Here is a 288,358-nt window from a genome sequence, read left to right on the forward strand (position 1 = left end):
ATTTTATATGTGTTACTGCTTTATATAATGAAATTGATTTATGTTCATAAGATATTAATGTGTCAAAAAAGTATAAAATGACAATCGATATGACCAACAACACAAAATGAAATCATGTGCTACAAAGTGCACAAGAAGTGTACAGACTTACTTTAAACAAAAGTGTACAGAAAGCGTTGAAGAAGTGCACACAACTTTGAATGTGTCCCCAAAGTGTGCAACAAGTGTACAAAATTTCGTCATTTCGGGTCGCACACATCTAGAACACTTTAAGTACACTTTTGCAACACCTTCAGTACACATCTTGTGCATATTATATGCAAGAAAGTGTACCAAAAGTGTACAAGAAGTGTATTTTTTTTTACAGTGTATTTTTTATGCCATGAAATTCTTTGACTGCATACACGAAATTTGGTCCGGGCTCAACTAAATCATCACTCGAAACCTTGATTTTCAGTTGATCTGTGAAGCTTATTTCTTTTTTAATAATCCTCTCCAATACTCGGTACTGCTGAAATATTTTCCTTTAGAGAGAGAGAGAGAGAGTGAGAGACATTCGATCTCTTCGGTTCTCGACCAGATAGCACTACACTGAGGCTCCGGAAGTTCCGCTGTCGTTAATGTCTTCAGCTTTGGACCCGAACTGGAACTAGTAGTAGACTTCGTTACTTTACGGTATTTAGTCCTTTTCATTTTCGAATCACTAGATCTTATAAAGCAAACCAATGGACACTGACTGATCACTAATCGACTGTATGAACTGTCACACTTACCTCTGAAATCTCACTATCCGATTCTGTTGGACAGATTAACCGGGAAATTATATCCTGATTATATTCTAGAACATTCCGCAGAGAAAATGATTCGTTAATATTGGCAGTAGTTCCTTCTCTTATTCAAGAACGTTCCCTCTGTCGCTTTCTAGATTAAAAATTAACAACTAATCGCCCTATTTGTGGTGCTACCTATGTTGTGCAGCTTCTAAATGCTGACAAGTCTTTACATAAATCTCAAATTCGCTGCGACAACACCGAAAGCACAACAAAAGTTTACGTGCAATATTATCAACAACAGGGTTATGGAACATTCTCCGTCTTGTCTCGATAATTAATTCTCTCAAATTATCATCACATTATTCAAGAAGCCAAAAACCTAATTTTATCTTGCGTAAACAGAAAAAAATCTTTGGGGGCAGGGGGCTCGAGCACCCTGGTCCCCAACTTTGTTACGTGCTATTAACAAGAACAGGGTTATAGAACATTCTCCGTCTTGACTCTATAATTATTTCTCTTCCTAAATTATCGTCACATTATTTTATTTCACACCACATGCACTAAATACCTCATTTTATCTAGCGTAAACAGAAAGGTTTCGGTGGGGGCTCGAGCCCCCTAAGCCCCCTCCCCCCCTTGGATACGTGCCTGCCTGTAACAGTTCAAAATATTACCTCTCACTGCTGCATTCGGAAAGGAACAGAAGGGACAGGAAACTTGAGTAGAGAAGAGCCGGCCCCCGTGGCGGAGTGGTTAGCACATCGCGCTACGACGCCAGGTATCTCGAGTTCGAATCCCGGCCTGGGTATGGATGTTTGTGAGTGTCGATTCATCAATTTCATCATATCATCACTCATCCCCATCTTTGCAAATTAGCCAAAAGTGGCACAAGAAGCGAAGTAAAATAATGCAAATCAATCAATCAATCAAGTACGACAGGGGATGGAGAGTTGGGAGGTCATTGGAGAGATTGTCCGTAGCCAGCGCTGTAAACCATTAGGAGACTGGACAGGAGGAGGGGGGGATAGTTTTGATTTCTGTCGTTCTACCGTCACTTTATCAAAACAACTAATTGGAATGTTATAAAATATATGTAGATCAGAATACAAGCTTTTAAAATTTATAGTACATATTATGCTTGTTTTAATGCATCTTTTGGCCTTATTTAGTGCTTATAAATCCACACCCTAACAACAATATAATGAAATTGATTGATTGAATGATTTGGTTTATTTTTCTTCGTTTCTCGGTCATTTTTGGCTAATCGCGAAGATGAGGATGCGTGAGGACGACACAATGAAATTGATGGAAGGACACAGGGCCTCCTCGATGGCGCAGTGGTAGCGTTGTCGCCTTGTAATCCAAGGGTCCCGGGTTCGATACCCGGTGGAAACACATGGTGGTTTGGATCCCACTTTAAACTGTAGGTCCAGTCCCGATTAGCCTTACTGTGCATAAACGGACTTGAAATATCAACTCAATCAAATGATGAGAGGACAATCACAAAAACAACCATTCGAAATAGAGACGCCAATCGTTAAAGCGCACTGTTCTAACTTGCTCTGCCACAGAGGCAGGGACGGCGCTATAGGGGGACCAGGGTGGGCTGAAGCCCCCGAAAACAGGTCGTATCTCCCCCCCCCCCCTAGATTTTTGTAGTATGGTAGACGCATTTCTACCAAATGACCATGCGAGAGACCGGGGACTTTTTAAACCTGTTGAAGCCCACCCACCATCGTATAAAGTGGGTACCTGGAGGAAACTCTGGGGGGTAAAGGCGGTCAGGGGCATGATGCTGATCACATCGCCCCCACTCACGACCGGATCAAGAAAGTGTGGGGCGTTACCCCCACACCCCCTATACGCCTTCATGGCGTGGTGCTATGCACAGGGGAGCACTTTACATTTTACTTTACATAGAAATAGTGTTACGTGTAGTATTTATGCGTATATACAGCAAGTTGATAATGAGTGTAGTTTTTGTGGTGTATTTTATACTGTTCATATGAATAGTAAGTCTGGGATATTATTCCACTCAATAATGGCTTGGAAAAAAAAACAATATAATTACATTTTATTTGACATAAAAGATTTGTGCAAGTTCTTTTGTATAATGATGAAACAAAATACATCATGTCACGTGCCAGTTTCGATGAGACAATGAAAGTTGCAAGGAGGAATGGTTTCTCGGAATCGACGAGAGATGGCAGCACGCTATATAAAGAGGAGAAAAGGAAATTATAAAAAACTTAGAGCGGAGAAGAGGGATTATATATATTATAGTAAATTCAGAAATATATAAAAGAAGAGTTCAAATACTATAAAAGAAATAAATAGAATGTTGTATATAGCAAATTAAGATAATTAAGAACATGCTCATATATGAAACAATTAGGAAAGGTATTAAGTGAGCAAATGAAATCAGAAATGTATCTCTCTGATTCTCTGACGAGGAGAACGTCGCCATGTTTTGGTTGCTTGTCCCCGGTGGCGCTGTTGTCAAATTAGACGCCCCGAAGCACCTTACGGTTGCGCTCTTTATTAGTCGCACTGGGCCATCGGCAGCGCTTGTTATTAGCGATCCTGGTTATTTCCCTTGGTTGTTGTTTTAGGAGGAGGCGCTATTGTCAGATTAGACGCCCCTAAAAATCCTCTATAGGTTTGGTTCAATTCTCTACAAGGAATGCAGCATAATGATTTGTCTATATTATTGAGAAGAGATATGGTAAAGAGAAATATTTGCGATAAATGAGAGAAATAAGATTTTTTCCAGTGGCAAAGAAGAATAGAAGAAATAAGAATTTGCTGTGGAAAGAATAAATAGAAGAATTTATCGAGAATATAAGAATATCTCGTCGGAATATAGAAGATAATAAGAATTGCTGCTGAAAGAAGAAATAAGAATTGATATGAATAGAGGAAATAAGAAACAGCGATGCATAAAAGGAGATGACTTTTTTTTGTAAATAGAAGAAAGAGATAGTCATAAAAGGTAGAAGAAAGAAAAAATAAGATTATCCTTTTACCAAAGAAAAGAAGTGGAAATTGAAGAAAGAAGAAGCCATTCATATATTTTGTCATAGAAGAAATTGACGAAAGAAGAAGAAGCCTTTATTTCCTTTAGAAGAAATTGATGAAAGAAGAACGAGCCTTTCCATATTTTATCATAGAAGAAATTGATGAAAAAAGAAGAAGCCTTCCTATTACCATAGCCTTTTACCAAAAATAGAAGGAAGAAAAGAAGAAGAAGCCTTTTCCAAAATTAGAAGGAAGAATAGAAGAAGAAGCCTTTTCCCCAAAATTGTGAGAAGAAAAGAAGAAGATTTCCTTTCGATTATACATATATTTATTATATATTTCAATGTATATACAAGCTTCGCTATATATTTTCTCTGTATTGTGTATAGTTTTCAGAATATAGATCCCCATTTAACTATATCCTCTTGGCTATAAAACGCTTTCTTATTTGGATTTCTCAAATAAAGAACCTATCCCCTGAGATTAAGATATCTGTAGCCGTGGTAAATAACATTTAAGTACGTACCCCCAGGGGCGTAGCATTAGTGACGCCCATAACGTGGAGCCTTACCTTAACTTCCCCACGAATGCGAGGGACGTACCAATCATCTCAGTGATTATTTTTTGGCGTTTGACTGTCACTGGTAAAATTATACCGTAATAATACAAATACCTTTTGGCCGGTATTAGTTTGCCCCCAGAGAATTTGACTCCGAAATCTGTAGCCCCCCCCACTTATTTCAGGCTGGCGCCGTCACTGCACAGACGTCGGCATTTGAATTATTAATTTTAAAGTGTCACGATGATCACGTCCATTAGCAAATAGGAACATCTTAACTTTTATGAAATTATTTGGACAAAGAAATATTCACGATAATAATGGATTTCTTAGAATATTTTGTTTAGATTCTTTTCTGAAATGGGCATATCAACAATGTGGTGTGTATCACCCAGTTTAGTCTTGATAGCGTCCAGCATGCCTGAGAGAAGTGAATGGTCCAAATTTTTGAAAAGTTTTTCTCAAGTGTTTCCTTTCTACTGAAAAAAAAACTTACCCTTCCCCCAAACGGAAAAAAAGTATGTTTTGCTTAGCTTCCCTCCCCCCTCCTCAATATCAGAAGAAATCGGCGCCTTTGCTTGTATTATAACTCCCCCGCCCTTCCAAAAAATTCAATAACCTTAAATATTACGTATTTTCTTGTGGTGTGTGCCGATTTAATTTTATTGTGATAAATTTTTAAAATAGCAATGTGAATACCAGAATACATTTTACAATGAAGATCGTTGACAGCCATCTACTAGTTGTAAACCACTTACATCAAAAAGTATGGTGGCACCACTTGACACTGAATAAAGGCAACGACGATATGTTGAAGAACGCCGAACATTTCGGCAACGCAGGGGCATAAGGCGGCATATATAACCCTACTCATTAGCGTTTACATTCTCCTACAATACGTATGCTTTCTACTGTAGTTTCGTTTATATTATATTTATGTAATTTTGCCATTACTCCCATGAGCCTATTACGGTCAAATACCTCTGATTTTACGTCATCACACACAGATCCCAAAACGTTGTCAATGACACATAATTTTAATTTTTACCGGAATGACACATTAACATGCATCAACTGAAAACGATTCACTTTCTGGCGTGTCAAAATACGCACAGAAATGCATAAAAGAGCACTTTTATCAGCTGGTGTTCCGTGTTATGCACTAAAAATGCATCAATAGGGAAGATCAGACAAGATCATTTTGAAGATAACAAAATTACACATTTAGCTGTGTCAATTGATGCATTAAAGTGTCCTTTTATGCATTTCTGTATGTATATATTCTCATATTTGGACAAACACAAAAAGGTACATCATTTGTAGTTTATGCACGTTAATGTGTTATTGAAGTCAAAATATATGTCAATAGACACGTTTTGGGTTCTGCGTGTGAGGTTGCCAACTACGTGTTTCGACAGCGTTTTCTTTCATGAACCTGGGATTGCCTAAAACAACATTTAATGAGCATAACGAGCTTGCTTGGAAATACTGAAGCATCCCACTCTAATTACATCTTTGATTGAAGTTTAACAACAAGTTTTGAAATTGTCAATATTTTTATTGTTCTCAGGTAATATAATTTCAAGGAAAAGATATTCATTTCCCTTCCCGATAAGTGTTATTGGTCAGTATTGAGATCATCACAAAATGCTGTTAACAGTTTAAAAATCACTTTACCTTCCCTCTACTTTCACGGTGTGCAAAATAACTCAGTCTTAAAATGTACACATCACGTTTGTTTTGTCCGTGTTTAAGAAAGGGGGGTGATTTTGAATCACTAAGGTTCAGTACATGTTTCATAGCAGCACAGCACCACTGATAAGGGATAGGAACTTGCACCAACGCACCATACTTTAGTTTTGTTCATCTTACTTGTTCGTTTCGAATTGTCTTGCAGAAATTCATACACAGCATCGTTTGCTTTTAGAAGAAAATTATTTGCCACACGTACACTCGCTGATATTAACCTAAATTCAAGGCTAAATACGCATAAGTGGGTCAATCTGATAGGAAACTTGGTGAACTTTAGGTTCCAATACTTTCCCTCTTCCCTTTCTTATTTTATATCTCTTTTCTTTACTTCCCTTTCTCTCCCTCCCCGTCTTTCTCTCTGTAGTTTCCTGTTATCCGTTTCTATCTCCTATATCGGTTACGTGGACTGTGCGTACATGGAATATGCTTACAAGCAAAATTCGTGGACATTGACTACAGAGAAAGTGAGGAGGAGTGGGAGCAAGTATAGTCGACGCGCTAGATACGTTAACGACCGGCTGGCTTTGAAGTCGACGGAGCGCGCCCACCAGCTCCAACAATGTTACTGAGACTCCACGTGGAGTGGACGAGCACAATGACAGCTGCGCCCATTGGCTTAAGGACTCCACGTGGAGTGGACGAGCACAATGACAGCTGCGCCCAATGGCTGTAGGTTGAGTGTCATTGGACGAAAACTTCTGGCCCACGTTTGTGGCGGCCGTTTTCTTTGTTCTTCGACGTTAACGAAGTAAACGCCTGCTACGCTGTAAGGGGCAGGTGTGGAATTTGCGTACATAGTAAACACTAACTGAAGGTAGAGCAGAAAATGGCGAAGCATGTGATCTGGGTAACTGTGTACCGCTAGCTTTGTGTGAGATGACTCAGCCCGCTTTAGCACTGTCTCGTGGACAGGGGAGTCCCGGTAGCTCAGGGCAGGAGCATGAGTCAAGCCTGCTTGTGTATACTTGCGTTCCTTCTGTGCTTCCTTAGTTGTTCACAAGCCAAGTCAGTCATGTTAGAATGGCATTAGAAGGTCGAAACCTCTTCCTTGATACACGAAGCTTACCGTTACAGGATTTATAGAAGAAATTAAAATTTTACCTGAGTTTCAAATTCTATTCTTCTAACTCTGTCTCCGGTATCTCTGAAGCAAGGCCGCGGGGGTAATCTGGCTAGAGCGAAGCAGTACACGCTGATGTGAAGCCTGGTAACTGCAGTCGCTTCCCCTCCACGTAATCCAGTTTTCTCTCACGTGTTCATTGGTAGAGCCGTCTCGCGTCACTACTTGCGCAGAGACTTGTTTTTGTTCCAGAGATACCCGAGACAGCCTTGACTTAGCTTGTTAACAAGTAAGAAACATAACTGATGACTCATGCCCTGACAGCTACCAGGACCCTCGGGTGCTTCGAGTTTCTGAGCAAGAAAGATTTTCGCTCGTTGAGCAGGCAGATAATTTGCTTGACGCTGTGTGCTCATTGATCAAAATATCAGTGTCTTTGAGTAATCTATGTGGCTGCGTCGAGTGGACAAGATTTCACTGATTTTGAAAAGCTGTTAATTATGGAAATGATTGATGTGGGCAAAAATGTCGAAATTTTCTTTTTTCACACACTTGCGCAACTTTCTAAAACCACGGTGTATATTTAGAATAAACGACACATTCATTTTAAAAGTGGAAAATTACATTACCTTTTGTTACTTAACTTCCTCAGTAATTACACTGTATTGCAAACCGTTAATCACAAGTACTTCTTCATTAGCCGCCATCTTCACACGGTTTTCCTCCTTATCGAAACAAAAAAACGATATATTCTGTGGCTTAAGCCTGTGGCGAGCAAGTGAGCAGAGCTCGTCGAGCAAAGCATATTTCGCCATGAAGTAGTTGAGTGATCACGTTGCTCGCTGAGCGCTCAGATACTTGACGTGCCCTGCAGTCCATGAGTCATCTCACAAAAAGCTGGTGGTACACAGTTACCCGGATCACATGTTTCGACATTTTATTCTCTACCTTGAGTTAGTATCTACTCTATACGGAAATTCCATGTACGCACAGTCTCCTCCACCTCTATATTTGAACATGAATGGCGAGAATTATACTCCTCCCTGTTTTGGCATAGATTTCATTAAGAAGTAGCGTTAGACGCATGGAAAGATTATACTGTGACCACTAAAATAAAGAGCAGTAGACCCACCATCTCTTCCCACATTCGTAGGCACGCCACTGTCTTAACAAATAATAATTTCGCACCTAACACTTCATTTCGGTGTCCGTTCATTCCACCTTTTCCTCACAAGACCCTCTCTACTGCGGTTGTTTTCGTAATAATCGAAAAAATAACTTGCTCCTGTTTGACGTCATTCCACGTCAACCAATGTCCGTTCACAATCAGTGATTGGCCCACTTCTGTATATATGCCATTATCAAAATACAGTGCGAGTCAAAAGTTATCAATCCCCAAATATCTGTAACACACGTAAAGTATATTTTCATTGTTTTAAGTAACTTTTTTGTCATTTTTTTTGGAACAATCTACGAATCGGCCACCGAAACAACAACCCGCAAAAGTGAAAATGTTCATAGCCATAAGGTCAATGGTTTCTTGCACGATATTACCGTGCTTTTGCCCCATATTAAATTCAACTTGAAAATCTTAAATGGAAAAGTGGTCTTGTAACAACTCAGATTTATGTGAAGATTCGCGGAAAATGTCTAATAGTGAACTCCATTTCTTGCAATTGAGCTGAATAATTTCAGAGTAAAAAAATATGCACGGAAACCAATTTGCTATGGTTTGTTAAATTTTACTTATATTTGAGCTGTGAGACACAACCTACCTGCTTCTTAAAATTTCAAACTAGAATTAAATTGGCATGAATCGTGTTTTTGTTTTTACTTTAAGCATTTTAGAAATATTTGGGCGTTTACAGACAGCTTGTGTGGGTAATTTGAATTACAATAATTGTAAATGATTAAACATTATGAAAAAAACTATTTGACCGTTCCATTTTCTCCAACTTTTCACATAAATCGAGTTGTCGGATGACCACATTTCCAGGTAAGATTTTAAAGTTAAATTCAAAATGCCGACTTTCAAGATAGCGATGTTTGGTAACAAGTGCCGTGAGGGGAGTCATTGCTAGCGTAGAATTCAGACCGAAGCGACAGGTGACACATGTCATTTGGGAACGAGTCAAACAGCAGCAACGTTTCACATTATAGCAGCATGGCAGGCATCACAAGCCTGCGTTCGAATGGTGTGCTTCGGCGTGAATTCTACTTATCACTTAGTCGTCTTTAATACATCTGGGCGGTTACTAACTTTTGACTCACCCTGTAGGAGATTATAACTTTCCTCTTTGTGCCGTACAGAGAGTTAAAACGAGTCATTCACAGGAGAAGTATCGACGCACTAGAAGCCTCGTTACCAGCGAGATTTCCAGAACTGACCCAGGAGCTTTGACGTTTCGCTGAGTCTAGAGTTTTATGTCTATGTCTTCGTCGTCATCGTCAGATTCAGGTCGCTTCACAAGTTCGAAAGCAGAGTTTACATCAATGAAGTAGGTGAACTGTAGTTTGTCCTTGCCTTTGACTTTGACAAGACCTCGTGGAGTGCAAGATATTCCGTTTTCTCGTAGCTGCAATCCAGTGTTTTCTGTAACCTGCCATAAAAAAAAGAATGGAAACGAACATTAGAAGTGACACTAAGTTTCTGTCATTTTCAACATTGCGAAATATGACGAGTAGTTGTTCTACTCGTCATGTACACAATAATATCACAATATCTTAGTTATACTGCTTATATTAATGTGAAATAATGCCGAAACAGCATGGAATGAATATCTGTATTTAGAAATAATAGGGTAAAACCAAAGCTAAGGACAGTAATACCATTGGTATTTGCAAATGAAATGTTGCAAAGGTTTCAAGCTGTAGTAACTAAAGAGGTGCATTGCTTTGACTGTGCAGCTATTTGTTTGTGTGTGTGTGTGTGTGTGCTTGCAGTGGCGAACGCTACGTTTCCGAGAGCAGTAACCCCATGTTCATGTTAGATTTGCCACTCTTCTCGGCAATATACAAATCGATGCCGAGTGCGTTTGGCGCTCGACAGACCAGCTCACCACTCACCTCCTAAACATGGATAATACTCTCTCTACTGTGTGCATGATTTCTATACAAACTGAGGACGCCTTTGGAATTTTCATGGTAATAATTAGGGCTCGGAAGTTGAGGAAACATCCTTTTTTTTCCTAGTGTCCGAAGACGAGGCCCAACATAATATATGTTCATTTTGGGCCATTGTAGGATAGAAAAAGTTGGATTTTATTTGTCCTTTTTTGCCTTTTTCGGCGTTTTTTGGCTTATTGGTCCTTTTTTTAGCCTTTTTTTAGGTCTTAACGGCTTTTTCTTGCAACTTCACCTTCTTTCGACTACGTTGTTAGTGCCCATTCTCAATTCGAATCATCATCAGTTCAACACCTCTTAAACAACCTTTCTGTAGTAAGGAAATAATAATAAAAAAAATAGATATACAGAGTGTTCCGTTCAAATCTCCCTAATTTCAATAAATTACTGTGAACGAAGTACGATGAATTGTGAAATAACTGTAACACCAAATGAAAGGCCAGATCTTCAAGTTTTGTTTTCATGACTTGAAGTTGTCCGTTTGCTCACTACGCAGCGCCACGGTCGCATAAATAGAAATGGCGACTGTTGAACAACGCGCGCAGGCAGTGGTGTGGTATGCTGAGACAAAATCTGTGATTGCAACGCAACGAAATTTCAGACGAGTGTACGGAGGAGTTGCACCTGATGCTAAATCAATTAGGCTGCGGTTTAGTAAGTTTCTAACAACCGGCAGTGGGCTAAAACAATCTGGTGGAGCTCGCCGTCGTGTGTCAGAGGAAAAGGTGGAAGAAATTCGAGCGGGGTTTCCATACCAAATTCTTTGCGACGCGGCTTATCATCTGACTTCAATTGTTGCACAATCTGCACTTTATACGGATACAACCGAAGCCGCTTGTGCAGAACTCCATGCATTGTTGTTGGAGGCACATTGAATTGCCTAGATGCCTGGAGGTTGGGTTTCTCTAAAACCCCGCTCGAATTTCTTTAACCGTAACTTGTCTGGAAGGTCGCGCTGTAAGTGGCAACTTTCTCTTGCTTTGAAGCTTTCAGCACGGTGTATACGACCAGACAGCACGCGCCTGCAAAGATCTCAAGTCAGATAAGAAGGTGCCGCGCATATTCATTAAATATGTAATTAAAACTGAAGTTATTAATTAATTTGGATCACATTTATACGTCCTTTTTTCAGGTCCTTTTTTTTGACATTTTTAGGTCTTTTTATAGGTCTTTCTTTGGCAATTTATAGGTCTTCAGCTTCCGAGCCCTAGTTGTAATTTTTCTTATTTGTGAGGCGTATATAGCTGTTCGCACATCCTGATACAGTTCTCTCTCTCCTTCTCTGTTTCTTTCTTTCGCTCTCTCTCTCTCTCTCTCTTTCCTTATCCTCTTCTCTTTCTTTATCCTTTTTCTCTCTCTCTTTATCCTATTTTCACTCTCTCTCTCTTCATCCTATTTTCACTCTCTCTATCTTTATCCTTTTTTTAAAAAACTATTTTCTCTCTCTCTCTCTTTCGCTGTAACTTTCTTCACTCTGTAACTTGCTGAGTTCTTCTCCCTCCCTCTCTCTTCCTCCTTCAGTCCAAGCTTCTCTTTCCCATTAACATTCTCTCTGTCTGTCTCTCTCTCTCTCCACAGCGCGCTATGACGCAGGAGGTCCAGGGTTCGAATCCCGGGCTGGGCATGAGTGTTCTTTGTGAGTGCCCCTTCATCAATTTCATCACTCATCCTCATCTTTGATATTATCCAAAAGTGGCAGAAAATCGAATTAAAATCAACCAAATCAATATATTTCTCTTTCTCTTTCTCTCTCTCTCTCTCTCTCTCTCCGAAACTCCCCAAAGGAGCAGTAGTAATGCACAATGATTTCCATCCCACTTAAATTGTCCAAACATTTTACTTCTTTCTCTTCGTGATTCTTTCCACAGTAACTTTCTTCTTTCTATTTCCTTCTTGTTGCGTTATTTCTGTATCTTTCTTTTACTTGACATCTTTCTTTCTTCCCATCCTCCTCCCTCCCTCTCGCCAAAAGAATTTCTGTTGTAAATATCCAAACATTAAGATTTTCATTACCTTGAATTTAAACATATGACTTTTTTTGTTTTTTAAGCAAAACTCGGGGAAGTCTCAGAATTACTAGAAATTAGAAATAATGCAACTTCTACATAACAGTCTTACCTGAATGAAACCTGACACTCCCGTGGAATCCATCCTGGACGCCATGTTGACTGTGTCCCCCCAGATATCGTAGAACGGCTTCTGAGCTCCTACGACGCCCGCCATGACAGATCCATGGGAGATGCCTGTGGATAAAAGAAGACAAATCACTTTTTATTATTATAACGTCTCAGTCGTTGAAAAATTTCACTTCCTTCAACTTTCTGCACATCAGAGTGACCAGATTTTGTGGAATTCAAAATGGAACCAGTAACAGAGAAATAAATCTCTTAAATTTCATAATGTAGCTAATATTTATATATTTGAAATCCGGTGCACAATCTGAATTTGATAAAAAGAAATTGCCAAGAGCTGAAAGTCCGTTCTTATGTTTTCAGCTGTAATATTTCTTTTGAAAAAAGAAAATAGATTAAAAGTCTTAGCGCTCGGAAGCCGTTCCAGAATATTAACGTGGTCGATAACCCGAGAGAATTTATAAATCACTTTTCGTTTTATCTAGACAATATTAACCGATCTCCGTGGCAGAGTGTTGCAGAGCGCGATAACCCGGCTAGGGTGTTCTTTTGGCCGACACTGTATTCGAATTTTCCTCTCTTCTCGAAAAACCGCTATGATACTCCAAAATCTGAAAAATCACATATACTTAGAATTTCTTCTAGAGCATTCACATGAATCTTCATGTGAGCTTGCTTTCGCTGTTGTCTGAATATTCTCAATTGCTTGATAGACTTTCGTAGCCACTCACCCACTCTCAGCTTGAACTCTTGGAGGGAAGGCAACAGGGTTTCCAACTCATCCACTCTCAGCTTGAACTCTTGGAGGGAAGGCAACAGGGTTTCCAACTCACCCACTCTCAGCTTGAACCCTTGGAGGGAAGGCAACAGGGTTTCCAACTCACCCACTCTCAGCTTGAACTCTTGGAGGAAAGGCAACAGAGTTTCCAACTCACCCACTCTTAGCTTGAACTCTTGGAGGGAAAGCAACAGGGTTTCCAATTCACCCACTCTCAGCTTGAATTCTTGGAGGGAAGGCAACAGAGTTTCCAACTCACCCACTCTCAGCTTGAACTCTTGGAGGGAAGGCAACAGTGTTTCCAACTCACCAACTCTCAGCTTGAACCCTTGGAGGGAAGGCAACAGGGTTTCCAACTCCCCCACTCTCAGCTTGAACTCTTGGAGGAAAGGCAACAGAGTTTCCAACTCACCAACTCTCAGCTTGAACACTTGGAGGGAAGGCAACAGGGTTTCCAACTCACCCACTCTCAGCTTGAACTCTTGGAGGGAAGGCAACAGGGTTTCCAACTCACCTACTCCCAGCTTGAACTCTTGAGGAGGGAAAGCAACAGAGTTGCCAACTCACCCACTCCCAGCTTGAACTCTTGGAGGGAAGGCAACAGAGTTTCCAACTCACCCACTCTCAGCTTGAACTCTTGGAGGGAAAGCAACAGGGTTTCCAACTCACCCACTCTTAGCTTGAACTCTTGGAAGGCGTCGATGTTGATCTCCTGCAGGACATTCATCATGCTGGCGGCAAATCTGGCGAGGATCATGATATTCTCTGAGGAGTGGCTCCTGGAGGAGTCGAAAGAGGAGTCGCTGGAGCCCCTGCGCCCAGGGTCCAGGCCGCACGCCGCCATGTACGTCCACCCGGCCACTTTGATCTTCTCCACGCGGCTGAACGCAGGCTGGAACAGCAGCTGCAGGTCGGAGAAAACACATCAGAAACATGGCGTCACCAGAACTTTTTGTAGGAGGGTCAGGCCATTTATAAAATTTGAATTGTTATGGTAATAATTATCATTGTACAATAATAGTATTACAAAATTATATTCCAAATTTATTATTATTTTTATTGTATTCTCGGGGAGACTCTTCTACTTGATCCACCAGATGGGTGAATATCTATCACAGCTGTCTTATCTTATCTTTTTACATTTCAAAATTGTTCGTGTACTGAAATGCATAGAACCCGGTGGAGGCACATGTTAACAGCGGTTCGGATCCCACTTTAAACTGTAGGTCTAGTCCCGATTAGCCTTTCTGTGTATAAAGTGGACTTAAACAACAATTCAGTCCATCAATGAAATGCATTCTATTTTGTTGTTAACTTTTACACGCCTTCTTCAATAAATAGCTCTAAAAGTGGGGAGAAGATTTTAGTCATAAAGTTTGTCACATAAAACTCGGAATTTGGAAAACTGTGGAACAATTTAAGTAGTATAATTGATGCTACAACCAGGACCACTTACAGGTGTAAGTAGACCTAGTGGCCCGGTACTGAATCATCATTTGGAGCTCGAACCATCATTTGGAGCTCGGTGGGGCAGAGCACAGTTTGGTTGCACATATTCACTTTCCCGGCACACAAGTACGACAGTGTCTTTGAAAATGTTGTAGTACAAGTGGCCCGGTACTGAATTTTCATTTGGGGCTCGTGGGGCTCGTCGTAGCCTTTTATGATGTATATTTTGAGGGGCACAGAGTTGGCGACACTGTGGGTTTTTACTGTAGCCTTTTATGAGGGGGGGTTTATTGCTTTTTGTTTACATCTGGTAACACTGCCGTAGTTTGACAGTGTTGTTAACCTACTGGGTTTTTTCACTGAGGCTCGAATCATCATGTGGGGCTCATCGTAGCTTTTTATGATGTATATTTTGAGGGGCACAGAGTTGACGACACTGTGGGTTTTTACTGTAGCTTTTTATGAGGGGGGGTTTATTGCCCTCTGTTTACATCTGGCAACTCTATTGGATGTTCTTTTTTTGAGGCTCGAAATTATTATTTGAGGCTTGAAATTATTATTTGAGGCTCGTTGGCGTTACCAACCCACTCTACAAAAATTCTACTATATGATCTTTCACTGGCTAAGCTAACCTACAAATAGGAGTTGGCAGCACTGACTTATAAACCCATTGGGTCTTCTTGGCATGTTTTTTCATGATGTGTTGCTAGACTATTGAGCATCTTGGCGTATACAATGTATATATTTTGAGAGGGGGGTTATAGCTTTTTTATGCTGTACGAATACTGGAAGCTTGACAGTGACAACCAACAGAGTAGGTAAACCTACATCCAGGAACTGGCAACACTAGTTTCTGACAGTGAATTTGAAATAAAATATTAAACAAAATACATGAGTAAGCACTGTGATTACAAATAGTACCAGTGTTATGCCCCCCAACTCCAACTGGACAACTGGGGAAAATAATTGTACAACAATTTGTACCTAATTGTACAATACTTGTACCTAATTGTACAACATATACACAGACATAAAAGAGAGAGCCTTCCCGTACCTTACTTCATGTACAATTTATATGTTTTTACAACTGTGAAAAGAAAGCATATGTGTTCTGTATGCATACATTTATTCTTATTTTTCGAAGTTGAATGAAAGCACGTGTTTTTACGCTCTCGTAATACTGACCTTGCCCCAGTGATTTTAAATTGCTTCCATCCGCTTTTTTTTTCTGTGTTATTTCCGCATGCACGCAACATTCGCTTTCAATAGACAGAAGGAGTGTTAGTATAGCAGGCTCCGAGTTTACAATTTATTAAATTAACAAATAATTTATGTAAGAATATACTTGTACTTACCGAACACAAAATAATAAAAAGCACATGTGAATATTTGCGTGTGTTCATGTTATATGACGACTGAGTAAAAAAATAATGTTGACTCCCCGAAAGATAAAAGTTCCTGGTTCGACATCAGATGCATGCAAATTTTATGTTTTGCTCTCCAAAATCTTGATTTTTATGTTTGTGCTATTTGTCATACAGCAGAGGAGAAGAGGGGAGAGGGGAGGGGAGGGGGTACTATTAGCGCCATCTATTAGCAAACAATAGAAATAAAAAGTAGGGTCAAACTTTTTCAACACCCAAACATTTTAAACGTCCTCGCGTAGTAATACGATCTAGCTGAAGATGTTTGAAGGAGTACTCTTAGTCGACGAAGCTAATTGCTAGGGCCCATATATTGCTAAAATGTTCTTTGATTTGCATATTTCTCATACCGCCATATGTTGTTCTAGTTGACTTCTTCCAAAAAAAATGCTAATTAGCGAGAGTTAATTAAGCAAGGCAAGTAAAAGAAGCAAATAGAACAACATATGTGCCGGCGTGAGAATATGTAAAAATTCGATTCAGAGGTGGATCGAATTAAAATTGGGGGATATTTTGCATTTTTTCCCTATAATGTACAAAACATTTACCGTACATAATCTTTTCCATTTACAACAGTATAAAATAAGAGGAATGTGTGACAATATCCATATTAATTAGGAAGGTATGTCGTATGCTAGGTTAGCTAATTGTGTCTTCTACAGCTTCACTGTTTAGAGGAAAGATGGAAAAAGAGAGCTCTACAAAAACTAACGCTCTTAACAATATTGTACGCCCCGTGAAAATTATATATAAATAAGGCATAAGCGTATTATCTGCTTTCACGTCAGATTTTCCCAACCTGTGAGCTGTAGTGTTTAGGTGACAAACGACCTGCTCAAATATAATACCGTTGACAATATTGTACGCCCCGTGAAAATTATATATAAATAAGGCATAAGCGTATTATCTATTTTCATGTCAGATTTTCCCAACCTGTGAGCTGTAGTGTTTAGGCGACAAACGACCTGTTAAAATATAATACTGTTGACAATATTGTATACCCGTGAAAATTATATATAAATAAGGCATAAGCGTATTATCTGCTTTCATGTCAGATTTTCCCAACCTGTGAGCTGTAGTGTTTAGGCGACAAACGACCTGTTCAAATATAATACTGTTGACAATATTGAACGCCCCGTGAAAATTATATATAAATAAGGCATAAGCGTATTATCTGCTTTCATGTCAGATTTTCCCAACCTGCGAGCTGTAGTGTTTAGGTGACAAGCGACCTGCTCAAATATAATACCGTTGACAATATTGAACGCCCCGTGAAAATTATATATAAATAAGGCATAAGCGTATTATCTGCTTTCACGTCAGATTTCCCAACCTGTGAGCTGTAGTGTTTAGGCGACAAGCGACCTGCTCAAATATAATACCGTTGACAATATTAAACGCCCCGTGAAAATTATATATAAATAAGGCATAAGCGTATTATCTGCTTTCACGTCAGATTTTCCCAACCTGTGAGCTGTAGTGTTTAGGTGACAAGCGACCTGCTCAAATATAATACCGTTGACAATATTGAACGCCCCGTGAAAATTATATATAAATAAGGCATAAGCGTATTATCTGCTTTCACGTCAGATTTTCCCAACCTGTGAGCTGTAGTGTTTAGGTGACAAGCGACCTGCTCAAAAATAATACCGTTGACAATATTGAACGCCCCGTGAAAATTATATATAAATAAGGCATAAGCGTATTATCTGCTTTCACGTCAGATTTTCCCAACCTGTGAGCTGTAGTGTTTAGGTGACAAACGACCTGCTCAAATATAATACCGTTGACAATATTGAACGCCCCGTGAAAATTATATATAAATAAGGCATAAGCGTATTATCTGCTTTCACGTCAGATTTTCCCAACCTGTGAGCTGTAGTGTTTAGGTGACAAGCGACCTGCTCAAATATAATACCGTTGACAATATTGTACGCCCCGTGAAAATTATATATAAATAAGGCATAAGCGTATTATCTGCTTTCACGTCAGATTTTCCCAACCTGCGAGCTGTAGTGTTTAGGTGACAAACGACCTGCTCAAATATAATACCGTTGACAATATTGTACGTATATTGTATTGTATAGGAGACTAGAAGCATATAATTTGGCGAAAAAAAAAAAAACCGGGTAAGGTCATAGAAAATAGTTAAAAAAAAAGTGAGCAATTATATTTTGCATTGCACAGCATTAGGTATTAAATAACATACCCCCAAAAAATCTCTGCATTATGCGTTCTGTAAAAAATTGCCCTACGTGCCAAATTGGTGTGTCAAGTCAACATTTTCAAAGGCACTGTCGTACTTGTGTGCCGGGAAAGCGAATATGTGCAACCAAACTGTGCTCTAAGTGTGGAAAAAATATTTCTATTGACAACTTCAAGCGACACCAGCCTACTTGCAAGAGCACTGGAACATCTCTACCGCAACCTTCCAAGCGAAAGGTAGAAGTAACCTCCCTCGATGCATCGCCACCTGCCAAACGCGTCAAGCTGGCGAAGAAAGCAGACCGAATTGCGTTTGAGCATTTATTAGAAGACTTTAACATAACATCAGACAGCTCATGCGATGTGCGTAGTTTTCTGGAGAGCGAGCGAGCTAAGATAATATCCATCCTCAACGATGCATTGGCTACATACTCCACTAAATTCTATGCTGTGCTATGCTGCAAGTATAAGAAACCGTCTGATGAAATATATAAATTCTTCCATGCCACAAAAGCAAAAACACTGCATCAGGCAGATATCACTGACCTCGACAGCATCTACAACAAGTTTGTCGAGGAGTTTGTGGCAAAGCACGAGGAGCATCAGGCTAAAGGCTCGGGCGGTTCGCTGTGTGGCGACCCCCACGAACTTTGTCTGACACTTAGCAAGTTCCTACCACTGGCAGGGTCTAGCTATATTGCCCTGCCACCCGAGGTTGAAGCAAGGAAAGCTGTTCTCAATATTCAGAACAAAGACACCAAATGCTTCCTCTGGTCGGTGCTGGCAGCATTGCACCCTTTACCTAGGGAAAACAATCCACGCCGTGTTAACCACTACACGCAGTATGAGTCGGAACTGGAGGTTGCAATGGCCGGGATTGCCTACCCTGTAGAAGTCTCGCATATTCGCAAGTTTGAGGTTAGTGCTCGTGACTTGTTGGGCCTGCAATTAGCCATCAATGTTTACGGTCTCACCGAGAACGAAAATGAGGTCCACCCCATCCGGGTGAGCAACGTGAGCAACAACAACGAGGTACGAGAAATCAACCTCCTGCTCATCAAGGACGAAACCCATCACCATTACACCCTTATCCGTTCCCTCTCTCGGCTTGTTTCGAGCCAACGGAGCAGTGATAGTCGCCACGTCGAGGTGTGTCGCAGGTGCTTGGCTATATTTCATAATCGAGAACAGCAAAATTACCGGCGCATCAGAGGACCCAACATTGCTGCTGAGAAGCTAGCTCGCCACATGTTCTATTGTAGTACCAACAAGCCTGCACGAATTATCCTGCCCGAACCTGGTGCAGTAGAGTGCTTTCGCATGCACAGTGCTATGGTGAAGCATCCTGCCTATATTGTAGCAGACTTCGAGGCCTTTCTTCAACCTCTGTCTAACTGCGAGCCCAACCCCGAAACATCCTCTACCATTCCTTTCCAAATCCACGAGGCCTCGAGTTACTCCTATGTTGTGGTGTGGCGAGACCAACATATTGCCTCCGAGCCCTATGTGTATCGCGGTCCCGACCCGGCCAAACACTTCCTGGAGAGAATGCAACAGGAAGCCATCAAGATAGGGAAGGTGCTGTTGGCCCCCAAGCCCATGCTGCCTCTGTCTCCCAAAAACAAGCATCAGCACGAAATGGCTCTAAATTGTCCTGTTTGCAAGTCGGTCTTCACTGACGATAACAAAAAGGTCCACCACCATGACCATTATGGGACCGGAAGCTACATTGGCCCGTGGTGCAACAGATGTAACTTGAGAGCCAGGGACCCGCGCTTCATACCGGTCTTTTTTCACAATGGCTCGGGATATGATTTCCATCACTTGGTCACACATCTAGGGTACGACAGTGCGAGAATCAATGTCCTGGCACAGAACGAGGAGCGTTATATTAGCATCAGCAAGTGGGTGCCGATCCCCAACTCAAGCAGCAGCATCGAGCTTCGGTTCCTCGACTCTCTGAGGTTCCTCCAGGCAAGCCTCGATGCTTTTGCTGGGAAGCTCAGAGACGACCAACTAGCCATTACCACATCAAGTTTCCCGAACTTAGATGTCGCACTCATCAGACGTAAAGGGGTCTACCCCTACGAATACGTCACAGACCCTTCCAAGTTCGAAGAAGAGTTGCTGCCTCCCCAGGATAAGTTCTACAGCCAGCTGAGAGGTTCTGGTATTACCGACGAGGAGTACAAGCATGCTCAGTCTATGTGGGTCGAGTTGGGTTGCCGAACTTTCGGTGATTACCACGATGCATACCTGAAGCTTGATGTGACGCTTCTTGCCGATGTGTTCCAGGCGTTTCGGGCGACTGCGATAAACATTTACAACCTGGACCCTGTATATTTTTACAGCCTTCCTGGACTGGCATGGTCGGCCATGCTCCTGCTGACTAAAGTTAAACTTTCACTTATCTCCGATAATGATATGATGCTTTTCATCGAGAGAGCTATCCGGGGCGGCATGGTCCAAGTGTCGCAACGCTTCGCACACGCCAACAATCACCACATGGCCACTGGTTACGACCCCTCCCAACCATCAAGCTACATCATGTACACTGATGTGAATAATCTTTACGGGCACTCCATGATGCAGCCACTCCCAACAGAGCCACTCCCAACAGGACAGTTTGAGTGGGCTGATCCTTTATACCATGACATCGAAAAAGAGTGCGACGAGTTTGGGTTTTTTGCCGAGGTGGACCTTGACTTCCCCGAGAAGCTGCAGGATATATTCTGTGACCTTTCGCCTGCTCCGGAATTCAAGTGTCCACCTGGCTCGGATCAACCGAAGCTCGTCATGGACTTGGAGCCCAAAAAGCGTTATGTGCTACACTACCGGAACCTCCAGTGGTTAATGCAGCAAGGGGTCTCGGTCAAAGCAGTTTACGACGTGCTCTTGTTCAGGCAGTCTCCATGGTTGAAGCCGTACATCGAACTGAACACCAAACATCGCACTGATGCCACTTCGGAACTTGATCGCGATTTTTTCAAATTAATGAACAATGCGGTATTTGGGAAGACCATGGAGAATGTGCGAAATCGCGTTGATGTGAGGTTGGTGACGAAGAAAACACAGTGTCGTCGACTTGTTGCAAGCCCGCTGTTTAGGTCTCGAACAATTTACAACGAACAGATGTCTCTGATTCACATGAACCGGGGCAAGGTGTTACTCAACAAGCCCATCTATGTGGGAGCTGCAGTTTTGGATCTGAGCAAGTTGTGCATGTTCGAGACATATTACGGCATACTACGTGCACACTACAACCACAATATCTCGCTCCTCTACACAGACACAGACAGCTTGGTGTACCATGTTCGCACGGCCGATGCGTATGGTGATATAGCCAAAGTTCCAGCTCTTGTCAAGCTCTTCGACACATCGGGCTATCCCCAGCTAAACCGGTATGGAATTCTGCCCCGGAACAAAAAAATACCCGGCAAACTCAAGGACGAGAAAGACGGGGATGTGATTGTGGAGTTTGCTGGACTTCGTGCCAAAGCCTATGCGATCCGGGCTGAGGGTTCTGTAACAAAAAAGGCAAAGGGTGTAAGCAGGCAAGTGGTTCGGGAGCACCTCAAGTTTGAGGATTACCTCGAGTGCCTCAGAACAAAATCACCCATTCTACAAAAAGAGCATCGTATCCAAAGCGTCGATCATGTGCTTACAACTAATATTGTCAGGAAAGTTGCTCTGGATGCACACGACGACAAGAGGTGTATTCTTGAATGTGGGGTCCATACACTTCCGTGGGGCCACTATCGCCTCCAAACTAGTAAGACCTGCCCAGAGTGTAACAAAAAGTAATAGGCAATGCGAAAAAAAAAAAAACAATTTTAATTTACTTCCACTTCCTCGATTACATGCATGCATGGCACAGCAAAATTAAACTTCTGGAAACTGCTAATTGCAATTTGTACTTATATATATAAAATTCCGCATTTCTTATTGTGTGCTATTTTTTTTTTATTTATTTAAAACTGTTCAGTCACTCTTTCATTCTTGACGTCATACACAAATGTTTTCTCTGCAATAAGAATGACACTGCACAGAGTATCTGCAGGCAAGGCATCGTGGAACTCGCATACAATCTTGATGTTGGTACGATCGTTGACCACCACTTGCTTCCTCTTAGATGTGTTGATGACGGTCATGGGTCTCCGTGCTTTGAACTCGCTGGGCGTGTAGTACATGTCCACGCTTCCCTCGGTCACGCGTTTGTAAGCCGAAAACGCTTCGTAAAGTTTGAGATAATCGTCTTTGGTCATGTCGAGGTTGTAATTCTCGCGCGGGAACACTTCGTTGCGTCCGTTTTTGAGATAAACGTTCTTGATCTTGCAGTCGTCGAACTTGCTGGAATCTTTTTCCTGATTGTTATTGCGCCCGGTCTGAAAAAGCACTACGACGAAATCTGGCATGTCGAACTGTATGTTGTTGAACTGCGTCGTCACGTCGAATTCCATGTGACTTCCCGACGCTATTTTCTGCACGCACTGGTAACCGTGAAAGTGAATCGGCACCTGCGGACTTTTCAAGATCTCCGCTTTGTACTTGAGGGCGTAGTTCGTTTCGTATTCCACCACCGGCATTCTCAATTCCATGCTCCGGACGACGCATTTCGCCGCTTCGGGTAGAGTGTTGGCTATCGGCGTGGTGCCGTCCGGACCCAAAGTAGCGTATCGCATCAGTGCGTCGTTGTCGTTGGCCGCTCTTCGAAACGTGATCCTCAGTCCTCCCTTCCACATGATCTCCTTGTAGTCCGAGAAGAAACCCGGCAGCAGACGCATGGGAAAGAGCACCGTGTGACTTTTCGTCGATATTTTGGCCCCGGCTTCGAATCCCCCGGCCTGGTAGTACGCTGCGTCCGTTTTGGATAATTTCAACGTTCCCACCGCCGTCGACGTGATGCCTGGATAATCTATTCTGTCGATGACGGTGTTGTGTTTCCTCACCTCCACCTGCGAGAACAGGTGAGGCACGAAGTTGTCCACGAGTATCAAGTTTGCTGCTGCGGGAAACGCGTCTCCGCTTTCCTTCTTCACCACGTCGAATTGAAGGTACAGGTCCGCTCTGTGAGGATGAATGAACCCGTCGCCTACGTCCACGTCGTATTCGATCTCCCTGTTCGCTTCGTTCAGATTGGCGAACGTGCGACGGTTGGGAGGGAAAGATTGTAATTCGTAACTTTCGATTTGCTCCATTTTACATGTATGGTTATTTATTATACGTTGATCTCCACGATGGCCGTCGTAGTGGCACCTGCAAAATCCACCACGTCTCCTTTCTCGTTCGTCACCACCAACTCTATGTCGTCTATGCGGTTGCGACATACTGGAAAATAGATCGGCGAAGAGGGTGTGTAGATGATCGGTTCCATGAACTCGGAACTTGGTTTGAAAGTGGCTATGATTCCCGTCTGCTTGTGACTTCCTAACAATCCGTCCGAAGATTTCGTGATCATACCTTCCGCCACGTTGCAGTGTACGTTCAGAGTCTCTATAGCCAAGAATTTAGGAATGTTGGTTGCTACGTGCTTGATGCCAGCTTCGAGTTTGGTGTCGTTCTCGAAACCTAAAAGTTCTCCCATGGTGCCCAGGTCCACGGTCTCCGTCGCGGATAGGATTTCCACTCTGTGCGTGACCGAATTTTGAGAAAGGTACGTGCCTTTGGGTAACTGAGCTTGCAAAGTGGAAAGATTGTATTGTCCTGGCGTGACGACGATGTGTTCGCTTCCGACGCTAATTTTGTTGTTGTGCTGCGTAACATTAGGTATGAGGTACTGTTGGAGAATTATCTCTAGAAACTAACCACGATATATCTTTTTATATATTTTTGTATTCGCAAATAACAGAACTTTTCTCTTGCTCATTTTGCTAATGCATTTGTTTTTATATAACCAATTGCTTATTTTATGTATATCCAGTGCTTTAAGAAACCTGCACTCCCATTGGCCAGTTCATATCGGGTGCGGTGCCTAGTTGCCGCCATCTTTGCGCGGAAGCTTACTTCCGCCAGTGTTCGTGCAGAAGTCACTCCGGCAACAGCCGAGTCACCGCGTTGCGGATATTCATCAAATACGTAAGCCTAACGTGGCTACGTTTCATTCAGCATATCAGTGAAGTGCAGTGATATGTAGTTCAGTTTCACAGGAACATTACAGTGCTGATATCATTCAGTGAAGAACTAGTGACGTGTTATTGTAACACCGGCTTCCAATTTCATATAAACAGTTTACTGAGGCAGGAGTGCAGGACAGTGTAATTACGTGTTATGTGTACATATTTATTATTAATATAACGTTATTAGTTTTAGTAAGTGCCTTCATTTTCTTTACACCTTAAGAAGATCGCGGTGAACTCAGCTCTATGGTGATACCATCCATTCCAGAGAGACAATCAGGGTCCTACCGGGCAGCAAACGCAATCATATTGGTCCTCCGGGCCGGATCTCCTTTGTATTGAACATGAGGTACGTTATCATCAGTGATTTTAGTGACATTGTGTTGTGCAAACTTTATTTTCAAGTACAGTAACTACAAGTTATTGAAAGCATTACGTCATTCGTTGTAGCGCGCGAGATATTTTCCACGTGGCTGAAGGACACGCCCGGTACTTCCCCGAACGAGAACGCTCTCGCTGTTCACTTGTCAGTGACGTTTCACACTCCGCTCCCTTCTCCCCTCCTGCTGTGTGAGGAACAGTCGGCGACCAGTGGCATGACGTCATACACCCGTGGTGTGTCCCTGAGTTATTTTTAGACTGCAGTTTTCAGTTCCTTCACGGGACTGGCTTTTCGTTCGTTTCGTGCGGGAAACTCGTAGCGAGGAAAAACGTATCGCGGAGAGGTGCATAGCAGCCCACGCGTGCAGACGTGACATCACTATAGCAACCGTGCATCAGCTGTTCCAGTACTCGTCAGTGTCAACGACTACCTGCAGTGTTGCAGCCTAACCAGGATTTCAGATGCCCAGATGGTCCAGTGAATGCCAGATCGGTGAGTACAACAGTGTTTGGTTCAATATTTCCTCATTTTTTCCTTTCATTTCAATACGCATTGCTTGTCCCTCCCACCTTGAGGCATGGCAGACTTAGCACATCTTCTAAAGCAACGTGCCGCCTACAGGGGGCAAATAACGAGATTGCAGTCGTACATTAGCAGTGTTGATCCAGAGGCGCCGAACGTTCAACAGATCAAGGTTCGGCTGGAGCAACTGAACACATTATGGCCCAAGATAGAAGAAATTCAGGATTGCATTGAATTTGAAGCCACAGACGATGAACACACGGCAGTTCGAGAGACAATCGAACTTTCATATTTCGATCTCAAGTCGCAGATGCTAACATTAATTGAGGGAAATCATTCAAATACAGACGGCGCGGAAAATGAACACAGGGCTTCGTGCAAGTCTCAAGTCAAGTTGCCATTAATAGAGCTTCCGCATTTCAGTGGAAATTACACTCAGTGGGTATCGTTCAAAGACACATTTTCTTCGCTCATACATGATAATTCGGATATTTCAGATATTCAGAAATTCCAGTATTTACGTGTCGCACTGAAGGGTGAGGCATTGCAAATCATTGAAAGCATACCAATTACAGCATCCAACTACGGTGTAGCGTGGAAACAACTCCAAGAGCGTTTTGACAACAAGCGTCTCATAGCTGCTTCACACGTCAATGATATTTTGCATATAAAACCAGTGTCGAGAGAAAACGCAGAAGAGTTGCGATCGTTCACAAACACGGCAATCAGTTCCATCTCAGCGTTAAAATTATTAGCAAGAGATAGTTCACTATCAGATATAGTGTTAGTTCAACATCTTACCTCTCAGCTTGATGCCACCACACGAAAAGCTTTTGAATTAGAAGTGAATGACTCTGAATTCACCACTCTTGACAGTTTGTTTCAATTTCTAGAGCACAGAACCAAGGCTTTAGAGAAATTCAAACCAATTTCCAATGAAAGATCAACATTCAAATCACAGTTTAGTGGCAACACCAAGCAACAAAGTCACAAACCTGCGCATCCTTCTCCTTCAAGATCGTATGTTTCTACCGTATCTCCTTCATGCCTGTATTGCAAGGATACTATGAAGAATAATAAGCATCCGCTGTTTGCGTGCAGTTCTTTCAAAGCAGCTACGATAGCTCAGAAGTACAAATTTCTTCGAGAAAACCATATCTGTTTCAATTGTCTTGGACAGTCAGATCACCAGGGATTTAGGTCAGGATGCAAGGCAGGATCTTGCAAATATTGCGGCGAGAAACATAATTCCCTTCTTCATGAAGATAAGAACAGCAGAGAACGTCAAACACAGAAGCAGCCCAGTAAATCCAGAAGTAAATCGGCAGTAGGCGATGATACTCGTTTTCAGGATAATGATGTCCAGACTAAAGCAACATATTGTTCTGTCAAGAACAGAGAAACTTCGCAAGTTCTCCTAGCCACAGCAGTCATAAAAATCAAGAACGCATACGGCGAGTGGCTCCCATGTCGTGCACTTTTGGATGGAGCCTCGCAGAGTAATATTATGACAGAGCACCTTGCTCAGCAGCTACGCATCAAGAAACAAAAACGCCGAATACCTATCCAAGGGATAAATGAAGCTACAGTGCAAGCCTTTCACACCATGGAGACGCAGATTAAATCCAGCATAAGTGGATTCACCATGGATATATCTTGTTCCATCTTGCCAAACATCACAGGTTCGATGCCAGCGCAGAGGCTCGAAACTTCCACATGGGGAATTCCGAGTGACATACATTTAGCAGATCCTAGCTTCCATACACCTGGCAACATTGACCTACTTCTGTCTGCAGATGTGTTCTACACGATTCTCAAGCCAGAAAAACTTTCAAGAACAGGAAACTATCCAGCGTTGCAAAACACTGAATTTGGGTGGATTGTAGCAGGAAGGATTCCCAATGCACCATCTACGAACGGACCTTCGAAGTCATTCTTTGTTCGCACAGAAGATACAGTCAATTTCCATTTACAGAGATTTTGGGATTTGGAGGAATTCCATGATAAGTTGCCTTCGCCAGAAGAAATCGCCTGTGAAAAGCATTTCCAGGAAACTGCATCTCGTGATCGAGAAGGTCGATACACAGTCAAACTACCCTTGAAGAAGGACAGATCCGTTCTTGGGGATTCTCTGCAAACAGCAATTTCACGATTTAACCAATTAGAAAGAAGACTTGATCGGAACATGGAATTGAAAAGAGAGTACACAGAATTCATGGTCGAGTACCAACAACTCAAACACATGCAACCAATTGGGACATTGGAAGATGTATCCAGAGACAAGGAGACAAGGTACTACATTCCACATCACTGTGTGATCAAGGAATCAAGCAAAACTACACGTTTAAGAGTGGTTTTTGATGGAAGCTCGGCCACAACTACGGGGGAATCGTTGAACAGTATACAGATGATTGGTCCCACGATACAAGAAGAATTGTTTTCAATCCTGCTCAGATTTCGTAGTCACAAAATCGCACTGACTGCAGACACGGCTAAAATGTATAGGCAAATTAACATGCATTCAGAAGACAGACCACTTCAATGCATCTTATGGAGAGCATCACGTGACGAACCAATTCATGTTTACAGTTTGAACACAGTCACTTATGGATTAACTTCAAGTTCATTCTTGGCCACAAGATGCCTCAAGCAGTTGGCAGAAGATGAATCATCAAATTTCACAGTAGCCACTCATGTCTTGACACATGACTTCTACGTTGACGATTTTCTGGGAGGAAATCATTGCATTGAAGGTGCAATAAAGCTGCGTGAAAGTCTCACAGAATTACTCCAGAAGGGAGGATTCAATCTACGTAAATGGTGCTCCAATAGCAAGGCAGTGTTGCAATCTATTCCAGAAGAATTGAAGGCAGTACAGGACCTAGTGCAATTCGACACAGAAGGCACAAAAACATTGGGAATTTCATGGCGCCCATCCACGGACGAATTTCTTATGGACAGCAAGGTCGCCACAACAGTGGATGGAGGCTCGTTGAAGATCTTCTCAAAGCGCCAAGTTGCCAGCATAATTGCACAAGTGTTCGATCCAATCGGACTAATATCGCCAGTGGTGATAACATACAAGTCATTCCTGCAGCAGTTATGGCTCCACAATGTAGGATGGGATGATCCGCTTCCTATAGATTTGCAGAAAACATGGCATCGTCTTCATTCGCAGCTCACATGTATTAACGAAGTAAAAGTACCACGCTTCGTTTTGGCTCCAGGAGACATCCATAAAGTTCAAATTCACGGTTTCTCTGATGCATCAGAGAGAAACTATGGCAGTGTTCTCTTCGTAAGATCAATTGATTCAGAGGGTCACATAAGTGTGAACTTATTGTGTTCAAAGTCCAAGGTGGCTCCGGTGAAGAGAACCACTCTTCCACGTTTGGAATTATGTGCGGCAGTTCTACTAGCCAAACTGGTACACAAAGCATTGCCCATACTGCGTCTATGTATACACACCATTCACCTATGGATCGACTCAAAAATCGTCCTAGCTTGGCTGGCGTCACCAGCCAGTAAATGGAAACCTTTTGTTGCCAACCGAGTTGCTATGGTACAGGAACTCACACAGGTCAGTGATTGGAAGCACGTTCCGTCAAAAGACAATCCTGCAGATCTGATCTCACGAGGAGTCGATGAAAAAACTATCAGATCACTTCAGCTTTGGTGGCACGGACCCACCTGGCTCCAAGAAGAGGAGACACAGTGGCCATCATCCAGTTTAGCATTCCGTCCAGACGACAACACTATTCCAGAGCAGCGTAAGGTAGCAGCTACCACATTGGTCACTCATGTAACAACTGAAGAAGAAATCATATCTAGATATTCAAGTTTATCCAAGCTGCTGAGAGTAGTGTCACTCTGCAAAAGGTTCGTCAGCAATTGCAGAAACTCAAGAGAGAAAAGGAGTGAAGACCTTACCACCTTTGAAATTCAAGGCGCCACACATGCCTGCATCAAGATAACACAACGTGCATTCTTCTCTCAGGAAATCAAGGATTTGTCTGACAAGCAGCAAGTACACAACAAAAGCATTTTGAGGAACCTTCATCCATTTCTCGACAATGAAAAAGTAATTCGTGTCGGAGGAAGATTGGAAAACAGTGAATTGGAGTTTCAAAGCAAGCATCAAATTATTCTTCATCCGAAGAGTCATTTCGCGAAAATTCTGATAGCATCAGAACACAAAAGACTTATGCATGCTGGTCCACAGCTTCTCATATCATCACTTCGTGAGAAATACTGGATACCTCGCATACGACAGGTGGTCAAACAGATCATTCACCAGTGCAACATATGCTATCGTTTGAAGGCTTCAGCCGCCCAGCAGCTGATGGGGCAGTTACCCTCCAGTAGAGTGAGACCCAGCAAGCCATTCCATCACGTAGGCGTTGATTACGCAGGGCCATACCACATCAAGACCGGAGCCGCAAGAAGCAGATCCACAAGAAAATGCTACATTGCAGTTTTCACTTGTCTTGCCACAAGGGCAATTCATCTAGAGATTGTCTCAGACTTGACATCACAAGCCTTCATCGCAGCTCTACTACGCTTCACCGCGAGAAGAGGAAAGTGTGCAAGTATTTTTAGCGACAATGCTATGACGTTCCATGGTGCTAAAAATGAATTGCAGGAATTACGTAAACTCTTTCAATCACAAGAGTTCAACAAGGACATCAACAGATTTGCAGCAGAAGAGAATTTCCAATGGAAGTATTCTCCACCACGCAGTCCATCATTTGGCGGGATTTTTGAAAGTGCAGTGAAGTCTATGAAATACCATCTCCGCAGAGTAGCAGGAAACGCCGTGCTAACATACGAAGAACTAGTAACTCTGCTATGCCAAATAGAGGCCTGCCTCAACTCCCGTCCTCTTTCCACACTCCCTGATTCTCATGATGAATTCAGCTACATTACCCCTGGTCATTTTCTTATTGGAGGTCCTCTAACCTCATTTCCTGAACCAAACATTACAGATCTGGCTGCCAACAGATTATCCAGATGGCAGCGCATACAGCAGTTCCAGCAGCGAGTGTGGAGGAAGTGGTCTCAGGACTATCTGCATAGTCTGCAGCAGCGACAGAAATGGACAGCCGTTCAGTCGAATTTGAAGCCTGGCACACCAGTGCTATTGAAGGAGGACAATCTTCCACCACTCTCGTGGAGAGTCGGCGTCATCCAAGAAGTGTTTCCGGGAAGGGATAACCTAGTGCGCGTAGTCACCGTTCGTACTAGAGACGGAGTCTACAAGAGAGCATTAAGCAAAATTGTGCCTTTACCACATTGGGAAGAACACGCTCCATGAAGCTAAAGCATTGACAATATATCCCCTAGTGTTAGGTTGGATGTGAACATTCCAACGGGGGGGAGTATGTTGGAGAATTATCTCTAGAAACTAACCACGATATATCTTTTTATATATTTTTGTATTCGCAAATAACAGAACTTTTCTCTTGCTCATTTTGCTAATGCATTTGTTTTTATATAACCAATTGCTTATTTTATGTATATCCAGTGCTTTAAGAAACCTGCACTCCCATTGGCCAGTTCATATCGGGTGCGGTGCCTAGTTGCCGCCATCTTTGCGCGGAAGCTTACTTCCGCCAGTGTTCGTGCAGAAGTCACTCCGGCAACAGCCGAGTCACCGCGTTGCGGATATTCATCAAATACGTAAGCCTAACGTGGCTACGTTTCATTCAGCATATCAGTGAAGTGCAGTGATATGTAGTTCAGTTTCACAGGAACATTACAGTGCTGATATCATTCAGTGAAGAACTAGTGACGTGTTATTGTAACACCGGCTTCCAATTTCATATAAACAGTTTACTGAGGCAGGAGTGCAGGACAGTGTAATTACGTGTTATGTGTACATATTTATTATTAATATAACGTTATTAGTTTTAGTAAGTGCCTTCATTTTCTTTACACCTTAAGAAGATCGCGGTGAACTCAGCTCTATGGTGATACCATCCATTCCAGAGAGACAATCAGGGTCCTACCGGGCAGCAAACGCAATCAGGTACATGCTGTAGAATGCACGCAGAGCCACGGATTTAGGATAGACGATGTCGTCGTGCAGCGTGAGTTTCAAGATTGAAGATTCGCTCGTGAGATGGAACACGCCCATCCTAGTGATGCTGTTTGAGGTTCCACAGTGCTTTCTGGAAATCCTCGATCGTAGGGTTATTTATTTTAGAGAGAAACGCGAGCACGGAGAGGCAGAGATGACCGCAGTTCACGTCTCCGAAATTTTGAATGCGTTCGTCGTTGTAGTATATAGAGGTTTTGCTCGTTTTCAGATAATGAATTAAATTTGTAGGTGGAACACCTCCGAAAGAATCGAAAACGAATGCTTTATCATTGTCGTTTTTGTGGTAACATATCCAATGCGTGCCTGGATTTTCTTGACCGTCCAAGTTGACTACTCCGCATTCTCTTCTTTTAACGCTTGAAGGTAACGAGTCGGACATGAAAACTCCTCTGAAGTGCTTGATTTGTAACGGTTCGATCAGAGATTCAATGTCTCGGTTGGTGAGTGCTTCTGTTTCTTTTTTTTAAACTTTCTCATCACACCCTTTCCTCCTTTCTTCTCCATGGCCAGGTTGTGACGTTTCTGTTCTTCCAACTCGGCCTTGTTCTTCTTCGAGTCGATGACGGTTTTCGCGATGGCGGCACTTCCACCGGCCAAACTTCCAACGGCCCCCAATGCTGCCAGGATGGCCGGGATGCTGAATATGAAACCTCCGACCTTTTGCTGTTTCCGCGAACGCTGCAATCTTTTCAATTGAGGTGTGCTGAGAAGTAATTTCATTCCGTGTCCTTTCGACAAGCAAGAACGTTTCTTCTCGCGTTGTTTCTTGGTGAGTAACCCATCGAGGGTACCTAGATTTTTAAGATTGGAGTATGGTATCTGGTACACGACACCCTTGGGCTTCATGTTGATGCTCTATGTGTTATTTTCACGGTATGTTATTTATATATATATTCTGAGATTTTTTCTTGTGTAGTTTTTTTACGGTATGTTATTTATATATAAATGTTCTGAGATTTTTTTTCACGGCCTCGCAGTCGTTACACAAATTCTATTACGTGCTTCGTTTTCTTGCCAAGAAGTTCCTTTGTCCCCTTGTACACGATTCGAGTTTTGTTCTCGATTAAAATAGATAGCTTCTCGTCGGATAACATGTTAGCGTATCGATCTGGTAAAAATAGACTGTATTGTGCGTTGAGCAACAGGCGTACCTTGGGACCATACTGGGTAGAAACGATTGAACCGGAAGTTATCGTGTAAGGTTTGTCGACTTCCAATTCCTGAATTTTTACATACTCGACTGACAAATTTAGCATTTGTTTTAATGCTTGGAGATCGCTCATTTTTTCAGTTGTCAGAGTGTTAGAGAGAAATTTAATTGCTTTTTTTTTTCACGATGTGTGTTATTTATATATACCGAAGATTATTTTTTTTACGATGTGTGTTATTTATATATCAAGTTTTTTTTTACGATATGTTATTTATATACCCCACCCCAATTTTTGTTTCGTGTTCATGGCGATGGTGGTACCCAGTGCGGCGACCCGTTCACCCAGCGATGCGTCTCTGCTCACGAACCTTTCGAAAGCTGCATGTTCCAATTTTTTGTCTGCTTCGTGACGTGCGTCCAGATCCGTCTGCGTGGTGTTGTAGGCGATGTCGTGATCTTTGCATGCCGCGTCCAACGGATTCACACCCTTGTCTCCTCTCTCCAATCTTTTCTCGAGTTTGGTACCCGGTCCGCAGTACTGGTAGCCAGGTAGATGCATCTCGAAAGGTAACTTGTTGATGATGTCGTTCACGAGTCCCTTTCCTTCGGCCACGTTCCAGAATTTCGGAGGCAGCGTGTTGATGATTTTGATCAGGTAACCTATGCCCTTGTCGTCGTTCACGATGAAGTTGGAAAGTTTCGTGCTGATCATGTCCACGATGCCAACCTTCTCGTTGTAGAAATTACGATTGCCTGCATTCTCTTCGCCGGCTATCACCAACAATCGGTCCACGAGTTTCCTAACGTCGTCCACCCAAACGAATTCTTTGGGTAACATGTTGTAGCGTTTGACGCCGCTGCCTGTTTTGACCTGGTTCCAAATCGGTTTGATGAGATTCCTGTACTTCTCGCCGCTGCTCGATTTCACCCTATTCTGCGAGGCGTCGTTGTTCTGGTACAAGGCATCCGTCATGATCAGAATTTCCTTGTAACTTTGGTAATCTTCGTCGGTGTAATCTTTCGGCTGCTTTTTGGCGACGAGTTCCCACAGTCCCACCGTACCCGGATACCTGTTCCAACTATCCTTGTCGCCTAAATTGACTTTAATGTCGTTGCCTTCGAAGGTCACCTTCGATTTCCCAATCTTCCACACCACACCGCCGCCTTCGCTGGTTTCCATGCTGGGATACAATCCGAACACTTCATCCTTGTCGAATTTCCCCGTGCTCAGGTAGTCTCGTGCCAAAGGTCCCAACTCGATTTTATCCGAAGACGTGCTGCCTATGGCACGACGTCGTGCCGGTGCATCCTTCAGTTCGAACGGCGTCGAAGGAATGCTCGAAATGGGTGTGGGTACGGCGTAACTTTTAGCTGCGAGCGGTACGAGTTCATTGATCAAATTTTTATTTTGTTCCGTGACACTTTTAATTTCTTTACCTAGACTGCTGATGGCATCGATCACAGGTTGATCCTGACGTTTCTTCTCTTCGTAGAATCCGCGATTCTCGGATTTCCAACCTTTGAAGCGTTTCGCGAGGTAATCGCGAAGCTTGAGATTTTCGTCTTCGATTTTTCGTTTCGTCATGACGTTATTTATACACGTCGTTTCTCACAACGTTGCAACGTTTAGAAAGTCGTTGATTTTGTTTCTGTATTTTCCGTCGTTGGGTTTCCTCGTCATGTCGATCGTCGCGAATCCGAAATCGTCACCGTTCCAGCAAGTAGAGCAGCAGCGTTCCGAAAATTGATTGTAGTTCATGTCTCCGCCTACGTAGTCATCGTACGCGTGCTTGAGGTTGGTGTGATCTTGACGAAACAAACATATGAAATTAGCGTTGTCGCGCACTAACTGTTTTGGAATTTTGGAAAACGTTTGAGCTAGGTAAAAACAATCCATTCCTTTGTGACGACCTTGCGTGAAAAAATTGCGAATTTCATTTTGATTTTCCAGGATGGCGTCGTCGAACACAACAACTGAATTTTCACGACAATCGTCGAGTGGTTTTATTTCCGAGGCGAACGTTGCAATGTCCAGACCATCGTACAGTTTCATCAGTTGCTGGTATTTGGATTGCTCCAAACTTTTCGAGAACACGTACAGGTGCCTGTTCTTCCAATTTAACCAATTCGGTGCAAGGAGAAAATTGTCCACGAGCAGTGTCGTTTTCCCACACCCCGAAGGACCTACGATCAGACAGCGGATGCTGTCGGGAAGCAACTCGCCGTTCTTTTTCTTCGTTTGACTTTCCGGATCCGGTAGACGCTTCACCACGTTCCACGTACTCACAAGATCACTTCGTTCGCGTCGATCCAACTCTTTTCTGGAAGTCCCAGCCATTTGACAAACAGTTTGTCACCTTTCCTACGCAATACTTTCTCGATGAGGTACGTGTTGGGGTGTTTTGTTTTAGAGAGTTCCTCTTCGTAAAATCTTCCTTTCAAAATCTCGCCGCTACTATCTTTTATTATATACGTGTGTCGGTTTCCGGGTAGAACTCGAACCACCGTAAAGAGTTCCGTGCTCCAATTTTTTGTGAATCCCTTCTCGAAGGTGCGTTTGAATTTGCTGATCCTCACCTGGTCTCCAATTTTGTATTTAGCTTTTTTTGTCGTGGGAGTGTACTTTGGGCAGTAAACGGTAGAAATTAAACGTTGCTCGTCAGATTTGGTAACGTCAACTGGCTTCATGCCTATCGTTCTGTGTGCCGTATCATTATAGGTGTCGACGAGTTCCGGCAGGATGTCGACCCATTTGTAATTTCCCCGAAGCGTGAATCGTTTCCACATGTGTGTTTTCAAGGTTCGATTGAATCTTTCCACGATGCTGGCTTTGATGTGACTGAAGCTCGAATAATGTCGAATCTTGTGTTTTTGAATAAACTTTTGGAATACGGCGTTGTAAAATTCTTTACCGTTGTCTGTTTGCAGAAACCGTGGTCGTCTGCCACCACTTTCGCGAAAAATTGTCTTGAATGCTTCCGTGACGCACGTTCCCGTTTTGGCTTTCAAAGGTAGAGCCCATGCGAATTTCGAAAACGTGTCTATGACGGTGAGGAGGTACTTGTTGCCCTTGTTCCATTTATGTATGTTTTTCAAATTGCCGCTACTCATCTCCACGAGGTCACTTTGCCAGAGGTCGTCGATGCCCTTGGTTACCACAGCCAAACGTTCGTAGTTGCGGCGTGCAGGTTTATGCAATTCTTCGACGATGGCTTGCCTAGACATTTTTTTTTAGAGATTACGTTTCAAGAGAAGCACAAGCGTGATGGGATTCAAAGAGGGTGGCACTTCGCTCGTGTTTTGAATGATCAGCTTATCGCCGGCACTCACGTCGAAAACGGTAAGATCTTCGTCTTCGTGTATTTCATATATGTTGCGCGTTTCGTTCCAACGTGCCAGAGGAATGTTTCCTGCTTTCTGGACACCACGATTCGATATCAAAGTCATGGTGGGAACGCTAGCTTTTCTGCCGTGAGACCAGTACGAAAATTCGTTTATCTGAATCGTGCCATCGAGGAGAAACTTGTAGTACGGATGATAAGGATGCAACATGTACAGTTTGTTACCTTCGACGAACGTGGAGATTCTCTGTTGATTGGGTACGCTGTTGATTTCGATGGCTTGCAGAGAATGCAGTTTGGCGAATTTAGTGTCGACGCCGAGCAGATTACTGTGAACTTGTCCGAGTTTATTTTCGATGGGCAGCAAATGCTCGACTATGGTATCCGTTACGGCAGAAAACGACGGTTTGATTTTCACTTCCACGTTTAACTGCTTGTAGTTTTCGTTGAGTTCTTGCAACTTGGCACCGAAAGAAGCCAGCGTCGATTCCTGCGTGGATTCCAGCACTCCAACTTGATCTCTGACGTTGACGACGATGTTCTGAAGGTTCTCGACTTGATTTAATTTCGAGCTCTTCTCGGTAAGATCGTTCACGATGCTTCGCATCTCTGTAAACTGCGTGTGAAGGTCGGCGACGCTCTGCGAAGTGGGTAGCGTCGACACCAGCGAACTAATTTCGTCTCGAATCTCTTCCACGTTCGCCGTTTCCGTTTCCAGTCGTTTCAGCATTCGAGATATGTTTCTTTTTAAAGCGTGTAATTCTTTGGAGGTGGGGAGATTGGCCACTTTACTCTCGAGATCGTTTAACGAACTTTTGATGTCGCTCGAATCGGATAGTGCCGTCACCGCCGTTTTCAATTTTTCCAAATCTTCGCTCGAAGGCACGCTCGTCCGTAACGATTCCAAGTCACCCTGTATGTTGTCGAGTACGTGATGAAAATGAGCGAGATTCGTTTCGACGTTCAAATTTTCTAAATATTCGATCTTCTGCTGAACCGTGCTCAACGTGTCTTGAATGCTCGTCAACGCTCTCGCTTCAGCGTGAATATTTTTAATTTCTTCGTTGATCAATTCCAGAGACGCCTGAAGCGTAGCGATGGTGGTTTGAATGTGTTCGAAATCTTGATAGGCCTCCAATTGAATTTTTATGTTCGCGACGCTTTTACCGATGACCTGTAGTTCGTTCGACGATGGTAGGTTCGTCATTGTATCTTCCAAAGTCTGCAACTTGGATTTAATTTCTTCCAACGTGCTGGTGAATTCTTCTTGTAATTTGGAAACGACGACATGCAAGCGTTCTGCGTCTATATCGCTCACAACGGTTTGAAGTTCGGAGAAATTCTTTTCTATTGCGGAAGTTCGTTCTTCGATTTCGAGTTTCAATTTTTCCAAATCTTCATTTTTCGATTGAAATTGCTGTAATTTGGCCAAATCATTTTGAAGCGAATCCACGCTCAATTGTATATTTTGAACGCTGTCGTAAGAAGGTACGTCGACATAATTTTTTATCAGCGTCTTCAGTTCGGAATCGATTTTCAGAATGGGGTCGAGACATTGCGTTTGGAGCGTAGCAATTTCCGACTCTAAACTTTTGTTTAAGGTTTCCTGCAAAGCGATCAAATCGGTCCTCAACTTCTTAACTCGAATGTCCAACATGAGAATCTCTTCTGCGTGGTCTACACGCTTGGTGTTGCCGAAAATGTCGTTAGGCATTTTTGGTTAACGGTTATTTATAATAGGATAAACAATTCGTAATTCTACAAAGAGAGGAATGAGTTTGTCGTAATCTCCGAGGAGTTCTATGTAAAAATAATCTCCTGCAGACACATCGTACGTAATGTTAGAAAGCATCTTGTCGTGCTTGATTCGAAAAATATTCTTGCCGGTAGAAATTTTGATTTCGCCTGCGTTTTCCGGATTCACGGTGATTTGAAGTTTCCCGTCGATCGGAATTTCGTAGAAATGTAAATTGTTATTAAAAACATAAAACATCTTGCCCACATCGTCATTCAGTTTCGTCCAAATGCTGTTGAGATGAACAATCAGTAAACCATTGAGTTTAGATAATACGGAAGGTAAGAGGTTATTGGAATTTGGTGGTGCAGTCTCCATGTTGATCTGTTTGCGGAAGCCAAAAAGATTCATTGTCTTTGTTAGTTATTTAAGAATACGGTCAAAGTTTTTTTTGTAATGACAGGCAAAGTTTTTTTTTGTTTGCTTGCGTCACAATACAGGCACGCGCGCGCACGTGTGTGTGTGCGACACATTGTTCCCGAAAGAGGTTTACAAAAATCACGATATATAAACATTTGGTCCCACAGTTGGAAAATTACGATAAGTTGCATTCAAAAGTTTCAAAATATCATATAGTAGAATTTTTGTAGAGTGGGTAGGCAACACCGACGAGCCTCAAATAATAATTCAAGACTCGTCGGTGTTACCAATTCCTATTTGTAGGTTAGCTTAGCCAGTGAAAGATCATATAGTGGAATTTTCTTCGGATGGGTTGGCAAAACCCAAGCCTCAAAAAAGGAACATCCAATAGAGTTGCCAAATATAAAAAAAAGGCAATAGACCCCCCTCATAAAAAGCTACAGTAAAAACCCACAGTGTCGCCAACACTAGGCCCCTCAAAATATACATCATAAAAAGCTACGATGAGCCCCACATGATGATTCGAGCCTCAGTGAAAAAACCCAGTAGGTTAACAACACTGTCAAACTACGGCAGTGTTACCAGATGTAAACAAAAAGCAATAAACCCCCCCTCATAAAAGGCTACAGTAAAAACCCACAGTGTCGCCAACTCTGAGCCCCTCAAAATATACATCATAAAAGGCTACGACGAGCCCCACGAGCCCCAAATGAAAATTCAGTACCGGGCCACTTGTACTACAACATTTTCAAAGACACTGTCGTACTTGTGTGCCGGGAAAGTGAATATGTGCAACCAAACTGTGCTCTGCCCCACCGAGCTCCAAATGATGGTTCGAGCTCCAAATGATGATTCAGTACCGGGCCACTAGGTCTACTGGTGTACAAATGATGAGCTCATATAATTAAACAGCCCGATTTGCCCACACTTAAAATTATGCCAAGATGCCCTTATTCCCCAATTCTTCAAGTGTGATATGCTCTTAATTCTAAGAATTTTGAATCCTAGTGTACAAATGATGACCCCCCTCAGATTGATTTGACCACACTTAAAATTATGTCAAGTACCCATATGATTTTATTGTTTATAGTGTGTTATTCTGTCAAAATCCCAAGAATCTTGAATTCTAGTGTACAAATGATGAGCCCCCTCAGATTGATTTGCCCATACTTACAAAAGTTGCATCAGCCAGATTTTTGTCCATAAGCTTGTTAAAAATATGCACCTTCTTGATATTGTTTTGGCTACACTTAAAAACTAAGGCAAAATGCCACTCTCACCCACCCACACACACACACATATTTACTTCTGGTTTATTTCCATTGCATCAGGCTGTGCAACAAATTATGATGCAAGAGCTATTACATCATGCTGTGCAACAAATTATTATCCAATATTAAGCAATAAATTATTAGGCATGTATTGTTTTCTAATTGGTTAATTATGACACAATGTGATGATGTGTTATATTCTGATTGCTTCATTGTTTCAGATGTTTTAATCCGTGCTTAGGGTATATAAAGAGATTTTGCATTACTCATCAGCCAGTATTGTGAGAGTGGCTGAGGAGAACAGATGTGTTGTTACAGTGCTTCTCATACTTACAGGCCTGTTTGGTTTAATATATAATTCATATTAAATATATTTCTGGTATATTGAACAAAAAAGGGCTTATATTTTGTATAAAAAATCTGATATTTGTTGCATCCAGCTTGTTTGTTGTAATCCACTCTTATTTAGAGTCAGACTTATATCTGTCCCAGCCTGTTATACAAAAATCAATACATAACACTCAGCGCTAGGTCATTGCCATTCTAGGACATGCATGTCTGTGCAGGCATTTGCGGAAGGTCAGTGTAGATCAATATTTATTCTCTTTTTCCACTTGTAGGCTATTAGCTTTACAACCTGTCATAATAAGCATAGAGTTTTGATTTAAAACCCAAAAAAATTTATATAATAAACTGAGAATAAAAATTAATAATATTAACATATTAAATATACACAAGAAATAAACAAAGCACACAGCTGAACAAAATATATATATATATATTAAGTACAAAATTTTGAATTGAACCCCAGGAAATCTTATATAATAAACCAACAACAAAAATGCCAAATCAAAAATATTGCAATCAGTGTAATAAAAATATATCCAGCCCCAATTGGGCCAGACACCAAAAGAATTGTGGCCCAGGCAAATATAGAACTCCCACTAAAATATGTCCTAAATGCCACAAAATATTTAGCAAGGCATATTTCAATAGACATGTGGGCTCTTGTTCTGCACAGTTATCAACATTGCCCCCTCAACCATCTACATCTGGTCTGAAAAGGAAGCATGAAACACCTGTTAATGCTGGACCAGCAAAGCAGCCACGCTATGAACCCATCCATAGCAGTTTTGCTGGCCAATTAAGGGATTACCGGTTTGTATCAGAGCCAAGATGTGACATTAAGAATTTTTTGAACAGTATAAATCCAGATGTGCAGGCAATTCTAAATGCACAAAATGGCTCTTATAAGCTGTCCCTCAAATTGTTTACACAATATAAGAAGCCAAATGGCACAAAATTTACACAGCCCCACATAACAGAAACTGTACCTGTATATTCAAATGCAAATTCAGACAAAATAATAAGCAGTTTGATAGATCAATTGAATATTAAACACTCTGAATTTGCAGCAAAAGAGTCTGGATGGAGCCTATGCGGATCTTCACACAAGTTATATGTTAATATTTCTGAATTCAACCCATTACAAGGTTCCACTTATGTGCATTTACCTGCCAATATCAAAAACAAAACAGCCGTGGTTAATATAAAAAATAATGACCAGAAATGCTTTTTGTGGTGTATTTTAGCTGCTTTGTATCCAGTTTCAAGGCATCCTGAGAGAATAACTTATTATAAACAACATGAAAATGATTTTGATGAGGCAATGGAGGGTTTAGAATATCCAATGCTTGTTCAGAATATTGATAAATTTGAAAAAAAGGCCAGGCACATCAATGGCAAACAATTATCTATTAATGTATTTACTTGTTCTACTGGCCGTGACAATTGCTTGATAGATCCTCTCAGAATCAGTACACTTGATGATGAATCTGCTATTCCGATTGATCTGCTCTTAATTGAAAAGGATGGCACAAATCATTACACTCTGATACATAATCTTGAAGCTTTAGTCAGAACACAACTAGACAAAACTCATAGAATATTCAAGTTGTGCAGAAGATGTTTGACTGTATTTGATGGTCAAAAAATGGTGAATGGGGTTCGGGGAAAAAATGCAGAAATTGCTAAAAACAAGTTAATTGAGCATCTGAAATACTGTGGCAATCATAAACCTGTTCATATGGTGATGCCAATGCCAAGTGAAAATGCAAAATTCAAAAAGTTTGAGCCCTTGTTGGAACACCCAGCATATATATTCTGTGATTTTGAATCAAATCTCAAACCCCTTGCATTCTGCAGCCCAGACCCTGAGGAATCTTCAATTACATCATATCAATTACATGAACCTTCCAGCTTTTATTATGTGGTTGTACAGGATGGTGTTGTTAGTAAAGAATATTTATACATGGGACCAGATGCCATCAAAGAATTTGCACATAGAATAGAAAATGAGTGCCATAACATAGCATCTAATATCTTATTAAAATCAAAACCCATGTTGCCTTTAACAGAGAAACAGATTGAAGATTTCAACAATGCAGAAAAATGCCCGGTATGTGATTTTGAATTTTCAGATGCAAATATCAAGGTGAAACTTCTCATACAGATGGTAAATTCTTAATGGCCCTGTGTAATAGCTGTAATATTAAGATCCAGAGACCAAAATTTGTCCCTATATTTTGCCATGGTGCATCCAATTATGATTTTCATCATTTGATCAGGTACGAGGGGTTTGACAAGCAGAATTTAAATATTTTAGCAGAAAATGATGAGAAATATATTGCCATTAGCAAAATAATTAAAGTTAATGGTGTTTCTATTCACTTAAGATTTCTTGATTCTTACAGAATTTTATCGGCTAGCCTGGCTACACTGGCCACTCAATTATCTGATGATCAATTTAAAATCACATGTGCTTTGTTTCCAAATCAGGACCTGAAATTAATTAGGCGGAAGGGTGTATATCCATATGATTATGTTACAGATTTTTCTAAATTTGATGAGTGTTCTCTGCCACCACAACAAGAGTTTTACAGCAAAATCAGAGGATCTGGAATCACTGATGAAGATTATCACCATGCCCAGTTGATGTGGAACAATTTAAAATGCCAGACATTTGGTGATTATCACAAGGCTTATTTAAAACTTGATGTGACCGACCCTCTTAGCTGATATACTGCAGGCATTCAGAAAATCTTCCATGCAAAATTATAAGCTGGATCCAATGTATTTTTACAGTGCTCCGGGCCTAGCATGGTCTGCAATGTTTTTGAACACTAAAATGCAATTGGATCTGATCCAGGATCAAGATATGTATCTGTTTATGGAACAATGTATAAGAGGAGGCATGGTGCAATGTTCTCAGAGATATGCCAGAGCAAATAACAAATATATTCCTGATTATGATCCAGCACTGCCATCAAATTATATACTGTATGTAGATGCAAACAGCCTCTATGGTTATGCTATGATGGATAAACTGCCATATGCAGGGCTTGAATGGGTTGAAGATTTCAATATTGAAGATCTTATGGATTTTGATGACAGTAATTATGGCCTCTTCTTAGAGGTTGATCTGACAATTCCAGATAATTTACACAATAACTTTTCTGATCTGCCCCCAATTCCCGAGGTTAAGTGTTCACCTGGCTCTAAACAGAAGAAATTGATGATGACTCTAGAGCCGAAACAGGATTATGTTATATATTACAAAAACCTCCAGTTCCTGATGAATCATGGTGTTCAAGTGACCAAAGTTGGAAAAGTTTTTAGGTTCAGGCACTCAAGATGGTTGAAACCATATATTGATACAAACACAGAGCTTCGAACATCTGCAATGAGCCAATTTGATAAGACCTTGTTTAAATTGATGGTCAATTCAGTGTATGGCAAAACAATTGAAAATGTCAGAAAACATATTGATGTTAAAATAATTACTGACCCCAGCCGGAGCAAAAAATTGATTGCAAAGCCCAACTTCAATTACAGAAGAATTTATGATGAGAATATGGCACTTTTCAACATGAAAAAAACAAAGATTAAGTTTGATAAGCCTATTTATGTAGGGGCTGTGATATTGGAATTGGCCAAATTACACATGTTAAAATTGTTTTATGATGTGTTGAAACCTTTTCATGGTGATTGTGTAAAACTGATGTACATGGATACAGATAGTTTTGTTCTTGATATTCAAACAGAAGATGTTTATAAAGATATAGCACAGCCTGCATTGCTTGAATATTTTGATACCAGTGAACATACAGAGATTCAACACCACAACAAAAAGGTGCCTGGCAAGTTAAAAGATGAGACACTTGGTGATGTTATTGTGGCATTTGCTGGGTTAAGGGCCAAGATGTACAGTTTTGAAACATGTAGTGGTGTTGTTGCCAAAAAAGGCCAAGGGCATTGGCAGAGTGACTGTAGACAAAGAGCTTGAATTTGAGGATTACAAAAATTGTCTCAAATCATGTAGCACAATCAGAACATCAGAAAATAGAATTCAGAGCGTGGATCACTTATTGACTAGCAATATTGTAAGAAAAGTGGCTCTGGACACACATGATGATAAGAGATGCATTTTATCATGTGGCATACATACTCTACCATGGGGGCATTGTGATTTGAAAAGTGGCAATCAATGCCCAATTACAGAGCATGATTTGAAATAAATAAACATGCCTATGAACTTATTTGGGTTCAAAAAACAGGCTACTATGGACCTGCCAACAGCACAACCCTCTTCTGATATAATATCTAAACTAAGTGGTTTCTTAATTATTCATCTGAACAGCATACTTACAGATGTTGATGATGAAACAGGTAAAATATTGTACATATTTAACAATAATTTAAATCATTACCAATTACCTGTAGGTGGTCAATTGCAATTTATTACAACCCCTGAGGGTAATGTCAAGATTTCAGTAGGGAGAAATATTTATAGAATTAAGCACTCAAACATGATTTCTGGCACTGTATATACTGTTTCTGCTGGTGACTGCTTATATATTGAGGTCCCTGGGTCATATGACAAGCTTATACCTTTTTTTATAGAATTAAGAATCAGATATTCAATAATAAATAACCACTAAAACAAAAATGCCTAATGATATATTTGGCCATACAAGGCATGAAGATCACAGTGATGAGATTTTGATGCTTGATGTCAGAGTCAAGAAATTAAGAAGTGATTTACAAGCTTTACAAACCACACTCAATGCCAGTCTTCAATTAGAAATTACAAATTTACAATCACAATGCATGGACCCTCTTCTTAAAATTGACTCAGAACTCAAAGTGCTGCTTCAGAAATATACTGATTTGGCAACATTGGATAATTTTCAAAGTTTAGAAGAAGCTGTAGCAGCTCTTCAAGCCAAATTTAAGACCCAGGCCACCAACTCTGAGCAATTGAAACAACAATTGGAAGAGCAGATAAATAATGTCCAGACACAGCTCCAAACAATTGTCAAAAGCATAAAATCACAAGAAGATTTTGATCTAGTGATTTCCACTCTAAAAGAACAGATTCAATCACTCCAAATACCTAATCTGGACCCCTTGAACAATGCCATAGCCGAGGTTAAAGAAAAAATTGAGACACTTGAAAATTTTATGAACAACTTGCCATCTTCTGATGCTTTGAGTGCAATAACTCGGAGTGTTGCCAATATTAAGCTGCAACTTGAAACATATGAAGATTTTGGAAAAATTCAAAGTACCATAACCCGTCTTGAGGGTACAATAGCAGCAGTGCAAAGTGATTTGACAAATATACAAGAATCTCTAGAATCCCACCTGCCCGGTATTGTAGATACCCTTGTTAGTGTCCAGCAACAGATCACAAAGCTTGAAAACCTCAACACTGAATCTGAGCTATCTCATTTTCATCACTTGATCGATGATATCCAAACAAAACTTGAAATTTTACAACAATCAACACCCACTCAGGCTGATATAGCCCTGCTCCAAGATGCTATGCAAAATGTGGCTGATGCTTCTGAATTAAATAATGTGAAATTGGCACTTGAATCTTTGCAAAATACTGTAACAAATCTGCCTACATCACAGGAACTTAAAAATATTAAGAGAGCTGTGAATCGCATCTTGAAATCAGAAGATATCAAGAATATCCAGACAGAGATCAAACAACTTACTCAAACAGTTGCCACTCTACCAACCAATCAACATATTAATGAACTGCATGCCCTGTTTGAGGATATCAGAAGACAGGTCCATGATCTTACTGCTCAAAATTCAAAATTGGCAGTTATTGAAAATTTGCAACAAATTGTAGCTAATATCAAGTAACAGCTAGGGACCATGGAATCCAATCAAGCAAATGCTCTGTCTGTTTTTGCCACCCAGCTTCAAGAGATTGTGCAACAATACAAGAAACTTATTGTGGACATAAAAATCAAGCCAGGCCATGATGATGTTGTTAGGACTATTAATGAGCACCTTGAATCTGTAACAAGCAGATTGCTTACAGCAGAAAAAGAAATAACAGGCATAATCGAGAATCCAAAACATACAGTAATTCTTGAATTGTACAGCATCCCCAACAAAGAATATGATTCACCATTTACACCAGGTGGCAAAATATATATGCTGTCCCCTGCACAATTTTATTACCAGTTTTTTGTTGGGGGCACACTGAGACCAATCAAGATCAAATATTGGCTTCAACCACAGGCACACCACTACCCCACCTTATCAATAACAAGTATCTACTTACTGTAATAGACACATTTTCAAAATTTGCCTGGGCTGTGCCACTCAAATCCAAGACTGGAAAATGTGTTACAGAAGCTTTCAGGACAATCATCAATCAGAGTGGAAGATCACCGGGCTATTTGCAAACAGATAATGGCAAAGAATTTTATAATTCTGTGTTCCAACAATTTATTAAAAGCCAGTCAATACAACATTATTCGAGTTACAGTGATCTCAAGGCCTCAATTGTAGAGAGATTCAACAAAACTCTAAAAAATCTTATGTATAAACAATTTACACTTCAAGGTAATTATAAATGGCTTAATATTCTTCCAGAACTTCTACATAAATATAACAACTCGGTCCATTCCACAATCAACATGAAACCCTCTGAAGTAACTCCATCTGATGAGCAAAAATTGATCAGGACTGTTTATTATCCTAGATACCAGCCAACAACAAGAAAGGCCAAATACAAGGTGGGTGATCAAGTAAGAATCAGCAAATATAAGCACTTATTCAAAAGAGGCTTTACAAGAAACTGGAGCACTGAATTATTTACAGTGGTTCAAATTAAACCTGGGACCCTTAACACATATATAATAAAAGACCACCGAGGAGAAATTCTCAAAGGCAGATTCTATGAAGAAGAACTCAGCAAAACTAAACAGCCTGACACATATCTCATAGAAAAAATCATCCGCAGAAAAGGCAGCAAGTTATTTGTCAAATGGCTAGGACTTCCAGAACACAGCTGGATCGATGCAGACAAAGTGATAATATGAGCACCTGGGATGTTATAAAAAGGCTGCCAGAACCTGAACAGCAGATTAAGAGAAATGGCAAGTTGCTGCCTGAAAATATTAGATGTATTATTGTTGGGCCATCGGCTTGTGGTAAAACTACACTAATGGTTGATAATTTTTTATTGGCACCCAACTGGTTAGACTGGAAAAACAGGCACTTGTATGTTTTCTCTAAGAGCTTGGAACAATTAAAATATCAGCAGCTGATGAAGCTATATGATGGATTGGATATAGCCACTTTTGAACCAGATGTTAAGCCACTTCATGAATGTCTCGATAATTCTGTTGTTGTGTTTGATGACATTATACTGGATAATCAAAACAAAGTTAGAAATTTCTTTACACAGGGCCGACACAAAAACATAGATTGTTTCTACCTGGCACAGACTTTTTCAAAAATACCGAAGCAGCTGATCCGAGACAACAGCAATTTTATATGTGTGTTTCATCAAGATCATACCAACCTCAAACACATACATGATGAATATGTAGGTGGGGACTTGAGCTACAATGATTTTTCCAAGTTTTGAAGTAGGTGCTGGAATCAAGACAGTTATGGGTTTGTCACAATTGATATGACAAGAAAACCCAATAGTGGCAAATACAGAAATAAAATCAACAATTTTCTAGACATTGAAACATATATAAATAACCATGAAAAGGCCAATCATTGATGATCTTAAATTAAGAGATTATCTTGTAAAAAGATTTAAGGGATGGAAATCACAGAACCGAGGAATTTATGAACAACACAAACAAACAGAACAGCCTATCATTGATGCTATTAGTGAATTAGGTAAAAATATCAAAACTGTTACAGATCAAAATCAAAATTTGATCACAGAGCTTGTACCTGTAGCTGCAAGGAACATATTAGATTATCCAATCACCCCACTTTCTAGTATTCATACACCTAGTCCTGTTGCTCCTCGAAGAATTGAAGCTACTCAGGATCCTATTGAATTGGGTCTTCTTGCTCAAAAATATTTAAGCACACCTAAAGACAACAAAGATGAGGTCTTTGGCTTATATGCTGACACAGAGCGTGATGGTAGCATCATACATAGAATTGGCAATTTCAGAGTAACATTTATGGGAGATGATCTAATTGTATATTCAGAATCTCATCTTGCACAAAGAGGTGGTTTTGTTAAATATCCCGGCACACCTGGGTTGTGGGAACTGATGACTAGGAAAAGGCCTGGCACCTATACAGATCAAGATTATGAGCATTACAAGGAAATATTAATAAAATCAGATGCTCTATACCAGAACAATGATCCCACACAAAAAAGAGTCAAGTCTAGCAGTGGAGCAAAATATAACAACTTAATCAAGCCCATATGGTCACAAATTAAGACTGGCAGTGGAATCAAACAATACAACACCCTGCCTAAAGAATTTGTGTGGGTTGATGATGTCAGGAAACTTGTAGATAGGTTATTGGTGATAGCTGGGGAGGAAAATGCTGGCAACCACAATTTTTACAATGAAAAGGTTGGAATTATGGACATGATGTGCACCAAATTGTCTAATTTTATAGTGAATGACACTAAGGGCATTGGATATCTTATAAAAATTATTATTACTCTACCACCTAAATTTTGGAATATTTCTGAGGGTCGGGGGTTGGTTAATGATATTATAAACAAGCTGCCATTTGAACTACACATTCCAGGCTATCAGTATTGTGGTCCAGGCACAAAATTGGACCATAGATTAAACAGAGGTGATTCTGGTGTTAATCCCCTAGATGCTGCTTGTAGAGACCATGACATAGCATACAACACACATTCTGATCTTGACAAGAGACATGTTGCAGACAAGAAATTAGAAAAGGCTGCATTTGGTAGATTTGTAAGCAAAGATGCTTCTTTAAGTGAAAAAATAGCAGCATTGGGGACCACCATAGCTATGAACACCAAACAAAAACTGGGGTGGGGGCTGTGAATATGTATATAATAAACCTACAATGAAGGCCAAGGGTGTTATGTATCAAATACCTTATGCAGGTCTTAAATCTCTTAAAACTATTGATAGTCTTTTAACAAAAAAGCAGCGCAAGAAAAAAAGCTCTTGTCTTGCAAAGGGCCATGGTATGAAATTGTTGCTTAGTACCCCCCAATTAAAGAAATTACAACAATCCAGAAAAAAATCACATGTGGAGGGTTTCATATTTACTATCCCGGCCATCTTAGCAGCACTTGGGGCTGTGGGGAGCTTGGCTGGGGGATCAGCTGCCATAGCAAAAACAGTAATAGATGCCAAGAAAAATAAGGCAGAATTAGATGAATTGAAGCGCCATAACCTGGCCATGGAGAAACAAGGCAAAGGTGTTAAGAGAGCCATGAATAAGTTTAAAAAAAACAAGAGCCGCTTACAAACCAAGATATTGAAGCTTTAATCAAGCCACTGGGCATCAAAAATTTTAGAGGTGTGTACATGTCTGATTCTTTACCAGAACAACCACTCAACAAAGAGTGTGGCATTGTTAATTTGGATAAGTACAAAAATCAGGGCACTTACTGGATCTGTTATCTTAAATATTTAAACAATGAGGCATTTGTGTTTGATTCATTTGGAGGTGTTCCACCTGAAAATTTAGTAAAATATCTAAAATCAACTAATCTTTATTACAATAATGCCCGTGTTCAAAACTTCAAAGTTGTTAATTGTGGACATTTGTGTTTATCTGTTCTTAGATATATGTCTCAAATAAATAAACCATCAATTGAAAATTTTCAAAAAGCCTTGTGGTATTTGAAACATCATGGGGGTATTCCATCTCACCAGCCAAAATTCAATATTGAAACTCAAATTACATGATGATATAGTGTATCCCAAAACAATAGCTCTCAGAGCATTTTATGGCATGTACTTGATACCTAATATTACACACCACAACAATACAATTGCAGTAGGGGATCAAAAAATTGTCATCACTCCAGGGCAATATAATCTGTCCACTCTAAATGCTCAATTACCCAGAGGTATAGTATTAACTCAAAATTCTGTCACTCACAGAGTAGAGATTGTATCTGCTACAGAAACAGTGGATCTGGGTACTATAGGAGAGCTGTTAGGCTTTGAGAACAACACAAAACTTGAACCAGCTATCAAACACACTGCTATTAATATACCTAAATTCTTAGCCATAGAGACTCTGAATATTCACTGTAATGTGGCTGAGGGTATGATCACCAAATCAAATGGCATAGGCACTCACAAACAAACTGGCATCATTGCAACATTCAAACCTAATTCTGAATTTATGGAGCCCATCATCTACACTCCATCCCCAACATTATATTTTCCTGTGTGCCATAATAGAATAGATAATATTGAATTGATGGTCACTAATGAAAAAGAAGAATTAGTTGATTTTGCTGGAGCCACAACAACTGCAATCATAGAGATTAATATTTAAATAAAAATACATACAAAAAAAAATGGAAAATATTGAGAGTTATGAGCTACAATCATTCCCTCCAAACAGGAGGACATTTGCAAATTTAAATCAACCCAACACAGAAATTGAGGTTGATCTTGATGTAGAGGATGGCTTTATACACCCCCACAGAGCAGATCTATACATCAAATTTGATGTTGTAAAGCTCGATGGAACAGATTATCCGGCAAATTCAAACATAAGATTGGTGGACAATTTTGTGCCGCATCTGTTCTCTGAAATTGAGATCAGAAAGCATGGTGTTGTTATAAACAGAGTGGATTATCCCGGCATTACCTCCACAGCTTTGGCCACACTAAAATTATCCAAAACCGAGGCTTCTTACTACAAAATAGGTGGATTTGAGGCTGGTGATAAAATATTATCCAAGAGCCACACAGTGCTGTTCCCTATGCGCCTGTTGCCAGGATTCTTCTCAGATTACAAAGATATTATGTGGAAGGGTGGTTTAAGAATCACATTTAGAAGAGCTGCCAATGATAATAATGCTTTGATGAGGTACAGCACATTAAACTCTACAGGGGAAGCTTTGCCTAATACCCTACCTGATGAGGGCAAGTGCCTTATTCAGACTATGGAGCTAAGAATCCCTGTTGTTGAATATGAAGCCAGTTATGCTCTTAAATACAAAGCAGATATAATAAAAAATCCACAGATTCCTTTACAATTTTATACATATCAATGTGTACAGAAGCCTGCCGCTGGTACTTATTATGAGTTTGATGCCACAAATTCATTCTCCAGTATACAATATGACATGCCGGATTTTGTGGTGGTACTGTTTCAGACTGGAAGACACAATAATCAGGAAAAAAATTCAAGTAGATTTGATAACTGCAACATCAAGAACATATATCTTAAAAATGGCAGAAATGAGGTATTTCCTAGAGAAAATTATAATTTAGACATATCCAAAGATGATTTTCTTAAATTATATGAAGCATTTACAGCATACAAAAGGGTCACTACTGGCAATACTGACATGTATTACACACCAGATGAATTCAAAGCACAGAGGCCCATGTTTGTCATCAACACTTCAAAAAGGAAACAAGTTGTGGTTAATGACAGGACAAACATTAAAATTATCTGTGAATTCCACAATACACTCCCCGATGACACTATATGTAGTGTTATTCTCATAGGTGAAAAATCATATATTTATGATGTAAGAAATGAGAGAGTCACAGAGCAATTCTAGAAGAATTACATTGTTTTAGTACTAGATATACAAGTTGAGCCTGGTGCCCAATTGAACTTAAACCGGAAGTAAATATGTATATGTGTGTGTGTGTGTGTGTGTGTGTGTGTGTGTGTGTGTGTGGGTGTGGGTGTGGGTGTATGTGGGTGGGTGTGGGTGGGTGTGGGTGTGTGTTAATACGTTTGGCCTAGTTTTAGGTGTGGGCAAAAAAAAATATCAAAAGGGGCATATTTTTAACAAATTTATGGACAACAATCTCACAGAAGTGCCTTTTATAAGTGTGGGCAAATCAATCTGAGGGGGGTCATCATTTGTACACTAGGATTCAAAATTCTTAGAATTAAGAGCATATCACACTTGAAGAATTGGGGAATAAGGGCATCTTGGCATAATTTTAAGTGTGGGCAAATCGGGCTGTTTAATTATATGAGCTCATCATTTGTACACCTGTAAGTGGTCCTGGTTGTAGCATCAATTATACTACTAATTTATTCTTCGGATTGAGTGCTAGAATATGAAAAAAATACGCATTTTTTCGATCCAAGGTAGTTTTCGCTTCGGTTATTTTCTTCGAACTAACTGAACTTTATAATTCTCACTAACGGTAAAAGAACAAGCTTTTATAACTTGGGACATGACTTTAAGTGTGCAGAACCTGAACCTCACGTCCAGGTTAACAAAACTATCCTTAAATTGAAATACATCTGGAGAGAAATAAGGGGCAGCGACCCCTTGCCCCTCCAAAGGCATGGGTGTGATTTGTCAGTGTCCCTTCGTTAATTTCAACTAATAATCACTCATGTCATCAACGTCACGATTAGCCAAAAGTTGAAGAAAAGCGACACTAAATAACAACAACAAAAAAATACAATTAAATAGAGGCTGCCTATTGAATTCAGGCCTATCAAACGTTTTGTGGCTTCCAATGTGGAATTTTGGAAATTTCCATTGGGTGTGATTTAAAGTTCTTCCGAAGTACACACAGAACCCAAAACGTGTCAATTGACATATATATTTTGATTTCAATAACATGTTATCGTGCATAAACTGCAAATGATGCACTAGAATGCATCAATTTGGAAGATCAGACAAGATCATTTCGAAGATAACAAACTTTCACTTTCAATGCATTAATTGACAGAGATAGATGTGTTATTTTGTTACCTTCGAAATAATTTTGTCTGATCTTCCAAATTGATGCAATCTGGCGCATCACATGGAACTTCATCTGACAAAAATATCCTCTTATACATTTCTATGTATATTTTGACACACTAAAAGGTGCATCATTTGCAGTTTATGCACGTTAACGTGTTATTGAAATCAAAATATATATGTCAATTGACACGTTTTGGGTTCTGTGTGTATCTGGCAAACATGACCTCGGAAATTTAAATATTCGCCACCAGAGGAGTGATTCTTCCATATCCTTCCTACAAATATCGCCCTGCCGATCGCTGTCAAATTTCCACTGCAATTAAGGCCTTTTAAAGTTACATTTTAAATGTAACTCATTTAATTACAGTTGCTTTACTCATTTCGAAATATAACTCAGCGACAGTTTACTTTTAAGTAGCGTACAGGTTTCTTACGTCATTTTAGACAAGTTACAACTCTTAGAACTTCCTGTGCATATGACTGCATGCAATTAAGTTATCTGCCTGTATTTAAAATCCACAATAATTTCCATTAAACTATAATAAACCCCATGTTTCAATGTGAAAGTATAAAGATAAGAAAATTCAAGCTAAACATTTATACTTGAATACATTACGTTATGCGAAACGTTTGCTGGTGAGAATCTTTTTCATTAATATTTAAATTTTATGAATCATAATTTTGTTCATTATTATTGAAACGTACATACAAAAAGTGACTGTAAAAGTAACTTAATTTCGTTACTCTTTTACCTGAAAAAGTACGAATTTGCTATTATGGTTACTTACTCAAATAGTACTTGTAACTCGTTACTTCCAAACGTAAAAGAAGAAAAATGTTAGGAATAATAATTAAATTAAAATTAAGAAATATTTTTTGAAAAAGCTTTGGATAGCGCCTCTAGGCATAAAGTCTTGGTCTCGTCTCTATTTTGAAATAGTCATCTCGGTACAATCTCTAGCTCTTTCGAAATCTGATACCCTCATCATATTCACTACCTCATATCCACCAACCATCGCCGACATCCGTGGCGGAGTGGTAAGGACACCACGCTACGATATGAGGGGTGCCGGATTAGAATCCCGACATGGGAATTGGTGTTCGTTGTGAGTATCCCTTCAATTTTATCACATCATCACTTATCCTCATCTTCACGATTAGCCAAAATTCGCAGAAAAGCGAAGTAAAATAAACCAAATTAGTAAAAAAAACCATCACCAACCTTGTCAAATTCGCAGATGACCTCGTTGAGTATTTTCATCATCCCGATCCCGTCGTCCTCCAACCCGCTGTCGTTGTAGAACTGGATGTCCTGCAGCGAAGCGAACATCACGGCCACAGACTCGTACTCCTCGTGGTACAATAGGTCGTGAGGGGCGTTTCTGCTCAGGTAGACCTCGGCTGAAGGAAAACAGGAGACGGAATTCAGAAAATCAATCGAGAAAGAACGAAATTTGAGGGAATCCATGGAGGAAAGGCCCCAAGATATTAAGAATTACAGTCTGATTACTTTCGGAACATCTCGCAGTTGAGCTAGCGAGCCTACAACGGCGTAAGGGGTGAGCAAGAGGGTCAGCGGTAGTTGCCGCGTCGAGATGACGTCAGCGGCTCGCTTGTTGATTGGTGGCCTTGGGAGTTATGACTCGCTCCCAAGCTGCAACAGCCAGATATGTCACGGAACTAATCTATTAAGTATAGAACACACATTGAAGAAAATAGCAGAATTCATAGAAAGAGCTCAACAGAAGCACAGTACATAAACTGCTGTAAACTTTCACTGAACATTTTTAACCAAAAGTTCGCATGATAAATTGATTGATTGAATTTTGGTTAATCATGAAGATAGAGATGAATAGTGATAACATGAAGAAATGATGAAAAGGCAATCACAAACACAGCACAGAGAATTGTACAGGCTTTGAGTCCAAAATGCATTCCAGGATGTACTGCGTAGAGGAGATGTTGACATTTGGGTGCCTTCACTAAGGGTCATCCCTTATAATCAAGATGATAAATTAAGAAAGTACTAAATAGAAGTACAGAGTATGTATTCAAAGACTGTTGGAAGAAAAACAGAGTTAAATAAGAGCAGAGAATATAAAAAATATACAAAAGATAAATTGTACAGAAGATAAATGGAGGGAAGAGTGGAAAGGAGTACATGGAATAGAGTTATTAATAGATGACTTGCATAACGCTTATTAAATATATTGAATTAAGATGTACACGGAAAGAAGTGAAAAGAAATAAAGAGAATAAGTTTAGAACGTGGCCAGAGAATAAACACTGAGGAAATTGAGAGAAGCATAGAAGATATCAATCAATATGGAAAAGATGGAATGAGGAAATGACTGCAAGCTAGGGCAGAGGTAAAGCATATGAGGATGTGAGAATGGTGGAGAAAGTGCAGAAAATCATCCAAGAAAGAGTAGAATAATTGCATAGAATGAATTGTAGGCATAGCTATAGTAAAGTACAAGATCAACAATATACGTAGCTAAGTGGAGGGTCAGAGGGAACAGGCAGTAAATATATGAGAAATATTAATTTAGAAAAGAACATGCAGACATTGGCGTGATAGTGACGGTTAGTTAATATACAAATATAGTGAGATGTTAACACAGACAAAGTGTACACCTACCAACGTGAACTGGCAAGATGTTCTGCAATAGAAGCTTGTTCACCATCCTTGTGGTTGAGGCATCCTCCATCTCATCCGCTAGCTGTCGCTTCCAGATGAAATCCAGCCTGTTCATGTACTCAGCCTAGTCAGAAGAAACAACAGAGTTGCAGAAGCAATTGAAACTGAGCATCAAGCAGTTTCGGAATGTTTTAAAGTTCTTTTGATAAATTTTTTTGTGAATTATTTCTGGTTATCGAGAGTCGCGTTTATACCCCTTGGGTTAATCGCGACAATGATGAATAATGGGGCAAACATATAGGCCTCTGGCCAGGATTGGAACCTGGAACCTCTGTTTTTTTGTGACTTTCCACTGACCAACACGCGCTTCTTATTATTGAGATACCCTATAGACCAAAAGGTATGATCTGATACACATTTTTGACCTGATTTTTTTTTAATTCAAGGGGTCGGAATTATTTAAGAATGTCCATCACCCTCATTTCTACACAAAAAGTGTTTTTTTTTGCTAGCTTCTAAATTTCTTAGACTAACTATACATTTATAATAGCCTGAAAAGTTATTGTGCAACGTTCAACTGGAAGTGTAATGGAGATTCTCTTTCTCTTTGTTAATGTAACTTTTAGAACACCCTACACGAGGAAAAACTAATATCAGACATTTGTTTTTTTTTTTCGGATATAAGAATTACGATATTAATATATCCTTCTTCAAATATTGTGAGGAGTGAAAAATATATGTACTTTTACAATTTCATTTATATTGTTATTTTGACTTTCTAATCACCCTGCACAAGGGAAACTGCCCATGCAGATACAACGAACTTTATGCACTGAATTTTCACTTGCGGTTGTGTATTAAGCACAGCATTTTATTTGAAAACTATATTTCCATGTACAAGAAAAGTTACAATAAATATCGTATATATGTCAATGTTATTTTTGGGATACCCTGTAGACAAAGAAATAGTCTGACGTCGTGCTTTTTTTTTACCAAACTTTTGGATTCAGCGGGTCGGAATTATTTAAGAATACCCATTAACCAAAAGTGTGTTGGCTAGTGGTAAGGTTCACTCCCTGGTAGGATAGGTTAAACGGTAATTTTTAAAGTGGGATCCCAACCACTGTGTAATGCACCTCCACCGGGATCGAACCCGGGGCCCTCTTCATTACAAGGGAGAGAAAAGTTTCATCTTTTATCATATTCATACACACGTCGACATTCTCTAATGTGCGTAACTTCAGCTATGAAGTTTGTCTTCTACCAAATTTTCAACTGAAATTCAATTCCAACTAGTGATGGCGCGAGAAACCTTGGAGGGCGTGGGTAGGTAGGTCTTTCTCTCTCTCTCTCTCTCTCTCTCTCTCTCTCTCTCTCTGTGTGTGTGTGTGTTTCTCTCAAGTTTTCCCTTTCTCAATCTCTCTTTACTTCTATTTTACCCGTTGTTCCTTCCTTTCTCGCTTTTTCTCTTCAACTCTTTCTCTCATTCTTCCTTTCGCTTTTCCTCTCTGTTCTTCTCTTCTCTCTTTCTCTTTCTATCGCTCATTTACCCTCTCTTTCTTCTGTTTTTCCATCTCTCTTTTTTTCTGCATTCCTTCGTCACTCTCTGGTGCGAAAATCATGGAAGTGAGCTGAAGGACCTTTTCAGGCCAAGCGAGGCAATTGTAACCTCTTCATTCCATTGAGCTAGACCTCGCGTGATACGACATATCAAAAATACCTAAATTCCTGCCACATCACAATATAAGGTACATAATATGGAGGCTTACCTGTCGGTCCATGATGTGTAAAGTGAATGTCAGGTACGATACATATAAGATGTGGGCGACACATGCAGGCATGCCAATATTTGTCGTCTCTCCTTTCTGAAAGAAGAAATAATCCTGAGTAACGTGCTGGTTAGACAACAGAAATTACACTTAACCAGATTCTCAGAATATGTAGTCAGTGTTATCATAACCAGAAAGCAAATTTTCCCTTTCTATTATATAAATTTCTCCTTCATCCAGAAAATTTTAATCTCTAACTCAAAGCTTTTTCAAGTAATATTATTAATATTTATTTTGTTGTTATTATTAATTTTACTGTCAATAGTGGTAGAAGAATAATAGGGCTATTGACTATTAGGAAATGTTAATTCACAGAAATATTAGCATTCACATTTCGAGAAAAATATACGAAATATGGAATTTCATAAACATTTGGTTTATACTAGTCGTGTCATTACAATAAATGTTATTAATGGGGGAATAAATAACATAATGAAAGGAAGGGAAATATAATTTACACTCCAAAGAACTTGCATTCATTGAGTGACCCGGATATCTTCAAATTCCCTGTAATTTATATTCGATATTTTTCGCAAAATTCCTCTTTACAAATAAAATTCTACCAGAATTTCCTTGCAAGCGAAATATTTCCTTCATATGGCAACACTGTATGTGCCTCCAGTCCAAGTTCTTAAGTGGGTGATTCGCTACACATTATTTGGGATAAAATACAAAAGGTGTGCACTATAACGAAGTTACATTTAACGTGTTAGAGTCGTAACGAACTCTGATGTTCGTGGGATCTTACCAAGAACGTTAACCAATTAATCAATGGGTGATGTAACTATTCATTCATCATCAATGATGAGAGCACACGTCATTGACATGACAAGTCAAAATGCTTGGCAGTGCGAAAGGCACAACTAAAACTAAACAGCTTAACAATTAGAAAAGACAATGGTCACTCATTGGGTTTTATGAACCTTCGAACCTGAATCATGGCTGGGTTAGGATAATTACCTGCCTATCTGAAGAGTGATGATAAATTCGAAGAATAAAATAAACTAAGTCCTCTCTAGGCTTCGTTGCTTGTTGACCAGGACTCGCCTCACTTTCCCTCAACTCCTTTCTCTAAGCTCCTCTCTCTCTTCAATCCAAATCAAAAGTCAGTCCCTTCTCAGCCTGTCTCACCTCTATATTACCCAGGCCATGGAGACCTTCCTCCATGCCGAATCGTGATTTTTCAGTGACGTGCACTGAGGAGTAGCTAGTCTAGCAGAGATAGATCAATCAATCTCACATCTCGAATTATATTCAAATCACAATATTTATTGTCTTGTTAAAGCCACCACAGCTCATATGCAACACCTTCTTTTCCACGCACTTCTCGTCCATCGGTGTTCTCCGCGGGCAAAGCAGGCTGGATACCCTAGCTCGCTCTTCTTCAGCCAGGCCAGTTTCCAGGTAGAAACGGCCGGCCCAAGGAAAAGGAAGATTTCTACCTCTACTTCCCTTGCCCCCACGCCCCCCGCTGCAATGGTTGAAAGCCCAGGCTTTCAGGTCCCCCAGTCTATCTCCTATAGGACAGATAGGGGGATTGGTTTCTCATAATTTTTTTATAAATCCTCTAAAGAACACAGGGTAAAATTTTCTGCAGTACTTATGTTCTCTGTATTTACACAACCTTTTACACGTTGTACAATATGTGTGTATGTATAATATGGGATGTAGTTTTATTATTTATAAAATGGGAACGTGTTATGTGCAGACAATAATGTTATGCTTTCTTTCTTTTTTCTTTTCAAATATGGAATATATAATGATTAAATTACAAATATGTGCTCAGGCTCTCTCTGACTCTCGTTTTAGTAGTGTTTTATTTAAATATACTACTCGTTGTCTCTAACAGTCATAAATACGGATGTATTTATTTGAGCAAGAGAACGCGTGTTCATATTGTTGTTTGTTTGGTTTATTTTACTTCGCTTTTCTGCCACATTTGGTTATCGCGAAAATGAGGATTGAGTGATGATATGATAAAATTGGTGAAGGGACCTCATATGAACAATCCAGGCCAGGATTCGAACCCGTGATGAGTGCGCATTCTTGTCCTATGTGTTGCAGTGAATAATGAAATAATTTGGAATGAAAAATGTATCTCAGAACTCAAAAAGTCAAATGAATATCATTGAAGAAACTACAAAAAAGTGTGTTGTGTTTTGTTTCCTGTCACCAAATCAACCAAGCGCGGGGGAGTGGTTATCACAACGCGCTACGACACCAGGCGTTCCGGGTTCGAACCCCGACCCGGGCATGGGCGTTCCCTGTGCTCGTCCCTTCATCAGTTTCATCGTATCATCTTCACAATTAACCAAATGTGACAAAAAAGCGACGCTAAGTAACAAAAATGAAATCAAATCATTGATTGATTGCTCAAATTGGTTTATTTTACTTCGCTTTTCCGCCACCCTTGGTACAACAAAATAGATGAAGGAACACACACAAAGAACACAAATGGCCAATGCGAGATTCGAACCCAAGATCTCTGGCTTAAAGTCAAATCAAATAGTTTTTTATTTTCGAATGTGGGTGGGGGTTACGTGTACTTTTTTCTAGTACTCATTCATAATTTTTGCAATCTTTTCCTGTTATTGAAATTCTTGTTTTTTGTAGGAATACTGGCCCTAAAGGGAGGAGCGGTGTGACCCACACCAACCCCCCCCTTGAGTATGCCACTGACTGCTACTCCAAGTGTCGACGTCACCGCACGTCACTGTGATTTTTACTACCTCTATTGCAAACAGCTGACTCCATAAGCTGATGGAACTTTCTATATCCTGAATGCATCAGGAAGTTTGCATAGCACAACACTGTGCATTATTTACATACCATAGAGTAAACTGAAGTAAACAAGTAAATGCCCTGGTCAACATGAAGCATCATAGAGGCTTTAAATAAAATATAATCTTATGGATTAATACGGAGTGTAGTGAGAGACTAAATCTAGGTTTGGAGATAGTATTCCTTCAGGAAGCTACTAAGTTCCTTGGCACTAACTCAAAGTTGAAAATATATGAAGATCAGCAATAGGTCTGTGCTAAAATGCAGCAAACTTTTGCAACCCTACATACAGATATCTACTAGACAAGAAGAAACAAAAACAAAATTAGGTTTCTATTTGACTCTCCCTTGTACTTACCACAAAGAAACCGGTTGTGTAGTAGATTCCCACGCTGTAGATGACGGTGATGGTGGTGCTGATGACTAGCTTCAGGATGTAGTGGAATCTAAGAAAGAGGTAGCTGACTGTAATTGCCAACGTGACTGTCTCCGTCAATTGCTGTAAAAATAACAACAAGACCTCATTCACCATCTACATAAGTATTCACCTCTATCTTTACTTTGAAGTGTGGTTCACCACCTACTTGTTGGTTCACCTTGAATGAACGAATGATTTATTTTATTTCCCATTTCTGCCACTCTTGGGCTTGGCTAATTGCGGAGATTAGGATGAATGTGATAAAATGCAGCGTTTGGAAGTAACTAGTTACAAGTAACTCAGTTACAAGTAACTCAGTTACAAGTAACAGTTACTTATTTGAAGAAATGTAACTGTAACAGAGTTACTTTTTTCCAATAGAAGTAACGATTCAACAGTTACTTTTTACAGTTACATTTAGAGTTACTTCATCACTTAAGTTGCTATATAAGTGTTGTAAATTACTGGTGATTTAGGACTTAAAGTGAACCAGAACCATCGATAAACTACTAGTTTCTGCTGCGGTACAAATGTCCATCCTTTGTTACATTAATTCCTGCAAACAATAGAAAAGGAAAGGAGAAAGTTGTTGAACTAAATGTGTCTCCTGTCCGTGGCCAGTCGGTAGGCTGTGAGTTCCAGGCATTTCAGGATGAGAGGTTTATCGCATGTTTCATCTTTTGTTTGGTAGTCCTCAATTCTAAAGCGATATGCATACCTCGGAAGAGGGGTGGATTTCGCTGAAGCAGGAAGATGAGATTAGAAGGAGGATTCTATCCTATTGCTGTCAGTTTGCCATTGTCAGTTGTGTGCTGTGAAGTGTGTCTGTAGTTTGTTCATCTGTGTCCTCATAATTGTCCCCCTTGTGTAAGCAGCATCCGATAGTTTTTATCTTTTTTATTAGAATTAGTAATCGTGTAATTTGTTTGCAAGAAAATTTCCAGTGAAAAATAACTGTAACTGAGTTACTTTTTAAAATGAGTAACTGTAACTGTAACTATGTTATTTTTTAAGCAAGTAACTGTAAATGTAACTAGTTACCTTTTAAAAAGTAACTTTCCGAACGCTGATAAAATGAAATAGATGAAGGGGCAATCACAGACATGGACAGCACAACACCTAACGCAAGCCCCACAGAGAATTATACTGGCTTGAAATGCCCTTAAAAACATCCCGACGAATTGTTTGCCTCTATAAAATCTTGTCTTTTATACAAATAGATAAATAAACTTTTTCTTATGTAAGCTGTACATCAGTGGCGTATACTGGGTTCAAGATCTGGGCTAACTCACTATGTCACGTGGTCCTAGGCTATGAATAGAAATACATTTACCAACTCATAAGAAATCAGGTTGCCAACTCATAAGAAATCAGGTTGCCAACTCATAGGAAATCAGGTTGCCAACTCATAGGAAATCAGGTTGCCAACTCATAGGAAATCAGGTTGCCAACTCATAAGAAATCAGGTTGCCAACTCATAGGAAATCAGGTTGCCAACTCATAAGAAATCAGGTTGCCAACTGATAGAAAATCAGGTTGCCAACTCATAGGACATCAGGTTACCAACTCATAGGACATCAGGTTACCAACTCATAGGAAATCAGGTTACCAACTCCAGAATCCGCATCATCATCTCACTGGTATGAATAATAATATTTACAATTTCTGATCGATTTTTCTCCTGAATTTTATTCTCTAGGCTTAAGGCTTCGCAGATAGCCTAGCTAGCCTAGAATATACGCTCCTCCTGTACATGTATGTACACACGCTCGTGTGCGTGCCTGTATGTGTTTATATAAGGACTGAGGGAGTACGTATTCCCACGTGAGCAGGTTCTTAGCCTTTTCATTCACATCAAATTGAATGCTCACAAAATCTGAAAAATGAGTACATACCCACTTTTGTTCATTCGACCCATCAATTTGCGCAGTTTACAAATACCCTCAGACCCTCAATAGGAAGCGCCTTTCTAGCAGAGCTAAGGAGGAGAGGGGTGGGCCAAAGCCGAAACAGGGTACCGAACGAGCAAAAAGAGGGAAAGGTGGAAAATAATAAACATTGCATCCTCCTGTGAAACTGTTAGTACCTTTTAATTTAATAGTATTGTTAGTTTGCAAAGGAATACTCGTAGATCTCAAAATTTGCGGCTTCTATGGATCAGTTGGCTCCCGGACAGTGATGCCAACCCTAACACAATGGTACTAAACCTAGCACCCTGTGTTAGACATAATGGTAAAATCTATCATCATCTAGTCCCTGGGGAACTGAGAAATTTAATACAAAGGAATTCATTTTCAGGAAATAATTATTTTTTAAAAGAAAGTATAGCGACCCAAGTACAAGCTTCAACAATCTCACCCCGGTTCATCCTCTCTTTATCCTTCCCGATTTAACTCGCGAGGAACATTTTGTGGCAGGAAATTGTAGTTGGGAAGTTGCGGTCTTCGAATTTTCTAAAACCTTTTGAAGTACTACAATAAACCCGTTTTATTTGGTCCAACCATTGTAATTAATATAATAGAGGAATTTCCCAATATTGCTAAATTATAGTAAATAATCAATAACGCATGTTCGCAACTCCAGAACGGATGCATAAATTGAACTTAAAACTGCAGTCATCGGAGGATAATACGCGAGATCCTAGCAGAATTTAAGAGTTTAAACCAGACGTTCCCAAACTTTTTCGTTTCACGGCGCCCTTAGTGTTTCAAGATTTTTCCGTGGCGCCCTAGTCAGAATGTAGGCCTATCTAACACTTGCAACCATCAGTTATTGTGGTATAGTTGCTTGTCTTTAGTTACAAAAACAAACAAACACATATTTCAAATTCAGAAACATTTTACATGTAAAAAGTACTAAATAAGCACATATTTGGAATATGTGTCATTTCAGTTTTTGAGAAGTTTGCAACGCTGCTCCCGGATATCAACTGGCAAACATACAGTGTAAACCGGCCTCCCATTCCCAGCCAGAAGCCTATAGCAACCATCCCAGAAGGAAGGAGGGAGACGAAAGAAGAGCAGTCCAGCTGCTACCTATCTACCTGGTCCATCGCTTCGGCTGATAGTTATTCAGGTTCTACCTGCCCGGCTTACCTGGAAAGAGCCGTCCCTACACAGTTGGCACCGATTGGCTTCCCTCCGACAGGTGGGCGTTAGATCAGGGAATAAAGGATACCGCGACACACCCCGAGCCTTACCTGGGAATTGGCAAGTCAATCAGAAATAAATGTTTAGAATACCTTGCAGCATAAACAGATCCTACTGACATAGTCTACAATCTACACTATTGCAGTACATGCAGAGTCACGATGTGCAATCACAGCGCAGGACGGAGCAGCGGTTGGTCTAATTGGCTGTTTGACCGCGAGTTCCTTCGTAGGTAAACGCGGCAACAGAGGATAACTGTAGAAGTTACCGTACAATTTACAATATTGCACCGTTAATATTCAACAGTCTGCCTGTTAATTTACAAAAATGGACAACAGTTTTTTTATAGGCCTGTTTGATAATTATTGTTATCTATCTTTATGCATGATAAAATACATAGAGATAGATAAGATTATAAACTGCAGTGACTATTTTTAAAACTGAGCCACTTATGTTACATTAATTAGGTTAACTGGTCGTTAATAAAAAACGGTCATGGTCATTATTTTTACGGGGATGGCAGCGAAAACTGACGGTCTTAAACCGTCATTTCTCCAGTTACATGAATGTTCGTTATAAAATGCAACTTAGAAGTTATTGTCGATTGTTATCACATTTTAAAGTATCATAGAAATGTGACGTTTAGAACTCCATAACCAAATTCAACGTGTTTACTCTTTTCAACTTTAATTTTCAACTCTGAACAAAAATGCATGATGATCTGTTTGAGATGTCACAAGAAGAAAGGAAAAACGTTGCCGAAATGAATGCACTTCATTACCAGTTACTGGTATGTGCATACGTAAGAGGTACAGCACCTTCATGTTAAAATCATTAACACATTCACACCTTGCCATTAACACTCGACAAGCGGTGCAGCGACTACCGTGAACTACATGGTTTGCGAATCGAATTCTCCTCCCTGTTCCTGCCATGCACTCTTCCGCCTGCGTGAACCGTAGTCGGACCATTTTCCAGGAACATGTTTTAAGTTCACTTTACATACAGATAGGCTACTTGGGGACTGGACCTACAGTTTAAAAATGGAATTCAAACCAATCATGCCTCCACCGCGGGAATCGAACTCGGGACCCTTGGATTACAATGAACAGCGTTATCATCATGCTATCGGGTAAACCCACAATGAAAATTTTACCTCAACCAAATTTACCAAGCAGAGTTATTCTTGCAAGTTATTTCCAGAGAGATAATATATATACAGTGCTCAAAAAAAGTTTTGCATATTATGATTGCATGCGGTTTGAGTCGCGATATCCCCAAAAGGTATACAATGTTCATTATGTGAGCAATGCCCGAGACAGAAACCGACATAATGCCCCAAGTGAGTTCGATATTCAGCAGATAGAGGGCAGTATTTGCCACATGATCCCTGAGTAGATTTGAAAGCAGCCCGATGGGAGGCATTATCCGTGTCTTATCCGCACTTGTGAGTTGGAAACTGCACAGAGAGCGGGTGGAAAACAAAGGGCAACATGCCTCGAGCAACCATTTCTGCTACGGATCGTATTCGAATTGTAACGCTGCTGCAAGAAGGATATCGCCAAGTGGACGTCGCTGCCCATGCTGGAGTGAGCCAAGTGATGTCTCTCGATTGTGGAAAAAGATCAGGGAGACACAATCAGTTGCCAATCGACCAAAGACAGGGCGGCCACGCAATAAAACACGCAAGGAAGATCGGTACGTGGTGATTTCGGGACGTCGTAGACCCACTGCAACTGCTGCCAGTTTGTGCCAGGATCTGCGGAGGGCCTCAGGAGCGAATGTTTCCAATCAGACAGTGCGGAATCAACTTCATGAGGAAGGAAGGATTGACGTCAAGAAGACCCATACCCAAGGTTCCTCTGAAACCACACCATAAGAGACACTGTGTAAGGTGGGAAACAATGCACAGCGAATGAGTCAGGAACAGTGGGAGCACATGCTCTTTACAGACGAGGTCACCATCAGTTTGCACCCGTTAAGCAAAAGCATAAGTGTTTGGAGACGATCAGATGAGAGATTGAACGAGACCTTCATCCAGGAACGTCACCAGCAGCAGGGGGCTCCATCATGTTTTGGGGTGGAATCATGTTTGGTCGACGTACGCCCCTAATTTCTCTCCAGGGTCACATGACTGGTCTGATCTACAGAAACGCTATTCTCGAACCCGTGGTAGCAGGTTTCTCTACAACTGTGGGACATGGCTTCACGCTGGTGGATAATAACGCTAGACCACTTCGAGCCAGAGTGATTCAAGAGTTCCTTGATGTGCATGGCATTCGACGCATGGTGTGGCCGGCGTATTCTCCAGACGTGAACTGTGTGGGACATGCATGGGGACACCTGAAGCGAGCAATTGTCAGCCGCGAAAATCCTCCTGTGAACAAGGTGCAATTGCAGGAGGCTGCCATACAAGAGTGGGACAATCTTCCTCAGGAGAAGTTGATTGCTCTTATCCTTAGCATGCCCTGTCGTGTTCAAGCATGCCTTCGGACTCGAGGTGGCTATAGACGGTACTGAACTCCCATCTGTTGATCCCAAGCATGCCTTCGAGCCGTAGGTACACGGTATTGCCCTGCCTTTCTTTTGTGTTACGCATCCCACATTTTCAATCTTGTGCTTCTGGTGTGATTTTTTTTCTTCTGCATGGTTGCACTGTTTCCTTTCTGTTTGTATGTCTCCTCTGTACTCTTGAATATGATTCCATGTATCTAGTACAATAAAATGATCAAAAACCGTGAATATGCAAAACTTTTTTTGAGCACTGTATTTTAAAATTAAGTCTTGAAGCTTTCCTGACGACGAATAATGAAAAGATTCTATCGGGCTATCGATCAGGTGATTTGTGGGAAGGATTTCAAGCTTTCACTCTCATCTTCAGAGAAGTCACTTCTACGCTGAAGAGATGAGAGTAATGTTAGCTCTCGAAATATTGGAATCCCATAACTAGCCTGGTTGATAGCCCGATAGAATATTTTCATCATATATTTTGTTTATTGTAATTGCAAATTAGTAGTAGCCTTGAACCTGTGTATACAACTTTTCCGGAATGTCTGGAGTAGCGACGCGCAGAGGCGAAAGCTTGTGGGCGGGGCCAAACTCTCCTGAATGCAGAATTCCCCTAGCAGGCTTGCGAGCTGTCATGTTTACTACAGAACTACTGGATCGCGAATGACCAGTCGAGTCGCTCCCTCCCGCACGACCCCTCCCCTCCGCGCGTTCATTCGACGAGGCACACGCAACGTGCGCGCAGGACGCGTTCGCGTTCTCTTACTCCAGACATTCCGGAAAAGGTGTATAGTGTGCTTTCATACATTGTGTTTTTAGGGTTCGTAGCGTCGTAGCAAAGCGTTATCAGATAATAAGACCCCTTTACGCTGTAAACTTTGTGCAGCGAGATGCTATATGTATTTCGACGCGAGATGGAGACTTACCCTTCGAGGTTGAAAGGCTACTTTGTTTAAAAACTCGTGACGAGAGAGAGTCATGAGCTTTTGCACCAACATTGCACAAACTCGCGAGTTTGAAAATCAACGGGTCGGTGTCCAGGGTAACTGGTAGCATTAGAGTTAGGATCAATTTTCATTGCCAATCTGAAAGGTATTCCAGCCCGTGCGAGTAGTGAAACCCCGGCTTTACTCTAGGATAGCAGCTAGCCCTAAATCAAGTTCCAAAACGCCATACAGATGGAAGCATGTGATTGGTCACCTGTTTCGAGAAGGCGTGGTTCCACTCGTGGTGTGGCTGTATGACAGAAAAAAAGAGAAAGGACGAAGGTAACGGGACTTTAATATCTCCGTAAACAGTGACAAGGGACTGCCACAAGAGAAATTCAAGCACATGATAAGAAGGGGAAAAATATTTACGTAAATAAATGTTGATATTTTATTGCAGCTTGCGATCATAGTAAGTAGTTTATAGTGATGTTTGCAGTAGATTTCGATGTATACATGTACTTTCACGTAGTGGCTAGAACTATTCCACTTTCCTCTGCTACTGGGTGTACGTTTATGTTTATATTGTACGTTCAATTTTACAAACCCAGTACTGCAGAATGTGCACAGTAAACATCTGCCAAAGTATATATTTAATAACATACTACACGTTTCTCGCTTTTTATATACGCAGTTTTGAGTCTCTTACTTCCCATTTTACATTTATTTAGTTTTGAAATTCTGAAGTGATACATTCAGTGGCGACTCATGCCTTTTTCAGAGTGTAGGAAGAAGTTATGGTAAACCGAGGAAGGTTTAAAAAATGCGTTCAATTACATTCACACGTATTGCTTGTACTATCCATTGCATTTAGAATGTTATCTGCAGACCCATGCTGAAGGTATGGCAAGGGGACCTTGCTCCTCACTTTGAACTATGAATTTTTTAAATGTGAGTCTATAAAAACCGACGGAAATAACATTGACAGTATTTCACATTTTGCAAGAATTTTGATTTTTTCCCCTTCCCTGTTATCGTGTGGATTGACGATAATAAAAAGTACTGCTTAATCTTCAAAATTATGCTAAATGCTTCTAAATTGTGCTAGGATTTATTATTAATTATTTATTTTCTTCGGATAATTGAATTCTGCATCTACTTTTCTAGAGTATTGAACTTGCGTTATTTATTTTTAACAGTAATGCAATAGTGTAAATTTCCCTCCAAAATTGTTTAAACTGGTGCAACAAACGACATGGGTTCAACATAGAACTTTAAAATGTTTGGGAAAATTGTTTACCTCCAACTTTCTACCGATTTCCTACCATAATATCTCCTGACGAAACTAAATCGGATAGGATGAAGAAAAGATAGAGGATGGATCGTAGCATGGTCGTAAAAAAGCTTGCCGCTGCGTCCGCATAGTCCCTTTCGTTTGAAATATGTCCGCTGGTGAAGTAGAAATAAGATTTGGACATACTTTTATTTTTATTTCCTGAAAACATATTCCTTTGAATTCGATTTCCCTCTCCCAGCGACTGCGTTTGTACATTATGCTAGATTTGACCGTTATACCAAAAGCAGGGTGCTAAGTGCGAACAAAGATCAAACTGTGCTTGGTTCAGTACCAGCGGCGTATACTCTGGGTCACCTAGGTAATCGGAGATGACCCGACTATAATTTTTAAAAAAAGTTGTTTTTTATTTCTTCGCAATATTCTTCCGAACCAATCTTTGATTCGCATATTTCTTTACTTCCAGCGCGCGAATGTTTTTCAAACGTTTGCCGCTGAATGTCCGAGAGGCTTTCAGCCACTTTCTCCTGCTGGTGGAATCTGGTGACGTCAGGGTGAGATTCCGCCGGCTCCCATTAAATCCCTTGACGGGAGGGGAAGGAAACACTGCTTCTCAGGCGCGGTTATTCCCTGGCAAGGGTAAGCTCCTTCTGGAGAGAGTCCATCGGTTGCACTCTCCACCCCAGAGCCTTTGCCGTTCCCTCGCCTGGCACCCTCTTCTGCCATTCTTCCCCGGTGGCCTTTGTATCGTAGGAGCTGTGTTGTTTACGACAGGGAAATTTCTCAGGAAACAGAATTCTGGGTTCGCAAATTACGTACTGAAAAGGAAAGTAGAGAAAATACATCTGAAAGTGCGCGAGAAACAGGGAAATGTGAACAACATTTGCGAACCAATTCTATGTTAATTCTCATTTTACATTTGCTTCTGTCTTCCTGATATCTGCTATTTCAACAGATATTGTCATAGGAAAAAAAAAGCTTTAATATTGAAGATGACGGTAATTAAATAAATTAAAATTTTAACTAGAAATTCAAGAAATTACACCGACCTCTGTGGCGGAGTGGTTGCCACAGCTCCCTACGACGTCAGAGCTCCAGGGTTCGAATACCGGCCCGGGCATGGGCGTTCTTTGTAAATGTCCCTTCATCAATTTCATATCATCACTCGTAGTGATTAGCCAAAAGTGGCAGAAAAGCGACGTCAAATAACAATTTAATAAATCGATTAATGAAGTAATTAAACTATTTATATGCTTACTTTTATTCATTTTTGTATTTTAAAATGCGTGATTACTTTCTTTGTAGCCTTCAAAACCAGTGAGAGTATTTCTTTCACAGAAATGAATAATTTTTAAAAGGGAAAGCTATCAGAAATAAATTATATATATACGTACACTTATATTAGGTAATTTAAGTTGCTTCTCCCCCTCTCTAGATTAATAATGATCATAATGATAAAAGATGTTTGAATGTAAAATATATAAGCAAAAAACGCAATGATTCCAACTTATAGAACCTCGCGCATCGCAGGGAATATGGAGTCTGTGTCAAGCAGTAAGGAACCACAATAGAAGATTGGCGCAGGGAATTGAATGCGTGTTGTAGCGATTCGAGAATTTAATATTTGTTTAGCTGTTAGTGGTTTAGTATTCGTGCTAGTGCTGTGTTTAAAGTTAAAGGCAATGGATATAATATAATATTTTCGTGTGAAAATATTTGGAACGGGATCTTTTCCGGAGAAATTGCAAATAGTTAATGTAGGTAGGCCAGTAGAATCTCTTGTACCACAGGTCTTGAACTCAAACTTCCGTGTATAAAAACAAAAATCAGGAATGCACGAGTAACTGGGTACTGGGGTAACTTGAATTTTACACTTCAATTAATATTAAGGGTTTTTATTTCACTACCGAATTCCTTTCATATTCTTTGTTACAGGTTTTTTCTTATAGATTTATTATATTATCTTGTTTTATTGTTTGAAATTCTAAACGTAGATTAACTTCAAGTGCAATCACAACAATTATTCGACAGTGGTCGCAACAATAAGGTAATATTTTTCACACATATATTCGTAAATCCTGTATGAATGTTGAGGTACATTTGCAGGGAGACTTCAGGAGTGGGTGGATGAATCAAGTGTCTGAGATTACCCACTAGTTAAAACCAGCATACGCCACTGTTCAGTACCATTTTGTTGTGGTTGGCATCGCTGATTGAGGAAACTCTTTTTGGTTCCTAACCCCTCGCCGATCTTCGCAACCTCCCCCCTTCCCTTCACTGCCCCTTTCACTCTATCTGTAGGATGACCGACGATGTTCTTCAGAGAGCGTCAATGTGTGACCATCGCAGGGACGTCGTTAGGGGGGGGCATGCGGGGGCACTGGCCCCGGCAAACGTCCACGTGGTCCCGGGAAACTATTCTGTATTTGCTGGAAATTTTACTTTGATGACAAATATTGCAAAATAATTCTTCAGTAAATTTTGCTTGCAGTTTGAAACACTTCTTCAATTTTCAGTAGCACGAACCCAAGCAAGGCATTTCTTTCCTATTTCCCTGTTTCTTGCTTGTTGAACACAAACAGATGTATTGGGAGGGAATGCAGTTAATGGTTTTGTGGTCCGCCCCGGTCAGGGAAGTCTGAGACCTATTGAAAATGCACTTTTCCTCCTTGCTGCACACCAGATCCAGGATCCCCCCAAAACCCGCACTTTCTCTTCACCTGGCCCTGCACTGGCACCATGGGCGCCGAAAAGACGACACAAACAGGAAGATTTAGCTACGGGTGGCTAGAACTTTCTGGGTTAATTATTTTATGGTTCAGAAAAGATATCCCCATCCGTTTCAAATTCCAAGAACAGAATTCTATTGCTTGTCCCTTTTTAGGCGCGGGAATGAATGACATAGCGGTTCTTCTCACATGCACCAACCCTCCTGCTAATGACCTGCCCTGCAAGGAGGGAAAGGCCACTTTCTGAAAATTCGGAGAATCGAAGCGGTCGGTTCATCTGTTGATTTGATGGACAGTTGGTATCTGTCAATTTGAAGTAGGATTTGTTGTCTGAGGCTGGTAAACTTCTGTAAACGCGAGAAGATAGCATCACGAAGTGTTTGTGATCTCGTTTTCCTACATCGCGAGTAAAATGTTGAATGAGAAGCTGCCAGATTGTCTTCCTCTGGAAACAATGGACAAGGATCGACTGATCGACCAAATATCCAACATATTGGCATTCTAAAAGAGAGTCTGACTACCACACAAGATCCTGGGTTCGACTCCCAGGGTGGTTGATCTCATGTATAATGAAGAATAAACCACGTTTCACTTAAGGAAGGAAACTAGGTATGTAGCAATTGTTTTAACAGCCGTCTGCATGCTCTATAAGTATTATGTTACAAAATTTGTATATATTTCTGACTTTCTGTGAATTTTCTTCATTTAGCCTCCACCTGCAAATGCGGAAGCTGCTGCTGCTTAATTGGGAAGGTTGGCTAGACATACAAATATAATTAATCCCTAGTCATGCACCGAATAATACTTATAATATAATAATGAGTTATGGAGAAGCAAATAACTTATCAAGCATTTTCTGTTTTTATTTGTTGTGCAGTGGTTAACAAGGTGCATTACGATGCCAGGTGTCCTGGTTCGAATCCCGGACTGGGCGTGTGTGTTCTTTATGATGGTCCTCTCATCAATTTCAATCACTCATTGTCATCTTCATCTTCATGATTAGCCAAAAAGTGTCAGAAAAGCAAAGTAAAATAAACCAAATCAATCATTTATATATTTCTATATTATGCCGCTTTTCTACCTCTTGGGTTAAATGCGACGATGAGGATGAATGATGAGCCGAAGGAATGGCGATGCGACAGACATGATACAACCATACCTGTCCAATGTCCGAACCTTGGACCTCTGGTTTCGTTGCGTGTTATACTCAGTGGAATTCTTAGGAAGAAAAACTGTAAAAGTAGGGTGAAAAGAAGCAAAGTTGTAGGATGCATAAAAAGCCATGTTTAGTTCTTCTAAAACCTTCCAATTATCGAGTTCGTGTTTTAAGTCCACTGTATGCACAGTGAGGCTAATCGGGGACCCGAACCACTATGTGCCTCCACCTGGTTTCGAACCCGGGACCCCTTGAATTACAAGGCGGCGACGCTACCACTGCGTCATCGAGGAGACCGAGAAAAACTTACAATTAGTCAGTAAAATTAATATCGAGGGACAAGGCCTGTGAAGAGTCCTTTCATTCGGTTGTGCGTGGTCATCACATCGAGTCTCATAGTTTCGAGAGCAGAATTTGCTTCCATATCGCTTTCAAGTACTTCCCAAATTGTCCTCACGATGTTGGAACAAAACAGAAATTTTGGAACTAATACCAGCAGGCACATACCCAGGGATGGGGTTCGGGGGCTGCAGCCCTTTCCCGAAATCCTACAAATATCTGATTTTAATAATGTCTAGTAGTAATTAAATTTACTTCATTAACAGGATTAAACATCTTGTATATGGTAAGTTGCAATATACCAAGAAATTCATCTTCAGCGCATTTACTCCTCTCCCCAACCTTTTCGTGTTTAGATGGCGGCTGCCGATAAGGGATAAGCCCCTTCCGAAATCAAATTCTGGCTACCGGCCTGACCACCAGCGATCGAACCTTGAACCTTTCGATTGATTGATTAATTGAACTGGTGTTTTAAGTCCACTTTATGCACAGTAAGGCTAATCGGGAGTGGACCTACAGTTTAAAGTGAGATCCGAACAACTATGTGCCTCCATCGGGAATCGAACCCGGGCAGGTTGTTGAACCTGCCGAACCAAAGACGAGAGCGTAATCATTTGAGCGTGTGGGAACTTTGTTTTATCCAGTGCCATCATATATTCAGTTTTCCACACACAAATAAGATTAATTTTAAGAAATTAGACGTGTGCATATAATTTCTTATCGTCATCATTTCCCAAGTGAACAATCAGATGCCATAGAAGACTTGGCCAGCCCTTTAGAATAGTGCTTAACGCGGTCGCCTTGAACTAAGAGATACCGGATTCGATTCCGGTATGAACTGTATACATGAGATGCCTAGCTTGAACTAATTACGCACACATTTCATATTTGCACTGTTGCCAATACTTGTAAACCTGGTTCCAGCACTTTATACCTAAAACCACGGTTTTATCTACTTCTCAATTTCCTTCCAGCAAATTTACAAATCTAAAGACTAATAACATTGTTCTTGGTGTATCAGCCATTAAGCTAATGAGTTCATTCTGCATTTAGTTTCTCGTATAATGGCTGTGTATTTCGCGAGAGTATATCCGTAGACTGTTGGGGGCTACAGAAGAAAATGATGTTCCTTTCCAATTTATTGATTGATTGAGTTGGTGTTTAAGTCCACTTTATACACAGTAAGGTTAATCGGGACTGGTTCTACAGTGTAAAGTGGGATCCGAACCACTATGAGCATCCACCGCTTATCGAACCCGAAACCCCTTGATTACAAGGCGACGATGCTACCATGCGCCACCGAGGAGGCCCTTGCTCCTTTTCTTTCCAAGACTATATATACACACACACATATATACACACGCATACATACATATATAATGTATGTATACAGTATAGGCCTATATGGTGTATAAATAGTTTGTTAATTTATAATAGTTTGATAGAAAAAATCTTACGTTTGGGCCCCCCCAAACTGATCAACCTAGCTACGTCCCTGGACCATCGTCTTTGGGCTATTGCTTGAGCGAGCAAGAGTAGTCAACTCTTGACAGTACATTGCGCTCATAATTTTATAAAACACATTAAACTCCTAAAAAGTAGAGAACTGGAAATAAGTACAAATGAACTGTAGAAAGTTTCTCACTTCCTACATGGAGGAATCGCTCCTGGATATTTTACCGATTGCGGATGGCAGCCATTACTCCGCTGCACGCGGGTTAACTTCGCTGTTACTCGCCGACTTCAGAGGATAAAGCTGACCCTCCCAGTTCACCCGGCGTTTCTGTTGGTGCAACAGATAACCTGCCGATTTGTCGGTTACTACTGTTCGCGAGTAAATCGACGTTGGTGCAAACGGAAATCAGTCCTCTTCACTCTGCCCCAGGAGTGTGGGGAACAACGTCGTGCATAACGTTAGAGAAAGGGAGAAAGCAAGTGGGCCGAGCAAAGCAGCGCGCAGCTGCTGTAAATGGCTGGTATCTGCAGTTGCGTTTTCCCTTCCATGCACTCACTCACCCTCTCTTGCGCCCATTGGTATAGCCCTCTCGAGTCACTACTTGCGCAGAAAACTTGCTTTCGTTGACTTGCTTCAGAAATTCCTTGTACAGAGTATAGGCGCCATGCCATGATTTGATTCGATTTAATTTTTATTATTTGGCGTCGCTTTTCTTCAACTTTCGGATAATTGTGACGACGAGGATGAGAAGAACACCCATGGCCAGACCGGGATTCGAACCCAGACCCCTGGCGATGAAGCGCGCTGTGTTAACCACGAAGGTCGGTGGCGAGGTTCTGCCAAGTATTATCTCGTCATCATCCCTAGAGTCGACGAGCTGTATCTTTGCGTACTTCACCTTCTCGACATTTAAGGATCGACGGGTCTTATAAAGCAATGCCCGAGTCGCTCGATGCTAGATACAGCTCGTCAACCCTAGTTCCATGTGTGTCACATCTACAACCTCCAGGGTCAAAAACGTTTGAGAGATAGCCTCAGATCGATTATCAAGAGTTAATGAATAAGTCAACGAAAGTAGAAAAATCAGAAATGGCCGGTAAAGGTGCCACTTGGGAACCATGCCTGTTACACACTCACCCACGGCGCACTGCAGTGGCACATCGTCTGCACTTTCTGCACAAGAAACGCCTTCGTCAGGAGTGTGTTCTTCGGGATGCTAAAATCACATTCGATCTGCAACGAAAAAGAAAAAAAGAGCAATTACTTTGTTTTCTTCTTCCAAACGCTGGAAACAGCAAAAAAGACAAATAACTGTTCTTCAACAAAGTGATAGATATTTATGGAAAGGAAGCAAAGCGAATCCAGTTCCTACATCTAAACCTAAATTGTTGGCTGGAGGCTGAACTTGTATACAACAGCAAAGTACACATGTGATAAGTATCGATCTGAAGGTAGGGAACACGAACAAACAAAACACATAATTACAGGGTGTGGATCTGTGCAACATGGTTGCATACATACAGGATAGATTATTTATTTATTTATATTTTGATATACCGTAGCTTCGAAACAAGGCTTTAACCTAGGCATCTTTAATAACCATCATTGTTTCCTGATAGTCTAGGACATTCTCAGAAAAGAAAAGGTTTTTCATTGATAAATTTTCTCTTGGTAGGTCAAAATATGTTAGTGTCCCCATTGGACGACTCTCCCCTATTTTGTTTACTTTGGTTTCATTCTTACAGCGAACAAAGAGTAGCCAGATTTCTCCAGCATTGTAGAAAATCTATAAAATAAGCGGTTAAAGTGATAATACTTACGAGATCGACCATACTGCAGGTCGACAGGGCGGCGGTAATGATTATGTACAACAACGTGCGACAGGTGAGGCTGCCAACTATGTACTGAGAGATGTTGTAGAAGAAGAGGACGGTGGTGTTCCGAGGCTCCGGAATGATCTCCTGCTCCTCGTGAGGGTCCCTCACCCTGTTCCAGACGTAGTTGGACCACGTGATCGGGATCAGGACCATCAGAAGGCACAAGGCGATGCCGAAAGAAATCCAGATCGGCCGGTGGGAGCTGTTGGCAAGAGGAACCAAGCGTTAGTCTGTGGTATTTCGAAGGGCGTGCCGGGAGGGGGTTGTGGGGGTTCAGCCCCCTCCAAAATACCTTGGGAATAATACGAAATTTATCTTGTCATAAATAATGTACAATACTAACTAACTCTTTATAGCATTCTTAAATTCGAAGATGTTGGCTGCATCAACACAATACTTCGATCTGTCCCTATTCTGGGCAAGAACAATCGAATCTATTACACCCCTATCGATTTCCTTTACATCCATCTGAACGTTATCCCTCCATCTTCGTATTGGCCTTCCTACAGGTCTCTTACTACCAGGTTTCCCAACAAGAACCTTATACTGTAAACTGTTATTTCCTCTCCCATTTGTGCCACATGGCCTGCCCATATAAGTCTTCTTGATTTAATTATTATAATAATATCTGGACAGGAATACAAATTATGCACTTCTAAGTTACGTAACCTTCTCCACTCACCTGTCTCCTCATCCCTTTTAGGTACAAAGGATTTTATTTTCAAATATTCTTAATTTATGTTCTTGTTTTAATGTAAGGGAAAATAATGTACAGTGTTTATAATCATATCCCTTGACCGTAATACATAGGAAAAGTGTCTGGTTGATTTGGACGCCAATAATTAATATAATTAGAATAAGTTTCTGATACACAACAATTAATATGCAAAAAGACATAAGTTATTAAGTGCATATCTGACTGCCATGCAGGAACCTTTACACTTACACAGTAATCTAATTTAAATTATTCAGCTTTTAAAAATATATTTATAGTACACGCAAGTGAAATTTACAATCATTATTTTTAAAATATTCAGAGTTAAATAAAATACGGTTGCGTTTTCGTAAATAACAGCCAAGTTGTTAAATTTTGACAAATTTAGAATATCGTAAAATTTACGGTAATTTCCAACACTACAATCTGAGTTCCGAAGTTGGAGTTCAAGTTTTGTGTTTCACGTAATCGTAATAGTGGTGGTAGATCAGCAACAACTGAACCTCGCCTAGCAATAAAGTCAATTCTATACAGTTCAATTTAGTGCAATATACTTACTTTTTTAAAAAAAAAATGAAGCAGAAAAGTGATTTGAAATATTCAAAAACACAGTTCAATTTTTATGATAATCTTGATTGTAAGGCTCTTACCTCGGAAGCACCAGGCACTGGATGAGCAGCATGCAGAGGAGGACGACCAGCGCTGTGGCCACGTAGAACTTGAAGAGCGGGTCCTTCTCCCGGAGGAAGGGGATTTCCCAGGACTTGTCCTTGAACGACAGGAACAGCGGGTTGATCTGCTCGGCCCGAAACCATTGGCTGAAATCGAGAAATGCATTTGTATAACAGAGAAGTGGCGGTTTAACGATTTTCTATCTTTAGGGGCGGATTAACTTATGATTAGAGACCGGATGTTTAGGCACTAAAAACATATAAAATAGGCAGGCAAATAAGCACTTATAATTTTCAAAATAGGCAGTAAAATAGGCATTAAAATACAAATAGGCAATAAAAAGGCAATGAAATTTAACTCAAAATAATGAAGATAGACATACAAAAAGAAATAGGTGTTTAAAAAATATAGAAACATACTTGTACATTCTTTAAAATTGCTTAAAATAAACCAGGAGCTCATCTTTAGAGACAGCAGTCCAATATTGTACTTAATAAATCACTGCAAACAGGAGTCACGTCAGCCCAAAATGTTCCGTTGTATAATGGCTACACACAATAGTCTGTCCAAAGAAATTGTTGGCTACTTCCAACCAGTACGCAAATTATTTAAATATACACTTCATCACTGCACACAGGTTTATTTCAGTTTAAAAATTTACAATATATATTCCACACAGCAGTTCGAATTAAGAAACTATTTAAATACATTTCAAGTTTGTACTGTACGGTTTGGCAGTCTCTGAATAAGAAGCACTAATTGTGGTTGCACATCACAACAAGGTATTTCTTCAGGTGATCAACTGACAAGTTATGTCTGCGATCGGACAACACATTTTTTTAGAATTGAAAAAGATCTTTCAACCTCCACAGATGTTACCGGAGCATACTTAAAGCACGCCAGAACATGTGGATCTAACTCAGTTCGTATATTTTCACCTTTCGGAACTTGTTGAATTGCCCTTAATTTGTCCAAGTCCTTATTAGCTGTAATAACACGCTTACTGTTATTTTCAAATTTCTTGGAAGCATCGGAAACTACTCTTGGGAACAGGAAATTGTATGCACAGAGTTCAGTCATGTCCCAATATTAAAGAAAATGCCTAAAATAGGCAATATCTGGCATTTATGAAATAATATAGGCAATATCGTATGAAATAGGCAAAATAGGCAAAATTAAATTGCCTTTAAACAAAGCTAATCCCTTCCCCCTGGCCTTCGCAACATTAGTTTTCATCATATCTCTAACAGGAAAGAATAGGCATTTTGCCTAACATCCGGTCTCTACTTACGATTGACGCCTTGGGCGTACAAGTTAAACGAGTTATGGCAATTGACCGTTCCTTAAGTCCTCTCGTGAAGCTTGTAAAGTTCGTTACGGCGTTCTTAAAAGTCGATTTTCGTGCGATGCGTGAAGTTCGTTCTCGCAAGGACCGAGAGGCTGGTTTGTTCCGTGAAAATCGTCTGCTACTTACAGACACTACTTCAGCAAATAGATTATGATTTGAGCACAGAGCAGTGTGAAGCAACATGCACAAGAGGGGTGTACCTTAACTATCCTTAAAAGGTAACTAAAATACCCTTACCCAGACATGGGATAAAGGGTATTTTTTTCTGTCTTGTGACAGAGAGATTGTGTACATGTGTACAATGCCAGGATTGATTTTCATATTTACATATGAATGTATATTTCTAAGCCATCCGAAAATTATAAATATTACATATTCTTTAATGAAATTGACTAATTATTAATATTTTTTTTTATTTCAAACCTCTCTTGCAGATGGTTGGTTGTTGCACCTAACCCCAAGGAACGTAAACAGGTTCCAATACTTGTTTTGCAACATTACCAATATCAGCTTTTAAGATTTCATTATTTGGAAGAGAAGTACTTGGGACAGTGTTTGAAGGGCTGTATGTACATTTTTATTTTTCTGCCTGTAATATAGATGATAGATGAGGTGATTGTTAACAAGAAAAACCTGAAATTTGAAAAAGAAACACTTGTAAGCAGAAATATTTTTTTTAAAATATAGTCTTCTTATTGATGAATACCAGGAGGTCTAAGAAGAATTTGAATCAAAGTGTATACTCCTCTTATATCTTTCCCTAATCCCTGTCAACGCGAACGACCCTTTCGAAGCGTAATGGTTACACGAAGCGTATCCCGGGGTGTTGTTCGAAAGTGCCCCAAGTCGGATGAAACGACTGCATATAATTTTCCATATGTCTTAAAAACGTCGCTCGAATCGCTAATTTCTGATCACTTCACCGGTTTAAACCAATATTTACATGTATTTTCGTCATTATATCTTTCATCCAGGACAACGGGCGTGCAGAGTGGACACTTCAATGAACACACTAAGTTTCCCATCTATAAGGGATGGCGCCACAAGCAAAAATTATCCCTACAGGGTACCACAAAAGTTGTGTGACATTTTGAGTTACACCTCAACTTGGAAATTTTCATTCAAATTAGGACCATTTAGGACATCCGATTGCAAGCTACACAGCATGAAACACACTTAGACGCCTTACTCGTATTTTCCCAAGGGCATCTTGTCGATGGCCTTCCCCATCTCTATGTCAGCCATATTCAGCATCTTCCTGTACGTCGTGAGGCTGTCATCCATAGGCACCGTGCGTCGTCGGGTTGTACCGTTCTCGCCAACGGTGATGGTGGGCCTTCTGCTCTGGAAAGGGAATGTCAAAACAGTTACTTCCGAATTCTCAATGGCTGTGCACATATTTTTTTACGGCTACTTCATAATCAAATAATTGTGATCAAAGAAAAGTTCAAAATATTTTTTTTTGCCATCTCCCTGCTTGTGGGCTAAAACAGTAAATATGTGAGTTCCAAATTCTGCAATCATTTATGCATGCACCAAAATATGATGGTTCGAGGTCTCATGAACCCGTTACCCATGTCATAGGCCAGTAAAATATATTAAAAAAGATTGAGATAAAATTAAATTAACACTTTAGATCCAGAAGATAAGTTACGTAAAAATCCAAAAATACGAATTGTGTTTCCACACATCCACCACACACAAACAATCTCCTAATATAAAATAATGGATGTATGTGTGTGTGTGTGTGTGTGTTTGTCCCGGCATAACTCTCGAACGCCTGGAGCGATTTCAACCAAAGTTGGTACGCGTATCACTTGCAACCTGGAAATAAATACTGTGAGGGTAAGACACCCCTGGCACCCCTAGGGGTGGGTGGGAGGGGTGACATGTAAAAATAATCGAAAAAGACCGATGTTAGTGTTCTATCCATAGTTTTCGGGGTCGCTAAGATCAATAATGACACTCCCATTGCCGCTCAACTCCTAGTTCATCACTTGTCGGGTTGGGCACTGAGAGGGGGTGAAAATTAAAATGTCAAAAATGACCAAGATTAGTGTCGAATCCATAGTTTTCGCAGTTGCTAAGCTAATTGGTGACATTCACGATGACCAAACTTGGTACACATATGACGTACAATATGGAAAGAAATATTGTGGGGGTAAGACACCCGTGGCACCCCTAGGGGTGGGGGTGGAAAGGGGTGACATGTAAAAATAATCGAAATCGACCGATATTAGTGTGGAATTCATAGTTTTCGGGGTTGCTAAGATGAATAGTGACACTCATAATGCCGCTCAACTCCAAGTTCATCGCCTATCGGGATGGTGGGTGAGAGGGGTTGAAAAAAAATAATTAGATTAGTGTGAATCCATAGTTTTCGGAGTCGCTAAGCTAATTGGTGACATTCACGATGACCAAACTTGGTACACATTTGACTTACATTTTGAAAAGAAATACCGTGGGGGGTAAGACAGCCCTGGCACCCTTAGCGGTGGGGTGGGAAGGGGTGACATGTAAAAATAATCGAAATCGACCAATATTACTGTAGAGTCAATAGTTGTTGGGGCCGCTAAGATGAATAGTAACACTCCCAATGCCGCTCAACTCCAAGTTCCTCACCTATCGTGATAGGGGCTGAGAGGGGGTGACATTTTAATGTCATAAATAGAATTTAGAAAAATGACCTACATTAGTGTTGAGTCCATACTTTTCGGAGTCGCTAAGCTAATTGGTGACATTCACGATGACATTTACCTGTAAATACAATTATAGTGGAACCACGAGCAAAACAACCTGCGTAGACCAGCTACTCCTGTGGGCGGTACTCCCGCGAGTAGAGGAGGGGGAGAGTGGACCATGTTTCCTTATGGCCCGAAGTGGAGGGAAGAAGGGAAAGCTGCGCAGGGACATTTCGTCCCAAGGTTTTTTCCCTTGTGGTCGATCTATAGTTACATTGGCATCCCTAGGGTTGGGGATGGGAAGGGGGTGGACCGATATTAGTGTGGAATCCATAGTTTTCGGGGTGTCTAAGATGAATAGGAACACTCCCAATCACCTATCGGAATGGGGGGTGAGAAGGGGTGTAAAATAAAATGTCAAAGATGACCTCGAATAGTGTCGAATCCATAGTTTTCGGAGTCTCTAAGCTAATTGTTGACATCACGATGACCAAACTTGTTAAACATACGACTTACAATCTGGAAAGAAATACTGCGGGGGTATGACACTTCTGGTACCCCTAGGGGTGGGAGTTGGAAGGGGGTGAAATGCAAAAATAATCGAAAACGACCGACATTAGTATGGAATCCATAGTTTTCGGGGTCGCTAAGATGAATAGTGACACTCCCAATGCAGTTCAACTCCAAGTTAATTTTACACTATTGTTAGAATTCATTATATTCCTGTCATTACGCTCCCACCCCAAAGTACCAATTTCTTAGAAGCTGGGTGAATCCCAGACCCGTTCCATGCAGAGACATCGTTGAAAATTTCCCCCTGAAATCACCCACTCGGTAATCGCACCTGAGTCTCCCGCGTGGCAGTCGGACGTCCAACCGACTGGTCATGGAGCCTCCCCGGTTGAGCAATGGTTGCGTCGTCGACTTGTAATCAAGGGGTCCCGGGTTCGATACTCAGTGGAGGCACATAGAGGTTTGTAGCCCACTTTAAACTGTAGTTCCAGTCCCGATTAGACTCACTGTGTATAAAGTGAACCTAAAACACATGTAGGTATTAATTGAATGGATGCAGTGTTGTTCAAGGTCCAGGAAACCCATAAATTTTAATGGGTTCTATTGGGTTTTGCAACAGGACCGGAACCTTCTTTTTTTTTTTTGCACAATTTAAATTCGGTCCAAGTTGCGTATTGTTTCATTGAAACAAGGTTCCTGGACCGTATTTAAATTCCTTTGGAAAAAAATGTTCCTGGACCGTATTAAAATTGATATGGAAAAAAGTTCCTGGACCGAATTGAACTATTTTAAACTTAAAACCCATTTACGCTTACTGATTTTCTCTCCTGGACCGGAATTGAATTTATTTAAAATTCCTGAACCTTTAACAACCATGAATGGATTTCAAAATGTATTTGTTTACATTAACTTTGTTCTTACCGTGAAACACTTATTTTTCAAATTTCTTTCCCACCCTTCGTGCTTCACGTGCTCACTCAACACCACAGCACACGGGGTAAGATTCTAATGTCTCCCCCTTTCTCAGGAATATCTTACCTGCTTCCCCCTCACCGGGTGGTTGCTAACAGCAATGCTGGCCCTCTTATTGTATAACGACCGCGCTAGGGTAGTTGATGTGTCCTCAATCTGAAAAATAATAGACTTCATGTAAATCGTTGTAAGAAAGCATCAACATTTTTTAGAATCGACGAGCTGTACCTTTGCGGGTGAACACTGAATAAGTCCGCTGCGCAGTAGCAAGGGGAGGTGCAACAGACTGCCATAGTCCTTAGCATTTTTCGTAACATTTATGCCATGGTCAAAATTCTACCGTGTAAAGTGAGAAATGGTATGGCATTTCAGATGCCATGGCATATTTCATGGCATTTCTCAAGGATAGGCTCGGTCAGTAGCATTTTTCGTAGCGTAACCAATCAGAAGCGACCTTTAGGTCACGAGTGTAATGGCGGCCGCGTGAGATGTAAACAACGTATCACTTCACATTTTTAAAAGCCGATAACTATTCAACCGAGAGGAATAACGTTTTGTATAAAACGGTATTAGGTACAAAACAATGGCGCTGCATAAATACATACCCAGGTGGTTATAATTAAAGTGACGGTGTTCAGAGTGGTACAGCACGGACTGTAATGAGAGTAGCAGTCTGAAACTTCGTAGATATGCTAATGAAGCAATGCGCTCGCGAATTATGAAAAAAAAATAGTTCCAATTCTCGCCACCAGGGTAAAAAACGGCGCTGTAAGCAGTCAAAACGTGGAATTTTCCATAACTCTGACGTCAAAGTCGGTGAAATTGCCTAACCATTGTGTGAGCTCCCTGGTTGTTGTTGGTGACGCTTGTTGCTTTTTCCTTTAGTAATGTTCATGTAATTCGAATAGTGAAATTGTAGCGATATTTTATTACAAGGAGTATTGTTTTCTGCGATTTATAGTGTTTTTCCTGTAACTATACCAAGTTTTGACTGCTTACAGCGCCATTTTTTACCCTGGTGGCGAGAATTGGAACTATTTTTTTTTCATAATTCGCGAGCGCATTGCTTCATTATCATATCTACGAAGTTTCAGACTGCTACTCTCATTACAGCCCGTCCTGTACCACTCTGAACACCGTCACTTTAATTATAACCACCTGATACTTTATTGCACACGTATGGAAGAATATTTTAGTTGTTTCAATTGTAAACACCGTGCAGTCAGCATAGATGGTGTAGATGTTATATTATACATTGTAATCGGCTTTAGTTTGCAAGAACTGTGTATCAATTAAACTGCGAGTAGGTGCGAGTGGGAGTAGCAAAGATCATGCAAAGATACAGCTCGTCAACTCCAAATAAATCAAAAGAAAGATCTTGGGACATTAAAATCTGTTACAAGTGGAATTCACTTTGACTTAATAGATTAATACTCCGAAAGATGTCAGTAGCGTCTCATGTTTTGGAACATGCAAAAATTTCGATTGATCTTGCGATTTTCAATGCACTGAAAATACAGTTAGTTCATGGTTCATTCACACTCATAGCCGGGTAAAGCTCAAAATTATTACAATTTGTTTTTCCATTTCTAGTTTATTCTTTGTCCTTTTTAAATATGGGGCTCATCTTTGCTTTAACCCCAGTATAAATAAAACTTATTTTGCCAAATTTAACGGAAGGGTTGCCAGTTGCACCGTACCTTTCGGGCAACCCCCAACTTGTATAAGTGAAACGAATGCTTACAATTCCCTGCGTCGGAGGGATAATGAGATAAGTTGATATATGGTTGTCCCGGAGATAAGGGTCTTTTCTATCTCCGTCGCTTCTCTCCACCTGATATTGTCCAGAAAGAAGTTTTAGAGTCTGGTTTGTGACGTGGACTCGCCTGAAAGAAAGAAAAATGAAAAACGTGAGTGACATCTCGGGTGGACGTTCAAGGTTTGGGCTCAGTGGCGTACCCATGAGAGAGTTAGTATAGGGGTCATGTTTTTCTAAAGCAAAAGTTTTGAAAATATGGTAATATGTAGAAATGACTACTAAAAAGCCATACAGCTTGAAATGGGCATGCGCCCCTTTATGAAAAGCCTGGGTACGCCACTGTGCGTTCTGTCAGAAAAATAAACAAACTCAAACAAGTCCTGGTCGTAAACATATCGCCTACCGTAGAGGTGCCTAAAGTTTTTTTATAAGCAGGGCCAGTAAGTACTTTAGTAACGTGGTCCATATAATATTGAAGACAATGGTATTCAAAATTCAGTTTTACCTACCTATTGAAATATGTTACTGTTGTAAACAAAAGCTTGGTTTGATTACTTTATTTAAGGTAGCATTTCTGCCACTTTTGACTAATTGTGACGATTATAAACATAGTAAAGTGGTAGAATATAATTATGTAGGGATGGTTGTTGCAAAGTTTTTGGAAAAGTACGTATGTTTCAAGCCTATTTTAAGCACACAAATAGACGCATCGGGACTGGACCTGCTGTTTCCTGTAGGACAAGAAGCACTGAACAAATGTTCAGGTTGGGATTTGGACCTGACGTCGTAGCGCTGTGCTAACCACTCCGCCACGAAAGTGTGCCCTAGTCGAGACCTATTCATGGCCTAGGTTCTAGCTGTTCTAGATCTATTGCAAGAAAATAGAGTAAGTACTCCTATAGTTTATGTTCATAGCATTTGATCAAAAATTAGCCATACTGTGCATAAAGTGGACTTAAAACACCAAATCAATTAATGAATCAATCATTTGATCAGAAATATTTCACGTGTGAACAACTGCTTGATTCAGCTGATATTGTAGAAACGCACAAGGATATGTGTATATAGAGAATGACGTAATCGTACCCTGGTCTACCCGTTTGCTCCATCCTATTGGCGATGTCAACGTCACGTGACCAAATGTCGAACTGCCATTTGCAGACTCCAAGTAGGCCGCTCAGGATCTTGCCGGAATGGACTCCAATTCTCATGTCTATGTTGACGTTTTTGGCGCTCCTGTAAGTGGAATAAGTCCATTAGTTTGGTTGCAGAACGTGAAATCATGACTAACCTGGAAGTGAGGTACACGCAAGGTTTAAATTCTCATTTTGTATCCAAAGGTTGCACTATGTAAATTCCAAGACCCGAGGACATTATAATACAGAAGTCGTCAACATGGCTTCGGCTTGAAACTGTCGTTATGACTTGAAGTTACGACAAAGAGATGAATGTGGTTTTCTTTTAAAGAGAAATAATGCAGAACATTTTTTCCCCCACAAAAATAAAATGTATTATAATAAAAATGTTTAACACAAGGGCGTTGGTAGTAGACTCGAGACTTTATACGTATTTTGAAAAGTGGAAATAAAGAGAACTGTCATTTCTCGTAGAAACTTAAGCATGGTTAGGCCTATTAGTATTGCCTATTACGTATTGTTTATAAACACACACACACACACACACACACACCATCCACACACACACACCATCACACACATCGTACTTTCACAGCACGTATGTCGAACATTTTTTCCCGAAAAGCCCTCGAAACTTGCATCTTCTATCCCGCATGTATGCAGCCACGTAGTACAGACGGTTGCCACTGTCAATTATTTTTTTCTGTCCGAAAAGTATTAAAATCGATAGTGCAGTATGTAAACGTTGTAATCCAACGTGCCATTTCTGTAGTCGTTAGTATCTCTTCGCTCTAGTAACCCCCAGAAATACACCATGTTAACGAAAATTCCCATTTCGAGCACTTGGGAGAAGAAAATAGAAAGGAGAAATACTCAATGAATTAGAGGGAAGAAAGAGAAATAGCATGATTAATAAAGAGAGAAAAACAAAAGAAGTACGTGGGACGAAAGAATATCCAACGCTTACCTTAATGCCTGATAAGCAAATAGAATTGAATCGCTTACCTCACTTGTCTGATGATGTTTATCATGTCAAGTCCAAGCTCTACGCAGTTTTTGGCATGGAAAGGATTCGGCTGAGGCACACCACAAACGCAGTAGTAGCAGTCGCCGAGAAATTTGATCCGCAAGACTCCATGAACCTGAAAGAAAATATTCGAGTCTTTCTAAACGTTTTATTTGTCCAAATGTGTGTCCTCAGTTTATCAGCTCCGCGATTGCATTGCATTTGAACCTAAGGCTCTACTATACTGAAAGAATGACTTTAAAAGTCACCCCTCCTCTTTTGGGTGCGCCCAGGTAGGATCAAGGGTGTGACTTGCACCTGTCTTCAAAAAAGGAAAATTGCCTACTTATTCTTCGCTTTTCCATTTTATTTGTATCTGTTGTGTTTCTTCTTTGCCACGTTTTATTTTACTAGTCCATATTTTCCCTTCCCGTCAATCTATCTCACCTTACTGTATATTCTCTCTCTCTCACCCCACTCTTTATGGATCACCTGATATTTCTCTTCCTTCTCTCTTTGTTTTTCTTCAATATTCCTTTCCCCCTTCCCCTCTGTGTCTTTGTGTGTTGAGAACCTCCCCGATGGCGCAGTTGTAGCGTCGTCGTCTTGTAATCAAGATGTCCCGGGTTCGATACCCGGTGGAGGCACATAGCGGTTCGGATCCCACTTTAAACTGTAGGTACAGTCCCGATTAGCCTTACTGTGCATAAAGTGGACTTAAAACATCAAATCAATCAACAATCTTTGTGTGTCGTGCATGGACGTCAGCAGAATTTTTTCCAGGTAGGGGCAAGGAAGGTATTTTTTTCCAGGGGGGGCAAACAAGGTTAATTTTCTCTAAAAATAGTGTTTGTTCCCTAAAAAAACTTTGCTTAAATTTGAATTTATGATTTCATGCAATAATTAACACATATTATTGTGGCTAAAATGAAATTATATGTGTGAAATACATGATTTTTGGTTGAATTCCATTTTCCAGGGGGGGCCACGGCCTCCCCTTGCCCCCTTGCCCCCCTTCCGGACGCCCATGGTGTCGTGCCTTTTCCTCTTTCTTTTTCTTTCTTTCCACAGACTTTTCTCTCTCTCTCTCTCTCTCTACTACGTAGTATTACGCTATTCTCTTTCTTCTCTCGGACTGATTTAATATTTTTCTTTCATTCATTTTCTCTCCTATTCTCTCTTTCTCTCTGTTATTTCTACATTTCCTTTCGTTTTCTATTTTCTCTCCTATTATTTTTCAATTCTCTATCTTTCCTTTATCTTTTACTTCTTCCATTTCTCTTCCTTTGCTCAATTTTATGACATTTTTTCATGTTTCTCTCTCTCTCTTAAAACATTTATTTCCTCTGATGACAATCAAACATGACCTCTATTCCACTATAAGACAAAACTTTGACGACCCTTGTAAAATTTTCAGTGGATGCACTGAATATATATTTCAATTCACACACTGAAAAAAACAGTAAGGAATCTTATAAACACATTTCAGGAATTAACAAAGTTACGAACAGAAAACTGATCTCTGTATGGTATGCGACTGAAGGTCGTTTTCTCATTATAAAGTAAGTAAAATATTACCTCTGAAGCTTCGTCGAATCTTCCAAAGAGTTCGTTGAGGGTTTCGACCAGTTTGTTCACAGGAAGGCTCACAGTTAGCTTCGAGAAGTTGACTACGTCCGCGTATAGGATGCTCACGATGTTGTGTTTCTCCACGTAGAGTTCACTGTAAAAGTAATGGGAGACTGTAATAGTAACATATGATGGGTATTGAGATTATGGATGTTTTTAACTCTTAAGGCAAGGAACTAGAATCGGTCGGCAAGGCACAGGATAGTCTTCAGTTGCAATGGATAGAGCTCATTAGGTTTCACAGGCCGTTCAAGGAAAGTAGCTGATCGTTGCGACGAACGTCAACAATCTGTTTTCATTCTCGGGGAGGCATTCCAGCCGTTCCGCTCATATGTCTATCTGAACCGAAGTTTATCGAACCAAACCGAACCGGGTGCTCGTAGGATACTTCAAATTTGATTTCTTCCATTCAACTGGGCAATACCGGTATATACTGTGTCGAAACCGTGCCTTGCCGACCGTTCGTAATTCGTAAATTTCCTTCTTTAGGCTCCGATGGGCGAAAGGGAGAAAAACATACTCTTTCCCCAAATTCATGATTGATTGATTTGGCGTATTTTACTTCTCTTTTCTGCCACTTTGGGCTAATCGCGAAGATGAGGATGAGTGATGATATGATGGAATTGATGAACGAACACACACAAACACCCATGTCGAGATTCGAACCCTGGCGTCGTTTCGCGCTGTGCTTACTACTCCGACACGGTGGCCCGCTGTCTCCCAATTCAAGAAAGAGGCAGAGTGTATCTCTGCCCTCCATAATGAACTCTTCTCAGATAACTAAAAATACTGTAAATTTTCGTCTCAGGTGACGTTCCTTTTCTTCCCACTCTCTCCAGATATATCAAAGTGAACAAAACAGACGGTTTCACGGGAGCTCTAACAGAGGTCACTTGTACTCTTACCTATGGTTTTTTGGTAACTGTTGGAACTATGATGCCCGATTCGTTTACGGGACTGGTTCTCGCAGACACTTCCTCGTGCTGACGCTTCATCCGCAGTTGTGGCCTACGGATGAACGAAAGCAAGTCTTCCGCGCAAGAAGCGACTCGAGAGACTTGCTTTCTCTCCTTCTGTACCGTTAAGTGCTCCCCAGACTGTAGGGCTAGAAGGTTTTCTGGTACATTTCCCACCACTATATAGCCTGTGGTCTGCTGGAGAACCTTGGTAGCTATCACGTGATACCTTCCACCCACTGACGGTGCTTCGTTGTCTGCCAGCCAGAGCTCGCCGTTCCCTTTGCGAGGGGAATTTGAACATTTTGTTGTCGCATTCATAGGGGAAGGGAAGACAACACACACACGGTGAGCAGGTATTTCAGATGATTGGAAAACGAATTTGCTCTCCAAGGTCTTGAATAGCTCCTTCATATAATTTGCTTACCCTTTCGCTTAACTCGTGATGTGTTCTCCAAACATACGTTTGCCAACAACAGACCAAAGACTACCGACCACTCGGTGGCAGCAAATGTTCAAGAACAATCCTCTTGGCCTACAAATCAAATGTCGTTTAGCACAAGAAAAGTCTCATTGACATTGGTGAGATTTACCTGAAAGGTTTTTTTCTTGGCGGTCTCCCACCTTGCAGTTTGAGGTCCTGGAAGATCTTCCTGATGCCTGCCTTCACCTGCGTGGCAATGTGCTTCGGTAGGATGCTCAACATCAACCTCTCCTGCAAAATGAAAAGGTCAAATAGAAATGTATTCTTCATGTTTTTCAAAGGGTGATTCAGGCAATGTCGTTCTGAAAGAAGGGTTCTGGGGGTTCAACCCATCCAGAAATATCCTTGAAGTACTAGTGTAGTACTAAAATAAAAAAAGAAGAAATAACTTTTTCCCCTTTGTTTCGTAATATTTAAACTATAAATGTCTTCATTTGTTGCCTATAGATGGAGCAGAATTCTTATTGAAACACCAAAGTTCACACCCATTAAAAAAAAGATCATAACTTTAAGAGCTATCATGCAAAGAAAGTAAGAAGAAATGACTTTTCCTCGCATATTATGGAGAAAATGTCTTCGCATGCTTTTAAAGTTATTGCAAATTACTACATGAAGCGGCCCCGGCGCCCACCCAGCGTCGAATAACATGGGTACCTGGGGGAAACCCTGGGGGGTAAAGGCGGTCAGGGGCGTGATGCTGATCACATCACCCCCACTCACGACCGGATCAAGAAAGTGTGGGGCGTTACCCCCACACCCCCTATACGCCTTCATGGCGTGGTGCTAAGCACAGGGGAGCACTTTACTTTTTTACTACATGAATTTGGAATTGCAAACTAGAGACGGATATGCTGTATATTTAGTATCTTGATTTTCAGTGAAATGTAGTAAGAGCCTCATGACCACGATAAGCACTAAAACGTAGGCTTGCCGACTGTACATAATATTTTTTTTCTCTTCAGATTTAAAAACAATATTCATCATCTCAATACCCATAATATGCTATCAGTACAGTCTGTCGTTACTCTTCCAGTGTACTCTATCTAACTCGTCCTTCATTTTCCCCAACTTCCATTTCTTCTATTATCCAATGTTTCTCTGTCTTATTCTTCATTTTCCATCTTTCCTTCCCACTCTATCTTCCTATGCTTCTTTAATTCTTTCTTCACTTGCCACTTTTCCTTACACCTCTTTCTTCCTATATTGCTCTCTCTCTTCCTTTATTTTCCATCTTTCCTTCTCTCTCTTTCTATATGTCTCTAGCTTTTCTTATTTCTCCATGTTTCCTTCCCTATCTTTCCTTCATTCTTTGTTTATATGCATCTCAAGCCATTCCTTCCCTTTTCGTTTTTCCTTCCCATCACTCCCCTTCTTCTTTTCCCTGCCATAAATTATTCTGAACAGTTCTCGTGTAGACCATTTCTCCGTGGACTTAACCCACTTTCACCCATCCGATGGCGACGCCTTTTACATCCTTCTATGTCTATTTCCATTTGCATTACCTCTTGGTCCTTTTCATAGTTGAGCGTGAGCGTGGATTCCAAGCAGGCCCTTCTGTCCAGGAACGTCCTCCGGATGACGATTTCGTTGATGAACTGTAGGTAGAGGCCCAGGGCGTTGATGCAGGCCAGGTAAATGCCGTCTGCGATCAGCTGGAACACAGCAAAACAAGAAATCAGATGATGCACAGCATCAAGTAAAGATAAGAAACGCACTAGACTTCATTGTAGGCAATCTAAACAAAGCTCTAAGCATTTCCGGTAGGCATTTGAGAATCCCCTTGAGAGCCAACGGCTGATTCTGGTCACTATCAACTCCCACGGCCTCTGTTTTGTCTTCCTCAACCGGAACCCGCTACTTTGAAAGTACCTAAAAGGGGCTATTACAAGCAGTGACACGTCCTTATTTATTTATTTATTTTTTTACTTCTTCTTTTGGATGGCGAAGTTAAGGCACAAGCCTTTTCTTACACTTAACCATCTCTACTTCACATTTTACAAATTTAGTTGAAATATCTAACAGTTTGCGAAATATAAAACATCAAAATACAAAAAAACAAAAACACAAAAGGATAAAAAACACAAAAAGAAAGAAGAAAAAAACACAAAAAATAAAAAAGACAAGACACCAAAATACACATGCTGTAAGAAACGTAAAAAATGCATGTACAGCATGAACACACACATAACAAAAATATTTAAAATACAGAAAAATTGGTCTGTGTTTGTCCTACAAATTTAGATCAAGAAAGGTTTCATTTTATTATCTTTCCTTGTTTTCAGTACTGGTAAGTTGCCTCCAGAAGATGCTTTCTTAATTTTGATTTGAAATTGCCGAGAGAAGAAGAGTTTCTTATGCCATTGGGGAGGTCGTTCCACGCTCTGGTGGCAGTGACCGTGAAGGAATTTGCGTAAAACGCTGTCTTGTGGGAGGGGATGGTGAGCAGGGAGTTGTTTCGTGAACGGGTAGCAAAGGTGTGTGCTGCGCTTAGGGGTTGAAATCGTGAAAATAGATAGGGGGGGTTCTCTTGAATGCACTATTTTGTAGAGCGCTGTAAGAGCGTGGAAGCGACGGCGTGTTGAAAGTTCGAACCAGCCTAGGTCTTTGAAACCCGGGGTAAGGTGGTCAAAATATTTGATGTTATAAATAAAACGTACACATGCATTTTGTATTCGCTGTAGACGTCTTGCTAGTTCACCGTTGAGGTCAACATACGTCAAGTCGCAGTAGTCTATTTGCGACAAAACTAGCGATTCCACAAGTGTTTTCTTTACCTCTTGTGGTAAGATGTTTTTTAGGCGGTACAGTGAGTCTTTACGTTCCACTTGATTTGATTTTGTTGATTAGCATCGCTCATCTGCCACATTTGGCTAATCGCGACGATGATGATATGATGAAATTGATGAAGGAACACTCACAAAGAACATCCGTGCCGGGATTCGAACTCGGGACCCCTGGCATCGTAGCGTGCTGTCCTAACCACTCCGTCGGTTAGCGAGCGCGCCTCTACTTCAAGACAATGCAGACCATGTAACTGTAAACAACGTGGCAACAAGCGTAAGATTAAGAACGGACCATTGGTGGTTCAAGACTGGATGGCTTCAAAGATTTGAGTGGGCCACAACTTCAAAGAAAATGTATTTTGATGTTCACATTACCCTTACGTAATCCAAGCAAGGAATACAAAATTTAAATATTGAAAAGTAAAAAAAAAAAAAAATACAAATTCAAATGTTACATTGAAGATGTGTTACTTTTTAGGTTCAGACCTCTATGGTCAAGAGACTAGTAAAGTGGGCTTCGAGACCAGAGATCCAGGATTCGTATCTTTTGGATTCACTTTCATTTTATTTCTTTGATGATTTTTTCTAATTACATTTCGACAATGGGCTGTGTCCGTTTTACGGTGAGCTCATGGCATACTCTGCCACCCCCTCCTCCCCCCTTGGCACCGCCCCTCTAATGGATGATGAAGGATTAGAATAGAATCATGCTGCGTTTGTTGAAGAAGTGTGAGAAGAACCTTGCACTCCTCTTTACAATAACTGACAATATTCTATGAAGTGTCGAACAGAATATATTAAATATTCTCCTGATTAACCGAAAAATGTACTACTTTTGTCTCAAGATTGCGACGAGTTGATAGTCGACAGTTTCTCCTTTTCCCAACAGATGGTGCTTCGAAGAAAATGCAATATTTTTTTGTTGTAAATAGTGAAATAGATGCACAATAAATGTTCAGAATTATTTACAGCAGAACAAGAGACGAAGAACTGAAAGAAATAAAAAGAGATAGTGATAAGTAGACAGAAAACCCAAAAAAGGGCATAGCATCAGAGGAAGAACGAAAGTAATGGTTAACCAGAAACAGAAAGATTAAATAATAGCATGAGATAGATACATATAGACACACAGAATGGAAGAAAGGGAAAGAATATCCCAGTAGCCATTATCACCGAAACAAAATACATCTGTAAATATTCCTTCCACGTTTAGAAACCGCCCTATAAAAAATAGAAAGTCATCTGTCCTAAGTCTAATCCAGGACGTTTTACTGTTTGTTCGTCTATTTCATCCTCATCGTCGCGATTAACCCGGAGAGAGGTAGATTTTGTTCGTGGATTTTTGTTATTTTACGTCACATCTATTCCACTTTTCACTAGTTCCGACGATGATTGGACGATACTGATGAAGAGTCGCTCTCTATGCTGAGGCTAGGTCTCGAACCAAGCACCTTCTATAGGGTGGTCATAATTTAATGTGCTTGAGAAGCGATTTAAGCTATGGAAAATAACACAGGATGTTATTATTTGAATCCATAGTCTCAGTTTCTAAATCTAATATTGAGGAAACAAGAAGCTGTTCGGTAGGGTCTGAAGGAAAATTTCCGAACATTGTACTTCATACTCACCCTGTCGCGTCTGTCGTTTATCTTTTTCTTCCTGTAAGTGATAAACCCGAGGATGACCATCTCGCACAAGCTGGTGGTGACCCCTAGGATGACCGCCTGGTACTTCTTGGGGAAGGGGAGGAACATGTAACACGCCAGCACGATGTAGACGATGTAGAAGGGCCTCAGGGGGTGGCCCCCCTCGCTGTCCCTGGCGTAGTAGTAGAGGGGGATCCCGACGTCCACGCAGATGAGTCCCAGGACCACGAGGCAGGAGAGGAGGACCAGGACGCTGGGGTAGTCCCTCAGGAGCTTCTCGTTGCAGGCCAGAACCAGCAGAGGCCACGAGACGATTACCATCAGCGAGTAGGCGAAGACGTCGGGAACCACCACGTTCATGTCTTTCTGGAAGCACAAGGAGGCAGTCAGGCATCAGAAGGAATGATGGAATACTGATCAGTGGCGTAGCGTTATAGTACGCCCGTACGCCCGGTGTTCCCAGATTTAAAATTTCAAAAATGCTTAAATGCTGTGATTATAAAGTAAAACGTGACTAATTTCATATATGTTTGACAGTCATGGCATTATAATAACTATTTTTCGGGATCTGCTTGCAACGCTCCACTCTCAACACTCGTTCTAGCACCTCTTTTCAATGCCTTTCCCGGCCGGACGCCTAGCAGGTTCGGCGTACAGGACTCTATATTCCTTGCTGCCTTTATGGAGGGAAAGCTTCCATTTCTACAGCAAGCACGTAAATGCTCTCTCTTACGCCAGCGTACGGAGAAGAGAGGTCTACCGTGATTGGTTCATGTGACCCTTTATGCCTTCTGAAGCAGACGACAGCGGTAGAATTCCTACCCGGTTCTTCGCTCTTCGCGCTCATGCAACTCGTGCTGTGTGATGCTACAATACGCAATATTGACTGACGTAACTTTACCAATCTCAAATATACTGCTTCTTAATGGCCACTGCATTGTATAATTTATCGCACGAACAGCGATGTGCATTAGAAACTAAAAGATCAACACAGTTTTTGTCAAATAAGTTGGTGAAGTCCTCGTGGTAGAAATTCAGCCTGTGGCTGCTCTACCAATTAACCCGCAAAACTATTAATTTTTTATTGTATTTTTTCGTTATTATCAAACTACTTAATATTGTGTCAATGGAAATGTTTAGCATTCATTTGAAAACTCTTAACATCGAATGGTCTCTGGAGAAAATTATTTTAAAATGTTTATCAGCATTCTCAAGATGTAATAAACAGTGGTCTGAATTACTAATCGGCACTGTTACGTCAGTAGAGTGTACGATATTTGGATCATCCACTCTGCTTTTCACAGTGCGCCAAGACGACAGAGGTCCCTGGTTCGAATCCCGGCGTGAGCACGGGTGTTCTTTGTCAGTGTCCCTTCATCAATATCATCACTCATATTCATATTCGCAATTAACCAAAAGTGGTAGAAAAGCGAAGTAAAATAAACCAAATCAATCAGTAGTTGGATCGCCCACAACAATGACGTCTACTGTTGTGCAGAGGCGCTTGTGATTCAGGTAGGTTTTTAATGACTTGCGTCATGCAGAAAGATATAAAAAAGGTATAGAACACCAGAGTTCAAAACATCTGTGGCATAGTGAGGCATCTAATTTTCTAGCTAAAACATGCAATGATGATGTTTTATTGAAAACCCAGCTTACTTCAGGCAAATAATACCTGTGGCGACTAATACCATAAGTAAATTATTAAGCAAGAAAGGGCCGACCCTTTCTTCGGACTTGGCGTTCCCACCCGAAATGTCCATGCTACGCCACTGATACTGATACAAATACAATTAACTTAATGAGAAATTGATATACAGGCCGACCATAATTGAGGAATGGAAATTTGATATACAGGATGACCACAATTAACTTAATGGGAAATTGATATACAGGGCGACCATAATTAAGGAATGGAAATTTGATATACAGGGTGACCACAATTAACTTAATGGGAAATTTATATACAGGGCGACCATAATTGAAGGTCTACGGGAGTAAAACATGATGACATTTTGGTCGTTATTGAGTTACAAAGTAAAAGAGCCAGCAATCCACTTTTGCGTGCAGCGGTCTGTCATGTAATTTGCATTGGACTCATTCAAGCCTTGTGAAATTGGTAAACGCAACACGATAACAATTTATCTTCATTATAGCTTCTAATAACCTTTCTGCTTAAGAAATTGAATAGTTAGCAAAATATCACTTACCATGTTTTACTCACGAGTCCTTCCTTCAATTAACTTAATGGGAAATTGATATACAGGGCGACCGTAATTAAGTTAGAAATTCTAGTATACACAGGGTGACCACGTTCAGATTTATACATTTGAACTTGCCATAATGTGGATAGATTGGTATCTTGACTTGCAGAAAACAGATGCTTGGAATGTTTCTTAGTGACTTATTGAATTTTTAACATTTCATCCACTGCTTGCTGTTACACACCTAAACAACTGTAATGTGGAACGTTCACAGAAAATAAAATGATTTGTTTAAATTAACAAAACAAGTTTGGTTAAGCTTTTTGGTAACAGTAAATAAAAAAATTGGTTAATTTTGACCAAAAGTTTTGGTAACTCTGAAATAATTTGGTTCTGGTGAAGAATCATTTGTTCGTCGCTTATTTAAAGAAATATTTTTTTTACTGGAAAATATTTTTTGGTTATTCCAAACAAACTTTTTTTATATATGTGTTTTAATATACCCCACATTCACAATCTGGGCCATTTGTAGAAGCGATGTAATAATCACGCTCCGATCCATTAAGGGGCATTCACGCTTGGAATCGAACCCGGGTCTCCCACGTGGCAGCCAGACACCCTACCGACTGGACCACCGCGACTCAAACTTTATGTTACATACTTTACATATGAATACACCGTTATTTTTCGACACGTGATTTCCCAAATTCTCCAATTTTGGAGTTTTCTGTAATAAATTCGTCCATTAAGTCAAATGTAGTTCACATGCCTAGAAATCTAAAAGAGAGATAATTAGTGATTACTATTCATTTTTCAAATAATATCTTCGATTGTGCCAGCCATATCGTTGAACAAAGCACCTTTACGTAAATAATCTTCGTCTTTCTAATCAGTTACAGACCTACTTCAAGTTAAGGATAAGTGATCGGGAATAATGGATACACAATCACCACTTAATGTGATACGACACATAAAGAGGTTACGCTCGGCTCGGTGACCCAGCGCGTTAAGCTATCGAAGATCCCGGGTTCGAATTCCGTCGTGAGCATGGGTGCGTGCGTGTCCTTCCATCAATGTCATCTCATTGTCACTCATCCTCATTGCCACGATTAGCAGAAACGACGTAAAAAGACAATAAAACCAGATAAAGTTATCATAATCGTTTTTAAAGTGTGCTTCTGGAGACTTGAATTCTTGTTTGGCTTTATAGTTGAAATTTAAAATTCGGGATGGGGAAACCATGATCAGCCGTAATATCTACAGAGCGCGCGTTTAATTGACTGCAGTGATTTAATAAAAATTAGTCAATCTCTCTCTCTCTGTCTATATATATATATACGTATAAATGTCTTATGTGTATTCTTCTTTCTACTCGCTTTCCGGGTTTCTCTAGCTCCCCCCCCACTCTCTCTCTCTCTCTCTCTCTCTCTGTCAGTTACACTTCTCTGTTCTCTCGAATTCTCCTTCATTTTCTCTTTCACCTCTCTCTCTCTCTCTCTCTCTCTCTCTCTCTCTCTCTCATTGTTTTCCTTAGTTCCTTCTGTTTTGGTTTCCTTCTCTTTCCTCCATCTTATCCCTTTGCTTTCCGTTGTTTCTCTCTCCCTCCATCATTCCTTTCTTGCTTCTGTCTCCAAGTCTCTTCCCAATATTTACCATCTTCTTCTCGCTTTTTCCTTTTTCCCTTCCCTCCTTCTTCTTTTCCAGATTAAAAAAATGAACTATCGTTCTTCCAAAAAAGAAATAAAAAGCATAATTGATGAAACAGATGCAGGACATCCCTAAACTTTCCATTGGTTCAAAAGCTTAGCTCATTCTCGCTCAATTTGGCAACACTGACGTAAGGCATGTACAAAACATGAAGATCTTAAGCAACCTGTACCTGGCTACCACCTGGCCACACGTTTACGAGCTTATTTCCTGGAAGAAAACATTAGGGAAAGTGTCTTCAATTTGTACAGCATTGTCCCTGATGACACAATATGTTTGGCCTTAACATTTCGTTCAACAATGGCAAAGCATGACATATCTGTTAGAGAAGTGCCGCTGTTGCCTTCACAAAGACTCTGATTCAATGGTCGCACGCTTGTTTGCTTTCCTTAGGTCAGAACGGCTGCAGACCGCCATGTTAGCACCTCACAATGTTTCCAACTGTACACACCATAATGCAAAACGCATCAGATTTTCTAGAAGTGGTGTGAACATATCAGTGAATTTCTTAGCGAGGTTCTATCACAACAAAGGCACGAAATTCAAACCTTGTCTAGCCTAGAAATCATATTAAATCTGTTACTACGAATATTCTACAATCGGTTTCCTATGTTATGTCAATGTGTCGGCTCGGTGGCTGGACGTGTTATTTGATCGATTTTCGATCTCATCACTCGACCTCGTGTTTTAGGTTTTTAACCTATTTTTTTCCTTTACAGGTATGTTTGGTTTGGTTTGATTTGGTGTTTTAAGTCCACTTTGTGCACAGTAAGGCTAATCGGGACTGGACGTACAGTTTAAAGTGGGATCCGAACCACTATGTGCCTCCACCGGGTATCGAACCCGCGACCCCTTGATTACAAGGCAACGACGCTACCACTGCGCCATCGGTGAGGCCCTACAGGCAAGAATAATAAGTTATGTCAGCGTTTCGTTGAAAAACGCAACAACTGATGAAGCTTTGTTGTGCCTAAAAACCTATTTTGCTTGATAGAACCTATTTTAGGTTTATGCGCTTTTTTTTTAGGTCTTTATATATTTTTTAAGGTTTTACAAGATTTTTATGTCACACAGAGGCATTTGCTTTGTTTTGTCACGAAACAATTCAATCACGAACGTATTTGAAACGTACTCTTTGTCGATTCCATCCATCAAGTCCATTGTGATTTTTCAAAGCTCTAAACAAAGCAAAATGTCTGGTGCCACTGTTACCTGTACAATCCAAAGTGCAAACTTCTGATATGTGGGATGTTTACTTTCACGTCACTTCGGTGGCATTCACGCTTTGCAAAATAACATTTCAGCATTGAAGTTTGCACCACTGACTATATTTTTGTTGAAAGATTATTTTCAGCATATACCATAAGATGATCCTCACAGATAAAATTGAGGAGTTTGACTGTGGATAACAAAATTATTGTTGTCTAACTATACGGCGAATAGTGGATTATAATAGCAAATTTCCAATGGCAAGTTCTGCCATCGCCATAGGGTTAGGCAACACACATAACGATATGCAAGATAGTGCGTATTTCAGGATATAGGTGTCCCATTTTCATTGCCAGTGGCTATACCTAATCAGTATTTTTGAGGAATTGTGAACTTTTTAAAGTTTTTTTGAACCTACTTCAGGATTTCTCCAGCCTAACTTAAGGTTTTAGAACCTATTTTAAGGTTTTTAGAACCTATTTTAGGATTTTTAGAGCCTATTTTAGGAACGTAAAAGTACACTTTTTAGAACTTAATAATCCGAGGTCTACTCATCACCAAAATTTCCGGGATCAAATCTCGGCGTGGGCATGGTTTTTCTTGTGAGTGTCTCTTCATCAATTTCATCTAATCAGCTCTCATCCTCATCGTCGCGATTAGCCAAAGGTGTAAGAAATAGGGACCCCTTAAGATACAATATACAAAAAAAATACAATGCCCATACCAGCGGGTCGCGGCTCAATACCGGTGGAGATACATTGCACAATGATTCGGACACCACTTTAAACTGTAGGTCCAGTCCCGATTAGTCCATCTAAGAAGTAAACAAACTATTACAAGCTTTTTTGAAACTGTACTGACTTTATTTCAATTCAAATATTACATAATTATCTTCTTTCATTTTCATGGTTTGTATTTTCCTCTATTTGTTGCGTCTCCCCTGTATTTTCCATTCCCTTATCTTTTTATCTTCCTTTCTGTTTTCTTTCTACACTTAAGCAACCTCTCTCCATTTCTCACCCATTTCTTCATAGTTTTTTCCTATCTCTCTTACAGTGGCGGGTTAATGACCTCTCATGCAGGCGGATAAATCTCTTTTAGCTGTCGCCCTCTAGGTTTGTTATTGTTAACTTTTTCCACATCAAATCACCCAGAGGAATTTCAGAATGACACCCACCGATTCAGATTTTAATGAACCGTGGTGCACTTGTTAATACTAGCAAGGTATGAACACATGCAAAAATTTTCTTCCGTAGACCTCACAGTTACTGAGAAATAGGACGCTAAAGTTTCTGTTCAGAATTTTGCCCGGATTGGTCATTGCTAAGGCCGTTGTTACCTTTATGGAACTTTCAGCCCGAACCGACATGCATAATTTGGAAACCTACCGTCATAAATAAATGCAACTTTTCATACCAGAGCGACATTAAAAGCTGCACGTATCGCTCAGACTAGCCCGTTTTCTCAATATCGTGCATCGTGTCGCCCCGGTCTGTTGGTTGCGCACTCTCAGTTTTCTTTTCTTTTCGCAGATTTTAAGGCCCCGTGTAGCTTAGCTTGTCGGTTGTCACTTCGGTGTGAAGGAGAATGCACGCCAAAGCGACAGGCGTCACGTGTCGCTTGAGGATTTCACCAATAGAACGCAGACTTGTGCCGCTACCGTGTGAAACGTTGCTCATTGGCTCGTTCCCAAGCGCCATGTGTCGCGTATCATGTGTCGCTTCGGTCTGAAATCTCCGGTTTTCAAATTATCCTCTATCCGTTACGGGTGCAACGGACAATCCGAATGTCAGGATAATATGGATATCTGGATATCATAATATCCGATATCAGGATATTTGATATCCGGATAGAAAATTATCCGATATCATTCCACAGGAGCGTATATTCCAGGCTATATGCGAAGCCTGAAACCTAGAAAGTAAAATACGGAAGAGAAATCTCTTAGAAACTGTGTGAATTAAGCTGATTTGAAAAAGAAGATAATGGTGATTCTGAAGTTGGCAACCTGAATTCTTAGGAGTTGGCAACCTGAATTCTTAGGAGTTGGCAACCTGAATTCTTAGGAGTTGGCAACCTTAATTCTTAGGAGTTGGCAACCTTAATTCTTAGGAGTTGGCAATCTGAATTCTTAGGAGTTGGCAACTTGAATTCTTAGAAGTTGGCAACCTGATTACCGTTGGGATGGCAACGTGGCTTCCTTGAAGACGTCAAGAATTAGTCTAGTCTTCTCCCTTCCTCCAGAGCTTAGGATTAGGTGTCATGGTGAGATAGTCCAAGTCTTAGACTCAGCATACGCCACTGTCCGGCCATCCCTATTTCTAACCCAAAACATTGTTAACTCGTATACATGACGTCACACACACATTTTTTTGCGAGTGTTCTCGACTTACTTTAAACCAAGGTGGACTGGTTTAAATCAGGTTGATTTAAATCGCAATTCAAAAAATCACTGATTTAAATTACTTTTAAAGAAATAATTTCTAGAGTAATGTAGGCCTACATAAGGATTTTGTAGATATCAGAATCACTTTTGGTGAAAGCACATTAATCTCGTAATCATTGAATGGTGTTTATTATGCTTTAAGAATGGAAAAGAAAGGAAACAATATGTGCTGATGGGGTGAATGAAGCATATATGAAAGGATATGTAATCTGTAAACACACTTAAATTTCTCATGATTGAAAATTCAATAATTTTTATAGGCAAAAATACCAAACTTTTGTGTAGAATAATACACAAAATACTAATCATGCAAAATTCAGTTACAAAGACATTAGAAATATTTTAAGTTACAATACAATTCTATAGTATATCCAAAATGTTTTATTTTCACTGGAAGAAAAGTTACTGAAATTATTATAGTTTCGTTAAGACACTCAACAAACATTTCCTTAGCAGGTTCATATGTATAGTATCAGAAACAGAAAAATGTATATTTACATGTAATTTTTTATTTGCTTTAATCAAGCTGTTCAAATATTTTACAGGGCCGTTGACCAGTAATAGCCTTTCTCTAAAAAAGCATATATCTCTACGTATGGCGCCAAAAAATCATCCAAGCAATGTTAAGAGTGTTTTTTAATCGATTAAATCCAAAAATTCTCATTTGGATTTTAAAAAAATCGTCAAAATCAAAAATTGATTTTCTTTTTTAAAAAAATATACTCGTAAATCATGATTCTTCTCCACCCTGCTCTAAACTGAAGATATTCACTTCACACTTACCCAATTGAAGCCTAGTAGAACGCCAATATGGAACAGACAGAGGCAAATCAGCAGCATAAGGAACACGGAGAAGTACGCATGATGCAGTCGCTTCTGGTATTGCGTGTAGAGGTCCTCTAACCCCTTTATCCGGAACTGGGTCTGCAAAGACAGGAAAAACAATTGACTACGCACGCATTGAAAAATTTCGTTAACGGTCACTCTTATCCAGAGGCGTGGCGTGCATGTAGCCGGTTTTACCGCAGGTAACAGCAAAATGTAAAGAATTAAAAAGTTGTTTCAACAAAATGACAACCTTGTTACATACGTTAATGAACACCGTTGCCGTCGAGTAGATATTGCCTTAGACATTTTTTCTGCAGCCGATAGAAGCGAAGAGGGAGGCCGTTCCGCTACCCTGAAGAGGCAACAAGGGAGAAGAGGGCGCCAATGCAAGGAAAGAGCGGGGAAGGGCTATGGGGTTATTCATATGTCTGTTAAGGGGCTCTGTTGCCGTTCATACCTACTGGATCAGCCAGTGTTGTCACATCGGATTGGCAGAAAAGAGCTAAATCCCACCTAAAATAGGAATACCATTTCTGTGAAGCAACTGGAGGTAGACTGCAAAACCAAGGAGATTGAACTACAACTGAGACCAGTTAGGTAATAGACGAAAATATAGTTCCTTGGTGTGATTTGTGATTTGGACAAACCTTGCTCCAAAATACTAAGTTGGCAACAACAGTAGTACGTACAGTTGGGCTTCCCTTCCACAAAGGAGCGAAGGTCTGTCGTCTGCTCAGTTCTCACCACACAAACGTCAAACTGACCCGAGAAAAGTGTGTATCTTCCTCTTCGTACCTCATTGCAAAGAAACAGAGACAGATGAAGAATTGACAAGGGTCTACCACTATTCATTGGATTTTCGTGGTAACTGTTTCATGAGTGGTAGTTCTTTCTAGGAGTGTTTGTGGCTAAATCACCGAGGGGCGGGGGTGTGATAACGTATAGCAGGCATAATTGTCGTACATGATAGCCGGCAACACTTTTGAAAAAGTCAGGCCACGCCACTGCTCTTATCAATACCGGTATTTCGGTAAAATATTGGTGAAAAACTTGAATGTTTAAATTAGCAAATACCCCATTGTATAGATAGGCTTTTCTGAACAAGGGAGAACTATTTTTACAGCAGACAGTCTTTATGTTTATTCATTCAAAAGCAAACATTACAGACATGACATACATGCTGGATCATCAATGTTTAGTATCTTTGTACATGCACAATATAAAATTATACTTATAATGCTTATAATACAGGGTGAGCCTAAATGAAATAGACACTTTCAAAGTTTTACAGAAAGAAGACTTTTAAAAACCCTTCTCTGTGTTCGGCGTAATATTACGCCCTTGGTCACTTATTAGGCCCGCGAACATCTCTGACTGAAGTAACCTGTGTTGAACGGAATAATACGTCTTTTGTTGGTGAAATATATGTTTTGCTATTGAAGAAACAACGACCTTTTATTTAGTCACGATTTTCAGAGCCTGTCAAAGAAGAAGAAGAAGAAGAAAAAGAAGAAGAAGAAGAAGAAAAAGAAGAAGAAGAAGTTCAGAGGAAAGTAAACTGTTTTTGTGTTATGCTGACAAAGTGCGGCGATTAGGGGGGCGAGAGGGGGCAGTTGCCCCCCAACTTTTTGTCACTTTTGCCCCCACACTATGCTAAATATTATCTACAAAGGGAAATATATTGTCTTTGCTCCCCCAGTTTTGGCACCTTGCCCCCCGGTTTTGGAACCCAATCGCCGCCACTGTCTAATAGTATTGTCAAACAGGATTGCAAAATATTTTTTCCCCTCATTGAAGATATTGCAATGAAACTTGGCGGACACATTACGTATAGGCCATAGTATTTTTCAAGGTAGATTATAATCGGGTACCTATATCCAGGGCCTGTCGAGAGGGCCCCAAAGTTACCAAAATGAATTTTTCGGAGGAAAATTTCCCGAATTATCCCCGATTTCCCCTTCTTCATACTTGATGTACACATGTGCGTGGTACCATTTGAAAGACTGTTCCATTCTGAAGAGATAGACGTATGAACCATGATACTCGGATGAATTGTGCTGAAGCAGTAGCTACTTAAAAATATTACTACGAAAACTCAGAAAAAAATACACAAAGCGGGAAAGCTCTGTGTCAGAAAATTTTTGTCAGAAAATTACACGGGCAAGGGGTAGAGCTAAAATACTTACATGGTTTGAAGAGTACGTCCTGAGTTTACATTGGTAAGTTTCAAGTGTTCTATGTGTGACCCTTTTATAACACTACAGATATCAATGCTATAGTCCAGTTCACCTCAAACACTACTTTTTTCTCTCGGACAGACAACAAGTCTCCTTAAATGTCTTGCTCCAATCATAGATTGACTGCCTTGTGGGTAGTTGTTTACCATAGCGTGTTCTAAAACGAAGCTTCAGGGTAGTAACAGAATTTGTTTTTGAAAATTCAATAACGCAGAAAGCCTTCTCCACCTGGCTAGCGGCCATACTGCTCGACTTACGTCAAGCATGCTCACGTGATGCTGACGTCACGAAGGCAAACGAAAATCGGAGGTCGCAAACTTGAAGACTTTCTCTATACAACAGTACTAATTGCTTTCTGATGTAACAAACAAATTTCAATTCATAAAGCGTTTAAACTGACTATTTCTTTTAGGCTAACCCTGTACCTTCTTTAATTGATTCAGTCAGACTTAAGAGAGAGCAACAGAAAATTACAGTTTGTGACTTATTTTCCTTTTCCCGAACACCCTATAGATATTACACTAATACCGTGGTATATTTATAGTTTATACATATGTACTCGGATCCTAAATTTCAGCATCCAAAACTCGAAAAAAGGTGCGCCTTGGTTTCTAAGAAATACGATATATAAACATATATGTATTGTATATTCTATACATACATGATATTTTGTGTGTATTTGAGTACATGTATGGGTTGTATTGATTGATTGAGTTTGTTTTTAAGTTCACTTTATGCACAGAAAGTCTAATCGGGACTGTACCTACATTTCAAAATTGTCGCTTCGATGTGAACTCTTCCTTAAAGGGAGATTTCTCACAAAGATCTCCCATAGGCCTTTATAACAAACTTTGAAACACTAATGAATGGAAAGGGTACACGAACTATTGTGAACTTTCTTCCCCCCTACCTCTTCACTCACTCTCGATTTCCTATCTCCCCTTTCAAGCTCGATCTTTCTTTCTACCCCTATTTTTCTGTCTCTCTCTCTCTTTCTCTCTCGCGCGCACACATACGCACATTCCATTCTTCTTGCTCGTCACATGTGGTAAAATACATGATATAAGGCAGACACGTTTGGCGTCTGAATATGACGCTAAATTTTCTGAACGGCAAACACAGCAAGAGAAATAAACTATGAGGTGGAAACTACGGGAAGCCAGACAGTATGTCAGCAGGAGTTACGAAAATAGAGCACAAAAGGTCAATGGAAAACGAGGAGATGAGGACGACGCTGCGTTCTTCGTTCCCTCTTCGAAACTTTTTCGTCACTCAGTGTCTATATTTCCTTCCTTTTCTATTCTGTCCAGTCTCAAACATGGGTCTTAGCTTTTCCTAAATTTTATTGTTTCTCTCTTGTATTCCTCTTTCTCTCTCTCTCTTCCTTTCTATCTCTCTTTGTTCCTATCTCTCCCTTTCTTCCTATTTCTCTTTTTCTCTGCTTCTTCCTATATCTCTCCTTCCCTTTCTTTCTTATCTTCTCTCTTTCCATCTCATGATTTCTCTTTCTTTCTTCCTACGTCATTCTTTTTCTTTCTTTTCTCCCATTTCTCTTTATCTCATTCTTCCTCTCTTTCTCTTATCTCTCTTATTAGTAGGAATATTATTCAGACCGAGCAGAGTTAGGGAGATGGACGGATGTATAGCCAGACGTTTTTCACGAGAGGTCAAACAAACCTCCTTTTATCTAGGCGTTCAGCCATTTTCCCCAAGGGAGCATACAACACTTTCCCAGGTAGGGCAATTCTTTACTTTAAATTATTTGAAAACGGAATAACGTGCATTTTACTTCTCACGTAAAAAAAAGTCATTGAATGAACAAAGAATGACCACTCAATGAATAGAATGAATTTTTCACCACTCATTTTCCAGGCGGGTGACTGATCTTCCTTGCCCCCCCCCCCATCCACTGGATACCCATGACTAGGGATTATAATTCCGGGTTTCCGATCTTTGATGCTGGCAAATCAATTATTCCCTCCTTACTCCTTCCTTTTAGACCATTCCACGCGGCGGCTCCAAAATAGATGTGTCCCGAAAGCGCCAATGCATAATGGATGTATAGGCGGCGGCAAAACACAATTGAAAGAAAGAAAAGAAAGCAAGTTCTGCGGAAGGTTGACAGTCGTGACACTACTCAATATGCAATAATATTCTTATCACAAATACATCATTGTACCTTCTTCTCTTTGTGATTCATAACAATCGCTATAAATACCCTGCCCATCCATTAGTCGGAAATCAGTGCTGACTATTTAAAAGCTTGAATAGCGGGCGCATTGTTGTCCTGTACTGGCAAGATTACTACCGCTGTGTTAGTGATAAGTTGCTTGTAATACGCAGTGCTGTAGTCCCGCAATTTTCACAGGCTATAACACGCTAAATTTCGTGAGGCGTTAAGTGGACACCATGTTTCCATTACGTATGAATGGAATTCAGGATGCGAAATTTCGGGGGGACAGGGAGGAATTCCTCCCACCAATGATCTTGTGCTAAAATTTCCCCCCGACAAAAAAATTTACAGGGAGGCGAGTTCTAGTTCTAACAACAAAAGATAAATAATTAGTTTTATTTATACTTTACGGGCATTATATAGAAAACACACACAAAAAACAAATAACAACCTAATCTCTAAGGACACTGAACCCAGCAATCCCCAGAACTCAGAAATTAGTCCGACTTGTTATTTCTTCTCCATTTCTCATCGCCTTTCGTCAGCTACCTCAAAGTATATAAATATATAAACGGAACACTTATTACCTTTTGGAGGTGAATTATATACAGGATACTATCATCATCTTAACATGTCTTCATTTTTGTCACCCGCTTTGTCACACAAATCATTGTTCATAGCATTAGTAGTATCGTACAAAGTCTATGATTAAGGGGATCGTAGATAGGTTAATCAAGCCTCGAGCTACTCGCTATACTAAACGCAACTCCAACTGGCGGCTGGGAAACAGCGAATCAGCAATCAGTTGAATTTTCTTCGACTAAGATCGGGCATTTTCGAGTCACAAGGTACCGAGCATTGTTCGCGGGAAGAAACAAATGAGCGCTGGGTTCACCACATGTTGCCAAACGTACTGTAAAGGGAGAAAGAGTTTTCTCGGCCAACACCAGAAATCGGGGGGGTTCAAGTGCACACGTGGTTCTGCACGTTGAAGTTTCCGGAAGGACCACCCACAGGTCGGAATGCAGGCGGACACACAGTCATATAAAGGCACTGGGTAAAACAGAAGTACGCTTGGCAACGTTGCTTCGGGAGAGCGATATGATCCCTTCAGCTTTTACTTCGCAACTGAGTTTGTTGACGCCCACCGGACCCCACACGCCCGAAAGTGATTGGGGGACAGGACGCGCCAGAAACAGCCATCAAAGTCAACCGCCAGTTGGAGTTGCGTTCAGTATAAGCGAGAAGGACGTTTGTACCAGTAAAAGGGGGCAAGCCCCTGTGAAATAAGAACACACGGACATTTAATTATAAACACTTCACTTCACTGAACAGGGAGGGTGAGGAAGAGTCTAGGAATGTTTGTTACGTGTAGCGCTGAAGGTTGACAATTTGCAATCGAAGTTGGAATGAAATTATATATATATATATATATATAATATGTGTGTGCGTGCGTGCATTATTGGCATCGGAGGCGTGGCGTGGCGTGCATGTAATGTAACCGGTGTTACCGCAGGTAACAGAAAAATGTAAAGAAATGAAAAGTTTTTTTTCTTAATAAAATAACAACATTGTTAAATAAGTTAACCGAGTTGAGTGTATGTATATTGCAGAGGACATTTTTTCTGCAGCCGACAAAAGCGAAGAGAGAGGCCGTTCAGCTACCCTCAAGAGGCAACAGGAGGAAAGGGCGCCAATCCAAGGGAACAGCGGGGAAAGTTAAGGAGGCAAGTGTGCTACGGGGTTATTCATATGCCTGTTTAGGGGCCCTGTTGCCGCTGCGGCCTACTGGATCAGCAAGTGTTGTCACATTGGATTTCCAGAAAAGAGCTAAATCCCGCCTAAAACGGGGATACCATTTCTCTGAAGCAACAAGAGCTAGACTGCAAAGCCAAAGTTGGATTTAACTACAACTGAAACCGTTTATAATAGACGAAAAGATAAATACTTGATGCGATTTGTGATTTGGACAAACCTTGCTCCAAGAAACTAAGTTGGCAACAGGACTTCCCTTCCACCGCTGGAGGAGGGGTATTCTGTCGTCTGCTCACCGCACAAACGTCAAACTGACCGGAATACGTGGTTCTTCTTCCCCTTTCCACCTTTTTTGCAAATAAACTTAGATGGTTGACAAGGCTCGACTACTATTCACTGGATTTTCGCGGTAACTCTCTCATGAGTGGTAGTTCTTTCTAGGAGTGATTGTGGGTAAATAAATCACTGAGTGGATTGAAAAAAAAGAACGAAATGAACAAAAATCCAGATCATAGGCATGTTTTTTTTTGGGGGGGGGGGGAGATGATAACGTCTGATGACCGCGACTGACTTTTGAAAAAGTCACGCCACGCCACTGATTGGCATGAAAAAAGAGCCTTAATAATTGCAGGAAAGAGATATAAGAACATTGCTCAGACGTTGGAGTAGGATTACTCGATACTTGGACATCTCTTTAAAAGGTCCTAAGGGATGACCGAACTGCTTACCCTCAGATGTGACCAGGACCAGTTTCTCTCCCCCGTGTGTCCGCCGGTGAGGGACTCCCGGATGTACATGGAAATCTGGCTGGGGTGCCGCAGGGAGTTCATGCTGTTCCTGGTCATCAGCTCCATCCCCGCCATGGAAGGGTCCATCACGGACGACGCTCGATGCAGGATGCTCATGTTTCCAGACTGGAAGACAAAAGAGAATGCGTGTAAACCCAGCTTAATGTTAAAGTATATTCGTACATGGAAATGTTTAATAATTTCAAATAAAGCACAAGATAAAACTCATGGAATATTAGATGTTTATATAATTCTAGAAGAGAGAAAAATCATGTAATTATCATTGGTAGATTCAAACAACCGAATTAACAAAATCGGATGCAAATCTTAAATGTCGACAAAATAAGTCATTAATGTTGTTTATAGATGTCAATCCAGATTGTTTGCTTTCCATAAGATAATGGCAGATTTATCTGTTAAAATCACCATCTGACGCACAACGGAGAGATAATGTTTTCTTTCTTCTAAACTATTACACTCAAACATTGTATGTATTTTAATTCGTATCTTCAATGAAAAGCAACGTTTCTCAAAGTTAAGTTAATCCTTTTTTCTCATAAAGGAGAACAGAAAACAAAACGAGGTGTAACTTTTTTTCTCACACTGCTTGGAATCTTATAAAAGCGTACTTGTAATACACGCTTTTATTACTTACCGTCGCATTTCTGCCACTTTCGGTTATCGTGACGATGAATATCACAGATGATAAGATATAACTGATGAAGGGACACTCACAAAGAACACCCATGCCTTAGCCGGGACTCGAACCGAAGAAACTCTTCGGTGTTTAGATCGAACTCTGCTGCCAAACAGGTTAAATGCTTGTGTGTGTGTGTGAGAGAGAGATAGATATGGACAGACAGACAGACACAGACTGCAGACAGACAGTGGGTATATGTGAGTGAGTGTGGTGAGGGTGTTAAACCTTTTCTTTCCTGGATACACAAATGCTGTTTAGTCAGATGACGACTTTGTGTTCATTGGAAATATCCTCATGTCTGACTACTATCTACTTTATCTGGTAATTTCTAAATTATTTATTGTTTTCCGCTAATTGTATTATCTTTCTTAATGTTCATATTCCCCCCTCTCTCTCTCTCTCTCTCTCTCTCTATTTCTATTTCTCCCTCTCCGTTTCTCTCTCACCCACTAACTCTCTATCCTTTCTTTAATTTCCATATCTGTTTCTCCCTCTACCTACTTTTATACATGTCTTTCCCTTTATAATCTGTTCCTTTACATCTCTCCCCCCTCTCTCTATGTACTCCAGGCCCGTAGCCAGGCAGGGGCCGGGGGGGGGACGAGCCCCCCTGGAACTACCATCTGCCCCCTTTGGCACTGCCGTCCGCCCCCTTGACATTAGGTAACATTATTTTGTATAATTTCTTTACAGTGAAGAGTGAAAATGTAGACAGCACATATTATTTTGCTCACAACTTTGGTGAAGTATAAATTCATATAACATGAACAGCAGGTATTACATTATTTATCTGTACCTTCGCTAGCCCCGTTGCGACCTCCCTTTTAGAGAAAAATCTGTGACTTTGATGTCATCCTGCAAATTCCATCCGCATGTGCGTCAAAGGTCAACAGATCCAAAGTTCTGGAAACAAAAGGGAGTTTCATTGCTTCGGCCAGGGGTGGAATGTACAGTAGGCACTATGATTGAATATTGTACTTTTTTGTGTGATTATAAATATCTGTATCGTCAAAAGTAGTGTGGAATATGTAGTATAAGGGATGATTTCAATAGAAGTCAATTAACACTTCAAGCGATGTTTTGTATATTTCTAAATTTTATGTAACTTAATGACCCCCCTCCCACACACACACACAGATAACCTGATAACCTGTGAACCCCCCTGGAGATCAATTCTAGCTACGGGCCTGATGTACTCTCTCCCATTTTTTCTCTTAGGATTCTCAAAAATGGGTTACACTTTTTTTAGAGTAGCAATCAGCAAAGTTGGTAAATGCACCCCGCTACTAGAAGCAATAATGTAACCTTTAGGCTTATGGCAAATCACTCGAAGGTAAAATGGGCTCCCCGATGGCGCAGTGGTAGCGTCGTCGCCCGGGTTCGATACCCGGTGGAGGCACAAGTGGTTCGGATCCCACTTTAAACTGTAGGTCCAGTCCCGATCAGTCTTACTGTGCATAAGATGGACTTAAAACACCAAATCAATCAATCAATCGAAAGTAAAATTTTCTGGAATTATAGACCTCGCAAATACTAATTTAAAAAGACAAAAATAATCTCGTTATGTTTTGTATATCTGTGAAAATCAAACATTCGCAACGACCGTCATGATGTTAGCCTATCAATAGCTACGAGCTTAGTATGTCTATTTGAAATAATTTGAGGGAATGACAAATGCTATTGAATATCCACTAGTTACATACATGTCCAGGAGAGATCGAAAGAGCCATAACCAGAATGTACCGAAAGGCGCGTTAGTCCCCCCCCCTTCCCCCTAGCATAAAGAGATGCAGGGAATTTGTTGGAATGTATGAACGGTGGTGGCCATATTTAAAATGAACCTACTCAATTTCCTTTGGAGCCCGTTCGAAGCAAAAAATTGAACTGAAACTTGGTAGAGAGGTGAATGCTGCGAAGAAAAATAAATAATTCAAATCTTCACTATATGGTCGAAATTCGTATCACATCTGCAGTGGCCGGTGTCACAGTGTAGAACGTCCGCCATGGCAAATGTTCCCCCGGAAAGAATACAATAGATTAAGTCTATTGTAAACTTTCCTCCCTCATGGTAGAATTTCCCCCTCATGAACACAAGGGGGGACGAAACACAATGGGTTATAATTATTGTAACACCATTAACACCAACATACAATATTTGATACAGAGTCTGATGAAGACCTTGCTAGAAGGTTGAAACGTTACGTTTAGTTTATGTTTTTAATAAAATAAATTACTGCCTTGGTCAGCATATTTATATTTTTTCTAATTATTGTATATCTTCCCCCCGGAAATTCTACCATAGCCGACCTATGGTATTTCGTCCCCCCTCCAAATCCATAGATACGCTTGTCTACCGGTAGGGGGAACGTTTTAAATCAGTGTACTTTATCCCACCGGAAATTCTACCATATAGAGAAGCGTATCTATGAATTTGGAGGAGGGGACGAAATACCATAGGTCGGCTATGGTAGAATTTCCGGGTGGAAGATATACAATAATTAGGACCCATTGTGTTTCGTCCCCCCTTGTGTTTAATGAGGGGGAAATTCTACCATGAGGGGGGAAGTTTACAATGGCCTTAATCTATTGTATTCTTTCCGGGGGACATTTTACTTTTTCCGGGAGAACATTTGCCATGAGGACGTTCTACACTTCTACACTATGACACCGCCCTCCGTGGCGGAGTTGTTAGCGATACGACGCCAAAGGTCCCGGGTTCGAATCCCAACCTGGGCATGGATGTTTGTGAGTGTCCATTCATCAATTTCATCACATAATCACTCATTCCCATCTTCGCAAATTAGCCGAAAGTGGCAGGCAAAATAAAGCAATCAATCAACTGCTGTGAACTCAGTGATGCAAAACATTCTTCTTCAGGTCTGAAACAAATTCAGCTAGCGTCTAGATCTTACCCATATGGCCGAAGGGGGTACATTGAACATTTATAATCTTTATTGTGAGTATAATCAAATGTAATTTGAAACTTTAGAACCTTTTCTTTCAAAAGTTATGTAGACCATTCACATACGATGTAGAGTTCAGGAAATATAGCCGTACGAAACTTTTTGAATCACGCTGTACAAGTCTTATAAAGAAATTGTCATACCTACCCTTTTTTTTTTTACTAAATATCTGAGCACGCCACTATGCGCCTCAACAATTAGGCAATCACGAATTGGATTCGAAGAATATACGTCACAAATTAATCTGACAAACAATCATATCTTGATGTCTTAAAGAAACTATTAAGTTCAACAGATAAGCGGTATCGTTTCGACCTAAAACTTTTTTCGTATCTTATCGTCACCATTTCATAAGATACTGCGTTCGTCTCACTGATACGGGCTTTGTATTGCTCTGTGTCAAGCTTATCCCCAGGTGTTGGAATGTCACGTCGTTGTCACATTTTCTGCGGGCAGGAAAGGATTGGTTTTATGCACAAATGCATTCATTATCTCTTGTGGTGTGTGCCTAGAGAGGAGGGGTGGCGTTTATTCCCACACTGCGCCATATTTTCTCTAAAAGAGTAAATGTTTGCTGTGTGGAAGATTGGAGGCAAGAAAAAATGTTACAGAGTACCGCAACTGCATACACAAAAAATAAAATGCATCAAATCTAACCAACCAGAAGGGGTTCCAGGTTCGAATCCCGACCTGGGCATGGGTGTTCGTTGTGACTGTCCCTTCATCAATTTTGTCATATCATCAGTGGCGCAGGAACGGGGGGGTACAGGGGTACATTGTACCCCCGCAAATTTTTGAAGGGGGGTACTGTACCCCCTAAATCCGTAAATCAAGTTGTACCCCCTGTAACCCCCTTTCGTAATTTGACAACAGACGGGCCTTGTAATCAAGGGGTCCCGGGTTCGATACCCGGTGGAGGCACAAGTGGTTCGGATCCCACTTTAAACTGTAGGTCCAGTCCCGATTAGCCTTACTGTGCATAAAGTGGACTTAAAACAACAACTCAAAGACAGCAGACGGAAGGTGCTACTGTTAAAATTACCTATTATGAATTCGCCCAATAAAAAATGTATTATTGTTTATAAATTTTAAGCATTATAGTCCTTACCACAGAAATTCAAAACATTTAATTGTAAACTTATTATACTACATTGTGCTTGCTACTAGTTAGTTCATTGATCTAAGTTCTTGGAAACCTCTTTAAGGAGATGAAAATTGTTTAAAATGTGTGTGGAGCGATGGAATCAGATTGACTCTCAGACAATTACGCTGCAGACAATTGCTGCTTTGTGTAAGGGTGGGGGGGGGGGTACACATTTCTAAAGCAGTGGTCGCGTCGATTCGAAGATATGATACAAATCTTCATTAGAAGAGTATATGACTGACCCCATTTTCTTTTGAATATTTATAATGGAATTTTCCGAAACGGAACACTTACACGAAAGAGACGAGACACGACAGACCAACTTGGGGGGGGGGGTACAATACATTCCTCTACCTCACCCATATTTTTCATGAATTTGTAAGAGGGTGTTGGGAAAACTATACTTAAACCTATATATTAAGATATACGTATATTTTTTAAAAAATAGAATGCCGATTAGCCTATCTGAGAATGAGGTGAATTTGGAATAAGGTTTCATAACTTCAGAGTGGAAACCGAAAGAAAAATAAGTACAAACAAGAACGAGAAGGACCTCACCACACAGGAGACGAGATGAAGCTGTGACAATTCTAGACTCATCGCATCGCGATATCATTCCTAGGTGAAATGAAATCTTTCCTAGACATTTAAACAGGGTGCAATTTGCGATTTTATCAGAGGGGGGACTACTTTTTACCTATGTATTAGGTAGCTATACTTATAATTGGACATTAATTGCTTAAAATCTAATTGTGATATCGAATGCAACACAAACACAACGCCATTTTATGCTAAACTCTAAAGTCAAATTGTAAGAAAATTACATTAGTCAGATGAATGCACGAGATAAATGAGACTCACTGTAGGTTCTATTGGTAGATTTTGGATTGGATTTACAAGGTCTCTGGGAGTAAGATGGGAATATTTGATTGATAAATTTGGTTTATTTTACTTCGCCTTTCTGCCACTTTTGGCTAATCGCGAAGATGAGGATGAGTGATGATGATATGATGAAATTGATGGACACTCAAAAATAACACCCATGGGCAGGCCAGGATTCGAACCTGGGACCTCAGGCGTCATAGCGCGCTATGCTAACCCCTCCGCCACGGAGTACGGCGAGGTGGGAATGTGTTTTGGATTTTCTTTGTAGATGCGAAAATCTTTAACTGTGACGCGCACATGCTTCTGCTTACATTAAAGTTTACATTTTCACATAAACGAGAAATTAACATGTCATCCTAAAACACACGCATGTATCTGCATTTAATACCACTACATACGAAAATAAACCTTGGCCGGCTCTTCACATTGTCCACCAAAAATTGAAAAGAAAGAATAAACTTTTGAGCGTACGGCTTTCCTTGCTACTTCTGAGAGCTGAAGGATTTCGGTTTTGTAAATGTACCGAATGATATTATTACTTTCAGTACTTGAAGAGCGTCATTAGGTACAGCTAATTATATTACAAATAAATGATTTGTGAAATTTTTCACAAATATTTCAAAGTTAGACTTCTTTCGAATTGATTGGGAACCATCTGAACTCATTTTTTTCTTTTTTAATACAACAGCCTATAGATGTCTGAGAAAATATCAAATACATGGCTTCTAAAAGGCATTGGATGTACACACCTGCCATAAATTGTTTAAAGATATTTTTATGCGTAGCTATGGGACTTTTAAAATTAGAAAGAACGGAACGGAAGTGGAACTCTATATAATGTAGTTTCTATATCCAGTGGGTGGGAGATGATTATTCCTGGTTGGGGTGGCTCAAGATCCCCCTCACTCCTGATTTTCCGTTCCGTGAAATCCAAATAAGCCCAGAATGAGGTCCAGAGCTTAGCCTTATATGTTTCAGAATTGTTATCTGATTTTAAAATCTGTTTTTTTTTCTTTAAAAAAAACTTAAATTCTAACAAAAACAATGAAAAATATGTATGCATATTTTGCATAAAATAATAGGACATTCGTGTGTGCTGTTCTAAAAGAGAATATTTCTCATGGCTTCACATTATAACTAGGTATCAAGGACGTTTTTGTGGGGGTCCAGGGGGTCCGGACCCCTTCCCCCCGAAAGACTTACCAAGTAGTGAAAGTAATTTATCAAAATATAATTGTTTAGCATTTGTTATACTCAATTTCCATCAATGCCAATACCATGCTTGAACAGCGTAACAATTAAAAGTTAGGGTGCGGCAGAAATATCTCCCGGATTTCATTTGTGAATAACAAAGCAACGATAGATGTTATGCAAAACTTTATTGCACAGTTGGAAAGAACAAGGTTTACTTTTTATTGCACATTTGCAAAGAACAAAATGTTCCAATTATTTTTTGTTAAAATTGCCACTAGTCACCATTTGTGTGCCGATCTGCACAATGTACGCATTTCTGAAGTCTCGCCCTGAAGTTCTGCATTACCCTCCTAGTCATGTCTGGTCGGTATTGCCGCTCTTTCCTGCCTGATACCATCTTTCAGATCATTGGCTGTCCTCGGCCTTCCTTGGTAAACTTTAGCCTTCAAGTACTCCCACAGAAAGAAGTCGCAGGGTGCGAGCTCGGGGGAACGAGTTGGCCATGGAAGGTGACTTCGAAGTGAGATCAGACGCCCTGGAAAAATTTCACGTATCACGTTCATCGATACGCGTGCTGTGGCACCATCCTGTTGGAACCACACAGCCAATTTGCCACGTTCGTTCGATTGCGGCTGCAGGAAGTTGCGTAACATCAGACGTTACATTAACTGCGTGCCGTCTTCCTCAAAAAACTAGGGGCGTTCATGGAGTTGTCTCGGTACATATGGGAAAGAAAATGGTAATCCTTGTTCTTTCCAACTGTGAAATAAAATTTTGCATAACATCTATCGTTGCTTTGTTATTCACGAATGAAATCCGGGAGTTATTTCTGCTGCACCCTTTATACTCGATGGTTTTCTCCGCTGAACTTATTGGAAGGCAAGGAATTTGGCTCATACGGCTTTGAAGGATTCCAAAGATTTATGCACACTACTAATGATAATATCCATAAAATATTAATCAGGAACTTTACTTTTCGTTAATTGGATCTAACTCCTTTTTTTTGTTATTCAATAAATATTCAATTCTTTTTCTATCTGACAGGGCAGTTGTTTTTGTGCAAATCTTGGCGATCTTAACTACACGTACGCTAGATAATGAATACTTGCTGTTATATTTCTATTCTTTTACTATATTTTACCTATTCATGTAATAATTACAATACAATATTAATTAATGTACATATTTAATTAATTAATATATTAATTTAATTAAATATAATTATCCTAATTATTATTATTGCGACACTTGATTGGACATATATATATGGGAGGCTGAATTTTGTACCCCCCCAAATGAAAAACGTTCCTGCGCCACTGCATATCATCGCTCATCCTCACATTCGCCATTAGCCAAAAGTGGCAGAAAAGCGAAGTAAAAGAAACCAATTCAATCAATCGAGCATCAAATTATGCATTTTAAATGTATCAGTTTATATAACTGTGAGGGTAATTGTTTGTTTCTTGGTTCGTCGTTGACCAACACTTCTGATACGATGTATTATTAATGCAACACGTAAAGATGTATTAAGAGGTACACTGGGATGCTTTCTTGAGATGAGAACGAGACAAGACTCCCGATGACGTACTTATAAACGCTGTCGCCATGTAACCAAGGTGTCTCTGGTTCGATCCCCGGTGGAAACACATCCACAGTGGTTCGGATCCCACTTTAGACTGTAGGTACAGTCGCGATTAGCCTGTCTGAGCATAAAGTGGACTTAAAACGAACTTTGACTTCGAGACGGACTTTCATAAGCCTAGACGAGACCAAAAACGAGATAGACCTGCTCACGCTCGAGACGAGTCGAGATTCTCGGTACCACCCTTTTCTAATTTATTCAGTGGCAACTAATGAGAATCTGTCCCTAGTGGTTGCATAGGGACGAGAAAAATACGCCACCTTCGAGCGCTTGTATCTTCGAGATAAGCATGAACGAGCAAATTGTTAGTGATAAAAGTTGTTCACCTTGATTGTCTGCATGTGCTTTGAAAGTTTCTCTGTGCTTCGCGGCGGTAACATAAATTGGACCAAGAAACAATTGGAGAGGGATAACAAATTATTCAGGTTTCACACTTTCATTTCATAGCATTTGCTTTAGTTATTTTAGGCGTTCCCAATGGCGTTTTGCAGCAATTATCAAACTTTTTCCTCATTGTACCATTTAGTCGTAACTAAACGTCTAATGTATCCCAACCCCATCATAGGTTTTCTCCGAAGAGTGGGTTTTAAGGAATTTTCTTGACTGCCTAATTGGTTGGGCGTTTTTGATATGTTGGATAGGATAACAGGGATTATCGGTAGGTATGAAGAACAGCCTGTATTATTTAGGCTTACCATATATTTTTGGGTCCAACCCAGGACATATTGGCGATCAACTCGTTACTGCTAAATTTCAGTTTTTTTACAAAAAATAAATTGAAATTACTTAAAAACCTTAATAGTTTATTGGAACATTAAACTATAAATTGTACAAGAAAAATATTAACATTATTTTCTAAAATCAATCAATTAATTTTTAAATGTTTAATTGAATAATACATTTTCTGATGTTTAGGAAACCTCTCTGTTCTAGGTAGCATTATCTGTTAGTTGACTCAGTTGTACTTTTCACTAGACATGACGTTTTTCAGAAATGACTTGTTTGTCTTAAATTCTGGTCGTGAATGTTCAATACCGGTAGCTATTTTCATGTTCAGATTCTCAAAACCCCGGACATTTTGCAATCCCGGACATCACTAAAAAACTAGTACTGTCCGGGCTAATACCGGACGTATGGTAAGCCTAGTATTATTTATCATGTTTATAAACTTCACCAACAATATACCCAGTCGTGCTCGTAACGTTTTTACACTTTTAACAAATGTTTGTGGGTTTTTGAGTTGAAGGATGAAATAGGTTGAGATTTCGAACGAGTACTTTATTTCATAACATATGAAACAAAGATGATAGTGTCAATGACAAAATCAGCCTTATTTTCACGTTGAATGTTAAAGCTATGAAATCTGAAACAATGAAGTCTGCTCTACACACACCTGCAGAAAAATGTTATCCTGAGAGTATTCTCGACATTTTTCTTCTGAGCTGATCGCGTGCACCCTTCAAATCATAAATGGAGTGCGCGTTCTACAGTTTGAAAACCAATGGCGTGGTTTTAACGTCGTTGCATTGTATTCAAGGGACCCCGAGTTTGATACCCGGTAGAGGCACATGGTGGTTCGGGTCCCGATTAGCCTCTCTGTGCAAAAGTTGGACTTTAAAAGGAACTCAAACATTGGGTGAGAAAAGTATGATGAACAGTGGGTATATGGCCGTAAACTGCCCCTGTAAGATGAACTTAGGATGAACATACCTTGGATGGAGATATTCCATGCACGTAACTCCAGAAACTCTGGATTGTGGTTCTCCTTTTAAATTTTCGATCTTTATGTCTGGAATTTGGAGCGTTCGCACCTGGAAACGATTTGCTCCTATCTCCTCCTTGGATTACCCGATCCATTGTTACTCAACTGTACTTTACGTGCAGCTCTGCGACTTTAGCAAGAGAATCGATTCGCGAATCGATTGATCTGGTTCTTTTGATCTGTTCTTGACTCGCTTCTGGTACTTTTCAGCGACACTGCACATTCTCTGGTACACAAAATATCGCAGCAAAATGACTCATAACGGAGAGAAATTCACGAAGATCACCATAAGTCGAGGAGTTTCATTTTCAAATGAATCACTTTAGAGACACGAATGAGTGAGGAGTGTTTACCAACAGTTCCTTCCAACATAACAGCTGTTTACCTAGCACCACACAACGTTAAGCACTTCGATTAATATACTAATCACTTCAGCGAACTGAAACAGTTTAATTAAATCTTCAATAACCGTAGATGTAAAACTAACAACTGCTCCACTGCAGTTCTCGCACTTTTAAACTTTTTCTTATGAATGACAGCGTATCAGGGAAACCACCTTTCGAGAAGCTTAGTTTCGTAACCGACTCGCATAGTAGACATAACACCGGATTATAATACAGAAAGTGAAGTAATATTGTGATTATCGATGCATTTGAAGCTTGATATTCTAAAGTCTTTACAAGTGTAATAAATGTCAAATTGACAACATGGTTGTAAATCATAAGATGGTAGATCTAACATTTCTTCCGTAAGCTTTGTGGAGGATTAGAAGATTGCAACAGTTTCTAAAAGGAAAATAACCATTGTGGTTTAATAAGCTGCCACGAGAGTGCAGCACCGCCTAGTACTTTTGTGTCAAATCTATAAAAACACTTGTCAGCTGCTTCGATGATAAATGTAGAACAGAGGAAAGAAACATTTTTGAAAAATAATTTATTTCATAAAATAGGTGATATGTACAGGGTGAGTCAAAAGTCATGAGTGGCCACCGCCGTCTCCAGACCTGACACCAATTGATTTTTTCCCCTTTTGGCGTCATTTAGAGGCGTTCGTCTACTCAGTTAAGATTCAGAACATCCAGCATCTGAAGGAACGTGTTGTGTAATGTGCAGACATGATTGTGCCGGACGTTCTGCAAAAGGTTCTGGAGAACTAGAAACGTCGCGTGCACAATGCATTAATGTTCAAGGTGCACACATTGAAGATATACTATAAATCCCTAGCTCACCCTGTATTGTTCCTTGTTTTTTAGCTTATATGTTTCCGTTTAACATCCCTTTTCTGGTTTAATCGTAACGATATGAAAGAATGAAGAATTGATGAAGGGTCAAACATAATAGATTATACATGCCCTGGGCGGGATTGGAACCTGAAACCTTCTAAGATGATATATGATAAAAGTTTGTTTTTAGTTCACTTTGTGTTTAGATTGGTAAAATGAACTGGATGTACGGTTTAAACAGACCTTCGAATCGCTGCTCCACCGGGGATCAAATCCGGCGCCTCTTTGTTACAAGGCGACAGCATTATCCACCTGAAAGTAACACCGGAGTCGAATGTCGTCGTGGGCCACCTCGATGGCGCAGTGGTAGCGTCGTTGCCTTGTAATCAAGGGGTCCCGGGTTCTATACCCAGTGGAGGCACATAGTGGTTCGGATCCCACTTTAAAGTATAGGTCCAGTCCCGATTAGCCTTACTTACTCCCGATAGGCTAATTGGGTTTGGACCTACAGTTTAAAGTGGATCCGAAAAACTCCGGCGGGAATCGAATCCGTGGGCTACTTTGACAACAGAAAAGAATAATATTTGAATAGAAGTGCATGAATATACGAAACGCCGGCCACCGTGGCGAAGTGGTTAGCACAGCGCGCTACGCTATGCAGTTGTGTCCCTCACAACTCATCCTCACCTTCGCGATTAGCCAAAAGTGGCAGAAAAACGAAGTAAAATAAACCGAATCATTGAATGAATTAATCAATGCATTCAGGAAACGGTATAAGTAATTCATTGCGCGTGGTTTTATGCGAGTTCAACTGCAATTTAGATAATCAGAAAAAGGTCATTCTTTCTTTTTAGCGATTTTAGGCGGCGTGGTAAGAGCGTGTCTGTATAGTCACGGACACAGTCACGATTCCATTGAAAGTAAATTATACCATTACAACCCATAAGTGTCCGTGACTGTACCACATCGGAAGTTCAATGTTCAATGTGTGCAGCAAATATGCCCCCCCAAAAAGAATCGGAGAATCGAAGCGGATGGAAATATTTACCGAGGGACAGTCACGCACGAGTATGGTACAAAAAGAGCATTTATTTATTTAGTTATTATACCTGTTACCTATGGCGCTTTGGCTCGTTTTCGGACCATGGCCTCCCTAACTTTCTTTCTCCAGAACGTCCTGTCTTGGGCTGCTCTTCTCCAGTTTCTGATGTGAAGTATGGAGTCTGCGTCCTTCTGGATACTATCCTCCCATCTGATCCTTGTCCTTCGTGCAGGTCTTCTTCCTCTCATATTTCCTCCTAGCATCTTCTTCGGAATCCGATGCTCATCCATTCTAGCTACATGGCTAGCCCAGTATAGTCTTTATATTCTTATGTATATGGAGGGAGGTACTTCCTTATAAAGTTTGAATTTCGGGATTATATCTAATTCTCCACACTCCTTGTGACTGAATAGGGCCAAAGATGTTTCGGAGGATTTCACTCTCAAATGAGTCAAGTTTGTTAGCAGCTTATTCCGTAAGAGTCCATGCATGCTTTACATCCATATACTAAAATACTACGAATGGGTGTCTTGCACAGCATCGCTCGAGCTCTCCAATTGACATCTCTACATCTGATTAAGGCAATATCGAGAAATATGCCTTATTTGCTGTTTGAATAGGTGCTTGTATTTCTTGTATAATTATACAAGCACAAATTTTCAAAATATTTGTATTCCAATCGCTGGAAATCGGTTGGTACTCCGTCTGCCCAAATAGCTTACATGAGAAAGTTTGATGATAACTTAAAATACAGGGAAAATCATACACAGAACAATGATGAGATGAAGAGAGACGAAAAGAAGAAAGAAGGAAATAGAAAGAAGAAAAGAAGATAGAGGAAGAAGGGAAGAAAAGAGATAGAACATCAGAGGGAGAAATAAAGAAGAAAGATATAAGAACAGAGGTAGATAGAGAAAGAGATTGAAATGCAGAGCCAGGAAGAAATAGAGAAAGAGATAAAGAACAGAGGAAGAAAAAGAAAGAGAGAAATTCAGTCAGGAATAAAGCAACAGAAATACCGAGACAGAAGGAAATGAAGAATGAGAGAGAGAGAAAAGTACAGAGGCAGAAATAAACAAAGAAAGGAATAGAGAGGCAAGAGAAATAAAGAAAGACATAGACATAGAAATACAAAGATAGGAAGAAAAAGAGAGAGAGGAAGAAGAGTAAAAAAGAGAGACAGGGAAGTAGAGAGAGAGAGAGAGGGAGAGAACTGTGATTACTTTAGAATCGGATGTGTTCCGTGTTTCATTACGGCACTTTCTTAAAAGATCATTTAGGAAGCACAATGGATGACCAAGAAGGCATTCATTAAGCGGAATTTATTGGTATAATAATATTCTAACAAGCGTTAATCATTCTTTCTCCTGTAAATTATGCTCCACAGTCCTCTCTCTTCCACTGAGTGATGCTAACAAATTTTATTATCGCTGTTTTCAGATACAATGAGTCACTTATTAGAATCACTTCCACAAGTAAAGGAAACACACAAAGTGAATACACACAAGGTGTCACCGTGCAGTAACGAATTTAGTAGTACTTTGTAATTCATACAGCGCAATTTTAATTAATTTTAACGTTTCTTAAATTAATTAGAAAAGTTTTCACTTCCACTAAGAAGAATTGAAGATTAATTGCACCAAGTCGTAGAAACTTCTACTTAAAAATAAGCGAAAATGGGTCTAACCATAGGCGTAGCTACGGGGTGTGCCGGGTGTGCCTAGGCACACCCTAATGGGAATTAAATACACATATTTCAATAAGAGCGGCAGTTTGTAAGAAGTTGAAAATGTCATTACTTGGTACAAACGTGTGCATTATCGCTGATGAAACGGGTGTCTATAGATTTTCGATTTTTTGATGTCATTGGAGAAAGAAGATATTTACTGCATTCTACTCTGTACTACAGCGCCTTTCTTCTATACCTGTCACAAGCTGCACGAGTGAGAGGGCTTTCTCCAAGCTTACCCAAGTTAAAACTAAATTAAGAGCAACTCAGAAGCAGGATAGATTGGAAGCCCTGCTCTTGTTATTTGTGGAACAGAAAAAAGCTTAGTGTATTGATGTAAATCAATTTATTGATGAGTTAAAGAACATTGTACCTTTTGACAGACGTCTCTTGTTATCGATTACGTGTATTTTGATGTATTTGTTTGTAACATTTATGAACATTTTGTGTGTGTGTAATTTCTATGCAATTTGATTTTTTCTACTACATATATTCAGAAATTTTCAACACTGTGAATTTATATTCCTTTACAAATATCAGTGCAGTTAACTTAAAGAGCCAAGTGATTGTGTTGCAAAATATGCTATTAAAAAGGTACTACAAGACCTCATTTTTTTCTTTGTGCACACCCAAATATAAAGTTCTAGCTACGCCTATGGGTCTAACTGCACCTTGAAAGACAAATATGCGAATGGTGGCGCTATAAGTGAAGCGAGTGTACAGTCATGGACAGTTCTGGGTTGTTACAGTCCCATTGACTCTTAGTGGGATCGTTACAACCCATAACTGTCCGTGACTGTACAACACCCACAACATTCACTACGTTTAGTAGACATCAAGTGAACTAATTTTCTTATTAAAATAAACGTTGATCGTAGCGTTCTATGCGTCTATCCAGCGTCCTGAGAATAATTGAGGACCTGCTCGTAAAGAAAAATTAGCGGGCTCCGGTCTCGAAAGCCAGAAAACAGCGACGATGGGAGTCAACCAAGGAAAGCAGGTCTGCTCTGCTGGCCCTTCAAAGGAATGTTGCACCATTGTGTTCGTTTACAGTATCAGAATTTTCTCCTCCACTAATATGGCTTCTGTACGGATATGGACTAAAATGTAGGCTTGAAATATAAGATGATTTTATAATGTAACAGCGCAAGGATAACAGTGATGTATTAATATAATCGATTTATGTTTGTGGTACTGGTGAACTTGAGTGACAATCTACAGACTTCTGAAGGAAAACAATAACAGAAACGCTGACCAAAGTCAACAGGATATTGTTGAAGGGTCATATAGAAGAAGAAGAAGAAGAATCGTTTACACTAGTGATGGCCACAAGATCCGAATAACGGATATCCGGATATTAAATTATATCAGTTTCAGATGCAACGGATAATTAGGATAATACGAATATCCGGATAATTCTGTTAATGCAGATTTGATTAATAAAGGTCCGTAAAAAGGATAAACGATAGAACTATCCGGATAATGCACACATTCGAATATCCAGACATCTCTGATAATCCGAATAACGGATAATTCTCATATCCTGATAATCCGTATATTAGAATATGTGATATCTGGATATTTGAAATCCGGATAAAAAATTATCCGATATCCGGGTAGAAAATTATCCGATATCCAAATAGAAAATTATCCGATATCCGGATAGAAAATTATCCGATATCCGGATCCGTAGTATTGAGAATTATACTGGAGCCGACCTCCGTGGCAGAGTGGTTATCACAGCGCGCCACAACGTCAGGGTTGCCGGGTTCAAATCCCGACCTGTGCAAGGATTTTCTTTGCGAGTGACCCTTCATCAATTTCATCACTTCATCACTCACCCTGATCTTCGCGATTAGCAAAAAGTCGCAAAAAAGTGTATTAAAATAAATCAAATCAATCAATTGTACTGAAATATTTCGAGTCGCGTGCGTGCTCTTAAGAATAAATATTTCGATACGGAATACATGCATAAGACAAACACATCTGGATTGGTATATAGTTTAGATTGAGATCAGAATCACCGGTGATGGAAAATGGGACCCCTTGATTACAAAGTGACATCGTTATCAGAGGAGATGCTGCACTGTACAAGTGAAAATGCATGCAATATTTTCCATTTGCCTGAACGCCAAAACCATGTCAGTCGTCAAATATATTTTTGCAGGAGATATCAGGTGTCACACCCAGGGATAAAATAGCAAAAAGGCCCAGATTTGGTTCTCAAGGAGCCAAGTTGGCAACAGTGGATACCTTGCCTTAATTTCTTCCTGTTGATACTCCGAATGGTTCACTGACTGAGGAGGAGGAAACTTCCTTTCCACCTCCATCTCGTTCCAGCAACTCTTTCTCAGAGTTAAAGTGGGTCTGTTTATTTTAACGATTCTCCGAACCAAGAATTTAGGAGTAGCAACTTCCGTTTGACTTTTTCCTAAATGGAATCAAAACACGATTACGAAACAAAATATAACACGTAACGGAAGCATAACTTCTCTTGTGTTTAAAAATACTATTAAATATTTTCTTCTTCTCCCTCTCGCTCACACACACAACATACATTCTCTTCTCTCAAAAGTTCATTCGTCATTCTTTGCCTGCTTCTCTTTAGATCTCTTTTAATCTCCTTCTTACTCTTCCTCTTCCTCTCTCTCTCTCTCTCTCTCTATCTCTCTTTCTCTCTATATATCTCACCTGTCTTTGTCTCTCTATTCCTCTCCTGTCTTTATCTCCATTTCTCCTCTTTATTTATCTCTCCATCTCGCTCTATATAACCTGTCTTCTTCTTCTTCCCTCTATCTTCTTCTCTTGTCTTCGCTTTCTTCCTCCCTCTCCCTATCTCACGGGTATTTCTCTCTCTTCCTCTCTGCCTTTTTATAGATTTCGCTCTCTGTCTGTCTGCCTGTATATTACTTGTAATTCTCTCTCTTCTCTCTTCTCTCTTCATCTCTCCCTCCTTTCTTCCTTACTCTCTCCGTCTCTATCTCACATGTCTTTCTGTCGCTCTTCCTATCCCGTCTTTGTCTCTTTCTCTCCTTTTATATCACCCCCTCTGTCCCTTTTCGTTCTCTCCTTGTAATCAAGGGATCCTAAGGATTTATCCTGGTGTAGTCATTTGGTGGTTCGGATCTGATTTTAAACTGTACGCCCAGTTCCGATTAGCCTTTCTGTGCTTAAAGTGGGCTTAAAAACCCTCAGACTATTTTTCTTGCACTCCTGTTTCTCCCATAATCTTTCTCTCTCACGTTTATTATCTCTCTCTCTCTCTCTCTCTCTCTCACCCCCCCCCACACACACACATACAGACACTCCTACAAATTTCATCTTTCCCTTCTATCCGCAAGGATAGTCGTTAGAACTTCAAGTGAGGGGGAGGGGGTCACGAGATTACACAGCCACAAGAGAATTTCCTACGGACTTTCTCAATAACCCGTTGTACTACAATTTGCACGATTCAAGGTTTCGTGTAAAATGTATTTCCTGTAGAAAGAATGTTACGATTACTTGGCTTGTTTGCCAGAATACAATTATAGGAATATGAGAGTGTGTTGTTAATGATTTCACAACAGCGACAAGTCCCTTTTCTTTAATGCGTATGGCAAGAACTATTTGTATCAGTCATTATGTTGATATAAATGATTAATTAGACTTATTAATGGCGTTGTCATTACTAGAAATTCGTTCAGTTAAGGTTTATTGGACCTAAGATACCCCAAAATTTCCTTACTCGTACAAATATAAAAACAAATTTACTTAATTTAATGCAGTTTATTGGTGATTTGATAAAGGAAAGACATTTAGGGTTCGTTCAGTCTTCTTGACCCATCTCAACTTTGACAACTGGTTTACTGAATGTGGAGGGAGGAATTTCAAAATGATATGTAGTTGCGTTTCTTCAATCTCGTCTCGAAATTCGAAACCAGGCTAAGACGAGAACGAGACAAGGCCTTAGAGACTTGACGACACATGACCGACAACGAGACAGGCATTTATAAGTCGAGACAAGACCAAGACTCTGTCAAGTCTCGTCTCGTCTTGATAACGCCCCTAGTCGGCTGAAGACCATGACATAAGCCCGAATGACTCTTTGGGTACAGTCACGGACACTTCGGGGTTGTAATAATCACATTGATTCTCAATGAAATCGTTACAACCCAGAAGTGCCCGTGACTGTACACATTCAGCACGGCAGCGCAACGAGCGGTTAAATCGAAAACTACTACACAGAGTTCAAGAGTGGGCCGAGTTGCTTGCAAGAGAACCATACTAACGTACTAGAATCAGACAAAAAAATTCGGACGCCCTATATGTTTGCACTGTAAACGTTAAGGTGCACAAACGTTATAGAAATGCTTCGACATTTCCGGGAAACAAAAGCAAAGACCTAGTTTTTCCACTATTTGCGTCTCATCCAAGGGTAAGCCGTGGAGAATTTCAAATGACAGGAGAAAAGTAATTATCAGTGTTATCGTAAACAACTCGTTGACACTGAGTATGGTAAGAGACTAGAAAAACAAGTGATAAGCGTTAGGCCTACTCTCCGCTGTGGTGGCCTTCCAATGAGCAAGAACAGGCAGGCGATAATTTCCACGCACCATTTCCTTAACTGTCAACATACAGGGTGGTTCGAAAGTCGCGTAACTATAACTTTGATCGACAATAAAGTGAAATTGAAAGATATAGTATCACCACGTTTTCCCTCTATAAAGAAGCTGAGGTTGTGCAATCGGGTTAGGCGTTTGTCTATCATAAAGGGGAACCTAGGTTCGATTTACACGGTGAGTAATCTCAGGTGGAAGGTTTCCGTCGATGTCCCTGTATAATCGCCTCAGGGGTCAACCCTAAGGGATAAATTAGGTCAGAGCGTCCGCTATGGATGAGATCGAGAATGTGTGAAGCCTTACTCCTAGAGCTATATATTTTCTGCTTAGGAAAATAATATAAATTGCTAGTGCGCAGGAATGAACCATATTTTTTTTCCGGAACGTGCAAAGAAAAAAAGATATGATACATTTCGCTAGTTAGAAATTGGAGCGTACATCAATCTTCCGTTTCATTTTATTATATTTTATCTCGTTTCAATAACCAAATATATTGTATACCATTATGTTTGCTGCAGTTGGTAAGTTGTTTCTGCCATGTCGACAGTGGCGCGCCCAAGGAGGGGTTGATGGGGGTTATAACCCCCCCCTTTCGCCCAGTATTCCTAAAAAAATGAACGTCAAAGGTAGGAAAATATGACAACATGAGGGTTGACTACCAAGAAAAAGTATACATAACTCCTCCCTTTCGAAAATCCTGGGCAAGCCACTGCATATCGAGAGAGTTATTCTATGTGTTGTTGTTGCTGTGCATGTATAAACGATGAAAACAGCTATAAATAGCGCTGGTTTGCAGAATCGTAGCACTGATTGTAACTTAAGGTGATCAGATGTCCCATATTACCCATATTAGCTTGCTTTGAGTCTCTGTCCCGAATTATTGGACGTAAAATGCGACGTCCAATGAAAAGGGAAGCTGTGTTATGTCCGGAAAACACTTGGGTGGCTGACCGTCTATTCTACCGAATCAAAACATTAATTAGAAGTTTACTACATAAAACTCATGTTCGGTGTATATTAAATTAGGCCTATTGGTCGTATTGCCTGGTCCTAAGGCAATACGTGGCAATAGAAATATAAGTATACAGTGTTTCGAGACCCAAGTATCACGACAGTCGTTCGTAAAGAAAGACAAGAGACAAAATCAAGAATTGCTACCAAGACCTTTAGAAAACAGGGCAACAAAGTTGTCGAAACTTCAAAATTATTTAACATGCCATGATAAGTCTTCATCTCGATCCCTTTTTTGACAATGACTGACTAGTATAGAATTACTGCAACAATACAGCTTCTCTACTATTACCACAGACAAGGGTGTATACCCTTATCTGTGTTATTACTAATAACTAGGGCCCGGGACTTTATGTCCTATAAAACTGTAAAATATGTATTTAATTATGTCATATAAATTGGAAAATATGTCATGAAAAATTACAAATATGTCAGAAAAATGCAGAAATATTCCCAGTAAAGCCAAAAATGTGCACAACAGTACTCTCGAATTTCTCCCATACCCGATAGAGTAGGGTAGGGTCTGTAATATACCGAATGTTATTTTTACTTTTGACTCATATTTGTGAAAAGCGAAAAAGGCAAAGAAATGATAAGGGAACTTCTTTACTTACCGTGCAACAATGAGAGAGAACATTTTTCCTCAATAATATCAATTTTCGGCGGAATAAAAAAAAAGTGGGGTATTATTGTTCTGCACTAAGAAAAGATGGCACCTTTCTTCCTCCGTAATTTCCATATCCTGAAATCGGCAATATGAACTATCCGTTGTGCTAAAGCTACGAAGAAAAAATATGAAATAACCGATTATGTGCGAGAGAATTAGAAAATTATACAGAAATTGTCTTATTCTACAAGAAAATTAAAGAAATATGTTGTAAAACGCGAAATTGGTGAAATAAGTCAAAATATGATTTGTCAAATTTGTCTATTTCGGCTGATTTTCATCAGATATGTAAAGATCTCACCTCAATATTAGATCCGAAGCCAAATGAAAAATATGTTATAACTAGGGAAAGGAACTTTAGGTAATTAAATGTTTTTTCTGCGATAAGATACAGACCCTCATTTTTGCCAAAATTCTGATTATAGCCTTATATGTCAACACAGCAAATTTTATTTTACATAAAACACATATTTTCCAGTTTTCCGTATGTAAATACATATTTTGCGAATTTTCATTTTAAATACATAAAATCGCTCATTGACTTCATCCACCTCGAAATCCTCGAAGGAAAAATGTTTATAGGCTTCTCTGCACCTCTTTCATATCGAGAGTGCTAGTTTTGTTTTGTCTTTGAACACCCTCGCTGGCAGACTTCTGGCACCTCGCCTACGATCCTATTGGGAGAAAATAGCTGTAAGTAGTAGCTGGGGCTGGCTACACGTAATGATAGCAAGGCTTTTTAATGAAGCAATGCAGCTATTGTGGCCGGAAGGCATAACATTTGACAATGTTCTTCTCCTCGTGACAGATGCTGCAGCTTACATGAAAAAAGCTGCAGTAGGCCTTGCCGTTAGCTACCCCAAAATGGTGCACGTTAAATGTGTGGCCCATGCGTTGCATAGAATATGTGAAAAGATAAGAGCTCTTTATCCCAATGTCGATAAACTGGTTTCAAATGGCAAGAAAGTTTTTATCAAGTTGGCTAGAAGAATAGACAATTTTAAACAAAAATGTCCTGAGGTTCCCCTTCCCCCTACACCTGCAGTTACGCGATGGGGCACTTGGTTGGATGCAGATGTTATGCCCAGAAGTTTGAAAAAATTGTATCTGTTGTAAATGATCTCGACAAAGAAGAATTCTGCAAGAACTGTTGATGGAGCTCTCCGTAAAAGTCGAATTGGCATACATCTCAACAAACCTGTCCATTCTCTCTAATTCCATATGAAAGCTTGAATCGTCCGCGAACACTTTGGCAGCTTCCATTGTTAAAGTCCGTATAGTAGAATCGAAACTGCAAGAACTCACTGGATCTAAATGTCTAAATGTACAGAATTTTTTGGGAAAAAACAAGGTTTTCAAACTTTGTGCCAAATTGCATGTGTTTTGGAAAGTGAAGTAGAGGAAGAGGAAGCTTTGGAAAACTTAAGCGTTAGTGACATTTCGTGATTCAAATATGCAAGAATTGTTTCTTGTGACGTGGAGCGATCTTTCTCACAATATAAGATGCTTTTTAGAGATAATCGTCACAGATTTACAATGGAGAATTTGGAAAAAACTATGGTGATCCACTGCAACTCTTCCAAAAAATTGCTCGCTAAGAGGTAGCTAATCATTTAGAAACTAATTTTAGGTGTTTAAAATGCATGTTATAGTTTGTTTTTGTTACCAAATGTTTTTATTTTTGTCACATATTTTCCTGTTTTTATCACATATTTTCAACATTTATGACACATAAAAAATAAATATTTCTGTGTTTTTTAGCACATAAAGTTCCGTTCCCTAGTTATAACATAAAGTCCCGGGCCCTACTAATAACAATGGCATAGTATCGTAGGATGTACTAAATAATATTTACACATCGATGAATGACTTCCAATTCTAAAGAACTGCTTGGTTCGATTACAGTACATATCACCATATTATGTAAGTTATTTACGTAGCATTTATTTATTTAGTTAGTTTTCAAACATACGTTTTTATGACGAAACACTTTACCTTAGAATGTGTACATTTTTCCGTCCCGTTTTTCCTTCAGTAAAATATAAAAAATGTCCCGTTTTGTTGTTTTGAAAATCTGATCACCTTGTAACTGGAGGGTAATTTGAGACAGAGACATTCTTGAAGTAATTTGAAGTGAAAGGTAAAAACAAAGCGGTGTACCACACTAGAATTGGCTTAGGCCTTTGATTTGATTCAAAAGGGTTTCTTCAGTGTATTAATGTCCATGGACCACATCTAGATTACATAATGTGAACGTAACTTCAGCTTGCATAATTTTTTAAAAAAAGCAAGTAAAAGTAATGCTCCTTTGACGTTCAAACCAGCCCTTGTACGTCTTAGGCACTCATGATTCAGCAGGCATCAAAAATTGATGTATTTCGCTTGTGATGGATTATGATGGATCTTCTTCTCTATCTCTTCCAAGGAATTTCTGATGCGCAATCTTAGCACGACATCTCTTCACAAAAGAAATGGATCTTCAGTAACTATTAATTTTAATTTTAGATCTCATTATTCATTTTCAAGAAGTTCAACATCACTAAAATCACTATTTTTTTAAAGTTAATATTAAATTTATTTGTAGGACATGTAATTCTGAGTATTATAAATACGTATATAAAAATTTTCATGTAGAGATTTTTGAGATTCCGACTATTGGAGCGAGAGGGAAGAAGAGTAAGTGAAGAACATTTGAGATGTGACGTCACTGAAGAATCCTGGGATTATCTTGGATTTATACTGGATCTACACTTTCAACTGTAAGTTTAGTCCTGATTAGCCTATCTGTGCATAAACTGGACTTAATACAACAATTCAAACATATATATATATATATATATATATATATTTCTTCCACTGTAGCTCTATCTCTTGTTATCCCCTTCTCTCTTAATATTCGTGTCATTCTCTGTATCTCTCTCTCTCTCTCTCTCTCTCTCTCTCTATCTATCTATCTATCTATCTCTCTATCTATCTATCTCTAACATAGAATCTGCTTGTTTCTCTACTTTAAATGATTCCAAAAACAAAAATCATGTACTCTATTTGGGTGGGCAGAAGGGTGAGCCTTTTCTAACTCTGAATCCCTTGATTACAAGGCGATAGCATAACCAGAAAGCAATCAAGGAGCCTCGTAGGGAGGTCACTTGACGTCATACGGTTTGATGTAATGATTTTCGAATTGCTATAAGGAATACGTGAATTTTTGACCCCGCGATAACTCTCAAGTTAAATATCACAATGTTGTTTCAGGAGTGTGTAGAGTTCAATGTTCTACAATATTTAAAGTTATTATTATCTGTGATAAAGTATTGATAAATGCCTTAATTACAGATTATTTACATAATATCCACACAATATGGCATATTTTGGCAATAAAACTATGAAGTTTGTCATGAATTAGTTATGAAACACGTACATAAACTGGAATATCCTGTGAGGTGTGAACTTAAAATTTTTATGTTTGAAAAGGGGTAAGATATTGTGATTTAAATTTGCAATAAGATTAAAATAATAATGGTGCAAAATCACACTCTGGTATGTGGGATTATTTATTTTAACCAGATCTCACACCGCAGTAGCATGTTTCATGCAACGTGCTGCCTGCAAGTGTGGTTCATGCTACGCATTTGAAAACGTATGGAATCAAATTGGACGGTTCAAGCTAGAATCGTTCGCAGTGTGAACCAGTGTTCGAATTTGCCAGCGGCAAGTTGTAATATGCATTTATAGTAACTAAACATTTTCTTAACGTTTATGATATGAAATGTTTATTAATGTCACAATTGTATAATCAGCTATCTCATTTACATTTCCTTAGCAATTTGCAGTACACTTTTTGTATTGCATTTCTATCTTTACAGTTTACTATGTACCATACAATACCATACCACATCATATAGCATAGAACTTAGCAGTCTCTCGTTTTGTCCTTGAGGAGGTTTGTCTCGTTCTCGGTCTCCTCTCGAGTTCTAAATATCCCTCTCGCTCCCGGTTTGTTCTCCATTTATACACACACGTTTCAATCTCGTCCCGAAATTAGTATAAACAACAACTTTGGACCTAATTTTAGCCATGTTACATTTGCAAAATCATAAACATTACTAATTACTTTGCCCACCGGGTCCCGGGAGGTAAGCAAAAGTACCATTAACTTGTAAATTTTAATAAACCTGAAAATTTGGGTGGGAAATCAAGTGCCCCCTTGCTACTGCCAAGTTACGCCTCTGTAAACAACATACATATACGTGCCACTCCACAAAAGTTTGCAGTGTATGGAGGTCGTTAAGGAAAATCGATTTTCTTAATAATTTTTTGCTGTATATGCCTCGTCCCAACGCTTCGAACACACAACTGAATTTTGTCCTCCAAGTGTGCAATCACCCTGCACAAGTCAACAGTTACCACTAATGTGTTGACTTGATAATTATTGTAAACAATATACTGTGTGTGGCTTAACTATAAATAACCAGGTTATTATTCGCTTTGTACGTCTGAATAAGTGACATAGTAAACTGATTTTAGTTGAGGTAAATTTTCAAATATCGCACATTATACAGGATGACCCCCAAAAGTAAACCGAAATATAAGGTAGCCAAAATTATTGCTACCATACTAGGATTTTATTTGCAGACAAATTACATGTAATTGTTACCTAATTGTGTACATTTGACTTCAATTAATTCTTATTCTTTCATTCCTGTTCTTTACTGATTGTTGCGTAAGTGATTAAACAAATGCCGAAGTATGCTACACAAGAACACACCTGGGATGTTGAACATTATTTTCGCAGCAGCAACAACGAACCTTCGCTGAAAATTGTCCGCGAGAGTTTCCGGAAGGAGTTTAGAAAACCACCACCACTACCTAAGAAAACTATTCTGCAATGGGTGGAAATCTTCAGGAGAATCGGTTTAGTGCTTGACCATAACAAAGGGATGTCTGGAAGACCGACATATGGTTAATAGTATGGAAATGGTCGTAGATAATGGCGGACGAGATGTAGCACACACAGTTGAGCGATAGATAACACTCTGTTAATTAATCGATTTCGGTTACCTTTTTTTGGGTCACCCTGTAGTTTATAAAAAATTTGAACCAGGTCAAGAGTTTCTGGGAGTCAGTTTGGTCTTCATTTTACATAGGTCTGCCTCGCTCTCGTTTTGTCGCTTAAAAACCTGTCAAGGTCTTTGAACAATCTGTTAGCTTTCAGACCGAAGCGACATGTGACACGCAACAAACTTACCTTCATATATAAATGCAACCTTTCGTGCCGAAGTGGAACGGCAAGCTGCATGTGTCGCTTGTCGGTCGGACTAGGCTGTTTTTGCAATGTCGTGCATCGTGTCGCCTCGGTCAGTTGGTCGCGCATGCGCAGTAAATGCTCTCCTACAGTCTGGATAGGACCGCTTGTCACTTCGGTGTAAAATCCTCATGTCGCATGTCACTTGTCGCCACAATGAAGCTTAAAGGTTTCGTTTCTATTTTCTTTCTGAAAGTTTTAAACTTTGTAGCATGCAGCACGCAGCACGAAGCATGCTACTTCGACATGGAACCAGTCTATACCAAGAACTCAGTTTGCGTTGGTTGGATGACATTATTGTGCAATCAGCACTTTCGTCACATATTCGTGGGTTTCTATTGTAATTACTTTCGAGGTCTTTCAAAGATTTTAATATCTAATCTAAACTCTTCCCATCCATACAGAAGTAATTGATTGAGATTCTGTCACACTCTTCAGAGATTAAATGCTCTATTGATGAGCTGATTGGGCGTAATGAGTTGAAAAATTGTTTTAGATTGTAATCGGCCACGAGGATTACAAGGTCACCTTATTTTGTCCTCAGTGCAACGTCAGTCAGTAATAGCAATGATGTCACCAGAGATTTTTATTGAATGCGCGAGGTAGTGGATGAAAATATTTTCAATGTGGTCTAGGGCCCGGGACTGTAAAATATGTATGTAATTATGTCATATAAATTGGAAAATATGTAATGAAAAATTACAAATATGTCAGAAAAATGCAGAAATATTCCCAGTAAAGCCAAAAATATGCACAACAGTACTCTCGAATTTCTCCCATACCCGATAGAGTAGAGTAGGGGCTATAATGTACCGAATGTTATTTTTACTTTTGACTGATTTTTGTGAAAAGCGAAAAAGGCAAAGAAATGAGAAGGAAACTTCTTTACTTACCGTGCAACAATGAAAGAGAACATTTTTCCTCAATAATGTTTGTTTGGCTATCAATTGTCGGTGGGATAAAAAAAGTGGGGTATTATTGTTCTGTGCTAAGAAAAGACAGCACCTTTCTTCCTCCGTAATTTCCATATCCTGCCATCGACAATATGAACTATCCGTTGTGCTAAAGCTACGAAGAAAAAATTATGAAATAACCGATTATGTGCAAGAGAATTACGAAATTATACAGAAATATGTCTTATTACAACAAAATTGAAGAAATATGTTGTAAAAACGCGAAATTGGTGAAATATGTCGAAATATGCTTTGTCATGTTTGCTTATTTCGGCTGATTTTCGTCAGATATGTAAAGATCTCATCCCAATATTAGATCCAAAGCCAAATGAAAAATATGTTATAACATAAAGTCCCGGGCCCTAGTGGCCACTGTTACTAAATTTCTTACTCCTCTGTCATTTTCTTTTCCACTCCCTCTATTCATTTCTTTCATTCTTTCTTCGTTTCTCTCTTTCTCTCTCTCTCTCTCTCTCTCCCCATCCTTATTTCTACCTTTCTTCCTTCTGGGTAAGGATGTCGAATCTACTCTTCCTAATAGAAATATGTATGATACATCGTTGGAAAGGGTATGAGTCAAGGATTCCAGAAATGTAGGATTTATGGCGAGGAAACAATGGGAAGTGGAAAAAACGTAATATTTAAGTTTGAGAAATCTCCCTTATAAATGAACATAATCAGCCTAATTCCTAAATTCCTAATTTGTTATGTTGGGCGTGTTGGGTTTAGCTATCTTAGCATAAATAATACCTTTACAGTGTATTTATGCTACGAGAACCAAACCTAACGAACCTAACTTAACAACGTAGACATTCCTCGAGTGACGTCACAAAGCAAGGTTGTCCTAGCGTTGTGCGATAAGGGAGACATGTGAAGTAAAACTCGGCAAGAAACAAAATAACACCAAAAGTATAATTACCAGACACACAACAGAAGCGGCAATACGACAATAAAATAACGAAAACCCATATATTTTCCATACAAATTGAAGAAAAGCAACTCAAATGAACGAAAATAAATTGCAATATCAAAATCAATCAATATCAAAAAATAAAATGAAAATCATAAATACTGATGAAAACACGAAATAAAGAAAGTTGAATCCTAGTGGAAATTCGCAGATATATCCACGTTGAAATAAAATGTAAAATGTTCGACCTGTCAATACTGTATGTTTAACACGGATTTCGATAAAGAAAAGCAGCTATGGCAAGCAATGTAGTAAAGTTTTTATTATTTCATAGAACTGGAACTTCTAATTGAAAAATGCACAGTGCAAGTCGAAATGTGAATTACGTACTATTAGTGTAAATATATTTTTTACGGTAAAACACAAGGGTCGTTTGTGCAGTATAGTCTCCTTCTGACTTTCTATATCTTCTAGTTTATTACTATCTTTGTTTCTTTCTCCTTCCTTCTAACTTCCACTGTTTCTGTATCTTCTAGTTTCTTTCTTTGTTTCCTTCTTTCTTTCCCATTCTTTCTAACTTCCAATCTTTATGTAACTTCTCGTTTCTTTCTATCTTTGTTTCTCTTTTTCTTTCTCACTCTTCCTGATTACCTCTGTTATTGTATCTTCTACTTTATTTCTGTGGCCGCGGTGGCTCAGTCGGTAACGCGTCTGACTACCATGCTCAAGGTCCCGGGTTCGATCCCCGGCCGGTTCAAATCCGGGAACTTTTCTAACGGTGGAAGCGGCCCCGGCGCCTACCCAGCGTCGAATAACATGGGTACCTGGGGGAAACCCTGGGGGGTAAAGGCGGTCAGGGGCGTGATGCTGATTACGTCACCCCCACTCACGACCGGATCAAGAAAGTGTGGGGCGTTACCCCCACACCCCCTATACGCCTTCATGGCGTGGTGCTATGCACAGGGGAACACTTTACCTTTTTTACTTTATTTCTATCTATCTCTTTCTATCTTTGTTTCTCTTTTTCTTTTCCTTCTGACTTCTTCTGTATCTATATCTCTATGTTTCCCTCTATTTGTATCTTCTCCTTCCTTCTAACTTTAACTGTTTCTCTATTTTTTTGTCTCTTTCCATCTTTCTTTTCATATCCTCATTTCTCTCTCTTTCTCGTTCCTTCTGACCTCCTCTGTTTCTCTGCCCTAAACTTAAACCTTAATTATGGATTAACCTTATATGATACACTCTAAATCCAGTCCCTTATTAGCCTAACTTCAATCATAATGATTTGCGATTCTTTTGCAAAGATGAACGGTACATTTATTCATTACAATTATTAGCATATTCTATTAACGCCCGTGGAGAAATATAAAAGTTTTCTTACATTACAACTCCTGTTTAGTAGTTTAGTCATAATTCCTGCACCTTCAAGGTGAACTACAGTCCTGGTGATAAGTTGTCAGCGCTCAGCTGCTTGTTCCGGTAATCAATGTGTCTACGTAACGGAACAAAATTGTTCAAGTCAAAGTCCGTACCGGATGATTACGACCATTTACATATTTCATGTACGTTGAGACATAAGTAAGATCATGTTTACTGAGAATGCAACGATATAGTCTAAGGTAACCTAGCTTTACGACAAACCCTCCAATGCACGACAACGTTTCGTAAATCGACAATCTCCTTGCTTCTGAACGTACGAGGCCAAGATAGTAGTGTCCAATGGGATAGAAGATCTAGAATTGCTGAATTGGTTTCCCGTCAAAAGCAAAGTGAAGGTGAAGTTGTGCCTTACTATTGGCGGAGAAAGAACGTGCTATTGGTGGCGGGGAACCACGTGACCTCCTTACGTAGCTGCAATATTGGAAGTTTCCAATCTCACTGGTCGAAGAAGGCCGCAACAGAAATAGTAAGGCAAAACGTAGCGCTTAATTTGGCTCAACGAAAGACGATCGGTTTCAACCTATCTGCCCCTTCTAAACTCGTGTCCCGTAACTAGCGGCCACTAGCAGCTACACTAGTCTATTTGGAGTAGAAGGGGTATAACCTTTTCAGAAGCCACTCGCTTCCACGTAATACACTCTGGGCTGCACTATTGCATGCTAACGATAGTATGGTGCCTGGACGCACAGTGGGGATAATGCAGGGTGGTTAAAGGTCTAGGAATTATAATTAAATCCAATTCCCGTCCGGGAGAGAAAATCAGCAAACGTAAATTGGTTCTAGACCGTAAAGAGCCTTCTTATGTTTAAAGTATTTCAATTCGCTCCAGGAACCTTTTTTCCTGATCAATTTAAAAGTTCGGTATTGAATAGAAACAATGAGCAAAGAAAGAAGGTTCTGACCCTATTACGAAACCCAATAGAACCCATTAGAATTTATGGCTTCCTGTACCTTTGACTACACTGGTATATATATCAAATCAGGCTAGAATTTCACGAGAAATGCATTGGTGAAGTTTTTTTCAACCAATCTTTAATCAGGAAAAAAGTTATGGATTGTAACAAATGTCTCATTTCTCATTTTCCAGCATTGAGAAAACAGTGCCATAATGCTCCTAACGCGTGAGGAACGCATCAAAATCGTATTGCTGTCTGGGGAGAGACGTTCACGTGCCATGCCATGATTTTAGTCAACGACACTCCCGAAGAGATCCAATGTTGCATGTGACAGTTGCACAAATACACAAAAACTCCCGGAAGACACGATAGCTCCACGACATGCGACCATCAGGAAGTTCCAGAACTTCCACCGACGCGTTATGAGCATTCTGGCACTATTTCCTCACACCTAGAAAATGAGATATTTATTACAATCATGCAGTCATAACGTTTTCCTGATGAGAGATAGGTTTAAAAAAATATAATAACTGACCATTGCATTTCTCGTGAAATTCTAGCCTGAGTTGATATATCAGAAGAAAATTGAGTTGAATTCTATATGGCGGACGTCCGCTTGGAATAACCAATATGGTTTCCCTTATGTCTAACCTGTTTCTGATTGATTGATTGATTTTAGTTTATTTTGCCTTTGTGCCACTTTTGGATAATTGTGAAAATGGGGATGAGTGATGGTATGATGAAATTGATGAATGAAAACTTACAAACAGCGATGCCCAGGCTGGGATTCGAACCCGAGACCCCGGGCGTCGTAGCGCGATGTGTTAAACACTTCGCCACGGAGGCAGGCCCTAACCTATTTCTATCGTAACCAATTGTATCCAGCCTAACTCCTTTACATTTTATAGGGTGTGATATGCTACTTTTGAATCACCCTGTACATCCGGAGAAGGTTGTGGCGAGGTATCTCAAGATTTCACCGGTGATGCCATTGAGATGGAAACTAGTGAGGAATAGACGGGAGAGTGAAGGTATTAGCACCCTGGCCAAGGTCGGGACCATTCAAACGGCAGGCTTGTCTTCTGTTTCATTGTGATGGTAATCTCTCTCGACTGGCATTATGGTTCGTGAAGCCTCTCTTGCAGAAAGAAATAATTTAAAACAATGAGCTATTTGTAACGTCACCAACAAAACATTTTCTTTCGGGGCTTGAAGACGGTTCTAAACGTAATAGTGGACTGTTCCTCTTCAGTTTTTCATTTTAAGCAGTTCGGTTTTACTCATTTGAGTAATTTTTCATGTTTTAGCACACTACTTTCTTTTTTCTAGCGGTATGCAACGGTACTCCGTACGAAAGAAATGTGTTATGCTTGTGTCTACATGAATGCACAATCATTTATGAACATACCACAACATTTAGAGTAGTTCTTATGATGAAAATAAACTAATAAATAATAATAAACAACAAACCAACTTGAAGCCTCGTAATCAAGGGTCCCGGGTTCTATTCCCGGTGGAGGCACGTAGTGGTTCGGATCCGACTTTAAACTGTAGGTCCAGTCCGAATTAGCCTTACTGTGCATAAAGTGGACTAAGAACTCCAACTCAATCAATCGGGTAGGTCCGATTAATTCCATGACAAACAGGCTCACTATTCCTGTATTTCTTTCGGATGTTACATACCTTCATACAACGTTGTTTTGTGGCAAATAACATATTTTTAGATACCCTGGTCATTGTAACGAGACTAGGCAAAATGCGAAGGACTGGTTTCAGCACATAATTGTTATATTTGTACAGTCACGGACACTTATGGGTTGTAACGACCTCATTGACTTTCAATGTGATCATTACAACCCAGAAGTGTCCGTGACTGTACCTTGAATCACTGCCACAAAAGCTGCGAGCGCAATGCTTATCAAACGACAACGTGTTTTCAACACGCTCCGAAACGCTTGCCGGAAACATGGCAGCGCAAGGGGTTTCGCGGCGAAAAAAAAAGGGGATGGCTTGTCCACTTTCTCTTCCAGAAACCCCTAGTCCTTTGTCCTTTCCAGCGTCACCAAAACTTTCCATTCTTCTAGACAGCCAATAGGAAGTGAACATTCCTCAAAATTTCAACCGAACTGTGATTTTAGCACAGATAAAAAAAAAAAAAAATCAGTCACAGTGTGACTACAGCGCCTGTAGTGTGACTCACAGTCAGTGTCCAGAAGTTGTACTAAAACGATAGTGTCTCCACGAGCAGTGCGCGAACAGCTCACCGCGACAAAAGACAAAGGAACTTGGCCGACGTTTGTGCCGCGACCCGCAACATTAGGGAAGGCGATTGAAAAAAATATATAGTTGAGTGACGACATCACGTGTGTAGAAGATCGGACCGAACATTGCGTCGCGCGACCAACGGGTGAACGAGAAGAGCGACCCGAGTTCCCCAGCGATGTGGTCGGCATCACGGCTCCGCTTGTGAGAGTGCCAAAGGGGACAACGTTCGTCGGAGGTGTGGACCGATTTCTCAATGCTAACGGCACTTGGCTTTGGAGGGGGGGGGGGGTACCCACTCAATGGCGTATTAGTAACTTCATTTCGGGAGATAGGTCTTTGTGGGTATGCACATTTGTGTATGTTACCAGCATAGGCTTAACTTGGCGGGGCAAGGGGGACACTTGCCCCCCCCAAATTTCAGGTTACTAAATTCAAAAGTTAATCATACTTTTGTTAACCTCCTCGGACCTGAGTAGAAAAGTATTGAAATATATTTTTTATGGTTGTGCAAATGTGTATTTAGTTATGGACATTATTTTTATGGGATGCTCCTTCCCTCCGCAAAGTTAGTGCCAAGTTTGATTATGCCCCCCAAAGTTAAGTCCCAAGTTAAATTCTTCCAATCACGCCAAAAAAATAGGCCCCAAGTTACGCCCATGGTTACCAGTCAGTAAATTAAACTATTGCCTCCCAGTTCTGAGTGCCTCAAAGTATTGGTTCTAACCTAGGACATGAAATCTTATGATAACATTCACATATAATTTAGAAATAGTGTATTTACATTCTAAGAAAACCTAAACTAGTACACAAAAAGAACTATCGAACTAGTAACACCGAAAATCTGCCCAAATTTCTATCGCCAAGTTCCATGCCATGAACAATTAACTATTAAGTAGAAAACAGCCTGCTGTGTCTTGGCTCTTTCAAGTCGTTCAGTTGCAGTGTGGTGCCCTTCTTTCATCCACAAAGCCAGTGGCGTGCCCAAGGGGGAGTTGGTGGGGGTTATAACCCCGCCCTTTGGCCCAGTATTCCTAAAAAAAAGAACGTCAAAGGTGGGAAAATATGACCAAGTGAGGGTTGACTACGTAACCCCTCCCTTTCGACAATCCTGGGCACGCCACTGAACAAATCTGCATACTTTTCAACAGCTAGACCATTGGCTATTTTGTAATGGCTAGACCATTAACGAACACGAATGATTTTTTTCAGTTGTGTTTATTAGGAAATGATATATCCTATTAGATGCTTTTGCTTTCAATTACATTTTCTTTGAGGAGGATAAAATGTTTTGTGGGGGGAATCCCCCCGCCATTAATTCGCACACTGAATATATTATTGAACAGTACACTAGAGTAAGCGCAATCAAGAGCGTATGAAAATGGTGGACTTGGTGTGCTCGCAATACGAAACCATGTGTAGTAACTCCCTATTCACATAATTAGTTTTATCAAGCCAAAACGTCTTTGCATGTACGTAATTTCGCATACAATCACCCTTTTCCATCATTACAATAACACTTTTCATTTGTTTATGTGTATTGTGTAGGTACAGCAGGGCATCGACGGCTGGGTCCCCATCCCCCCATCCCATCAACCTAGCGGCCCAGGGGTGAGCTACCCTGCACAGCCACGGTAGGCAAAGGCATCATTTTCCCCTGGTTAACTGTTCTATTGGGGGCGTGTATGTGCACAAGCAGTTCTCTGTTCTATTAATATATTTGAAATAAGAAAATGAACGTTCGTCTGTACAATGTGTGTCCATTAATGTTAAAAATGACAATATCTTCATTTATAGTGCTGCACCCCTTATCATGATATTCCCAGCGGACCCTAAAAACGTAACGAAAAGCATTCCACTTCGAACAGAAACCAAAGCCTTGAAACAAGCCTGCCACTATTACAACTAGCGACACCTGAGGTAATTTTTTATAAGTTTTCATTGCAGAGAGCTTGTGCGTGGGAGTGAGGCAGACGGTGCAGTACACAATGTTTCTAAGTGATTCTGTTAAGTTGTATTTATAATGAATGGAAGGTGTAACTGTGTGACATCGTTTTGAGAGTGAAATGCAAGTTTCGTATAGCGTAATTTCAGGCTTTTGTGATGAACAAATGGCAAGCTGGTGTACTTGCATGTGACTGCGAAAATTGTTTCGAACAATCCTATCGGCTGTGTCCATTCGTCAAGTTCAAAGAAAGCATCTTCGTACGTCTGTGTGTGTGTGTAACGTACGAGGCATGAAATGTGAAAGATGGATATACCAACTCAACTACTTGGCAATATGCATGGCCCCATTCAGCATACAACTGCAAGAATAAGGTATGTTACAAGTTTATTGTCGTTGTTAATATACTACATTCTTTTTCTGATTTTTGCGCCTCATTTCTACCGCTGAAGGCTAACAACCGCTTCAGTGACGAAGCACATTGAGTGGTCGACTCGCAATCTCACCAGGTTTGGACTTGTTTCTTGCGAGCCCCCTCTATTTCATCCTCATCGATGCAATTAGCCAAACGTGGAAGAAAGAAGCGACGTAAAATAAGTACAATGACAGTGAATAGTGTTTGTATTTTTGTATTTCGTTACTTTATCTCGCTTTTCTGCCGACTTGTAATAAAAAGTTGGTGTTTGTAGGATATTTATGAAATAAGTATCTAACTCGCCAATAACCAGCCAACGATTGATAAAAAACAGGAGTGTGACCAGGATAAATATCGAAAGGGGTTTTGAATGTGTTAAAATTGTCAGCTTTGATTGACTTTTTTTCATCAATTTTACCTAATTTGAGGCTACTGGGTTATGAAGCACTCGCATTGCTTGGTCTGAAGAACCTACAGACAGCTCAGTCAATAAGGGTCACTTTCCCTGGACTCTGTGTAGCTAGAGCACGAGTACATCTGCAGTCAGTCACACACGGAAAGATTTTAATGCTTTAAAATCGGAGGTGGACAGTCAGAAAGACAAGTCACGTACTTTATTATTAGACCTCGGTTTTTAGATTTTGAACCCATCTTTTCCTTTGCAGGTAAATGAGAAATAACAAGTTACATCAGTGTTTAATTAAAAAACGCAACAACTGGTAAATTTTTATAGAGCCTAAAATAAGCTATTTTGCTTATCAGAACCTATTTTAGTATTTTAGGTTTCTGTGCCTAAATCAAACCTTTTTCTAGGTTTTTATATACATATATAAAATTATATATATTTTAAGGTTTTATATTATTTTTACATTACACAGAGGTTCTGTTTGGTAATGAAAGAATTCAATTACTAACTTGCCGATTTCCCTCCCTCTACGTCCATAATGTTTTTTGAAGCTCTAAACAAAACAAAATGTCTGGCGCCACCGTTGCCTGCACAGTCCAAAGTGCAAACTTCTGATCCGCTTATATTATTTTCATCATATAAGATGATCCTCACAGATTAAAAGGCTGGGTTTTGTCTGAGGATATTGTGAAAAATATTGTTATTTATTGTATAGGAAATTATACATAATTTATTTGAAAATTCTATTTTGTCTTTTCCGTCGAAAGCCATGGAGGGTCACACAAAGTAAGAATCGGCTTTGTCCAGTTGCCAAAGTAAGCGGAGATTCTTGTGTTTTCTGCGTTGTCTAATTTTTCGTTTCGAGTCGTTTCCGAAACGGGCGGCAGCTTCAACAAGGCCAGAGGGTTGACAACCGCCGCGTATAAATGGGTCTCAGATTCCGTACCTCTCCCTGAAATGCGAGCGAAGGCTTGTTGTTGACAAAAATTAGGCGTGAAGCAACCGGAAGCAACGCGTGCTCTATCCCCCTTGAACTGAAGGCAGAAAGTCTTGGTTTCCTCAAGCTCATTCTTTGGCCTTCGGATTTTTTTTTTTTTTTTACATACTTCTGTGTATTTTCCAGCTGAAAAAAGCGGGTAGTTGGTATAATAGGCTGCCTTTAAGGGGTGCCCGACCCGTTTCAAGGCCTCGCACTTCCGATATATTGAGTTTTAGGGCCCAAATTTCATTCCAAAAGACTAAAAAAGGACAAAAAAGATGCGTTTTCGAAAACATTTACTACACTTTAAACACTGTCCAACAATGCATGATTTGAGGTAAAAGGTTTATTTCAGGGTTTCATTCCGTCGGCTTCTCTGCTAATATGATCTCGACATTGTAGAGTAGTAGTAGTAGTAACATCTTTATTATCTGACAGAGCACCGAAATAAGGCCTCGAGTGGGGGGGGGGGGGAGAAACGTTTGCCTTGATGTTATCGACAGGGAGTCGAATTTTGTATGTGGTTCAGTGCCAAAATCCTATGTTACAGTACACCGTACCGGCACCTTTTTATACATGAGAATAAAACTAATAATATTTTATTATATCAGCAGGGGGAGAGTGGAGCATGCTTCCTTATGGACCGAGCTGAACGGAAGAAGGGAAAGCTGCGCGGATACTTTTCGCCCAAGGTTTTTTTCCTTGTGGTCGCGCTATAGGGTTAGGATCTTCATGACAGCATATTTTTTGCTTTTTAAGGGCATATTTTGGCATATTTCGTCATTTCTTCGTGATAGAACATATTTTGATGGATTTTCGGTTATATTTCAGAATATTTTCGCTTTTTAAGAAATATACAGTCGTTTTCGAAGTGGATTCGTTCTTGCTCCCATGTTCACTCGAGGGTTTTATTTTTTTTGGACTGCAGCAAAGTGTTTTCATTTTTATTTGAAAATTTACAGAAAGTAGATATTCAATGTGAATTGCAACTCAGGGCCAATAAAGTGATCTAAAATTAGTACGTATGTGAAAATATCTCAGCATTTGGATATTGATGTTTGAAACAGTCCAGTTTAAGGGCATATTTTTCAAATTACAGTGCATATTTTGTACAATTTTAGGTCATAAGAGCATATTTTATTTTGCATATTTAGGTGATTTTATAGGTCATAAAAATCCTAGCCCGTCAATCAACTTGAAGAGTACCAGGACCTTTCCTCCCAGAAAATAGATTATGATTTTGTGATAAAAGCATTGCGTCATAGATTCTGATCCCTGGTGTGCATTAATAGACTGACAGTTCCCTGGAGCTCCACAGTTTCCGGAGAACGGTGCAAAATAGGCGGTGGAAGAAGACTGAAATAATTAGCCAATGGCTGACCTATTCCTGGAACACGGCTGTTTGCATTGGGGTAAAATTTCATTACTAATTGCCTTTGGTCAAATATCTTCCGCTTCACCATTTAAACACGGTAAACTAGTTTTAACTCCCGTCCAACACGTGGACATCGTAATACGTTATGTTATAGCCGCTAAACCTTTATCAGGTTTCAGGAAGGCTTAAATGTATTTGCTTGAGAGTCAGTGGAGGGGGCGGATGGGGGGGGGGGGGTTGATGCTAACTCCGCCGTCCAAGTCCATTTTCCACAGTTTTTGTACGGCATATTTCAAACCGATTTCGTTCAAACGCAACATCAAACAAGTTCTCAAAGTTAGCGGGCTGCTATAAGATTATCTGCTAAAATAGCAGAAACGGTATTATGTGCGAAATAATACGTTACGAAGCTAAACAGAATCTTCACACAAATATAACACTCGAAATAAACAACTTCTGCTTCATCAGACTGACGCTAGTTCGCAATGGCGCAACAACGGGGGGGGGGGGTTAAAAGGTAAAAAAGATAAAGTGTTCCCCCTGTGCTTAGCACCACGCCATGAAGGCGTATAGGGGGTGCGGGGGTAACGCCCCACACTTTCTTGATCCGGTCGTGAGCACCACGCCCCTGACCGCCTTTACCCCCCAGGGTTTCCCCCAGGTACCCATGTTATTCGACGCTGGGTGGGCGGGCGCCGGGGCCGCTTCCAACGTTAGAAAAGTTCCCGGATTTGAACCGGCCGGGGATCGAACCCGGGACCTTTAGCATGTTAGTCAGACGCGTTACCGACTGAGCCACCGCGGCGGGGTGGGAGGGTGGGGGGCATTGCCCATCCTTCAACCTTGGACGGAAAAAGGATTCTAATGGGGGCAAGCATTAACGGCCAAGGGGGCACCTGCAGGGGGGCACAGAGGGGTAATTGCCCCCCCATTTTAAATTTTATGAAATAAAAATACATTTCGTAAAATTTCCTTGCTCGCTCCGCTCACAATACCTGTTTTACCTTGTTCCTATCAAATTCCGGGCGGGAGTCGGCCCTTGGCGACGAACGATCTAAATGAAAAGAGTTGTAATAGAGAGAATGACATGGCGCCCTGTGAAATTATTTGCGCCCTTTGAAATCAATATTATTTTCAGTTTGTAAAAAGTTAGATCTAAAAGTCTTCTTGCTCGCTTCACTCGCAATTTATTGTTGTTTTCTGTAATGCATTGTAAATTACCAGAGAAAGAAGTAAGACTTCTGTTAATCGATTTTGTCTTAAATGCAAGAACAATTGTTTGGAGGAAGTGGAGCGTGCACATTTGAGAGACAATTTACATAATTTTTGATGTTGCTTTATTATGAGATGGATGAATTGATTATGTAATGTGTTTAAATAATATATGTTTTGTATATATGTATTAGAGAAACTTTGAATACGTACACAATTTAATGTTAGCACGTTGCACATGTATTTTCTTATTTTACTTCTCTCCATGTTGCATATGTGTAAAACATATGTTGTCATGAAAGTTATACTTTTTATATGCAAGAAAGAATTATATTCTGAATGCATTTATCATGCATTTTCTGTCTCTTAAAAAAATACAGTTCGTGTGCTTGTTTTCCTTTGTTAATGTAACCCCGATGGCGTAGTGGTAGCGCTGTCGCCTTTTAATCAAGGGGTCCCGGGTTCGATACCCGGTGGAAGCACAGTGGTTCGGATACCACTTTAAACTGTAGGTCCAGTCCTATTTATCCTTTCTGTGCATAAAGTGGACTTAAAACACCAATTCAATCAATCAATCATTTGTTAATGTGAAATTGAACGTTCTGAAAAGAAAAATTAAAATAGCTTTTTCCAACACAAATGCTTAAGCACCGACTTCTACCCCTGTTTTACATAATTTTCAAGGATAATAACTTCTTTGATACTACTACTACTACTGCTACTACTACTAGTAATAATAATAATAATAATAATAATGGTACGTTTATGCTGGTACTTGCTCGCCCCCCAGACAAAAATTCATAGTTGCGCCTCAGCTAGTTCCAGAAGTACGAGAACAGAATTAATTTTTCATCAGTTTCATCTCAACGTCATTCATCCTCATGGCCGCGATGACTTAGAGGCAGTGACGTAGCTAGGCTGATGTGTTTGGGGTATAAATCTGTGTGGATATTTGTGTTACTTGATACGGTTTAAAAATGTCCGTGCCATACAGGCCCGTAGCCAGGCAGTGGTCAGAGGGGGGGGGGGGCTGAGCCCCCCTGAAACTACCGTCAGCCCCTTTTGACATTAGGTAAAACTATTTTGTATAATTTGGTTGTAGTGGAGAGTGCAAATGTAGACAGCAGATATGTTTTGCTCACAACTTTGGTGAAGGGTAAATTCAAACAACACAAACAGAAGCGGCAAGTATTTAGTAGATTCTCTTCTCTAGACTTTAAAGAGATCCTTCGTAGGGGAGCTTTTTTTTTCTGTACCTTCCCTGCCTGTGTTGCGACCTACCGTTTAGACTAAAATGTGTGACTTTGACATCATCATGAAAATTCCTTCCATATCTGCGTCAAAGGTAAACAACTCCCATTGCTTCATCATGGTTTGGAATAGTGCCAATTTTTTCTTGTCTGATATAAATACGTATTTGTATCATCATAAGTAGTATGGAGTGTGTAGTAAGGGACGATTTCAGTAGCATTCAATTAATATTTCAAGATATGTTTTAGAGGATATATAAGAAATATAGTATTTGTATGATATTTCTAAACTTTATATAACTTAATGACCGTCCCCCCACACACAATTTGCCTTCATTTAATACTGATAAACTTTGGAAAATTGACTTTGTTTACAAAGCCCCCACCGATAATCCGCGAGCCCCCCCTGGAGATCAATTCTAGCTACCGGCCTGGTGCCATATACAAGGGTTGGATAAAAAGTAATGGCAACACTGCTGTCCCGTGAAAGGGGCGAGTCACAGCGCCACAACCGTTTCGTGGTTGATAAAGGAATGTCAGACGAGGAAGTATAGTGAGTGGGGTGCGATTGTATGTTATTCAGTCAAACACAGCAGTGCTCTGAAGCAGAGGACGAGAATGCAAGCGCCCTAACAATATGTTTAGGCAAGAAGAACAACGTCTCTTAGGCAGACGGTCAACGCAGCCTACTACTGCACCTTCTTGCAACACCACCTTCGTCTCGCATTAAGAAGGAAGCGACGGCACGTTCTGGCACGGTGTCCCATCATCCTGCTTGACAATGCAAAGTGTCACACTGCGAACACTGTGACGGCGCTCCTGCATAACTGGTAGTGGGAGGTACTGAAACATCCGCCGTATTCACCGGTATGAGACCGTGTGATTACGACCTTTTTGCCAAAATGAAGGAACCACTGGGCGGGAAGCACTACGACACGCGCGAAGCCATCATACGTGCTATAGGGCGGTCACTGCGGGACATCGACAGAGATGGACGCGCTGACGGTGTACGACGCCTTCCATACGTGTGGCAGAAGGTCGTAGAGTTGGGAGATTGGGGGGGGGGGGGGCGATTACATTGAAGGAATGTAACACGTGCTCCTCTGTCAATACAGTCAAGTAGCAATTATACCAGTGTTGCCATTACTTTTTATCCAACCCTTGTAAGTTTCCATTAAGAAAGAAAGAGAGAGAGAGAGCGAGAGAGAATGTATGAACAACATGAAGGTATTCAAAAGGTTTTAAGAGGATATAACATTAACTGAAGTGTGGAGGCTCAAGCCAGTCTTTGTGAAATAAAACATACACGTTGACTATTTTTGCGTATATTTCGAATACTTGCAAGAGGCACATTATTACATTGATGTTATGCTTAGTCTATACCCACCACAATAACTAAACAGATAAAACCCATAGTAATCTATATTCAAAGTTTTACTTAAATAATAATATGTTGGTTTAAAAAAATTAAAGCACATTTTCGTGTAACCACGGAAAATTTGGGGGAAACGTGGAAATTTCAGAAGGGATAGTGTTCCCAGCCCCTCTCTTACACTGGCGTACCCACGATTTTAATTCGGAAGGGGCTGGAATTGTAAAGGTGAATATCACACAACTGCGTTCTGGGAAGGAAAAACATATTCACAGTTAATGGTTTTAAACTTCGTTCTAAAAGTTGCTCAAAGACAAAAATTGTAAATACTGTCATTTTTATAGGGGAGGGGCTTGCAGTTACCACTTTGGGTTTTCCCTAGTGCTTTCATTTGAGAAATGTATATATTTTCAAAATTTCGGGAGCGAATGTAGCCCCATCAGCCCCTCCTGCGCTGAGGCATAAAAGTGTTGTGAAATTAGGAAAATTCTAGGGTTAGCATCAAGGTTCGAACCTGGATTGCCAGCCCTAGAAGCGACATCACTAGCCTTTCGTGTAATCTGTGACTTTCCATTCCTATATTATTGCACCATAATTGTTATAAATAGCATTGTAAAGAAAATACAAGACTATTTACATAGTAGATCGTAAAGAACGTACCGAAAATGACTAAGTGTTTTTTTACTGAAACTTCACGTTTTCCAACTCTTTTTCCCGCAGTGGCAACTTGAAGCTATTTTTAACAAGCCAACTCAGCGTCAGAATGTCCTATGTAAACACAGTATTCAACGTTTACGCTCACAGAATGACACTTCACTTCGTCAATTTCAATCTACATTGAAAATGCCAGCGCGCGTTAAAATTACGTCACATTAGGATTTGTTATTGTTTCGGCCAGTAACAGGGTCGTGGTAGCCAAGCTATAAGGAGAAGATGGCATTTGTCTAATGTTTTTATTATATCACCAGTCTTGAATTAAGGTTGATTGATTGATTGATTTAGTTTATTTTACTTCGCGTTTTGTGCCTCTTGGCTAATTTGTGAAGATGGGGATGAGTGATGAAATTGATGAATGGATATTCACAAACAACCAAGCCCGAGCGGGATTCGAACCCGGGACCCTTGGCGTCACAGCCGATGTGCTAACCACTCGGCCTCAGGGTCCCGCTTTGAATTAAGAGAATCATACTGAACCACTACTGTAAAATTCAAGGCAACACGTGTAAATTTTCATTCGATAGGGATAAGAAATTCCAATCTCATGTATAGTAATGAATTAGTTTGTATTCAAGCTATCTTACTGGTAATATGTGTGTGTGTGTGTGTGTGTGTGTGTGTGTGTGTGTGTGTGTGTGTGTGTGTGTGTGTGTGTGTGTGTGTTGCGGCTTCGGACTGTTGTGCATTCTTACCACTGATTTTATGATACGAAACAACACTCGCGTAATGATTATACGTGGATTTATTTTATAGAAACTTAAGTGAACTGTAAATTACATATGAGAATACAGAGCGCCATGAACAACGAATTGAGGCCTCTCCGGTGGCGTAGTGGTAACATCTTCACCTTGTAATCAAGGGGTCCCGGGTTCGATACCCGGTGGAGACGCATAGTGGTTCGGATTCCACTTTAAATTGTAGGTCCAGTCCCGATTAGCCTATCTGTGTATAAAGTGGACTTTTAAAAAAATCAATGAACAACGAATTTATGTAGCTGAACGCTCGACGTCGCTCTATTGTTTATCTGATAAAACTCAACACCAAGAGATGGCACTGGTTGGCCTATTACACATTCGTTTAGCGATTGACGGAATATCTGGGTTTTCTCCCTCGCAATCTATTTTATCCCCGACAAAAGAAAGTAATTTTTATCCCTGGCAGGGATGTTTTTACTCCCCTCAAAGAAAATGGAATTGTAAGCATTTCTTAACTATATAGGCTAGCAAACAGATTTGAAAAAGCATTCGTGTTAAGGCCTCTCCGATGGCGCAGTGGTAGCGTCAATCAAGGTGTCCCGGGTTCGATACCCGGTGGAGGCACATAGTGGTTCGGATCCCACATTACAACTGTAGGTCCAGTCCCAATTATCCTTACCGTGCATAAAGTGCACTTAAAATACCAAATGAAAACAAAATCCATAGTAATCCATTAATAGTCCATTAATTGTCCAGTGATCAAAGATTTCCATGCCGAAGATTATGGATCACAGAAGACACCACTCTGCAACTGAGCAACCTCACCGTTCCAGGCTGTTTGCCACTTAAATTTTCATGGCATAGTGCTGATATTTTACATGTAAGTGTATAAAAGAAACGTATAGTTAGGTTAGATGGACATTAAGTTTGAACTTGTCAGTAGAAATTTGTTCAAGTTTTCGGTGTTAACTAGTTCGATAGCTCTTATTGAGTTTGGGTTTTCTTAGGATACTGTTTAAATTACGTGTAAATGTTATCATACTATTTAACGACCTAGGTTAAAATCCATGTACTTAGAGCTGCGACCAATAGTTTAGCTTACTGAGTGGTAACATATACAAATTTGCATACGCCACGTCACCCCCTCCCCCCCAAAAAATACCTCACGAACTGAAATCGCAAATACGCCACTGGGTGGGCATCCCCCCCTCAAAGCAAAGAGCTTAATTCGCACAGTGTATATTAGAATACAACAAACGTTCTAGTTAGGCATTTACAATGACATAATTTTGTTTTTTAAAGAACGGTTGTCGTAATTTATATATGTTTATGCTCTCCTGATAGACTAATCAGGAGAAATGAACAGAGACACACACAAACCCACAGACCACAAAGTTCCACAATAGAACATCAAGACAGGCTTTTATTTTTTGGTAACGTTCTACTCGTCGGTCCCTTTTCACGACGCTACGAACAGTAAGCAAATATACTTTGGGGGACTCATGCATGTATTACTAAACCTTACACTCTGTTTCAAATTAATGGAAAACTTGTTGTTTGAAATAGGATTTCTACTGTGGGGTGGATGAAAGTAAAGTTTGAGTTGAGTTTTAATAAATCCACTTTTATACACATATAGGCTAATCGGGGCTGGACCTACAGTTTAAAGTGGGATCCTAACCACTATGCGTCTCCACCGGGTATCAAACCCGGGAAAGTAAAGATGATAAACTGTACATTTATGTATACATCTTGAAAAGATTCTCCCAAGATTTGATTTTGACTACAGAGTCATTCCATGCGAAATCAACACAGCCTTTGACCTGACCATCTCCGATTTTCATGAAATTTGGGGAATTGAAACTATGCATGGAACTTAGTAAGTATAAAAATTTTTAGTTTCGTGCGTCTTGTAATTGTTAAATTATTCAAGGTCAAAGTTAGCATAAATTGCCCTTTTTGAGCCCGCTTAGCTATACTAAATCTGCTGTAACTCCGCCCCTATTTTGCCTAGGAAGCTCAAATAAAGCTTATTGTACAGGGAATTGAACAAGCTTTCCAGTGATATATAACAAGCTTACCTTTGGATAAAAATATAATTTTGTCACGTGACCTTGACTTTTGACCTTGAATATCTCAAAACATGTCATCACCAAAAATCGTGAAAAAAATATATTTGATCCCTCATGCCATACTCTAAAACATACCAAAAAATCATTCTGGGACTGCAATGGGATCAGAAGATACAAAATAATATGTGTAACTATGTGACTGATAAAAGCCCCATTACATGAATTATGAAGAGTCAAATGTCCCTTAACACTCCCTACAAAATGTGAAGGAGTTATCCTGGATATAATTGGTCATAAAAGAAATAGGTTAGGCACAGGGAGATCCCTAGCCATGTGTGTCAAGCGCAGATCCGGCATATTGTTGACCGCCATATTGAATTCAACGCAAAAATTTCAAAGGAAAGGGGTGATGTGATATATCAAATGAGGCTAGAATTTCACGAGAAATGAAGTGACGAAGGATTTTCCAACGTATCTTACGCCAGCAAAAAGTTATACACATATCTTTCACTTACGATATATGCACACTATAATGTTGTCAATGTTCCTGTGAGCACACTCGTTGACGTCTCTCACACTCGCATAGAACATTTGGTAATGTAGCATGTGCAACAACATCGCAAGCAGCAACTATGCCTTCTCTCAGATAGTCAATATCGGGGACTTTTAGTGCATGCACCATTCTCTTCAAATGTTTCTGAAGGTAAAAGTCCTCCTAAGATGTTAGATCTGGGGAATGTGCAGGCCTTTTAATAGATCCCCGTGTGCCCATCAATCTACCTAGAAAATTGCCATGAAGAAATTGCGAAAATGTCTACATAGTGTGGTCACACTCTGTCCTGTTTCAAAACTCTCGAAAAGTGCCATATCCCGTAAGCAAGGGTGAAAAAACCTGTTCACTAAAAAATTCCAAAAAGCCCTCATCATTTAAGGTCCCGTTGTTGAATATGGACCAACCATTTCCGTTCGCTATACATTATACCACATAATTAGCTTACCAGCAACAACCATTCGACTGAGCAAATCACAGGTATTGCATATTATTTTTATTAACTTCACCGTGAACATAAAAATTTGCCTCGTCACTGAAGAATTTTTCATTCCAAAGGAAGTGTCACGTAATTGTTTGAGATACTTTTCCCAATATTCTTCACTATTCAACTATTTGGTGAATGTAGCTGATTAAAATAATATGCAATGGTGCGTATACTTCTTTCTCTCCCAATATGTCAGCGTGATCTCGATGAGTTCCTAACACGTTAGGAGCATTCCAATGCTTTGTTTTTAACACCTCGAAAAGGAGAAAATGGTTACAAGCATGCAGTAATAAATTTGTGCTGGTTAAATATATGTTGGATAAACCTTCGCCACTTCATTTCTTGTGAAATTCTAGCCTGATTTGATATATCACATAACCCCCTTTCCTTTGAAATTTTTGCGTTGAATTCAATATGGCGGTCAACAATATGCCGGATCTGCGCTTGACACACATGGCTAGGGATCTCCCTGTGCCTAACCTATTTCTTTTATGACCAATTATATCCAGGATAACTCCTTCACATTTTGTAGGGAGTGTTAAGGGACATTTGACTCTTCATAATTCATGTAATGGGGCTTTTATCAGTCACATAGTTACACATATTATTTTGTATCTTCTGATCCCTTTGCAGTCCCAGAATGATTTTTTGGTATGTTTTAGAGTATGGCATGAGGGACCATATATATTTTTTTCACGATTTTTGGTGATGACATGTTTTGAGATATTCAAGGTCAAAAGTCAAGGTCACGTGACAAAATTATATTTTTATCCAAAGGTAGGCTTGTTATATATCACTGGAAAGCTTGTTCAATTCCCTGTACAATAAGCTTTATTTGAGCTTCCTAGGCGAAATAGGGGCGGAGTTACAGCACATTTAGTATAGCTAAACGGGCTCAAAAAAGGCAATTTCTGCAAACTTTGACCTTGAATAATTTAACAATTACAAGACGCACGAGACAAAAAATGTTCATAGTTACTAAGTTCTATGCATAGTTTCAACTCCCCAAATTTCATGAAATTCGGAGATGGTCAGGTTAAAAATTGCACATATCTGTGTTGATTTGGCATGGAATGACTCTACAGTTAGTTTTATAAATAGGTATAGACTGCAATTCCGTGGTAATAGTATTAAGCCATAAAATATATCCTTTTTAATTCACGTTCTGAATTAATTTCGGGCCTTAATAAGTTATAATAAGGGGGCGTAGATTAAAATAAGTCTAAAGATTTGTAAAATATTATAGATATTGGTATTTCTTCGTCTCTTGTTGACGTATAATGCAGTTAGAAATTCCATATATTAATATTTAATGTTTGAGAATAATTTACACCTGCATCCTTTTAGTTTATTGGGTACTTCTTATGTTCACAGATGGCCCAGTGGTAGCATCGTCGCCTTGTAATCAAGGGGTCCCGGGTTCAATGCCCGGTGGAGGCACAAGTTGTTCGGATTCCACTTTAAACTGTAGGTCCAGTCCCGATTAGTCTTACTGTGCATAAAGTGAACTTAAAACAACAAATCAATCAATCAATCGGAGAGATGTGTCGTTTCACCATATTGACCAACGTAAGCCACAGACAAGAGCCGTTGTAAAGCTGAAAACACTAGTCACGATTTACTTAAGATAAGTCCCGGGCGCACTATTCTGTTCAATTGTCTCTACTCTCTAGTTAACTTCTCTGAATCTGTGGTTTTCACAAATTAATCTTTTCTTTAACGGCATCTTTCAGTTTGTTTTTAAGTCCACTTTATGCACAGAAAGGCTAATTGGGAGTGGACATACAGTTCCGAAACAATATGCAACGCACCCTCCAACAATCTTTGAAAAATTATTTGCTATGAGCAATAAATTCGCGACTATTACGAAAATCTATATTTTCCATTCTGCCTATTTTGTCCAGTTTACATGACAGTAAGCGAAAAATAATATAAAATTCACGTTGATTTATTGTTTCTTTTAAAAGAAACTACAGTGAATTTAATTTCTAGCAATTTATAAACATATGACAGGTCAAAAATGCTTGTAAGATTTTATAGAAGTTTTCAGAGGAAGTACACTACGTAGTATAAGAAATGAGGAGATATTAGAATTTGTCAATACTGAAACTATAACAGCAAGACCAAAGAATGCTTGGAAAATATATGTAAGTTTTACATGTCAATGTATGAACACAACATAATGTTAATCACTGCAGGAAAACATTCGAACAATTGCATCATGCTTAATACTGCGCCGAGTCAATTCTAAGTAGTTTATTGGTTTCAACCTCTAAAGAAGTAATTGTACGTTTGTACTCAACGCTCTGAGTCCGTAAATTTCCATTATGTGTTTGTTGCTTTTAAGTACAATGAGATGCACAAGTATGGCTCGGTCTCGGCGAATTGTCCCTGACTACTTTTCATTAAGTTTTCTCTTGCATCGTAAGTGTTTTTAATGACTGGATTTTTTACGTGTGCCAGTGTTTGACGTTTTGTTTTAACTCTTAAATCTCTCATTGCGTAAGGAAAGAGAATTAATATGGTGATGGGCAATTTGCTTGGCAATACTTATGCATCCCAATGTACATGCAGCAACAAGTAAGTTGCAATAATACCTGGAAAAATAGAGAAACGAAATGTAGATTACCATGTCTACCATTTTTGTGAATGTATGTTAAATGGAAATAGAGCAGTATCAAGACAGTTTCAAGTCTTGTGAAAATACAAGAGACAAGCTCACTAATATTATACACTGTTGCACTAAACGTTGTTATGTAGTAATACGAATAGTAAAATCAAGCTTACCTTTTGTTTAGTAAAAGATAATCACAAAACACAATCTCTTTGGTCAATTTTGTAGATGATAACACTAACACACACGCACATACATCACAAACATAATTCTTGTCACTATCGAAATTAATGTATGAGGATTTTTCGAGTGCCTTTGCACAAATCTTCAGGGTCGGACTTAGATGCAGACATTGTAGTTGATGTTTGTAATTATATGCCACTTTCGTTTGAGACTTTCACAACTTGATAAAGAAGCGTTGTTTCTTAGTATCTTTCCAGAATGACGTTACACAAGTCGCCACTGCCGCTAGCGTCCTGATCGCACGGGTTTTATCCATGTCCTTCCGATCGGCGCGAGGACAAGAAACACTTTCACGATCAGAAGCGTCCTATCCCGCGAGTAAAATCAGGCCCAGACTGAAGTCGGAATTGGCTGCACTCGGTTACGCTTTGACGGTAGTTCCGTCTCTTTCCGACAGGGACCGTGACTGGCAAGTAAAGGTTTGTCCTTCTTGGCAAGTTATGATAATGTCCTACTAAATGTTACGTAGCCGGTTAGGAAGCTGATAAAACACCAGCCTCTTTAGATAGTTGAAGTACGTTGGGCAAGACGGTGTGGATAACGTCACAGTGACGTAAGCGTTCTAGGTTTGGATCCTCAATGAGTGAGATGTCCAAAACTAACAATAAATCTATAGATACGTTGTCAATTCAAATAAATGTAAATAGCGACCCTATTTTTTTTTTTTTTTGCCTAAAAAGGCGATTACATCTGGACAAGAGTGTTTTCTCTTCCTACTTCTCTCTTTCTCTCTCTCTCTCTCTCCCTCTCTCTTTTTCTTTCTTTATTTCTCTCTCTCGCCCGTAAACAATCATCGTGTTAAACTACTTATTTGTGATAAAAGCGTTGGCTAAGAAATGTTCACGTGAGCTTCAGTCAATATTTTTATATTGGGGTATCGATATCGTTAAAATATGAACCTCGATATCCACATTATCGACGGTACTGAAATTATTGAAGTCCCGATGGCTAGAAACCGCTAAGGATAGGCGGTGTGAGCCACGAAAAAGCAAGCAAGCAAGTATGAAATTATTGAGATCGAGAATGGCCCTAGTAAATACCTTGTGCTTGACTTAACTTGTACAGTGGGATCCTTGAGTATTACCGTGCAAATTGTCCATGACTATTTTCATTAATTTTTATCTTACATCCGATGTGTTTTTAAGCGATGGATTTTTATGTATGATGGTGCAGAAGTTGTCAACAGCTTGTTTTGAGTTTTCTTTTAATTCTTGAAGCTCCTATTGGGTCAAATAAAGTACACGAACATGGTGATGGACAATTTGCTCGGTAATACTCATGGATCCCACTGTACAGCCACGTACACTTCTGGGTTGTAACAATAACATTGAAAGTTAAAGGGATCGTTATAACCCAGAAGTGTCCGTAACTGTACATGACGACTGCAACAAAACCATTCAGTGTCACTTCTTTTTAGTTCCTCGATAAGGCGAGATGGTTGAAGCCTTATTTTTTCATTGTGAGCGTCAAGAGTAATATAGATCCACATTATAAGAAATTGTCCAGCACTTTTTCTTTTTAATCTGTAAAGAACCTATGCAAACTCTACATTTAGACTACTTTCCTTTCCACATCATGTCAAAATGATTGTCAAGTTTTAGCATGCATTTCCCTTCTTACACCCGTATCTGATAAGGGCCAGAGTATTCCATTTAGCTAACTGAGTTTAGTCGAGGTGAAGAACTAATTGCAATAAATAAGGAAATGGAAGCTGGGGAATTAGAAGGTGAGGATGAGCACTCTTTCTTGGCAATTGAATATATTTTGGTTACGATTATAATTTTTTAATGTGATTCGCTCGAGGACGCTTACGACAGAGGGTGGCCACAGCTTTATAGAGAAGAACCGTCAGGAAGACTGATCAGTCGAGCCACATAATATGATAAATGTCGGTGCTATAGCGGTGAAAAATCGGATCAAAAGCAGAATGTAAAATGATATTTTGGTTTGAGAATTGTGAATATAATCCTACATTTGATTTAAAAACTGCACATATTACACAAAATAAGCATAGCTATCCCTTCTAATGGCACATTTGTGTAGTTACCAGAGTATTAAGTTTATTCCTGTATAAAGGGGTCCACTTTTGCTTCTCAATTTAAAGCAGGATTAATCAACTTTCCGAGAATTGCATAACTCACAGGATAATTCAAACTTCAGAAAGTGTTGCGTCGGTAAGGTTCCCTAAAAATTTAAATTTACTGTGACTCGATAGGTTCAAGGTCACAGATTTTTTGGTTTTGATTTGGTTCACTTTATGCACAAAAAGGCTAATCGGGACTAGACCTACAGTGGGATCCGAACCACTATGTGCCTCCACCGGGTGTCGAACCCGAGACCTCTTGATTACAAGTTGAATCACAGATTTAAAATTAATGTATGTACGTATATTTTAATGTCGCCGCTTACAATTTTATCAAATTAATTAGAGCTATTCCAAACCCGCAAAGTTAAGTGGGTAGTAATTTGTTTTTTCCTCTCACTTCACCTTCGCTTGCGCTCGAGTAATCCCATGTTTTGGTTTGCTTTATTTTTCTTCGTTTTTTTTGTGCCGCTTTTGGCTAATTGCGAAGATGAGGATGAGTGATGACATGATGAACGGACTCACAAAAGAACACCCATGCCCAGACCGAGATTCGAACCCAGAGCACCGTGTCCGTAGCGCGCTATGTTAACTACTCTGTCAGGGAGGTCGGCTGCCCCCTGTTGTCAAGTTTATAACTTCCCTCCCTTGTTTCGATGTCAAAAACTTAAACAAACACTGAGCTTCGCTGAGATCAGTTTTCCCCTTCAAGACAATACAAACACTTGACACTGACTGAAGGTGACGATGATCTAGAGTGCGCGTCAAATCTCCTGCATATGGCGATAGCCAATAGAAGCGCACTGCAGTGGTGCCATATCGAGATGTCACACGGAAAAGAGACAGCGTGGTTGAGCGATACACATTGTCACGGAGAGCACGGAACATTAGATACGAAGGAATTTTACCCTTGACGTAACAATGCCACTTCTCTCCATCAGAAATTTACGACCGTCGTTGGTTTCCCTGTACTTGAAGCCTAATTTTTCAATATTCTCAAGGTGGAAGTTGTAGAGCCTTTGTAAAATGTTTTGTCCCGTAAATAGTACGTTATATTTTTGGCAGTAGGAAATTCGCCACGATCGTAAAATTCAAAGATGGTTCTACGAACTACGTCTTTTTGAAAGTCATCTAAGCTTGACGTTCTTTTCGGTACGTTAATGTGCTTTCTAGGTGCTTGAGGGCCTCACCATGGCGCAGTGGTAGCGTCATTGCCTTGTAATCAAGGGGTCCCGGGTTCGATACCCGGTGGAGGCACAAGTGGTTCGGATTCCACTTTAAACTGTAGGTCCAGTCCCGATTAGCCTTACTGCGCATAAAGTGGACTTAAAACACCAAATCAAACCAATCTAGGTGCTTGAAACATTGGAGCTGGCCCCGATCCACATTGTTTTGCCCCCGAACATATCCGAGAAACAGTAGCTTGATTCACACCACACGCTTGAGCTGTTAGAGCCTGGCGCTTCTTATAGTCAATTTTACTTCTCTCTTCTTCACTCGAACATTATTTTTAAAAAAATGTACACCTGAAAAATCACTTGTCGTGCCTGGCTTCGTACAACACTATATTTTTTCTCTTCTCTCGCTACCACTACCACTTGGTTTACTCAACGACATGCTCCACACAACCACTAAACACACGAAAAAAACGAACAGTGACGGTATCCTCTTCGTCAACTTCTTCTTCTAACATCACTGGGAATGAACGTGCCCTGTTCCCTTCGCTAATCGGAAAGTTTCGGAATGCAACAGGAACGAAGGGAGAGCAAAAACGATTCAATGCAAATACGTTTATAATAACATTGCTTCTACAGAGGGAACGGTATATGCTACAATCACGCTTGTTTTTCGTACATACTCGCAAATTCATTATCTTTCCATCTGTTGAACTACTGACACTTGAAATAATCTATTTATATCCGAGCGCCAGGTACACGATTTAGTAGCGAGGTGAAACAGGTTTTGAACTAGGCAACGCCGCACGTCCGTGATTCGCTGGTGCTGTTCAGGCGTTCAAGGCCATATGCAGGAGATTTGACGCACACTCTAGAGATGAATGCAACACTTTGACAACCCAAGGTAAGATTACATGAAGGCACATAGCCAGGTGGAGGGCTAAGGGAACTGAAGCCCACAGAAATCCTACAAATATCTAATATAAATAATGTATAGAGATAGTTAGTTTTACTTCCTTAGCAAGATAAACATTAGATCGAAAAAAGTTTAGTGTATAATAGAGGAAACAGGTTATATTGTTATATTCTACCATTTAATCTAAATAATAAATGGATCCACAGCTCTCAAAATGTATTATTTTCTTTGTGAGAGGTCACACAATATAAACTTTATGAGTAAAATTTACTCCTAACTTTTAAAGCCCCTTTTTTAACGCAACGTGTAAAAGTTAATAACAAAAAACAATAACTATGAATTTCAGTACATTAACTGTACAAAATATAAGAAAAACAATGGACAACACTTGTGTTGAATATTCACTCGTACGGTGCAAAGTATCTCCATTTTATATAATAATAATAACAACGATAAATTTGGATTAAAATTGGTTTACTTTTAATAACTTATAATAGTTATTATTTTAAAATGACATAACCGTGGTAATAATTGTTATTATCATTAATATTTCTACTAATCAAGTTTTATCAGTTGCCTGCACCCTCTACAAATATTTCTGTCGACACCTGCGCTGATGAGGGATGAGCCCCCCTCCCCCGAAATAAAATCCTGGATACGGGCCTGATTACAATGTGTTATTTTACATTTCGTGTTTTCGTCCAAAACTAAATATGCATGCCTCTACTGATCAGCATGAGAGCCTAAGGCCCGCTTTAGAAGAATGCATATTCTTTAGCATATGTTTACATTTATGCCATGATCAAAATGCTACCTATCGTGTAAAGTGAAAAATTGTATGGCATTTGAGATAGCATGGCATTTCTCAAGAACAGAATCCGTCCTACTTCCGTAGCATTTTTCGTTGCATAGCCAATCAGAAGCAACCTCTAGGGAGTGATGTGCGTCTATGCGTAAACAACGATAGTCTACATTCTACACGTACACTATTTTATACATGTAGATTACGTAATCTATGTAAACAACATGGCGAAAGGTGATAACTTAGCAAAGGGCGCCGTGGAATTAAAATTATACTGCGTATCAGTTGCTGATGTGTAAGGATAACCTTTCATACTCTTTCTTCCAAATTCGAACAATTTCTCACCTAGGAAGAAACCTAATATAGGAAATATTCTAGTGTTTAATGGGAAGAAGACCACTCTTGCCTCACGACTACCATCTGTTGTTGTTTTTTGCATACTATTTATCTTCTTCCATAGTTGGTAATAGAAGAGAAGAGAAATTTTGTAGTAAATATTGTTCTTTTCATTTTGTTAGAAACCAATATAGTTGAAAATGTCACTTTCCTTTCATGAAAGCCTTGAAAATTAATTTCAATGCACTTTAGATTGTCTACGTAGTCTATGTAAACTAGAACCCTATGTAATCTATGCGTAGATTACGTGTAGACAACGCATGTAGACGTAAACTTATAGTCTACGACACATCACTGCCTCTAGGTCACGAGTGCAGATGTAATGGCAGTCGCGTGAGATGTAAACAATGCATCATTTCACATTTTAAAAAGCCGATAACTATTCAACCGATAGGAATAATATTTTAGTTGTTTCAATTGTAAACAAGATGGCATGACTCGACGTCCTTTTCATGCTGTATATATTTGATATTATACATTGTAATCACAATGTTCCACGAAATGCTTCCATGTAAAGTGTTATCTCCCAGAAGATTTTTTTTTTGGAAACATTTATGATAGCAAAAATGTTAAAGGAAATCTTTCGTCTAAAGCGGACCTAGATGTTTCTGCAAATTCATCTTCTTCGAAGTTCCGAGCTGGCGATCGGTCACAGCACTCAACTAAGCAGTAATGTTGAAAGGATGGTATTTATTTAAAGCGATTTCTTCATCATCCCATTTATCCCATCCCGCAGGCCCGTAGCGACTGGAGGCTAGGGACGTTGAAGCCTATGGGACACCCTACAAGCTCTTTTTTTAAGACGACAAAGTCAGAATTTGGGGTATCGAAATTTATACTTGGCAGAGGTAAGGGGAGAAGGAAAACATATCCAAGATTTAAGAGTTTCAAGTGATGAAGTGACCCTTAGATACTTCATTGGGGGGGGGGGGGGGGAAGGGGTCAGCACGTGAAAATTAAACTCTGTACATTCAAATTACAATTCATTCTACGTAGATCATACCGCACAGTGTATTATTCATTTCAATTTTTATTGTTAACCATTTTTTCTTTATAAACCTTTTTCGAGCAGGCCTCATCTCCAACAAGGACTTCAAGAACCTTTTCCTGCTTATAAAGTCCTTGCCTTCACTCATCTCACCCAACAAGTCGGTAGGTGCCTGGAGATTTTGCTTGTGGACTTATATTCTGGTAACAAACTGCTGGATATTTCTATTTTCCAATGTAGTTGTAATATTACGTTTTTAAATATCCTTTTCAAACACTAGGACATATCTGAAATATTCTTAAATTTGCTAAACTTTCTTTTAAGCAGAAATGAAAGCAAACTAAGAATATTTTAATGTGACCTATATGGTTTTATAACGAGTTTTTCTTTCTACGCGTAGTTTCAAAATTTGTAGGATGTAAATATTTATTTATTTATTTCCCTTCAACACAGACAAGTCACCAATTACAGAAGATAGTATCAAAATATTACATTTTCATTTATAACTTGTACGTACGCACATACACACTCTCCCTCCTTCCTCCTTTACACACACACACACATTCACAAACATATACAGATAATACATAGTAATGTATATACATACATCTTGGTGACAGAACAGATTTACTGCTTAAGTGTGACAACAGAAATTTTCAGATATTTACCCATTTCATCTGAATTACACAAAACAAGTATCACAAACACTGGTACAATACATCATTACAACAAACTTCAATATGACAAATCCAATTCTCATAATAAATACATTATTAAGATAGATACCCCTTTAACATATTCACAAATTTGGTCCGTGTCATATCGAAATCCAAGTCCACCAAATGATTTGAGATCTTGTTATATTAAAGGGTCATTTTTTGTAGTGGGGAATCTATACATTTCTGTTCTTGGGATTTTGTATGAGAGTAAACGTCTATTACGTAAATGACCCTGTCTCACATTAAACCATATTCTCTCTAGTATAGAACTACTATCAATATGTCCATTTATTATTTTATACAGAAATATTTGTTGAGAAATTTCACGTCTATTTGACAGGCTTACAAAATCAAATTCATTTAACAAATCATTGTATGGTATTTTAAGGATCATTTGGCGATATTCGATATTTCTTATAATATAAAATCTAAGAATTTTTTCTGTATACGTTCAATCATATTTTTTTGGGAGTCACAGGTTCGCGCCCTTATGGAACAAGCATATTCTAATTTGCATCTAACTAAACATTTGTAGAGCATAAACAAATACACAATGAGCATCCTATCATTTAAACTTTTAGCATTTCTTATTAGAAATCCAAGATTCCTGTAGGCATTTTGGGTAATGCAAGATATATGCTCAGTAAAGGTCATGTTATGCGTAATAATTACTCCTAGGTCTTTAATGGAATTCACTCTTTTTATAAATTCACCGTTAATAACATATTTATCATTTCGCATGTTATTTCTTGCTCTGGTAAATATCATGTATGAACATTTCTTAATATTAAGCCTGAGATCATTCTCTACACTCCACCTAAGAAGCATGTTTATATCAGTCTGCAATTTCCTAGTATCCGTAATATCTCTAATTTCTCTGTATATTTTAACTTCATCTGCATACATTAAACACTTTAAAAATTTGATTGTACCTGGTAAATCATTAATATAAATTGCATAGAATAGAGGACCCGGATTTGAACCCTGTGGGACTCCAGATTTAACATGATAAACAAAAGACTTTGCTTGTTTATAAGTTACATATTGTTTTCGATTAATAATATAAGATCTGAAAAGATTTACATATTGTATTACATGTGTAAATATCACATTGCATAAGAAGAAAATCGAAGGATGCACATTAAATGTCTGTGCTTGGTGGTACAGGGCGGGGGAGGGGGGGGGCGGTTGCGCCGAAAGCTCTAGCTACGGGATACCATCCCGTTTTGCGATACTATACGGCTCTGGCCCTTCGAGGGCTGTTGCCCCACGTAGTTTAGGTTTTTTTTTATTATTTTTTTTATACGACACCTTATTGTAAGTTGGTGCACAATTAAAGTACGTAGCAAATTAATGGCGCTCCAACGTGTCGGCCAATAATGACATTATTTTTTAAATTTTTGTCTGTTTGCAATTATATAGAAGGGCACAGCAATTTCACGATACCAGGTGTCATGGGTTCGATTCCTGAGTATAAGGCATTGATATCTTTCTGCATTCACATCTAATTCACGTGAAATTTGCATCGTTGCAATGAATTCAGAAACTTGAGTGGGACGTAAAGTGAATAAAACAGAAATTTGAATAATGAACTTAATTACTTTGTTAAAAGCATGAAGTTTATTCTTCTTATTTAGCATTCCTATTGTGCCACATTTTGCTTACCTCGACGATGAGTGATGATATGAAGGAATTCATGAAGGGAAGTAGAATGACAGCACTTCGTTCCTACGCGTCAGCAAAAATTTGATGCGGCTGGTGTTATGTTACATCCGGTCGTAGCGGGCCACGAGCGGTTTTATTGTTGAGTCAGCAGAACGTGTCTGATCACGTTGAAGACATCGGAAGCGGTGGGGGGAGGGGGTCAATGGATTTGTCACGTTGTTTCTTGATGTATGCTAACCTAACACGTGCATAAGTTTGTGTGTGTGTGTGTGTGTGTGTGTGGAGGAAATGCGCGCGCAACCATTGCGTATGATGGAAAGACATGAAGAAATGATTTAAAGATGGCGCCGAAGGTGCTGTACCCCCCCGAAAGCTTAGCGGCTAAGGTTATTGCTCTGTAAAACAAGAGGCGTCGAGGGTTCGATTCCTGGTAGAGTCAATATTGATCGATTGATAGATTGAGTTCGTTTTTTTTAAGTCCGTTTTATGCACGGTAAAACTAATCAGGATTGGACCTACAGTTGAAAAGTGGTGATTCGGACCACTATGTGCCTCCACCGAGTATCGAACCTGGGACCCTTTGATTACAAGGCGACGATGTCAATATTGAATGGTCTCGATTAGTCTGTGTGTAAATAAAGGCAACAAAATGGTTGAGTTCGAAAATCGAGTTGGGTTAGTGGTTAATGTTGTCACCTGGCAATGAAGAGGTCGCGGGTTCGATTCTCTAGGTAGTTAAATTAGGCCAATTGTTTAGTCCCGCCATTATAGGTCCCCGATTAGTCCATCTGTGCATAAATAGTGTTTGAATAAAATCAATATGGTGGCCTTGGGTTAGTGGTTATTGTTGTCGCCTGGTAATGAAGAGGTCGCGGGTTCGATTTTCTAGGTAGTTAAATGAGGCCAATTGTATTGTCCCGCCATTATAGGTTCCCGATTAGTCCATCTGTCCATAAATAGTATTTCAATAAAATTAAATTAGCGGCCGCGTTTTGTGTTTAGCGGCGGCGGCGGCGGCGCGGAGCGGCGCGGGGCGGGGCGGGGCGGCGCGGCGCGGGGGTGTTTTTTATTCCGCGAGATGTTTTAACCAAGTGGTTGAGGGTTCGATTCCCAATGTTGGTGAAAATTGGATATTCAATTGTATTTGTTTAAAAGTTCCGATTAGCTTTTTGTGCACAAAAAGAAAATGAACTAATTGGAAATAGGATGTTTATGCTGTAATGAAAAGGTCCCCGGGTTCGATTCACAATGTCAAATTGGCTGATAATGATGTTGTTTTTAAAATAAAAAAAAGAAGTGTGAATAAATTAGAATCTGTTGTTTTGCCGTGTGGGGCCCCAGTAACGATTATCTTAAATGCATAAAGAGTAGGTAAAATAAGCAAGATGGCCGTCACTATTGTTTTGTGATCAAAGAGGAGTCACAGGTTCGATTCAATCAAAGGAGGCAACATTCTATGTTTCAATTCCATGTAAAAGTCTAAAGTTATGTTTCGATTAACCTCAATGCATAAAGAGAAATTAAACAAAAACAAGCAAAATGGCGACAGATGTGATAAAAGAAAAATTGAATTAGTTTTTTTTATAGTGACAAGAAAAAATAGCGAATCACTGTTAGAAATAGAATGAAAATAAAGATACTTGCCTTTGCGTGTCCAGCGCTGTGCAGAAAAGCTCTCATGCTTTATCTCCGACAAGTCCACAATACACAATTTTTTTTATTGTATAGTTAATTATTAATGTTGTTATTAACACAGATTCTTACCAGTGTGAAGAAAAGCTCTCATGCTTTATCTCCGACAAGTCCACAATACACACTTTGTCATATAGTTAAATATTAATGTTGTTATTAACACCGATTTTTACCAGTGTGAAGAAAAGCTCTCATGCTTTATCTTCGACAAGTCCACAATAAACATTTTTTCATTATATAGTTAATTATTAATGTTGTTATTAACGATTGTTACCAGTAAAAATATAAACCATGAGGATTTTTAAAGGGGTGATAAATGAAAAAAAAGCCAAGACATATATTTTATCCCTGTTTATTACCAATATTTACAAAATTCAAAAGAGCCGCACACACACACATATATATGTAAAATGTTTATATTGTGTCACCAGTTTATCAGCATGTTATTTAACAAGTTTTTATTCTTCAAGTTTGTTCACTCACCCACATAAGGAATTGTGTCACTATCATATCCATTTTCTGCTGCAACCACTGAATTAAAATGTTTCACTATTTTTTCCACAAGCATGTTCTCGCAAAAAGAAACACTTCTTTGGAAAGTCTTTTTCCGTCGATGTTTTGTATAGACAAAGGCTCAGGTTTTGTACATCCATGTAGATGGGAAAGCACAAACTTCTCCTTATTACATGCATGGACAGGGGAAATATCTGTGCAACCGAAACATTGTTCGCGAAGGTCGAGAATGCAAGATTCCACACAGTTTCCAAAATATGATTTCAGATACGGCGACACTGTTTCACACATAACTTTCGCATGCTCGATGCACACAAATATCTTCATAAAGTTCCGCCACGAACTTTCTGCGATGAACACTATCTCCAGGGAACCGTAAGCTGGTTTATTCCTTATAATGATCTGACGACGATTGTACAGTGTGGTTATCAGCAATTCATGTTGCTCACTTAGTGGGTAGGAAACACGAGGCTGCTCACCTGGAATAGCGATGTAATTGTCGATTACTGGAAACAATTCCTGAAGAGCGTGCCACTCCTGCAACTGTAGTTCAACACCTGCCGCCCCGCTTCTGTGTAGCCTGACCACAGGTTGGAAATCCAGATGAGAGGAAAGTCCGATTGAGATAACCTTTGTTTTCGAAGCATTCAAATAGTAGACGTGATCAAATAATATCGACTGGCGTATAAGACTAGTTACTTGTTTTTGTTCTTCAGGTAAATGCTGATCGCTCTCTTTCTGAAGAACCCCCTTGAAATTAGTGTACGGTTGAAATCTTTTTTTCAGCGGCATCGAAATAGAGGATTCCATGACTAAGAACTGCGAGATACTGCATGTCGCAGCGTGCAGATATACATTTGAAGAAATGCGTGGGTGTGTTTTTGAGACGCATGCGCGCGTAGCAAACCAAGCATGTGCTGGACAAAAAAGGTGGAGGGGGCGGGGCGTTACAAAGATCAATGGTGAGAGAAAAATCAGCAGAATATCATAAACGTCATATTGAGGAAATATTGGATAACAAATATTAATTAATTTAATTAAAGCATCAACCGCATTGTCGATCTGAAATTAGGTTTATAGACAGGGGGCAAAATGGAAAATATCGACGATGTTCTAGTATTGGATTGTTTCTGTATTTCCATCGGTATAATCCTCCACCACATTTGAAGCATACTGTTTTATCCTCTTTTTGAATGTAAAATAATCCTGCTTCGGACAGAGCTTCTACAAACGGGAATTCTTTTGATTGCCAGTTTCTGAAAGAGGACAATCTAGCATTGAAAGATCCCATCTCTGGATATTGCGTCATTGTTCTGTAAAGACACAAAACAAGATAAAGATTATAAGTAATCTGTTGTAAACTGTAACGCTACAAAATTATTAATATACTATTAGGACTATATGTAACTTGTATAAAATTTCAAACAGTATTTACTGTCAATATTTTCTAGTATACGTACCGAGTATTATAAATTTAATTTACGAGTCAGCAAATAAGTTGTTATAATATTGTCGTTTTTTATCGGTACTGGGAATAAAATTTGAAATTTATGCATGGGTTTACCAGAGGCTCTATGGAATAAATACAGAAAACAGTAATGCCCACAGTACACAGACCCGTAACTTTGTATCTGATGAGTGTTGTACGTATAGAATTTAGAGTTACTTTCCAAAAATCACAAATGGTTATGCACATGTGGAGGTTTTCCGTAACTATCAAAAAATTCCCCCCGGGAGTTACTGTCTATGTAAATTGCTACCCAGTGCTTCCCGGGGCTATCTTTGGGGTCTGTATTTACAATCAACGCTGCTGGTAGTTCCACATGTACAGGTAATTCATTAGCTGCGAAAACCCCAACATGATGATTGTCAAAGGCTCTATTTGATATTAACCCGTGAAGCAAATTTAAAGTCGACAGCATTGCTGGACACTAAATAGTAATATTGTGCAACTCACCTTTTTATACTTCAAAGTAGACGGTACACGTCACAGTAGATTCCAGAACCAATTTGATCTGGGCCACCAAGCTGTTTATCGTTGTTGAAAGAATGGAGAGCTATCTAACACAACGCTGATGCTCGGAATATGTAGGCGGGGTTTACAAACGCGCATGCGTACAATGCTATCTGACATTTGTTGTGCTGTTGTAAAATGAATTTTGTACTATAAGAAAATTGTCTGTATCTGTGTGTGTGTGTGTGTGTATATATATATATAAATATATATATACAGACACACACGCATATTTATTTATTGATGAAGTGTATATATATATATATATATATATATATATATAATACAATACAATATAATATATATATATGTAATTTGAAGATACAACATATCAGTAAAATCTAACAACTAGAAAAATATTCATAACATTCGACTTTTATATTATATGTAATTTAAAACATTCTTCACAGTTTGAGAAATGGAGTGCTTGTGGAAACACCCGTTCTCTGCAATATTGGCTGGTCCATCAGGATGTGGAAAGACATATTTTGTGAAGCATTTTCTCCAGTGTTTACCCCAAATGGTAAATGTAAAATTCAACAATATTTTGGTGTGCTACGGGGAATGGCAATCTGCATACAATGATTTCCCTGGTTTTGTACAATTTCGGGAAGGAATGCCTAATATTGACCAATTTGTGCCAAATTCTGGACCTCATCTTATTATTATCGATGATCAGATGAGGGAATGCGATCAAAGAGTCACAGATTTATTTACAAAGGGTGTCATCATCGTGATATTAGTCTTTTCTTTATCACTCAAAATCTATTCCATCAGGGAAAAGGGAATAGGGATATATCTTTAAATAGTCATTATATTGTATGCTTCAAAAATCCAAGAGACAGAGCCCAAATTAATTATTTATCTAGACAAGTATACCCGGAGAATCCAAATTTTATAAAAGATGCATATTACAATGCCACCGCTGAACCCCATGGATATTTGCTGTTTGATCTGAAGCAGAACACTCCGGAAGAAGTACGTTTTCGGTCGCGGATATTTCCCGACGATGATATCAATTATGTATATATTCCTACAAAAAAAGCAAGCATAATCACTAGTCGTTTATTCTGTCATCATGGCTCCAAGAGTGAAACACGCTAAAGTGCTCCAAGTTTTGTCGGATGCTAAACCAGCTCTTCGCACAGCGATATTACAAGCTGCTGATTCTTCCTTAGTTAATTCAATCTGTGAGTGTTGTTACAATGTTCTAAAAGGGAATGTTCCTCTTTCAACACCTCAGAAAACAAGATTGAGCCGGTACAAGAAGGTGATACGTAATCTCTCTGCCAAAGGACACTCTACAAAGCAGAAGAAACAGATACTAGTGCAACACGGAGGATTTCTACCTGCGTTATTAGCCCCTTTAATAGGAGGTGTGTTATCAAGTTTATTTAAGTGAAAAAAATCTGAACATGGAGCATGCCAAAAAAATGGTTATAATACCTCAAGAATTTATGGATAACATGAGACATCCTGTTATGTCTGCACCGTCTACATCCTTATCGCAATTGGATCAGGATATGCAAGTAATTTTGAATCTCAAAGGTCTTTCGGATGATGAAAAATGGAATCGTTACAGTATTGTGCTCCAAAAATTTCTGTCTATTACTCGAAAACAAAGAGAACCTGTGTCGCTACCGATTACAGAATCTACTGAGAAGTTGACTGATATGAAAGAAGAAATTCTAGCTGCTACACCCAGCATGTATCGTAGAAAAGCCGAACTGTTGTATGAACGTCTTTTACATAATAGTAATATTGATTGGGATAAATATGGGGCAGTTTTTATTAACAATAATAAAATTGAAGGCTCAAATATTGTCGATCTAGTATCGGATATAATTCGACCACGAAAAGCAAGCAATCCTGCTGGGTGGCAACTATTCAATAGAGCTCTGGCGTTATCTAATATTCCTCAAGAATATATTGGAAACCCCCGGAGACAGGAGTTTATTCAACAGATTGTTTTTGGCAACCCCGGACGCCATGTTCCGCTGTCCGGAGCTAACCAAGAAGAGGCACAAGAATTAACAGAAGAAGAAGAAGAAGAAGAAAAGGAACCAATTTCTTTTGTATCATCATTTCCAGGGCACAAACGTAAAAGTACTGTTCCAGTTTGGTCAAGATACAAACCATGAGCGAAAAAATATTAGAGAATATCTGGTACAATCCATCTCATCCAGCATCCTATTCTACAGCTTCAACACTATGGAAAGCTGTAAAAAAATCCATACCATTGTCAACAATCAAACATTGGTTGACAAAGCAAACTGCATACACTTTGCATAGACCTGTAAAGCGTCGATTTCCGAGAAACTTTTATTTTGTGCATAATATCGATGACCAATGGCAGGCTGACTTGAATGACATGCAGAGTTTGCGGAATCACAACAAAGGGTACAGATATATACTCACAGTTATCGATATTTTTAGCAGGCATGCTTGGGCTGTCCCTGTAAAAAATAAAACTGGTGTATGTATAAAAAAGGCTTTCCAGCAAATTTTCAAACAAAGCAAAAGAAAACCTTTGAAATTACAATCTGACAAAGGCCGTGAGTTTACCAACAGTATTGTGCAGGAATATCTCAAAAAACAAAATGTAATTTATTTTACAACAAAGAATCCTGATATTAAAGCTAGTATTGTTGAAAGATTCAACAGAACTTTAAAGGAACGCATGTGGAAGTATTTTACTAAGCAAAGAACCAGCTGTTATGTTAATGTACTCCCAAAGCTTTTGAAAGCTTATAATCATAAAATTCACTCGAGTATTAAAATGGCACCAGCAGATGTTACTCCTGAGAAGGTTTTGAAAGTATGGCACAATATGTATGACAAAAAACTCAAATCTGATTCATCTCCACTATTGTCATTGAAGATGCCATTCAAAATAGGAGATACAGTGAGAATAACAAAAACCAAAAAACGCTTTGACAAAGGTTACATGGAAAATTGGACAAGAGAAATATTTGTGGTGGAACGTATTTTGAAAAGAAATCCTCAAGTGTATGAATTAAAAGATCTACAAGGACATAAAATCGATGGAACATTTTATACGGAAGAGTTGCAATTGGTCCGCTTACCGGATATGCATGAAATTGATAAAATCCTTGCGACCAAAGGTAAAGGAGCCAGTAAAAAGTTGTTAGTTCATTGGAAAGGTTATTCCAGATTATTTGACAGTTGGATTAGCGCATCGTTTTTGGAGTCAAAAAAAGAGAGAGAGAGGCATAAATTTTTGTAGGTATTCTCATCAGTGGTACAAATAACCTTCATAACACATCATGAGAAAAGCAAACGCTTTCTACCTTACTTTGCCTAGTAACAGTTCCATGATTATATTTCCCAAGTAATACTCTAACTAATTACACCACAAAGCTTCAGAACCTTGTGGAGTTGGACACCAACAAATGGGAGATGGCATTGGTAGAAGTGCATTATCCTTATTCAATACTAAACATTACAAGATTTAACAACTATATTCAATATAAATCTATGGATGATGTCAAATGGAACGAACTTCGAATATCCTAAGGCTATTACGCATCTATAAACAGCATTGTTGCAGAAATCAATAAATATTCTGAAACATTAAATTTTAGTGTCCGAAATCATCCTGCGTACAAACATGTGACTGTTGATATATCTACCAAGCAGAGAAACATAAATGTACGATTGTCACCTCAACTGGCACGGATATTAGGTTTTAAACCGACCGATGATCTATCAGAAGTAAAAATTGGACGCTCGCCTCCAAATGTTGTGAGAGAAATTCCTTCCCAGATGTATATTTACACAGATATTGCGGAATCACATATGGTGGGAGATGCTGTCGCCCCTCTATTACGTATTATAAACATTAATCCTATGGAACATACTTTTGGAAGTGATGGTGTGCAAATTTTCGATTCACCACATTACATCCCAGTGCAGAAACATAATTTCGAACAAATAGAAATTGACTTAAGGGATAGCACTGGTGCACACATCCCATTCTCCTTCGGACTAGTGTGTTTGAAACTTCATTTTAGACGTTGTGGTGAAAAGCTCTGATTATGAATGACCCATATTTTCAATACTACCATCAACAAGCTGGATCTGGTGTGGGTAACATATATTACGGTGCTGCCTATCAAAAAGGACATGGCATTGGAAGTTTTCTTGGAGGACTTTTTCGGTCAGCTTTGCCTCTTATCAAAAAAGGAGCGAAAGCTGTAGGGAAAGAAATGTTAAAAACAGGGGTAAATGTGTTAGGTGATGTTGTAGACAAAACACCCCTAAAACAGTCACTACAATCCAGAATTTCGGATGCCAAATCAAATCTTAAAAGAAAAGCTGAAACAAAGCTAAAGGAAATGATTGGTTCAGGTTATCAGGGGCATAAACATTTCAAAAGGAATCACTCTGCTTCGGGACAGCGAACTGGAAGGATCGCTCAGAGAAAGAAGAGATCCAGTGCCAATACAAACACCAAGAAAACAACCAAACGCAACCGTAAGAAAATTCAAATAACATCAGATATTTTTGATTAGATATGGCGCTAATTAGGGAGAAATCATGTGAGTGTTTTAAAAGTGAATTGGATATTTTCTCGGTAAAACCTACTCAGACAAGCATCTTAGAACACCACACCATCGGATACAAACCTGTTAGTTCTCTGGCAGATAATGCCCCCACCGAGTTTGTAATACCTGGACATGGTGATGATTATATGAATTTAGCACACACAATGTTGAATATAGATGCCAGAATTGTAAAAGCGAATGGTCAGTTATTGCTACCCACAGATAAAACAATTGGACCTGTCAATGATTTTCTCAATGCAATGTTCAGCGAAGTACAAATCTACTTAAATAACAAACTCATCTCGTTTCCATCTCACATGCACCCATACAGGTCTTATTTTGAAAAAGCACTGAACTATGACATATCTGCAAAATCATCTCATCTCCAAAGTGCATTGTGGTACAAAGATACAGCAGGTGCTTTTGATAACGTTTCGGAAGACAACAAAGGCTTTACAAAACGTAACCAACTAACAAAACAGAGTAAAACATTTGATATGTTTGGTTACTTGCATTCTGATATTTTCAATCAAGAGAAATTTTTGATCAATGGAGTGGAAATGCGAATAAAACCGATTCCTTCGAAAAACACTTTCTGCTTGATGGGATTAGATGACAGTGAAGGCAAAGTGGAAATTCTGGATGCTACACTATATGTGAGAAAAGTATCGGTCAGTTCATCCATCAAACTTAGTCACAATCGCATATTGCAAAAACATACAGCAAAATACCCTCTAACAAGAGTACAACTTAAAGCTGTAACTATTCCAAAAGATATTGTTTCAAAAACAATTGAAAATGTGATACTTGGACGTCTTCAAAAACGATTAGTTGTGGGGTTTGTTACCAACGATGCATTCAACGGCACTCTGTCTACAAACCCATTCAATTTTCAACATTTCAATTACAACTTCTTTACTTTATATGTTGATGGAGTCCAAATTCCCGGCAAACCACTTCAACCAGACTTTGAAAACAACAAGTACATAACAGCATATCACACATTATTCTCTGGAACAGGGATACACTATATGGATGAAGGAAACAATATATCGCGTGAGGAATACCCCCAGGGATACGCATTACTTGTTTTCGATATAACACCAGACGCAGCTGCAAGTGTCATTTCCCACTGCAGTCTTCAACGGCAAGGGGCTGTTAGCTTGGAAGTCCACTTCAAATCGGCTTTGGAATCTACTGTGACTTGTGTTATCTACTCTGAATTTGACGCTCTCATGGAAATTAATAATCAAAGAGATATTCATCTGGATTAATTGTATAACAAGGTGAGTTGCACAATATTACTATTTAGTGTCCAGCAATGCTGTCGACTTTAAATTTGCTTCACGGGTTAATATCAAATAGAGCCTTTGACAATCATCATGTTGGGGTTTTCGCAGCTAATGAATTACCTGTACATGTGGAACTACCAGCAGCGTTGATTGTAAATACAGACCCCAAAGATAGCCCCGGGAAGCACTGGGTAGCAATTTACATAGACAGTAACTCCCGGGGGGAATTTTTTGATAGTTACGGAAAACCTCCACATGTGCATAACCATTTGCGATTTTTGGAAAGTAACTCTAAAAGTAGTGTAATTGGAGCGGTTCAAAGTCGTACTTAGTAGGTATGCATTTGTAGCCTCTTTTTTTACCAATCGAATATCAGTTTTTGACATATTTTGACAATTTTTTGTCGATGTTTTAGCGTTTAGCGATGTTTTAGTAAAATTTCCCTTTTTTCCCACTCATACTTGGTACGAATGCCACGATCTTACGTGATATATCTTAACCTATTCATTTTTTTTCGTGCTAACTACACGAGAGCCTCTACGTGCTTTGACCTACTTTAGAGTAGGACCATAAAGACAGTTCTGCAACCGAAAGTGAGGCTCGAAGTGAGGCTCGGTGAGGCTCGACTTAATAGTTTGCTCTTGTAAGGCATAAGCCTCATTTTCTCGCAGTGTTGCCAACACCTTACTCGAAATAAAATCACCAAGGTTTTTTCCTTGGTCTAACCTATGTTATTGAACTGCGTCGTCACGTCCAAACCCGCATGACTTCCGGACACTAGTGGTTCTATTCATACTTTTTCTTACGTATAGGTGTACATGATGAATCCCAAAACAGATTTTTCCTAAGTCTTGCCGTTTCCAAGATAATCCCACTTCCGGTCGCTATTTTGGATTTCCGAACATAGGTTCTATTCATGCTTTTTCTCATGTATAGGCGTACGTGATGAATCAGCAAACAGATTTTTCCTAAGTCTTACCGTTTCCAAGATAACCCCACTTCCTTTCGCCATTTTGGATTTCCGAACATAGGTTCTATTCATACTTTACTCACATATAGGCGTACATGATGAATCCTCAAACAGATTTTTCCTAAGTCTCACCGTTTCTAAGATAATCTCACTTCCGGTCGCCATTTTGGATTTCCGAACATAGGTTCTATTCATACTTTACTCACATATAGGCGTACGTGATGAATCCGCAAACAAATTTTTCCTAGGTCTTACCGTTTCCAAGATAACCCCACTTCCGGTCGCCATTTTGGATTTCCGAACATAGGTTCTATTCACACTTTTTCTCACGTATAGGCGTACATGATGAATCCGCAAACAGATTCTTGCTAAGTCTTACCGTTTCCAAGATAACCCCACTTCCGGTCGCCATTTTGGATTTCCGAACATAGGTTCTATTCACACTTTTTCTCACGTATAGGCGTACATGATGAATCCGCAAACAGATTCTTGCTAAGTCTTACCGTTTCCAAGATAACCCCACTTCCGGTCGCCATTTTGGATTTCCGAGCATAAGTAGTAGGCAACGGTAGGGGCTGGCACCTTCCTTTTGCCTTAAACTTGGCAACGCTGCAAATGCTAAATTATTGTATGGCGAAATAACCGTAGCCTTTCTTGCTTTAGTTAAACCTACAGTCTTACTGATAAATTATTGTATGACAAAATCACCGTAGCCTTTCTTGCTTTTAGTTAAACCTAAACAATTTATGAGATGCTACTACTATATCTTAAAGATGAAGATCTTAAAGATTAAGATTTTCTCGGGCTCCTAATTAAGCTTGCTGCAAGAGATCAGCATAGCATGTCTTGGGGGTTAGTTAAACCTGAACAATTTTAGGAGTTTGGGCAATACTGTTGTGCAACTTATACTATATATAAATTTATGAGGCTGGGGTTTTTTATTGGCGATGTTGCCAAGTTTACTGCATTTGTAATCTTCTCTTGCGTGAGAGAAAAAAAAATCATGGTGATGCGTCTTGAGCTGTGCAAACCTTATATATTTTTTTAAAATTAATTACAACTGAAAACTAATAATTAATATTGTGCTCTTGCATAAGCTCTTATCAGTCTGTAAGTTGTAATTTATCAGCAACAAGCAACCTGCGCTAGAGGTAGATGCTCTTGACATTGTGTGTTCATGAAAATTAAAAGCTTGAGTAAATTTAGCTAGTTTTCGAGTAACTTTTTTTTTGTGTGTTTTATGATTAGTTAAAAAATACGTAATGTGATGACTCATATCTTCTGATTGCGCGACAAGTTATTACGTAACATTGTGATGACTCATATCTAATGCCCTTCGTTGTATTAACTATAAGGGAGTAAACTATTACACAACATGTTGCAACAAGTTATGACGTAATGTGATGAGTCATATCTAACGTGGCGTCTTCTGATTGGTTAATTATTACAGGTGTTTTCAATACGGTCCGCGCTTTTATTATAAAAGACGGCATACACGGCAGATCAGTCAGTCTCGTGAGAGCAGCCGAAGAGTACGGACGTCCTGTCGCAGCGCTCCTCGTTTTTGTAAAAAAAAAATAGGTATTTAACTGTCGGTGTCCGTGTACAAAAGTGATATTTTATCATTGTAGAAGGGTTTCATCACGTCATAATGAAATTCGAACATGTAAAGTTTCGACAAGTCGAGAACCGTTGCGCCAACGTAAATTGGTTTTCTGAATTTCATCAATTTTATATGTAGATTGAAAAGTGCCAAATTCTCGTTGTAAATTTTTCTCGACTTGAATCTAGGATCGGCTATCCACTTCCGACATTTATTCTTATCGGAAATTAATTTCACGTCTACGTGCTTTCTAACATTCTCCATGGTCTTTCCGTACACCGCATTGTTCATTAATTTAAAGAAGTCCTTGTCTAAATCGGAAGTGGCAGCTGTTCTATGTTGTGTGTTAGTTTCTATGTAAGGTCTTAACCACGTGGAATGTTTAAACTTTAGTATTCTTCTAACATTTACTATCTGAACACCCTTCCCAATCAAAAACCGGAGATTCTTGTAGTGGACGACGTATCTCTGTTTAGGGTCCAATGTTAACAAAAGCTTGTCTTGAACCGAGTCGGGTGGACATTTGATTTCGGGAGTCGGAGGCAAATCCGAAAACGTGTCGTGCAGGTGGTCGGAGAATTGGAGATCTACCTCTGCGAAGAAACCACACTCGCTATCGTCGAAATGAATAATGTCTATCGAAGTGGGATGTAACCATTCGAATCCCCCGTAAGGAAGTTTTTGAACCATGGCATGTCCGTAGAGATTATTAACGTCGGCGTAGAAGATGTAATTCGATGCTCGATTTGAATCGTAATCTTCTTTCATGTGTACATTATTAGCTTTTGCATGTCTCTGTACGCATTGCACCATTCCACCTCGTATCCCTCTTTCGATGAAAAGTAACATGTCAACGTCCGATATCAGTTCCAGCTTGACCTTTGTCTGGAATAACATTGCCGACCACGCTAATCCCGGTAGGCTGTAGAAATACGCTGGATCTAATTTATAAATATTCGTTGCCGTTTTCCTGAACGCTTGAAAAACATCCGCGAGTATCGTCACGTCTAATTTTAAGTATGCGTCGTGGTAGTCTCCGAGTGTCCTACATTCTAATTTCTCCCACATTAGTTGCGCGTGTTGGTATTCTTCGTCCGTGATTCCTTTCTCTCTGAGTCTGCTGTAAAATTCTCTTGGAAGTGGGAGAGCGTCGTCGTTAAATTTAGAATTATCACTAACATATTCGTAAGGATAAATCCCTTTACGTCTAACGAGTTCTATGTCTACGTTGGGAAAACTAGCTCTAGTTATTTTAAATTGATCGTCGGTGAGTTTGTTCGCTAAAGCATCCAGACTTGCAGAGAGAAATCTATACGAATCCAGGAAGCGCATCTCGATTGTATTTTTCGTTCCCGGAATCGACACTTGCTTGCTGAGACTAATGTAGCGTTCTTCATTCTCGGCCAAGACACCTATACGTTTCGGATCGTAGCCAAGATGTCTCACCAGGTGGTGAAAATCATATCCGCTTCCGTTGTGAAAGAATATGGGGATGAATTTAGGTTTCTGGATTTTAAGATTGCACGTGTTGCAAATTCCACCTATGTAGTTTCCGCTGAAATGATCGTGGTGGAATATTTTTTTGTTCTCATCAGTGAAACTTTGATCACATACCGGACACACCTCAGTGGAATTGTAATTTTGAAGTTCATTTTCAGTTAAAGGTGCCATCGGTTTTGATGTAAGCAGTACGCTACCAATTACCTCAACCTCCTCCACCATTTTTCCAGGAAGTGTTCGATTACATTTGGCCCGCGGTATATATATGCTTCATTTATTTTATCACGTCGCACAACAACATAGCCGAAACTGTTTGGTTGATGAAGCTGGTACGGCGTTGTGGAGGAAATTTCAGGATCCGGTTCGCAGTACAAGAGTGGTTTGAGGAACGCCTCGAAATCTGCGACGATGATTGCGGGATGTTCTAACAATGCCTTGTGCATTTTGAATTCTTCGACTTCGTTCGTTTCGGGCATCAACATTCTAGCCGGTCTGTTGTCACCGCAATATATTTTATGTTCGACAAGTTTATCGATAGCAATTTGACGACTATGAAGATTTTGATGATCATGTCGGTCACGATCGTCGAACGTGGTTAGGCATCTCGGGCAAACTTCGATGTAATGTTCATACTTGGTAGTTTGACTTCTGACCAAGCGTGATAGAGAATGAATAAGACAGTAATGGTGAACACTGTCGTTTGAAATTAGAAGAAGATTAATCACACGAGCATCGTCATCGTCGATATCGCTTATCCTGACGGGATGCACGAGATATTTATCTGACGTGAAGGAATATACATTAATAGCGATACGTTTTCCTGCACGATTTTCAAACTTTGTTATATCCGACAATGTCACCGGGTATTCGATGCCAGACATTGCATTTTCCAGTTCAGGTTCATGCTGCTTGTAATTATAAACCCGTTCTGGATTATTTTTGCAATAAACAGGATGCAGTGCAGCCAATATACACCAAAGGAAACACTTGTTATCGCTGTTCTGTATATTTAACACAGCCCTCTTGTGTTGAATGTTCGGTGGAATAGGAACGTAGCTGGATGCGCGAAGAGGCGAGAATTGGTTCACGTAAACGGTTAACGTGTGAGGACTTCCACACAGAGACCATCCCGACCCTTTAGCCTCGAAATCGTCGTGTTTCTTAACCAGCTCATTGGTAACTTTATAATAGAAGTTGTCTAAATTTTCGACGTCAGCAAAATAAAGAGTCTGGTTTTTTGTACGATGATAAAAAATACTCGTTGTGCCATCAACTTTCTCGTATTCAGAAAACAGAACAACATATACTTTTATAGAGTTGTTTTCAAGTTTATCTTTTAAAATATTTAGTACAGATGTTTTCGTTTCATCCAAGAAACTAGGGATGTCACGGCCTGCTTCTGACTTAATTGAAAAATCCTGGAGTTGGTCGTTGAATGCAGATCTAATGGGTTTGCGTTCATTAGATAATTTAATTTGCTTGGAAGTGGAAGCTTCCGTTTCTGGATCATCGATTTTCCTTTTCGATGCTTGTCCGGTCGATGGTTTGCAAATTTTGAGATGTTTACTTAAATTTGTAATGCTAATCATCTTTCCGCATCGAGCACAAGGCTTAGAAGATAACGAACGATTTAAACTCGAAGCTGTTTCGCTACATCTTGCCCTGTGTACCGATAAATTGTTCCTTGAGATTAGCTTCCCACAAGTAACACATTCAGTTTTATCATTTTTACGATTGAAACTGGTGGTGGATGCCATTGCTTTTTCGAAAATCACAATTCAAAAAGTCTAGTATATAGCGATACAATTTTCAGGTATGTTATTTTATATAGAATTTCTTGGTGTGAAATAGAAAACGCACGATCACGTCAAAATTCAATCTGGTCGAAATTACTATGAAAAACCACGTGAAACACCTTTAAACTTGAAATAATAGATGGTATGTAGCTTCAAAGAAAGTTAAATACCTATTTTTTTTTTACAAAAACGAGGAGCGCTGCGACAGGACGTCCGTACTCTTCGGCTGCTCTCACGAGACTGACTGATCTGCCGTGTATGCCGTCTTTTATAATAAAAGCGCGGACCGTATTGAAAACACCTGTAATAATTAACCAATCAGAAGACGCCACGTTAGATATGACTCATCACATTACGTCATAACTTGTTGCAACATGTTGTGTAATAGTTTACTCCCTTATAGTTAATACAACGAAGGGCATTAGATATGAGTCATCACAATGTTACGTAATAACTTGTCGCGCAATCAGAAGATATGAGTCATCACATTACGTATTTTTTAACTAATCATAAAACACACAAAAAAAAGTTACTCGAAAACTAGCTAAATTTACTCAAGCTCTTAATTTTCATGAACACACAATGTCAAGAGCATCTACCTCTAGCGCAGGTTGCTTGTTGCTGATAAATTACAACTTACAGACTGATAAGAGCTTATGCAAGAGCACAATATTAATTATTAGTTTTCAGTTGTAATTAATTTTAAAAAAATATATAAGGTTTGCACAGCTCAAGACGCATCACCATGATTTTTTTTCTCTCACGCAAGAGAAGATTACAAATGCAGTAAACTTGGCAACATCGCCAATAAAAAACCCCAGCCTCATAAATTTATATATAGTATAAGTTGCACAACAGTATTGCCCAAACTCCTAAAATTGTTCAGGTTGAACTAACCCCCAAGACATGCTATGCTGATCTCTTGCAGCAAGCTTAATTAGGAGCCCGAGAAAATCTTAATCTTTAAGATCTTCATCTTTAAGATATAGTAGTAGCATCTCATAAATTGTTTAGGTTTAACTAAAAGCAAGAAAGGCTACGGTGATTTTGTCATACAATAATTTATCAGTAAGACTGTAGGTTTAACTAAAGCAAGAAAGGCTACGGTTATTTCGCCATACAATAATTTAGCATTTGCAGCGTTGCCAAGTTTAAGGCAAAAGGAAGGTGCCAGCCCCTACCGTTGCGTACTACTTATGCTCGGAAATCCAAAATGGCGACCGGAAGTGGGGTTATCTTGGAAACGGTAAGACTTAGCAAGAATCTGTTTGCGGATTCATCATGTACGCCTATACGTGAGAAAAAGTGTGAATAGAACCTATGTTCGGAAATCCAAAATGGCGACCGGAAGTGGGGTTATCTTGGAAACGGTAAGACTTAGCAAGAATCTGTTTGCGGATTCATCATGTACGCCTATACGTGAGAAAAAGTGTGAATAGAACCTATGTTCGGAAATCCAAAATGGCGACCGGAAGTGGGGTTATCTTGGAAACGGTAAGACCTAGGAAAAATTTGTTTGCGGATTCATCACGTACGCCTATATGTGAGTAAAGTATGAATAGAACCTATGTTCGGAAATCCAAAATGGCGACCGGAAGTGAGATTATCTTAGAAACGGTGAGACTTAGGAAAAATCTGTTTGAGGATTCATCATGTACGCCTATATGTGAGTAAAGTATGAATAGAACCTATGTTCGGAAATCCAAAATGGCGAAAGGAAGTGGGGTTATCTTGGAAACGGTAAGACTTAGGAAAAATCTGTTTGCTGATTCATCATGTACACCTATACGTAAGAAAAAGTATGAATAGAACCACTAGTGTCCGGAAGTCATGCGGGTTTGGACGTGACGACGCAGTTCAATAACATAGGTTAGACCAAGGAAAAAAACCTTGGTGATTTTATTTCGAGTAAGGTGTTGGCAACACTGCGAGAAAATGAGGCTTATGCCTTACAAGAGCAAACCATTAAGGCCCGTATTCATAGTCGTTTCTCAAGAAAGGAAAGCGTCTTGAGACCTCTCTTAACACGCCATGCTGTTTCATAAACGTATCTCAAGATACTAGCCAAGAGACGGTTTACTTCACCATCTTGGATAAGAACAGTCTGTGCCAAGATACACTTTTGGCGTTTCATAGTTGTCTCTCAAGATCCATCTTAAGATTCCCTGTTTCATAGACACTTCTTGGCAGCGTAAGAGCGATATTCGGTCTCTTAAGATCCTGTATTCGCCAAGAGAACGAGACAGGTCTCTTGAGATACCGAATGTTCTCTTGAGAAAATAAAAATGGACGTTGCAGTTAGAAACTATGATGAAGAGGATGGATATTTTGAAGATTTTCTCATTGCAACAGCTGTTTTGTCCAGTTTTTATGCCTCAGTTTTGCATCAGGTATGTAAATTGAACTACTCTCTACGTAATGATCTTAGTTTGAGGAAACATAAACCTTGTTAATTGGTTGTACTGCCTCTCTTTCTTCGGTTTATTGATTCATAAAGAAAAGTGTAATCCTGTATTATAATAATATTGCTTCTGCATGAACATTATTTGATTCTGAAGTAGTGCATCGATTTGTTACTCAGTTGTGTAGCAAAATAATGGAATACAATAGGATTTCGGTGACGTTAACCCAATGTACTCCCTCGAGAATTGTTTTGTTTTCTTTTTAATGGACAGATTTCGATGTTTTACGTAATATTAAATTGGTTCCAACTCGCGGAAAACACAAATAACGGATGTATTTGATTCCAAAGTATGACCGGCGTAAGTTAAAACCTTCCATCTAAGGTTACTTTCGCCGCCTTTTATTAGTAAAAAACCGTTTATGTGCACACAAAAAGAGCGAAAGAACACGTCAACTCCAAACCTAACACTCCTAACTTAACGACGAAAAATTTTAGCTCCTGTTGTGGAATGTCGTGCTGGGTGCTATATTCACTTGCACGAAGCCCTCAGGCTGTTTCACAGTAAGGTAACAGACGTACTTTATTTCACAGTGACACATCTGTGCGAGCTAAAAATAGTGAAAAACCTCAACATTTAACATAAACCATGCAAGGCATTTACTTTCTTGAGGGAGTACAGATTGTTAAAGGTACCTAGTATTTCTATTTTGGGCAACTACTGGCACAATGTGGTGAGACCAGATATATCTTTCACACATTTTCAATGTATGTATGTCAAATTACTCACACTAACTTGGGAAAATAAACAAGACAATAACAGTTAATCAAAGTACCTAACCTGTACACTGTAGAAGTTTCTGATTATTTTTAGACACACAAATGGAATACCTAACTGCCCTCCCTAACATGCAGTGCAAAAGATAGAATACAAGAAAATATTTGTGTCTTAAAAATAAATTTCCACAGTGACAAATCACGAGACCTGGTGAAACTAGCCCCAAAGCTTGGTTCATCACCTGGTGAATGAAGGTAGTCGCTGATTTTATTTTATTACTACAGTATATATGATTACACAAAAATATATGATTTAACATGAACATATTTGAACAAGCATAATTGTGAAATCATGAATATTTCTCTTCTATTTTCCATTCCAAAGGTGTACACAGAAGAGGCTGTATCCCTTCAGATAATTTTTATTTGACATAAATTAATATAGGTCCAAACTGTGCTTTTGTAATTTCGATATTCTCATAGTACACACATGCATTTACATAAATCATATTCTACATGTGCCTATAAGCAAATACTGAACAGGTTTTCTGATGAGAATAATTTTACCATCCTGCTCGTGTGCACTTATGCAAGTAGTTTAGGCAGGTATGTAGCAATTGTTTAGATTTGAATAATACTGAAAAACTTTTACAAACACAGTTATCTTCATGTTATTAGCTTCAGAAATGAGTATTTTCTGCATTTCAAAATGCACAAGATATGGACATTTTAATAATCAGGTATGTGTATTGGGTTAATTTGTGGTTAGGCATTAATTTATGTGGAATGAATTTTCTTTACAACTTTCCATGTTCTTATTTTAAATTGTGAGATGAGTCTTAAGGATATTTTGTTGTTATTTTTTCAGGTAGTGCAGGTCCAAAAAGTGAGTTCTTGACTTCGTGGCTAGATGGGCAGGAAGTATTTATGATAATTCGATATTCCAAAGGACAAGATGCAATTCTTCATGGCAAGGGATATTCAGCTCAGCTCGACCATACCTCTACAGTCCATTCCAAGACCCACCAACTGATCCTGAAAGAGGTACAACTATGCCCATGCTCAGCAGAGGAATGTTGTGGAGAGTACCTTTGGGATATGGAAGCGACATTTTCCACGTTTGTCCAGAAGACTTGGAAACAGTTCGAGACATTGTTATCGCGTGTGCAGTTTTCCACAATATGGGTATCATATACAGTGGCGATGTTGAAATTTTCAAGGAACCTCAGATATCATGTCTGTAGAAATAGAGCCTACACGTGTGCATCGTAACAATGGTGAGCTGCAAAGGAGCTTCTTGTGAATAGACTGTTCATATGAATATAACAATGTGGTCAGCTTATACTTTGTCAAAGACTATTCACTCAGTTTTCAATGTTTCTCTTTTTCTCTCGCACACAATTTTCTGCATCAGCATGTGTGTGTGACAGTGAATTATAGTGGTAGGAATCCTAGTTTTATGAGATTCGTTTGATTTTTATTGTGAATGCTGTTTTAGCATTTTCCATGACGTTAAATTCGTATTCATCCAAGTGCTGTGTGCATTGATACTAAGAATATCAAAAAGTTATCCTGCAAAACTGTATTTTCCTTAAAACCATGCATTTTATTACATGGTTTTAATGTCACCAAAAACATGTGTATTTTGTATACGTGGACAACATAATTTCATTTAACTTATGTTCTTTCCCCTTTTTTTTAGAGTCAAAGAAAATAATGAAATGTGACCTTCCTTTATGTATGACCAGTGAACAAGATTATTCTCAAAATAAATTAGTGCTTTACCTGTAAATTAGTTTTGATTTTTATTTATTTATTACACAGTTTAATGTTTCTCAGTGATGTCCATGTGTCTAGTAAAATTAACTTCTCAGTGATGTCCATGTGTCTAGGAAAATTAACTATCTTAATTCCTTTGGTTCTTTTATGAATTTGTGCCGGACCCTGTGGCTGAGTGGTTAGCACATTGCACTGCGACGCCAAGGGTCCTGGGTTCGAATCCCGCTCGGGCTCGGTTGTTTGTGAATGTCCATTCATCAATTTCATCACTCATCCCCATCTTCGCAAATTAGCCAAGAGGCACAAAATGCGAAGTAAAGTAAACTAAATCAATCAATCAATTTTATGAATTTGTATCATGTGGATATTCTTGGAAGCCATGGGAGGGAGTATGTATGCACCATGTGCACAAATGCACAGACAATCGATAAAAAAGTAACATACAAATCTGTGGTATCACACCAAAAATTATTTACAACAGGAATTATATGCTTTCAACTATTCAGTATAGCCTGGTACAGTTGAGAGTTACTGAGGTAAGTAAGTGCATCAAATTCTCTTGATATCATTCATTAATGGGAAAAGGCCTGATGATAGTGTACCATCAAGCTAATGTTACTCTAATTGACTGGGTAAAAAAACATATACTCCTTATACGATTTGAAAAATAATGAGTAACTTATGCAAGAGAAATGTTCATAGGAAGCAATTGAAGGTCTCTGTGTGTAAAACATGCTAAGTGACACCTTGGTCATTTCCGAGTTCATTATGAAAAAATATTATTAGAAGCTATACTGTAGATAAATTGTTTTTGTGTTGTGTTTACCAATTTCAGAAGGATTCACCGAGTCCAATGCAAATTGTATGACATGGCAATTTCACTCTAAAATTGAAGGATGGCACATTTTACTTTGTAACTCAAAAATACCAAAATGTCACTTACCATGTTTTCCACCCAAGCCCTTCAATTGATCATAGCTTGCTGGAACATTTTATTGTGACCATGGACTCTCACTTTGTTTCTATAGCCTATGGTACAGCGTAAATGAGCAAAGGCAGAGAGGCTGTGATTAGGGAGTGGGATAAATTAGTTTGGTAATGTTTGTGCATCTCCTCATACGTGAGAATCCCATAATCTTGTACCTTCTGTTTTATGATGGAATAAAAAACACACCCAGTGTATTGTTATACACTTTTGCATTAAACTTTGATACATCTCAGATATTCATTAAATGACAGTAGATTTATTTTGTCTTCTGTAAAAAGTTTAGCTCTTAACATATTCTGAATATTTGATGTCCTTTGCTATACACTCATTTTGTGCATAAATGCCAGGCTATAATCGCTCCGCATATCTTGTTCACGTGTATTGTAACCACCCATTTGAAATTCCAACTTCCAGATGTTACGCTTTCTTCGTTGATGAATTTTACTTGTACTTGTGTCGAATTATGTCATTGCATTTCGCTTATACTCTTGAGAATAGGAGTGAACAATTTATATGCACATTGTGGAAATTCATATGAGTATTCCGCTTGGGATTTCGAATCCATAGAAGTAGTTTTGGTACTAATCTGATATTCCCCAGACAGATTTTTCATTTTTACAGAAGAAACTACTTAACGGTAATAAGTTCCTGTAGCATTGTTTAACATCTGGAAGGTGTTTTGTGTGATGTGGGAATGTTTCATAGTGGAAATTCAACCATTGACACACAGCCCCATGAACGATTCCCGGTAAGGTTAGGTTAGGTTAGGTAGGGTCACGTTTAGGTTACAATAGTTAAAAATTGGTTTCGAAAGAAATATGCGTAGCCCCACACACCATTCTCGCATAGCCCCACGAACCATCGACACATAGCCCCACAAACCATTTGCGGAAACGTACGTTCTTCAGTTACAAAAACACTTTTATTAAAAAAAATTACAATTACTTTGATCAAAAAACGTGAATGAATTAAAGAATGTTCCGCGAAGCAGATAGGTAAATACAAATGTCAAAAATTGACAAAACGAAGAAGTTATAGGTGTCCGGGGCATAGCAGATATTTACTGAAGTTTTTAGTTTCTTTCATAATTTCTTCTATTTTATGTATGTGGAAAGAGGACATTCAGTAGATTTCAGGAAAAAAATTGTAAATATTAACAAAGTGAACAACATCTGTTCTATGGTTTTCTGAAAAGAACATGACAATGTGCAGGTAAGTTTGGACTAGATAGCCCTTTCTCATTTGTTGCAATTTGATACTTGGGTAGAAAATGGAGAAGCATCCCAGTATTAGACTGATGTAAGGAAATTATGTTCAAACAGATTGATGCTACAGTGAAAGAGTGGTAAGGTTCATAAGATTCCTCAAATGCATGCCTGCAGCTGTAAATGCCCATTTTGCTCAACTAAAACTTTTTTTTTATCTTATGCTTATGGATATATATTCACAAATGAATTGATTTTTCTAATATATAATGTATCAAATTTGTGTCCCAAAAAAGTTGAATTGAAATGGTTCTCGCACATATCAATGCAGCGATGTCCGTTGAACCATAGAAACTGCAGGCTCTTAGTGCTAACAGTGTTGGACACATTCCATGTACATATTTACTCCAGGCTGTCTACCAGTCAAGATAGTCAAGAAATCATGCTTGTGGTCAAGAATGTTTGCTATTTTTTTTTTTTTTACAGTGTAGCGAGTTAAATTGTTATATGCCTGTCCTGGGATTTAATAATATTGAATATTTGAAAATTTAAATTATATTGAGTTGTGTTTAAAATTTGTTTACTTTGGTTCTTAAGAATTACATTTTTGTATGCATAAAGTTTTGTAAAAATATTACATAACGTAATGTGGCCATTCCCCATCTAAGATGATATCTGGAGCATTAATTTTTACATGCATTAATAATTAAAGCAAGTCAAGCACAGCTTCAGTTTTCATCTTCACTGGCCTTCTGGTAAGGGTTTTTCATTGATTAAAAATATCTAAATTTGCAACTATGCCTAAGTAGTGAGCTTAAGAAAAAGGGAAGAAAGATCAAGAATTTTGGATTTGTTATTTTGGTAGACACCCTGTACTCCGTTGATTAAAAATCTGTTTTGCAACGTGAATTGACAATGATAATGGATTTGAAAAACAGATGCAAAGACCTTCAAAGCAAGACCAAAATTGTATTTGTAGGACTACAATACTATAAGAGAAGTAGTTTCGCAAAAATTGATAAGAATAGTTTTTTTTGACAAATTTTAAAAATCTGAAAATTAAGAATTGTTTAAAACCTTCCTGGTTGCACCGTAATAGAATTTCATTAGAATCGGACCACCCATTTCTTTTTTATAGAATTTCAAAGAGAGCAAAAAAAGGGGGGGACACTTTTTTCTCAAGACAAAAAAAATTACGTAGCATAGATCAACGCAGAATTGAGTACGCTGAGTTTTGATGTAACTCGTTTCTATGTAGACTAATTACTGGTTAATTTTTAATTTGAATCCAAACTCGAGTATCTATAAGTTTTAATCCGTGAGTAGATAATTATTTTGTTGTTCTTGTTTCTCTTTCATCAACGTATATGAACAACAAAACATGAAGCTACAGCACAGCACAGCGCCTGCTGCGAATTTACGTCTTGACTGCACACCGCTGCGTGATTTTCTTTTGTTTTACTACCAACATACACCCTATCGCTAACCCAAGAAAAACATACAAAGCCAGGAAAGTAATTCATCTTCTGTAACAAAATCATCACTTATCGAAATAAATGTACTTTTACGACTCTGTTCATAACTTCACGTAATTTATTAATGTATTTCAAAATGTGTTTTGTTGTCTCTTTTGACAATTTCTCTTGCAGTTCTTTTAAAGTAGTCCAGTTTAGACAGTTGAACGTCCTCTTGTGAGGAGCTGAAGTGAGGAGCAGTGTTGCCAACTCCTCACTCGAAAAAATCACCAAGGTTTTTGTTTTTGGGTATAACCTAACCTAAAGCAAGGAGCTGGCAACCTTGCTTGAGGTATTTTCTCGCAGTGTTGCCAACTCCTCACTCGAAAAAATCACCAAGGTTTTTTTTCTTGGTCTAACCTAACCTAAAGCAAGGAGCTGGCAATCTTGCTTGAGGCTTGCCTTACAGTGCATAAAGCAAGGTTGCCAACCCACTGGTATTTTTGCCATAGCCTTTTACAAAAAAAAGAGAGAGGGAAGAGTTAAACAACCGACAGCTTACCCGCAGCTTTTTTTTGCTCTAACCTAACCTAAAGCAAGGAGCTGGCAATCTTGCTTGAGGCTTGCCTTACAGTGCATAAAGCAAGGTTGCCAACCCACTGGTACTTTTGCCATAGCCTTTTACAAGAAAAAAAAGAGAGAGGGAAGAGTTAAACAACCGACAGCTTACCCGCAGCCTTTTTTGGTCTAACCTAACCTAAAGCAAGGAGCTGGCAACTTTGCTTGTGCAATCAACCCGGTTGACCGCCCTCAAGTGGAGATCAGCGTTGCCAACTCCTCACTCAAAAAAAAATCACCAAGTTTTTTTTTTGGTCTAACCTAGCCTAAAGCAAGGAGCTGGCAACTTTGCTTGAGGCTTGCCTTACAGCGCATAAAGCAATTTTTGCCAACCTACATATACTAAACAAGGAGAGCCGGCACTGCTGTAAAAGAGAGAGAGATGGGTGGATGGCAACGCAGTATGTGTGTGCGTGTGTGTGTATAATATGTAGCATTATTAACTAGAGTGTGTTGGCAATTTACTTACAACTAAAAAAAAATAGAAATGCCAACGTTGGTGTAAGATGAAGAGAGAGAGAGAAAAAACTTATAGCTGGGAACAGTAATGAGCGAATGCGCCATATCGTAATTTTCCAACTCCCGGGGGCCAATGTTTGTATATCGCGACCTTTGTAAACCTCTCTCTCTCGGGGGAACGACGTGCCGCGCACACACACACACGCACGCGCACGCGCTTATGTATTGTAACACAAACAAACAAAGAAAATAATAATTGTTGTTTTTAGAATACCTGGCCCCTAACCCCGCCAGGGTGCGTGGTGCCCAACCAAAAATGTAAAAGTTTTCTAATGGCTGCGGTTATAGATTACCGCACCTCTGTAGAGTTTCACGTGTTTTTTTTTTCCCCCAAACTTCCATGAAACCCTACAGAGGACCTCCGTAATGCATGCAACGTGTACTAACGACTCTAGTGTTATTTGATGTTGTGATATTTTTGGATATAGAGTTTTATTGTGAGATATAGATAAAAATAATTATGTTTATTATAATATTTTCTTGATGAAGATGGAGAATGTATGTGCGTGTTACAAATAAAGTTGCATGCTTATTTTTCTAGTGTGTGTGTATGTGTTTTTGATGTTTCGACAGCATCTGAAACGATAAAAAAAGAAATTTTATTGTTAATTTTCACGTGTAAAAACAACAACAAATTTTTTTGTGCAAATTTTCTGATTGTCTCTCGTGCTATAGTGCAAAAAAGATATTGTAACTGATAACTAATGAAATTGACATTTGTAACTGATCTGAACTAGTGAAATTCGTATTGTGCCATTGTAACTGATTGTGCTAGTGCAGAAAATTTCTTATTGTGCAAGAAAAGATGTTAAAAACTTGTTAAAACTGCTCTGTGACCCTCTCGTTCTTCACGTCGTAGGCGAAGGACTTCTCTGCAATCAGGATGACACTGCATAGGGTATCCTCGGGCAAGGCATCGTGGAACTCGCAGACGACCTTGATGTTGGTTCGATCGTTGACCACAACCTTCTTTCTCTTAGATGTGTTGATGACGGTCATGGGTCTCCGTGCTTTGAACTCGCTGGGCGTGTAGTACATGTCCACGCTTCCCTCGGTCACGCGTTTGTAAGCCGAGAACGCTTCGTAAAGTTTGAGGTAATCGTTTTTGGTCACGTCGAGGTTGTAATTCTCGCGCGGGAACACTTCGTTGCGTCCATTCTTCAGATAAACGTTCTTGATCTTGCAGTCGTCGAACTTGCTGGAATCTTTTTCCTGATTCTTGTCCCTCCCGGTCTGAAAAAGCACTACGACGAAATCTGGCATGTCGAACTGTATGTTGTTGAACTGCGTCGTCACGTCGAATTCCATGTGACTTCCCGACGCCATCTTCTGCACGCACTGGTAACCGTGAAAGTGAATCGGCACCTGCGGACTTTTCAAGATCTCCGCTTTGTACTTGAGGGCGTAGTTCGTTTCGTATTCCACCACCGGCATTCTCAATTCCATGCTCCGGATGACGCACTTGGCTGCTTCGGGTAAAGTGTTGGCTATCGGCGTGGTGCCGTCCGGACCCAAAGTAGCGTATCGCATCAATGCGTCGTTGTCGTTGGCCGCTCTTCGAAACGTGATCCTCAGTCCTCCCTTCCACATGATCTCCTTGTAGTCCGAGAAGAAACCCGGCAGCAGACGCATGGGAAAAAGCACCGTGTGACTTCTCGTCGATATTTTGGTCCCGGCTTCGAATCCCCCGGCCTGGTAGTACGCTGCGTCCGTTTTGGATAATTTCAATGTTCCCACTGCCGTCGACGTGATGCCTGGATAATCTATTCTGTCGATGACGGTGTTGTGTTTTCTTACCTCCACCTGCGAGAACAGGTGAGGCACAAAGTTGTCCACGAGTATCAAGTTTGCTGCTGCGGGAAACGTGTCTTCGTTTTCTTTCTTCACCACGTCGAATTGAAGGTAGAGGTCCGCTCTGTGAGGATGAACGAACCCATCCCCTACGTCCACGTCGTATTCGATCTCCCTGTTCGCTTCGTTCAGATTGGCGAACGTGCGACGGTTGGGAGGGAAAGATTGCAATTCGTAACTTTCGATTTGCTCCATTCTCACTATGTATGGTTATTTATTATACGTTGATCTCCACGATGGCCGTCGTAGTGGCACCTGCGAAATCCACCACGTCTCCTTTCTCGTTCGTCACCACCAACTCTATGTCGTCTATGCGGTTGCGACATACTGGAAAATAGATCGGTGAAGAGGGCGTGTAGATGATCGGTTCCATGAACTCGGAACTTGGTTTGAAAGTGGCTATGATTCCCGTCTGCTTGTGACTTCCTAACAATCCGTCCGAAGATTTCGTGATCATACCTTCGGCCACGTTACAGTGTACGTTCAGAGTCTCTATGGCCAAGAATTTAGGAATGTTGGTTGCCACGTGCTTGATGCCAGCTTCGAGTTTGGTGTCGTTCTCGAAACCTAAAAGTTCTCCCATGGTGCCCAGGTCCACGGTCTCCGTCGCGGATAGTATTTCCACTCTGTGCGTGACCGAATTTTGAGAAAGGTATGTACCTTTGGGTAATTGAGCTTGCAAAGTGGAAAGATTGTATTGTCCTGGCGTGACGACGATGTGTTCGCTTCCGACGCTAATTTTGTTGTTGTGATGCGTAACATTGGGTATGAGGTACATGCTGTAGAATGCACGCAGAGCCACGGATTTAGGATAGACGATGTCGTCGTGCAGCGTGAGTTTTAAGATTGAAGATTCGCTCGTGAGATGGAACACGCCCATCCTAGTGATGCTGTTTGAGGTTCCACAATGCTTTCTGGAAATCCTCGATCGTAGGGTTATTTATTTTAGAGAGAAACGCGAGCACGGAGAGGCAGAGATGACCGCAGTTCACGTCTCCGAAATTTTGAATGCGTTCGTCGTTGTAGTATATAGAGGTTTTGTTCGTTTTCAGATAATAGACTAAATTTGTAGGTGGAACACCTCCGAAAGAATCGAAAACGAATGCTTTATCATCATTTTTGTGGTAACATATCCAATGCGTGCCTGGATTTTCTTGACCGTCCAAGTTGACTACTCCGCATTCTCTTCTTTTAACGCTTGAAGGTAACGAGTCGGACATGAAAACTCCTCTGAAGTGTTTGATTCGTAACGGTCCGATCAGAGATTCAATGTCTCGGTTGGTGAGTGCTTCTGTTTCTTTTTTTTAAACTTCTTCATCACGCCCTTTCCTCCTTTCTTCTCCATGGCCAGGTTGTGACGTTTCTGTTCTTCCAATTCCGCTTTGTTCTTCTTCGAGTCGATGACGGTTTTCGCGATGGCGGCGCTACCGCCGGCCAAACTTCCAACGGCCCCCAATGCTGCCAGGATGGCCGGGATGCTGAATATGAAGCCTCCGATCTTTTGCTGTTTCCGCGAACGCTGCAATCTTTTCAATTGAGGTGTGCTGAGCAGCAATTTCATTCCATGTCCTTTCGACAAGCAAGAACGTTTCTTCTCGCGTTGTTTCTTGGTGAGTAACCCATCGAGGGCACCTAGATTTTTAAGATTGGAGTATGGTATCTGGTACACGACACCCTTGGGCTTCATGTTGATGCTCTATGTGTTATTTTCACGGTATGTTATTTATATATATATTCTGAGATTTTTTCTTGTGTAGTTTTTTACGGTATGTTATTTATATATTTTCAAGGCCTCGCAGTCGTTACACAAATTCTATAACGTGCTTCGTTTTCTTGCCAAGAAGTTCCTTTGTCCCCTTGTACACGATTCGAGTTTTGTTCTCGATTAAAATAGATAGCTTCTCGTCGCATAACATGTTAGCGTATCGATCTGGTAAAAATAGACTGTATTGTGCGTTGAGCAACAGGCGTACCTTGGGACCATACTGGGTAGAAACGATTGAACCGGAAGTTATCGTGTAAGGTTTGTCGACTTCCAATTCCTGAATTTTTACATACTCGACTGACAAATTTAGCATTTGTTTTAATGCTTGGAGATCACTTATTTTTTCAGTCGTCATATCAAAAAAATTTCAAAGTGTTAGAGAGAAATTTAATTGTTTTTCACGATGTGTGTTATTTATATATACCGAAGATTATTTTTTTTTCACGATGTGTGTTATTTATATATCAAGTTTTTTTGGCACGTATATATATTATTATTTTTTTTAACAGAGGAAGAAAGTCCGTGCTTCGGAAAACGCGATGATGTGCGTAATGATATCTTCCTTCTCCTGCATAGACTTGTACCAATCTACTGTGTACCGTCTTCTTCCCTGCATCGCCTCGTGCAGTTCGTCCGACCTCTCGTTCAATTTTTCCCCTGCAGCCGAAAGCAGAATGTTGAGATCACCGCACCTCAGGCCACTGATCTCCCGAAGATGGTCCTTGAGAACCATTTCACAAGGGATGCGAAATTCCGGCGTTGTTCTTGCTATGATTACAAGTTTATTAACATCTCCGTTAACTACCTTTTTGAATATTTTAGATAGTAGCTCGGGTGGCAAATCAGTTATGCAAGCCATGTTGTTTTTTTACTGTATGTTATTTATATACCCCACCCCAATTTTTGTTTCGTGTTCATGGCGATGGTGGTGCCTAGTGCGGCGACCCGTTCACCCAACGATGCGTCTCTGCTCACGAACCTTTCGAAAGCTGCGTGCTCTAACTTTCTGTCTGCTTCGTGACGTGCGTCCAGATCCGTCTGCGTGGTGTTGTAGGCGATGTCGTGATCTTTGCATGCCGCGTCCAACGGATTCACACCCTTGTCTCCTCTCTCCAATCTTTTCTCGAGTTTGGTACCCGGTCCGCAGTACTGGTAGCCCGGTAGATGCATCTCGAAAGGTAACTTGTTGATGATGTCGTTCACGAGTCCCTTTCCTTCGGCCACGTTCCAAAATTTCGGAGGTTGATGATTTTGATCAGGTAACCTATGCCCTTGTCATCGTTCACGATGAAGTTGGAAAGTTTCGTGCTGATCATGTCCACGATGCCAACCTTCTCGTTGTAGAAATTACGATTGCCTGCATTCTCTTCGCCGGCTATCACCAACAATCGGTCCACGAGTTTCCTAACGTCGTCCACCCAAACGAATTCTTTGGGTAACGTGTTGTAGCGTTTGACGCCGCTGCCCGTTTTGACCTGGTTCCAAATCGGTTTGATGAGATTCCTGTACTTCTCGCCGCTGCTCGATTTCACCCTATTCTGCGAGGAGTCGTTGTTCTGGTACAAGGCATCCGTCATGATCAGAATTTCCTTGTAACTCTGGTAATCTTCGTCGGTGTAATCTTTCGGCTGCTTTTTGGCAACGAGTTCCCACAGTCCCACCGTACCCGGATACCTGTTCCAACTATCCTTGTCGCCTAAATTGACTTTAATGTCGTTGCCTTCGAAGGTCACCTTCGATTTCCCAATCTTCCACACCACACCGCCGCCTTCGCTGGTTTCCATGCTGGGATACAATCCGAACACTTCATCCTTGTCGAATTTCCCCGTGCTCAGGTAGTCTCGTGCCAAAGGTCCCAACTCGATTTTATCCGAAGACGACGTGCTACCAATGGCTCGACGTCGTGCCGGTGCATCCTTCAGTTCGAACGGCGTCGAAGGAATGCTCGAAATAGGCGTGGGTACGGCGTAACTTTTAGCTGCGAGCGGTACGAGTTCATTAATCAAATTTTTATTTTGTTCCGTGACACTTTTAATTTCTTTACCTAGACTGCTGATGGCATCGATCACGGGTTGATCCTGACGTTTCTTCTCTTCGTAGAATCCGCGATTCTCGGATTTCCAACCTTTGAAGCGTTTCGCGAGGTAATCGCGAAGCTTGAGATTTTCGTCTTCGATTTTTCGTTTCGTCATGACGTTATTTATATACGTCGTTTCTCACAACGTTGCAACGTTTAGAAAGTCGTTGATTTTGTTTCTGTATTTTCCGTCGTTGGGTTTCCTCGTCATGTCGATCGTCGCGAATCCGAAATCGTCACCGTTCCAGCAAGTAGAGCAGCAGCGTTCCGAAAATTGATTGTAGTTCATGTCTCCGCCTACGTAGTCATCGTACGCGTGCTTGAGGTTGGTGTGATCTTGACGAAACAAACATATGAAATTAGCGTTGTCGCGTACTAACTGTTTTGGAATTTTGGAAAATGTTTGAGCTAGGTAAAAACAATCCATTCCTTTGTGACGACCTTGCGTGAAAAAGTTGCGAATTTCATTTTGATTTTCCAGGATGGCGTCGTCGAACACAACGACTGAATTTTCACGACAATCGTCGAGTGGTTTTATTTCCGAGGCGAACGTTGCAATGTCCAGACCATCGTACAGTTTCATCAGTTGCTGGTATTTGGATTGCTCCAAACTTTTCGAGAACACGTACAGGTGCCTGTTCTTCCAATCTAACCAATTCGGTGCGAGGAGAAAATTGTCCACGAGCAGTGTCGTTTTTCCACACCCCGAAGGACCTACGATCAGACAGCGGATGCTGTCGGGAAGCAACTCACCGTTCTTTTTCTTCGTTTGACTTTCCGGATCCGGTAGACGCTTCACCACGTTCCACGTACTTACAAGATCACTTCGTCCGCGTCGATCCAACTCTTTTCTGGAAGTCCCAGCCATTTGACAAACAGTTTGTCACCTTTCCTACGCAATACTTTCTCGATGAGGTACGTGTCGGGGTGTTTCGTTTTAGAGAGTTCCTCTTCGTAAAATCTTCCTTTCAAAATTTCGCCGCTACTATCTTTTATTATATACGTGTGTCGGTTTCCGGGTAGAACTCGAACCACCGTAAAAAGTTCCGTGCTCCAATTTTTTGTGAATCCCTTCTCGAAGGTGCGTTTGAATTTGCTGATCCTCACCTGGTCTCCAATTTTGTATTTAGCTTTTTTTGTCGTGGGTGTGTACTTTGGACAGTAAAATGTAGAAATTAAACGCTGCTCGTCGGACTTGGTAACGTCGGCTGGCTTCATGCCTATCGTTCTGTGTACCGTATCATTATAGGTGTCGACGAGTTCCGGCAGGATGTCGACCCATTTGTAATTTCCCCGAAGCGTGAGTCGTTTCCACATGTGTGTTTTCAAGGTTCGATTGAATCTTTCCACGATGCTGGCTTTGATGTGACTGAAGCTCGAATAATGTCGAATCTTGTGTTTTTGAATAAACTTTTGGAATACGGCGTTGTAAAATTCTTTACCGTTGTCCGTTTGCAGAAACCGTGGTCGTCTGCCGCCGCTTTCGCGAAAAATTGTCTTGAATGCTTCCGTGACGCACGTTCCCGTTTTCGCCTTCAAAGGTAGAGCCCATGCGAATTTCGAAAACGTGTCTATGACGGTGAGGAGGTACTTGTTGCCCTTGTTCAATTTATGCACGTTTTTCAAATTGCCGCTGCTCATCTCCACGAGGTCGCTTTGCCAGAGGTCGTCGATGCCCTTGGTTACCACAGCCAAACGTTCGTAGTTGCGGCGTGCAGGTTTATGCAATTCTTCGACGATGGCTTGCCTAGACATTTTTTCTTAGAGATTACGTTTCAAGAGAAGCACAAGCGTGATGGGATTCAAAGAGGGTGGCACTTCGCTCGTGTTTTGAATGATCAGCTTATCGCCGGCACTCACGTCGAAAACGGTGAGATCTTCGTCTTCGTGTATTTCATATATGTTGCGCGTTTCGTTCCAACGTGCCAGAGGAATGTTTCCTGCTTTCTGGACACCACGATTCGATATCAAGGTCATGGTGGGAACGCTAGCTTTTCTACCGTGAGACCAGTACGAAAATTCGTTTATCTGAATCGTACCATCGAGGAGAAACTTGTAGTACGGATGATAAGGATGCAACATGTACAGTTTGTTACCTTCGACGAACGTGGAGATTCTCTGTTGATTGGGTACGCTGTTGATTTCGATGGCTTGCAGAGAATGCAGTTTAGCGAATTTAGTGTCGACGCCGAGCAGATTACTGTGAACTTGTCCGAGTTTATTTTCGATGGGCAGCAGATGCTCGACTATGGTATCCGTTACGGCAGAAAACGACGGTTTGATTTTCACTTCCACGTTCAACTGCTTGTAGTTTTCGTTGAGTTCTTGCAACTTGGCACCGAAAGAGGCCAGCGTCGATTCCTGCGTGGATTCCAGCACTCCGACTTGATCTCTGATGTTGACGACGATGTTCTGAAGGTTCTCGACTTGATTCAATTTCGAGCTCTTCTCGGTAAGATCGTTCACGATGCTTCGCATCTCTGTAAACTGCGTGTGAAGGTCGGCGACGCTCTGCGAAGTGGGCAGCGTCGACACCAGCGAACTAATTTCGTCTCGAATCTGTTCCACGTTCGCCGTTTCCGTTTCTAGTCGTTTCAGCATACGTGATATGTTTCTTTTCAAAGCGTGCAATTCTTTGGAGGTGGGGAGATTGGCCACTTTACTCTCGAGTTCGCTCAATGAACTTTTGATGTCGCTCGATTCGGATAGTGCCGTCACAGCCGTTTTCAATTTTTCCAAATCTTCGCTCGAAGGCACGCTCGTCCGTAACGATTCCAAGTCACCCTGTATGTTGTCGAGTACGTGATGAAAATGAGCGAGATTCGTTTCGACGTTCAAATTTTCTAAATATTCGATCTTCAGCTGAACCGTGCTCAACGTGTCTTGAATGCTCGTCAACGCTCTCGCTTCGGCGTGAATATTTTTAATTTCTTCGTTGATCAATTCCAACGACGCCTGAAGCGTAGCGATGGTGGTTTGAATGTGTTCGAAATCTTGATAGGCCTCCAATTGAATTTTTATGTTCGCGACGCTTTTACCGATGACCTGCAGTTCGTCCGACGATGGTAGGTTCGTCATTGTATCTTCCAAAGTCTGCAACTTGGATTTAATTTCTTCCAACGTGCTGGTGAATTCTTCTTGTAATTTGGAAACGACGACATGCAAGCGTTCTGCGTCTATATCGTTCACCACGGTTTGAAGTTCGGAGAAATTCTTTTCTATTGCGGAAGTTCGTTCTTCGATTTCGAGTTTCAATTTTTCCAAATCTTCATTTTTCGATTGAAATTGCTGTAATTTGGCCAAATCATTTTGAAGCGAATCCACGCTCAACTGTATATTTTGAACGTTGTCGTAAGAAGGTACGTCGACATAATTTTTTATGAGCGTTTTCAGTTCGGAATCGATTTTCAGAATGGGGTCGAGACATTGCGTTTGGAGCGTGGCGATTTCCGACTCTAAACTTTTGTTTAAGGTTTCCTGCAAAGCAATCAAATCGGTCCTCAACTTCTTAACTCGAATGTCCAACATGAGAATCTCTTCTGCATGGTCCACGCGCTTGGTGTTGCCGAAAATGTCGTTAGGCATTTTTGGTTAACGGTTATTTATAATAGGATAGACGATTCGTAATTCTACGAAGAGAGGAATAAGTTTGTCGTAATCTCCGAGGAGTTCCACGTACAGGTAATCTCCTGCAGACACATCGTACGCAATGTTAGAAAGCATCTTGTCGTGCTTAATTCGAAAAATGTTCTTGCCGGTAGAAATTTTGATTTCGCCTGCGTTTTCCGGATTCACGGTGATTTGAAGTTTCCCGTCGATCGGAATTTCGTAGAAATCTAAATTGTTGTTAAAAACATAAAACATCTTGCCCACATCGTCATTCAGTTTCGTCCAAATGCTGTTGAGGTGAATGATCAACAGACCGTTGAGTTTAGGTAATACGGAAGGTAAGACTTCATGATCTGGTATGGTTTCCATAATGATCTGTTTTTTGAAACCGAACAAATTCATAGGCATGCTGGTTATTTAAGAATACAGTCAAAGTTTCTTGTAATCACAGTCAAAGTGTTTTTTTTTTGTTTTGTTTTGTTTTTATGAATCTTCTGTTGAAGATGGGCATATGTTGCAGGTTTTGCTTTCTGCTAAGCGATAGTGCCTCCACGGCAATGTGTGAATACCACACTCGAGAACGCACCTCTTGTCGTCGTTGGGATCCAGCGCAATTTTTCTAACTTTGTTTGTGGTCAACACATGGTCGACGCTCTGGATGCGCTGTTCTTCTCTTAGAACCGACGACCTGGTCTTGAGGCAATCGACAAAGTCCTCGAATGTGAGATGCTCCCGAACCACCTGTCTGCCGACACCCTTGGCCTTCTTGGTAACGCTACCCTCGGCTTTGATGGCATAGGCCTTGGCGCGAAGACCCGCAAACTCGAGAATTACATCACCGTCCTTCTCGTCTTTGAGTTTGCCAGGTACTTTTTTGTTTCGGGGCAGGATGCCGTACTGGTTCGGCTGGGGATAGCCCGAGGTGTCGAAGAGGTTGACCAAAGCTGGTACCGTGACTATATCCCTGTATGCATCGGCTGAGTGGACGTGGTACACCAAGCTGTCCGTGTCCGTGTAGAGAAGCGAGATGTTGTGGCTATAATGTGGACGTAATATGTCGTAGTACGTCTCGAACATGTGCAGCTTGCTCAGGTCTAATACTGAGGCACCAACATAAATTGGCTTGTCGAGCCTCACCTCACTCTTCCTCATATGCACCAGAGCAAGCTGCTCATTATAAATGGTCCTCGATTTGAATAACGGGTTCGCTACGAGCCTGCGACATTGTGCTTTCCTCGTTACCAATTTTATGTCCATGCGATTCCGTACATTCTCCATAGTTTTGCCAAACACCGCATTGTTCATAAGCTTGAAGAAATCCTTATCAAGCTCGGACGTGGCTGCAGTGCGGTGTTTGGTGTTGACTTCAATATATGGCTTCAACCATGGAGAATGCTCGAACTTGAGGATGCGGTGAACTGCGCGGACCGTGACCCCTCGCTGCATCAACCACCGGAGATTCTGGTAGTGCAGGACATAACGCTCTTTGGGCTCGAAATCCATGACGAGCTTCTTCTGGTTGGAATCGGGTGGACACTTGAACTCGGGTGCAGGGGGAAGATCGCAGAACAAATCCTGCAGCTTCTCGGAGAACTCAAGGTCCACCTCGGCGAAGAACCCATGTTCCGAATCGTCGAAGCTTTCGACGTCGAAGTTGGAAGGGTCAGCCCACTCGAAGCCTCTAAAGGGGAGTGGCTGCATCATGGAGTGTCCGTAGAGGTTATTGACGTCCGTGTACATGATGTAGCTGGACGGTTGTGAGGGGTCGCATCCGGTGGCCATGTGGTGATTGTTGGCGCGCGAGTGTCGCTGCGACACCTGGACCATTCCACCCCGCACGGCACGTTCTACAAACAGCATCATGTCCACGTCCGAAAGAAGCTCCAGCTCGATCTTCGTCACCAGAAACATGGCTGACCACGCCAGTCCAGGAAGACTGTAGAAGTAGGCGGGGTCCAGCTTGTAGATGGTCTTCGCAGTCGCACGGAACGTCTGGAACACGTCGGCGAGGAGCGTCACGTCAAGTCTGAGGTAGGCGTCGTGGTAGTCCCCGAGAGTTCGACAGCCCAGCTTGTGCCACATGGACTGGGCGTGGTGATATTCCTCGTCGGTGATGTTCGAGCCTCGCAGCTGACTGTAGAAGTTTGCCTGGGGAGGTAGCGACGTCTCTGCGAACTTGGAAGGGTCTGTGATGTATTCGTAGGGATAGACTCCCTTACGCTTGAAGAGGCCGGCGTCCAAGTTCGGAAAGTTTCCGGAGGTAATGAGCATTTGCTCGTCGCTAAGCTTCCCTGCGAGAGCATCGAGGCTGGCCGGGAGGAACCTCAGGGAGTCGAGGAAGCGAAGCTCGACGGTAGAGTGTGATCCTGGGATTCGCACCCACTTGCTCACACTGATGTAACGCTCCTCGTTCTGCGCCAGGACGTTGATTCGCATGTCGTCGTACCCAAGATGCTTGACGAGGTGCTGGAAGTCGTATCCCGAGCCGTTGTGAAAAAACACAGGGATAAATCGCGGGTCCCGGGCCATGAGGTTGCATCTGTTGCACCAAGGGCCAACATACCTACCGTCAAAGTGATCATGGTGTTGGACTTTACGGTTGTTGGCGGTGTACTCCTTGACGCAGACAGGGCAAGCGATGGACTCGTCGTGTCTACACTGATCGTCAGGGGACAGTGGGAGCATAGACTTGGGGGCCAACAGTACCTTCCCTATCTCGTTGGCCTCGACAACCATCCTCTCGAGGAAGTGTTCGGCTGCGTCGGGACCACGGTACACGTAGGGCTCGGGGGCGATGTGCTGGTCTCGTCGCACCACAACGTATGCGAAACTGGATGCCTCGTGGAGTTGGTAAGGGGTGGTGGAAGAAACTTCGGGGTCGGGATCGCAAGTGGACAGGGGTTTGAGGAAGGCCTCGAAATCCGCGATGATGATAGCGGGATGCTCTACCATGGCACCGTGCATGTGGAAACGCTCCACGGTGCCAGGTTTGGGCAAAACTGCCACACCCGGCTCGTTGGCATTGCAGTAGATCTTGTGGCGAGCGAGCTTCTCGACAGCGATGTTGGGACCTTTGATGTGCTGGTAGTCCTGCTGTTTTTGATTGTCAAAAATTGACAAGCACCTGCGACAAACTTCTATGCTACCATCATGCTTGCTTTTTTGGCTCGACACCAACCGGGAGAGCGAACGGATGAGGGTGTAGTGGTGATGGGTCTCGTCCTTGATGAGCAGAAGGTGAATTTCTCGAGCATCATTGTTGTTTACGTCACTCACCCGGATGGGGTACACCGCATTTTCGTCAGTGAGACCGTAAACGTTGATGGCCAACCGAGGGTTGTGTGTACGAGCCTCGAACTTTCGAATGTCCGGGACCTCTACGGGATAGTCGATCCCAACCATCGCATCTTCCAGCTCTGCCTCATAGGGTAGGTAGTGGCCAACACGTTTTGGATTATTTTTTGGCTCAACTGGGTGCAACGCTGCCAGAACACACCATACAAAGCACTTGGCGTCACTGTTCTGAATGTTCAGGACGGCCTTTTTTGCCACAATGGTAGGTGGTAAGGGGACGTAGCTGGAGGCAGAGAGAGGTATGAACTTACAAAGTTTGACGCACAGTTCGTGAGGCTCGCCACACAGCGAACCCCCCGAGCCTTTAGCTTGATGTTCCTCCTGTTTTGCCACCAGCTCATCGGCAAACTGGTTGTAGATGACCTCGAGGTTGTCGACATCCGCCAGATGCAGCGTCTTCGCCTTGGTGTTGTGGCAGAAGCTGTAAATTTCATCAGACGGCTTCTTGTACTGGCAACGTAGCGATGCGTAGAATTTGGTGGAGTGCGTTGCAAGCGTATCACCGAGGATGGAAATAATCTCTGCTCGCTTCTCCTCCAAAAAGCTACGCACGTCGCATGAGCCCTCCGAAGTGATGACAAAATCTTCTAACAACCGCTGGAAAGCAGACTGGTTAGCTTTCGCCACAGACTTGACGCGTTTGGCGGATGGTGGCGAGTCGGCTTCCGCTTTCCTCTTGGTTGAGCTGGTCGACGGTTGGGGAACAGGTGCTCCGACGACAACTTTGCATGATGTTATATGCCTCTTTAAATTATTAATAGTAATAGGTATACCGCACCTGGGACATGATTTTTTAGCGGTTACACGCTTGCCTAGCACGCAGGTGCGACGATGTCTTGCAAAACGTTTGCTTGATATGCTTATTTTGCACACAGGGCAATTTTTCTCAGATTGCATTTTGTTGAAAATATTTGTGGGGTATGTTATTTTATATATATATATATAGTGGAGTGCCACAAAATAAATACTGTGCAATAATTCACAATAGTGTTGGGTTTGGTGGGAGTGTGTTATTTATGCTACTTCTTGCTTCTTAATGAATCCTGTAAATAATTGAAAAAAAATAATTAAGCTTGTGTATAGAAAACACGAAAATATTATGTGTGCATAATTCTACCAAACAATCTTTTTTTTTCTAACCCTCAGCCCTCTCGGCATATGAAGTATAAATCATAATTTCAGAAAACATGGTTATTTTCCGCTCGCCATTTTAAAAATCAAACCATAAGCATTATTTATGTTTATAGTATTCGTCGAGCGATAGCAGATAGAGCAAGAATCGTTTTCCTACAACCCATAGTTGATGAATTACAAAACATCTTAGAAATTACATCTTGAAATTTTAATCCAAAATAACTCGAAAACAGCAGGCAGTAGTCATCACCCCTCCAATAAGTTGTAGAGTACTTCTAATTTTGTATCGACTGCTATTAAAATTTTCGAATTAGGGCAAAAACTAAGCCTGCAAATCAAGTTTCTCAAAAAAATAAAAAATTGTCTGTATTTCCGAAACTTGAGGGGGTAGAATCGATTTTATTTGCTAGTCGAATAGTTCTCGTCGAATCCTATCCAACAAACCTAAAATCATCATCCTAGCTCAATTAGGAGCCGAGAAAATCAATATCTTGGAAAACGTCTTAAGATTTTTGTCTTAAGAAAATTTTCTTGACAGACCGGAAGTAACATCTTGAGATACCGGAAGTCGACTTTCTTAAAGATTGAGATATTTGTCTTAAGACGTTTTCCAAGATATTGATTTTCTCGGCTCCTATGGGGCCTAGAACCATGTAACTTTGATCTATGCATATACCAACACTTGCCCGACCCTGTGGCCGAGTGGTTAGCACATCACGCTGTGACGCCAAGGGCCCCGGGTTCGAATCCTGGTCGGGCTTGGTTGTTTGTGAATGTCCATTTCATCACTCATCCCCAATCTTCGCAAATTAGCCAAGAGGTACAAAACGTAAAATAAAATAAACTAAATCAATCATTAAGTTCCGTGTTGCAATCATGAAATTAAATTTTAATTAACTTTTTTTATCCATCTCTCTCTCTCAAATCTATATAGCCTGTTCATATTTGGCATGTCAGCCATTTTGTTTACGTAGCAAAAAAAATCTCAATGCTCGTTGTAGCCATAAGTATAATTGGATATAATTGCCGGATTTTATTTAATTTTAGGTTTAAAATCAATAAGCGTGCATAAAAAAAACTAAATATTTTAAATAAATAAGATTCGAATAACTATGTACTTCCACTAGCCTTTGCCATGGCGCAGCAGTAGGCTTGTATTCAAGGGTTCGGTATCCGTACAAGTGGTTCTTGAAACTGTAGGTCCAGTCCCGATTAGCCTTACTGTACATAAAATAGACTTAAAACATCAAATCAATCAGTACTTCCACTAGCCTCTGCGATGGCGCAGCGATAGCCTTGTAATCAAGGGTTCGATACCCGTACAAGTGGTTCTTGAAACTGTAGGTCCAGTCCCGATTAGCCTTACTGTGCATAAAGTGGACTTAAAACATCAAATCAATCAGTACTTCCACTAACCTCTGCGATGACGTAGCGATAACGTCGTTGTCTTGTAATCAAGGGTTCGATACCAGGTGGGGACATAAGTGGTTCTTGAAACTATAGGTCCAGTCCCGATTAGCCTTACTGTACATAAAGTGGACTTAAAACATCAAATCAATCAGTACTTCCACTAACCTCTGCGATGACGTAGCGATAACGTCGTTGTCTTGTAATCAAGAGTTCGATACCCGCATAAGTGGTTCTTGAAACTGTAGGTCCAGTCCCGATTAGCCTTACTGTGCATAAAATAGACTTAAAAAAAAACGCCAACTCAATTAATTAATCAGTACTTCCACTAGATATCAAAAACACGCAACTCTTTTCTATTTTTTCTGTCTTTTTCTAACAATTTAACATATTTATTTTTTTGAAATATGCCCCCGCACACATATTTCCTACCTACCAACAGCGGCACACGGAAGAAAAAAGATATTCTAGCTACCAAGATGCATGCTTCAAATATATAAAAGCAGAGAGAGACATGAAACACCTTCTATATTCTCTCTCTTTTTGCATGTTTTGTGAGTATATTTTCTTCCACAAAAGCATTGCCATACTTATAAATCAAAGCCAACTGATGCAAGCTAAGAAACAAAGTTACTTACTTTTAGAAATTCTGCAGAAATGCTCTTCACTAACGCTGAAAATAAAACACAACTTTCTACACCAGCGCTTTAAGTTTTATACGGTTTTCTAATAACGTCAAAAATGATATGTTAGCCAACGCAACGTGGGCCAATAGAAATCCAAGAACCAAATTCTCTAGAACATTCTCCCCCTTCTCTTCTCTTCTCTACATTTCAGCCACATTATTTCGCAACTATGCTTGGCGGCAGAGAAAAAATACAGTTCCGGTTATTTATTTCGTAGCCCCTGACCCCGCCTCTGCACCCACGAGTGCGGACACTACTTCGTGTTTTCATTTCGCCGGTTGAATACTGCTTTGAATCTATCTTCAATAGATGCTCATTGAAATTGGATTTAAACCGGACGTGTATTTCCTGTTTCGCGAACATACGAGAACCTTTCACAATATCGCATCAGATAATATATTGCAAGAGCGAGTTGGTTGTGTACATGGAACTGTATTTTTTCTCTACCACCAAGCATAGTTGCGAAATACATATGGTGATTTCTGGTTATTTGTATAGAAACGGAGCAACGTATTTTCTGTCACCGGAAAACCCATTTCCGTCCTAGTTAGATAACGAAATTGTCAGGGAAAAAAAGAGATGTACGGTTGACTGCGTATTTGTTGAATTTGTGTCATTGTGCCAACGTTGATAGCATATACAGAGAGAGGGAACGAAATTGTCGTTTTTCTAGATATCCACAGGCAAAAGCGTAATATTTTTTCAAATACAATATGACAGTTGCTTTTCGATACCGAAAAACTAAATACAATAAGTATATATATATATTTACAATATTAATATTTATTTAACAATATCTACCTACGAATTTGCCTCGAACGAAAACATGTCATAGAAAAACATTTTTCCAACCGTAAATTCAAAAATTTTGGCCCCCGCGCGCGTGCGTGTGCGTGCGTGTGTGTGCGTGTGTGTGTGTGTGTGGCACGTCGTTTCCCCGAGAGAGAGAGAGGTTTACAAAAATCGCGATATACAAACATTGGCCCCCGGGAGTTGGAAAATTACGATATGGCGCATTCGCTCATTACTGTTCCCAGCTATAAGTTTTTCTCTCTCTCTAGCCCTTGCCAACTAAAAAAAAATGTAGGTAGGAGTTGGTAACACTGCGAGAAAAAAGTTGCCAGCTCCTTGTTTTAGGTTAGGTTACCCCAAAAACCTTGGTGATTTTTTCGAGTAAGGAGCTAGCAACACTGCGCTATCAAATAGAGCTCATGCCTTACGATAGAAATCCATTAAGGCGAGCTCCTCACTTCAGCTCCTCACAAGAGGACGTTCAACTGTCCAAACTGGACTACTTTTTAAGTTGGTATCACTTCAGGCAATCGCATCTCAGGATCGTTGTCTTGGCGAAGAGAAAGTTTCTTTCCTTGGGAAGAGCGGCTCTTAGCCAAGAGTCTCTCAAGATACGACTATGAAACGACACTGTCTCAAGACGAGATTACCTTCCCAAGATCGTCTTGGCTAAGAATCTCTTACACAGTGTCTTGAGATTTAACTATGAATACGGCCCTAAGTCGAGCCTCACCGAGCCTCACTTCGAGCCTCACTTTCGGTTGCAGAACTGTCTTTATGGTCCTACTCTAAAGTAGGTCAAAGCACGTAGAGGCTCTCGTGTAGTTAGCACGAAAAAAAAAATGAATAGGTTAAGATATATCACGTAAGATCGTGGCATTCGTACCAAGTATGAGTGGGAAAAAAGGGAAATTTCACTGAAACATCGCTAAAGGCTAAAACATCGATAAAAAATTGTCAAAATATGTCAAAAACTGATATTCAATTGATAAAAAAAGAGGCTACAAATGCATACCTACTAAGTACGAGTGGGAAAAAAGGGAAATTTTACTAAAACATCGCTAAACGCTAAAACATCGACAAAAAATTGTCAAAATATGTCAAAAACTGATATTCGATTGGTAAAAAAAGAGGCTACAAATGCATACCTACTAAGTACGACTTTGAACCGCTCCAATTACACTACTTCTAAATTCTATACGTACAACACTCATCAGATACAAAGTTACGGGTCTGTGTACTGTGGGCATTACTGTTTTCTGTATTTATTCCATAGAGCCTCTGGTAAACCCATGCATAAATTTCAAATTTTATTCCCAGTACCGATAAAAAACGACAATATTATAACAACTTATTTGCTGACTCGTAAATTAAATTTATAATACTCGGTACGTATACTAGAAAATATTGACAGTAAATACTGTTTGAAATTTTATACAAGTTACATATAGTCCTAATAGTATATTAATAATTTTGTAGCGTACAGTTTACAACAGATTACTTATAATCTTTATCTTGTTTTGTGTCTTTACAGAACAATGACGCAATATCCAGAGATGGGATCTTTCAATGCTAGATTGTCCTCTTTCAGAAACTGGCAATCAAAAGAATTCCCGTTTGTAGAAGCTCTGTCCGAAGCAGGATTATTTTACATTCAAAAAGAGGATGCTTCAAATGTGGTGGAGGATTATACCGATGGAAATACAGAAACAATCCAATACTAGAACATCGTCGATATTTTCCATTTTGCCCCCTGTCTATAAACCTAATTTCAGATCGACAATGCGGTTGATGCTTTAATTAAATTAATTAATATTTGTTATCCAATATTTCCTCAATATGACGTTTATGATATTCTGCTGATTTTACTCTCACCATTGATCTTTGTAACGCCCCGCCCCCTCCACCTTTTTTGTCCAGCACATGCTTGGTTTGCTACGCGCGCATGCGTCTCAAAAACACACCCACGCATTTCTTCAAATGTATATCTGCACGCTGCGACATGCAGTATCTCGCAGTTCTTAGTCATGGAATCCTCTATTTCGATGCCGCTGAAAAAAAGATTTCAACCGTACACTAATTTCAAGGGGGTTCTTCAGAAAGAGAGCGATCAGCATTTACCTGAAGAACAAAAACAAGTAACTAGTCTTATACGCCAGTCGATATTATTTGATCACGTCTACTATTTGAATGCTTCGAAAACAAAGGTTATCTCAATCGGACTTTCCTCTCATCTGGATTTCCAACCTGTGGTCAGGCTACACAGAAGCGGGGCGGCCGGTGTTGAACTACAGTTGCAGGAGTGGCACGCTCTTCAGGAATTGTTTCCAGTAATCGACAATTACATCGCTATTCCAGGTGAGCAGCCTCGTGTTTCCTACCCACTAAGTGAGCAACATGAATTGCTGATAACCACACTGTACAATCGTCGTCAGATCATTATAAGGAATAAACCAGCTTACGGTTCCCTGGAGATAGTGTTCATCGCAGAAAGTTCGTGGCGGAACTTTATGAAGATATTTGTGTGCATCGAGCATGCGAAAGTTATGTGTGAAACAGTGTCGCCGTATCTGAAATCATATTTTGGAAACTGTGTGGAATCTTGCATTCTCGACCTTCGCGAACAATGTTTCGGTTGCACAGATATTTCCCCTGTCCATGCATGTAATAAGGAGAAGTTTGTGCTTTCCCATCTACATGGATGTACAAAACCTGAGCCTTTGTCTATACAAAACATCGACGGAAAAAGACTTTCCAAAGAAGTGTTTCTTTTTTGTGAGAACATGCTTGTGGAAAAAATAGTGAAACATTTTAATTCAGTGGTTGCAGCAGAAAATGGATATGATAGTGACACAATTCCTTATGTGGGTGAGTGAACAAACTTGAAGAATAAAAACTTGTTAAATAACATGCTGATAAACTGGTGACACAATATAAACATTTTACATATATATGTGTGTGTGTGCGGCTCTTTTGAATTTTGTAAATATTGGTAATAAACAGGGATAAAATATATGTCTTGGCTTTTTTTTTCATTTATCACCCCTTTAAAAATCCTCATGGTTTATATTTTTACTGGTAACAATCGTTAATAACAACATTAATAATTAACTATATAATGAAAAAATGTTTATTGTGGACTTGTCGAAGATAAAGCATGAGAGCTTTTCTTCACACTGGTAAAAATCGGTGTTAATAGCAACATTAATAATTAACTATATAATGACAAAGTGTGTATTGTGGACTTGTCGAAGATAAAGCATGAGAGCTTTTCTTCACACTGGTAAGAATCTGTGTTAATAACAACATTAATAATTAACTATACAATAAAAAAAATTGTGTATTGTGGACTTGTCGGAGATAAAGCATGACAGCTTTTCTGCACAGCGCTGGACACGCAAAGGCAAGTATCTTTATTTTCATTCTATTTCTAACAGTGATTCGCTATTTTTTCTTGTCACTATAAAAAAAACTAATTCAATTTTTCTTTTATCACATCTGTCGCCATTTTGCTTGTTTTTGTTTAATTTCTCTTTATGCATTGAGGTTAATCGAAACATAACTTTAGACTTTTACATGGAATTGAAACATAGAATGTTGCCTCCTTTGATTGAATCGAACCTGTGACTCCTCTTTGATCACAAAACAATAGTGACGGCCATCTTGCTTATTTTACCTACTCTTTATGCATTTAAGATAATCGTTACTGGGGCCCCACACGGCAAAACAACAGATTCTAATTTATTCACACTTCTTTTTTTTTATTTTAAAAACAACATCATTATCAGCCAATTTGACATTGTGAATCGAACCCGGGGACCTTTTCATTACAGCATAAACATCCTATTTCCAATTAGTTCATTTTCTCTTTGTGCACAAAAAGCTAATCGGAACTTTTAAACAAATACAATTGAATATCCAATTTTCACCAACATTGGGAATCGAACCCTCAACCACTTGGTTAAAACATCTCGCGGAATAAAAAACACACCCGCGCCGCCCCGCTCAGCCCCGCGCCGCGCCGCCCCGCCCCGCCCCGCTCAGCCCCGTGCCGCGCCGCGCCGCCTCCGCCGCCGCTAAACACAAAACGCGGCCGCCATTTTAATTTTATTGAAATACTATTTATGCACAGATGGACTAATCGGGAACCTATAATGGCGGGACAAAACAATTGGCCTCATTTAACTACCTAGAAAATCGAACCCGCGACCTCTTCATTACCAGGCGACAACAATAACCACTAACCCAAGGCCACCATATTGATTTTATTCAAACACTATTTATGCACAGATGGACTAATCGGGGACCTATAATGGCGGGACTAAACAATTGGCCTAATTTAACTACCTAGAGAATCGAACCCGCGACCTCTTCATTGCCAGGTGACAACATTAACCACTAACCCAACTCGATTTTCGAACTCAACCATTTTGTTGCCTTTATTTACACACAGACTAATCGAGACCATTCAATATTGACATCGTCGCCTTGTAATCAAAGGGTCCCAGGTTCGATACTCGGTGGAGGCACATAGTGGTCCGAATCACCACTTTTCAACTGTAGGTCCAATCCTGATTAGTTTTACCGTGCATAAAACGGACTTAAAAAAAACGAACTCAATCTATCAATCGATCAATATTGACTCTACCAGGAATCGAATCCTCGACGCCTCTTGTTTTACAGAGCAATAACCTTAGCCGCTAAGCTTTCGGGGGGGTACAGCACCTTCGGCGCCATCTTTAAATCATTTCTTCATGTCTTTCCATCATACGCAATGGTTGCGCGCGCATTTCCTCCACACACACACACACACACACACACACACACACAAACATATGCACGTGTTAGGTTAGCATACATCAAGAAACAACGTGACAAATCCATTGACCCCCTCCCCCCACCGCTTCCGATGTCTTCAACGTGATCAGACACGTTCTGCTGACTCAACAATAAAACCGCTCGTGGCCCGCTACGACCGGATGTAACATAACACCAGCCGCATCAAATTTTTGCTGACGCGTAGGAACGAAGTGCTGTCATTCTACTAGGGACATTCACGAAGAATATCCATACCCGGACCAGAATTCGAGCCCGGGACCACTGGCATCGTCGTAGTGCACAATACACAAATACGAATTTGCTTGCGTCTAAAAATGGGCACATTTTAAAAAGAATTCAAACATTTATCATATGCACCGTAAGATGGCAGGTTGCACAGTGTCATAGGTGCTGTACTCTAATGTCGAATGTAGGAACTTCGTGTAGAATGTTCACCAAATCTTCCAGGCTCTCGATTAGGCATTTTAAAATGCTTCAAGTGCCTATCATCTATACCAGTATTTCTCAATCTTTGCATGTGCGAATGCATATTTTAAACGATTTTTGATAAATACTTATCGCATATCCAAATTCATATATGAATCATATATACACCCATGCTCATAAATTAAGGATAATGCTGAATCTTGTACAAATAAATATTTGATGTGCACGTTCCAGCTTGAAATTATGTCCGGCTACTGTACAGTGGGATCCATGAGTATTACCGTGCAAATTGTCCATGACTATTTTCATTTATTTTTCTCTTACATCCTATGTGTTTTTAAGCGATGGATTTTTCTGTATGCTGGTGCAGAAGTTGTTAATAGCTTGTTTTGAATTTTCTTTTAATACTTGAAGCTCTTATTGGGTCAAATAAAGTGCATGGACATGGTGATGGACAATTTGCACGGTAATACTCATGGATCCCACTGTACCAAAGAACCTGTGTTGGCTATGACCATAGATATACTACTACAAGATGTTATAGCTGCGGGTTAAAAATGGTTGACAGTATGGCGGCACTGGAAGGTCGTTTCCTCGCGACCACCGACGGCAGCACCATCGGAGAAAGAACAGAAGACGAACGCTATGCGCAAGAACTCGCAGATTGCTCAAAACGACAAAACACTATCGTGTGCTGTACCATTCGCTCTCCGAATGGTTTCTTACTGCGTTCAGGCGATTTGCGCGTATAATAAATTATACGTGCAAATTGACTAAACGTACAAGTGGCGGAAATTAATTGTATGCAATGCTTTCGTTTAATCACAAACTTTTCGCATGAAAATTGATTTCTATCACAAAAATAAAAGTATACGAAAATTATATAGAAAACGTTCTATTACCAAAACTTCCTGAAATTGCACTCTTACTTTAAGCGGAAATATATAATTTCCTCTAAAGGCATTTTTAAAAACATTCATGATACGAAAATGACAGTCTTAAAATAGGTGACTTTTTTTTCTTGGGTGGAGAAATGGAATGAAATAAGTATACAAGAATTCAGAACGATTCATGTCATGCTAATCCATATTTGCAAAAATATTTCTTTCCTGGTTGATCCTTCGGCTATACAGGACTGTATTGCAAGATTTTACATCGATCAATAAAAAATATTTTGTTTGCTACATATTAAAACTGAAAAATGACTGCGTACAGCAACTACACTTCATTCGATAATAAAAATTTCAATACTGTCAGGGATCAGTTCACATACCTTATGGCACTGATTAGAAATAGGTTAGAATGCACAGAAAAAAATATAATAATTACCAAGAGAATGCTCGGAAGTTTTCTCAAAAATCAAATAAATAAAAAGTACTAGGTTGAATGATACGAAAAAGTTCAGCCTTTAAAACAAATTTACTGTCATGACACTGACCATTAAGATGAAGTGAAATTTCATACCTTATTATAGCAAGTGCAGCAGCACCTACTATACACACATGCTTTTTACACTGAAAGAAAAGCATGAAAACATATTTTCGAAAATTAATAGTTGTTCCCTGAAGACTTCTTTCAGCATTTAAAGCAATTGAAAGAATGAAAACCTGTAATATTGAAAATTAATATTTCTACTTTAAAAATACACAGAAAATATTAACAAAAATAATATCTACAATATCGCTTACATAAAACAGCTTATTTAAAAACCAAATACTCATCATTTACTAAATAGCTGAACATGAATGAAGAAATGTTGATTATTTCCCTCCACGATGAACTTTGTGCCAGCTGATACGAGTCTTAAACAGAGAAGTGCCATATTTATTACACTTCTCACGTCCAAGTCCCATACCGGACTTTGCATTTGCATCTCTTCTATCTTGATGTGTGCATAAAACATGCGCAACGGTGGATAATTCCTAGAAATTAAATAAATGCTCTACAGTGCTGTACAGTGGGATTAATTTTCTTGCGTTTTCATGTTCAAATACTATTAAAAAAATATGTACTGGGAACTGCGCAATGGGGAACATAGTGCTCACCACATAAATGAGAGTACACTTTGCAAAAATAAAGTCGACCGAAGCTATGGCAAACAATAATACTTAATACTTAATACTTAATGTACTCACTTTAAGAAATGCATGACTTCATTATCAACTTTGGCTGCTTTATCCTAGGGACATACGAGCACCATTACAAAATGAAAAATTCATATTGGACCTTGCTACTCCATACCTCCTTTCTGTAGTTATTACGCATAGTTTTATAACATAAGCAACTAGTATTTAATGAAGTACAACATAAACAGTGTGCAGCAGAGACTAATTACTTTCATACATCTCACTGGACTTGATTAATCTGTTATATCAGTAACTACTGTACTGTGTGTATCATGATACATGCATGTTACTGAACACAAAAATGTTCATCTTAAAATAGATAAATTGTGGAAATGATCACACTCTGAAGTGTTGTTTTTTTTTTTCCAGAGAAAGATTTCTCCGAACTGAAAAGTTATTCCCACAGTTGTTTGCAGTACTGAAAGCATCTTTTCATTCTCTTGTATAGCTTCTAAAAAAAACTTCACACAATGGGAACCATGATTTTCAGTAATTATTCTCAAAATAAAAAGAAAAATGTGCAACTACATTCATGAGGTGTTGGGACTAGCAGAACAAGTTATTTTCACCAGTTTTTTTTATTATTATGGTAACAGTTTCATACATCGGAGACACATCGGAAATGAGTTTCTCTAAGGTTTCCAACATTAGTCAAGGTATTTTATTTCATCGTGGTATCTATTTGACCGGGAAATCATGTCAGTGTTTCCAACCCCCCTTTTTTCACTATGCTTGCCTAACCTAACCAAACCTAACCTTATCGGAATGGTTCGTGGGGCTATCCGTCAGCAATGTACAATTTGCACACGTGACGAACACGATAGTAGGTATTTTTCGGTGAAGAAGGTTGGAAAACACTGATATTGGAAAACAAAAGAAGCGATCATTCACAAAGTAAGTGATATCACACCGTTACGTGCATTCGATAGCACTTAGATAAGTGCATTTTATTTTCAGTAGAAAAAGTGTTTGTTTTTGTGTAAAAAGCATAATAGCACCTTGAACTATGTTCCGCAATACACAATTGGTAGGTACGAACCATGCAAAACACAAAATATCTGATTTTAATGTGTCTCCGATCTATGAAACTGGTAAAGTAAAGTAAAGTGTTCCCCTGTGCATAGCACCATGCCATGAAGGCATATAGGGGGTGTGGGGGTAACGCCCCACACTTTCTTGATCCGGTCGTGAGTAGGGGTGATGTGATCAGCATCACGCCCCTGACCGCCTTTACCCCCCAGGGTTTCCCCCAGGTACACATGCTATTCGACGCTGGGTAGGCGCCGGGGCCGCTTCCACCGTTAGAAAAGTTCCCGGATTTGAACCGGCCGGGGATCGAACCCGGTACCTTGAGCATGGTAGTCAGACGCGTTACCGACTGAGCCACCGCGGCCACTGGTACCTTTATTATTAAGTACAGATGCTATTATATTTCACACATTGTCAATTTTTGCAAGTTAAATCACTCAACTAACCATAGAGCTTAACACAAATTAAAAATGCTGATTATTGATTATTATTACCACATTTTAGAGAGAGCAGTGATATCACATGGTATAGATGATTATTTTTTGAGACATAGAACCTAACAAGCAATGCAAGACAAAATCTTACAAGAGAACGTGAATGTTTTATAAAATAATTCCCACATTGTGAAGAATCATGAATTTAGGTGAAAATAGCACAAAAACTTGGTGAAAATAGTAACTGAAAATATGCTGCTTTCAATACAAAGTTGCATTTACCTCAAATGATCCTTAAGGATTAGCTACATACAAATAAAAAAAGGCTGAGACTATTTTTACCAGGTGGTGAGAATAACATGTAGGGTTATTTTCACTAGCAAAATAATTACCGGGATCATAACATAAGTAAAAAGGTGTAAATGTAAAGGTGTAAATGAGTTTAGAAAGGGGTGGCAACCTAAAGTAAACTTGATAAAAGATAAAGACGGTGATTTTCTAGCTGACCCAAGTGATATTCTAAATAGATGGAAGAACTACTTTAATGACCTTTTAAATGTCCATGTAGGAGATAAATCAGAAGTGAATGAAGTACACACAGCAGAACCTTTAGTTCCAGAACCTAACTTGACTGAAGTTAAAGATGCTATTAAAAGGCTAAAGAATAACAAAGCACCTGGCATTGATTTAATACCAGCTGAGTTAATTAAATATGGTGGAAATTCATTAATATGTCAAATTCATAAATTAATTTGTTTAATATGGAATAAAGAAGAAATCCCTCAACAGTGGAAAGAATCCATAATTGTTCCTGTGTTTAAGAAAGGTGATAAAATGAACTGCAATAATTACCGTGGAATTTCTCTACTCTCAACAACATATAAAATATTATCTAATATTCTTTTAACAAGACTAACCCCATATGCTAATGAAATTATAGGTGATTATCAATGTGGATTTAAACGTAACAGATCAACTACTGATCAAATTTTTCACATCAGACAGACACTTGAAAAAAAGTGGGAATATAATCAAAATGTCCATCAGCTATTCATTGATTTTAAAAAAGCATATGATTCAGTCAAAAGAGATAAACTATATAATATATTAGTAGAGTTTGGAATACCTAAGAAGCTTGTTAGTATGATAAAAGTATGCACCAGTGAAACAGAAAGTAAAATTCGTGTGGGTATTAATATGTCTGACAAATTTACAATTCATGATGGGTTAAAACAAGGAGATGCATTATCTCCATTGCTCTTTAATTTTGCCTTAGAATATGCTGTTAGGAAGGTAAAAGAAACTAAAGAAGGACTAAAATTAAATGGTGTGACTCAGTTGTTAGCATATGCAGATGATGTAGACTTACTGGGGGATGATGTGAATACAATTAAGAATAATGCTAAAATATTTTTCAAAACTGCTAAAGAGATAGGTTTGGAAGTTAACAAAGAGAAAACTAAATATATGCTTACAGGCCGAAAGCAAGTGTTAGGTAATAATCAAAATCTAATTATTGATAACAACTCGTTTGAACCAGTTTCCAAATTCAAATACTTAGGAGTAATATTAACAAATGAAAATTATATTAAAGAGGAAATAAAAAGTAGGCTTAATTCAGGAAATGCATGTTACTTCTCTCTTCATAAAATTTTGTCTTCTCGTTTAATATCTAAGAAACTAAAAGTTAAAATATACAAAACAGTAATTTTGCCTGTAGTATTATATGGATGTGAAACTTGGTCCCTTACATTGAAAGAGGAACATAAATTGAGAGTATTTGAAAATAAGATCCTTAGGAAAATATAACTAACTCCCTAGCCTTCTTAAACCCGAAGGTTCATGGCTGCAGCAACATAGGCCTTCCATCTTTCCCTATCTTCAGCAAGATCTATATACTCTTTTCCATCCCTACCGATTTCTCTTAGGTCCATCTCAATGTTGTCCCTCCATCTTCGTCTTGGCCTTCCTACAGGTCTCTTACCATCAGGTTTCCCAACAAGAATCCTGTAAACTCCTCTTTCCTCTCCCATTCGTGCCACATGGCCTGCCCACCTAAGTCTTCTTGATTTAATTATTCTAATAATATCTGGACATGAATACAAATTATGTAGTTCTAAATTATGTAACCTTCTCCACTCACCTGTCTCCTCATCCCTTTTAGGTCCAAAGATTTTCCTAAGGATCTTATTTTCAAATACCCTCAATTTCTGTTCCTCTTTCAATGTAAGGGACCAAGTTTCACATCCATATAATACTACAGGCAAAATTACTGTTTTATATATTTTAACTTTTAGTTTCTTAGATATTAAAAGAGAAGACAAAAGTTTATGAAGAGAGTAGTAACATGCATTTCCTGAATTAAGCCTACTTTTTATTTCCTCTTTAATATAATTTTCATTTGTTAATATTACTCCTAAGTATTTGAATTTGGAGACTGGTTCAAACGAGTTGTTATCAATAATTAGATTTTGATTATTACATAACACTTGGTTTCGGCCTGTAAGCATATATTTAGTTTTGTCTTTGTTAACTTCCAAACCTATCTCTTTAGCAGTTTTGAAAAATATTTTAGCATTATAGCATTATTCTTAATTGTATTCACCTCATCCCCCAGTAAGTCTACATCATCTGCATATGCTAACAACTGAGTCACACCATTTAATTTTAGTCCTTCTTTAGTCTCTTTTACCTTCCTAGCAGCATATTCCAGGGCAAAATTAAAGAGCAATGGAGATAATGCATCTCCTTGTTTTAACCCATCATGAATTGTAAATTTGTCAGACATATTAATACCCACACGAATTTTACTTTCTGTTTCACTGGTGCATACTTTTATCATACCAGCAAGCTTCTTAGGTATTCCAAACTCTACTAATATATTATATAATTTATCTCTTTTGACCGAATAATATGCTTTTTTGAAATCAATGAATAGCTGATGGACATTTTGATTATATTCCCATTTTTTTTCAAGTGGAAAATATTTGGACCTAAAAGGGATGAGGAGACAGGTGAGTGGAGAAGGTTACATAATTTAGAACTACATAATTTGTATTCATGTCCAGATATTATTATTAGAATAATTAAATCAAGAAGACTTAGGTGGGCAGGCCATGTGGCACGAATGGGAGAGGAAAGAGGAGTTTACAGGATTCTTGTTGGGAAACCTGATGGTAAGAGACCTGTAGGAAGGCCAAGACGAAGATGGAGGGACAACGTTGAGATGGACCTAAGGGAAATCGGTAGGGATGGAAAAGAGTATATACATCTTGCTCAAGATAGGGAAAGATGGAAGGCCTGTGTTGCTGCAGCCATGAACCTTCGGGTTTAAGAAGGCTAGAGAGTTAGTTAGTTAGTTAGTTAGTTAGTTAGTTATAACATAAGTAGGTTAGGATTATTAGGTTTAATTATCTGATTATTTCCGCGCGTGTGTATAATTATAAAAGTAAGAGAACCAAACCTGGTCCACCTAAACCACTCAAGCAAGCAAATACGAGAGGAATTTAAAAAATAAGTTATTGCAGAAGCATAACATCACAGATTAAGTTATACACACGGAACTTGGCCCTTACAGAACAGTATATAATATTATTACCATTTCATTAAAATTCCTGAGTTTTTATTTTACACAACAAATGATACACAATTGCAATCAGAAAGTTCGATTTCGATACTGAATGCAAGCCTGTACTGATTTATGAAATGAACGTAATTTTGTTCGCGTTTGGCGATACTTCTTTATCACGTTTGAAAAAAAGCTTTGATACGTATTACGCAGTGATTTCATACAATGTTAAATTACGATTTCATTAACTACATTAACCAACACTTACCGCATCCCCAAAATAATATTCTAATGACAAGAATCAGACGACACAATTTCAAAATTTAAACAGACTGGTCGGCCGGATGAAGCTACTTATCCAAATTAGAAATTAAATATTGTGTAAATGAAAGAGTTGTAGAATACGTACTATTTGTAAATAGTACACGTATTCTACTCACGGTAAATTTCTCGTATGGGACAAACAGCTGAAATTTGCTAGTTCATTTAATTTGAATATTCGTACTTACGTATTCTGCATTGAGAAACATTGCTGAAAGTGGCATTTCGCTTATTTCACGGAAATAAGCTCTATTTGCGACATATTGAGTAAGTTTTCTTCGTTTCTTTTTGCCTTCGGTAACACGCAAAATGGCGATCATAGTTTCACTACTGTACTCAGCATGCAGTGTTTCCACCCCACTGCACCCAAAAATACCTACGTGGCCCACAAACCATTGACGCATAGCCCCACAAACCATTCATACATAGCCCCACGAACCATTTTCGGTAAGGTTAGGTTAGGTAGGGTCACTATAGGTTACAATAGTTAAAAATTGGTTTCGAAAAAAATATGCGTAGCCCCACACACCATTCTCGCATAGCCCCACGAACCATTGACGCATAGCCCCACGAACCATTGACGCATAGCCCCACGAACCATTGACACATAGCCCCACGAACCATTGACACATAGCCCCACAAACCATTTGTGGAAACGTATCTTCTTCAGTTACAAAATCACGTGTTTGGAAACACTGACCAGGATTACGTCATCACACACAGGCTACATCCACCTGGAAGTAAATGGATGCAAGAAAACTGCATCGGTCACACATTTATATCGAAAAATAGATGATTTACCGTCAAAATTCAATGAACGATGCGAGAAAACACTTCCCCGAACTTCCAGAAGTATAAAGAAACTGCATTCGGTAAGTAATTTCTCCCGTAAATTTGATGAAATCCGTTTGTCCCTTACGAGAAATTTACCCTACTCACATTCTCGCAATAAAATTTAGTAGAAGAAAAGGTTCGTGAATATGGAAACGAATTTGACTTCAGCCGGTTCGCGAGGAACAGTAGAAACACAGAATACTAACTACGGTCAACCAATCTCCCATAAGACTGAAACAGCCATGGCTATGACCTTGATCCAGTGTGTGGTGGCGCTGTAAGCAGACCAATGGCTCAGAGGAGCGAAACTGCTGACCAGAGTACAGTGCCGATAGGAAGTGTGCAGTTGTGTTCGATTGTGCGAATGGTGAGAGTGTGTGTGAAATGGCTCAACAAACACATATTGATGATGTAATGAGGGGAAGGATACTTTGGCGGCTAGAGGTGGGCCAAAGACAGCAGGTCGTGTCACAGGTGCTACATGTGCCACAAAGTGTCATCTCACGATTATGGCAACGATTCCAACAGATTGGAAACGTGTCTCGGCGCTACAGCAGTGGACGTCCACAGTGTACAACACCACGAGATGACAGGTATCTCACCATAAGTGCCCAGTGACACAGACGGAGTACTGCCAGGGGCCTTGCTCGAGACCTTGCAGCTGCCACTGGAACAGTTGTTTCCAGACACACTGTGTACAGACGACTCAACTCAACAGACACGGCTTTTCACCCGGAAGCCTGCAATTTGCATTCCACTGTCACATGGTCACAGAGTAGCCCGTAACAACTGGTATAGAGAACACAGGACATGGACAATGGAAGAATGGTCTCAGGTACTCTTCACTGACGAGTCCAGGTATAGTCTCAACCAGAGGCGTGGTGTGAATGTAGCCGGTGTTACCGCAGGTAACAGCAAAATGTAAAGAATTAAAAAGTTGTTTCAATAAAATGACAACATTGTTAAATACGTTAATGAACCCCGTTGCCGTCGAGTAGATATTGCCTAGGACATTTTTTCTGCAGCCGACAGAAGCGAAGAGGGAGGCCGTTCCGCTACCCTGAAGAGGCAACAAGGGAGAAGATGGCGCCAATGCAAGGAAAGAGCGGGGAAGGACTTTATGGGGTTATTCATATACCTGTTAAGGGGCCCTGTTGCCGTTCAGACCCACCGGAGCAGCCAGTGTTGTCAGATCGGATTGGCAGAAAAGAGCTAAATCCCGCCTAAATAGGAATACAATTTCTGTGAAGCAACTAGAGGTAGACTGCAGAGCCAAGGCTGGATTGAACTACAACTGAGACCAGTTAGGTAATACATGAAAATATAGTTCCTTGGTGTGATTCGTGATTTGGACAAACCTTGCTCCAAAATACTAAGTTGGCAACAGTAGTACGTACAGCTGGCTTTCCCTTCCACGAAGGAGCGGAGTTCTGTCGTCTGCATCCACCACACAAACGTCAAACTGACCAGAGAAAAGTGTGGTTCTTCTTCTTCCCCTTCGCAGCTCATTGCAAAGAAACGGAGACAGATGAAGAATTGACAAGGGTCTACCACTATTCATTGGATTTTCGTGGTAGTTCTTTCTAGGAGTGTTTGTAGTTAAATCACTGTGCTGATTGAAAAACAAGAACGAAATGAACAAATATCTAGTTCGAAGAAATGTTTTCATTACCGAAGGGAGGGGGGGGGGTTGTAATAACGTCTAGCAGGCATAAATGTCGTACTGATAGCCGGTAACACTTTTTAAAAAGTCACGCCACGCCACTGGTCTCAACAATGATTCTTGTCGTGTAACCATCTGGCAGGAACCAGATACCGACCCGGTAACATCGTCGAAAGGGACCAGTATGGAGGTGGTGGTGTCATGGTTGGGGTGGCATTATCCTGGGTTCAAGTACACCCTTGCATATCTTCGACAGAGGTACTGTAACAGGTCAGGTGTACCGGGATGTTATTCTGCAAGGCTACGTTCGTCTTTTCAGAGGTGCAGTCGGTTCTACGTTCCTCCTGATGGATGACAATGCGAGGCCACACCGAGCTGCTATCGTAAAGTAGTAACTTCAAACAGAAGACTTCATACGAATGGAGTGGCCTACCTATTCCTCCGACCTCAACCCAATCGAACATGCTTGGGATCAGTGGCGGAGCGTGACCTTTCCAACAGTGTAAGCCTAGCATGACGAAGGCTATTTCCCGTTGTGCTTATTTTTGGGCTGACATGGTTAGTGATTTATCCACACACATCGACCCCACCCCCCCCCCCAATTTTTTCAGAACACTTTCCTGGAATTTTTCACCAAATCAAAAATTCTGGATATCTGATAATTAAGTCAGTGTTATTCCTATCACAATGAGTAATGTATCGATAAAAATATGCAAAGTTAGATAAAATGAATAATAATAATAATAAACAAACGAAAACAGAAGGAAACAGAAAAGTGCTGAATACTTTTTACAACCGCATAACCAAGTATCAGCTCCGTATCATGAATCGCAAAATCGGCGCACTTTATTTTTCGTTTCTGTTACTATGTCTGCTAGAGAAGGAAGGGGTGGGCCTACCTATGTCCACAAGTTTCTTCTTGGCACAAAATCCTTGCTGGACAACGGCGTTTTCAACAAGTTCTCCACCCTACCGCACAATCACACTCATTTTATTCCATAATGCACTTCACTACTGTATCACACCACAGCACAGGGACGACATTCCGCTTTTCAATAGATGGAATTCGCAAAAGCAATACCTCGAGACTTTAACAAACACACAGCAAGAAGGGGGAAACAAAAAAAAAAAAAAAAAAGATCCAAAATCGGTCACTGCTCAAAACAGTGATCTTTCGGACTGTGAGGGGAATATCCCTTTCGGATATAAATAAATTCCCTCTCTTGCCTTAAAATTCCCTATATTTAGTAAAAAAAAAAAATACAATATAAAATATAAAAGAAATGCTCACAAATTGTACGGATATATCCAGAAATTTCTATCAAAGGACATGTAAGTGCTTTCTTAGGATAGTGTAAAAGCAAATCTAGCACCTAAAAGATCATAAACAGGCTTTTCGTACGTTGTTCGAAGAGTGTTTGAATCACGGACTATCTAATTAATAATATTTGGTTCACATTTGACATGAAATTTGTAAAATTGGTTCAATCTTCAGTTTTCATTAACATTTATTTATTTATTTACTTATTTATTTCACTTTTAGCTCAATTATTACCAGCTGAGTTCATACATAAACGGAAAACAGAGATCTTAATATGTCTAATGTTTATGCTCTCCTACAAGCGAAAAGCAGAAACAACAAGAATTTAGCACATCAATGTGTATCTAATTTTCCCGTATCCCGCTCATTTCTAGGTTTCTCCTTTTTCCCCTTCCTGTTAGTTTTTTGCTTCAGAATTCCCTTTTCCTTGAAGCACCACCGGCTCAAATTCCCTTAGCAGTCAACCATTCATACCCGACAACGCTGGAGCCCCTCCTCTTGCAGGACCTGTGTCTCGTTGGCGCGTATTCAGTGAAGCCAGCCCAAGCATAATGGTGCAAAATCTCGCACAAATTTAAAAAGTCGTTTGTAAGTTGGAGATATAAATAAAACAACAGGGCCGCTTTTCGTTGTGGTTGAATTTTCTCAAACTTTTCACATAACGTGGAACCCATGCCGTTGGTTGAACCATTCGAATTTATATTTGTTTTTGTTATAAATTAATATTTATAATATGAAAATCTCAGAACAATTTAGTAGTATGTAGCATAATTTCGGAGTTTAAACGACACCATGGATGTCCAGAAGGGGCAAGGGGAGGAGACACTTCCTGAAAAATGAATGTCAACCATTTTCACACATATAATTTCATTTCAGTCACATCAAATTGTTAATTGTTGTAAGGGCGTTGCAGAAAAATGTTAACTTCAAATTGAATTAGTATATTTTGAGAAGGGAAATATACCTAGTTTACCCCAACCCCTGAAAAAAATTCTTTGCTTAATCCTCCCTGGTGGAAAGAAATACTGCGGACGTCCATGAACAACACTTTTTCTAAACATGAGGTTTGCAACGCTGCTGTAAGCCTCTGCCCGCCTCTTTTTGCGACTGCCGCGGGTGTGACGTCATGGGCGGACAAAACCCAGCTGAGTCTTTACCCCATACGGGAAGAAACGTGGAAAGGCTGATCTGTTTTGTTCTTTTCGCTCCTTTTTTCTTGTATTTCTGGATTGTTGGGTTCAGGGTGCGAAATCCTGGAGGAGACGAGGGGGATTTCCCCCCCCACCAACAATCTTGGCCTCAAAAATCCCCCCACCAAAAATTTCCCGGGGGAAAGAGTTTTTGTTATAACAATGAAAAGATAAGCAATTACTTTTAATTTCAAATATACTTTACTAAGAATAATATCGAAAACACACACAAATTAGTGTGGTTGTGAGTGTTCAATGTTTTTTCTTTCTCCAGAGATCATTAACAAATCTACATCAATACGCACAGTAAAAGTAAAACAAGAATGCAAAACAATAATAACTATGAAATCTAATTGATTTATATTAACATAAAGCAAAAACTAAACAAAAACTTACACATAATAAAACCACTTCAACTATGTCATAATTTATTAACATTAGTGTTGCCCACGAGACGAGACTTTGGCCTGTCTCGTCTCGTGGAAATGCTGTGAAATGCTGTCTCGTCTCGAAAATATTCGTTTGTCTCGGGACACATGATCAATCTCGTCTCGTCTCGAATTTTTAAAAGCCTGTCCCGTCTCGTCCCGTGGGCAACACTAATTAACATCTTTAACCGGTTATTAAAGGAATTAGTTAGCTGCTTTACACTATCTGTATGAAAGTAACAAATTAATTTCTAATTAATAATCATAATAATTATTTTAATTGAGTAATTTATTTTTACTCTTAATTAACATTACAATGTACATCGTATAATTCACACATATGTTTGTGGGGAGGGGGTTGTAGGTTAAGAACTTTCTCCCCCTCACCAGTTTTCAATGATTTCGCTCCCTGGTGGGTTTGTGAGGTGTTGCAGTTCACAATGCCTTCAGTGAGGTGTTGCGACGTTATCAACACTAATAATACATAGTAACTGTTATAATTCCCTTGGAAATACACAACTTGCTATTTATATACGAGTGATGCTTAAATGACAAGGTAGTTCAACTTCCGTCCTCCATTGTTCTATTATTTATTCAGTCAAATTTTCATCACAATCGCCCCCCCCCCCCCAAAGTTAAGTGGACTCAACCAGCTTTCACATACCCGCCTGTGGGCACCCCTGTTCGATATCCCACTGATTCTCGTATATATACATATATAAAGTGAGCCTCGACTTTCTTCAGTTCTATGTCTCAAAGTTTTCGTTCAGTCAAAAGTTGTTTAAAGTGTTTGTGACATAATACACACGGAACTTCCTCACATTCCTCCCTGTGTAGTTCAAAGATTCATAAGACTCAGAATTGTAATCTGAATAAGGAAACTTAATGAAGAAATGAATATCAATAGTCGAAGCAAAGTTACCAAATTGAAGAAGTTAAGTGAAAACAGCTCCTCTCTCACTCCTAAAAGAGAGCAATATATGAGGATGTTTTCTTTTACATATTCAACTTATCCATAATTTTGGCTTTCTGCCTTTCTTTATTTAGCAAAATTATTTTATGCATTCAACATATTTTTTTCGTTCTGCCTTAACAAAACGCATTACTAGGTGTATTAACCCCAATTTTACATGAAACCTAATGTTTCACAGAGAAATGTGACGACATATAAACTACCGATAACATGTGTGCGTAAATGGCTGTGTAATCCAACTGTAAGGACATACGTTATGTCGGATCCTAAGTAAGTCTGTGTATTCACTCCCAATTAGCTTCTGGGCATAATTGCGGATATTTTTTGTTCATAATTACTGCTTTGATTCGGCTGCGAAACCGGAGCGTAGAGCGATCTGTCCGCCCGTGACGTCACGCCTGACGTCAAGGACCACGTGATTAGGTATGGCCCCAGCCTTCTCCTCTACTAGTCTTGGGTTTACACACCTAGGGTTTCGACGCGCTCTTCTCCCTATATTCCTTGTTCTTCTCCTTCCAGATACGGTGGGCGACGGTAGGCACTGCTCCTTCGCGGTCAGAAATTTGTAAGGCAACATTCAGACGGCTTACAACTTTCCCAAAGCAAAAGCCGGGAGTTCTCATGTGCCATCTGGTGCTGAAGTGTTGCAATGTAACAAACAGGATCTCGAAGACTGGTATCGGGCCGAGATGAACTTTGAAGTTTTTACGAATTTTGCCATATAATTACATACATTTTACTAGAACTAATAAAGTGTAAGCCCGACTTACACGGCTTACATGGACGCTCCGCGCCTGCTTGGGATGCTCTAGGCCGACGTGTCGCCGCACGTCTTCCACCTCCACAGATTCTTCAGGAGCTCCGACAGGCACTGGTGCAAGAATGGGGGGCCATACCCCAACAGCTGCTCGACAACCTCCTCCAGAGTATGCCAAGCTGTTGTACTGCATGAGTCAATGTGCTGTAATATTCACGTACTCGAGATTTCATCCGTGAATATTACACGTACCTTTGAGTACGATTATAGAGTTCATTTGTTAAATAAACTCTCCAACCCAATAGACGGTAGCTCCACGTCGTCTGCTTCGTGTTTCCGTCTATTGGCCATAACAAAAAAACTACTCTCTCCTTTCCCATCTTCCCCGACGATTCCGATCGGGAACACAGCAGTTCGCATTCAGACTCCACGTAGTGCCTTATCAGCCCAGCAGCAACGACACGGGAAAGCTCGCCTTGAACTTTTACTTCCTTCGGAAACCTATTGAGACCACGAAAATGGAACACGTTCAGTAGCAGCTGCAATTATGGTCTCAAGTAGAAATACTTAACTGCAGTTTTTTGGTACCGGAACAGTTGAGCGTACTTGGTTTACGACTAGAGCTCCGAAGGAATACATATAAGGTAAATTGGACTTTACTATCAAATACTCCCGTTGTCTGCTTGCTTGTGGAACTGTTCTTTTTTTTTAATTTTTGCACACGTGATCGACGTATGTTATCCCTCCTTTCAGTTTTTTTTAGACTTGTTCCGTTGTTGCAATAACGAGTTCTGTGAATTTGAGTGCCTGCACGATTATTACTCCTAATTATAGTCGCAACGAAAACCTATAAAAATGCCTTTTAGTGTGAAGTGTTCGTTTTGAGCACGCTGCCCGTACCAAACGACGGTAGTAGTAAAAAAGGGCTTACTTAAATGCAACCACTTCTCTTATTATTTTGGTTGAGCGCGTGTTAAGTGACAGAAGAACCATCTGGATAGTTAATAGTGTTGTTGAAGAGCTACTGGGAGTTTATCCTGAATTGCTTTAACTACGTCCCCCCTTTTTTGGTAATCCGTACAACACACCCCGCATTTTTCCGGTTTCAATCCAGTACCACCAAATAACCAATACGGTAGCATCAACGGCCATGCAATAAAAAATTGTATTACATAAAAAAAAAAAAGAGAAAGGGAAAATAATTGTAGTCTATTACTGATAAGATAGGTTACCACTCTTAATGCTGTTGATATTTGTATATTTATAATGCACTTGTTACGATCGTAATTACTCCTTGGGAGACTGAATTGTTAACCAGAGTCCTGATGGACCTTTTTATAATAGTTATTGAGAACAGAAATTAAACAGATTGTTAAGAGGAAGTTGAATTGTACTTATTTGATTAGAAGTTTTTACCCCAGTTATCTCTGAACAATCTTTTGCTCTGGTTGATTAGATTATTGCATAATAAGCCAGGATATGTCTTGCTCCTGGTAACCTCCTTTCTTTGTTTTTTTTTTCTTAACAGGACTAAATCTTAGAAACGCCGCATTTAACTTTATTAGCGACGTGTGAGAAAGGTGTAAGTCATTAAATTGATACCCAACTGTTGTGTTGCGGAGTGTTGTCCAATTACTTACGTTAGAGTGTTCTTGGTCTTGAATTTTAGCATATCATTGTCCCTATATATATATATATATATATGTATTTATTTTTTTGGTACAAGCAATAATATTCTCATTTCTTGCAGCATTATTGACAAAATAAAGTGAACGGAATCATTTGATTTCGACCGTTCCATTGGATTCCAAAGCATACTGGAACCTGACGTGACCTTTTTGTGACTTGCCTTGTGTTCGAGAATATAGGCCCAACAGAAACGTCGCGTCAGATTGTGATTGTGACCCTTGTGTGGGTGTAGGCGTTGACAATTGTAATTTACCGCGCGCTTCCAGTATAGTTTTACCATCAATTCGGGCAAGTCAGCGTCCTCCCCAACACAAGCGTTACAGTGCATGGGCATCACATTCCATACTGAAACCTGTGAACATGCTCAAAGAACTGTGGAAGAACAATTTACAATCTCCCTTGCTTTGTATCATATGTGCGCTCTTTGGTTTTTCTCACGTTTTCTGCAATAAACAGAGTTAAACAGGGTATGTGGATGTCTTTCTTGTGTGTTCAACATGTGTCTGTGCTACCAGAACTAGTTTGTTTCAGTGCCGTATCGTGTGGAACCAAAACCTCTATTATCCTTAATTTATGAGCATGAGTGTAGATACATTTCTTGCATATTTTAAAGCTAACAATCACTAACTTCTGAAATTGTATTTTACCTCTGTGCCGTTGGGCGTATTGTATTCTTAATAATAATAATAATAATAATAATAATAATAATAATAAACTTCCCATTTGCTTTCGTCACTGCTGTTTTTTCTTCACTTTCTGTTATAAAAACGAGATGAGACATATTTCGTTGCCCTCGCCGTAACACTCAACAGCTACTCTTTTTGAGAGAGAAATGACAACAATGCAATGGACAGGTTATACACGATCTTGAACATCACGTCTGAGATCTGTTGCTTAAAATATTGTACAATTGTATCTTGTGACAGGGCGAGTTTTTACGAGTATAAAAATATTCTTTCCGAAAACGAAGGAGTTTCTAGGATGAACATTTGAAATATTTCAACATACTTTATGCGAAGGATGAGCCGGGTTTTACACAATTTTTAATTTAAATTTCAAGCCTTCAGCGCTCAAGCGTTTCCATAATGTGATATAATTTTTGATGCATGACTTAAGAGCTCAATTTAACTTCTTAAACATGATTTCATATTAAAGATTCCTATACAAACTCATTTGCACCTTTTTGACACAAGACATTTTAAATCAATCTTCTTACATAACAAAGAATGTGGTGTTCTTGCGGCAACTGAAGGAAAACATTTTAAAAAGGAAATGTGTTTTTCTAAAGTACATATTTATTTGCATATTGTTCACATTTTATTGCATATTTACATGAATATATTGAAATGGAAATATTCTGATTAATTGAAGATTTTCGGTGTCCAAAATGGAACATGCCAACACTTACCAAATTAATTTAATGATATTGGTCAGAAGAAACTAAAAGATTCCATTAAATCTAGTAGCTTTAAATAATTTAAGCCTAATTTTATATTTGTCAACATGCATAGACATAATTGAACTAATAGTCTCCATGATTATGCCATAGTTTATTTATTAATAATACATTTCAAGGATACATTTAACGTATAAAGTAAAAAAAAATAGAAAACTATTTACGAGTAAAATTGTTGGGATCAGAGCATCGACATTTAAAAATACAAATTTACCTGGCCTCGGGCTCACGAAGGTTGAGAACCACTGCTGTAGATGGTAACGTGTTAGAGTGTTATAGTTTGGATTTTTTGAAGTGAAGTAGAATAAAATGATTGAACTAAAGAAAAGATTATTTAAGATGCGGGGTGTCATTTATTTATAATTTGGAGCCGGCCCCCCTGGCGGAGTGGTTAGCACATCGCGCTACGACGCCAGGGGTCCCGGGTTCGAATTCCGGCCTGGGCATGGATGTTTGTGAGTGTCCATTCATCATATCATCACTCATCTTTGCAAATGAGCCAAAAGTGACACAAAAGCGAACTAAAATAAAATCGAATCAATAAATAACAATAAATACATTTATAATTTGGGGGTTCAGATTAAGTGTGAGGAGTTTATATTGGGTAAACTAAGGTTATCAGGCGTCCCGTATTAGCTGTGACAGTCCCTTTTTCTTAGTCTATCCCGAATTTTTAAAACTTAAAGCGGAACGCCAAAATGTCTCTTTTTTTGTGACAATGATTTATAGGCACAGAATTACTGCAACAATACACCTTCACTACTGTTACTATGAACTATGGCATTTAATAGTAACATTAAGTCATCCACATGTGACTACCGCTTCGGTTTATATTGGCCAGTACAGTTAGGTGGGAGCATAAGAAGCAATTGATGTTCCGACATATTTACAATATTTATTTTATTTTTTAATAATAATAATTATGGCGAAAGTTTTTATATAATTATAGTGATTATTATATTTACACTTTGGCGTCCCGTTTTTTACTTCATGAAAATATGAGAAATGTTCAATTTTGTTGTTTTAAAAACCTGGTCGCTTTACTGTAAACAGTTAAATTTGTTCATTGTGTGGCAGAGCTACTGTACAGCTTAACCGAGAAGAGAATGAATGTCCACGACAAACTCGAGAACTAAAGCGCACAGTCATTTGTTTTCTCGCTTCGCCTAATATCTTGCTTGTGAACACTACGACTACAGGGCCACTGGGAGTTTATCATCTTGGTTCAGCTGTAACACGTTACTCTTTTGAGTAACTTACTCAACTTACTGACTAGTGACGTCGCCACCCCCTGGTCAATCAGTCTACCCACTTGCACCTTCTTCCTCGGTAAACAATTAAACCTAGGTCTTTCTAGTTCTTTTTGGCCCAAATATACATTTTCTTATAATTTATGCTTTCATTAAAAATGTAATTTGATACAGCTATGTCCCACAATAATTACTGCGAATTCACATCCTTGCATAGAGAATCACCTTTGAGAGGAATTCATTTTGTCCCATGTTGGTACAGCAAACTCCTATGTACAGTCACCGTCAATAAAAATGGAAGCACTTGGATCCTGAAATACTCGCAACCGTGCAAGGCGTTGTGTGTGTTGCCTAACTCAACAGCAGTGGTAGACGTTGCCATTGAAAATTTACTATTGAAATCCACTTATCCCATTTCTCCTTGCAGGGAAGCGAGTTTTTTCAAGATCTAAGTGCCCCATTTTTATTGCCGGCGATTGTACAGTCACGGACAGTTCTGGGTTGTAATGAATGCATTGATTTTCAATGGAATCGTTAAAACTCAGCAGTGTCCGTGACTGTACAAGTTCATGAGGGAAAGATTAATTTTTACGAGCATATAAAAATACACCAGGAATCCGGATTCCCCATTGCTCCAGACTAGGGCGAATAGTTTTCCTGAAATTATCATTTACAGACATGGCAACTCAATGTTAAAAATCATAAAGCAATGTTCAATTGACATTAACCTTCGATTTTATAACGCATAGATCAAAAGATATGTCGACGTTATTGTACGTTCTTGTTACTCCAGCCTGATTCATATTTATAATCTTCCAGTGGCGAAGCGTCCTATAAAGCCCAATGGCCGGGACGACCCCTAATCATAAACGTAACTTGGGGCCTAGCTTTAGGGAGGGGATTAGAATCGATTTTTTTTCCATTCTATAAAAATAGCACCAACGCTATTTTGCTAAAAATCTGTTACACTTGAAAAATCATAAAAATGTTCTTTAGATTATAGGCGTAACTTGGCGGGGGCAAGGGATGGGGTGCACTTGCCTCCCCAAAATTTTCAGGTTACTAAATTTAAAAGCTAAGGGTACTTTTGTTAACTTTCTAAGATTTGAGGAGCAAAGTATTGAACAGTTTTTTTAAAATTTTATTGCGCAAATGTATGTCATTTATGAAAATAGTCTTGGACGCTATTATGGGATAGAAAACTCGATTCTGCCCTCTTCATAAATAAGTCCTAAGTTTTTCTGCCCCCCCCTGCCGCCCCGACTTAAGTTTGATTCTGCCCCCCAAAGAGACAAGTTTGATTTTGCCCCCCCCCAAAGTGAAGCTCCTAGTAAAGGGGCCTTAGGCAGAGGCGCAACCACGAATTTTTGTATGGGTAGCAAGTATCAGGATAAACGTATCAATAATAATATTAACAACAACAACATTAATAATGCCATTATTATTATTATTATTATTAATATTATTATCACCACTACTAGTGGTAGTAGTGATAGTAGTATCAAAGACGTTATTATCCTCATAAATTACGCAAAACTGGGGTAGAAGTCGGTGCTAAAGCATTTGTTTGGAACAAACGATTTCAAATATTTTATCAACACCGTCAATTTTACATTCGCTAATAATGGATTGGTTGATTTAATTTATTTTACTTCGTGTTTTGTGCCTCTTGGCTAATTTGCGAAGATGGGGATGAGTGATGAAATTGATGAAAGGACATTCACAAACAACCAAGCCCGAGCGGGATTCGAACCCGGGACACTTGGCGTCACAGCGCGATGTGCTAACCACTCTTTTTTATTATTATTAAAAGGAAATACCCCCTACACGAAGGTATCCCCCACCATTCACACTTTTTCTCACTGTTACACTTTTCAATTGTTACAGTCTATCAGTTTCTTATCAAACACAAAAGCGTGCTCTGCTAACCACTCCGCCACGGAGGTCGACACCACTCGGTCTCAGGGTCCGGCCGCTAATAATGGAAAACAAGCACACAAATTGTATTTTTGAATGGCAGAAAATGAATGATAAATGCATTCCGAAGATAATTATTTTTGTAGATAACATGTATAATTTTCATGTAAAACATAGGTTTTACACATAGTATGGAACATTGAGCATAAGAAACTACACATGCTAAAAACATGCTAACACTAAATTGTGTACATATTCAAAGTTTATTCAATACATACATATACAACACATATTATTTAAATACGAAAGTGAGAAAAGCAGGCACTGGGAGCGAAGCGAGCAAGAAATTTTTACGAAATGTATTTTCACGTGCATAATAATTGAAATGGAGTGGGTAATTGCTCCTCTGTGCCCCCCTGCAGGTGCCCTTGGCCCCCATGGAATTGACTTCAGTCGAAGGTTGTGGGGGTGGGCAATGCACTTCTCCTGTGGTTGTGCCACTGGCCTCAGGTCCTAATTCGTTAATAAAAAATACCCTTAATATGTAAATTTTAATAAACCTGAACATCTGTGGGAGTTTAGTTACACCTTTGCTCCCTGCAAGTTATGCATGAGGTCCTATTATATTTGTCTTGCGGATTTAATTCCTTATGATGTTCTAGTTCTGTGACGGTATTACTAATTAGCCGTGATACCTCCGTCACATTTTTGGGGCGTCGCAGCTTTTCATACTGTTTCACTACTTAACATGACGTCATCAAGAAGGCAGGGGCTACTGCGTTATCTAGTTGTTTATCTATGTTATCGTTGTCAGCTGCCAGCTTTCGCCACAACAGCAAGAACCTGGTGTGCCGCAGTGTTGTTCCTGGACACAATTGAAATTTCCCTTTACGATTGACGAAAAATTCCCTTTCCGACCTTAAAATTCCCCGTATAACGTGTTTCTCTTTTAGGATTATGCTAATTTAGGAGAAAAAATATTGGGGGCTATTGATTTAACATTGAACAGTTAAAGTAACGAGAACAATTTTTATCAACTGATCAACTATAATTTTAATTTTAATTTAGTTATTATTATTATTATTATTGTGCATTTAGAAGATGTACCATGTAAGTATCTGGCACCATTGGAGATTATGAGGGGCAGAACCCTCCCTCCTCCCTTGGACTATAGAAAATGGACTAAGTGCACTCAAAAGTATATTTCAGGAGTTTAACCACCCCGTTTAAAAACTACGTATTTTTAAATAAATCTAATTCCGGTTCAGAAGAGAAAGCGTAAATGGGTTCTGGACCGTAACAAGCAAGCGTAAAGAACCTTTTTATCTGTAAAGTATTCCAATTTGGTCGAACCTTTTTCCGGTTCAATTTAGATACGGTCCAGGAACCTTTTTTCCGGCTCGATATAAATACGGTTCAGAAACCAAGTTCTGTATCAGCGATGCCAACCCTAGCATAATGGTCCTAAACCTATAGTGCAGAAGGCCTTAGAAAGAGCGTTTCGCGGGCTAACAGCAGACGTCGCTCGCACACTATTGCCGATACTCTCGTGTCGTCTGCTCCTCAGCCGAACAAACAGGCCGAGGTAGCAAGAGGCAGAGGTCATTCACCCTTCCAGAAGGGTGCAGCGAGAGCTAGCTGTGGCAACTGGGCTCGCTCATTCGCGGACCTGATTGGTTCTCGCAGACACACCCCCATATTGTTGTCTGCTGTAAGCCCGCGAAGCGATCTTTCTAAGGCCTTCTGCACTATAGAATAATTTAACCATCTTTGGCACCTAGCACCCTGTGTTTGGCATAACAGCCAAACCTAGCATAATCTTAGCCTGTGGCATAATCAGCAACCGTCGGTAGACGCTGTTCTGTATTGAAATGAAACAATAGGCAACTTGGACCGAATTTAAATTGTGCTAGAAAAGAGATTCCGGTCTTGTTACGGAACCCAATGTATGGTTTCCTGGATCTTTAACAATTCCAGGGTTATTAAAGGTCCAGGAATTGTAAATAAATTCAATTCCAGACCGGGAGAGAAAATCAAGTGTAAATGGGTTCTAGACCGTAAAGAACAATTTTATGTTTAAAGTATATTTCAATTCAGTCCAGGAACTTTTTTTTCCGGATGTATTTAAAATACTGTCCACGAACCTCTTTTTTTTTTTTGGATGAATATAAATACGGTCCAGGAATCTTTCTACATGACACGTAAATTACGCGTAAAATACGTAAAAAAAACTAGAATCAAACATGAAAATTAGAAGGAGAAGATTTTTTTGCGATGGTTATTGTTATGTATGACAGATTTCAGTGGTAGAAAACAAAACAAAGATCTTTTAAAAAACTTCCCTTCCAAATTTGTATATACTCCCATATTGGAACAAACTGCTATTTTCACATTCACATCGTAATTATCCTATGCAAGTGTACAATCATCTCAAGAAGGAATTTGAAGCTGTTACTAAATCTTTGAAATCCAATCCAAATAAATTGTCGGTAATAGTTATGTTATAAATACAAGTACTAGTACAAGACGTATATATCAACAGGTTCCTCAATGTTCAAAAATATGTGAAAGAACAATTCTATTTTAAAAAATATTTCAGTGTGGGTGAGGGTGTGAGGTGGCTGTGTAAACAATCTTCAGAAAATAATGATATTGTACTTAAATATGTAAGAAAATTAAAGTTAAAAATATAGTATAATTAAATAATTTTCTATATTACTAATTTACAAAAGAAAATTAGTTGTTAGCGCAAGAAACTGGACGTATAAAACGTAAGGAGTAAATTCCCTTGCAAATCCAGTCCCCGAGAAATGAAAAATCTTTTTCCGAGTTGTAAGCTATTATGGATCGACATCCTCTGGCCAGACCGGAGGGTCACAAGGGTTCTTTTTCGGGTAAATGACAGATTTATGACATGATGCTACCTACCACATGTTCCCCAGATCCAACCGGACAATTGGGTTCAACAACCGCTTCAAGAAGGAAAACTGAAGAAAATATAAAGTAACAAAATTGTAAATGAGCATCAATGTCTAGACTCTACATTTCCCTGCTTCTCTCACATGTTTATTTATTTATTTATTTATTAACCAGTTGCCTATAACAGAGCGAATGCTCCAATTACAATAGGCATTACAATTTGCTATATACAATATAATTTACATAAATATGTAATACATGATACAAACACATAGTAATTATTACACAAAACCTTAGATAAATACGAATACAAAAAGTTATACAAATACAAAAGTTACACAAATACAAAAAATTACATACATATACATATTACAAATTTTAAACAGAGGAGAAAACTAAAGGACAGAAGAAACAAAACATAAACAAGTAACAAACTAAAAAAGCTTGGGAATAATAAAGAAATTATACGAATACCACTATTTAAATAAAAAACAGGAATAATCAATAAAAAGCAAAAGTTCAAATTTGAATTCGTTTATATGTATACAAAATTTAAAACACTATAAATTGTATTTGAGACTATAAATATATCACTCTAGAATTGGATCTGTTTTATTTGTATATTATATCTAATATGTTGTTTAAACTATATAGATAGTTTTTAATATTAAAAGCAAAATCCAAATCAATTCCATTCGAGACAATATTGTTATGTTTACTTAATAATCTAACGATTGGAGAATTTTGATGGAATTTTGTGTTTGATTTATTGCAGTAAAATGGTTGTCTTACTCTTAATACCTTATAATTGACGTTAAAGTTTATCAACTGTAAAAGATTTTCACACTCAAGTATACCATTGATAAGTTTGTATAGGAATATATGGTCAGTCGTTTCGCGTCTTCGTTGAAGTGTATCACATGAGAATTCATTTAGTAATTTAATATAGGAGATGCGATCTGCATATGAAGATCTCTTGTATTTTTTGTAGTAAATATGTCGTAAAAATTTATTCTGAATTTTTTCAATTTTATTGATATGGCATGAGATATATGGGTTCCATACCGTACTCCCGTATTCTAATTTTGCTCGTACAAGATTATTAAATAAATATACTAAAGAGTTGATATTAAATAAATCTTTGGAGTTTCTTAAAACAAAGCCAAGCATTTTATAAGAGTCGAGTATCAAAGTCGAGTTTGTTGTTTAACCATATTCCTAAATCCTTGGTAATGCTTTTTCTACTTAAATAATTACTGTTAATTATATATTTGTGAGTGTATCTCATATGTCGTCGAGCAAAAGAAAGTACAAAGCATTTATTGACATTAAAAGAAAGCTTATTTGTTTGTGACCAAACGTAACAATTATTTAAATCGGACTGGAGAGCTAGACAGTCAGTCTCATGATTTACTCTCTTGTATATTTTTACATCATCGGCAAACAATAAGCACTTGGAGTATTTAATTGTTCGTGGTAAGTCATTTATATACAGGGTGATTCTAAAGGTATAGTACAAACGAAAACCACAGATACCTCCCATGAAATAGAGACGAAAGTTCCCCTTCCACTTTGCCGAGAGATGCCTCCGTGAGGAGCTAGACAACGCCGAAAACGTGTGAAAATGAACTTCACACCTCTGTACAGCCAGTACCAGTGAAGATAGAAAGGCGGAACAAACGAATTCAAAAGGAACACCAAAGTCGCCCATCCGAAAAACACTAAGCGGCAGCTGCGCAACGCATGCGCATGGGGTTCCACAAAGGAAATAGGAGTGTCCCGCAAGACAAGTGAAGGGAAAGGGTAGCGATCGACAACGGTAGGGAGAAAAGAAGCTATGAAGCATGAAGTAACAATTGCACAGCGGGAAACAAACACCATGACTGAAGCAGTGCAGTCGAGAAAAGTAGTGCGGGGTTGCAGAACCACGGGAGGACGACGTAGGATGTAAAAACGCACCGAGAATGCAAGAAAAGTGGTCCGTGACACTCGACAGGCAACAGACGCGTACATGGTTCGGGGCAGAAATGGCGGCGCTGGCGGTGCAGCGCAAGGGGAGTCCCCAAAACACAGTGGGGAGACACCGCAGCAAGAACAAAGCACGGTGCAACAAAAGAGAAAGAGGACCGGACGGGGAATGGTACCTGCCAAGGAGACAACAAATGCGGGACGAGGGATTCCCCGTAGCAGCACCGAGGGGATGTCACACAGAGGTCGTGCGCCAGCAGGACAAACACAGCAACTACGGGCACAGGAGGTTATTGCTAATGAAAGGTGCACGTACAGATAGGACCCCGTACTGACGTTGTAACAAACGTCGTGATGGGGCCCAATCAGCCTCTTAGAAATGAAGCCGGAGGCACATCGCTGGGTGGGAGCGGACGAAAGGCTGCTGGAGTGTCGTACGGACCGCACCACTCCGTACGGTGGACGACACTAATGGACGAGGTCGGAATGTTTCCATCCCGATCACCAGGTCCACCGTTCCCAGACCTGACGCGGCTGCTTGCTTCCGAGTGCAACCCCAGCCGAACAACTCGAGTCCCTCCTCGGCCGCAGCCTCCGAAACCAAGCGTGGCCTCACACCACCGCAGCCGCACACTGCCGCGTGGGTGTGAGACCGGGCCGAGCAAGGCTGGACAGATAAACTGCGTGGGACAATCGTGTAATGAAGCTACGTGGGGGTATGCACGTCTGTTCAACTGCTGGGTTACCCCACATTGGTGTACACAAACACCACACGATCGTACGTAGTGCTCCCCGTCGGCTCGAGCAAGACGGACGAAGTACGTGTTGTGGGTAAATGGGGCAAGAATGAAGGACGCTACATGTGTTCCACGATGACAAGGCCCCAGAGTACATGGCCCCACCTGACGGCAGTGGTCAGGTAGTGAAGAGCACAGGCACGGGTGGCTCAGGAACGTCAGCTGATTGTACCACAGCGCCGTGCGGACGTGTGGGCTGATTGGAAGTGCAGCGTCAGGGAGCGTGTCAGTGAAAGAGCCGGTGCGGTGGTGGTGTGCTTGACGTACGACAATTGAGTACGTTGTTTCGAAGCCGTTGTGACCAGTGCGTGTGTGTGTGCCATCTATGCACTGTAGTACAGTATTCCATAATTGGCACTATCCTCACCGTACCATGGAACGCTACACATTTGTAGAACTGAGGGACATGCATTTTGTCTACGGCCTTGCAGATGGCAATGACCGAGCAGCTGCACGCCTTTATCGCGGACGATATCCGGAGAGGCGACAACCCGACAGCAGGTTGTTTTCGAACGTGCACCATACCCTTGGTGAATCGGGTGTGTTACGTGCAGGCCATCATGTCGGTCACCCAAGACATGTGCGCACCGCGGCGGTCGAGGAGGACGTACTTGCTCGCGTGGACGACACACCGTCCACTAGCACCCGTAGCATTACACGTGCAGTGGGAGTATCACAGTCGACAGTGTGGCGTGTCCTTCATGATGATCTGCTGTATCCCTATCATCCACAGCGAGTCCACGCGTTGCAGGCTGGGGATTACCCACGACGTTTGGAATTCTGTCAACGACTGTTGCAGTTTTGTACCGACGATCCCCGTTTTCTGCGCCATGTGCTTTTCACAGACGAGGCAACATTCACCCGTGAGGGCATCTTCAATTGCCGAAACAGCCATGTGTGGGATTATGAAAATCCACATACAGCAGTCGAGGTGCACCATCAGACCCAGTTTGCAGTGAATATCTGGGCACATTTTGATGGCACAGTGCGAACCCTTTTGCACCGTACCTACCCACAGCGCTGGATCGGCAGAGAGGGCCCCGTCCCCTGGCCCGCCCGTTCGCCTGACCTCACACCAATGGATTTCTTCTTGTGGGGCCATGTGAAAACACTCGTCTACGAGACACCGGTGCCTGACAAGGAAACATTGGTAGCGCGGATACTTGCAGCATCGGCCGAGGTGTGTACCATACCTGGGATTTTTGATAGGGTTCGCCAGAATTTCCTGCGACGCTGCAATGCCTGCATTGAATGTGGTGGTCGTCAATTTGAGCAACTTTTGTAACAACGTCAGTCCGGGGTACGACTACGTACTACGTACTATTCCTATCTGTAAGTGCACCTTTGCGTGGCAATAAACCTCCTGTGCCCGTAGTTGCTGTGTTTGTCCTGCTGGCGCACGACCTCTGTGTGACATCTCCTCGGTGCTGCTACGGGGAATCCCTCGTCCCGCATTTGTTGTCTCCTTGACAGGTACCATTCCCCGTCCGGTCCTCTTTCTCTTTTGTTGAACCGTGCTTTGTTCTTGCTGCGGTGTCTCCCCACTGTGTTTGGGGACTCCCCACGCGCTGCATGTGTTTGTTTCCCGCTGTGCAATTGTTACTTCATGCTTCATTGCTTCTTTTGTCCCTACCGTTGTCGATCGCTACCCTTTCCCTTCACTTGTCTTGCGGGACACTCCTATTTCCTTTGGGGAACCCCATGCGCATGCGTTGCGCAGCTGCCGCCTAGTGTTTTTCGGATGGGCGACTTTGGTGTTCCTTTTGACTTCGTTTGTTCCGCCTTTCTATCTTCACTGGTACTGGCTGTACAGAGTGTGAAGTTCATTTTCACACGTTTTCGGCGTTGTCTAGCTCCTCACGGAGGCATCTCTCGGCAAAGTGGAAGGGGAACTTTCGTCTCTATTTCATGGGAGGTATCTGTGGTTTTCGTTTGTACTATACCTTTAGAATCACCCTGTATAATAGAAAAAATAAAGGGCCCAAATTTGAACCCTGTGGTACGCCAGAGTGCACAATAAACGGAAACGAGGTTACCTGATTATATGTTACAATGGGTTCGATTACTTAAATAGGAAGCTACTAGTTTTAATAAACTTATGGAAAAGCCAAAGTTTGATAATTTCTGAAGCAAAATTGAGTGGTCTAATTTGTCAAAAGCTTTGGCAAAAATCAATATATATTACATCTACTGGGGATCCCTCATTAAATGAGTCAAAAACAAATTGGGTTAATGTGATCAACTTAGTTGTAGTACTTCTGTTCGGGTAAAACCCATGTTGCTCTGTAGTTATAAATGGTTTGACGTGGTTAAATATTTTTTTATAAGTAATTTGTTCAAATATCTTAGACGGAGCGGAAATGAGAGATATAGGTCGATAGTTTTTTACATCACAAGCATTACCAGATTTAAAAATGGGGACTACTTTACTAATTTTCCAAATATCGGGAAATATTTGGGTTTTTAATATCTGATTAAATATATGACAAAGTGGTATGCGTAATACGTCAGCACAAGCTTTAAATGAATTTGATCCGCACCACTAGATTTACTCGATTTTATTTTTTTTACAGATTCGTTATAATCATCATTAGTTACTGAGTGAATGTTAAGACAATGAGTTACCTCAGTATAGGAAGGTTCTACCCACTTTTCCCCTTTGCAATTTTGTACTCCAAAATTCCCCGATCCTGGGAAATTTCCCTGCTTGGAATATCACTGGTGTGCCGGGCAGCGTGTGTCTCACCCAGTGTTGCCACATGAAGGGAAATTTTCCATTCGCAGGGAAATTCGACCAAAAAAGGGAAAATGGGTTCATGAAGAACCCCAAAATTTGAGGGATATTTGAGCCATGCGGTTCAATATTATGTTACAGTTTCGTATTCACACTTGCTTTTTCAATTATCTCTCATTCCTTGTCCTCTCAGTATAAGCTCATCCATGACGACATGTCTATATTTCTGTTTTATTTTTATTATTATACTTCACTTTTCTACATCTTCGGGCCGGCCCCATTGAAGAGTGATTAGCACAACGCGCAATGGCGCCAGTGGTCACGGGTTCGAATCCAGGCCTGGGCATGGATGTTTGTGTGTGTGAGTGTCCATTCATCAATCATCAATTTCATCATGTCATCACTCTTCGCAAATTAGCCAAAGGTGGCACAAAGACGAAGTAAAATAAACAAAATCAATCAATCAATATCTTCGGCTAATAGCGGCGATTAGTCTCAATGATGAACTTATGAAATGGACGATGCAACAAACACAGTTGTGCATTCACTTGACGAGAGTTCGAACCTGGAACATCTGGCTCGCTAGGGATAAGGCTCGTTTAGCATGTATGCGATTAATTTCTTAAAGATTTTCATATATACGAACATGAACGAAATACTATACAACAATCACCACTAGGGCCTCCCCAATGGCGCAGTGGTAGGGTAGCGTCGTCGCCCTGTAATCTAAGGGTCCCGGGTTCGATACCCGGTGGAGGCACATAGTGGTTCGGATCCCACTTTAAACTGTAGGTCCAGTCCCGATTAGCCTAAATGGACTTAAAACAACAATTCAATCAATTTAACAACCACTACTACTAATTATTCTATGATTTATTTAGATTAAAGGGATAATTGGGCGAAAAGGGAAATTTTGTCTGTTGTAAATAAATTTTGTACGCTCAGTGTGTGGCAACACTGCGACCTTATCCTTTACAAGGAAGGAACTTCTGCAGCAGTTCTTTCCCATCCGTTCAAGTCTTCCTTCCCATAATGGCCCTGCGTCAGATGGAATAGTTTATCAAGTTGTAGAATTGTGAGAGAGATATTATGTTGCCTAAGTGAGTAGTACTCTCCGTTGACTTGTGCGCAGTGTATCGAAATTTTGGCGTAGTCCAGTGCAGAAGCAGGACTGACGGATTTTTCCATGTCCCGTTTGTGATTTCGACGAGGTGAAACACAACGAGTTGTTGGCCGACCCCAAGATTCAGGTATCGAATGTTCCAGACCCAAGAAGTCCAGAGCCTTTATCCTGATCCTTTAGAATCGTGAAGCAAGTTCGAAGCCGAGAGAGACCTGTTGAAGATTTCGCCGCGACGCAGTTCGGAGCGAAATTGACGACGCAGGATTTGGATTATGTAATGAACCACGTGGAATTCTCCGCAAGACGTTTCAGGTATGCTTAAAGTTCTGCGACATTTTTGTGTTGTTTATGGCAATGTGCGAATTAACCTCTTTATTTGGGGTTTACGGACAGGGGCAGACAATTTTAACCAAGTTTGCAGAAGTTATGTGGATAACTCAGTGTCGTATTCGCGATTTCCTTTCCCGGGAAAAGAGGTTGGTTTTATATAGGTATGCAAATTTGTACTGTTACCAGTTAAGAATTGCCTTCCAGTTCTAAGTACCTACGACATTAAATCTTATGGTAACATTTAGACGTAATTTAGAAACTATAGTTACATTGTAAGAAATCCAAAACCCATACACAAAAAGAGCCACTAAACTAGTAACACCGAGAAAATTTGACCAGTTATTTATTGCGCGTTCAACGTTCAACTTAATGACTGCGTGCGGGGGAAAACGTTCTTCCAACGACAGGCCCGTACCCAGGGGAGGGGTTATGGCTCGCCCCCCCCTGGAGCCATGAAATTTTTAAATGTGAACCTATAAAAAGCTACAAAAATAACGACGATTTTCCTTGTTGTGTAGAAAGGCTCTCCAGAAGTCTGCAGTCTGCGATAATATTACAGCCCTTGATGCAAGGCTATATACCAGCAGTGGCGGCGATTGGAGGGCATTGGGGGAGGTTGCCCCCACTACTATTTCCACTTTTGCTCCTGCACTATGGCCTCTTAATTCTCTAAGCCTTGTCTATCCAGACCCGGTGGAGGCACATTGCGGTTCGGATCCCACTTTAAACTGTAGGTCCAGTCTAAATTAGTTTATCTGTGCATAAAAGTGGACCTAAAACGAAACTAAAGTAAATTGTCCTTGCCCTCCAGTTTTGGCACTCAAAACTACTACTACTACTGGCTGCTAGGTGAAAGTACAACGGCGGTAAAACCTTACAGCGATGCCAATGCCCTAACCAGCATGGGATTTTCCCAGGTAAGGGAAATTTTGAAAGTAAACTACTATTACAGGAACGGGAAAAGAGTGGCTGGCATGTGATGGGGAATTTGTCCTCTAGGCCAAAACAACACTGTCCCATCGAACACATGCAGAACTCATAGGCCGCTGACCTTCAAACAACAAACCACGCTTTAAGATGTTTTCAACCCCTCTGCTGCTTTGTTTATGACTGGCTGGGGTAGACTGACTGGCCGGAGATGACAAAGGCATTTTGCGAGTGGAAATCGCGTTGAAGGAAGTTTAAGAAAATTAGGTTTCTTACTGTGTGGATTTTCTTAAGTGTATTGAGCGAGTGAATTACGTATCTATGTTTTGAATGATCTGTGCTGCGTCGAGCAGTGAACGAAAATGAATGACATAATTAACGAACAATTTACTCTGCTTTTGCATGAGGATAAACTTCAAATCGTGAAGATATGCAGGCCTCTGGCATCGCAAAGAAGAGAAGAATGGATTTGATTTTTTATTTTGCGTTGCTCTTCTTCCACTTTCGCTAATCGCGACGATGAGAATGAGTGACGATACGATGAAATTCATGAAGGGTCATTCACAAAGAATACTTATGTCCATGCCTGGATTTGAGCCCGGAACCCCTGGCGTCGTAGTGTGCTGTGCTAATAACCATTTTACCACAGAGGTTGCCAAGAGAAGAATGGAGTTCCTGTCCAAATTAAATATTCAAGGTAAGAAGTTTATTATACGCGTATATTTTATTCTCGCACGTAGGCCTTCATAAATATTTCACAATATGGGCCTCTATATTTTATAAATAACCATGAAATATTTGAAATGTTTTCCTTATTGTTTTTATATTAATGAAAGTGATATTTTTATAATTATTAGTAAATTGTAATGTATGTATTTTAATCGCAATGTCACATCACCTTAAAATCCACGAAATTGAATGAAAAAAGCCTCCCATTTGAACATTATGATAAAAAGAGATAGCCCAGGTTTTAAATCCAGCATACGCCACTGATGTAGATATATAGACACGGATCTGGACCCTCCCTGAAAAAAATCCTGGGCACGGGCTTGTCCAACGAATAAAACTGACCAAATCAGCTCTTCTTGCCATGGCGGCAGGCTTTTGTACTATTTTTGGAAATGGACAGAAAACTTTAGACACAAAGCAGTTTTCCCGAATATTTTTTCATTGGTGTTTTTTCCATAGTTAAGTAATAGTCAGTAGCGTAACTAACACGCTCTGCGCCCCTACGCATTAAAAAAACAAACAAAAAAAAAACACTTTTCTATGAAGTATTTACAAATATCAAAATACATACATGTAATTTGAATCTATTTAAGAACTGGCACGAAATGTTTTAAAAGACAAACTGTAAAAAATGGGTGTTACAATTACAAATGAAAATGTACTGTTACTACAAAAATTACGATATTGTTAAATGCCCATTACCAGTCTTCTGCGTATTTTGATGGAAGCAAATTCGTGTGCTAGTTTTGTCAAATCCAGTTTTCGAACTCGATCGCTTTCAATGCTTAGCAGCATTCTTATGATTTCAGTTGATTCTACATTCCGAAATGAAACACTTCCTATAGCTATAGTGCAAGACTGTAAGATGTTCATATTTCTCCAAGGAATTTGTAGCAGTTTCCCCTACAACAACTACAAAAGAAACTTAATAACAGCCATGGACGTCCGCAGGATTTTTTCCAAGGGGGGGGGGGTGCAAACAAGGCACATTTTCTCCAAAAATAGTGTTGTTCCCTAAAAAACATTGCTTGAATTTGAATTTATGATGTTCATTCAATAATTAACACATATTATTGTGGCTAAAATGAAATTATATGTGTGAAATACATAATTTTTGGTTGACTTTCATTTTCCGGACGCCCATGATAACAGCACAATTTCGCCAAACCTTGCTAAAACGCGGGCGGTAAGTGGGGGGGGGGGGGGTGAAAACGTTTGCAGACCCTTAGGCGACTTAATCTATGATTTGAACTATTCAGCTACAACGCCTTGAATAACGTTATTCAAGGCGCTGTAATTCAGCTAAGCATTGTTGTCTTCTAACCTGGGGCGCGTCAAGTATCTGAGCGATGCTCGCTGAGCAAGATTTTCGCTTTTTGAGCAGGCAGATCATTTACTTGACGTCAGTGGCGGCGATTGGGTTCCAAAACCGGGGGGGGGGGAAGCAAGGTGCCAAAACTGGGGGGAAGGGACAGTATATTTATTTCCCTTCGTAGATAAGATTTAGCATAGTGCGGGGGCAATTGCCCCCCTAATCACCGTCACTGCTGACGCTGTTTGCTCATTGATCAAAATATCAGTGCCTTTGAATAATCTGTGATCAATTTTGTTGCGTCGAATGGACAAGATTTCAGTTTGAAAAGCTGTTAGTTATGGAAATAGTTGGTGGACACACAAAACTGTCCAAATTTTCATTTCACACCCTTGCACAACTTTCCAAAGCTACGGTGTGTATTTGGAATAAACAAAACTTTAATTTTAATACAATTACAAAAACTGAAATATTATATTACCTTCCATAACTTGAACTTCCTCTGTAATTACACCATATTGCAAGCTCTTCATCAGAAATATAAATATTTCCTCATTGGCTGCCAGCTCGCCATCCTCACCCAGTTTACTCTTTTTTTCCTCACGAGATCGAAACACAAAAACGTTATATTCTGTGTTATTTACGCCACTGGTAATGGTATGCGATGTACAAGCTTACTGTTCCATTTTCTTTAAGGGGGATAAAAATATCCCGAGGGATGAAATCTTTTCTTCTGCTGGGATAAACATTTTTGTGCGGTGAATCTCCTGCACCCCCACCCCCTTCCCATTAATTCGTACACTGGTTTACGGACAGGCATGTATGTACAGGGTGCCTACCAAAATAACTAACCCAAAATTTATTTACTTTTTCATTACTTTTCCTTGACCTTTTTTCGTTTTTTATTTATTAAATCCCTACTTAGTTAAAGTTGGAAATTAGCAATGAAGAATATATATTTAATTAAAAACCGGTATCTAAAGGCCAGTTAAGATGAAAACTGGAGCTGTAATTAACAAGAAAATTAGACTTGCTTTATCTATGAATGCATCCTGGACTGCATTTGGCAAACTAGCGAAGCTCTGGCGTCTGGATTCACAGCTAGTATATAACGGCTAGTGTTGGGAGGGTCAGTGACGTCGACAGAAATTTTTCTCTGGGTGGGCTCAAGGGTGAATATAATATTTTTAGGTGGGATCTGGTTTGGTGGTCATGGCCAGGACCTTTTCAAGGTGGACCGACGTTTCAGGGGGGGTGCTTCCCCCGCCCCTCCCCAATCAACTTTGTGCTGCACTGGAGCATTCTTGTTCATGACTTAAATTCATACCTGTAAAGCAATTATTACAAATTTTATATGCAATTTTTTCATCAATTTCATTGTTAAACAATCCAACGTATAAATTTCCTGTATTTTGTAAAAAATAATATAAAAAAATATTACAAAGATAAAGCGAAATACGCTTTCATTGGTTACAGAAAAGCTTTCCTATGCTTTTACAAGGCAAACTAAACATGTAAACTAGCAACGCAATGACGGGAAAAATAATTTTCAACTGATATTTATAAAATTTAATTTACCAAAAATTATTTAGTCACAGTGAAATACTAAATAGAATTCTGGAGTAACATTTTAATCAAATTTATTCAATAAGTTTTTCTTACTTATGTAGGTTTTTTCATTGTTTTTATGTGTTAAAAGTTAAAATTTGATCTTTTTAGCGCCCCAGAAGATGGCTCCCTTTCTCCACCGAAAGGCAGAGTTAAAATTACGATCAAAGTAGGCAGCGTTTTTAAAATGATGGAAATGCGAATTGGAGTTTCGACAATATCACTGTTAGGCCAGTCAACAAGGGATGCTTGCTACCATCTTTGAAAAATCACGCCAAAAATAAGTTTTTTGGAAATAATCTAGCTTGAAAAGCATTTTACAGCAAAATAGGTTATGACAAAAATTAATCTAAATAAAATTCTCTGCAAAGAATGATTTGTGCATTGTTCTTATAGGATGTGCCGTTTAGGTGCTAGAGGATCTAGAATTTTCACCTCCCCCCCCCTCCCCCATTTTGCAAGAGCGAAACTCGGGGAAACCTCTTTTGCATGATGTCTTGAGCATTTCCCTTCTACAAAACTGGAATTACAGTATTACATTATGATCTTTCTTACAGAATGTCATTTATCGGTTCAACTGGTTTTATCATTGCACACAGTAGTTTATAGGAAATATTTTGCGTCACCTATACGTAGCATATGCTTAGTCTCAAAGGGAAGATAACCCCAATTAAATATGTTGACTGGCCAGAAAGGTTATTTCACAATAAAGCGATGGAAAAGTTATGGTCCGGGATCTGGTCAGATATGACGATTGAACAGAACGTTATGCGCCCCATGAAGAGTTGTGGAGAATGGCAGAGGAGTGACTGACTCAGTGCTAAGTAGATTATTGGCATGTCTACTAGTGTACAGATAAAATAGAAGAGCAGTATGTAGATGCACGAAAGTTTTGTATATCAATTGATAAGCAAGACTTCCAGTTCATTTGTCAGTGATTCTCATCTCAACCACCATTAATTCCCTGCTTTTAATGGTATTGAGTCAATAATTACAGGAGTAACAAGGGGTAAGGAAGTAAATTCTCCTGACCGTTCTCAGTGATGAGCTAGGGATGCGGAGAACCAAGAAGTCCCATCTTCATGATCCTTTTCATCACTGCTTGCTATTGAAGCATTCTCTGTGATGGCCGTGTGCAAGAACGAGGATCAAAATTTAAACTCGCATCGGGAAAGGATCACTGGAACATTCCATTGCATGAAGACGGTTCAACAATTGATCGCGATCTAGGAACAACAAGACGAGTTTATCTTCTGATCGGCCATTCGCCACCGTTTTGGTGTCTGACCGTGGTTCACGATACTGACAGTTTCGACTGCAGGCAGTTGTTTTTTTTTTAATAAAAAAGTGATATTAGGACGATAACTGTCATAACTGTGATGTGATATGCCATGAAACTGTCCTTTGCCATTTTACGAACATTTATATGAAGTAAATAATTGAAAATGAATTTTATAGATTACACAAACTGTTCAATTCCAACCGAACTATGTCATGTAGGCTATGACACACACATATTTATGGGTGTCTGAACCAGAAAACAGAGGCGATGAATTTGATGGTCTGGCTGATCATGCGTCACCCAATTAAAAAGGCAATGTGGCAGGCCCTGGCCCATAGCTGTCGCACCATCGAGTTTACATATGTCTGTAGTTTTAGTTTCTGTGTGTGTGTCGGATTACGTTTATTCATCTTCCAAACCTTTGGAAAGCACTCGGCGGGAGAAACATGATACTTCGGTGGTGATTCTCGGAATTTGACCCCAGCTGGCAGGCCCTTCCAGTTTCTACACCGCTGGAAACCGGCGATCTGGTGGTAGGAGGAAAAATGCCAGAAGTAAACAATAATAGCTGCAGAAAACAGATCGAGGTTGAGAAAAAGGATTTCTTATGTTTTACAGTCTTGCAAGAGCCGAAGTGGTCTATTTTGTCTACCCCCGTCGCGAACCTGTGAATGCAGCGCGCTGTGACGCCAGAGTCCCGGGTTCAAATCCCAGTTCGGACATGGATGTTTGTGATTGTTTGTCCTCAATGAACAAGTCGAGATTTGACATCAATTGAGATGTGTTTTGTGTGAGGAAAGCTGCCCCTTAGGGGCTTCACTTTAATAAAAAGAAAATAAAAAGGATCTGACTGCCATGCGAAAGACCCGGGTTTGATTTCCGGGTAGGTGATCTAAGGTTGGAGTTTTTCCGGCCTTGTACCCGTATAAAGCGGCTCTGCGGCTGCCCCAGCCTCAAATCAATGGGTACGGGTAGGGGGGGGGGGGCGCTAAAAGCTGCAGTAGCATGGGGCTGATCACCACCTCCAAAATGGTCCAGTTCGAGAATGTGTGGGGCCCTATCCCCACATCCTCTAAATGTGCCTTCATGCCACAGTGGTACGCACAGGTAACTTTATCTTTTTATAGTGTTTGCAATGGAATTGAAATATTAAAATATTATACTGGCATAAATAGGCTACTTGTATTTTGTGCATGAAATGTTTCATTGCATTAGTGATAAGAGCTTTCGAAATGATTGATTTAATAGTTAATTGGTTCTAATGTAGCCATTATGTAAAATTCATACATCCACAACCCGAAAGACTGACAGTCGGGCCGACCTGCGTGCGAAGTGATTAGCATAGCGTGCTAAAACGCCGGGTGTCCTGGGTTCGAATCCCGGCCACGGCGTAGAAGTTTTTTTTTGTGAGTTGCCGTTCAACAATTTCATCTAATACTCATTCTTCATTATTGTTGCAATTATCCAAGTATCAGAAAGCGACGAATAATAACAAAATTAATCAGTCAATCAACGGACACTCGGTTCTAGGATCAGATCCAGGTACCCGGTTCCGGTTAATCCGAACTTTATATTGTTTGCCATCTCTAGTATATACGTATGTAATCATGTATTATTTATACGCGGATCTTCCCGATGCCGTAGTGGTTACGTCGTCGTCTTGTAATCAAGGAATCCCGAGGTCGATACCCGGTGCAGGCACATTGTGGTTCGGACTCCACTTTAAACTGTAGGTCCAGCCCTGGCTAGCCTTTCTGTGCATAAAACAAATTTAAAAACAAACTCTACATTTATTTATGCATATATAGTATGGTCCGTTATCTACATTTATAATGGAAGAATAGTGTGTTTTACAATAATAAAAATAATGTAGTAACCAGCCCTGTTACGGAAACGCCACTGCTTTAGAAACATATTTGTCTCTCAGACTCAAACTCTCGGACCAAATTCCAACTTCATATTTTTCTTGGTCCGGAACACACTTCACCAATTTCATGCCACCACTTCCAGTCCATATTTTAAAAGCTACCCAGTTAAAAGCCAAAAGACATGTTGCTTTCTTTTCATCTTCTAAACCTGTTGTGTGTTGGGGCGAAACCACCCGCCGTATTCCAAACCCTCTTTCTACAAGGTCATTAGGCGACCGCGAGCAGCTGCAGTGAACCTGCCGGCCGGCAACAGGGTTGCCCTGTCAAGAAAAGTGAAAAAAAGTCTGATATTTCACAAATAAAATTAATTAATTAATTATGGGGACGTTGATGCAGAAAATGAAAATATCGATCAGTGGTTCTCTAGAAACATCCTTTCTCAGCGTTCAGTTAAAATTTGAAAATTATCTGTCTACTGGTTCTCGAGATAATCGTGACTAAAGTTACGCCCATAAGCTTACATCGAAAATTGCTCAAACCTTCGCCGGGGTAGGAGATCGCCTTAAGGCCGATTGTGACTGCCCATAGATGGCAGTTGAGTGCTAAATAGTATATTGAACTGAACATTAATACAAAGATTTGATAATAGATGGCCTCAATGTACTCTAAGTGAAAATTAGCACGAATGATTGTATTAGCGATGAAAATATAAGATTGGATTGTGTATACAACAAAAAATTATATTTTCCAAATTAGATTATGGACATTTACAATGCTATCGCAATAGTAACGTACATTGCGAATTTGCGAGAAAAGAGAAACTTTCGTTAACACCGGAAGAATGCGCAATAATAGTGAACTGGTTCGAAGAACGGGTCACCGAACCCGTTCTGGGCAGAAGCCGTGGAAGGAATCGGATCGGCGGAAGGGTTCGAGGACTTGGTCCGGGAGAGAAAGAATCTGTGGCGGTCGTGAAAGAACATCCAAAAAGTATCAATGGAAATCGGGCTTACTAGGAAGTGATAAGTGAATCCATATGGCTTAATTTGTTTATTAAGGACCGTTCTTAAAAAATTCCAATGAACATTTACTCTCCATTATGAGTGAAAATGGATATTTTGAGTTAATGATGAGAGAATTTTTCGCCCGATGTCAGCTGACCTGTAAGTACAAATCTTCAGTCAATTCTTGCATCGCAATTAGATGAACGAGAAAGAAAGTGAACTACACAAAGTTTCATTCTCAATATCGTAAATGCTAGCATCCGTGTGTCTAATTATGGCCATAATTCGTGTGCATTCCTTGTGTTAATCTTCGGCGGGAAACGTGGCCTCCTAGGTAGCCATATTGAAAAAAGTAAAAGAAAAGTTGTGGAAATTTCTATTAAACGTAAAGAACGTTGTATGTCTCAGGCGTTTGTCTTTATGGCAAAACATTTTTGAGGAATGATTCAGTTTCATATTTTTCTGGATAATACAATTGCAGTACATGAAACATTTATAATTTTCTGGTAAGAAAGATAAATGTCTACTTGGCACATGGTATATGAGAAGAATACTTAATGTCAAATATAAGCTTGTTTTCGTTCTGATGTAAATAAATAGTTGTCATCAAACCAATATTTCAGACGCTGAATCTGGAATTCGTATCTACACATGCTTTAGTGTAATTTATGTGGTATCATGTTAATGATAATATTTTTTTCAGGCTGGGAAGGTTCATCTTGCTCTGGTCTCCTAGGGCAATAATCTGAACTTCCCTTTCAGCAAGTATTTCATGTTCGAGTCTGCTGTTCTGAGTTTGGGCGTACTGAAAGCTAGCATACCCCCCCACCCCCCGGTTAACCCATTAATGCATAAAGTTTACAAACCCCTTTCATGAAATTTTTTTCATGGTTTTGGTATCAGTACAATTCAAATAAGACACAATATACGATACATTTTTATTTTTACACTGTATGTAAGAGATACAGTGCGTCCGATAAATCGGACACTGTGCACTACGATCACTTCCGTGTGTCCAATAAATCGGACACTGTGCACAATGATCACTTTCATGTTTTGTCTATAAATAGCTGTCCCAAGGAAAAAGTATTGCTGTGCAAAATATGTAACCAAAAGGAAATAAAACACTTAAGATCAGTCATATGCAGTGGCGGATATTGGGTTCCAAAACCGGGCGGGCATGGGGGCAAGATGCCAAATGTAGGGAGGCAAAGACAGTATATTTCCCTTTGCAGATTACGTTTATCATAGTGCAGGTACAAAAGTGACGAAAAATAGGGGGATGGCAACTGCCCCCTAATCGTCGCCACTGGTCATGTGTATGTTTGCATAAATACATACACATATTTCGAAGAAACAATACAAATGGAAACATTTGCAATAGAAATCAACAAATATACACAAAATTATTATTATTACAGTATAGAACACAGTGGTCCGATATCAGATTGTATCTGTGCACAACTGTAAATCTATCATGTAACCACTACTAGAGCTTTTTTGCCCAGTTCTTGAACCCAAAATGGAACAACTTTCCTCTAATGAACTGTTTTGCGTAGTGTCTCCCGTAGTAAGGAATCATACTCTCGTCGATGGAAAGTATTTCGTCCACACCCCCATGCTGTTCGAAAGATGAGGAAGAAAAGTTTCTCGAAATATGGCCGTATTTTGTACAGACGATCGGACTCATCTATTTGTGAATTGTCATTCAAATTAATATTATGCAGAATAGTCTCAAAACGACCACAAGGAATGATTTCAGAAAGTATCGAAGGAGTATATTTTTCTTTTGACCAAAAATACGTCTGTTTGAATATTTTGCATAACCTGACAACAAGAGACCACCAAGAACAACAAGAAGTTCTTCTTTCGTCAAATCAAGATCAATATTTTTTTGCGAAGCATACAATTTGGATTGATTTGTTATAAGATTTAGCATGTCCTCATCAAAAAATAAATTATAAAAGTCTAATGGTGATTCACAGTTTCGTGCTTCTTCAGATGGTTCAATAGGACAGCACTCAGTTTGTAATTAGATTGAAGGTAGACTTTTCTTCCACAAGGGTTTTGATTTGGTCTGAAGACTTTTTTTTTTTTTTTTTTTTTTTTTTTTTTTTTTTTTTTTTTTTTTTGAAGCACCAGTGTTATGTGTAGTGGTAGATGTAGACGCTACATTACTGGATGAACCTTCACAATCAACACAACTTCATATCTTAGTTTGCACCTCACAAACACTCATTAGCGTATTTCGCCAAAAATAGTTTAGTTTGGCCGCATGCTCATCATCAGATTTATCGCTGTCTTCGTCTGTATCCTTGCCATCCACTGGTGGTGTAACATGAATGAGTTGTTCCTCCTCCTCCTCCTCCATATCTTCATTCTAAATACTAGTCAAAATTTGATCACACACAAACACACAAACCCACCCCCCCCACACACACACACTAAAGCACAAACACGCACACATTCACAAACTAATGCATAAACACGCACACATTCACAAACTAATTCACAAACACGCACACATTCACAAACTAATGCATAAACACGCACACATTCACACACTAATGCATAAACACGCACACATACATGCATATACAGTATACATAACACACACTAATGCACACACACGCACGCACACACACATAAACACGCACACATACACACTAATGCACAAACACACACACACACACACATACATACATACATACATACATACACATATATATATACATTGACAATGTCTAAACATCAAAGGTATCGAAAATTTTACAGGAAGTGGAAAATCTGCATAAAGTGCTCAATGAGCACAGAGTCCGATATATCGGACACTACATTTTCTCTCGCAATAGCAGCTCAGGGATAAAACTAATGCACAAATTAGTGTTACATGTTTGATTACTAATGTATCTTAGGCATATTTGTCAAAACACATCTCGGATAAATGTCAACTACTACATATGAATTGAAATTAGCTTTCCCGTTACGCAGAAACGTAGTACAGCTCACTCTCCATGTTTCACTCCCTTACAATTTGGCAGGAAATTTACAATGTTTCCAAACCCGTGGGGTGACATATGCATCACAGAGGTACCAAAGAACTAGATTTGATAAATATAACCAATTAAAGTGAAACAGTGTTACAGAAAATGCAAATATGTCAGTGTCCGATTAATCGGACACCATGCATTAATTGGTTAAGCGAAATAGTTGATCTTCTTTGAGTTTACGAATTTCATTCATCAGTATAGATTAGTTTTTTTTTTTCCTAAAGCCTGCGGGAATTTAAATTAACTCTAAGGGCAAGGGGTGATCTAAATTCATTCACAGGGCTGATCATTCTTAACGGTTGGTCAACATTTGTTTTATTTTTGGACGTTAATTTTTTTTAACTTGGAGCTTTAAGGGTATAATCTCACGAGAACAATCACAATGCTGCGTATCCGTGCGTTGCCTGACGGGTGTGTCGAAAGTGCGGTGGTTCAAAATTTTGAGGGATAATTTAGGTTTGGGAACTTCGTAGAGCAATTGCATGAGGATATATGGGAACGGGGAAGCCTCGTCTGCCTAGTCTCGTCATAATATCGAGGGCGTGCAAACGCCAGAGATGTTGGGTGTGCAATGCTGATAATTCGAGAACTGTGTAAAACTGCCAAAATAATAATAATAATTTGTGGTTCTGTGGTGCAAAGTCGCAATGTTTCTAAATACTTTCTACCCAGAACTCAAAACAACCATGTCATATATTACGTGCAAGTGCAAGGTAAATTAGAACAGAGCAATGTTACGATATGCCTACATGGTGTTGGTAATATGATTGTATAAATTTACGAAAATACATGTTACTGGCTATTTACACGACACGACGATATAAATATATAAGAATTAAGAAATGAAAAATTCAAATACTTGCCTGCCACAGACATCAGTAGGCATCAGTAGCATCAAAATCGAATGCATTTCGTAAGGCATTAAAGTCCCATAGTCCTTCTCCTTTTGTGTTGTGCCGTCAGTTCTTTTTTAATATTATTATTATTATTTTACTCTAATACATCCTTGTACACGTCGACAAGGTTGATTAGTACATCTCTCAAATTCAGAGAAGTTAGCAGCCCGAATTACTTTCTTCTCCTACATGTTGATACTATAACACATCACACTACTCTATTCGGTTCTTGATCGTAATTTGTTTTAGCCAACCAATCGGGTATAGCCTGACAAATTAATCTCGGATCTGTTGATCGGAATCTCGTGAACGCAGTTTTTCGTTGGTGCAATGCAAAGCTTTAAACCAAGTTCATTTAGAGTGGATTAAAATTGATCTTGTTCATCTGAACTTCGAAATAATCGGCGTTGATGCACGCGGCCGAGAGTCAATCTGTGAAAATTGTAGCTGAAGATGTTGACTTTTCTTTTTCTTACTGCCTTAGTTGGGTCAAAATCAATCACATGCATAGCCTACTTCTTAAAGCAAGGAGAAAGGGACATAGAAACAAAATGTACACACCTAGTAGTTCCACGAAATACACGGAGAACATACTGTTCGTATTGCGTTCAACGAGTTTGATACTACAAGTTTTTCACACACGGAAAACTAAAGTTTGTTAAGTTATTAGGAGAAAAGTCTGTAAATAAAAGAAGCTGCAGCTGATCCTTGGAAGACTGCAGAGGTCGGAAGATGATGTGACCTTCAACTCTAGGGTGAGAGTGAATATCTTCGAGAGTTGAGACGCAGGTTTTTTTCTTGCCATATCACTGTGTAAAAAGTAAGTTGAATCTGGCTTCTTTGTCTCGCACAGAATTTGCTCTATAATACCATTCCTTTTGAACAAATCACCAAGTATGGATGGAATGACTTGCCTCCAATGCAATGTGGTTGGTTAGCTTCCACATTTGTGATGTGACTTTCTATCATAACAGACAAAGAAGATGCACCTCCAGAGCTTCTCTAGTGTGATCTGTGAACACTGCAATGGCGTGCTAAAAATCTGACTGTGTTCTAGAAGTTGAAGAAGCATTCAGAAGAAAGCGACAATATCGTATCGCATCGTCTGCTGAGTTAAGTCCACATTCACAATAAGGTTAATCGGGACTGGACCTACAGCTTAAAGTGGGAACTGAACCACTATATGCCTCCACCGGGTATCGATCCCGGGACCCCTTGATTACGAGGAGACTACGTTACCACTACGTCATCGGAGAGACCCTCGCCTTTCCTCGCGCATGCACATTCAATGTTATGCTTTAGACTAAAGTTGTCCGTGTCGCGTGCCGCTTCTGTGTGAAATCACCCTGACGATTGTGGCCTGTCGCCTGCCGCTTGTCGCTTCAGTCTGAAACCTCCAGACAACTGTGATAATCTTGTTGATATCCATTTAGAATAATTCTTGCTGTTAGAAGTCAGGAGATAAAAGTATAAGAAAATGGTTTTGGTTAATAACAGTAATAGAAATATAGTAATTATGTACATTTGTTTTACGTGAAATATTGTAAAATTATTATTTATTACAGATATTACAACTTGAAAATGCATTATTCAATAAAAGTCATTGGAATATTTAGAATAGGTACACTATTTTAACAGGAAATGAGGACCTCAAGTTATCGTACAAAAGGATGTTTTTTTCTACTTGAGTTTCGCTCTTTCAAAATGGGGTGGGGGGAAAAAGGTGAAATTTCTCGCTCCTCTAGCACCTAAACGGCACATCCTAGAAGAAAAATGCACAAAACATTGTTTGTAGAGAATTTTATGTAGATTAATTTATGTCATAACCTATTTTCCTGTAAAATGCTTTTCAAGCAAGATAGCGAAAAAACTTATTTTTGGCGCCATTTTCAAAGATAGCGGCCGAAGCAGGGGTGATAGAGGGTTGCAAAATTAAAATAATGTTAAGAACACTTTTACGAAGATGATAAAATTTATTCCAGCTTTCCAGGATTTTTTCCTTATTGGACCCCAAAAGCATCCCTTGTTGACTGGCCTGTGTGAAGAGAGCTTGAAACAGCAGAATTACTGATCCTTCGATCTTGTCTTCTGCATCACTTTCAACTTCAACTGATGAAACACCTTGAAATTCATCTCAGTAGAGTTGATTTACACACGAATTTTCTCCAAATAAAGCAGAAAAAAATATCATGCTACGAACTCCTCCAACTGCTCACGCACACTAAGAATGAAACGTTGCAAATGAACCACGACTGGTAAATTCAATTTGTTCAAATGTAAATGGATTGATTCACTTTATTTTACTTCGCTTTTTGTGCCACTTTTGGCAGATTTGCGAAGTTGAGAATCAGTGGCGGCGCCAGGGAAAAAGTGAGCGGGGGGGGGGGGCAGTCACATTAAAACGCCAAAAAACACTATATATATATATATTATTCATGTATGGTGTTTTGTGTTTGTCCTTTAAGTAGAGTGGACATTTACTCCCTAAATTTACTTCCTGATTACGAGTTTATTTCCATATAATTCACTTTAATAAAGGCATTAATTCTTTTTTTTTTATTCGCTTGAACTTCCGCAAGTTGTGTTGTTTTTAGTGACCTATTGCAGTATTGCAATAGTATTATAATTTTATAATTCTTCGTCTTTCTTGAGATGAAACTACTGATATATTAAAGTTATAAGATAGTGACGAAAAAAATGTTTAGAAGAATTTAATTTTATTGCAAGATAAAATTGACTTTGGAAGAAATCAATCTTCTTAAGTATTAGAAACAACTAAAGTCACTTAGTGAAGTGCAATTCTCCTGTGGGAGAATTCTGCTGTATGTGCTTTGAAGAACACATCCTTCGGTACGTCCCGGACTTGACATTTCTTCTCAATTGCAAGGACAGCCAAATGAGGCAGCTGACATCCATCATCCTGGAGGTTTCAAAGACGAAAAGGTTCTTTCACATGCTACATTCGAAACTGGAATTGTTACAGAGAATACAGCTAGAGTGTGAACCTTGTGTAATACCAGTTTATACTTTCCTAGGATTTCGAAGAAATCCATTAAGTGGAATACTTTCGTTCCATCTTCGTAACACTGAAGAGTTTTGGGCAAAATCTGAGTTTCACTTTTCAGGAAATTTTACCACAGAAATAAAGATCTGAAAAAGGTTACAGTTCTCATAATTCAAGAAATATTATGCCCCTGGTGCACCTCTAACTCTATTCTACCACTCCAACGTATGTTTGTGCTTCACAATTGCAGACACCTATGGAATTCTTGGGAAGAAGTTCTTCGATTTTGATATGTACGAGAAAGAGCGAACCTGCATCTAATGATTGAAGAGTGGCAAATCCTAAAATGCGTTCTTTTACCTGCCTTCGATGCAATTATCTGTCCTGTTCCTTTCTCGCAATGTCCTTTGTTTCATTTGACATCACTGCGAATACTTTCGCCTCTTCCACTTAGTAGCCTATTTTTGCTGAGAATAAGTGAGGACGTTATTACGTAGATTAATTTGTTTGGAATCGAATTTTGAGTGTAATTTTCATTTTAAGGTTAAAGTTCAATACGTTTCCGAATAATATCCCCATTTTGAAAATAACTTCAAGGGTATCGAAGAAATTCCCTTTGTTAAGGTTTGCCTCAGACTCAAGTCTCTGAATAGTAAGAAACGTTTTCTTGGATCACCTTTGGTCCCGCGTTCGATATCCGGTGGAGGCACTTTAAACTGTAGGTCCAGTCCGGATTAGCCTAACTGTGCATAAAGTGGACTTAAAACACCAAATCAACCAACCAACCTAATCTTGAATCACCTTTAAATGTCTTCTACTAATTAGCCTCAGGCCGGTAGCTAGAGGGGGCAGGGGGGCAACTGCCCCCCCTGAGAGCCTGCTTTGCCCCCCTGTGAAAAATACGGAACACATTCCTGCTTGGAATTCTCACTAATCTTTACAATTATATCATGTGTTACTCTAGCATCATAACAAAGACACTTATTGATTTTGTGATTTATTAGGGTGTATGGGATTCCGTATAATGTTGTATCAGGATTTTGTGGGGGGGGGATCCCTTCCAGATTTAGACTAAGGGAAATGATTTCGCAATTTTCAGTATCTAGAACAGTTGTGACATTTTAAGTAGGGTAGTCTTGTATTAAAGGTGCCTAATGTGTTTGGATGTTTTTCTTGGATGTATTACTTGGAACTACTCAAATTTTTGTTTCCCAAGTCTACCTTTTGGAAATAATGATTCATGTGGTAGAGAGAGGGAATGGATATTTGATTTTTGTTACTTAGCTTTGCGTTTCTGGCACTTCTAGCTAATCGCAACAATGAGTGATGACGTGAAATTGATGAAGAGACACTCATAAACAGTGCTGCAACCACAGGGGGGCTGGGGGCATTGTCCCCCCCGAACTTGGACGGAAGTCCATTCTAGGGGAAGCAAACATTGATGTAAAAGAAACAAGACTAGGAGAATCTAAGAATAGCAGGACAATTGGATACTCATGATGGAATGAAAAGTACATTTCCCAAAATTTTCTTGCTCGCTCAGCTTGCAATCTGCTATTCTTATAGTCCAAGTTCAGAGCCTTAGCTATGGGGCGGCGGGAGTTGGCCATGGGAGCCAAACGATCTATATGAAAGAAAAATGTTAAAGAGAATGCCATGGCTCCCCGTAAAATTATTTGCACCCTATTAAAACAATTTCTTTCTATATTAATGATGACACTGTAATCCAAGAAGTCGTTGATCAATCGAGGGATTCATATTTGTTTATCAGGTGTCAAACACATGTATTTCACTTATAATTCACACAATATTTTGCAAAATGGTTAACATAACCAGTAGGCAAACATTGTAGTAATGCAAGAGTCTCCCCTTTGAAGGAAATAGTCCGTGGTGGACTAAGGGACCCATGTTGTAATGTTTTAGCATGTACAAAAAAAGTACTTCTAATTTTTACACATTCATCAAAGTCTAGATAATATGTAACTATTATTATTTAATTAATTCGATTTTTCTTGCATAACACAACACAATGGTGTTGTTGGATTCTCGTTAGATAATTTTGTGCGTAAAAATCTTGCATACTGGAAACTAGAGGGAATCATTATGAAGCATGATTTATAATGTGCTCCCTTAATCAGTTCTGCAGAGAGGCCCAAAGCTGTTGCTACATATTAATCATCTATTAACATTATCGACCTGTAAATATCAAGTATATACAGTCCATATTAGCCTATTTATGTTAAACTTTATATTCTTTGGCAATCTGGAAAGGTCATTATCGAAATATTGCTATTTGATGTTGCTCGAATTTTTTTTGCTCGTTGGAGTTTCAAGATATCATCTCTTTTCTGTTACTTATCTCTTTTGGGGGAGGGGCCAACTGCCCCCGTGTACCCTACTATATCTGCCAATGCGACACCGTATAATAAAAATTTGCCCCCTCTAGGATTGACTTCGCCCCCCCCCCACAAAGAATTCCTAGCTACGGGCCTGATTAGCCTTGTCACTAACGACTAGTGTTGCCCACGAGATGAGACTTTGGCCTGTCTCGTCTCGTGGAAATGCTGTGAAATGCTGTCTCGTCTCGAAAATATTCGTTTGTCAAAGGAACACATGATCAATCTCGTCTCGTCTCGAATTTTTAAAAACCCGTCCCGTCTCGTCCCGTCGGCAACACTACTAACGACCCACGATTGGAATAATTTGCCCGTACTATAATGATATTTTGTGGTCCTCAGAATGTTCGTGATGTTTTAAAACCATCCTCATTCAACTTTTTTTTTTCCAGTTCTTAAAATTTGGTTAAAACTTGTCAGTCGCGACGATTACAGGACATAAATGAATGAGAAATCGCCTATGTCACCACGGTCGGCGCTCGAATCATGAACGAAAGTCACAACAAATTAATATTTGTTGGTCAAGTTGGTATTATAAAGAGGACAAGTGATATCCTGCAGAATACACCACTTAGAAAAAGTGAAAAATCGTCATACTATTATAAATGAACTCTCTTATTATTAGATATTTAATTAACTTCAGTGGGGGGGGAGCGAAGTGTCTGATTGGGGGACGTCGTCACTGGATGACATGATGAAATTGGTGAATGGACACTCACAAATATCCATGCCCAGGCCGGCATTCGAAACCGGGACCCCCGGACGTCGTAGTCAATGTGCTAACCACTCCGCCATGGGGGTTCAATTGTAAATTAAGTCCAACAAGGAAAATAAATTATCGAAGACGCCGCTGCTCCAAGAAACACAAGATAAGAAAACAACAATCATCAAGAATGGAAACCGATTGACGGAAAGCACTGCGGCATCTCCTAACCGCGGAACAATGACATTTTGTTTACATGATTATATTTCGCGCCTTAATGAAAAGAAACCAACCGAGATGGAGATTCTAGAAACGTTCTTCATTTTTGAAGTGAAACCGAGCTATGTTAGTCAATTTGTTAAGGCCGCTTTGTGTGCTTTATGCTATAATTCTTTACCAGCTTTTCTACTTTGCATTATCTACAAATTCCATTTGGGTGGACAGACGGGTGTGCAGAGACCATTTTAGGATGGGCTAGAGCTCAAACTCGCCCACCCAGTGGCGACGCCCTTAGGAAGGGGGTGGGGTAGTCCTTATATATTTATGATTGTTCCATCATCCATCTTATCATTCCACCATTCATCCTCATCTTCGCGATTAGCCAAACGGGGCAGAAAAGTGAAGTAAAATAATCAGTCAGTCATCGTGAGAGCAAAAATTCTTGATCACAATTATCGTATTGGCCCGAATATAAGCCGCATTCTAAAATTTGAAGGAGCGAAACGTAAAAAAAAAAGAAAAAAGAAAAAAAAGATGATACCCAAATATAAGCCGAGGGAAGAAAAGAAAATACCGGTAACCATTTACTCGCAGATTCAGGTAAATATATTACGTAGGTACATATTTTATTTTATCAACACAATCTTAATAAAATCAAAGAGTTCGTTATCAAGAATGCAGACAGTTTTTACAATTCCCAGTTAGGAACGACAATCCTATTGTTCCAGTTAGAAACAACAATGCTATTGTTGGATAACATTATGGTATCTACAATGCTATTGTTTCATTATCGTTATTTCAAATCTGAAATCAGCGCATTTTTAACAGCATATGATTTGACGAAGTGTCATAATTTTTTAAGGTCGCGAATATACGACTCGTCCTAATTTTTCACAATTTAAATTTGGATAAAATGTGCGGCTTATATTCGGGCCAATACGGTATATTTTTTGATTTTTCTTGACTTCTTTACCTACTTGTTGATTTCTTTACTTTTTCTTGACTTCCATGACACACGTGACTGGTAGACACCTGATTTAGACCCAGATATTTCCTCTTTCTCTCTCTCTCACTCGCCATCTCTCTTGTTTTCTCTATTTTCATCTCGGGGGGGAGATGCCGGGATTTTCCCCTCAGAAAATTATCCCCGGCAAAAGAAAATTATTTTTATCCCTGCCAGGGTTGTTTTATACGCTTCAAATAAAATGGAATTGAAAGCATATAATATGCCATTTAACTATGGAACAAACCAATGAAAAATCATTCGGAGAAACCAGTTATTTAATATTTAAGACAGGGGGATTCCCCCCACCAACAATCTTGGCCTAAAAAATCCCCCCAGCAAAGAGTTCCGGGGGGGGAGAGTTTTTGTTATAACAAACAAAAGATAAGCAATTACTTTTAATTTCAAATATACTTTACAAAGAATAATATCGAAAACACACACAGATTAGTGTAGTTGTGAGTATTGCGAATGCTTTCTCTCTCAAGAGATCATTAACAAATCTACATCAATACCGAATACGCACAACATAACGCACAACGCATAAGAATGCAAGAAAATAATAACTATGAAATCTAATTGATTTATATCAACATAAAGCACAAACTAAGCAAATACCTACACATAATGAAACCACTTCAACTATTTCATAATTTATTAACATCATTAACCAGTCAGTAAAGGAATTATCTGCTATACTATATCTGATATGTATAAAAGTAACAAAATAATTTCCTTTATGTACTTAATAATAATAATATTTTTTTAATTGAGTAATTTATCTTTACTTTTAATAACATTACAAATATGTATATCGTATAATTTACACATGTTTGTGGAGGACAGGGAGTTTGTACATTAAGAACTTTCTCCCCTCCACCAGTTTTCAATGATTTCGCACTCTGGGTTACGCGGACATTAAAAATGAACTTGGTCAATAGAAATTTAGTCAGATTTTCTGTGCTACTCGTTAAATTTTTTTTCTGTATACGAGTTTGGATTTTCTTGGAATGTGAATATACTGTTTCTAAATAACCTGCAAAGCATAGGCTATCACATGATTGAATGTTAGAATCGCTGTTCTAAGGTGCGTAGAACCGCAAGGCAGTAGTTTAGTTTATTGACTGATAACATACACAAGTTTGCATAAAAAACAAAATCGAAATGAAATCACAAATACTAAACTAAGTGGGCATCTTCCCATTCCCCCAAAGCAAGAAGCTTAATTCGCACGTATCTCACCCTTAATTTCTTTAATTTTTTTCTCTTTCCTCCATGTCCCTGTTTCTTTTTGTCTTCTTACATTTTAACTTCTAGCATTCTTACTCTGCTCGTGTTAATTCCCACCCTTTTCGTTCTATTTTTCAAATCTTTGGAAGGGTCTTCTCTATTTCTATCTCTGTCTCTATATATCTCTATCTTTCTTTCTTCTCTCTTTTTCTCCCGCTTTCACAGAGCGAGAGAGAAAGAGGGAGGGAGAGAGAGAGAGAGAGAGAGCGAGGATCGTGACTGATCTTCCATTTTTTCCTGTAATCTTCTTATTTCTCTCAGTCGTGCTTCTCTTTCATTCACCTGGCCTTTTAATCTCTTTCCACCATTCATTGTCTCTCCTCTCTCTCTTCTTCCATGAGAATATTGTTTTGATAAATTTATCTTGCCCCTTTGATCTACGAAGTGTTCTCTGTATTTTATTAGGCGAATGCAACATATTTATACGCTATCCCGGGAATCTATGGAGCGAGGCCGCGCACAAGTTGGAAGAGCTAGTGGGCGGAGTGAAGCAGTACACGCTGCTGCAAAGGCTGTTAGCTGCAGTCGCTTTTCCCTCCACACAATCCCGTTCCCTCGTGCATGTTCATTGGTCGAGCCCTCTGGTGTCGCTACTTGCGCAGACACATGCATTCGATCGACGCTCCAGAGATTCCCGGGACGGAGTATAAGTATGCTACACATGCGATTATGAAAAATCGAAAAAGTTATTTGTCATTTAAAGAGAATTTGAAAGTTTTTAGTTCGTAAGAAACTGTCTGCACAACGTGCACCGCTAAATTAAAATCACGTACCTAACACATGCATACGTCGTTAGGGGAGACACGCGGGGGCACTGGCCCCGGCAAACTTCCACGTGGCCCCGGGAAACTGTTCTGTATTTGCTGGAAATTTTATTTTGATGACAAATATTACAAAATAATTCTTCAGTAAATTTTGCCTGCTTGTTGAACACAAATAGATGTATTAACAGATAGCAGAGGATGCAGTTAATGGTCTTGTGGTCCGCCCCGGTCAGGGAAGTCTGACACCTATTGAAAATGCACTTTTCGTCCCTGCTGCACAACAGATCCAGGATCCCCCCAAAACCGGCACTTTCTCTTCATCTGGCTCTGCACTGGCACCATGGGCGCTGAAAGAAGACACAAACTGGAAGATTTAGCTGCGGATGGCTAGAACTTTCTGCGTTAATTATTTTATGGTTCAGAAAAGATATCCCCATGAGTTTCAAATTCCAAGAACAGAATTATATTGCTTGTCCCTTTTTCGGCGCGGGAATGAATGACATAGCGGTTCTTCTCACATGCACTCAACCCTCCTGCTGATGACCTGCCCTGCAAAGGAGGAAAAGGCCACTTTCTGAAAATTCGGAGAAACATCGAAGGGGTCTGTTCATCTGTTGATTTCGTGAACATTTGATATCTGTCAGATAGTTTGAAGTAGGGTTTGTGGTCTGATCGGTGGTTAACTTCTGTAAACGCGAGAAGATAGAATCACTAAGTGTTTGTGACCTCGTTTTCCTACATCGCGAGTGAAATGTCGAATTATAAGCTGCCAGATTGTCTTCCTCTGGAAACAATGGATCAGAATCGACTGATCGACCAATTGTCCAACATATTGACGTTCTAAAAGAATCTGACTACCACACAAGATCCTGGGTTCGACTTCCAGGGTGGTTGATCTCATGTATAATGAAGAATAAACCACGTTTCAATTAAGGAAGAACACTAGGTATGTAGAAATTTTATTTACAGCCGTCTGCATGCTCTATAAGTATTATGTTACAAAAATGTGTATATCTTTCTGACTTTCTGTCATTTTTCTTAATTTAGCCTCCACCTGCAAATGCGGAAACTGCTGCTGCTTAGGTTGCAAGGTTGATTAGACATACAAATATAATTAATCCCTAGTCATACAGCGAATAATAGTTATATAATATAATCATGAGTTATGAAGCAAATTACTTATCAAGCATTTTCTGTTTCTATTTGTTGTGCTGTGGTTAACAATGTGCACTACGATGCCAAGGGTCCTGGGTTCGAATCCCGGACTGGGCGTGTGTATTCTTTATGATGGTCCTCTCATCACTTTCACATCACTCATTTTCATCTTCACGATTAGCCAATAAGTGTCAGAAAAGCGAAGTAAAATAAACCAAATGAATCATTTCTATATTTCTATATTACGCCGCTTTTCTACCTCTTGGGGTAAATGCGACGATGAGGATGAATGATGAGCCGAAGGAATGGCGATGGGACAGACATGATACAACTATACCTGTCCAATGTCCGAACCTTTGACCTCTGGTTTCGTAGTGTGTTTTCCTCAGTAGAATTCTTAGGACGAAAAACTGTAAAACTAAGGTGAAAAGATGCAAAATTGTACGATGCATAAAAAGCCATGTTTAGTTCTTCTAAAACCTTCCAATTATCGAGTTCGTGTTTTAAGTCCACTTTATGCACAGTTAGGCTAATCAGGGATCCGAACCACTATGTGCCTCCACCGGGTATCGAACCCGGGACCTCTTGATTACAAGGCGGCGACCCTACCACTGCGTCATCGAGGAGGTCGAGAAAAACTTACAATTAGTCAGTAAAATTAATATTGAGGGACAAGACCTGCGAAGAGTTCTTTCATTCGGTTGCGCCTGGTCATCAAATCGAGTCCGATAGTTTCGAGAGCAGAATTTGCTTCCATATCGCTTTCAAGTACTTCCCACATTGTCCTCACGATGTTGGAACAGCACAGAAATTTTGGAACTAATAAAAGCATGCACGTACCGAGGGAAGGGGCTCGGGGAGCTGCAGTCCCTTCCCGAAATCCTACAAATATCTGATTTAAATAATGTGTAGTAGTAATTAAATTTACTTCATTAACAGGATTAAACATCTTGAATATGGTTAGTTACAATATACCAAGAAATTCATCTCAGCGCATTTACTCCTCCCCCCAACCTTTTCGCCTTTAGATGGTGGCTGCCGATAAGGGATAAGCCCCTTCCGAAATCAAATTCTGGCTACCGGCCTGACCACCAGGGATCGAACCTTGAACCTTTCAATTTATTGATTGATTGAGTTGGTGTTTTAAGTCCACTTTATACACAGTAAGGCTAATTGGGACTGATTCTACACTAGAAAGTGTGATCCGAACCACTATGAGCATCCACCAGGTATCGAACCCGGAACCCCTTGATTACAAGGCGATGATACTACCATGCGCCCCCGAGGAGGCCCTTGCTCCTTTCCTTTCCTATATATATATATATATATACACACACACACACACACACACACACACACACACACACACACACACACACACACACACACACACACACACACACACACACACACAGTATAGGCCTATATGGTGTATAAATAGTTTGTTAAAATCATATTTTTTGTGAGCCTTGAAAACAGTGCTAAACTGATATCAGTCGGTTTCCCTCCAGTTACAAGGAGAAAACATTGTTTTTGTTTTGAATTTTTAGGCCATTTTTGCTTTCAGCTTATTTTTCAGTATTTTTTGCCGTTTTCTTACATTTTTCTTCATTTTTGAGCTTTATCTTTCTGCTCTGTTGTTTCGTGAATTTTTTAAATTCATTTCTTAGCATAACTTACGTATTTAAATTCCGTAACATGGTTCTTTTAGCAAGTTCACCATCAGGGCCGCCGTGAGCAAACGCGAGGCCCTAATATTATGAAAATTAAAAATATGTACACCTTCAATTCCTTGTAAAAGCCTACGCTACAACCAACGTAATTATTACCCCCCCCCATCTTTCGTGCTTTCCGATGGTGTAGTGATAATCGTCGTTGCCTTGTAATCAAGGGTTACGGGGACAATACGGTTCGAATGCCCATTTTAAACTGTAGGTCAAGTCCCAATATGCCTATGTGTGCATAAAATGAACTTAAGCCTGGTCCACACATAATGTTTTGTTGTCAGGGTCTTGCATGATAAGGAAGTCGTTCCAAAGATACTATAGATGAAGGAAGGACTATTTATAGATATGTTAAGTAAGTGTCTCTGAATCTGTTTTGAAAATTAAATGCAATGCTGAAACATTATTCTATCTTATGAGTAGACCTCGCATTTTAGGTTTATAACCTATATTTTCCTTTACAGGTATAAGAAATAATAACTTGTGTCACCGTTTCGTTAAAAAACGCAACAACTGAGAATTTTTATAGTGCCTAAGAAAACTATTTTGCTTGTTAGAACCTATTTTAGGAATATGCGCCTAAATCAAGCTCTTTTTTTGGATTTTTATATATTTTTAAAGGTTTTACAGGATTTTTTGTTTGAGGAATTTGCTTTGTTTGGTCACTAAAAGAATCAATGACAAACGTGTTTGAAACACACTCTCTGTCGATTTCCCTTCCTCCAAGTCCATAGCGATTTTGCAAAGCTCTAAACAAAGCAAAATTTCTGTGCCATTGTTACCTGTACTACAGTCATGGACACTTCTGGGGTTTAATGGCCTAATTTTATTTCAATGGAATTGCTACAACACAGAAGTGTCCGAGACTGTACGATCCAAAGTGGTCTGATCTGTGTGGTCTTTCGCATAACTTCGGGGCTTTGTGGCATTCACGCCTTGCAAACTAACATTTCAGCATTGAAGTTTGCACCACTGACTATTATAACGGGTATCGTTATGCGAGTCATATCATATTCATATGTATTCATGTTCTTTCCCTCTATGATTGATAATGATTATTGATAATTTGCCACGACTTTTGCTTCGCACATGTTAATAATCTTGAGGACTCACAAAACAAAATCTGTATATCTGATGGCAACAGTGTGCAGCACGATAAGAGAAGCAGTTCTTTTGAACGGTTCAATGACAATAGCTAATCTTGATTTCCGAACGGGATCTAGAAAGAAAATGCTTCTTCCTTTTATGCGATTTGGTGAATTTGTGCAAAACAAAGATCAAACAATGGGTTATTGATCATTTACGGACATGCGTTGGAAGTGAAAGCAGCTCTGCGCTGAGGATTGGACTTCTTGCAGGAAATCGCAGGATGGAATCCTAAAGTGATGAACGGGTCGCGGAAGAGCGATTCAGGAGTTCGGCCGAGAGGGAATGGTAGACACCGAAGTTGGCTGCAATTCATGCTCGAGATATCAACGGATATCGGACCATCCATAGGTTATCCATCCAAGTTATATGATGCCTATGATTCACGAAGAATAGATTACCTGCGTCACGAGAAATATTGGTGCACAAGTGAAGGTGTGGACCGATATTTGAATTTTATTTCTTGCTCAGTGTTCATAGATCGATGGACCCGGAATTATTGTAAGTACGAAACTTTATCTACCTAAGTGCTAACGGATAACCCAAATCTAACTTGGGATTCATGAAACTCATCTGCTTCATACGTATTTAAGCTAGCTCTCGTGTGCGAATATTATGGCCATAATACGGAACTTAATACTTCGTTAATTTGGGCGGGAAGCGCATGCTAGGGGTAGCCATCTTGACGAGGAAATCTCGCTGCCCAAGACTATGTAGATAATAATTATTGTAAATAATCTTCAATTTCTCGTGCTCAATATACTCATTACTTTCTGTGTTATTTTTGTCAGAACTTACCATATAATGAATGAGAGATTTTATGACGTATTTTCACGTCCGTCAGCTGTTGAAAATTGGTGTAGCTAAAACTTAAACTGACAAGTTCTATTGTTCGTATTTAAATATTTAAAATGGTATAAAATTGTATTTGTCTAGCAAGGTTAAAACAATCTAAGCTGATAATTCTCCAGAATATTATCACACGTAATAATCGACGGTGTCGACGAGCTCTGTGTGATCGGTTGTAATGTAAAAGGATAACAGTCATATCAGCTGACATTTCATGTACGACTACGCTATTGTCCAGCATGATGGTTAGGTGCAAAATGTTGTTTGCACAAAATAATATGTTTTCTGATCGTCGTAGTTCAAAGTAAAATTCAGCAGATTTTATTTCTGCAGTTGTTCAAGTTAATAAAAGCACATACATCAATTTTCTAGTGTCGATATTATTAAGTTACAGGTTTCTCAATTCATGTAACGTAACCATGTGTGTACTAATGTCAGTGATCTCTTACAGGTGGGGGGGGGGTTCACTTCTTACTGGTCACTCGTGTATGATTAATAACTCAAGAAGTTGTAAATTAAAGTTACCATAACGTATTCTTTATCTGGGAAAGAACTCGAATTAAATTTATCTTTTCGGGTGCGTTAATAAGTCAATAGAGAGGGGTTCATTTCAATATACAGGGTGCACAGGTGATAGTGGGAATTTTTTGTACAAAGCATAAATTCATTTCTGCTGCAGCTTTTATACTTCATGAGCTCTAGAGTGGTGAACATAACCTTTTAGGATAATTTTATATCAAGATTCTATTGGTCTGATTAGGTTTAATCGGTGTGATTCTTTTGACACGGCAACCAGCGTTACCGATGTGATGGGTCATGTTGAGGTCATTCGTGGGAATTTTTAATGATTTCAGTGTTCATTAAATTGAGAAGTCTTCTAAATTGATTATACCAATTTAGTATACCCATCCTTCAGGCATTGACACTCAGATTGGGAGTTCTCACCTTTCAGGGTTCGTCACACTATGTTTTTGTTGAAATAATATTTTCAGCATATAAGATGATCGTCACAGACAAAATTGCGTAGTTCGAATGTGGATAACATGAAAATAGATTGTTGCCTAACTATATGGCGAAGATTGGATTTGAATAGCAAATTTACAACGATGAGTTCTGCTATCGCCGTAGGGTTAGACAACACACTTAACTTTATGCAAGATAGTGCGTATATCAGGATATAGGTGTCCCATTTTCATTACCGGTGACTATACCTAATCAGTATTTTTCAGGAATTTTGAACTATTTTAAGAACATTTTTGAACCTACTTTAGGATTTTCCGAGCCTAACTTAAGATTTCTAGAACCTATTTTAGGGTTTTCCGAACATATTTTATGATTTTTAGAGCCTAAAAGCACACTTTTTAGAACCTAAAAATCCGAGGTCTACTTATGAGTCAACAATGTAGACTTGTCATTTGGATAAAATTTCAAGTATCATAGACAATTAAGTTAGAAGGTATTATGTATTTTACATATTGTTCGTTTATTTTAACTTTTTTATTTACTTTTGTTTCGTTTTGTGTCCCACCCGTGACACCAAAAAACAAATAATTTCTCCTTTAACTGTCACATTTCCCCCTCAACTCCACTAGAATATTCAAAGGCCAATTACCTTCTTTCTTTGTCATAAATAATTTATTTTTCATCATTTGACAATCCACAGGAATTAAAATATTTTTTTTTCGTCTGTCCCACCCGGGAGACACAAAATTGTTCACTTATAGCTACAAACCTGGAAAAATATTTTAATGGTAGCATCGATAATGATTTTAAGTAACACACGCACATGCATTGCATTCTTGATCTGCCAAAGAACTACAATCTTTAGTACGCAACTGGCAGACAGGAAAGGATCACTATCAGAATATCAGTATTTCCGAATAAAACTTAAGGAGTCTTTAATGAAGCGGTTAAGTATGAAATACGATAAGCAGCAATGCACGAATTGAGCGAAAGGATTAAAATCTCATCCTAGCGGCTTCTCTAGCATGATATCACTTCCATAGAGTAGGTATATACTAACGCCTTTTAGTGTGTTATCCAACAGAAAGAAATGAAAGGGCAAGAATGCATCTGTAGTGCATGGCTACATACACACACGATAATGTATATTGTTTCTCGAAGGGTGAAAGGCCCGAAACAAGATCTGAACTATCAAAAAGGTAAGAAAAGTTGTTTGTCGTGATATCTTCTATGCTGCAAATTTTAGTCGGTGGTTCACGGGAAGTCCTTGTGCTGAAAGAAAGGGAATAGGGTGGAGTTTGAGTTGAATTTTTAACCCTGGCCCGCTCGCCTTGCATGAACTGAATAAAGCAGTGCCCAAGGGGGGTTGGGAGAGAAATATCAGTCTCTGCTCCTGAAATATCTGAATATTTATATAAATTACATACGCCAATAGTCCCCACGAGCCATAAATTAGGAATTATAGAGGGTATGCAGAAACCAAAGGTGGATTCCCCAACAGCCCCCTTTAGACTCCCGAGCCCATTTTGCCATGTAAGCCCTCCGGTACCGGGTCATTTTTAAGCAAAATTCAGGGTTTCATTTACATGACTACATCGGTGGCTAATTGCCCTAGACAGACGAATGATATATTGTTATACGCGGAATGAACCATGGATTTGGTCTATATAAAATTTATGCACATTGAGTGTATATATGGATGCGGGGGGGAGGGTAGGAACCGGAAGATTCCAAAATTTCAGAAAAAATGCTCCTCCGCCGCTGAACAACAAAGTACAGGACATTGTCAAAATACACATGGAAATGATCGCTGGCATGTCTGGAACAAGAAAATAATTGCACTATTATGATATGAACAATACAAACGATATGTGTACGCCACTGAGCCATTCAGCAAAATGCGCAGTTGCCTTGAAACGACTGTAAGTCCGAAGCTAATTGCCCTAGACGGACGAATCAAGTACAATTATACGCGGAATGAACCATAGATTCGGACTACATACAATTTATGCACATGATTGTATATATGGATCCGGGGGGGGGGGGGAGGAACCAGAAAATTCCAACATTTCTGAAGAAAAATGCCCCTTTCCCCCTCCGCCCCTGGACAACAAAGTACAGGTCATTGTCAAAATGACATGGAAATGATCGCAGGCATGCTTGGAACAAGGAAAAAATTGCACTATTATCATATGAGCAATAGAACAAGACTTGTAGCCCACCCAAACGACATGTCTGTGCGCCACTGACTCAAGCCTCGGATTGCAGAGTTACCTTGAAACGCCTGTATATTTAAGGCTAATTGTCCTAGACGGATGAATCAAGTACCGTTATACGCGGAATATCATAGATTCGGACTACATACAATTTATGCACATTGTGTGTATATATGGATGCGGGGGAGGGGAGAAACCGAAAAATTCCAAAATTTATGAAGAAAAATTCCCCTTCCCCCTCCGCCCCTGAACAAACAAGTACAGAACGTTGTCAAAATACACATGGAAATGATCGCTGACATGTCTGAAACAATAAAATAATTGCACTATTATCATAGGAGCAATAGAACACGACTTGTACCTCCCAAACGACATGTCTATGCGCCACTGACTCAGTTTCAAAGGAAGCCGCCATTCCCCCCCTTTTTAAGGAAGAACAAGACGTGAAAGAGTCTTTATTGTGCAGTATATGTGTTAACAATAATATAAAAGAAGAAAATCGCAATTCCAGCGAAAAATAGCAACATTATGACGTAAAAATTACGAAAATGACATACTATCTTTTTATAGATATGTGGTACCCCGGGGGTTACAGGAACATACAGGGTCTTTCTTTCCCCTTTGTGCGCCTGATGACGGCCGCCCGGACGCCAACTCCCGTCAAATCGCGTGCAATATCTCCGCTATGGAAGCCGCTAGCTTCGAAATTACTTTAAGTTCGCATAATTATGGTTATGCAATTACATTCAAAATAAGCACGTTAATTGTCACGGGGGATATTGGAAATGTTGTTCTCGTGCATCCACTCGTTTTTGGCACGGTTTTAGGAAATTTGTGGGCTGATCGCGGAGATTTGTTTTAAATTTTACTCCCTCTGTCCCATAATTATAGTCCGGTATGCCAAAATAGTGACTTTTTATTTATGTTCTTTTGGATACTTGATCGGCCAATTTGTACTGATCCTTGAGTAATAACGTTGTATGACTCATTCCCGTGTTTAATTTTCTTCTGTATACACCAATGTCACAGTTTGCCTATCAGACGATTATTATGGGACAACAAACAAAATTGTACCAGACAATAATTATGGGACAGAGGGAGTATGGAATAATAGGCTAACGATTTGCCATAAAATGCCTTTTCTTGTTCCTTGGCAAGATAATATAGGCGTTTATGTTTAAAAACAGACATTTCTGATCAGTGGCGGCGATTGGGTTCCAAAACCGGGGCGGCAAGGTGCCAAAACTGGGGGGAGGGCAAAGACAGTATATTTCTCTTTGAAGATAAGGTTTAGCATAGTGCGGGGGTAAAAGTAGCGAAAAGTGGTGGGGCAACTTCCCCCACCTCGCCCTTCCCCTAATCGCCGCCACTGTTTTTGAGCAATATTCATTGATTGATTGAGTTGGTGTTTTAAGTCCACTTTATGCACAGTAAGGCTATTAAATCAATATTGATTGCAGCCTGCAAAAAATTGGATCCAAAAATTTTCTTGATCGCTTCGCTCGCAATATATCATATTTCTCTGTAATGCATTGTAAATTACCAGGACCACTATGTGCCTGAGTGAGTGGTATTCATGTTTCACAGGTATAGGGTTCTTTTGTGACTGTTTTAGTCACAAGTGCTTCTTTCGAAGATAACAGCTTTTTCAGTGCCTAATACATGAAAATGATGAAAAATGTTCAGCATGTTTAGTTTGATTTGATTTCATTTATTTTACTTCACTTTTTGTGCCACTTTTGGCTAATTTGCGAAGATGGAGATGAGTGATATGACGAAATTGATGAATGAACACTCAAACATCCATGCCCAGGCCAGGAATCGAACCTGGGACCCCTGGCGTCGGTAGGCGATGTGCAGAACGATTAGTACCAATTTTGTATTTTGTTCTTATTTGATTGCTTATTTTGCGAGTTTTTAGTGCCTCTCAATCCTCATCCTGCTTATAAGCCCTTATTTAACCTCCGTTTGATTTGTAATAGTGATGACCGTCGATGGTGTAAATATAGGACACTTTAAAGTCTCATACAAAAAGTATGTAACATTTTTAAAACTTGCGAGAATTCTTTCAGTCTATAATAATGAAAACTTTTCTTAATCTCAGACTTTATTTCTTCCCTTTGGGCGACTGACGGCTGTCCGCTTCGCGGCCGCCCAGATGGCTACTCCCGTCAAATCGCGTGTGATATCTCCGCTATGGAAACCGTTCGAAATTACTTCCAAGTTCTCAGAATTACAGTTACAGGGTGGCGACAGACCTGGAAAACCGGGAAAAGTCAGGGAATTTCAGGTGTCAAAAAAAGTCAGGGAAATGTCAGGGAATTTCGTCTTCATTGACTTCGAACACTCTTTTGACCAAAATTGTTATAACTCAGACACTATGGGAGCAATCTACTTCGGATAAGTTTTGTTTTGCAGCTAGAACATCAGCGCATGCAACGGTGTACAATTTAGAACATCGGACCGAGGAAAGGGGGCTTGGGGGGCACGTCCCCCGAATTTCAATGAAAAAAAAATCTGGAGTTTGCCCCCTCTTCTCCCGCTATTTTGGGAAGAAGGCGCGAACTTTAGTATTCTTTTCAAAGAATGGGCGTTTCTCAAGAGAATTAAACATGTTTCATGTTCTTGGGTCCCATACAAGTTGAATAATAAGCCAAAATGTGATTTTTTTGGTACGAAAAATAGGTAATTTGCATTTTTGGAGGAAAATTGCTTTAACTTGAGCACTATGAGAGCAATCTACTTCGGATAAGTTTTGTTTTTCAGATAAAACATCATAGCATGCAACCGTGTACAATTCAGAACGCCGAACCAAGGAAAGGGGGTTTGGGGGGAGCGACTACCGAATTTCAATGAAAAAAACATAAAAATCTGGAGTTTACCCCCTCTTCTTCCACTATTTTGGAAGAAGGCACGAACTTTAGTATTCTTTTCAAAGAATGGACATTCCTCAAGCGAATGAAACGTGTTTCATGTTCTTTGGTGCCATACAAGTTGAATAATATGCCAAAATGTGATTTTTTTTTTTTTTTTACGAAAAATAGGTAATTTGCATGTTTGGAGGGAAATTGTTATAACTCGGGTACTATGGGAGCAATCTACTTTGGATAAGTTTTCTTTTTCTGCTAAAACATCAGAGCATGCAACCGTGTAAAATACCTCCTCTTCTCCCGCAAACCTTAGTATTCTCTTCAAAGAATGGACGTTTCCAAAGAGATTGAGACATGTTTCATATTTCCTGGGTGCCATACAGGTTGAATAATGGGCCAAAATGTGAAACTCTGTTCGGAAATGAGGCATGGATATGTTGCGGAGAGGGGGGAGGTTGGTCATCAATATGAATTTCCAAGGCTTGCTCCAGACCTGTGTCAGAGTTTCCACCCAAACATAAGAGTATGAAGGTCCAAAAAGCACATTCATTTCGTAATCATCACCATGATACCATTATGGTATCATCGGGCCAGTACGACCTTACTTTGATGATACCATATGGTATCATCGGAGGAGTGAAGTTTAAGCCTCTAAATATTACGTGGAAAATGCATTGCATTATCATTTTTTGTTGTCCGTATGGGAGTAGTAAGGGGACTTGTCAACAGATGGAGGGAATAAGAGCGGGTGGCGCCGTCCGATAGTTGTCGGACGTCGTAGTAAGGCATTTTGTTGGGCAAACTGAAGGAACATGGAAACAAATATGTTCCATTGATACATGCGATTTTTGTCGAATATCTCCACCTGACAAAGTATCTCACTACAACATGCGACAGAAATTGCATGGACTGCAACATCGAACAAAAATCGCATGTATAAACAAGAAGAGCTTTAGACTGCAAATATGCTGCTGGAATTTTATTACTCTTCTGGCTCACTTCACCTTATTGAATGTAGCAGTTCTTCCGAAGGCTTTCTTTTATCATCCTGACGTATTACTGGTTTCGCACAAGTTAACATATGTTTACAATGATATTGCAATATTCTTAGATATCAAGAAGAATCCAACCAAACGGGATATATATTGAATACTATCACGAACATGTGAAACATAAATCTGCATTGGTGAACGTTATAAAAATTGGCAAGTGCATTCTCCCAACCTCAAATTTACTGCAACACTAGTATTGCAATGAAATTAACGCCACTCTCTGTCCTGTCTGTTTAATCTCGTGAGAGATGGTCTTAAATCTCTCACTGAGTGAAGTTAATGTCCAATATTATGAAATAAAATACTAATAATAAATACGTAAATATTTTAATATCATATTTACTCGAATCATTCAATCATAACAGCAAATCACTTCCTTCAAGAATTGACTTTTTTCTGCCAGCCCTGCTAAATTTTCACTTTCCATCTACTGATTTATACGAGGGGTGTCCAGAAAGTAATTTCCAATTAGTAGGTACATTGAATTTTCGTGAAAAATGGTAATTGCTGCAAAATTATGTTTAAGAATGTGGAGTGATGTCTGGACACATTTTTCACCCGTTCGAAATATCGAAATAATGCGAATTTGACAAAAAATGAGAATTGTTGGCGTTTTTAGCGATTTTTTTAAAGGAAATGTCCTAAAACAATGAAAAATTCCATGAAATCCAACATCATTGTCTTTTCTAGGCCATGTTTGTGTACATAGAACATGCAAGTTTTCCAACATTTTACTCAAGAATAAACTATAGAGTTATACGTACGTGGAATAATTCCGACAGCCATATTAAATCATTTATTTCCCACGATTTTTTCAACTTCTATCAAAACCATTTGCATCACAGAGCAAAGTGGCAGGGTTCTAACAGGAGATCGACTGCGTATCTACCGTCACACGGGAGCCACATCTTCGTATTTGTCACACGGGATATGTTTTGAATTACAAAGCTAAGTGCGCACTATCGGCATTTGTCGAGCGAGTAATAATGGAGCTCAGTCGTTAGGCCATCTGACTACTATGCGAGAGACCCGGGGTCGATCCCCTGCGGGGGAGAACCGGGATGTTTTCCACCTATTGAAACTGCTCCGGCACCCGCCCAGCATCATATGAAGCTGGTACCTTGAGGAAACTTTGAGGAATAAAGGTAGCCAGGAGTGTGGTGCTGATCACATCACCCCCACCTTCAGCCGTGATCAAGAAAGTGTAGGGCCCTAACTCCACACCAAAATTCCATTATCTAAAATCCTTACCTTAAAATTCATAAAGGGGTATGGAAAATAACTTTCCCGAAATAACTTTCAAGATATCAAACTCTCGCGAAAAGGCGTAAGCCATGTGACTTACAATTTGAAACAGTAGTTTAAAAACGCCATGAAGGTATAATTTCAGATATTTGCCAGAAATGCACTAAAATGAAAATGTGAATTTTGGGAAAAATAACACCGAATAGTAAAAAATAAAGAATATATATGTGTCTGACGGCAAAGACTGGAACTATCTCTACCGCAGTGTAGCTGTCAAATCCTTGCCCTGCCAGAAACCTCTTCAGTTAAACAAAGAGATGAAAGTCGGTACATTCAAGGCCAGGGCTGTACAGGGAGTGATCTAAGATCTCTCACCTGAAGTGATGCAAAGGGCCCGTGTGTACTCAGCTGTATGCGGTTGTGCTCATTCGATTGGCCTTCTGTGAATTGTCTGCACCATCGTCTCACCATACTATCACTCATGACGTCCGGTCTGTACAACTCACACGATTGCTGGTGGCTCTGTGTCAAATTCTGAGCGTGCAATGTAGGCTACATCGCAGTCGGTGGGAGACTGTATGAGAGCTGCAATCTTTAACCTAGAACTGTCCTAAACCGGCTGCATTGCAACTGTACCAGATTACAGCTACATGACACTTCTTCCTGCCTGCATGCGTGTGTGTCGCTCACCGACAAAGCTCATTGGAGCTTTTTTTCAGGATGCCCCTCGTATATGAACTTTCAGAAGCTTTTATTATTAGACTGTTCCTGTTTCAATGTGTTGGTTAGCTAAATCAGGTACCTATACAATGCAATTCTATAAATTCCTTGCGTTGAATTTCTAATACTTACATATCCTTTTCTTCAGCATTAATGGTATAACTGCATGTTTTCAGTTTCACAGCACTTCACTTGGATATACTGTACTGAAGCAGAAATTCCATCGATAATGTAAGGAAATATGACACTTTCTTTTGTTCAATTCAGTTGTTTCACTTATAAGCAAGAGTTAAGTTGTTTGCTTTACAGAGAAGAAGCTTTATGCATTGAAACATGAGTCCGCACTCATGGTTCTTGCAAGCAGAGGGTTCCAAACCTCAGTGGAAATATCAACATATAATACCGAGAATGTATAAGGAGACTGATAAATTACAAATTGTATTTCTTAATCAATCACTCTTCACTCTTATCTCATTTAGTCGTAACTTTAAAAATAATCATGTATTTTATTTTAAACTTACTGCGTATGACAAACTTCCATAATCCTTCCTTAGCTTGTGAATTGTAATAATTTTCCAAATTCACTATTTTGCAGTTTGAATTCAAATCATAGAGAATAGACAAATTAAGTCAATTTAATAGAAGATAATATTGATACTTAGCAAAACCATACGTGGATCTGTATGAGTTTCTTATTTCCATTTGCAAAAACATCGATTTAGTTTAGTTTGTAATTGTCAGGGAAAAATGTAAATTTTGTCCTGGAAAACCTGGAAAAGTCAGGGAATTTCATTTCTGCTTGTTTGTAGCCACCCTGAGTTACAAATACAATCAAAATAAGCATGTATCTTGTCACAGAAGATGTTGGAAATGTCCTCGTGCATCCACACGTTTTTGGCTTTTTTTTTATCCATTTACACGCAACAGTTCAGCTTCTGAAATTGCTACAGTTCCTCTCCTGATATTTTCCTTCAGTTCTTCTAATGTGTGAAGGTATGTTGCATAGACTTTATTTTACAATTTCCCCCATAGATAAACATTTTACTAACGCTAACCGATAAGTCAGGGTGACAAAAGAGGAACGGGAGAAGAAGCCACGTTAGTTTAGAGATTGAGATGTCGCAGGTTCGAGTCACGAGATGAGCGCCAAACACTTACGCCCATGTTGCCATGCATACTGAATCGGTTGATTTCGCTAAATATGGCGGGAAACCGGGAAATGGCACAACATGCGATGAAAATATGAGAGAGCATTGCAGAAATGCGAGATTGTTAAAGAAAGTTAAATTTAAACAAGGCTGCAAATCTGAAACTTAGAAAGTACAACAATGGAACAAATGCTCTCTCTCATTGTTGATGAAAAAGGACAGATGAAGGAAGACACTTCTTGTGATCAAAATGTGATGAAAGTACTGTAGGATAGTGAGTTATTTTAAAAGATAATTAAATTTGGAAAAGGCTAGATATCCCTTTTCATAATGAGTTCAACAATGAACGAAAGGTCCCATTGTTGCTGGGAAAGGAGAGATAGTCACATTTTTTTTAATCAAAATGTGATAAATAAGTTTTTTTTTCTTTTCAAATAAAATTAAATTTAGAAAAAAAGGCTGGATATCCTTATTCAAAATGATTTCAACAACGGAAGTAAGGTTCCATTGTTCCCTGTAAATAGAATCTTGCTTCGTTAGAGAAGAATATTAAACGTAGATCAATTACACTACCACTAACATTCCCCATAATTCATTTACAGAAATTTAACAGACTCTCGTTCTCAATTTCTTCACAAGTTTTCGCACGGTATTTCTGTGTGAAACAGGCACACCTGTTGAAAATCGTTTACGAACATCCCTTCAAGAATTTTGTAATTTGAGTGAGTTGGTGTTTTAAGTCCACTTTATACACAGTAAGGCTAATCGGGACTGGACCTATAGCTTAAAGTGGGATCCGAACCACTGTACCATGTGCCTCAACCCGGAATCGAATCCGCCATTATTAAAACTATAGCAAAACACAAATAACACTTGAAATACTATACGCTTTATAAACACTGTATAAAACAAATTGCAAGAACAATTTGTATTTTTAAAGTGGTTACGTGTTACGACTGAACTGAGATCGCGAAGTTACTGAAATGGAATGACGTTAAGAAAGAAATCCACAAGTTATGCTCAAAGCCATGTGTTTTAGTTGGCACTCTGGCGCCACGAGATGTTAGGAAACTTAAGAGCCCTTTTAGCGTGTCTTGTTACCAAGGCTACGCGAAATTTCCTAAAAACATGTCAAAAACGAGTGGATGCACGAGAACATTTCCAACATCCCCCGTGACAATTAACGTGTTTTTTTTAAATGTAATTGTTACTATAATTCTGAGAACTTGAAGTAATTTCGAAGCTTCCGTAGCGGAGATATCGCACGCGATTTGACGGGAGTTGGCGTCCGGGCGACCGCCAAGTGTGCCGCTGTCAGGCGCACAAAGGGGAAAGAAAGACCCTATCTATACCCTGTATCTATAGTAGATATGTGATGTACTAGAGGTTAAATACCATCACTGGGATAGTATTTTTACTTTTAAAATTGATTTTAGGGGTAGCAAGAAGTCTTCCGCTGCGGTCAGTGTCCCTTTGGAAGTGCGTAGGAGTTGTTTTGCGTCAATGTCTCAGCGTGTGTTGCGGCAACAGGTTGCTGCTTTTCTTTGTGTCCAGAATACTTTTGTATTGCTTATCCTGTGCATTATTTAGACTGTATTTCAAAGAATGAAAAAATATATATATATATATATATATATATATACGGCAACGACTTTAGGGTTACCAGATGACAAACTTTAAAAGAGAGGATATTTTTAGATTGCAAAAAGCTGTTAACTCTTCGACGAAGATGCAGCACTTCGAACACGTTTTGTGCTTACTGATGTTTTGGTGAGCTTATAGATCATACACCCCTGTAAAATAATTTTACACCGTTTCCGTATAACTAATAATAGGCCTCATTATAGGCAAATGTCTGAATATTCTAATATTTATTCACTACGATCGTAATATTATACGTTTGTGAAACTTTGTCTGTTACTTTAAAAGAATAACATAAATTGAGATTCTGTCTCGGAGTTGTTTCTTCCAGGCCTAAAGTCAAGAAACTGTTGTTTTGAAGTCGTCAATAAAGGCACATTTGCGTTTCGGTATGGTTCAGACCGCCGATCGACACTTCACTTCCCCTCTACCATGTAAAGAGTACGGCAGTTAAAAATTGCTGTTAATTATGAAATATGATGTCATAAAACTCAAATCAAAGTGAGCCGCGGCGAATCGCATATTCTCACGTTACCTATTGTTTGAAACTTGCTGCTCACCACGAGCCGCGGTAAATAGTAAGTCTGCGAGTTCAATATATCCACAAGGGTTAAGAAAGGGAGCGGTGCTCTTTGTTAAAAGAAACACCCAAGCGAGCGGTTTTCTGTTGAAGTAGAAGCAAACAAACTGGAGTAGGAAAGCGATGTTACGAAAAGAGATAAAGAGGAAAAGTAGAAGAAAATGGTAAAGAAAAAGAAAGAGAAACAAAAAGAATATGGAAAAAGAGAAGAAATACAGATAAAGATTAAAAAGTGTTAAGGGTATTATCGAAAGGGGGGGGGGGAGAGAAATATCCAACTATTACATATTAGGGTTTAATTGACAAGGGTTCTGGGGGGATTCTGAATTAAAGGGGGGCAGTAGCCAACTCTAGGTTTTACATTATCGCTGATATTTTAGTTAGAAGGGGATTGAACATTAAATTGAGGGGGTATCAAATTCTTGTGTATTACTATTGTCTTAGACTGTTGAGGAAATTCTGGTGTGGAGACTGAGAATTAATTTTTTTGGAGCAAGCAATGCTGTCTAAAATTAGCATGGAAATTTTGGTGGTAGGATTGAGTATTAAATTTAAAGGAGGAAATAGGAAGCTCTTGATAAAGTGTTAAATCTTAGATTGTCGATAGATTTCTGTAGTGGAGAGTTCGAACATTACATTTTGGGGACTGTATTTAGCGATATTGTATCCACGTTTTCGACCACAAACGTGCCAAAAAAGAAGCTGGAAAAGACTAAATATCTCGTGATCTTAAGAAAGTATTGACACCCCATTAAATTAATATTCTTGAAAGCCTGCAAAGAAATGTATGTAAACATTTTCTTGCTCGCTTCACTCCCAATCATGTGTTGCGAGAATGAGTGTTTGGCGCTTTACTGAGGTAAATGTGAAGTTTTATACTATAGCTGCATTACAAGACAAGCGATATTCTCGATATTCATTAATAACATCACTTCTTAAAATATAATGCTTAGTGTTGGTATACTGCTTAATTTAAAGCAGGTGCATCATTTGGGACAAAAATATATCGAATCCGCATTTCTAACCTGTCACAGGAAAATTTTAAATTTGCACTGAAGATAAAAATCCAAGTAATTATTGTTATGGATGTTACTAAAATAATTATATTTACCCCAGGAAAACGGGGGGTGGGGATGAGTTCTTTGAAAGAGGGACCCTGTTATATTATCGCCATGAGGTTAAGAATTTCTAGCTAGGGTCCAGCATGTCTCGTGAAACAAATTGAATCTGCCATATGGCTGGAGCATATTATTTGGTTTGCCAAGGTTGAATTATTCTATCTTTATCTTAAGTTGTGTAACAATTTGTGTTAAATACTCAAATTGAGTTTTATAAACCCACTCAAAAATACTATTTATATGCATATTTACATATTTTAATTTACTACATTTAACCAATCAATGTGCTAGGTTTGTTTTTTTGAAAATCGAACAATCAAAAAATATGGACAATATAACATGGTATTTCATTTAAATAGACATCAACTATCACATATTCATCCAAACTATTTTCGGGGGATTATGATGAACGATTTTAGGGGTGGTCTTGAGTGATGGGCGGAGGGGCAGATCAAGTATAGTGTTCTGTAAAGCTAAGAAAAAAGTTACTTTCGGTAGACACGCTGTCGTAATTAAATACTTTGTGGGGATTATGATATAGTTTGAGAGCGGGAATGATGTTTTTTTTGGGGGGGGACATGATATGATTTGGGGGGACGCATGACATGATTTTTGGGGGAATGCGCCTTTGGTTTGGGGGGGATGGGCACCTCTGCTCTCCATGAAGGAAATAATATCCTGCAGTTTTGTCTTCATACTTAGGATTTTCACTAGCAGCCGTGAGTGATAACTTGCATTATGCAAAGTCTAAGGAAAAAACTAAAGGCACAACACTATAACAAAGCAACAAAACAGCACCATAACACAACAAAGAAATAACACAACACAACTAAAGTGAGAATCATAGAACTTAAGACCTTCTGTAAACAAAAGCACATGTACCCTGACAGTGTTGCAAACTTATGAAAAAAATAATCCACATAGCCTACAAGGTGTAAAAACATTCCATTTGTCATCAGATGCGGAATAAGCAGTGTATCACTGAGTGATGATCTGTTGAAAGTTATTGAATGTATGTTAAAAAAAAAGTTTAAAAAATGTACATCTTGCCTGGTGGCCGATTTTCAGACTCATCACCGAAGTTCCCTGGCTTGAATCCCGGCATGGGTGTTATTTGTGAGTGTCCCTTCATCAATTTCATCTGACGATAACTTATTCTCATCGTCGGAAGAAAAGCAACGCTAAATTAAAAAAATCAAATACAAAATGTACATCTTATCCCCCAGAAGTAAGACGGTTCCGTACCAAAGGATTAATTTTCTCTCATATTTTACTATAAAGACCTTGCTAGAAGAATGTGACACATGAGAGAAAAAGTGTTATGATTTATTATTATAGATAATGAAAGTAAGCTAACACATTTGATTGACTAAATTAATAATTATGCAGAAAAGACACAAAGGGAAACTAAAACAGCAACTTAGAGAAGCATAAAAGTGGGGAAAGAAGACTGTAATACAGGAATATTTTGAGGCAGTCACATTTTATTGTACGCTACATATAAAAGAAAATGCATATTTGGGGTGAATTTTTAAATATTGTCACATTTTTCTTCTCTCTTGTTGTGAGGTGTTCATTTTAAATCAACCTCCCTCACCCTACGGCCTGCCCTCCTTCACCCGCAAAAGTATTCCGGAGTGTGAGGATGTCACCATCCGGATGGTGAACACCTCTGAATTATAGATCGACCCCTGCGTCCCATCCCCGGAGGATCGTCACTGACAATGTGAAATCACACTATCATATGCCGACAATCGACATTCCACTTCCGTTTCTGTACTTGACTTAGTGAGAAGTATTGTGGTTGGCAACAGCCTAATAACGGATTTCTTCCGCATCATGTAGTCCGTTCTATGAAAGTACGCTAATGGAAGAAAAACGTGTAAATTACATTGGATTATACATTTTAAAATATATTTTCATTAAAGGTTTCTGTTCATAATAATAATACGTGATTATTGTCTAAATTACAATCGATCACGTGAACAGCAAGAAAATAGCGTCAGTTTCGAACATGGCGACTTCCATGCGTGCAGGAAGGTCTCCCGTGTTTTCAGAGTAGTATTTCGGAAATACAGCCGTTTGAAAAGTGGCAAGAAGCAGGTTGTTCTTAACGTTTATGCGACGTTGTGTCGGTGCTATCCTGAGCGAGCTGTGAAGTTGGTGTCCTGGTGTAATTGTGTGTCTGCGTCTTTGTGTTTTCGGTGTGGTGAAACAAAGGAAAACGACCGGTCAAGTTGCGAGTCCCGCGAAAAAAACACGTGGTTGCTCGTATAAACAAGTACACCGATTTTGAGATAAGCGCAAAACAATGCGAGGTGCTTTCGTATTCTTTCAATCAAAGAACCGTCCTGTCCACTGTAGAGAAGATGTTGATAGTGATGATTGATGACGATCTCCCCAATTTTAACAGTCGACGTTAAATCGCCTCTTGTGCCACGTTCAGTTCCTTTTTGGGAAGCAAATTTGACAGACCGTACTCTGACAGGATGATGTCTAGCGCCGAAAATGCCTCAAGTTCAAAAAGGAAGTACTGAATCAAGGTAAGAAAATACATTACTTGCATGAAACGTGCGTAAATAATGTGCTTATTATCGTCTTCTTGTTTTCTAGTGTACGAGAAACCGAGAGAAAGATAAACAGTCTCTTTTTATTCCCCGGCTTTTCTGTGTTTAGCTTCTGCTAAAACTGGCGGTATATTTGT

The 288,358-nt window shown here is 39.7% G+C and overlaps 1 protein-coding gene across 2 annotated transcripts; it reads right to left on the bottom strand.

Moving 5' to 3' along the window:
- Positions 1 to 5,918: 5,918 nt before the first annotated feature.
- ACXD (Adenylyl cyclase X D) lies at positions 5,919 to 158,327 on the bottom strand. 2 transcript variants are annotated; one of them, XM_083122382.1, is made up of 22 exons: positions 157,903 to 158,327; positions 109,259 to 109,444; positions 102,321 to 102,461; positions 93,954 to 94,337; positions 91,045 to 91,194; positions 89,652 to 89,773; positions 88,052 to 88,196; positions 86,473 to 86,609; positions 85,418 to 85,567; positions 84,317 to 84,458; positions 82,639 to 82,728; positions 79,596 to 79,750; positions 77,037 to 77,204; positions 75,615 to 75,873; positions 74,932 to 75,027; positions 60,178 to 60,318; positions 56,979 to 57,074; positions 55,210 to 55,333; positions 53,791 to 53,969; positions 13,865 to 14,099; positions 12,404 to 12,528; positions 5,919 to 9,762 (listed from the first exon to the last, which is right to left on the bottom strand). In XM_083122382.1, exons 2-22 carry the CDS (start codon positions 109,433 to 109,435, stop codon positions 9,577 to 9,579), a joined length of 3,402 nt encoding a protein of 1,133 aa, XP_082978508.1. In that variant the 5' UTR covers positions 109,436 to 109,444; positions 157,903 to 158,327; the 3' UTR covers positions 5,919 to 9,576. The 2 variants fall into 2 exon arrangements, with proteins under 2 accessions (XP_082978508.1, XP_082978509.1); XM_083122383.1 differs by lacking the exon at positions 93,954 to 94,337.
- Between the last annotated feature and the right edge of the window lie 130,031 nt (positions 158,328 to 288,358).

This window comes from Lepisma saccharinum, chromosome 5 (assembly GCF_977018435.1).
Source record: "Lepisma saccharinum chromosome 5, izLepSacc3.1, whole genome shotgun sequence".
In the NCBI taxonomy this organism is placed as follows: Eukaryota; Metazoa; Arthropoda; class Insecta; order Zygentoma; family Lepismatidae; genus Lepisma; species Lepisma saccharinum.

What these genes read in the sequence shown, in the direction of transcription:
- ACXD (XM_083122382.1), bottom strand. Translation starts at nt 109,435, where the DNA reads ATGAGCATCCTGCATCGAGCGTCGTCCGTGATGGACCCTTCCATGGCG. An exon ending in CAGTGCCTGGTGCTTCCGAG is followed by an intron (nt 75,874 to 77,036) that starts GTAAGAGCCTTA and finishes TCTTGCCAACAG; the next exon opens with CTCCCACCGGCCGATCTGGA. An exon ending in TACACATCATGGACCGACAG is followed by an intron (nt 55,334 to 56,978) that starts GTAAGCCTCCAT and finishes TCTTCTGACTAG; the next exon opens with GCTGAGTACATGAACAGGCT.